Source organism: Mesoplodon bidens (assembly GCF_964165515.1).
Source record: "Mesoplodon bidens genome assembly, chromosome: 15".
Classification (NCBI taxonomy): domain Eukaryota; kingdom Metazoa; phylum Chordata; class Mammalia; order Artiodactyla; family Ziphiidae; genus Mesoplodon; species Mesoplodon bidens.
In genome coordinates, this window is record NC_138171.1 from 26,423,686 (window position 1) to 26,678,479 (window position 254,794).

At 51.3% G+C, this 254,794-nt stretch overlaps 2 protein-coding genes, 1 long non-coding RNA gene and 1 pseudogene across 8 annotated transcripts; 2 read left to right on the top strand and 2 right to left on the bottom strand.

Annotated features, from left to right (window-relative positions):
* Positions 1-35,535: 35,535 nt before the first annotated feature.
* NOL4L (nucleolar protein 4 like) lies at positions 35,536-166,266 on the top strand (the record flags this gene model as incomplete). 2 transcript variants are annotated; one of them, XM_081256553.1, is made up of 11 exons in its annotated part: positions 35,536-35,856; positions 86,975-87,130; positions 93,306-93,417; positions 102,495-102,604; positions 136,325-136,466; positions 152,959-153,227; positions 155,602-155,787; positions 155,867-156,058; positions 156,262-156,384; positions 156,824-157,025; positions 161,626-166,266. In XM_081256553.1, 11 exons carry the CDS (start codon positions 35,536-35,538, stop codon positions 161,844-161,846), a joined length of 2,034 nt encoding a protein of 677 aa, XP_081112679.1. In that variant the 3' UTR covers positions 161,847-166,266. The 2 variants fall into 2 exon arrangements, with proteins under 2 accessions (XP_081112679.1, XP_081112680.1); XM_081256554.1 differs by lacking the exons at positions 35,536-35,856; positions 86,975-87,130; positions 93,306-93,417; positions 102,495-102,604 and adding an exon at positions 128,112-128,190.
* Positions 110,167-110,641, bottom strand: LOC308628759 (large ribosomal subunit protein uL23-like; annotated as a pseudogene). The gene has a single exon. The product of its transcript is annotated as a large ribosomal subunit protein uL23-like (transcript).
* Positions 166,267-171,091: 4,825 nt separating the features above from the next.
* Positions 171,092-239,429, bottom strand: ASXL1 (ASXL transcriptional regulator 1). 2 transcript variants are annotated; one of them, XM_081256961.1, is made up of 12 exons: positions 239,307-239,429; positions 233,588-233,685; positions 230,923-231,031; positions 181,176-181,296; positions 181,002-181,099; positions 180,332-180,425; positions 179,721-179,873; positions 178,344-178,507; positions 178,153-178,249; positions 176,739-176,844; positions 175,818-176,451; positions 171,092-175,051 (listed from the first exon to the last, which is right to left on the bottom strand). In XM_081256961.1, exons 1-12 carry the CDS (start codon positions 239,361-239,363, stop codon positions 172,130-172,132), a joined length of 4,653 nt encoding a protein of 1,550 aa, XP_081113087.1. In that variant the 5' UTR covers positions 239,364-239,429; the 3' UTR covers positions 171,092-172,129. The 2 variants fall into 2 exon arrangements, with proteins under 2 accessions (XP_081113087.1, XP_081113086.1); XM_081256960.1 differs by lacking the exons at positions 179,721-179,873; positions 233,588-233,685; positions 239,307-239,429 and having other exon boundaries at positions 230,923-232,385.
* A 145-nt stretch (positions 239,430-239,574) lies between these two features.
* Positions 239,575-253,475, top strand: LOC308629308. Of its 3 annotated transcripts, XR_014017654.1 has the most exons (5): positions 239,575-240,074; positions 245,237-245,427; positions 250,046-250,114; positions 251,097-251,197; positions 252,884-253,475. It is a non-coding gene; the product is annotated as an uncharacterized lncRNA (long non-coding RNA). The 3 variants fall into 3 exon arrangements; XR_014017653.1 differs by lacking the exon at positions 250,046-250,114 and having other exon boundaries at positions 245,237-245,429; XR_014017655.1 differs by lacking the exon at positions 245,237-245,427.
* The last annotated feature ends 1,319 nt before the right edge of the window (positions 253,476-254,794 follow it).

A 254,794-nucleotide genomic window follows, 5' to 3' on the forward strand; every position in this document is an offset into this window, starting at 1 on the left:
TGTCACTTGCACTATTGAGATTCCTGCAAATGGCTGGGGCTGGCTAGGGCTTGCCCCTCCTCATTCTTCCTGATCCAAGTCACTTTAACCCAGTGACCTGCGAGTCCCCAGGGCTGACATTAGCTGCAGGGCTGGCCCAGAACCCTCTCTCCTGACGTTGCATCTGGAGTTCTTTCTCCCACATTCCAGGTGAAAACCCCACATGCTACGTGGACAGCTGGACCCAATAGGACTCTGGGGATAATGGGACTTACCCACCCAGTCTGGGCTACTCCAAAATCTGGAAAACAGCAGGTTCTTTGGATCTGGGCCTGGCCAGAACCTCAGTTTCCCCATCTGTAAGGTAGAAATGGTCCCAGTCAGATTGGGTGATTCCTAAGGGCATTTCTGTTTGTCTTGGCCCCCCGGCCTTCTGGTTTCTAGTCTCAGAGAACATGCTGTTAGAGGGAGTGGAGCCTGGCCTGGCCTGGCCTCTGCTTCCTGCCAGCCTCTGTCTCAGGAGGCGGGCGAGGGGACCCCTGGACCAGGGGATCAGCTGTGAGTTCAAGTTCTGCTCCTGAACACTTTCTAGCTGCAGCCCCGAATGATGTGTGCACGGTTCCCGCCACTCAGCGTGTACTTGACATCATGACCCCTCTCCCCCCAAGTCCTTGCCGGGCAAGTCAGCTCACTTCTCTGAGCCTCAGTTTCCTCACGTCTGCGATGCTGTTTCTCCCTGGAGCCAAGCACCAGGACTGTTTGAAGATAGTGTAAGATGCTGGATGGGAAAGAGCTTTGCAGTTAGAAAACCTTGGCCCATTGGGAAGATTTTTTGCTGTGACTGTGAGTGTGAGGTCCGAAGGCCATCAGGACCAGATGGTCCCTACCCAGAAGGCTATGCTGAAGCCCAGGCCACTCGCCCTCCATCACCGATGCAAGAGAAGACAGCCTTCTCCCCGAGGCCCTGACGTCTAGGGGCATGCTGGGGCTGGGCTCTCTTTCAGCATTTTCCCTTTTATTTTTGCACGTTTGTCCCATGCAGGGCCCTAGTTAGCGCCTAGATGACTGAGGTCTGGGGAGGGGACACAGGTAGTGGGAGAAGCATGCCCTCCCTCCCTCTTAGCCCCATGTCCTGTCTGTTCTTCCCTTTCCCCTCTAACCTGCTGTCCCAGGAGGCCTTGCCTCACCCACGGCCCTTGCCCCTGCCAGCTTCCCTACCTCCCTCATGCCCCCTCCATTTCCACCTTGGCCCCCAGGGATCTTTAGAAATCAAGGATCCTAGCAGGTATCTCCTGCTGAGTGCCCTTCAGATGCCCTCCACCAAGGCGCGGGCTGTGCAGAGCCCCAAGGGGCGGCAGGGGCCAGAGGAGAGAAAAGGGTGGCCCTGTGCCCTGCGGCCTGCTGACCCCTGGCCTGCAGGAGCTGCCTCCCACTGCTCCTGGCCCCACGTCCTGCCTGGGGTGCACCCCACACTCCTACCCCCCAAGAGGCTGTCCCAGGCTGGCCCGCCCGCTCCCTCTCCCCTCGGCTGGACCCACCCCTTCCCTCAGTCCTGCCATCTCCTCACTCACTCCAGTCCACGTGAGGGGCCCCTTTCTTATGTCCCCCTGCAGAGTGAGCTCCTTGTGTCACAGCTGTGCGTCTCTCTAAGGGGGTCATGAGCCCTGGAAGGCAGAGGCAGGCCTGCTTCGTGGCTGGGGCTCTGGGGCCCCATATGGTGCCCAACACGGACAAAGGCTCCTGAGATGCTTGTCAGACGCCCAGACAAATGGACATCGCCCGCCGCCCCCCGCGTGGCCATCCCAGGGCAGTTGGGAGCGTGTGTGACCTCAAACTTAGCCAGGCTGAGCTATATTTAGACACCAGGGCCAGGGCGAGCTTCTGGGTCTGAGGAGGTGGTGGGGCCCACGGTGGGGCCCCAGGGGGACCTCCTCGTCCAGGGCGACAGTCCCTGTGTGACAGGGCCGAGCCCAGACCAGGCATTGTGGCCTCCCACTGCCCCAAAAAGGCCGAGGAAAGACTCCGTTTGAACAAAAGAGCCTCTCTGGCGGGTTTTGTGTGCGGCGTGTACGTTGATACCTAGAAAAAATAAGTTCGGGGCTGGCTGGCCAGCTCCAGCACGGGGCTGGGGTGCGGGGCCGGGGCGGAAGTGGAGTTGGCCGGCCCCGCGGGAGCCCGACTGCCCGCTGCCCGCGCTCCCTGCGTGGCTCTCCTCCGCTCCGCACCTCGGGCGGGCGCCGTGCCAGGCCTGGGTGCGGCCACCCGGCAGTCAGTGAGGAGGGGCTGCCCTGGCCTCGGCTGCTCGCTACCCTGCTCTCCGGGGCGGGCAGGAGGCAGGATGGATGTTCCCAATAATTACCCAGCTGCAGCTTCCCCAGAGCTGCCGCCATAGCAACGGTGCCGGGCGCCCCAGCCAAGCGGCCGAGTGGCAGGAGGGGGTGCTGGCGCTCTGGGCAGGTCGGGGAGGGGGTGGCACGAGCCCCGGGTGCAGCCCCACTGGCTCCCTTTGTCAGCTCCCTCGCCCACTCGCCCCCCTCCCCGGAGGCCAGGGGGAGGGGGCTTTGTCTGGGCACCGGGAGGCTGGCACGGCCCAGGGGAGGCTCCCCCAGACGCCCATTCTGCTGCCGGGGCCCTTGGGGCGAGGGGAGCAGGTGTCAGGAGGGCTGGGGGTGCTCGGGGTCCCCGTGGCTCAGGGCTCAACTCGGGACTGGTGCTGCCACCTGGGTGCCCACGGCACACCCCAGGACCCCTGGGTCTCACCACCCACAGTGGGATCCCTGGGCACTCCTAGGGAAGGGTGTTTATGACCCATTCACTTGCCCTGCTGGGGTCCTGGTGGAGCCAGGCCCGGAGCAGCCTTGGGCAGGACTGGCTTTGTGGGGAGTTTGCTGCGGGAAAGGCCTTGAACCTGGGGCCGTGTTTGGGGACTCCCAGAATCCTGCCCTCGTGGCACCCATTCCCCTCCACTCTGTAGTAGAGGCTCTGTCGTTCTCCCTCCTGTGAACATTCAATCTGATGAAGGGGACTGTGTTTATTCCCATTTTATAGATGGGGAAACTGAGGCCAGAGAGGTTATGTGACCTGTCTAAGGTCACACAACTAAAAATGTGGAGCCTCGGGCCTCCCTGGTGGCGCAGTGGTTGAGAGTCCGCCTGCCGATGCAGGGGATACGGGTTCGTGCCCCGGTCCGGGAGGATCCCATATGCCGCGGAGCGGCTGGGCCCGTGAGCCATGGCCGCTGAGCCTGCGCGTCCGGAGCCTGTGCTCCGCAACGGGAGAGGCCACAACAGTGAGAGGCCCGCATACCGCAAAAAAAAAAAAAAAAAAATGTGGAGCCTCAACCTACTTCAGTCTTGCAACTGCCCTGCCATTGCTGTGGTGTTCATTGTAGCTATTCTCTGTCTCCCTGTCACCTGGCAGTGTTGCCCAGAGGTTAGCTAAGAGTACAGGCTCTGTGGCCTGGGTTGAGGATGTGAGTCCACCTCTCCTAGCCTCCGTTTTCTCCTCTGTAAAATGGGGGTATAATTGAACATCCCCTTATGGGGCTGTTGTTCAGATTAAAGAAAACAGTGAGTGGAAAGTGCACGGCCTGGCACGTGGGCAGCATTAGCTGTTGTTATAGTTGGAAATATGATTATTTTTATTATTGTCGTTACAACCTAAGGAGGCGGACCTAGATGCTCCCCGAGGCCCCTGTTGGCTCCAGCCTCCCTGGGCTCTCCAGGAGGCTTTCTGAAGGCGTAGCCTCTCTGGAAGGCGCCAGTCGGGACAGCGAGCTGGGACATGGGGAGCTCACAGCCCAGCGAGGAGGCGGTGTTAATCGCCTAATCCCACAAGTGTGTCTGGGGTGTGGGTTGTGATGGTGAGGAAGGAGACAAACCCGGGCTAAGATGGAGCCGGTGCCGGGTGGGCTGAGACCCCAGTTACACAGAGTGATCAGGGAGGGCCTCTCCAGGGGGCCAGCCTGGAAAGGTCAGGAGAAGGACGTTCTAGAATGTGGCCTTGCTTGAGGAGCCAAAGGGAGCCAGTTCCCTCTGGAGCACAGAGGGACAGGGAGACTGAGGTGACCTGGGGTTGGATCTCAGGGCTTCGTGGGCCATGGAGGAGAGTTTCTGGGTGTGATTCTAAAAGCTGTGGAAAGTTAGCAAGTGGCTTTAGGTAGAAAAGGAGGTCAAAGGACATTTGTTGGATGAATGAGTGAATGAATGAATGATTGAATGAATGGAAGTTTTATTCTGCAGTGCCCAACCACAGAGCCCTTCTCCCCCGACCTTTCCCTCCTTCCTCTCTCCACCCCCTCCCCCATCACACCATCCCTCCCTGACTGGTTCAATTCAGTCATTTGTCAGTTGCTGCCCTGGGAGCCCACAATCATATGGTGGAGGATCAACAAGTAAATAGAAAAATTCCAGATCAGCTGTTTGGCCAGTACAGAAGAGTGTTCTGAGGAAGGAGAGCTGACACAGGTCAGGGCACTGCCTGAGAGGGGCATTGAAGCATCAATAGGAGTTCACCAGGCTGTCAAGGCAGAGGACATAGCACTTGCACAGGCTCAGAGATAGGAAACAGTATAGTATGGTGGGGGATGGTTTTTTCGTTGTTTCTTAGGGCCAGTGATAAATAAGCATAGCTAGCTTTATTGAGCACTGACTGTATGCCCAGCCCAGTGCTACAGGCAGGAGCTCATTGGAATCACACAATTTAAACACTGCTCCCTTTGCAGCAAAGGCCTATTTCACTTTCATGAATGAGGAATTGAGATTCAGATAAGTTAAATCACTTGCCCAAGGTCACACAGCAACCACAGAGCCTGTGCTCTCAAACACCCAGGGGTGGAGTTGGATAGACAGTTCGAGTTGGGCCACGAAAGTCCTGAAGTCCAAGCTAAGGTGACAGGACCCACTCGTGGGGCTTCTGGAGAGCCCTAGTAGGGTTTTGAGTGGGAGAGGGGGAGGGTCAGGGCTGTGTTAGAGAGAGAAGATTCCGTGGCTTCTGTGGAGTGTAGATGGAGTGGCCGCAACCAACTGCAAGGATACTGCAACAGTCCACGTGAAGGATAAGGAGGGCTTGACTCCACGGGAGTGCCTGGGGAAGGAGAGGAAGAAATGCCTTTGAGGGGGACCGAAAGACAGATGTGAGCCTGGGGGAGCAGAGAGAGGCCACTGGCGTGGAGGCTTGGATCACGATTTGAGTTCAAGTCTGATGAGTCTAACAGGAAGCTGATGCTCTTTCCTCCCCCCGCAGCCAGTTATTTTTATTTATTTATTTATTACTTTAAGTTTATTTTTTCTTGGCTGTGCCACGCGGCTTATGGGATCTTAGTTCCCCGAACAGGGATCAAACCCAGGCCCTGGGCAGTGGAAGTTCAGAGTTCTAACCACTGGACCACCAGGGAATTCCCTATTTCACTGATATGTTAAAGACTTGTCATTTTCTCCCTCATGAGATTATAGGCATATTTTTAAAAAAGGTAGCTGGGACAAGGCAATTCTTAACCCAAAATGATGCTGGCTGATGGTGGATTTCAGGCATGGTGGCACCTCTGTGAGTTTTCCCCAGAATCTTCAAAGCCCCTGACAAGCCAAGGGCAGAAGGCATCACTCTTGCTGGCAGTGTGTGTGTGCATGTAGGAGGTGGCACTTGTGAGGACGTCTGGGCTGGGCTGGGGGTCAGGCTGCCCTGGAGCCATTCCAGAAGTTGCTAGGGCTGCAGAAATTGGAGAAGCTTCTGGAAGCCTGGCAGTGGTGTTCCTGACCTCCCTTCTTGGGCTTCCCAAGGCCGGGCCAGTGGACTGAGGCCCCCAGCCTGCCTACCCGTTGCTCTGGGGATATTGTAGCTGGCAGGCCAGGCAGGCGGTGGCTCGAGCTGCAGGTGCTGTGTCACCTGAGCCCAGGTCATGGCTGCCCCAGGGGGAGGAGGGAGCTGTGTTCACACAACTGGCTGGCCAGCTCACCTCCTCATTACCATGGAGGAACTGTGGGCTTCCCTGAACCTGGGATGAAGGTGTGGCTTTGTCAACCCCTGACCGCACCCCCGCCCCTCCCACCCCCCCCACCCTACCCCCCACCCCCACCCCACCAAGCCCCTTCCAGGCATCGGCTGCCAGCAGAATTGGGATTTGGTGGAAAGTGGTGGTTTGGAATCTGACATTCCCAGGTTTAATCCTGGCTTTGCTTCTTAACACAGCTGGCCACCATTTTCTCTGAGCCTCAGTTTACACACCTGCAAATTGCGGGGGAGGTTATAGGACAGAATGAGGTAATGGGTGTCGAGGCCAGCCAGGCTCCTGCACAGAGTAGACAGGCAGTGTGAGCTCCTGTCTCCCCTCCCTTTCCCTGTCAGTGCAACTGGGAGAGGAGATGGGCCAGAAAACCAAAATAAAATCACTAGAAGCCTGATGAATCTGTGAATGATTGCTTGTAAGATGCTCTGCTTGAGCCGGATGTGCTGTCAGCTTGACGTCCAGATGGGCACCCCAGAGCCGGGCACGCCTGGCCAGACGTGGATCACAGATGGTGAAAGCACAGGAGGCCAAACCCAAGTCTCCAGAGCCAGAGCCCAGAGTGTGGTAGGACAGGCGATGGCGGCGGCAGGGGCTCCATCGGCCTCCAGACCCTCCCTTCCTCACGGTGGGCCTCAGCTGCCTGGGTCAGCTTCTACCGGTGGCGGGTGCACCGCTGATCTTGGTGTTAAGTGTTGCCAGCCTTCGGGAACTCTTCTCCATCCGTGACCTTGTCCCTCTATGACAAAGCAGACAGCTGAGGCCTGGGAATGGACACCAGCTTATATCTACACGGCCAAGTCCTCTCCAGCACACCCCAGGAGCCTCAAAAGATGGGACAGTCCCTTCTGGCCTCACCACTCTGGAATTTTCCACCTGGCCGACTCCCCCCTTGGGTGCTCCGCTCTGTCCTACACACTTACTGTTCTCTCTGCCGATGATGCTCTTCCCCCAGGTCCCCAGGGGGCAAACTCCTGCACTTCCCTGAAGCCTCTGCTCTAATGCTCCCTTCCTCAGATGAGCCATCGCTGATGCCTAAAGGCACCTCCCTTCTCACTTGTTAGCCCCCGACTTTGCTTTAGTTTTCTTCCTGGCCCTTATATTATACATATTTCAGGTCATGTCTGATCGTCTGCCTCCCCACACTCTCCCCCAACCCTACCTCGAGAATGTGAGCTCCACGAAGGAAGGGGCTTCGTCTTGGTCCTGGCTGAATCCTGGGGCCGGGGGCCTGGCCCAGAGAAGGCACCCAATACCGTCGTTCAATGAATGAACGAGTGAATGAATTCATCATTCAGCAAACATTTATGAGCACTTACTGTAGGCAAGATCTGCTGTGGGTACAGGGCCTGGGAACCAAACCCCTCACACCCAGATCTTGAGGAGGACATCACCAGGCAGGTGATCCAAGGACACATAGCGGAGAGTAGAAGGGAGACAGCAAGGAACCCAGCAGACCTCGATTCCCCCCTGAGCCCATCCTTCATTTCCTAGCTGTGTGGTTTGGGGCTCAGCACTAGCCCTCTCTGAGCCCCACAGTCCTCATCTGTAAAGTGGTGCTAAATACACCGACCAAGGGGCCTCAGCATCCTCCACCTCTCCCTCCCCACTTCCACCCTGGTGCACTATAATCCATTATCCACACGGTAGCCAGAGGGGCCTTTTTCTTTCTTTTTCTTTTGCTTCCAAAAATGTATTTACCTATTTTTTGAATAGGTAACAAATTTACATGACTCAAAATTCAAAAGGTGCAAGAGAAAATAAATAAAGAAAAAAGTATCCCTCCCACCCAGTCCCAGCCTGGCAGAACTCCTCCCCAGAGGCAAGCACTGTTTCCTCCTATTTTCATCATGCCAGAGATAATTTTATGCATATACAAGCCAATGCATACCTTTATCTCCTTTTTTTAAAGCAGACAGTAGCATACCATGCACGTGGTTCTGCCGTGCTTTTTTCACTTGACAGTCTAGTCTGAAGAATTTTCAGGGGGTCTTTTTAAAACATGCACTATAGCTGGTCCTTCCCTTGCAAATCAGCCCTCTGGTGGGTCCCCAGAATAAAACCCAAACTTCTACAGGGTCCTGCATGATCTGGCCCCTGCTGGCATCTCTGACCTCACCTCCCACCTCTCTCTACCCAGCTCCCTCCACTCCAGCTGCGATGGCCTCCTCTATGCTCCTCTAGTACAGCAGCAAAGGGCCCCACCCCAGGGCCTTTGCACTTGCTGTTCCCTCTGCCTTGTTCTTCCAGAAATCCTCTCAGCTCCCTCTTTTTCAGGTCTCCACTCAACTATCACCTGCCCGGAGAGGATCTCCCTGATTCTCCTAACTCAAGTATCCACCCTCCCACCCAGCCTGTCCCTTTATTCTCTTTTTTTTTTTTTTTAAGATTTTTTTTTTTATGTGGACCATTTCTAAAGTCTTTATTGAATTTGTTACAATATTGTTTCTGGGTTCTTTTTTTTAAATGTTTTTTGGGGGGTTTGTTTTGGCCCCGAGGCATGTGGGGTCTTAGCTCCCCGACCAGGGATCGAACCCACACCCCCTGCACTGGAAGGTGAAGTCTTAACCACTGGACCGCCAGAGAAGTCCCTTCTTTATTTTTCTTGATAGTATTTATCATTGGTGACTCTTCCACCAGACGGAGCTCCATGGAAGCGAGCACTGGGTCTGCCTTGGTCACACTCCATCCCAGCACCCAGATTTTAACAAGTGCTCCATAAATACTTGTTGTTGAAGCAAATAAACAGATCCCCAGTTTACAGATGAGGAAACTGAAACACAGAGGAGGGGAATTCCTTGCCCAAAGTCAGGGTGGGGTCGTTGCAATTCAACCACTGCAACCTGGGTTCTCATCCGACCCCGGTCCTCCACTTCCTAGCTGTGTGGTCTGGGGCTGTGCTCTTGCCCTCTCTGAGCCCCAAGGTCCTCACCTCCCATCCTGGGGACTGTAAGGAGGATGGATGGGCGTCGTGGTGCTTTCCTGGGGAACAGAGCTTCACTCACACACCACAGTGGGTCACTGTGTCACTGCCCTTTGCCTTCCACCAGAGGCCCCACCCAGCTGGCCCACTATGGCCATCTAATGCGACGAGAGGGTGCCCGCCATTAACAGTATTTTAAAACTACAGTCCCAAGGAAATATTTTTTAAATCCCACATCGTGCTGGGGAACAGCTCTGAATTATTAACTATCTGGCAGCCCTGCAATATTTCTTGACAGAGTTTATTGCGACACATACAATTTTCCTCCCGGTAATTTATGAAAAGCGTATTCTCTTCTTCAGGAAATCACACCCCTTTCTCCTGAGCACTGCCTCCCCCGACCCCAGATGGAATGTCTACTGGGTAAATTCACCAAACTTTTATCTTAAAGAGCGTCTGCTTGCTTGCCTGATATTGGAGGACATTTCCCAGGGAGACACTGCAACTGTGTTTTCCAAAATGCCCAGCCCAGGGCTTGTTAAGAATTCAGTAAAACACTGGCAACTAAGATGAATTAATCATTGGAAGATTTTTGCTCACATCCCCCAGCAATGCCCCTCTCCCTCAGCCCCACACTGTGACACCTGGTGACCTACCTGCTTCACATCCAGGTGGTCATGGATTCGAGCCCCACTGGAATCCTGTTTCCTGAGATCCAGCTACTCTGGTCTCCCTCTGCACTGCCCACCCTGTACCAGGCCTTGGCTGTCGAGGGCACAGATGGAGTTAAATGAACCCAGATTTAGAGTCAGAGGCCCTAGTTCTAGTCTTGCTGGTGCCACAGACTTGGCTGAGTGACCTTGGGTAAGTCACCAAACCTCTCTGATCCAGTTTTTTCCCTTCCTGATCCAGTTTTCTCATCCATAAAACAGGGAGTGATGATCCAAACGCAGGCATCTGCTCATCAAATGCATAGAGTGCCCTGTGCTGGGCACTGGGGATCCAAGCTGGTGCCCACCTTCGTAGAATTCATTGCAAGTGGGGAGACAGACCAGCTAAACACACAAAGGAACTAAAGAAATGTCAAATGTTGGTAAGATCTATGAGGAAGACTAAGCTGGGGCTGGGCTGGGAAATGGAGGTGGGCTATTTTCAGCAGAATGTCCAGGACAGAGGTGGGATGGGGGGACAGTACAGATCTGGTAGGGCAGTGGTTTTTGTTCCCCTGCCCCCGCCAGGGAAGATTTTGCCCCCCGGAGACAGTGTCTGGAGAGCTTTGTTTGTCATAACTGGGGGTGGGGTGCTGGTGGCATCCATCAGGCAGGTCCCAGAGCTGCTGCTGCCGCCATCCTACAGGGCACGGGACAGCCCCGCAGCAGAGGATCACAGCCCTGAATGTCACTAGTGCGGTGGCGGGGAAGACCTGCTCTAGGGGCTGAGGGCTGTCACGAAGCCTCTGGCTTTTACTCCAAGTGATCCGGAAGCCACAGGAGGGTTGTAAGCAGAGGGAGGGCAGTGGCCTGACTGGATGGAAAATGGACCACCCCAGGGAGAGGGATGGCAGACGCCCCGCAGATGCCTGTGCAAGGACCACTCGGCCGCCTCCCAAACCCGTACTTACGACTGTGAGCCATCCGGGCAGAGCAGGGCCTGTCCTCACTGAGCGAATATTCCACTCCAGGGGGAGAAAGGAACGAAGCCATGCCTCTGCTCAGAGCCCTCGAAAGGCTCCTCCCGCCTCCCTTGGGACAAGCTTCACAGGCCTGCTGGACCCCTCTGCCTTCTCTGGCTCCGCTCTCTCCCGTGTCCTTTGGACATGCGTGCTGGCCTCCCGTCGGGTCTTTGCAATGCTCTTTCCCCCGCCTGGATGCCCACAACCTTCCCCCTACCACCTTCATGACTCTTCCCAAATGTCACCTCCTAACTGAGGCTTCCGGCCCCCAACCACCCTGTGTAAACAGCCATCACCTCATCCTTTACCTTCGACTCGGCTTCCATCTGTCTATCCATCACCTTCCCATTCATCCGTCCTTCCATCTGTTCATTCACTCACTGAACAAACACTCAGTGAGCCCCAACTATGTGCCAGACCCTGTCCTGGGTGCAGGTGAGCCAGTAGGGAATGAGACAGGTGGGACTCTGGCCTGTACAGGTCCACGTCGCTGGGAGAACAGATGCTATTAGTCAGACGGGCACGAGCTTGCGGCGGCAGGAAGAGCTATAAAATAGAGGTCTGGGAGTGCCTGGTACAGGCTGGGGATCAGGGCGGGCTTCCTTGAGGAGGCGGCCACTGAACTGAGATCTGAGGGAGAGCGGAGGTAAGTGGGTACAGGGCGGGTGCACTGGTTACGGGGGTGGGTAGGGGGGTGGAGGAGGAGTATCCCCAGCCTGTGAGGTGGGCGGGAGAAGGGTGCACGCGAGGAGAGCAGTCAGTGTGAGGGAGCACGGAGAGATCAGGGTGGGGTGGGGCCGTGAGGGACAGGAGATGAGGCCCAGTGGTAACTGGGGGCGCAACTGTGTGAGGCCTGTGGACAAGGGTAAGGAGGGTGGCAGCGGGGTGGCGGGAGATTTGAGGCAGAAGGCAGTGGGGGCTAATTTACATGCTCACTCCTTCCGCTCTTGGAGAAAGATCTGAAGGGGGGTGGGGAGGCAGCGCGGAGCCCAGTGAGAAGAGTGCTATGGTGCCCAGGCTTAAGAGGGTAGTGACCTCAGCCAGAAGGTAGCAGGGGGGATGGAGAGGAAGTCAGAGGTAAGAGAGGTGGCCCTGAGGGTGGAGTGGGTGTGAAGCTAAGAGCAAGGGAGGAGTCAAGGACTCACTCCCCTCCCCCCAGTCATCCCTTACCCAAGTGGAGCCAGGCAGTGCCCTCACTGAGCACTAGGGGTCCACTGGCCCAGAGGTCCCCCTCTCAATCCATCCATCCATCCACAGATCCAGCTTCCCGACCAATCTCCCATCATCCAGCCATCCAGCCAGCCATCTTTCTATTCTGCCGTTCTCAGCACCTACCGTGTATCGGACTGAGCGTTGAGACCCAGGGACCGGAAGGCCCAGGATTCAGCCAGTGTCACTGGGTATCCAGAAGTCCGGTTTTGGTTAGAGGATCTTAGGAAGGCTGGAAGGGGCCAGAGAGGTCACAGAGGCCAGATGCTATTGTTCTAGGGACACTGAGGCCCAGAGAAGCTCAGGTCCCCATGCAAGTTTACATGGCCAGGAAGCAGGAGGGTCACGCTTGGTACCAGAGTCCCTCCCACCCCCCCATGCCTCTCACTGCAGCCCTGTTTGCAGGTCTCCTGGAAGCCCCGCCTGGGACCTGTCAAGCCCCAAGGAGGCCCTGCAGCTGGGAGGGGAGCAGCCTTCTGGGGCCCAGAGGCCCCTCCTTGGCCCACCGTGCATCCACCCCCATGGCTGCAGGACGGCCCTGGCTGGGAAAACGCGTCTGGTGCTGCCCAGAGGGCCCCTGGGATGCTGATTCATGGCTCACAGGAGCTGCCTGTTAAATAAGAGCGTGGCTGTGGCCTGCGCCTGTCTCTTTAAGGCAGGCTTGGGCCTCCCTACCCAGCCAGCGTTCCCAGAGGAACAGGAACTGGGCAGGTCTGGTGCAGAACTAGTGACTCCAACCTGTTAAGGCAGCCTGGGGCGGGGCTGCAGGTTCCTGGGCAGGGCAGGGAGGAACCAGCACAGAGGGGCTCTCCCCTTTCCAGGACCACACCCCCAGGAAGGGAAGGAGCCTGGATCCCAGACCAGGCAGCCGGACTCAAAGCCTGGATCTGTGGCACCTGAGCCTGGGTCTGTGGAGGTCCTGAGGGAGGGTCACCAATCGTCCAGGTTGCCTGGGTCTGAGGAAGGCAAACCAGGACCAGTTGGTAGCTCTACTGTATGCACTCCAAGATCAAAGCCATCCCCATCCTGACAGCAAACCAGAAAACCAGCTCCCTAGGGTGTGATGTTCCTGGGTCCCAGGGGCTGCTCCTCTTAAGACATAGCTGTGTCTCCTCGGGCAGGGCCCCTAATCTCCGTGAACTTCTGTAACCTGAGGGCAGGGCCACTGCCCTGCCCACCTCAGGCCAATGGGAGCGTCCAGATTGCCAGAGTGACTCTGAGCCTTCATTTGAATCAACCTCTGTGCACTGGGCTCAGATATCCTCAGGGACCTCTAGACAGGCCAACGTGGGGAAGGGGATCATTGCTTCACCCAGCCCAGGACCTGGCACGTTAAATGTGCGCCACACGGGACTTTCCTGGTGGCGCAGTGGTTGGGGGTCTGCCTGCGGGTGTGGGGGACATGGGTTCCGGCCCTGGTCTGGGAGGATCCCATATGCCATGGAGCAACTAGGCCTGTGAGCCACAACTACTGAGCCTGTGCTCTGGAGCCCACGAGCCACAACTGATGAGCACGCGAGCCACAACTGATGAGCACGCATGCCACAACTGCTGAAGCCTGCGCTCCTGGAGCCTGTGCTCCGCAACAAGAGAAGCCACCACAATGAGAAGCCCGTGCACTGCAACGAAGAGTGGCCCCAGCTCACCGCAACTGGAGAGGGGCCACGTGCAGCAGTGAGAACCCAACGCAGCCGAAAATAAATAAATAATAAGTTAATTAAAAAAAAAAAAGATGTGCTCCGCACTTGTTGAATGAATGAATGTAAGCATGAATGAATGAGCAGGAAGTTAACCGTGTGTCTGTGCCTCCTGTGTGCACAGAGCTGGTGAAACAGAAGAACTAGACCCATCTCTGACACCAAGGAGGTCATCCTCAGAGGGAAGGGAGACAGAAGAGGAGTCGGTGCCCAGAGTGGCCCCGTTCTGAGCTTTGGGTTTATACTACCTACCAGGGGAACTTGGGAAGATCTCTTTACTGCTCCATGACTCAATATTCCTCATCCAAAAACAGCATTAGAGGGCTTCCCTGGTGACGCAGTGGTTGAGAGTCTGCCTGCCGATGCAGGGGACGTGGATTCGTGCCCGGGTCCGGGAAGATCCCACATGCTGCGGAGCGGCTGGTCCCGTGAGCCATGGCCGCTGAGCCTGCACGTCCGGAGGCTGTGCTCCGCAGCGGGAGAGGCCACAACAGTGAGAGGCCCGTGTACCACAAAAAAAACCCCAAAAAACCCAGCATTAGAAACACCTTCTGCATAGGTTGTTGAAAGAAGTAAATGAGCTGATGCTCGTAGAGCTTGGCACCTGCACAACGTCAGTTATTATTATTGCAATTGTTATGTGAGGGAAGCAGATGGGGAGAGAGGGGAGAAGTTGGCGGGAGGAGGGGGCAGTGGTATGAGGAGAGCCAGGAACCTGTAAGGGTGGCCTTGGGTAAGGTGCCAGGCTCCATCTCCCGCCCACTTCCCGCTGTTGCAGAGGGAACTCTCAGGCCTCTGGGGTCTGCTGGTGGGTCTGCACAGAGCTTTCTGGAAGCTGAGAGGGGCGGTGGGGTGGCAAATGACCCTCCCTGGTGCAAGCCCCTCCGCCCTGCCCATAGCTCAGCCGGGCAGGGGTTGGATCCAAAGACAAATCGTGATTGGCCACAGCGCTGAGCCGCAGCCAGCCCTTCCATGGGACCACACTTTGCAGGTTAGAATCCATATCCATGGCCGCTTGGGTGAGGTTCACGAGCAGCCTGGTGAGCCAGAGCCGGGCAACCATTTCCTGCCCCAGAGCCACCTCTGCCCTGCCCAGACCCACGTAGCGCTCCTTCAGCTCTGCCGCCACGGGCAGATGAGGACACTGAGGCTCAGGGGGCCAGTGAGCCACCTGCATTGCCCAGAGAGTGGGCAGAGCAGAGAGGCCGGGCCTGAGGCCACCAGTCTCCACCTGCCACCCCCTGGGCTCCATGGGACCCACGGAGACAGGGACAGATGACAGGGCTTCTCCCCCGGGGGGAGGACACAGAGGCACTGGGACACCCTCAGAGCCTAGCCCCTGTCCCAGCCAGCCCACTGCCCTCAGGCTCCAGAGCCCAAGGTTGCAGTGTCTGCCCTGCTCCAGGCTTCCCAGGAGCCCTGTGGCCAGGCCCATTCATTGTGCAAAGGTCAAGTTGGCTCTGGCTGACTCCCCTCCACCTGGCCCAGGACCTGAAGCCTGGGGACAGGGCCCACAGTGAACTGGCCAGGCAAAGGGCCTGCGGCCTCCACTGCACTGGGCGGGCAGGGGTCCTGAGCCACTTCGGGGCACCCGCTCACTTGCTCAGCAGCATTTGCCGTAATTATCCAGCCACATCCCCTTCAAGTGTACGGCAACCATGGCAACAGACACATGTTCTGTCCCAGCCACGGTCCACAGCGAGCCCGGAGCCAAGCACGAAATTTAACCCCTTGCAGCTCAGGCAGGCAAGGGCAAGACAGGACTGGGGGCCCAGAAGCCCCAGGCCAGGCACCCAACCTCTCTGGGCCTGGTCAGATGGGAGCAGGTGACTCCTGAGGACCCATTTACCTCTGACACTCACTCTCCCCTGTTTGTTCCCTTCCCTGCTTTCTACCCACTTCTTCCTTCTCCCCAGAGCTAAAAGATAGTAGCGAGGGGTAAAGGTCCTACCTGAAAGGCTGGAGTGGGACTGGCTGAGTCCTCAGTGCTAGTTATGACTAAGGCAGAAGAGTGCTGGACACAGAGGCAGGTGGGCTGAGTTGGGCCATTGCCTTGGGTCCGCTTCTGGTTTGCTGTGTGACCTCGGGCAAGTGACTCACCTTCTCTGAACCTCAATTGCTGCCTCTGTACAATGAGGGGGGTAGACTCTCATGCCCTCATTCCACAAATATTTATTGATCATCTAATGTGAACCAGGCCCTGGGGAAGGCCCTAAGGAGACCCCAGGGAACAAGATACATGGGAAGATCACATCCCAATGTGGGGATGGAGACACTGACAATAAACAGCCTATAGGATGACTGTCATTTTTGTTGTCATGAAAGACCTCAAAATGTTCTCTGATGGAGAGTAGGAGGTGGTGGGGCTGACCTGCTTTGGACAGGTGATCAGGGAAGGCCTCTGAGGAGGGGACGTTGAGGCCTGAGGCTGAGCTGGAACCAGTCAGGCAGCACTGGGGGAGGAGAGTCCCGGGCAGAGAGACAGGCAAGGGCAAAAGCGTGGCCCGCCACAGCCTGGGAGCAGCAAGGAAGCCCAGTGGCCCATAGGGCATGAGCACAGGGGCCAGGAGAGGGAGGGAAGTTGGAGTCCCAGCTGCAGGCAGGCCACAGCGCATCGCGGGCCCACCTGCCCTAGGAAGGGTCGGGGCGGGGTGGGCAGGGGCCACCTGCCTGAGTTTCGCACAGTCTCCAAGCGCCTGGCTGTGATGTCTCCTGCCCCAGCCAGTCAGCTTCAACTCCAGCAAATTGAGCCTTCCCTGAGTGGCGATGGCTCGGCTGGGGGTGGGGGCAGGGGACAACAGCTGCTCCCCAGTGGGCCCCTTGCTCACTCACTCACTCACTGGGCTTTGCCCCAGAGGCTGCTGGGCTGAGCCAATACCTGGAGGCTCCTGAGCCAGCAGGGCCCCACCTGGCTTAGCTATTAATGAGCAGAGCGTAGGTGAGCCCCAGAGCGCCACAGGGAGGGGCCCCACCTGGTGAGGGGAGGCCCGGTCTCTGGCCTCACATCCCACCAGCAGGCCCACCTCTGCCCGTTGCTTGTTTTGTGACCTTGGACAAGTCGTTTAGCTTCCCTGAGCCTCGCTGACCCTCCTGGAAAAGAGCTTAGGAAGACTCCTCCCAGCCCCCACCCCAGATCTCCTCTGGTTCACTCAACTCCAGCCTCCCTTGCTGTTCTGCAACACCCTGCCTCAGGGCCTTGCAATGTACTGCTTCCTCAGCCTCAGTCTTTACGGCCTTGAGTCTCTGCTCAATGCCACCTCCTCGGTGAGGCCTCCGAGACCACCCAGTCAGAAGAGAGCCCCTCCAGTCCTCTGTACCTGTCCTGTGCTTTATGTGTTCATGGTCGTTCTAGACTGTGTTCCTTTCTTCAGCACACAGCTCCTCTGTGCCTGGCACTGTCCTAGGTGCTGGGGTTGAGCAGAGAACAGAACAGACACCCCCTGCCAGCTTTTCCGCAAGAGATACATACGCTAAGTCAAAGAAAGCAGGAGGGGGTGTGGGACTTGCGGGGGACGGTGGTGGTCGTGGTGGTCGTGGGGGAGAGCTCACAAAGCGTCGCATTGGAGCAGGAGGCTCCGAAGAAGCAGAGGAAGAGTTCGGGGCTCTGTGGGGAAAGTGTCCGGGGCGGAGGTTCTGAGGAGGCATTTTTGCCTCCCTCTCTAGAATGTGCCTCCAGAGGGAGAGGACAAGGAGTGTCTTGGTTATTGCTCCATTCTGGGCAGCCAGCACATAGTAGGTGCTTAAGAAAAGCTGGCACTGCTGTCACGGTGGGTGGCGGGAGGATTATGGACCGCATGGGGCCTCTTGTCCAGGGCTGCATACCGAGGCCTTCAGGACACCCGCCGTCCCGGGGTCCCGGGTGTGAGGGAGCTGGGGACCACTCCACAGGAGGAGCCTCCTGAGGGCGCAGCAGGGGAGGAGGGCACAGCAGCGGTGGCTGGGCCGGCCTTCAGGGGACTCTGGCGCCAGGTAGGGAATCGGCAAGGGATGTCGTTGGAGGGCTTGGGTGCGCGGATGACACGATTAGCTCCAGGCTTTTAACAACTCTTCTGGCGTCCATTGTGGAGAACGGAGTGGATCTCAGCGGGGCCAGGGGATGGTCGGGAGGCAGTGGGAAGACAGAAAGGGCCCTGGGAAAGCAGGATGCCTTGAGTAGTCCCGCACGGCTGGGGGCGGGAGGGGGCCGCGTTCATCCCAGGCTCAGCGAGCTCTCACCCAGCGTCCCTACAGCGCCGTCCCCACGAAGCCCCCCACTGCCGGCCAGACCCTGCTCTAGGCGGGGAGGCGCAGGACAGAAATCCCCGCCCTCCTGGGAGAGACCAACAGTCAACATGCTAAGCAAGTAAACTGTATGGTATGTGAGATCAGTGTTAAGTGCTAAGGGGAAAGAAGGAAGTGGTGAGGGGACGAGGGGTGGCAGTGGCAGGTTGAACTTGTGGATAGGGCACCGGGGAAGGCCTCCCCAGGAGGAGCCTTCTGCACACGTGCTGCTGGGGGAACATTCCAGAAAGCCAGCTCCCTGAGGCAGGAGCTGGAGCGGGGTGAACCTGGGGAGGGGAGGCAGGAGGGAGGGGGCCGTAGGGTGGGGAGCATGCAGGGTTTTGGAGGTCTTTATCAGGACTAGGGCTTCTCTGAGTGAGGGGCCACTGCAGGGTGGAGCACAGGAGGCTGCGTCCGACTCCGCTGGGAATAGGGTCCCTCCAGCTGCCGTGTGGAGAATAGACTACAGGGGCCTATAGTCCAGAGGGGCTGCAGCCAGGAGAGCAGGAGGCAACTGTGGTGAAGATCCAGGAGAGAGATGATGGAGGCTGGTCCAGGGGAGGCTGACGAGTGCTGGAAACTGAGATGGATTTAGAAGTTAGAGCAGCAGGACTTGCTGATGCATCTCATGTGGGATGTGAGAGAGAGTCAGAGAGAGGAAATGCAGGATGGCAGCTAGTGTTTTGGCCTGGGCCGTGGGAAGAATGGAGTTGCCCTTCGTTGGGATGAGGAAGGTTGAGGGTGGAACAGGTTGCTGTGCAAGTATCGGGAGATCAGATTGGAATAAGGTAAAGCGGGGAGATGGGAGGCACGGAGGAGGAGGAAGGTGGATGCTGGGCTTGGAGCTCCGGGGAGAGTCCAGGTTGGCAACAGCAGTGCGGGGGACCCGCAGAGAAGCCTTCTCTAAAGTCCGCCAAGGAGGAAGGCAGATGGAGAGAGACAGAGGACTGGGGACCGAGCCTGGGGCCCCTAACCTTGAGAGGTGAGGACGAGATGGAGGAAGAAGCAGACAAGGGGCTGAGAAGGGGCAGCCAGGAAGTCGGAGGAAACCAGAACATTCTGACAGCCAGTAAAGGAGGCATTGAAGAGGCAGGGAGAGTTACTGCGTCAGTGCTGCTGTGGGACCAGAAGGACAAGGGTTAGAGATGGCATTGGTTTAGCCCTGTGGCGGTCCTTGGTGTCCTGGGAGGGGGTGTGAAAACCCGAGGGGAGCGGGTTCAAGGGAGGAGTGGGGACAGCGAGGATAGACCCGCTTTCAGGGAACTCCCGTGCAGGGCGGGAGAGAAGCCGGGCAGCAGGGGAGGGGATGTGGGCTCAGAGAAACAAATCAGCCGTTTGTACATTGTTCAGGTTGATGCGGTAGAGAGGGAAAGGCTGAGGAGTTCTAACAGGAGGGGACAGTAGTTGGAGCAATGTCTCAGGGAGGACGGAGGGAAGGGGCCGCTGAATCATCCCCACGAGCCTAGGAGGTGAGCCACGTTAGCATTTCCACTTCATAGATTTGGAAACCGCAGCCCAGAGAGGTTGGTGCTCCGGCCCCAGGTCACACAGCTGGGCAGCGATGGCGAATCTCCGCAACTCTGCCATCCCCTTCACGGGCCTAGGCTGTTTTGCTAGTTGACAGATGAGGCCCAGAGAGGTTCAGTTCCTTGGCTCAGTTCCAGGGCCCAGGTTAGGAGTTTGACCTGACGGGATGCTGGGGGAGAGGCGGAGTTGGGGGTCAGGAGTGACTCCTGTTCTCAGTGGTTCCCTGGGGGCTTCAGGAACCACTTCCTGGGCTGGGAACTAGGAGAGGAGCAGCTTTTCAGAAGACGTTGAGCTCAGTCTGGGATGTGCATGAGTCTTCCTCTATGTAAAATGGGGCCAGTCATGGGGTTGACCTCACTGAGGTCTTCTGAATCTCAAATGAGTTGATGTAGTAAAGCCCTTAGAACAGGGCGCAGCATCCAGGAAATGCCATGTGGGTCTCGTTATTCTGAGTCTGCCTGGTCAGATGCACAGTGGGGCTTCCAAATGTGCAGCCGTAGCTGGCTCATGGGTGAGGCTGGCAGGAGGGATGGGCTGACGGGAAACTTAGGACCACACAGACCCTTCAGGGTCCTTCCTGGAGGAGGCACAGCTCCGAGTTTAGTCCCTGGGTTTGAAGGCCCAGACTGCAAGGGACCCCAAGAGCCCTTTAGAAGCTCCAAGAGTGGGGCCTCTGGGGGATGGTCCTGGGAAAGACCCTTCCCTTCTAGAAGCCTGAGGTCTTCATCTTTAGAATGGGTGTCCTGAGTCTCACTTTGTGGAGACATGGTGATTGTAAGATGTGCTAAGTGAATCCCAGGACCGAGAGTTAGAGGAGGACTGGACACCCTACCTGCTCTGCCCTAATTTGCTGTGTCACCTTGAACAAGTAGCCTGACTTCTCTGGGCTTTATCTGTAAAATCTCGATGATGTGAGGGCCTCTGCAGACTCTTGACTCTATTGTTATTTAGAGATTCCTGATTTCAGTAGGTGGCAAGTCCTCAGCTATACCTGGGACGTTTTTCAGCTTCAAAGGCTTGCTTATCACTGGAGCAGGATGGGGACAGGAGCAAGCAGAATGCAGGGCCACCTCGGTCTGAAGGGTCCCACCCTGGGGCAGCCCTGTCCCCAGGCACATTCTGAGGTGCTTGGGGTGGCATCTTGGGTGGCCTGTGTTTCTTTGATTTGGGACAAAGAAACCGTGGCTCCTGTTTTCCAATTGTCCCCATTTTACAAGATGAGCCAGTTGGCTCAGAGGAAACATAGCTCACCTACTTACCTCTTGCTGCAACTCCAGGCCAGCCCTGAGGAGCTGGCTATCAGGATGCAGACGTCAGACCCTCAAGGGCATACAGCAGCATCTGCCCTTTGTTCCCCCATTCGGCCCCACTATGTGGCATCTCCCGTGTGTTGGACCCTGTCCTGGGCACTAGAGACACTGAGGGGACACAGATGAGGTCCCAGGCTCCTCTAGTGGAAAAGACACACGTGAAGAGAAACAAAGAGAAGTTAAGAGGGACTGGGACACCAGGGACGAGAGAGGCATTCTGACCTAAGGTCCTGGGGAGGCTTCCTGGAGGAGGAGTCACCAGAGATGGATCTGGAACACCAGTACGGTAGTAACTGTTACCATCTCTTGAGCAACAGCCTCAGGCTTCGGGGCGTGGTCTCATCACACCTTCCCAGTCCCCAGTGAGGTAGGTCCTTCCCTTAGTCCCATTTTACAGATGAGAACACTGAGGGTCAGAGAACTAGAATGACATGTCCAGGGTCCCATGGCTTGTGAGAGGGGCCTGAGCCCATTCCCAAGACCCACTCTCCCCAGGCTGAGAAGGCAGGGGAAGACCCCCCCAGCCTGACAGCCTCAACCCAGGAGGCCCAGGTCTTCCTCTGGCCGAATGTCCCCAGCACCCGGTTTCACTTCCCAAAACTCAGACCTATTTTGGATCCTGCTGACTTCCTTTCTCAGCCATGGCTGTTCAGGCTCTGAGGACTGGGCAACCGTAGAATGGACCTGGTGCCCCGGGCCTTTCCCAATGCCCCTCTTACACCACCGCCCTGGAGCCTTCTCCCTGCCTCGCTGCCGTGGGCCCTCGGGGAGGGCGCTGACCGCAGGGGGCTGGCAGGAGCTGCGGCCCTTCAGCCTCCTCCCCAAGAGCTAGCTCAGCGGTCCTGTTCCCAGCCCACACGCAGCCTGAGCTGGTCAGGGTGGGAGGTTTGGGCAGGGTCCAAGTCCCAGCTCCACTGTGTCCTGGCCTTGTGACCCCCAGCAAACTGTTTCCCTCCCTGGACCTCGGTTTCCTTGTCTGTGACAGGATACTAAGGCAGCCTCCCACCCAGAGGTAGAACTACATGAGAGTGAATCAGGTTTAACAGCTCTGCACAGACGCTGTTCTTGGCACTGGTGAGCCAAAGAGTCTTGCCCTCAGGAAGCTGAAATCCTACTGTGGGTGAGAGGGGTGCCAAGGGAGCTGAGAAAAAGCAATGCAAATAGGGCGATTAAATAGTATATTAGAAAATGATGCATATTGTGGAGAAAATGAAGCTGACAAACGTGTGTGTGTGTGTGTGTGTGTGTGTGTGTGTGTGCTGGGAGAAGGGCTTTGTCATTTTAAGTTGGGTGGTCACGGGAGGCCTCCTGGGAACGTGACATCTGATGACTTGAAGGAGGTGAGGCAGCCGGCCCTGCAGACATCTGGGAAGGGCCTTGCAGGCAAAGGGCACAGCACGTGCAAATGCCTTGAGGTAAGAATACAAACACGGCAAGGATGGAGTTGCTGTCACAGACACGGGGGGCGAGAGACTGGGGACAGAGGGCCAGACAGGGACAGGGAGGCCGGAGCTTGAGGGCTTCAAGGGCCAAGTTAGGACTTTACTCTGAGAGAGGTGAGGAGCCACAAGATGCTTTGGAGCAGCGGAGGGACGTGATCTGATTTGTGCTGGAGCCGCCTGATGGAAGGGACACCACGGGGCTGGGAGAGGCTGGCGCAACTATCCCCCAGGGGACCAGAGAGCAGCAGCACAGGGGTGAGAAGTGGTCAGATTCCGGTTATATTTTGAAGGTGGAGCCAAAGGGATTTGCTGACAGATCAGGTGTAGCGGGTGAGAGAAAGGAGGCGCAGGGATGATTCCAAGGTTTTGGGGGAAGAATGGAGTTTGTGTTTACTGCGATGGGAAGACAGTGGAGGGACAGATCTGGGGGTGGAAATCAGGAGCTCGTGCTTGGACACGTGCTGCTAGGATGCCCTCAGTCCTCTGAGCGGTGAGGCTGAGTCGGCAGGCCAGCAAGCAGGTCTGGAGGGCAGGGGAGAGGAGCAGGCTGGGCTCAGTGTCAGCCCCGCTCCCGGGTCTCCTGTTTCCATCCCGCCCTCCTGCAGGCCAGTCAGTGCCTGGCCACCAGATGGGTCTCTAAAGCGCCAAAGCCAGGAGGTGGACAGACCTTTCCAATTCAATGACTTCCCACTGCTCTGGCCTAGAGACCATACTCCTTGCTCGGCCTGGCCCCAGCCCACCTCTCCAGCCTCATCTCTCTTCAGCCTGCTGGCCTTAGTTCATACTTTGTGCCAACCTCAGGGCCTTTGTACTTGCTCTGGTAGCTTCTGGTCTGTTCCTTACCTGCCTGATGGCCCCGGATGTGGCTTATCCTTTTTCTGGGCCTCAGTTTCTCCATCTGTAAAAAGGGAAGCTTGAACTCCTTGAGCCCTAAAGACAGTCCTTACATCTCCACGTTTTGGGGGCTTTGGGAGCCATGGAGGAGGTGCCCTTCTTTGATCTGTTCATGCCTGGTGAGACCTTGGGAAGATGCTTCATGCTCCCTACCCCTTCAGGCTTACCTGCCTTCCGGGGTCTGTCATGGGCACTGACTGCTGGAGGTGGGGAGACGTGGTCCCTGGGCTCACGTCCCTGGAGGAGAGTAAAGATTTGGACAGAAGTGTGTGGCTTAGGACACGTCCCTTCCCCTCTCTGAGCCTTGGTTTCCTCACCTGGAGAATGGGGCTCATGATTGTCGAGATGTCTGGCCACAGTGGGTAGGGTGTCTGGCACACTACTTATCCAACAAGCACTCATAGCACCTGCCTGGGGCTGGGCTGGGTGCCCAATGGTGGGTATGAGAGACTTAGCCCTGCCCTCACAGAGCTTGCCCAGCAGGCACTTGGCAAATGGTGTGATTACCAAGCAGGGCCCACCGAGGATCCCACCCCAGGGGAGATGGGGGCTCTAGCTGCAGCTTCCGCCAGCCCCCAACTGCCCAGGTCTCCTCAGCGTGCGAGGCCTTACCAGGACCTCCTCTAGGACTCCACTCCCTTGGCCAACACATCTCTCTTCATCCTTTGACCCCTGGGCCCTTCATCCTTTGAACTCTGGACATGAGCCCCGCTTCTGCCGGTCACAAACTGTGGGATTGGACAGGTGACTTGCCTGGGCCTTGGTTTTCACATCTATAAAATGGGATAATGACAGAGCCTGCTTCTTGGGATGGTACTGAGGATCCAGTGGGTTGTAAAGTACAGGAGGGCTCAAAAAATGTCGCTATGATGATTGAAACCCTTCTGGTACATTTTATCCTGTGGACCTGGGGGTGAGAAGCAGGCTGATACCAGTCCCTTGGTACACAGAGAGAATGAATCACTTCCTCCTGCTTCTGGCCAGGTCAGCTCTGCAGTTCACGTGTGTTAGACGTTGTCCCAGACCACTTCCTGCTCTCAGTGCTTTGTTCTATTTACGTATTAACCCAGACTTCCTCCATTTTACACATGAGGAAACTGAGGCACAGAGAAGTAAAGTGACCCAAGCAAGGTCACTCACAGTTGGTGAGTGGCAGAGCTGGCATTCAAACCCAGGCAGCCTGGTTCTATACAGACACCCAAACCCTTAGGGGGCTTTTTGCCAGCACTGTCCACTCCCAGAGGCTGCCGTGTGGTGTTATCAGTTATCTGAAGCCGCTTGGTCATCCCGGGGTCAAGCCCACGGATCTTCTTCCTCAGACCGGCAGGAGAAAGTTCTCTGAGTTCAAGAACCACAGATTCCCATCCCCACCTTGCTGCTGCCTGGCCAGGAAAACCTTGGGCAATCCCTTCCCCTTTCATGCCTCAGTTTCCACCTCTGTCAAAAAGAGACCAGAAAACCCTTCCAGCTTTGTTAATCCTGGGATCCTACCCCAACCCTGTCATGTATTTGCTAGGTGACCTCTCTCCAGCCAACTTGCCTTTGGGGCTGCTTTCCTCGTCTGAAAAATGGAGCTGATGCTTCATATCTGCCTTTCCCGAGGTCTCAGGTCAGCTGGGAGAGCCTCACAGGAAAGGCTGGGTGTGGATGTGAGGGGCTCCCAATATACTCCCAGCCCATCTTCTGCAGGTAGGGCCTGTCAGCAGCTTAGCTCCTGACCAAAAATGGGGAGGCCGTCCATCCATTCATTCAATAGCTCTGCATTGAGCATCTATTATGTGCTGGGCACCCGGACATGGTGGGGACCAAGATCCAACCAGTCCCTGTCCTCGTAGAATTCACAATCTGGGGAAGGACAGATATCAATAAAGAAACCACATAAACGTGAGATGCACAGGTGGTTAAGTGTTACAAAGAAGGGGTGCAGGGGAGCCCCCCATGAGAGTGAATCGTGGAGGAGGATCTCAGGGAGGGAGGGGTTTTCAGGAAGTGATGATTGAGCTGAGAGCTGTAAAGATGAGTTGGAGTTAATTATGTGAATTTGTGGCAAGAGAGGAAGGGTTTGGGCAGAGGCACTTGGCTTGGGAGGTGTGAAACGTCCAGGGTCATATGGCTTGTGAGAGGGGCCTGAGGCCATTCCCGAGGCCATTCCCAAGGCCCTGGCAAATTCAAGGAAGCATAGGAAGGTCAGTGTATCTGAAACCTCCTGTAATGGCTGGTGGGAGACAAGGGAGCAGGGGTCAGACCTCACTGGGTCAGTCATGGGTTTCACAGTTTCAGGAGAGAAGTGGTCTTGGAAACCATCCAAACTCCTCCTGGTACTTTTTTTTTTTTTTTTTTTTTTTTTTTGCGGTACGCGGGCCTCTCACTGTTGTGGCCTCTCCCGTTGCGCAGCACAGGCTCCGGACGCGCAGGCTCAGCGGCCATGGCTCACGGGCCCAGACGCTCCACGGCATGTGGGATCCTCCCAGACCGGGGCACGAACACATGTCCCCCGCATCGGCAGGCGGACTCTCAACCACTGCGCCACCAGGGAAGCCCTGGTACAGATGGGGAAATTGAGACTCATTTGGGTAAGGGACATGGCAAGGTAAAATCAATTTGGGGCAGACCCAGGGTTAGAATCCAGGCTTCTTGACATCTCCCCAGGGCTCTTTCTGCATCTGGAGAGCGACCCAAGAGAAGTGAGAGAAAACCAGACGTTAACTTAGCACCTACTATGTGACCCAGAGTCCTGTGCATGCGCACACGTGCACACACACACTTCACCACTGGGTCCCTGGGCCTATTGCCAGGGTCATGGCCCTGGGAATTCCTTCCAAAAAAGAGAGGAAAAGGAACCTACGGAGGTCATTTGATCCAGCCCCACCAGGCACTGCTCTCAATGCATCATTCCACTGTCTTATTTGAAGACACGGAGGCATGGTGAATAGAAATTCTAATCCCCATTTTGTAGATGAGCAAACCAAGGGAAGGAGAAAATGAGACACTGACCTAAAGTCCCACAGCAATCATCAGCCAAAGGTGCCTTGGCTCCTAGTTTAGTGCACTTTCCAAGGTCACGCATAGCTCAAGTTTGAGCCATCTGGAAGGGAGGAAGTTCTTCCTGCTGTCTAACTGAAATCTCTCCTGCTTTACTATGTCAGTTTCCCCTTGTTTGGGTGGCTGAAGATGTGGAGAAGCACTGTGATCCTTCTCATGATCCTTGACTATCATCTCGGGAGGACTGAACTGGGGTAGGAGACTCAGGGACAGCCCCTGGCCACCATGAATCTGAATCCAGTGTGCGGGTTTGCTGGAGGAGGGTAGGTAGGCAGATCCATATGCCATAGGGGCCTTTCCTCTAAGGGAAGTTTCTGGGAAACCTGTGGAAAGAATTCCTGGGGAAGAAGTCCTTCTGGATCACCCCAAGGACACACACTCTCCTTAGGATGCGGCTGCCCAGGGGCTGAGCTCATAGCCAGTGACCAGCAGAACTCAAGGCCTCAGATCCACCCCCATGGCCAGAGGCAGCCTTGCGTTTCCTCCATACACACTCCTGTTCGACTTGCTTGTCAGAAACCACTCAACAAAATCCAATTTATAGAGTCAGTATGAAATGGGGGAAAATTCCTCTAAACAAAAAATGCCTCTTTTCAAATCAGGAAGGAGGCAGGCCTGACAGCTGGGCATCCAGAAGAGCAGGCCCCTGCTGAGACCCAGATTTGAACCTTGTGGAAGTAAGCCCAGCCCGGACCTAGCATTTAGTTGGCATCTTTCCCCAGAAAGACCCACATCCCGCCGAAGATGTCAGGGCTCAGTGTGCCCACTGAGAAATCTGAGGCCATAGAGATGCTGGCAGTGAGTTGTTGAGGGCCTACTGTGTGCTGGGTGCTGTACTATGTGCTCCTACATGGACTTGAACCCTCATAGCAACATCATGAGGTAAGGTGCTTTCTCACCTTACAGGTGAGAAAATTGAAACTCAGAGAGGTTTAGACATCTGGCCAAGGCCACAAAGCTGGCAAAAGGGGGTGCAAGGCTCAGAGCCCTTGCTCTTAACATTTTGCTACAGAGGTGACTTGTGCCTAGAAGGGGCCTGAGGTGTAGGAGGGAGAACACTGGGCGAGGCAGGTCAGGGGCCTGGACCCCAGGCCTGGTTCTGCTGTCAACTGCCTGAATGAATCCTTGTCCCTCTCTGGGTCTCAATTTCCCCACTCCTGAAATGCAGCAAGCTGGTGCACAGGTTCACAGTGCCCATTAGCAAGTTAAAGGCACTGAGAAGTCCTGAAGTTAAAAAAAAAAAAAATAGTGAGTGGTTGACTTGAAGAGTTGACCAGCAAAAATAGTTACTTAATGGTTCACAAGGCCTCAAGGAGTATGACTTTGCTTCAGCCCCCTGTTAGTAAGTTAGTTAGTTGACACCTATTAACGGGCCCTTTGGGAGATAAGAAGTGAATAAGACATGTCCCTATCTTTGAGGAGCTCCTCATCTGGGGAGAAGGTAGCCAAATAGATGACAATAAGCAAATTATGTGGTCAGTGACCTGAACGAGACCAGCTGGGGAGCTTGAGGTGCCCAGGGTAGCAGGGAGAGACATCTCACCCTGCCTGGGGCGTTCAAGGAAAATATGGCAGACAGGGTGCCAGTCAAATGGGGTTTTGAAAGGTGAGTAGGAGTTCGCCAGAAAGAATATTGAGGGCAGGGGGTTTAGGGAAGTCCCAGTGAGGGGAAGAGCATATATATAAATTATAGTCACATAAAGGGTGTGTTGTTCAGAGGAATGGAGTGTGGCTGGAGTGTGGCTGGCACAGAGAGGGATAGACCAGAACAGGATGGTGAAAGGCCTTGAATGCTGAGTTGAGGACTTTGACTTTATTCTGGGGAATGACAGAGGTCATAAGTAAGAGAAGAGACCCTTTGGGTTGGGGTGGAGGGCAAGACATACAGACCAGCAGTCCAGTGAGGAGGTTGGTATAGCTGTCTGGCCAGACCAGAGGAGGCCCAAACTGCATTGCACAGATGGTACATCTGACAAGGATCTTTGGGTTACAAGAAATCCAGCACAAAGAGACCTAAGTGAAAATAAAAAGGGCCTCCAGGCACGACTAAACCAAGGGGCTCAAATAATGTTGTCAGAAATCTGGCCACCATCACGGTGGTCAAGGGGATGGGATGTTTTTGATGGCCAGGGTTCAGGTCTGTCCTGCTCCAGCTACACGCTCTAAAGACGGGGAAGGGGCAGCTTCTCAAAGGCATTTCAGATTACCAGGAGAAGAACGTTGCTAGGCAGGTGAAAGCAACAGCCGACCACCGTGGATGGCGAGTGCTTGTGGCTTTTAGTGGAGGATGGGCCCTTGCCCAGCCCAGGTCTCTGAGGCTGAGGCATAGAAGCGAGGCTTGGTGTGGTCAGGGCAGGCTTCGTGGAGGAAACAGGTCTAGGAGTGAGGCCTGAGCAGTGGGTAGGATGCAGGAGTTGGGATCTGGGAGAACAGAGGTACGGAGGTGAGAGCAGTGAGCATGCCAGGCCCAGAGGGCTGGTGGAGGGAGTGGAGGCAGGTGAGGCTGGAATTAGACGTTAGAGGCCCTTGAGTGCCAGTCCTCCTCTGGCCTAACTGGCCAGCCTCTTAGAATATACAGGTCAGGGGGAAATGGTGGCTTCATTGCTCAGCAACACCCTCCCCCCCCCACCCCCCCCCCGCTCCCCATGGCCCACCCAGGGAGGACCAGAGCTGGCCAGGCATTCAAAGCCCCCACATGCTCACTGCCCCCTACTGGGCCCCTCTGCTCTCCCAGGTGGGCCTGCGCGCCACACACACAAAACCCACCAGTCCCTTTTCCACCTTCAAACCTTTTCTCTGGCTCTTTCCCTGCCCTAAAATATACCTCCCTTTGGTATTTCCACACATCCTCTGAAAGGCAGTTAAAGGCCTTGGTCTCCAGGAAGATTCAGTGGAATGGGTCTCTGCTCTCTTTGACCTTGCAGTGCTCCTTATTTAGGGTATTTACATGCCCCTTAGGCCAGCCAGCCTGATGGGGGCAGGGTGGCGGTAACATATGCGTGGGCTTTGGAGCCAGTCAGATCTGGGTTCAGGCTGCCACTCACTAGCTATGTGACCTTGAGCACATCATCTGATGTCTCCTTGGTGACATTTTCTGACCTATAGAATATGAACAAGGCCTATTCATATTAGGCTTAAATGTGGTTATATGTACAAAGTTCCTGGCACACAGTAGGCCCGTATGCAGCTGTCACTATTCCTGTGGGTGTTCAAACGATGAATGATGTCTCTCTCACCCTCTATCAGCTCTGGTCAGGCAAGGAACTCACCTGTTTTTTTCCCAGTCCCCCAGTGCCTAGCACATAGTAGGGGATTTGTAAGGGCTGACCTATCAGTTTTCCTGGGCTATGCAGACCCACTCTCCCCAACTGCTCCTCCTGGGTGAGGCTGGGGGTAGGCCCCCGTGGCCCCACACCTGCTCCCTGAGGCTGACCCGGCAAGCTGCTAGGTGCCAGCATCCAGCATCAATAAATTACTGGCGAGTTCAGGTGACGGGACAGATCCAGTGTCAGCTGCCTCTGTGTCCTACAGGAAGGCTCAGGCCCTGGGTATCCCCCTCTGTGAGCCTCCCCAACTAAGGGCTCCATCAGAATAACAGAGTTGCCCACAGGGCACCTACTGTGTGCCGGGCCCCATCTGGGCATTTTGCACCACACTGATGTCCCACAATGATGCTGCAAAGTAGATACTAGCTCCATTTTACAGATGAGGAAACTGAGGCTCAATGAAGGGAAGTGACTTGCAGTAGACAAAATTAATAACAGAAAGAAAAGCCTTCTTCCTTTTCAATTCAACATAAATCTTTGTGGATATCATTGCAAATTTTAGTTATAATGCGTGTGCATGCAAACACACACACACACACACACACACACATGGGTTTCTTCATTCACTCATCTGTTCAACAAATATGTATTGAACACCTACTATGTGCCAGGCTGTTCTCAGTGTTGGAGATACTACAGTCAACAAGACAAAATCCCCACCTTTTTGACACATTGCAGTGCATGAGATGAACAGAAACAAATAAATACACATTATAACAGAAGGTGGTGCTGAGCCTATGAAGATGAATAAAGTAGGGCAGGGGATAGAGAGAGACACTGGGGATTATTTTTGAAAGGGTGGTCAAGGAGGGCTCGGCTGGGGCAGTGACATTTGAAGGAAACCCTTATCTCTTTACGCTTTAGTTTTTGGAAAGGGAGATGCTGGACTCAAGGGCTTCCTAAACTCTGCGGGAAGGTGGGTTGGTGTTTCCCACTCAGGTGTGGTTCCACGGCCAGGGCCACTGTAGGTGTGGAATTTTTCTCCTTCCCCTTGTCTTTGCCCTGAGTGCCTCCGTCCAGGGAACTCTTAGGGCAGGGTTTCTCAGAAGATGCTCATCTGAGCCCCCTTCATGTGTTCTCATGGCAGCTTTTTGTCTTCTAATTCTCAACACATTTGTCATGATTTTTTCAAAGTCAGCTGGTCCCTGAGTGTCATGAGGGCTGGGGCCAGGCCCATCTTGTTTGTGGCTGTGATCCCGACACCAGGCACAGCATCTGACGCACAGAGGCTACTCAAACAACCACCGGAATGAATGGCAGATGGACATGGTGATCACTGGAGCTAGCATTTATTGAGTGCTTATTCTCACAACAGCACTGTGAGTTAGGTATAATTATTATCCCCATTTTATCGGTTTTGAAAACTGAGGCTTAGAGAAATCAAGTCACCCATGGCAGGTCACTCAATGGCAGAGCCTTCTAAGGAGGAGCACATAAATGCTCACAAACTGATTGATTATGGGGGAGGCAGAGTAGTGTGGTGGGAAATGCTGCAGTGGTCGGTCTGAGATGTGCATTTGGAGAACCAACACATTCATTCATGCCTTCATTCACTCATTTATTTAATAATTATTAAACCTCAGCCCGTGTGCTGGGCACTGGTGGGTACAGGTAACCAGGCAATCATGATATTGTGTGGTCAAAGCCGGGATGGGGAAAGCCCAGGGGTCTGTGAGCAGCCATGGAAGCCCCTGAACCACACTGTGTGAGGTGGACCTGAAGCAGCAGGTCGCTGTGACCCAGCAGACCACAGGGGGAGATGCTTGTGGGGGTGGGGGGAATGGCTGCATAGTCCTCGATGGAAGTGGCACAAGTGCCTGACAGTGGAAACCACCCTCCCCCCAGCTGCCCCAAGGCTCCGGGACCTCACTGCTTCTCCCAGCCTTTGGTGGACAGGCCTCCGTGGGGGCCTGAGTCACTCTGCCGCACCCCAGGCCTGGAACTCTGCTGCACCCCAGGCTGGGTTGGGGCCACCTCACCTCCAAATTGCAGGCATTCCCATTCATCTGGGCCCAGGGTCAGAGCTCAGTGATCTGGGCCAAACCAGGCAAAGGCCAGGTGCCCTGCTCTGCTGGTAGCCCTGAGCCTCTTCTCTTCTGTGGGACTCAGTTTACCCATCTGTAAAGGGCAGAGTTTAGACTGTATGATTTCTACAGACCCTTTCTCACTTAAGCTCCTGTGACCCAGTACATTACTGTCAGTATTGGAAGTGGACACGAGCCCTGGTGGTCTGGACTCCTGTGGACATCTGGACTCCCAGCCTCCCCTGGACATCTGGATTAAGGGTAAAAAAAAAATCCAGGGATCCAATAACCCACGATTAATGGGGCAGCCTACTTTGTCCTTTTGGCAGCTGTCTGGAATGAGAAGAAAGGAGGAGCAGTTTCCCCCTAGGACCATGATTGTCCATCCACTTCCCTGCTCTTATCCACTAGTTGGGCACTGTGAGAAACTTACCTTCCACCTAGCGTGCTCTGGGGCAGGACCCTTGCTAAAGGATGCCATTGACACAAACAAGCCAGAGGTCCAGGGAACTGCTTCCGCAGAAGTGGAGAGGGGTTGCAGTAGGCCATGCTCATCCTTGACTCAGCCCCCTCCACTCTTTTCCTAGCACCCCTTGGGGCAAGAGGCTGAGATGTGCCTGGTGTAGAGTGAGCTGACACATGGGAGGAGAAACCAAGGCCCCTGACCTCCAAGCCCCTAGATCACAGACCCCTGGGCCACTCTAGCTGCCCTCCAGTCCTCTCTACTCCTCAATCTCTCCCCTGTTTAAAACTCACCAAAGGCCTCCCAGCACATCTAGACTGAAATCCAAGGTTTCTCCCATGGTCTCCTGCCCTCTAAGCCCTCCTCATTTACTTCACTCTAGCCACACTGGCCTCCTTCCAACTTCTGGAAAATACCAATCTCTTTCCCACCTCAGGGCCTTTACACATGCTGTTCCCTCTGCCTGGAATGCTCTTCCCTCAGAACATAGCATGGCTGGCTCCTTGTCACTTACATCACTGCTCAGATCTACCTTCTCAGAGGAGAATTTCCTGATCCCCCTAAGAACAGCAGTCCCTCTTGTCCATTATTTGCTATCACATCTCCCTATTTCCATCATGGCCCTTTCCCTAAGCTGTAATTATTGATAGTTGGTTTGTTCAATGGCCCTCTTCCCCACCCAGCGGTAAGCTCTAAGAGGGCAAGGACCTTGGGGATCCCGTGGCTATATTCCAAGCACCTAGTGTATAATGGCTTCTCAAGAAGTGTTTGTTGATGGAATGAAACACAAAAAGTATTAACAAAGTTCATCTTCCTCCTTGAATATTTTGCAACTTCTATGGAGGTGAAAGTGGCATTTATTGGGCACCTGTTAAATATGCCAGCCTCTCTCACATACATTATTCTGCTGAACCTTTACAGTCTGTCCATTATACAGATGATGAAGTTGGGGTTCAGTGACCTGCCAGAGGTCATCCAGCAAAGGGTGGGTTGATGGGTTCATTTAGTTGGGAAGCAGTCAACTGGGATCTCTGGGCATGAAGAATGCCATGGCAAATGGTAGTCAGGATTCAACCTCAAGTCTGTTTGACTCCAAGCGAAGCCTACATTCTTTTTTTTTTTAAACTTTTTATTTTCTATTGGAGTATAGCCGATTAACAGTGTTGTAATAGTTTCAGGTGCACAGCAAAGGGACTCAGCCATACATATACATGTACCCATTCTCCCCCAAACTCCCCTTCCATCCAGGCTGCCACATAACACTGAGCAGAGTTCCCTGTGCTATACAGTAGGTCCTTGTCGAAGCGTACATTCTTTTCATCGTACTACGCCTTCTGTCACACTAGAACTCAGCTCAAGATTAACAACAGATTTTTAGGTTCTGGAAGGCAGGCAAAGACCCAGATTGCATGGAGAGGTGGTCTGGCTTAGTGGTTATTGGTGTGTCTTGGAACTGGACACAGACCCGGGCTCAAACGGGGGGTGCCCACCACCTAGGCACCAGGGCACCCTTGCTGAAAGTAATCATTAGCATTGCTAGGCTAGAGCACCTTGGTTCTCAGGAAGAGAGTCAACTGTGGGGTTATGTGTCAAGGGCTGTATTGGAAAAGTCAGGGAGTGGGCTTCTAAATCATGCAGAAGCCCCTCCTCCCCCACCCCCAGGGGTGGGGCTGTATGGCCTTTGGGTAGTGCCTTGCCCTCTCTGAGCCCCAGGGGTCATCTCTGAAAAATGGGCATGGCAGCATGGAACCAAATAGAGCTCTTAGGAAGATAAAGAGGAAAAATGAGTGTGGAGTTGTTGGTATATATAAAGTAACATAGAAATGTAAATTATCTAAAAATAAATCTATGTGAAATGCAGAGAGAGGTTGGGACTTGGAAGACCTCTGGGGTTCTTTTGGCAGTTTTTGGCACCTACTGTGTGCCAGGTGCTGTGCTAGGGCCTGGGGTATAGGGGTGAGTCAGACATGAACCCTGAGCATCTGGAGCTCCCAGTCTACTGGGGGACGTGAGCCAGCCACATACTGTGTGGGTATCCCTCCCAGCGGGATGTCAGGGGGAGTCTTCACGTGTGATGTGGTAGCAGGAGCCAGACCGACCTGAGCCAGAACCCTCCTCTCCTTCCCGCGTGACCTTGACCAGGTCAGGCCACCTCTCCAAGTCCCAGGCCTTCATCTGTAAAATGGGCCCGTCTCCTTTGCCGCTCAGAGTTGCCAGGACCTGGCACTCTGTAGGTACCAGGGTGGGGGACCTTGGGATGAGGGTAGCCAGGAGTTCCTGGGCAAAAAATGGTCCTGCACTGGGCAAAATCTGGGACTCAGGCGTGGGTGGTGACTTGCTTGCAGGAGTGGCCTGGGGACATTGAGGGTGGAAGAGAAGCAGCAGGAGGAGAAGCTCAGCAATTTCTCAAACCTGTTAAGCAAAGGAGGGCAGATATCCCGGGGAACTGGCCTGTGTCTTTATTTATGTTAGTAATCTCATTAAGGGGAAGGGGACTGGCTCTACCCAAGGTCAGCCCTGCCCAGGGACGAGCGGGATGGCATATCCACTTGAGTTTACTCAGCCAGTGATTCTAGGCCAAGGTGCACCCAGGAAGGCAGGGTGTCTCGGGATGAATTTGTGGGTGTGTTGAGCGTTGCTCCAAGCCTTGGTGGGGCTGGCCTGAGTGAGGCCACCGGTCAATGTTGACGACTTCTCTGGGGCCTGGCGCTGTCCCAGACCAGTGGCGTTAGCAGAACCAAGACAGGCCAAACTTCGGGGAATTCAGGTGAGGTGAGAGGGGAGGAAGTTTGGGGGCCTCCGAAGGGCGGCGGTTTGGGGTTCCCCGGGGGAACACTGCTCTTCTGGCGCCGGGCTCGCACCGGAGAGGTCAGGCCAGTCTCCGAGAGGAAGGGAAGGGGCCCTGCCCTGTGCCACCAGCGCCAGGCTAAAATCGGGCGGGGCCGCCCGGGGAGGCCGGGACGCCTGCGGCCGGGCGGGGTCTGCGCCCTACTCCCTGCGAGGCCGCCGGGTCCGGGCTGAGAGCGGCCTGCGAGGCTCGGGGCCAGGCCCGGCCAGAGGGAACTCGGTCCCTGGGCTGGGAACTGCGCGCCTGCGGCTCTTGCCCTACCGGCGGCTGCGGGCGCGGCGGCCCCCGCGCCCCCAGGGGCCTGGCCAGGGCGGGGGCTGGGCCCCGCGGGCGGGCGCGGGAAGGGGGGCGGCGGCGAAGGCTGCGACGCTCTAACAGGTGGGATCCCGCGGCGTGGTGGAGGCGGGCGCGGGAGGAGGAGGAGGAGGAGGAGGAAGAGCAGCGGCAGCGGGAGCCTGAGCAGGAGCAGGATGAGCCGCGCGAGCTGACAGCCGCCGCCGCCGCCGCCGCCGCCGCCCGCGCCCAGGCTCGGTCTCGCTCTCCGCGCCCGGGGCCGCTCCCCGCCTCCCGCCTCCCCCGGCCGCCCGCGGGGCGTCCCGCCCCCTCTGCACCTCCGGGCCCGGAGCTGCCTCCATCGCTCCTGCATCCCGGCCGGGGGGGAGGAGGAGGCGGAGCAGGAGGCGAGCCGGAGCCGCCGCCGCCAACGCCGCCGCCGCCGCCGCCGCCCGAGCAGGACAGAGCGCGCCGCAGCCCCGCGCGTCCGGCCGCCGCCCGTGCCCATCAAGCAGCCGCGCCGGAGCTACACCGCGGGACAGCCCGGGCCGCGGCGCACCCCGGCTCGGCCCAGCCCAGCCCAGTCCCGGCACCGGGCGGCCCGGCGGCCGGCCCGCCCCCGAGGGCGCCGGGCGCGCCGGGAGGATGCCGAAACCGACGCTGCTGCTGCGCGGGGGCTGGGAGCGCGAGCGCAGCCCCGGGGACTCGGAGCTGGGCCGCCAGTTCCGGGACTGGTGCCTGCGCACCTACGGCGACTCGGCCAAAACCAAGACGGTGACACGCAGCAAATACCAGCGGATCGCCGAGGTCCTGCAGGGCGGCGGCGGGACCGGCGCGGGCAGCGGCCCGGCAGCCGGCGAGAAAGGCAAGTTCCAGTTCTGGGTGCGCTCCAAGGGCTTCCGCCTGGGCAGCGGCCGGGAACCCAAGATGGGCCAAGTGGTGTATGTGCCGGTCAAGACGGGCTCGGTGAGTGCGCGCGCGGCGGCCGCGGGCCGGTCCCGCCGCGGGGCTCGGGGCGGGCGGGGGCGGGGTGGGGGTGTGGATGTGTGTCCGAACGTGTGTCCCTGAGGTTGTCCCTGGGTCTGGCCCGACCGAGGCGCACGCGTCCCTGCTCACCCGCCAGACCCAGCCAGCCCGGGCAGCGCTCCGGGTTCGGGGCGTCCCTGCCCCCCTCTGCGCTGCTGCCCGGGCCGTGCCGGGCGGGCTGTCCCGGGCTGCTCACCCCAGCATGTTCCGTTCTCCCGTCCCCTCCCCCCGCCAGCAGGCGGCTGCTCAGAAGCCCGAGCCTCCCCCCGCCCGCCCCGGGGCTGCCTGTCCCGGGCGCCTCGCGCTCCCGCCCCCGGGCCGGCTGGGCGGTGTGGTGTGTGTGTGTGTGTGTGTGTCTGTGTGTGTGTGTGTGCGTGCGTGCGTGTGTATGTGTGTGTGGAGCGTGGTGCCGCGAGGGCGGGGGGGCAGGGGCAGCCACGGGACGGGGAGTCAGCTCGGCTTCCCAGCGCCAGGGGAGGGGGCCCGCCCGGGCACTGTCTACCCGACCCCACCCGGGGCTGGCCCGGGGAGGGGCAGCCCGAGCCGCAGCCTGGCGCAGGAGCAGCCTCCCGCGGGTGGGTGGGGCGCCCCCTCCGCCCCCCGGGCCTCTCGCTCCCCCCTCCCTGGGACGGGGGCGGCCTGACCTATCCATCCCCTCCCCTCCCCCGTCCCCGGGGCCGGCCCGGTCCGGGCGGGGTGGCGTGGGGGAGGGGACGGGGAACCGCAGCCGCCGACAGGGAGGAGGCGGACGGCCGGGCGGGGGCGTCCCCTCCGGCCCGGGGCGCCCTGGAGAGGGCGTGCGGCGTGGGCCCCGCGGCTCCCCCGCCGGGACCTCATTGTTCTGCAGCGGGTGGGGGCTGGGGGGGCAGCTGCTCCCGGGGTGCTGCTGAGCTTTGAACTTTCCGTCGCGGAGACCCTCCATTAGTGCGTTCAGCCCCTGGCCCGGCCGGGCCAGGCCAGCCTCCCTCCCTGCCCCCTTCGCTCCCTCCCCGGCCTCGCCCGGCCCGAGCGAGCGAGCGGGGCCGCCCCGCGCCGGCCTCCCTCCCTCCCTCGCTCCCTCGCTCCCCCGCTCCCCGCTCCGTGCTCCTCCCCCGTCCGGCCCGCCCGCCCCGCGCTCAGCCCAGTCCCCGGCCGGAGCGGGCTCTTCACACACAATTGATTCGGTCGTTACGAAAAGTGCACTTGTCCCCTCCCCCTCCCCCTCCGGCAGCCGCCCGGGCCCGGCCCGCGGGGTGAGGGGGCCGCGAGAGAGGGAGGCGGGAGACGGGGAGCGGATCCGGAGGCGCCTCCCCCCTCGCCCAGGGGACGGGGCTGCAGGCCGCGGGGAGTGGGGAGCCGTGAGCGCAGAGGGCGGGCGGCCCATCTGCGAGGAGCGCTGATAACCGCGCCGCTGCCGCTGCGGCCGCCAGCGGCCCATCTGCGCCGCTGCCGCCTCCGGCCGGACACAGAGCAGGGGGCCGGGCCGAGGGGCGCGCTGGGACCGCATTCCCCGGGGGAAGCCTGGGGTAGTGTCCCACCCTGAGCGAGTCGGGGACCTTCCAGCCTAAATCAGTGCTCTCCGCCACACGCGGGGAGTCTGGGTCATTGTCCCCCCTCCCCCGATCGAGTCAGGGACCCCTCCCCGAGCCCAAATTGGTGCCCACTCTCCCACACGGGGAGTAGGGGTCGTTGCCTCTCCCCAGCCTAGGTCAGCCCTCCCCACTCTGCCAGTTGCTAACCCCCTTCGGTTCTCCTCCATCTTGGGCTAGTGCCCCGAGCCTAAGTGTGGTTTTTCGAGGTCAGTGACCCACCAGATGGTTGGCTGGGTCCACACCCCCTACCCTGGGTCATTGCCCTCAGCCATCCAGGCTTCCCAGGTCAGTTAGTGCCCCTCACCCCCATCCCATCCTGGTTATCCCTCCCCAGGGAGCTGGGAGTCTTGGCCCAACCTCCTTCTTGCCTGAGGCCGGAGCCCCCACTCCACTGGCTCCTGGAGTTGGGAGGGCAGGTGACCCTCAGACAGGGCAGCTAGCTCACCGGTTCTCTGAGCTGGTCGACCTCTCCCCTAGGGAGTGGGCATGATGGGGCCGTCAGTCCCCCTACCCCCTTAGCCAGAGAGCTGTCAAGGCGGAGCAAGTGAACACACACCCACCCAGGCCACATGCAGAAATTGGGTGCTAGGCCTGGGCCCCAGGTCCTGCCAGCCTTCGGATCCTCTGTGAGGCCCACGCCGACCCGCTTTGCCTGGCAACAGGGGCCTTGAAAGACTCCACCCTAGCTCCCAGACCAATAATAAGCCCTCCCAAGGGACCACCTGCCTGGGAGGCAGAGAAAGGGAACCCAGGCCTCCCTACCCAGGCTGCCAGGGGGACGACAAACACAACAGACGTGCCCTCCTGCGACAGCCCGCCCCTCAAGCTACCCACGCCCACCTGCCTGGCCTGCTGGTCCCCAGGGAGCCCGTTAGTTACCTGTACTCGCCCAGTCAACCGGAGCCAGCCGCAGGAGATGCCCTGAGTCCTGCCACCCCCAGCTCCAAGCACCTTCCTGGGGCTCAGTTATTATTTTTACATTTCCATTTTCCTTTTCACTGATCTAAGAGGAACAAATCCTGCTGGGAATTCTGGGGCAGCCATGGACTCTTCCTGGGAGGAGCTGAATGGGACCTTCTTTGAAAGGTGCGAAGGATATATCCCCTACCTTCACTGGCTTTTACACACACACACACACACACACACACACACACACACACACACACACACACACACACACACACACACACACACACACACACACACACACACACACACACACACACACACACACACACACACACACAGTAAAGTTATCATTGCCTCTGGTGGCAGTTGGGAGATATCCTGTAGTTTTGTCCTGGGTGGGTTTTTGTGAAGGTCATTGGGCCACAAACCTTTGTCTGAGACATTTGTTTGGCATCCACAGGCCTTGTGGGGGCACTGGGGCATTGGAGTGGGTTGGACTCAGAGCCTGCTCCCTGGGCACCCAGCTGCTGGGGGTGGGGGTGGGCATAGCTCAGGATCCGATCAAGAAGCCCATGGAGGCTCCAAGGGAGGGCAGGCAGGCAGGCAGGCAGAGCAATTTCGGCCAAGAGGGGGTATGGGAGTTGTGTCATGCAGCCGTCGAACAAGGGCCCCCTGCGCCCCTGCGTGGGCTTAGGTCCCCAGGGTGGCCATGGTATGTCATCTCCCTTCCATGTTGCTCTCTGGCTGCCCCCTGCGTGGGCCCCCTTTCCTCTTCCCACAGCCATATGTGGTGCTGCGGTTGGGGCCCTTCCGAGTCCCGGCCGTGGAGGGCCGATGATCTGACACCACTTGTCCCGTCCCATCTGGCCCTGAGCTTTTCTGGGTGTGTGTGACAAAGGCTTAATCTGTCCGGACGACGGGCCCAGGGCGGAGAGGAGGGCGCGGGGAATTACACTCTGCGGGGCCTCCTGCAGCTGGGGCCCGCTTGGGGGGCGGGGCGGGGCGGGGCGGGGGTCGAGCAGAAGCCAGGGCATGGTGTGTGGGGGGGAGGCAAGTTGGTCTTCGGTTTGCAGGTTGTCACAGGAAATAGATGTGGAGGCGGAGGGCTGAGGGGAGGAGGGCGGAGTCCTCCACTGGGCAGCACGGGGCGCTCCTGGGGACAAGATCTTTCTGTGACAAGAGCCAGCCGGGCCTCCTGACTGGGCAAAGCCTGGTTAGGATTTATTATTTCTTGCGTTTGGCCTGTTCCGGCCTCTGTGGCTGCCAAGCCCGGGGTGAGGGAGCGGGTGGGAAGCAAACCCTTTGCCAGCGAGACCCTCCGATTCCATTCCAGCCTCAGCCCCAAAGTGGACCAACCCCTTTCCTTTTCCTCTGGTCTCTCGGAACGAGGCTGTCCTGGCGCCTGCAAGGGCCACAGGTTATGTCTGGGGTGGGGCCCCGGACCATCTGTCAACTCCCAGGACCAGAGAGCCCTCAGGCTCCTTGAAGATAGATGTTCTCAGCCCAACTCTACCATCTTCCGGATGGGAAAACTGAGGCCCTGAGAGGGGAAGTTTCCGTTGGTGGGGAGCTGGGCCTGGAACCAAGATCTCTGCGCTCCACTGAGGCTTCTCCGTGAGCCCATCACATGCCAGGAATCCCCCCATTAGAGCCCCGTCCCCCGAGGGGGAAACGCCAGATTGCCAAACTCCGCTCTCAGCACTGGGCTTTTGCGAGCCAGACCCCAGGTGTTCCGCTGGCCAAATTGACTAATGGTGGTCTTTTCCCAGTTTGCAGACAATGTTCATTTAGTGGAGAGCATTTTCACAGTCTTCAGCCTTCCTCCCCAGAGCTTTTGTGTAAACCTTTGGCACCTGCGGCCGCTGGTCTGGGCAGGAAATGGCCTCTGACTTAGCACAACATAATATATGCTGTGACCTTCAGTTGAATACCTCAGTATTTCCTACTTTTCTCTAAATTGTCACCATAGTGACCCTTTCTGAGTCACCTGCCGTGTGCCTGTCCCTGTGCGTCAGGTTCTCACAGCGGCCCAGAGGTCACTGCCATCCTTCAGATGAGTAAACTGAGGCTTAGGGAGGTTTGGAACTTCCCTAAGGCCTCACTGCTGATGGGGCACGCTGAGCTGGGGTGCTGTCTGTACACCCCTCTCTTCTGACCCTCTCTGGTTGTCTTACAGCCTGATCTGCTTCATAGGGCTTTTCATGACAAGCTTTCAGTCCATTACACCCTAATCTGAATTAGTGCGGAAGAATCCTCTAGTCAAGATGTCTGTAATCACAGACTGGTGCTTGAGGCAGGATTGGCTCAGTGTATGGTGTCTGGGACTTGCCTGGGGCGCGCAAGGATGGGTATGGGGTGAGGAGAAGGGAGGAGGCCTCTGTTGTCCTGGGTCCTGGGGGCTTTCAGGGAGAAGGTTGGCAATGACACGGGCCCTGTTTGGATTTCTCATGAATGGCAGAAGGGGGCTATTTTGTTCATTAAGCCTCAGTGATATGGGTGAATGTGGTCTTGGGGTCTCTGGGGGCGGGGGGGCTGCAGTTTGGAGCCTGGGTGATTGCTGGTGGATCAGGCTCTGCCTTCCCGGGGCCTCTCCTCCGGATCCCGGGTCACTTTCTGCTGGTGGTGGGGGCAGCATGCCCCACTCGTCCTTGGGCGAGGCTTGGCATGAACATTCTCTCCTTCACTACAGGCTACCTTCCCATCCCTGAGTGTCTGGGAGTCAGGAGGTCCAATTGGGACCCTAAAAACCCTGCTGGGAGGATGGGAGGTGGGGGGGCCTGTGGCTGGGGCTGCCCAGGGACAAAGGTCAAGGGTCCAACCCAGCCTCAGGTAAACCTGGGCTTCTCCAAGCCAGCTCTTAACTTAGAGGCTGTAGGACCGACTGAGTACCAGGCACATGCACGTGCACTCCTGGGCTAGAGCATGTGTGCGCATGTGGGTGTGCATGCAGGAGTGTGGCTGTGTGGGCCTGAGTGTGCCTGTGCCTGTCCGTGTGCAGGCTGGGGATGCTTGTGGGCCTGGGGCAGTGTGTGTGTGTGTGTGTGTGTGTGTACAGGTGGAGGGGGACTGCATGTTTGTGATTGTGAGTGGCTGTGTTGGCAGATGTGCAAGCACCTGGGGTGTGGGCATTGGCAGACCACGAGTGTGACTGCGTGTGCATGCCACATGTTCAGGATCCTATTGAAAAACATCCTGTCCTTTGGCAGTGAGGAGCTGACGGGGTGTCCTTCATGATAACCAAGTCAACCGGAGCTGCTGGCCTGGCCCCTTGCTGCTCCTGGGGTCTCAGCAGCTGCTGAAGCATAGTGTGAGGGAGGGAGTGGACACAAGAGGTGTTGCCATGTCCCTGTCCCCATGATAGTGGCCAAAGCACCTCCTTGTTTCCAGCAGCCTTGCTCCTCTTCCCCCCCCGCCCACGCCAACTCTCTGCTCCACAAGGGCAACAGGTAAAACTTGTGACCTTTGCCATGGTGGCACTTACCGAGCCCAAAGCTAAGCCCCATGGGGGGCAGGGTGGGAGAGAGGCTTCTGAACTTGAAGTGAGGAGGCCAGGACCGATCCTAACGCACCCACTTTTTTGCCATGTGACCTCGGGCAAATAGCTTGCTTGACCTCTCCAAGTCTCAGTTTACTCATCTGGAAAATGGGCTCCAAAGCCCCACTTCCAAGAGGCTTGGCAAACTGGAAAAGGCTCTGTTGTCACTTCAGGAGGTCACTCTGCCAACCTCTGTCAAAGCCAGGCCTGGGCCCTAGGCCCCAAAACAGGAGAAGGAGCCAAAGGCAGCTTGGAGAGGGCCCACCAAGGCGGGTGGCTTGTTAGAACAAAGACTTCTGAGTCCACTTTCTGCTCCTGGCCCACCCTGACATAGAGAAGAGGTGAAGGACTTGGGGTGTGAAGCCACAGGGTCCTGGGTACAAATCCCAGCTCTGCTCTTCCACCCGTTTGGCCTTAGGATTATCAGCTCCATTTTACAGATGAGAAAACTACCTTCCTCCTAAGACTGGTAGAAAGATGAATGCATTAATGCATATAGAGCCTTAAGAAGGTAGCAAGTCTTACAAAATGTTAGTTGCTATGTGATCTCACTGAGCCTCAGTTTCCTCATCTGGATTATGGGCTGGAGATGAAATGTCCTGGATATTAAGTGGGATCATGGAAATAAAGCCCCCAGCCAAATCCCTGGCATGTAGTTGGTGGGAAGCAACTATTGGTTCCCTAGAGATTGTGTCTGGGTTATTTCTGTGTCTCCAGTGCCACTGGGGGCCTGGTTAATGTTGTACTGAATTACACAGAACACCAGCGAAGTCTTGGTGAGGGCCATAGGTGTGGCATGAGCCCCCAGGGCTGGGAACTTGAAGGCTCAGGGTCCCTCTCTGCCCCAGCTGGCTCCTGCCCTGCTCTGAGCCTCCGTTTCCCTAGTCATTGCACAGTGAAGCCTCCTGTGGCCCCTCCTGCCTTTGAATCCCTTCCTGGTGCTGGGATTGCCCAATCCCAGAGCTCAAGGAGGGGTGCTGGAGAGGTGAGAGTGGGGGCTTTACCCAGGCCTGGAGGCACTCGCCAGGTGGGAAGGTAGAAGGGTGAGCTGCCCAGAGGCTTTTCACCACCCGACGCCCCACACACACCCCTGCCCCAGTCGCTGGCCAGGAGCCTGAGCTCCGGGCTCTGGGCTCTTCCAGAGAACACAGTGAGGCTGGTGTAATGACTGCCCCCCTGGGACAGGGGTCTGAGCATATCTCTCATGTTCTCAAGCCCCTGCCATGTGCCAGACACTCTATTTCATTTAATCTTCCCTGGATTCTGTGAGGTAGATGAGAACTTGGCATCAGAGAGGCCAGGGAACCTCCCCGAGCACCACAATGAGCAAGTGGCAGGGCCTGGGTTCCGTGGCTCTTTGACCCTCTCAGTTCTGGGGCACGGAGGTAGGGGCCCACAGGTGCCTTGGCTCTCCCCACCTCCCCACCCCAGGCTCACGGTGGCCCCTCATCTGAGGACACCCTACAAAAGCTTCCCAGAGCTCGAGGTAGCCCTCTTACCTGTCCGGACCCAGCCTGGTGGGAGACACATGCCACCCTTCCCCGTCGCCCACACCTTCACCCTCTCACCTCAACTGCAGCTACAGGCCCAGCCTGGCCTGGGCAGGCTGCAGGGGGCGGGGAGAGAGAGCAGTTGTCCTCTCCCCACAAGGTCAACGACTCCTGCAGCATCCAGTCTTCCCGGCCACCCTGGTACTCCAGGTTTCTCAGCCTCAGATGGAGGGGCTAAGGCCAAATGCGAAGGAGGGAGCTCCAGGTCCCACTGAGCACGAGGGCTGAGGGTGAGCCCATCCGGTTCCAAAGCCAGGGGTCATTCATTCATTCATTCATTCGCTTACTCACTCACTTATTTGCTCCTTTCACCACCCTCCGCATCACAGTGGCTCCATCCTTCTCTGGCTCAGGCTACACCTGGGCATCATTTTGGACTCTTTTCACTCACCACCCCTCCCTCCCCATCCAACCATTTGCAAATTCTGTTGGTTCTACCTTCAAAATACAGCTCACATTTTACCTTCTGACCACCTCCACTGCCTCCAGCCTTGTCCAAGCCTGGAGATGCATCAGCCTCCCCACTGGGCTCCCTGTGTCCACGCTGCCCCCGTGTAATCCCCTGTGGCTCACACAACCAGCAAATCAGCAAAAGCAAAAAGCAAATCAGATTCTCTCCCTCCCCTGCTCAGAACCCTCTAAGATTCCCGTCTCACTCAAAGCAAGAGCCGGAGTCTTTCCTGAAACCTACAGGCCCTGCATGATCTGGCCCAGCTGCCTGCTGCCCTCACCACCCTCCACCCTCCCCTTGTTCATTCAGTGTCAGCCACACTGGCCTCCTTGCTATTCTAAAAACTACCAAACACGATCCTGCCCCAGGGCCCTTGCACTGACTGTTTCCCCATCCTGGAACACTCTTCCCCCCAGATCTCTACATGGCTGTTCCCCTCCTCTTTCAGATCTTTGCTCAAGTGTCACCTCCTCAGAGAAGCCCTCCCTGATCACCCAGCCAGGACCACCTTAGGTTCCTTGGACCCTCTCTCTTTCTATTTAATTTTCTCTATAGCCCTTACCACCCTCTGACATTGTGTATGTATTTTACTAGTTTATATATTAAGTATCTTTCTCCCCACAAGGCTATGATCTCTGCCAGGGTAGACCAGCCTGCTTGGTTCACTGCTCTATCCTCAGGGCCCAGAATAGCCCCTGCTCCTAAGGGACTCCCCATTGTGGGGGCAGCAAATGCCTTAGAGCAGGAGTCTGAGAGTCCTCCATGCCTTCTGCACTCAGAGGGCCTCAGGAGCCCCAAGGCCCAGACCCATCCTCCTGCCTGAGGGCGTCCAAGGAGTCCTCAGGGAGGCGACATTTGAGCTGGACCTTGAGGGCCAAAACAAATTGTTCAGCAAGAACAGAACACGGGGAAATCTCACTCCAGGGAGTGGGAATGTGAGCAAGGGCTAGGGGTGGGACAGGTTTTGGGGGGTCAGTGCAGGCTGTGTATGATGGTGACCGGGGCCACCTTCCTGGAGAAGCGGGTTCTACAGAGCATTTCAGATGCGGTGTGGGGGTGGGTGAATGGTCAGATCAGCTTGAGAACCACTTGGGGATCCTGAGTGGGATGAGCTGGTGAAATCACTTGGGGCCAAATGGAAGAGAAGGATCTGGAAAGCCACTCAGAGGAGCTGGTGCGTCAGAATTAAGGAGAGCTGGGAGTTCGCAGGAGGGTTTTTAAGTAGAGGGGAGAGAAGGTTAGATTCATGTTTTAGAAGGAGTCTCGGAATGCGAGATGTGGCAAGAGGAAGACGTGTTACAGAGAAGGAAAAACAGGAGGCTGGGAAATAGGCGCGGAGAGAGAAGCCCGGCCTGGGGCGAAGAGGAGGGGCTGGTTCCTTGGTAGGACAAGAGGTTGAGTGTCCGGGGCTGGATGACATGGGGAGGGGAGAGGGGGGCAAGGGAAGCTTGATGGTTGATAGTCACAGTTGACCCAGTATTCTTGGGTGGAAAGGGAGGCGTTTAGGAAACCAGGAACGCAGGCAAACACACACATCTGGGGTGATGGCCCAGGGGCAGGGTCCAGTGGGCGGAACCCAAGAGCTGTCCCCAAGGCTGGTAGAATGCGGCAGTGAGAGGCCATGGAGGAGACCTGGTGACTCAGGTCTCAGTGAGGCCAGCTCGGGAGTCATCATGTTCACGGGGCCCCCTTCCCAGCTTGGAACCCTCCCCGCCCCGGCTGGGACCTGATGCAGGCTCCTGGGAGGCCTGTGCTTGGTGGATGACTCATCGTTTTCTCGGCATCCCCAGGCTGAGGAAATGTTCAAGGAGACATGGGGCCCTTCCTTTGGCAGGCCAGGCCCTGACTGGATGCTGGCGGGTCGAGAAAAACACACTCGGCCTCAGGCCTTGTCTGAGAGCATCCTGAGTGCGTGTCTCCAAGAGCCCCTGGTTTCCACAATCGCACACATCCTCAACTGCCCTGGGAGGCCGTTATGACCCCATTCTACAGGTCAGTGAACCAAGCAAGGCACAGCCTCTGCTGGGCACCCAGTTAAGTCACCACTTGGTACTTCAGTTTCTTCATCTGAAAAATGGGTCTGATGATTGTCCCTCCCCTATAGGGTTGTTGGGAAAAACTGAAAGAGGGGAATCATGTGATGCTCAGGTAGTGGGATTGTCATTTTCATGAGGATGTGGAGAGGGGTCCGCGCAGGCTACAGCAGCTCTCTACTGGGCAGAGCAGCCATAGCGAAGGCCAGAGGGTAACATAGCCAACAACAGACCTGCATTTGGATCCCAGCTCTGCCACCAGCTCTTGATTCTGGACAAATGGCTTGCCTGCTCTGATCCCCTGACCGCTTGTATATAAGCGGGTGATGACCCACACCCTGGGAGGTAGTTGGGAAGATGACATAACACCAAGCCTGACAAACAGGCCACCAAGTAGGGGCTGTGGCTCCATCTTAGGGTCCCCCAGAGGGTTCCCCCCACCCCCGTGTGAAGATCCCCAAACCAGACAGCTGTTAACCTCCCAAGGGTGCTTCAAGCCCGAACCAAGAGGGAGAGGGGAGGGGAGGCAGCTCAGAGAGTTCAGGCTAGGAAACTCCCTGGGGGATGGGGTCTCTCTGGGAGATCTGGGGGCTGGGACAGGAGCAGAGCGAGGGGCAAAGGATTTTGCGTTGAATGTAAGGCCCCTATAGGTCAGCAGAGGAGTACGGAGTGTGGAGGTAGGGGCTGGGTCCAGGCTCTGCCATTTACTGCTGTGCAGTCTTGGGCAGGTCACTTCCCCTCTCTGAGCCTCAGTTTCCTCATCAGTAAAATGGGGTGATAATAGCTGTGGCTTCACTTATATCCTCCTTCTATACTATGTTCTATAGTATGTATATACACTATACTGTATACTATATAATCTAGAAGCATCTGTACAGGGCGTGGCCATAATAAAGCTCTCAATAAAAGGGAGCTATAATTAGGATTATGATTGTGAGCCAATCAATAACCTGCGAATCTGTGACAAGGCCATTCAAGCCGTGCTGCTGAGTTGGGCTTTGGAGCTCAGACCGGCCCCACGTTTGCGTTGAGCTGTGACTCACTAGCTGGATGACCTTGAAACAAGTTGCTCTCTGAACCTCAGTTTCCTCCTCTGTAAAATTGGCCCAGAAGTATTCCCCATCTCACAGGATTGCTGTGGGGAAGTGAAGAGAGACTCCATGTCAAGTGCTCAGCACAGGAAGCGGGAGCTTTTCGGTACTTGCCCCTGTGACGTGGCCAGTGGCAATTAGAGCTAGGGATTGGGGTCTGGGGCAGGGCCAGTGGATGCTGGAGCAGAGAGGTACAGAAGAGGGAGAGGACAGAGGCAGAAAGGAATGTGCAGGGAACTGGAGGGGAGGACTTCTAGGAGGAGGGCTGGTCAGCTGGGTCAGCCCCGAAGATTAACAACCACCCCCCCGCCCCCAGATCTGGATGAGAGAAGGCTTTGATGGAAGCCAGAGGGCAGAGGGAAGGTGCCGAGCCAAAGCAGGTGGGAAGGAGAGACCAGAAGTCTTGCCGGTCCAGCCAGCAGTTGGCTGTCAGAGAATGAGGGCGAGAAGGGCCGTGGGCTTCCCCGAGTCCAGGCTGCCTATGATGGGACTAAGAGTGGGTGTGCTCCCCAGGGTAGAGAACCCTGGGTTCAAATCCTGTCTTACCAACCAGCTGTGCAACTTGGACTCATCTCAACCTCTCTGAGCCTCCATTTCCACATCTGTAAAATGGGGATAGTGATATCAGCTACCTTTTAAGGTTGTTGTGGTGATCATTTGAGATACATTCTCAGTCAGTGCCTGCTGCTGAGCAGAAACAATGACAGTCATGACACAGCTAGTATTTGTTGAGTGCTTGCGAAATGCCAGGCGCTCTGCTAAACACATGCACATGCCTCCGTGTGCTTGTCCAAACATGGCTACCATTATGATCCTCATCTTTTTTTAAAAAAATTAATTAATTAATTAATTTTTGGCTGGGTTGGGTCTTCGTTGCTGTGCACGGGCTTTCTCTAGTTACGGTGAGAGGAGGGCTACTCTTTGTTGTGGTGCGCAGGCTTCTCACTGAGGTGGCTTCTCTTATTGCGGAGCACGGGCTGTAGGCGCACGGGCTTCAGTAGTTGTGGCTTGCGGGCTCTAGTAGTTGTGGCTTGCGGGCTCTAGAGCGCAGACTCAGTAGTAGTGGTGCACGGGCTTAGTTGCTCCGCGGCATGTGGGATCTTCCCGGACCAGGAATCGAACCCCTGTCCCCTGCATTGGCAGGTGGATTCTTTTTTTTTTAATATAAATTTATTTTATTTTAATTTATTTATTATTTTTGCCTGCATTGGGTCTTTGTTGCCGTGCGTGGGCTTTCTCTAGTTGCGGTGAGCCGGGGCTACTCTTCATTGTGGTGTGCAGGCTTCTCATTGCGGTGGCTTCTCTTGTTGCACAGCATGGGCTCTAGAGCGCGTGGGCTTCAGTAGATGCGGCACATGAGCTCAGTAGTTGTGGCTCCTGGGCTCTAGAACGCAGGCTCGGTAGTTGTGGCACACGGACTTAGTTGCTCCGTGGCATGTGGGATCTTCCCGGATCAGGGCTCGAACCCGTGTCCCCTGCATTGGCAGGCGAATTCTTAACCACTGCGCCACCAGGGAAGCCCCTGGCAGGCGGGTTTTTAACCACTGCGCCACCAGGGAAGTCCCACGATCCTCATCTTGCTGATGAGGATGTTGAGGCTCAGAGAGGTTAAGTAACATGCCTGAGGCCACACAGCTGGTAAGAAGCAGAGCAGGGACTTGAGCCCATGCGGTGGAGAAGTGTTGTGTCCTTTACTCCCTAAATCACCCATCCTCTTTGACCGTAAGATGAGGATCATGGGGTCCCCTGTGGTATTACACGGGCTTGGACAGTGGCTCTTCCCAGGATGGGGAGGCAGGTGTGAGTCTTTCTGGCAGAGTGTGCTGACTCTGGAACACACTGCTTAGGCACAAATGGGATCTACTGGTAGAGCTGACCCTCGGGGGTCACCGAGGGACTCTGTGGTTTGGGGAGGGCCAGGGTGCGGCATGGAACCCCACGGCCAGCCAGCCAGCCAGCCGTAGCCGGCCAGCGTGCTGCACCCAGCTCAGGCTGGGGCGCTTTGTGCCCACCAGCATGACACAAGGCGTGGCTCAACGACCAGGTCACAGGCAGCTGCCAGCAGCCCCGAGAGGGTATGGGTGGCCAGTGCCTGGCCTGGGCGGCACCCACGGAAGCTGGGGAGGAACTCGGGAGGGCTCTTGCGAGGAGGTAAGCCATGAAACAGCAGAGGAGGGGATAGGGCCTCCCAGGATGAGGAAGGGGCGCTGTGGACAAAGGAGCACAAGAGAAGTTTGTTTTTAAGGTAATGCACACACCTGACTTAACGCAACAACCACCAAACAGCAGCCTCCAAACAGCGAGAAGTGCCCAACCCACCCCTCCACCTAGTTCCCCTGCCCAGAGGGGTCCAGTCCCTTATGTGTCTTCCCTGATATACTTGGCTCTGGAGCTGGCCTATCTGGATTTGAATCCTGAACCCGCCATATACTTGCTGTGTGACTTGGGCAAGTTACTCCACCTCTCTGTGCCTCGGTTTCTACATCTAAAAAGTGGAGGTGATAGGAACTGCTTCTCTGGACTGTTGTGAGGACCAGGGTTCCTAAAGCCTAGCAGAGGGCAGGGCCCATGGCTGAGTGCTCCGGGAGCACGGGCTGTCTCTGCTGCTGTTGCTGTTACTATTACCGCTGTGATTACTGTTGTGCAAGTGTAGTTATGCACACTGGGTGTGCAGTTTTTTTTTTGTTTGTTTTGTTTTTTTGCGGTACACGGGCCTCTCACTGTTGTGGCCTCTCCCATTGCGGAGCACAGGCTCCGGACGCGCAGGCTCAGTGGCCATGGCTCACGGGCCCAGCCACTCCGCGGCATGTGGGATCCTCCCGGACCGGGGCACGAACCCGTGTCCCCTGCATCAGCAGGCGGACTCTCAACCACTGTGCTACCAGGGAAGCCCTGGGTGTGCAGTTTAAATGCCCAGCTCCCCTGGCAGGTCCTGAAGGTCAGTTTTCATCACTTCTGCCCATTTAGGAAGAGGCAGAGGTGAGAGGTCAGCCCAGAGGTCACCCCAATGGTCCCGCGTATTGAGACAGGCCTCTGATGTGGAGGGACTTTATGTCATCGGCTGGACCCCCCGAACCATCCACCGACCCATGCAGGGCTTGTGGTTTGGGGACTCCATCTCCTGCCCCTGTGCTGGGGACATGAGGTGGCGGCGGGGACAGGAAGGATGAAGGGGCTGTGGAGAGAGCCCTGGGCCAGGCTCCAGAAGATGGGGATTCTGCCACTTCTCACCCCTAAGGTTCTTGAAAAAGTTCCCAGCTCCAAGCCTTGGTTTCCTTATCAGGAAGATGGTACCAGGCTTCGGTGAGGAGCCAGGGCAATGCCTCAGATGTGATGGACCATTGGGTTGTTGATAAGAACCCCACCTTCAGGTTTCTGCCCGCAGGGGATTTACAAGTGAGTTGATGGTGTCATTGATAAGATCCCAATTTGGGAGGTATTAAAGTGCTGCTTAGTAGCTGAGTGACCTTGGGGAAGTTAATTAACTCTCTGGGCCTCAGTTTCCTCCTCTGTAAAATGGGCCTAGCAATAGAACCTGCTCTGTGGGGTTGTTGGTAAGAAACGGAGGCAGGGGTCTGGCTCACAGTAAGACTCTGTGATTGGCAGAGCCTTGCAGTTATTTTAAGGAACTCAGACAAAGGTGAGAAACCACCAGCAAACAATACAGGGCTGCAGGCAATCCATTCATTCACCTATTCATTCAGCAAACTTTGATTGGCACCTGCTGTGTACCAGGTCCTGTTCATTCATTCCACAAAGATTTACTGAGCACCTACTATGTACCGCGAGTGGCGAATAGGACAGACTTGCTCTCTGCAGGTCCCAGGGACCCCCTGCTAGCACCTGGTGCATGGTATGCACTCAGAAAATATTTGTTAAATGAATGCCTCTAACCTTTTCATTCTCCTCTCTGTGCCTCAGTTTCCTCCTCTGCAAAATGGAGGACCAGGGCTGTTATGGGGCCTACATGACGGCTGGCTTGCTGGCCAGGATCCCATCAAGGGCTGTCTGACTCACCCAACAAGTAGGCTTCTCCAGTCCTAGGGCTGAGAGAGACGGAGGAAGGCTGGCAGGGTCAGCACGTGGTCAGGGAAGGCTCCAAGCCCCACGTGGAGGCGTCTGGACTTGTCCTGGCCATGCTGGGAAGCCTAGGTGGGGCAGGGACACAGCTGTGGGAAGAGGGGAAGAGAAGCTGGCCTGAAGGGAGGTCTGGGGCTGAGGAGATGTGGCTGGGTGGTCTCTTAATGGGGCCCCAGAATGCCAGCTCTCAGGCGGTGGGAGTGACTGAGTATTACAGAGCAGGGGAACACGGGGAGGGAGGCTTTTAGGGAACCGAGTCTGGTCCAATGTGAGCAGAGACTGGAGTCTGAGGCCCAGGGAAGCTCTGGGTTCTAGAGCACAACAGCCCAAATGGGAGCAGAAGCTACAGAAATGAGGTGGAGAGGGCTGGTGGGGGCTGGAGGAATGGATCCAACAGTCTCCTTGTATTAGCTGCTTTGTTCTCCATAAAAGCCTCTTCATCATTCATTTATCCATTCACTCATTTACTCATTGACAACTTGGAGAGACCCTCCTGGGGTGCAGTGGTGAGCCTCACAGATGTGGCTCTTGCCCTGGCAGAGCTCAGGATGTATCGTGGGAGACAGATGCTACAGGACATGGTGATAGTGGTGGTTGTGATGATGAAGAGGATGATGGTGATGGTGGTGGTGGTGGTGGTTGGTAGTGATGGTGGTGGTAGCGGTGGTGAGGATGGTTGTGGTGATGGTGATGCTGGTGGTAATGGTGATGCTGGTGACGATGCTGGTGGTGATAACGGTGATAGTGATGGTGAGGTTGGTGGTGTGTCAGCTACCATTTATTGAGTGCTCACTGGATGCTGGGCTGCTCTAAATGCTTCCTGTGTGTTTGCGCTCTGGGCTCCTGCAACCACCCCGTGAGGCACTGAGATCTTACTCAACTTGCCTGAGGCCCCCCGTGAACCAAGGGCAGCACCGGATGTGAACCCAGGCAGGCAGGCTGGCTGACCAGCAGCTGCTCCTAGCCATGGCCACTTGCCACTTCCAGCAGGCAGCTCCCCCGTCACTGTGATCACTGTCAGGTCCCTTTCTTGCCTCCTGAACCCAGCACCTAGCGTGGGGCCCAGTGCTGGGGAGAGTGCATGAGTCGGACTTGCCTGAACAAGGTTGGAGGTCAGGCTTTGCCCCAACAAGCTTGGGCAAATGATGCCCTGGCTCCTCTGCCCTCAGCACCTCATTTGTGAAAGGGAAGAACCCAGGGAGGCCGCCAGAAGGTCAAGGAACCCCGACCCTCACTGGAGCAGTTGATGTTTCCAGGGGGAGACCCCATTCCCTAATCAGGAGGCAAGAGAGAAAGGCTCAGTTCGGAGTCTGCCTTCAGCTGTGGGATGGGGAGGGGCACGCGGGGAGCCAGGGGCCCCCCTGGATGGATGAACACTCTGTACACACCCACCCACTTGTTGCTTCCCCTATGCAGGCCCCAGGGGAGGGGCTGTTCTTCTCTCACCCACTGCTGACTCCCCTGCCTCTGGGACCCAGGCTCCTACATCCCCAGCTCTAGCAAACCCAAGTAGTCCCATGACAGTGAAGAGAGGGGACAGAAGTGGGTGCTGGGAGCAGAAGGCCTGGACACAGATGCTGCCTCTGCGCTCGCTGTGTAGCCTAGGGCCCACCACTGCCCCTCTCTGGGCCTCAGTTTTATCCATTTGTTCAAATATATACAGAGCAGGTGCTCTGTGCCAGGCACTGTGCCAGGCTCTGGAGACACAAATGAAAAACTCTGCCCTCGGAGAGCTGACATTCTAGTGGAGACTGACACTACGTAATAAACAAGGAAAGCTCCCAGCTTGTCACATGCTGGCAAATGCTTTGGAGAAAAATCAAGCAGAGTGGGGCGAATCGGAGGTGCTGGAGTGGGAGATAATGGAATTTTAATCAGAGAGGGCCTCGCTGGGAAGGTGACATTTTGAGCAAAGCCCTGAAGGAGGTGCAGGAGCAAGTTAGGCAGGTATCTGATGGAAAAGCATTCCAGGTAGAGGGAACAGTAAGTGCAAAGGCCCTGAGGCAGGGGTATGTCTGGAGGATTTGAGGAAGAGTGAGGAGGCCAGTGTCCATAGCTCCCCGCACCCCCTGTATTTGGCAATCAAAAGACCACATTTTGCCTCTCAGGACCTTAGGCCCCAGAACACAATTATTTCTGAGCCCCCACAGCCCATCCTGGGGAGCACTGGTGATGCCAGCCTCCTGGATGGGGCTGGGGCAGGGGCCTTGCTGCCTGTTTCTTCAACCCAAAGGGTGAATTTTAAGGCCTGTGAGGGCTTAGAAAAGAGAACACTATGCTCCTCGTCACTCCACATGACTGACAATCAGACAGCCCTGGGTTCAAATCCTGGGTCCACTGCTTTGCGGCTATGTGACCTTAGGCAAATCCTTCTCTGCGCCTAAGTGTCTTCATCTGCAGAATGAGACTACAGTGTCTGTCTGTCAGGGTTGATGGGATGGGACTTGCAGGAAACACGCCTGGAAGCACGTGTATAAGTGCCCAGCCTTGGGCCTTCCTGGAGGAGGTGCTCAGTATACGTTTAAAGCCAGAACCTAACATTTATATGACTTCAAACTGTTCTCACAGCTGTTGGGAACTTGTCGTATTACTTTAGTCTTCTAAGAACTCCATGAGGAAAAGGGGGCAGGAAATAATAGCCCCGACTTAGAGAGGGGTAGACTGGAGCCTGAAGAGGGTGACTTGCCCAAGGTCACAGTGAGGCAGGGCTGATGGAGGGCTCAGCCATGGGTCTCCTGGCTCAGGGAAGCCTGGGAGCCAAGGGAGTGGAGATTGTGCAGAGCCCGCCCATCCCGCCCCCCACCACACCACGAGCGTGTGTGTGTGTGTGTGTGTGTGTGTGTGTGTGTTTGCGCGCGCACGCGCACACATCACCCACACCAAGCAACAATAGCGACTTTCAGATTTGTGGTCCCCGAGCAGGTTTTGTAAGGCATGGCTTGGTGGGTCGGGAGGTCTGTTGTAAGGATGTTGAAAGGCCCAGAGCGTGGGGAAGCTCAGGCCACAGGCGGGCAGAGTCGGGCAGGTCCTTGAGAAGAGGAAGAGGTCTGGGCTCATGGGATTGTCCACTCGGCCTGTCTGTCCATCCGGTGTCTGGCCTTCCTGGGCAGGGCCGGCTGGGTCTCCAGGTTGGCCTCTGAGCAGCCTGGCCCCCAGTGCTTTGTTGTCCAGATGCCCGACCTGATCAGCCTCTGAGCCTCAGGACAGCCTGGGGAGGGAGGAACGGGGTGTGGGGGTGCATTACGAATGAGGAAGCCAGGCTTCAGGGAGGGGTGTGCCCAGCTGGTGGGCGGAGCCGGGGTCTGGACCCAGGTGTGCCCGACCTAGCCCCAGTGCTGGCGATTCCTGGTCACAGCTCAGGCAGGGACTGGCAGGCAGGCTTTGTGCAGGAGGACCCCTTCCTCCCTTGGCCCACCTTCCTGGCCACAGTCTGGCCTCCGAACCCTTGATGGAGGGCCCTGCAGGCCGGTCGTTCTCGGCTCTTTAGTTGCCGCAGCCTCAACCTTCATCTCGTGGGGCTCAAGGCCGCGGGTTCTAGCCCGCCCTGCATCAGCTCACTGTGGGGACTGGACCCTTTGCAGGGGACGTCAGGGAGCCCATCCTTATTTAGTGCCTTTAAGGCCCCAGACAGCCTTTGCCCAGTGCCCACACAGCTCAGGGGTTCCTAGGCCCTTTTTTTTTTTTTTTAAATTTATTTTTTGTTTATTTTTGGCTGCGTTGGGTCTCCATTGCTGTGCGTGGGCTTTCTCTAGTTGCAGGGAGCGGGGGCTACTCTTGCGGTGCGTGGCTTCTCATGGCAGTGGCTTCCCTTGTTGCAGAGCACGGGCTCTAGGCACGCAGGCTCAGTAGTTGTGGCACACGGGCTCAGTAGTTGTGGCTCGCGGGCTCTAGAGCGCAGGCTCAGTAGTTGTGGTGCACAGGCTTAGTTGCTCCGCGGCATGTGAGATCTTCCCAGTCCAGGGCTCGAACCCGTGTCCCCTGTATTGGCAGGCGGGTTCTTAACCACTGCGCCACCAGGGAAGCCCCCTTAGGCCCATTTTCTAGATGAAGAAACTGAGGCACAAAGAGGAAAGGTTATGTCCTAAAACACACGGGCCATGAGAGCAGAGCTGGGACTCCAAAGTCCATGCTTTTTCTATAATGTCGCCTCCTGCCCTCCGTTTCTTCAGTGGCAAAATGGGAGACTGGAACTGGACGACCTCAATTTAGAGCAGGGCGTAAACAGCACAAGCTCTAGTGTGAATCCTGGCCCCTTCACTTCTTAGTGGGGTGCCCTTGGATAGTCACTTCCTCTCCCCATGCCTCAGTTTTCTCACCTATAAATGGGGCTGAGAGCAGTATCACCCCTTGAGCTGCTGTGAGGTCCAGGGAGCAGCCGTGCCGATTGCCCAGAGAGTGAGGGACGCACACAGGGGTGGCAGGTTTTGAAATTGCTGAGCTTCCTGTCCACCTCTCCCTGCAGTGCTTCAAAGGATGGCTGGGGCCATGTTAATGCTCACTTTTGCTCTTCCTGGGGGTTGGCCGGATGACCCAGACTGGATGGGGACTCTGTGTGGATGTGTCCTGCTGACAGCAGACATCCAGGAAGGCTGCTGTGGTGGTGGCAAGTGGCGGGTAGTCCTGGGACATGGATGTGAGGCCAGCTTAGGCTGCGCCGGGCAGCCAAGGACGCCTTTGTGCCCTTTGTCGCCTCTCGTGCAGATTACGAGTACCTTTCCTGCTCCTGCAAGCTCGGCCTTTCCTGGGAGAATTGTTCCAAAGCAGCCACAGAGCAAGCAGAAGCCGCCTAGCTAATTAGCAGGTGGCCGCCGGGGACAGGCTCAGGACCTGGTGGCTGGAATTGGGGCTACAGCTGCCTGAGGCTAGTGTCAGCTCGGCTGGGAGGCCAGGCAATGTCCTGGGCTCCGGGACATCATGGCGTTCAGATCATGGGGTTCAGATCCTGGCTCTGTGGCTTTTTGGCTGGGTGACCTGCGTAAGGTGCTTTGCCTCTCTCGGTGGCAGTTTCCTCCTCTGGAACTTTAGACTGTGTGAGTTTGGGGCCCGGAACCTCAGTGTAGCCAGCGAGTCACGTTACTACTGCCGCTGCCTCGGGCCTGTGCTGGCCCAGGTGGCGAATACAAGGAGTGCAAGCCCAGCCATAACCCTTGGGGACAATGTAGTGCCACCTCAGTGTCACAGGCAGCTGGAGAAGCCCAGCTAGGCCTTAGGCCTTTAGCGAGAGAGAAGCTTAATCTCTCAGAGCCTGAGCCTCTTTTTGTTCCCTTAAGCGATGGAATAATTGAGATACTGTGTGGTCATGTGCCTAGAACAGGGCCTAACAAAGGTGGAGCTCCTTCCCCCCGCTTCCTCCTCCCTCCCCCTCCCCTTTCTCCCCCTCCCCCATCTCTCCCTCCCCCCACCCCTTCCCTTTCTCCCTCCCCCATCTCTCCCTCCCTCCCCAGGCCTCAGGAACACACAGGAGGGGGGCACCTGCAACTCCTGCGGGAGAATTGGGTTGAAGGTCTGCCTGTCTTGGGGTGGTCAGGAAAAGGCCGCAGAGGAGGGAGGGTCTGAACGGAGGGTCTGAATGGGACTCAGCGGGCCAGGGGCTGCTGAGCAGCCTGGGGACAGCGCAGTGGGGATTCTGTGTGAGCAGAGGAGTGGAATGCAAATGGATAGACAGTCTGCTCTGGGGCCATGAGGCTGTAAGGCTGGTGGCCCAGGACATAGGCTGCAGCCGGGCACTGTGGCAGGTCGAGACGAGGCAGAGATTCGGGAGACAGATAGGGCCTGACTGTGTGGCCTTGGGTGCCAGGCCAGGTGCATTCTCCCCTCGGGGCGCAGATTCCACGGAGGAGATCTTCCGGGCCTATGGGACAGAGGGGTGTTGGTGAACAGAACATTGGAGCACAGGAGAAGGGGTCCCTGGCTTGGCCTGGGGAGTGCTGGGCTGGGAAGCCTTTCTGGAAGAGCGTACCTTAGGGGCCAAGACTCAGCAAAGAGCCGAGTGGAGGGTGGGCATCCCAGGCAGAGGAGACAGCTTTGCAGAGGCACAAAGCACACTTCAAAGCTGGGGTGAGTAGGGCCACATCACAGAGATCTCAAATGCCCAGCGAACGAGCCTGGGTTTTATCCAGGCACAGGGGAGACAAGGAAGGTTTGAGGGAGGCAGCCTTGAGATCTGATTTTCAAAGTCAAAGTGCAGCCCCATTAGTCAGGGAGGTTTAGATAGTGGTTGTTCAAACTGGAAACCTGACGGGTGGAAGTCAGCCTGGCCTCTTACCTTCCGGGGTGTCCGATCTGGGCAAACCCATCCCTTCGGGAACCTCAGCTTCTGCGTGTGTCCGAGGGGTCTGTAGACCTCCTGCCTCCCTGAGTGCTTGGGATGGGCGTGAAATCGTCCTTATGATACGCCTGGGGCCGGGCACCCTGAGGCATCTCAGCAAAAAGTTCCCTGTGCTCTTTCATCGAGCACTCACTATGTGCTAGGTATTTTATAGAGGTTATATATCATTGCATTGTCACAACTGCCCTTTTAGGCAGCCCCTCCCCATTCATCGAGGAGGAAACTGAGGCACAGAGAAGAGAAATGATCTGCCCAACGGGCAGAGCTGGAATTGAGCCCAGGCTGGTCTGGCCCCAGAGTCCTTGCTCTTAGCTACTCCACACCCCTGTCCCCAAGTGGGGCCCTGGCTGGGGCATGGCCCAGTCCCCAGCCGGTTCCCCCAGCGCCCGGTTAATCCCCTGTCAGGGCCCACCAGCACGAGAGCCAATTAGTGCCTGCTGTGCGGGGGCACCACACCTGTCCCCCTGCCCTGGGCCCCCCAGAGGCCCAGCCCTGCCCGGATCTCTTTGGGCACCACCCTCAGCTCTAGAAGCTGATGCTTCCAGTATTGCACCATTTAGAAGAAAGACTGAGAATCATTTTTTTGTCAGAGAAGCTGGGAGAAATAAAGCCAGTGAGAGAAGCATCCCGGCATCAGGATTTTTCCATGCCTTGGCTGGGCCGCCCACAGAGCTCAGTCTCCCCCGCCACAGGCTCTCCTGTCTCTCCCGCATCTGCCTCCCTCTCCCCAACCTGGGGCCCTGGCCCCCCGCGTGGGTACCCCACGATGGGGGCTGCTGGTGGCATTGGCTGCAGCTTCTCACCTGCGTGCTGGGTCTGGCTCCAGCGAGAAAGGAGGAGGAAAGAAAGGTCCTTGAGATGGTGACAAAGGTCTGAGTGTGGGCCGCCAGAGCAGCCTGTTTCCAGGCAACTGCTCTACCCCGGGCTCCCCGCGGTGGCAGGCACATCCGTCATGCCGCTGCTCGGCTCAGCGAGGGAGCTTGGGCGGCCCCAGCAGCCCGGGCACGCAGCCCACGGCCCCCAAGCTCCAGCCCTGCTGGGGACATGAGGCCCCTCTGGCAGGGGCTGCAGGAGAAAGTACAGCGTTGTCATGGCTACTGCTGGCCAAGCACCTACTGGGTGCCCAGCCGTAGTCCTGGTGCACACAGGGCAGAGCTCCCACTCATTAGTCTGTCCATCCCACCGTCCATCCATCCATCCCTCTATCCATCCATTCGGGATAGAATGGTGGTGTATTGTGCAGGCTTCGGATGGCTGGGTTGAAACCCTACTTGCTGTTTGATCTTGGTCACATTACTCTACTTTGCCAGGCCTCGGTTTTTTCGTCTGTGAAATGGTCACAATAATAGTTCTTACTTCATAGTGTTGTTGTGAGGATTAAATGACTTAATACAAACAATGACCTAGACACAGTGCCTGGCACATGTTAAATGCTCAATAAAGACGAGTTGTTGTGTCCCCTTTTATTATTAATTAATTATTTGTAAAGAGACAATCAGGGGCTTCCCTGGTGGCGCAATGGTTGAGAGTCTGCCTGCCGATGCAGGGGACACGGGTTCGTGCCCCGGTCTGGGAAGATCCCACATGCCGCGGAGCGGCTGGGCCCATGAGCCATGACCGCTGAGCCTGCACGTCCGGAGTCTGTGCTCCACAACGGGAGAGGCCACAACAGTGAGAGGCCCGCGTACCGCAAAAAAAAAAAAAAAAGAGAGAGAGACAATCAGGGCAGTGGGAAGCATGTGGGCTCTTGCAATCAGATAGGTCTGAGTAGGGTTTGTTTGCCGCACTTCCAACTGTACGACCTTAAACAAGTCATTTTGCCTCTCAGAACCTCAGTTGCCTCTTGGCTAAATTGGGGAGATAATTAATAGCTATCTCCATACCTGTTCTCTTCCGGGCAGGTTCGAAGCCCTATCTCTTATTGGGAGGATCAGTGATGCGTGTGCCCAGGGCCCCACCCTGACGGCACTCAGTACGGAGAGTGGTCATTATTCAACAGACCTGGATTGGCGCCCGCTGGGTGCCTGCGTGGGGGCAGGGAGAGGTGCCAGACCTGCCAGGCTGTGCCCTCGCCAGCCCCCCACCCACCTGATTTCTGGGCTGCTCGGCCCTGCAGGACTGCCCTGCTTCCCGCCCCTCATTCTAATGGCTCCAGCTTCTGCCCTTGGGGCTCCTCAGCCTTCCTTCCACCTCCTTTTTGAAAACAACCTCTGCCAGTGCCCCCAGCCTGGGCCCTGGAGGGAGAGCCGGAGAAGAAGGAGGAGGAGGCGGCAGCAGCCCAGGTGCCAGGGGATCGGGCACGCTGCCGGCCTTTGTCTGGGCTGCCCGGCGGCCGAGGCTCAGTCCCCCGGGGCAGGCCACGTTGCCCGCCGGCTGGTGGCTCAGGGAAGGCTGTGAGGGCGGTGGGCCTGGGCAGGCCTGGGCTGGCAGCGGCCCCCTGGGACAGACTGGCCCACTCAGGCGGGAGGGAGCCCCAAACCTGGGAGGAGAGTGGGATCAGGCTGGTGCTCCCCGTGGCAGCCAGCTTGGGGGTGACTTTGTCCTTCTAGGGCCCACTGCAGAAAGGTCTCCGCACCTCCTATGTGCCAGGAACAGTGGTGGTAGCAGCTGGGCCCTCAGAATAAGACCACACAGTCCAGTGCTGGATCCTGACAGCCTGAGTTCAAATCCCTGTTCTGCTGTTTGACAGCCGGCTGGCCCCGGCAAATACCCACACCTTTCTAGGCCTCCAGAATAAACATGACTAGTCCTACCTCGAGTTCTTAGAGCGGTCGTCGAAAAAAGCACCCAGCAAGTGTTACTGCACTGTTGTTGACTACGCTCTTGAGAGGAAGGGCTGAACATTTGCTGAACTCCTACTGTGTGTTAGATCCACTGGAGAGATGATCCATTTCAAGAACCATTTACTGAGTACCTCCTCTATGCCAGTATCTGGGCTGGGCATTGGGGCTACACAGATGAAAGACCTGGGAGAAGGGGTGTTGGGGAGAGAAGGATAAGGAAGGAAGGGGAAGTGATGTATGAGGTCCTACTGCGAGCCAGGCTCTTTGCTGAGTGCCGGGAATCCAGAGAGGAGCGGAGTGGGCCCTGCCCTCGTGGCAGGGAAGGGCATGGAAATCTGGAAACCGAAGATTATGACCTGGGATCAGTGCTGTGATGTGGGATGCCCTGGGGGCTGCCAACCCAGCCTTGGGAGCCCGGGAAGGCTTCCTGGAGGAGGTGACCCAGAACCTTGGCCTTGTGGTCCACCTTATCAAGTCCCCTCTGTAACAGCCCTGTCATGTTGTGGTCTGGGCTCAGTTTAAACATGTCCAGGGACAGGGGACTCACTACCCAAGGAGGAATATACTTTTTCCATTTACAATCAGCTGACCTTCCCTTGGACCCATTTACAGCTCTCCTGCCGCTCCCCCTCTGGTCTAGGCTGCAGCGGCTTCTGCGTCAGTCTCCTGCTCCCCCTCTCGCCCCTCCGGTCCATTCTCCACCCAGCAGCCAGAACAATCTTCTGAAACATAAATCAGACAACATCACTCCTAGCCTAAACCCTTCAGTGGCTCCCCAGGGGCTCTTAGGACAAAGACCAGACTCCATACCGCAGCCTGAAAGGCCCAGGCAGGCCAGCACAGCTGACCTTCCAGCCTCCCCAGGCTGCGGACAGGGCCATGTCCAGGCCAGATCCTCCACCTGCCCACGCAGCCTCTTGAGGGTGCATGGGTGAAGTTAATGCAGACGGAGCCCCCCGATTGTGGCTGTCAGGTACAGGCCAGTGGGGTGGTGATATGCCCAGCCTGGCAGTGCCATCTCAGCACACAGTCCTTTTCCAGCTCCGTGCCTCGGTTTCCCCATCAGCAAAACAAGGGGACTGCCTGGGTGGTGCCCTGGAGAGTCTCATTCAAAGCGCTGGGCCACTGGGACTCTCATGAGCTCACCCCCCACCCCTCACCCCATGGCTCCCATGATGGACTATTTCCTGCCCTCCCCTGATCTGATCCAAAGAAGAGACTAGCAAATTGGGGTTAGGTTAGGACATGGATTTCAATAGCTCACTTGAGGCCCATAAGGTAAAAGGACTCTTACTCAGCTCACCCTGTAGTAACCAAGCCGCTCTGGCCAGTGTCAGTTATCTGCAGTCATGGCAGAAGGGTCAGGCTAACTCGGGAAGCCGGGGTGTTTTTTTGTTTTGTTTTGTTTTGTTTTATCATTTATTTTTGGCTGCATTGAGTCTTTGTTGCTGTGTGCGGGCTTTCTCTAGTTGCGACGAGTGGGGGCTACTCTTCGTTGGGGTGCGCGGGCTTCTCATTGTGGTGACTTCTCTTTGTTGTGGAACACGGGCTCTGGGTGTGTGGGCTTCATTAGTTGTGGCACGCGGGCTCAGTAGTTGTGGCTCGCGGGCTCTAGAGCACAGTAACTCAGTACTTAGTTGCTTGAACTAACCTGGTCAGTTCAAGCAGCTAACCAGGGCTCAAACCCGTGTCCCCTGCAATGGCAGGCAGATTCTTAACCACTGCGCCACCAGGGAAGTCCCAAGCCAGGGGTTTTAATCCTTCCACCCAGAATCCTAGGTTCTGTTACTATTGTTAATTTTAATTTTGCTTAAATACACAATGCATTCACATTATTCGAAATTTGAAAGTTTAAAAAGATATGGTAAAAATCCTCCATTCTTTGCCCCAGCTGCTTAGTCCCACTCTCAGAAGGCACCGCTGCAAACAGCTTCTTGTCTGTCCTTCCAGGGATATTTGATGTGCACGAAGGCAAGTGCTAGTGTACAGAAACCTGCTTTTAGAACTAGAAAGAACTGGTCAGTGTCAGAGTTTGCTGCTGTTCACCTTAAGGGATTGCCAGAGGTCGCAGAGCTTGGTGGGGGTAGAGTACCCACCGGCCTTCCCCTGCCCAAGCACTGGGCATGCCCACATGGGGAGATTTGGGAAGCTGGCTGGGTTGTTCCTGACTCCCCTGCAGAGAGGATCCTGCTTTCAGAGTGTGTCTCTGTACAAGTAGTAGCGACCGAGGAGATGTTAAGAACATTCTAACTAACTATTCTGAGCGCCTTTGGGCACCATCCGCGACGCAAATGGTGGGGAGAGGCAGTGCTGTGACTCAGCAGACAGGACCCCAGCACAAGCATAGCAGCAAGGGGCCCCTTCATGGGGGCGGGATGGGAGGGTGGACCCCGCTTTATGGAATGGGCTTAGCAGGTGGACCTGCTCTATGTAGTGGACAGGCTCTTTGTTGATGGTTTCACCCCTTTAACATAGTTAAGGAATCGATCGTTAACATTGTTTCGTTGAACCTGCACCCTGTCCCCACCACGTGAACTCCATTAACCCCATGTTACAATTGGGGAAACATCCCAGAGAGATAGAGTCCCTTGTCTGAGGTCACGTGGTGATTTGACTTGAACTCAGGTCTGTCTGATTCCTAAGATTCCCCGCCCACCCTGCAACAGGAGCTTGATCAGCATCACATAACCCAGCTCCGGCAGCCCACGTGGAAGGTCAGGGTGGCTGAATGGTCGGCAGCTTGAGCTCCGGGACTTGCAGCTCTGGCTCCACTGGTTCCCAGCTTTGTGACCTTGGGCAGGTCACATCCTCTTTGAGCCCCAGGACCTCTGCTGCACCTGAGGTCAGAGAAGTAGGGCAGTTTCCCCGGGGCTGATGACATTTATGTGGGGAGATGCCATAGCTGATGCCCCAAGGGATGGACTGGTCCCAGAGCTGAGGTTCACAGATGCACCAGCCTCTGCTTGGCTGTGTGACTTTGGGCCACTCTCTTTCCCTTTCTTTTTTTTTTTTTTTTGCGGTACGCGGGCCTCTCACTGTTGTGGCCTCTCCCCTTGCGGAGCACAGGCTCCGGACGTGCAGGCTCAGCGGCCATGGCTCACGGTCCCAGCTGCTCTGCGGCACATGGGATCTTCCCGGGCCGGGGCACGAACCCGTGTCCCCTGCATCGGCAGGCGGACTCTGAACCACTGCGCCACCAGGGAAGCCCTCTCTTTCCCTTTCTGAGCCTTCACTTCATGTCTCTAGGCTCCCCAGGGTGAGCTCTGTGGGAGGGAAGCTTTTGGATGTAGCCCCAGGGAGACGGCAGGATTTGGGCAGGGCTGGAACTGGAGAGCAGGAAGAACAGGGTTCAGGGAGGCCTGGGCACAGGTAGCCAAGGACGAGGTACCTTTTCCTTTGTTACCTCCAGGAATGAATTTTACATTTTTTTAGCAAGGATTGGATTTAAAGTTGCCGGGCAAACCTGAGCCTGACAGACCTGAAGCCCCCCCGAAAAGAAATACTTACTTCAGAAGAGGAATGAAGTTTAAGAGTTGCAGAAGCCTTCCATTGGCTGTTTTGTGGTCAGGGACAGAGGCGCGAAGGGAGACAAGGCCATGGAGATTTGCTTGTCCTTTACTCCTTCATGGCTTCGTGCAGTGCTCGTTTATGGAGCACCTACTGTGTGCGGGCACTGGGCTAGGCCCTGGCAGAGACCATGGCAGTTCCCGTCTGTGCCTTCATGATGCTCACCGTCTGCTGGGGGCGATAGCTGTGAACCAGACAGTCACACAAATAAACAGAGTATCACCGTCGTGAGAGGTGATACTCTCAGGTGAAAATCCTCCATTCTTTGCCCCAGCTGCTCAGTCCCACAGAGTGGGACTGAGCCCTGTGAAGGAATGGGGCTCGCAAGGTCCTGACCTGGGCATGGGGCTCAGGGAGGGTTCTCTGAGGCAGTCTGTTCACTTGCTGGGGCTGCCCAAGCGAAGTACCACAGACTGGGAGCCTTAAACAGCAGAAATTACTTTTCTCACAATTCTGGAGGCTACAAGCCTCCAGAGGTGGCGGCAGCGTTGGTTTCTCGAGGCCTCTTCCTTGGCTCACAGAGGGCCGTCTTCTCCCCGTGTCTTCACACAGTCTCTCCTCTGTGTGTCTCTGTGTCCTAATTTCCTCTTCTTATAAGGACACCGGTCATGTTGGATTAGGGCCCACCCTAATAACCTCATTTAACTTGATTACTTCTTTTAAGACCCTATCTCCAAATACAGGCACATTCTGAGGTACAGGAGTTAAGACCTCAACATAGGAATTTGCAGTGGGAAGGAGTTGCGGGGGACACAGTTCAGCCCATAACAGGCAGTAATACTTGAGCTGAGACCTGAAGGTCGAGTAGAAGTTAGCTTAGTAATAGGGAAGAAAGGGTGTTTCAGGCAGAGGGTACAGCATGGGCGAAGGCCAGGTGACAAATGTGGTTCTGAGAGCAGCCAGCGTCGCTAGAGGGCAGGAAGGGTGTGGAGAGAAGTTCAAGATGAGGCCCAAGAGATCAAACCCCAGTGTGTCTGCTTCATCACCCTGTAACTGCATCCTTTTCCAATCATCGGTTTCCTCATCAGGGAAACAGGAATAACCAAACCAGCCTGTTGGGCTGGGAGCCTGGAATGAGGTCACACAGGCCTAAAATGCCTTGGCCAGTGCCACCTCCTCGTAGGTGCTCAAGAAGAGTTGTCCCTTTTCTCTTCCTTTCCTAGACCACCCTTTGTCTCCCCAGGCCCTCTCCTTGTCCCCTAACCTGATTTGTATGACTCGGCTTGAGATCTTGAGCCACGGGGCCAAGAACCCTTGGCAGACAATATCATGACTTGGAGAGGCCAGGCCCTTTGGGCCTCCTGGGAGCCAAGGAGAAAAGGACAATTTCCTGGGGAGTTGCTGGGAGAGCATGCCTGTCTTCTGAGCTCTACAGGACCAGACGTGGATTCTCAGTAAATGTCTGAGTCTCCTGTGATGTTTGGAAAGAAAACCTCCACCTTCCCCCAATACAACATTGCCTTTCATTGCAAAATAAATGGATCTGCAGTGACAGGGGCCTCCTTCTCTTGGGGGATGCTCACCTGTCTCTGCCTGTGAGCCGTGGCTTTTCATTGGCTATGTAGCCTGTGGCAAATGCCTTCACCTTTGAGCCTCAGTTTGCACACGTGTGCTTTTATGCAACACATTTTTAAAATTTAAATAAATGGTTTATTTTAGGACAATTTTAGATTTACAGAAAAGTGGCAAATATAGTCCAGAGAGTTCCCATATACCCCTCACCCAGTTTCCCCCCTTGCTAACATTTGACACTATTATGGTATGTTTGTTAAAACTAAGGAACCAACATGGGTACATCACTATTAACTAAGCTCACACTTTTTTTTTTTTCAGATTTCACTAGTTTTTCCCTAACTTTCGTTTCCTGTTTTAGGATCCCAATCAAGAGACCACATTACATTTAGTCCTCATATCTCCCTGTGCTCCTCTGGTCTGTGACAGTTTCTTAGGACCCAGGTTTTTTTTTTGTTGTTCTTTTTCTTTGCGGTACGCGGGCCTCTCACTGTTGTGGCCTCTCCCGTTGTGGAGCACAGGCTCTGGACGTGCAGGCTCAGCAGCCATGGCTCACGGGCCCAGCCACTCCGCGGCATGTGGGATCTTCCCGAACCGGGTCACGAACCCGTGTCCCCTGCATCGGCAGGCGGACTCTCAACCACTGCGCCACCAGGGAAGCCCCCAGTTTTATTTCAACAAATATTTTTGAGCTCCTACAATGTGCATGGTTCTAGGTGCTGGGGAAAGAAACAGAAGCCTACCTTTCATGGAGCCAAAATTGAGGGTGGGGAGACAGATCACAGGCAAGTAAATGTAAATATTAAATATGTCAGTCCTGTACAGAAAAATAAAGCAGGGAAAGAAGATAGGGAGGTCTGGGAAGGCCTCTTTATGAGGAAACATTGGAGCAGAGAACTGTCCAGAGGTGAGGGAGCCTTCAGGTGCATATCTGGTGGGAAAGTATTCTAGGTAGAGAGCAGAGCAAGTGCAAAGGCCCTGAGGAAGGAAGTACCTGGTAAGTCTGAGGAACCGTGAGGAGGCCAGTGGGCTACAGCCCAGGCTGTGGGGGTGAGTGGTGGGAGCCAAGGGCAGATCCATGTGGAGTACAGACTGGAGAGAGTGGAAGCTGGGAGAAGGCCGGTGCCTTGATCCAGGGCAGCCAGGTGGAAGGGGATGGTGGCCTGAGCCAGAAGGGTGCCTGCAGAGGGTGAGAAATGGACAAATTCTATACTTTTTTTGAAGGAAGACCCACAGGATTTGCTGTTGGAAACAGGGTTTGTGCTGAAACCCTCTGACAGGGCTTGCGTGAGGAATAAAAAAGACGATGGATGTTAGCAAGGCTTGGAAAACTGTAAAGTTGGGTTTCTCTCACCACCTCCTGTGTTTCAGAGCTGCCTCGCCCAACCCACCCTCTGGCTGAGGGCCAGTTATAAACCACTGGTTTGGTTTTTTTTTTTAAGTATAACATTTTGAAATGGTAATAAAATCTCATTATTAAAAAAAAAATTCATCAGGTACCAGTGTACAGTGAAAAAACAATTCTCCCTCCTAGCCACCCAGTTCCCCTCCGCAGGGGCAGCCACTATTATTTCTCTGGTTTCCTTCCAGAGATGTTTTATACATATGTATAAGCACATATGCACATGTATTTCTGGGGTTTGTTTCTATTTTTACACAAAATAAGTTGTACGCTGTTCTGTAGGTTGCTTTTTGTTCTTACAATAGCTTTATTGAGATATACTTCGCATACCATACAATTCACCTATTTAAAATACAACTCAGTGGTTGTTTGGTATATTCAGAATTGTGCAAGCGTCACCACAATCAATTTTAGAACATTTTCATCACCCCCAAAAGAAACCCCCCACCCAAGAGCAGTCACTCTCCACTCCCCTAGACCTCCTTCCCCAGCCCTAGGAAACTACTTCTTTCACTGTAGATTTGCCTTCTCTGGACATTTCCTATAAATGGAATCATACGATATGTGCCTGACTTTTGTGCCTGACTTCTTTCACTTAGTATAATTTTTTCAAGGTTTGTCCATGCTGTAGCATATACTTCTTTCCTTTTTATTACTGAATAATATTCCATTGTATGGATATACCACATTTTGTTTATCTGTTCAACAGTTGATGGACATTTGGGTTGTTTCCAGATTTTAGCTATTATGAATAATGCTGCTATGAACAGTCACGTGCAAGTTTCTGTGTGGACATATGTTTTCAATTCTCTTCTACCTAGGAACGAAATTGCTGGATCATAGGGTAATTCTATGTTTAACCTTTTGAGAAACTGCCAGACTGTTTTCCAAAATCATTGCACCATTTTACAATCCTACCAGCAGGGTAGGAGGCTTCCAATATTCCCACATCCTCATCAACACTTATTATTATCTGTCGTTTTGATTCGAGTCATCCCAGTGGGTGTGAAATAGTATCTGATTGTGGGTTGTTTTTCTTTTCTTTTTTTTTTTTTTTGGCTGCGTCAGGTCCTAGTTGCAGCACGTGGGATCTTTCATTGTGGCACGCAGGCTCTTTGTTGCGGCACACGGGCTTCTTTGTAGTTGTGGCCTGCGGGCTTTCTCTCTCTAGTTGTGGTGCATGGGCTCTGTAGTTTGTGGCACACAGGCTCTCTAGTTGAGGCACGCAAGCTCAGTAGTTGTGGCGCTCGGGCTTAGTTGCTCCGTGGCATGTGGGATCTTCCTGGACCAGGGATCGAACCTGCCTCCCCTGCATTGGAAAGTGGATTCTTTCCCACTGGACCACCAGGGGAGTCTCCTGATTGTGTTTTTTTTTTTTTGCGGTACGTGGGCCTGTGACTGTTGTGGGCTCTCCCGTTGCAGAGCACAGGCTCCAGACGTGCAGGCCCAGCGGCCATGGCTCACGGGCCCAGCCGCTCTGCGGCATGTGGGACCTTCCCGGACCGGGGCATGAACCCATGTCCCCTGCATCGGCAGGTGGACTCTCAACCACTGCGCCACCAGGGAAGCCCTGATTGTGGTTTTGATTTGCATTTTCCTGATGGCTAATGATGTTTAGCATCTTTTCATGTGCTTATTGGCTGTTTGTATAGCTTCTTTGGAGAAATGTCTATTCAGATTCTTCGACTGATTTTTAATTGCATTATTTGTTTTATTATTGAGTTATGAGTTCTTTCTATATTCTAGATACAAGTCCCTTATCAGATATATGATTTGCAAATATTTACGTCCAGCCTGTGGGTTGTCTTTTCACTTTCTTGCTGGTGTCCACTGAAGGACAAAAGTTTTTAACTTTGATGAGATCCAGTTTGTCTAATTTTTTTTTTGCTTGTGTTATAGTGTCATCTTCATTGCCTCCTCCAAGGTCACAGAGATTTATCCTTATGCTTTCTTCTCAGAGTTTTATAGTTTTAGCTCTTACATTCTTCAGGTTGTTTTCCCATAAAACAGTAGATCTGTGTGCTGTCAGCGTATGAGTATGTCAGAACATAAAGAACTTTCTCATTCTTTTTTATAGCTGCGTAGTATTCGAGTTTATGGATGTACCACAATTTATTTGCCTAGTCCTCTGTCGATGGACATTGAAGTTGTTTCCAGCATTATGTTCTCACAACAAGACCTCAGTGAACCTCCCTGAACGCAGATGGCCATTTCAGACACATGTGAGTTTTTACCAAGGAGTAGAATGGCTGGGTCCACAGGCATGTGCTTTTGGTCCTTGGTAGATGATGCCAGATTGCCTTCCACTCCTGGCAGCAATGTCTAGAATATGTATTGTTAATTAATAATCATGATTACTATGTATTGAACGCTCACTATATACTGGCGCTGTGTATACCCTCACAATGACCCTGAAGGTCTGAATTAAAATCCCCACTCTACAGTGATCTAAGGTCACATGGTCTGTCTGACTTCTGACCCTGACTCACTTTCCACCATCCTATCCAGCTCCTATGCCTTCACAGTGCCTCAAACGCCTTCCGAAATAACTGCCAGAAGAACACAAATTCAGCATGTGGTGCCTGGAAAATCTGTTTCTAAGACCACATTTACTCATGCAGAAGGCAAACACTGTTCAGTCACTAGGGAATCTTGAATGAGCACCTACTGTATGCCTGGCACTGTCCTAGGAGCCAGGGGTGCCAAGATGGGTGAGAAGTAGCCTCTGCCCTCAGGCTGCATCCCTCCTGGTAAGGCAGCTAAGACTCAAAGACAGACTTCAGGAAACGTGGTCTGACTCAGGGCTTGGCAATCTAGCTTTGGGTCAGGCCGGTGTTGGTTCAATCTTGACTCCATCCCATGTTACTTTGGGCAACTTACTTCTCCTCTCGGTGCCTCGATTTTCTCATCTGTAAAGTGGCATTCTTAATAGTACGTACTGGCATATGGAGACGCATTAACTATGTTATCCTTGCTGGCGAAGTGCTTCAGGAAATCGAAGATAAGAAATACGGCTGGGGGTCAGGGAAGTCTTCAAAGGGAGGAAGGAGAGAGAAGGACATTTGAATGAAACTTGGAGGAAAGACGGCCCAGGAGCCAGGGGGTGGCATTCTACATAGAGGGGACAGGGTGTGTCCAGGCACAGAGGCAGGACAGCCCCAGGCTGATGGGGAAGAGAAGCAGCCAGCATGGCTGGAGTATCACATTTGCGCTGGGGCCGGCCTATGGAAGGAGAAGATGCAGCTGGAGCTCCTTCCAGGGGCCTTGAGTCCAGATGTGGGTATTTGGGTTTTATTTCACTGGTATTAAATGGGAGCCATGGAAGGACTGTCGAGTTGGCAGCCCTGCTCAGCATATCCCCATCTATAAAGTTGTGGGCTGCCTCCTTGGGGCAGGCTTCCCCAGACCTCATTTCTTCTTGAAGGGTAGCCTGGAACAGTGTTTAAGAATGAGAGTTCTAGGTAATTCCCTGGTGGTCCAGGGGTTAGAACTCTGTGCTTTCACTGCCAAGGGCGCAGGTTCAATCCCTGGCTGGGGAACTAAGATCCTGCAAGCTGCTCGCAGTGCGGCCAAACAAAAAAAAAGAATGAGAGTTCTAGGTCCAGGCTGCCTGGAATGGTCTCTGGCTCAGCCACTTATGCACTGTGTGACTTTGGTCATGTCACTTAACCTCTCTGGGCCTCAGTTTCCTCAATCATAAAAGGGAGTTCTTCCTACTTCTTGGAATTACAGTGAAGCATAAATGAGATAATATGTGCCTGGCACACAGCAGGCACTCAGTACCTGTTAGTTGTTGCATAGAAGGAAGGCAGTGGCATTAGGTTACTCTACCTATTTCTCAGATGGGAAAATCAAGGCCCTCTGAAATTGAGTGAATGCCCAGGGTACCTTTGGAGGGCCAGGAAGGTTCATTCATTCATTTATTCATTCAACAAATGTTTCCTGAGCACCTACTCGGTGCTAGGCTCCAGCAGATATTGGGGACTGGTCAGTGGTGAGCACGATGTCCTCCACTCCAGGGGCTCCTAACCCACCCCAGGGTGTTGAAAGTCAAGATTGTCATTGTCTCAGACACTCACACTCTATTCCTTTGTCCCACCTGTGTCCTGCCCAGGCCAGAAAGGAATTAGGAGTTTAACATGAAATGTCTTGTGAACCAGGCTCTTCCCGGCTCCAAAATCTGGACAAGAGGATAACGGGAGTCAATATGACCTGCTGTATCCCACCCTTCCTACAGATGAAGAGACTGAGACCCAGAGGGGAGGGCCCCAGGGCTCTCCAGTGCCAGCACGTGCTTCTCCCTGAAGCCCCGCGGGTCCCGGGACAGGAAGTCAGGAGCAGGGAAAGTGGTGGAATGCAGTTGGATTCTGGTTAAAGTTTAAGGTGGAGCCAACAGGATTTGCTGTTGGGTGAGATGGGCATGGGGGGATGTGAGAGAGAGAGGGAGGACTCAAGGATGACTCCTGGGTATTTGGCCTGAGTAAGTGGAGATGGAGGAGGCTTCTGGTGGAGGAGATTTGGTGGCGATGGCCGGGCATTGGAGGGGGTGGCGGTGGTCCAAATGCTTGAATGAATGAATGGATGCACGAATAGATAGATGCCTTTCCCTGGCCCTCTACAGGGGCCCTAGACACGCACTTGCTTTCAGACATGTCCATTCGGCTGAATGGATGCAGAGCAGAGGCCCAGGCTGGAGGTGTAAACCTGGGAGCCGCTAGATGGATGAGGTTTAAGGACTGGGTCCTGGGGCTATCAACATCAGGAGGTTCTGTACAAAGTTCGGGTTTTCTTTTTCCATGAAATTTCCCAACTTTTAAGTATTAGCAATAAATTCAAAATTGTAATAAACCTCTGCCCCCCACATACAGGTTAGGACCTCTGGTGCATGGGTCTGAAATCAGACTGCCTGGGTCTGAGCCTGGATCTCAGTTCCTAGCTCTGTCTCCTTAGATGAGTGACTCAGGCTCTCGGAGCCTTGGTTTCCTCATCAGCAGAATGGGAATGATAATAAAAGAGAACAGCCCTGGGGTCGGATCCCAACTCTGCATTGACAACTCTGTCACCCAGGACTAGATTTTAGACCTTGCTGAAGAGGAAGTTTGTTGCTCTTGGAGTAGAGGGATGGCTAGGATGCCTGTTGAGGCCTCTGAGCCCTCACCAACCCCTCTCCCTCCCTGCCTCCTTCCCTCCAGCCTCGCCCACCCACCACCTCCCACCCTTCCACCCTGCAGCAGAATGATCTTTCCAAAGCACAAATCACAGCATGGTCTTTCTCTGCCTGGAGAAAAACCCATACTGGCTCTCCTGCTGCCTTCAGGAAAAAGCCCCAGAGCCTTAGCCTTGCAAGGGGAGGTGGGAGGCGGCCCTCACCTCTCTTCTCTCATCTCCTTTCCCCAATCCTGCTTATGTGCCAGCTGCACCCAGCACCTCACCATGCTCTGCTTGCCCATCATCCAGCCAGCAGTTACCGAGCACCTGCTATTTTGTGGATCCATCCACTTCCCTCCCTCCAGTGACTCGCCCGCTTCTCCAAGGTCTCCCTCTTACCCCTTCCTCTCTTCAGCCCATTTTCCACAAGCAGCTGGAGGGATCCTTTAAAAATGTAATGTGGATGGTGTTACCCGCCTGCTTAAAACCCCTCTGTGGCCACCTACTTCACTGTGAGTAAACCCACGGCCCCTGTCCAGTCCCTCCAGCCATGTTTTGCAGTTTCCCCACTGTCCACTCACCAAAGCCTAAGACGCCATCCGCCTTCCCACCTGTGGGCCTTTGAACAGGCTGTTTCCCTTCCTACATGCTCTCAGCATCTCTCCTTCAAGAGGGTCTCCCTGACCGCCTGCCTTTATCTCCCCCCCACAGCCACCCCCACAGGTACGAAACACGTGCTCAGGAGGCAGGGCTACAGGGTCTGCCTGTGACTCTAGCCACGGTGCCTGGCACTGGGATCCGTCCTATGTTGGCAAAACCCCGCCACTCATCCTTCAAGGCCCAGCCCAAATGTCACCTCCTCTGTGAAGCCTTCCTTCCTTAACACAGCCTGCAGCCCCACCCTGTTCCTGAGGCCCCTCCAGATCATTCCCTCCCAGTGCAGCCCCTGCCAGCACAGACAGCTCTGTCCTGGCTTCCTGTGAGCTTTCTCTCCTTCCCTTTCTGTCTCCCACACCCAACAGTATAATTATCACGGAATGGGAAGCTCCTCAAGGCCAAAAAGCATCACTGCAAGTGAGAGCTAACGTTCACTGAGCCAAGCACTTCCTGCATCCTCTCCCCACCACCCTGTGGGGTTGGCTCTCCTAAAAGCCCCACCTTAAAGGGAAGCCGGTGGAGGTTGAAAGAGGTTAAGTCACAAGCTCACGGTTGCCCCCCGGCAAGTCTGACACCAGAGCTGGAGTTTTAACAAACAAGGCGGTAACTTACCGACAGCCCCTTCCGCCCGCCAGGCGCTGTGCTGAGCCCTCGACAGGTGTTTCGTCCTCACAGGGACTTTGCAACTGTATTTTATGGCTGGTGGAACGGAGGCACAGAGAGGTTAAGTAACTTGCCAAAGCCCAGGATGCTAGTAAGGAGCGCGGTAGGATTTGAACCCATGCCATCTGGCTCTGGGTCATGCTCTCCATCCAGCCTCATGTTGTGCTAGCTAGCCACTGTTCCCTCCTGCCTCTGACCTGCCCGGGAGGGTTCTCTGGCTCTCGGCACCCCCAGCACCTGGAATAGCAGCCAGCCCTCGGCCGGCACTAGTCAGTGGGTGTGTGATGAGTGTGCAGCAGGGAAGCCAGTGGACCTGCGACCCCGCCCCGGCTGCCCCGGAGCCTTTATGTCTGGAATAGCCCCTCTCCCGGGCTCCGTGCCCCCACCCCGACCCGGTTGTCCAGACAGCCCCAGGGAAGGACCAGATCCATAAACATGAGGCTCCACTTGGGCCCAGGAGGGGCTCTGGGCACTGTACAAGTCCTCAATATTATTGCTTTATTGTCATTTAAATGGAGCCTGCCTCAAACAGGCCACCCAGTTCTAGCCACCAGCACTGGACAAAACCCCCATTGAAAAGCCAATTACAATCACTCCATCTAAATTGTCATGGATTTGTATAGAAAATTACATCTCCATTTAGTCCTGAAGCGACATCCTGGGCCCGGACAGAGGGGAGGCTGGCCCATTTACCCCGCCAGCTCAGTGCGGGTGCCGCAGGCAGAGAGAAAACCCAGGCTGCTGGGTCTTGGCCGGCCTGGGAAACAAAGGCCAGTTTGTGGGGGCCTGGAGAGAAGCTGGGCCTCTCAGGGCGGCTCAGATTCCAGGCCTGGGCCGATGGACCCTGCACCGCCAGCTGGTCTTCCCTGCTGGCGGCTGTGGCCAGACGAGCTCCTGACAGCAGGCTTCGGGCGGCCCGTCATCCCCGCCACCATCCGAAGCGGCTGGAGCTTGGCTCCTGTCCGCGCTGCCAGGAAGTGAAGGAGGTTTTGCCCAGAGAGCACTGGACCGGGATCCCGAAAACTTGGTTTCATTCATTCATTCATTCATTGACATGCTATGAAGTGCTGGTGGTGTGAGAAGCAAGATAGCACAGGAGTGAGCTCCAGCTTCAGGTGTCCTGGCGTGGCTCCAGGCTCTGTCCTCAGTAGGTGTGAGGGGCAGGCCCCTTCGTTTCTTCATTTAGTCCCGAAATTGTTGAGCACCTACTAGGTGCCAGAGGATGGACCAAGTGGTTCTGACTCTTGGCCCTTAAGGGCCAGTGGGGGGTCCAGTGCTCCATAGGTGATGAGTGTTCTGAGGGAAGTGAACAGGGGCTGCCTGGGCTTTGGGGAGGAGCTGGGGAAGTAGGCAGGTCAGAAGGAGCCGGTCACACCAAGAGCAAGTGGCAAGGCCATTCCAGGCAGAGGCAACAGTGGCTGTGTGGCGAGGCAGGTAGTGAGGCAGGCTGCGGCAGCAGAGTGATGCGGCAGGAGAGGAGGTCATGGGGGCACCCTGAGGACCTGTGGGCCTCTTCCCTGAGCTTCAGCTTCCTCATCTGTGGAAATGGGAATGAGGACCTGAGCCGCGGGGGGCTTGGGCCAGGACTCGGGGCGATAAGGTATGTAAGATCTCAGAGGAGCTGGGCACAGGAAGCTCCTGGTTAACTAAGATAGCCTAACTTAGACGGTGCTGTCTACGGGCCAGATGGGGACCAGGGCCTTGCATGAATTAGCTCATTAATCCTCCCAACAGACCTATGGGGCAGGGCTGTTCTCCCCATTTCACAGGTAAGGAAACTGAGGGAACAGCACAGGTCAGCTACTTATGTGTTACTATTCCAATAGCTTTTACTCTGGGTTAGCCCAGGGCTTGGCACAGAGCAGGCCTTCAGAGAGTGTTTGTTGAATTAGTGAATACATCTGGAAGGGGCACGCTGGGCAAGTGTGGGGAGCTCCGTGTGCATGTGTGTGAGTGACTGTGACTGGGTGTACTGTCTCCGTGTGCGCTTGTCTGTGACTCTTGAGTGTGTGTGACTGCTGTCTGACAGGGTCACACACTTGTCTCCCAGAGTCTTCACCCAAACGCCCGGTGGCTGTGAGGACTGTCAGACCGGCTGTGTGTGTGGCTGTGTCAGACTGTGTATGGCTGCCTACACGTGTCTGTCTGGGCCCAAAGGGCCACTTGGCACCCTTCCTGGGCTGTGGCAGGCCCGGAGGCTATGGCAGGGCAGGACAGGCAGGTTCAGAGGTGAGGAGGGCAGAGTCCCCATCCTCCCCCGCCCAGCCCCACCAGGCAGACCTGCAGATGGAAAAAATGTTCACACCCGGGGCAGGCGGGTGGCCGCCCCAGCGGGACTGCTCTGTGCACAGAAAACAAGTTCTTCTGGTATCAGCTTGAGTTTGGCAGGAAGTGGCTTTTGGGTGGCAGGAAGTTGGATTCAGCTCATATCAGCCCTGGCCGAGGGGCAGGAGAGCAGTTATCTGGGGTTAAACAGAGTTACCGAGAAGTGGGGCCCCAACACCCCATACCTGATAGAGCTGGGGGCACAGCCCACCCCTCCTGGTCATTTGGGATATAAATGGGCCTTACGAAGTGCTGCCACCCATCAAGTTCCTCCTGGGCCCTAGACCCCAGACAGAGCTCATCATCCACCTCCCATTACCCCATGCAGCAAATGTGCAGACTGAGACTGGGAGAGGCAGTGGCTTCCCTGAGGTCACCGAGACAAGTGGAGAGAACGGGAGGGGAGAGACGGCAAGAAATCTACAAGACGAGAGAAAAACCAAGACAGAGAGCAAAGAGGAGAGGGGAGATGGGACCAGGACAGAGAAGGTAGTTGAATGAATGCAGAGAGCAGTGAGACCATGTTGGTGAGAAGACTTCTGGAGTGTGCAGGCCCTCACGTGGACATCACAGCTGAGCGTGAGATCCTGAACCCATTTCCCAGAGGAGGGCGTGAGACCCACAGAGCCTCACTGGCTAAGCCAGACCTGGAATCCAGGTCTGATTCCAAAGCCCATGTTCTTTTGGGCCATGCCCCTGTGCCCACCTTCTAGGGAAGGGAAGTCCTAAAAGGGATGCCAATTACATGAGCTGTTTGCCTGGGTATGCTGCTGATGAATTCACTGAGTTGGCCAGTAGAGACCCAAGGTTCAAACCTAGACAGGGTGGCTACAAACTCATGTGCTTAACCATGTAACAGGGTGTGCCAAGCACTGTGCCAGAGCAGGCAGAGAAAGCCATGGCCCTGCCCTTAGGCTGGGACCCAGAGCATCCAGCCACTGATCTAAAGCCCTGAAGCTCCACCCAGCAAGAAACGGAGTCTCCCAGCTCCCAGCCCTGGACACCCTGTACCCACCCTCAGCGCCCACTGGAGCCCTGGGGAGTGGGCCACTGGTCCTTCTGTTCTCATCCCAAAAGCAGCACCCAAGCTGTTCCCTGGCTGAGATGATGATTTGAAGCTTGGTTTGCATGTCGTTTGCACATTACTCAGTTCACGTCAGAAGGTACGAACATCGCCCTTTCCCCGAGAGGGCTGCTGGGCCCCCCTGCCCTCCTCCAGACAGCAAAAATGCCAGCCGGCTAGACAGGGAGCTGCGCCCTGGCCTCTGACAGCACCCGCCTGCTGCCACCTCCCCCATTCCCTCCTGGAGCCAAATTTAGGCAGCTCTGCTACTGAGAGATGCGGAGAGCGGAGGCAGGAAATGGTGAGGTTGGAGACAGCCCGGCCTTGGCCCAGGCAGGGTGGGGCAGCCCTAGGGGTGCCCCGTCCCTAAAGCCCTTGGCCCAATGCCCCCCCTACTCCTCCTCCCACAGGAATGTGGGCCGGGTTGGGGAACGCTGGGTTCTCAGCTGCAGCCCAGGGTGCTGGCTCCCCTGGCCATGAGAGAGGAGGGAGAGATGGAGGGAGGGAGGAGGTCATGGCCGGGGCAGTGGGGAAGGGATCAGATAGCCTCCTCCTGCCCCAGACACCCGCCGCCACTGGGGACAGGAGCCCGCTCTGCTTCTCAGTACTTCCTGCCCCTCCTTGGCGTGCCCCCCCAGACCTGACTGTGGGGTGGGGGGGCAGGAGGCATAGCTGGGTCTGCGGGGACTGAACTCCCCGCAGAAGGCTCCACGAGGCCATCTCCTCCTTGGGCTAGCCTTTCACCTTGGTGGTCTTGGTTCCCCTACCTGGGAAATGGGGAGGCTGGCCTACAATGATTTCTGAGTGGCTAGCCTCACTGAGAGCCAGGGTTTCTGGGAGGTCTGGCAGAAATTAGGGACGTGGCAGTGGCTTTAGGCCTAGGAACTTCTTCTATTTCTCAGGTATGGCTAAGAGAGGCAGCTCCTCACTGATGCTGGGACAGGATGTGGGTGGGCTGAAGGGTGAAAGGAGAGGGCCTGGGCTGGATTGCTGACACCAGGAACCTCGGGGTGGAGTTAATAGTGCCGGTAGCTGACAGCATGGATCCTGGGGTCTGAGCGCCTGGGTTTGAATCCAGCTCTTCCACTCTGTTCTCCATGCCTGTGGACAATCACTTCCATTTTCTGTGCCTCAGTTTCCTCATCTATAAGATGGGGGTAATAATCCTCCCAGGGCTGCTGGGAAAGTGAAATGAGGCAGTGAATGCTTGGCACACATTAAGTGCACCACGATGCCAGCCACCAGCGTGATTGTTTTGTCTCCCTGGGCGGTTGGGAGGCCCCTGGAGCTATAACGGATGTGGACGCGATGGGGAGGCGCTGCAGCTTGGTGGTTAAATGGGCATCGGGATGGGAGTTCAAGTCTGCGTGACCCTGGGCAAATGGCCACACCCCGCTGCGCCCTGGGCGGGGAACAGCAGAGGCGCCTACCGCAGAGGGTCTGTGAGGATTACACAGATCAGGCTTGGCACGGAGCCTGGCACATAGCGGGCGCTCCCTGAAGGAGAGCTGGGCAGATCGAATGGTACCGCCCCGCACAAAGGACAGGTGGGCAGCGTCCCAGGAGGGCGGGGAGCGGAGCAGGTGCGCGGAGAGTGGGGAGGCGGGGTCGAATAAGGGGGAACGCAGGGGCCGGCGGGCGGGCGCGCGCGCGCAGCAGGTGCGTGTCGAGTGGGCGGGGCCCCGCGCGGGCGGGGTCTCCAGGTGAGCGGGAGCGCGCCTCGAGGCCGGAGACTGGGGGAGGCGCGCCACCCCGGCCTACCCGCCGGAAAGCGCCCCTGTGTCTTTAACGCCCTCCTCCCCGCGTTCCTCCCCGCCCCCCCCGCCCTCTTTGTGAGCCCCCCCAGCCGGGCTGCAGCCGCGGAGCCGTCCCCCCTGCACTGACAGCTGGTATCTAATTACTGTGTGAGAATGGAAAGTCAGGCTGTCCCAGCTCCGGGGAGAGGGGATTAACGTCTCCTGCAGAATACACTTCCTCTGGTGGGTTGCCATGGTTACTCTCATTACCTGCCTGCCCGCGAGGAGCCCGCGCGAGCCGCTCCAGCAGGCCCTCCGAACCCGGGCCCGGCGCGCGCGCTCATCTCGGCCCCTCCTCGCCGAGGCGCACGCGCGTGCGCCGTGGGGGGAGCGCGAGTAGCCTCACCCCCGTCCCCCCGCTCCCCGCCGGAGCAGCTGTCAGTGGCGCGCGCGGCTCGGCCAGTCCCAGCGCGCGCTGTCAACAGTCATTAGCGCGGGCCTTTCCCCTCCCCCTCCCCCTCCAGCCCCTCCTCCTCCCCCCAAGTCTGGGGTGGGGCCCGCACCTGGGGCCCCGCTCGTTAGCGCGCCCCGGCCGCCCGCCGCGGCCCCGAAGGGACCCGCCCGCTGGGTCTGCTTAACTCAGGGCCGCCCCCTTCCGCCTCACCCCCACCTCAGCGACCCCACTCCCCTGCCCTTGGCCGCGGCGCTCGAGGGAGGCGGGTGCCCAGAATCCTGGAGCGCGCCCCTCCATAGTAGCGGTGACCGCGGTTATTTATGGATATCTCGCCCAGGGTGGGGGCTATTTGTGCATCCTTTGGGTTCCCACAACCTTCCTGTGAGGTGGCGAAAGGCACTGCGCGTAGCGTATCGTGTCATCTCTGCACAGGAGGAAACTAAGGCCCAGGGTCAGGGCTCATTGTCCTCTGGCCTGTGACTTCACCTAGAGCACCTGCGCCCTCCTGGCACGCCCAGGCCAGAATTCCTATCCCCCAGGCCCTACCCTATCCTGCTTGAGAGTGCCTTAGCTACTCCCTCCCTCCATCCCTTAAACCAGGGTCATTGCCCCTCTCCTGCCAAGAGGGGGACACTTTGGCCCACTACACCCCTTTCTCTTCCCGATCCTTCCCGGTTCACCCTTTCCAGACATCCCACAGTTAACAAAACCAAAAAGAAAAAAAAAAAAGGAAAAAGGAAAACATTCAGAGCTGCTTGAAGGATATGGCATCCCTCAAAGGTAGTGCTGTTGTTTGGGGGCTGATCCCCAGCACCTTGCCTTGTGGCCCCGGGGTGTGCATTTCGGTACCCGGCGTGATTTGAAAGAAGATGGAGGTTCAGCGAAGCAGAAAGGAAGCCTTGGAATATATGAGGCCTGTTCCAGATGGCAGGTGCGATGCGGTGGCGGCTCTGCACTAACAGTTGGAGATTGTGCACAGGGGTAGAGAAGAGGCAACATTAAGCCCTCCACGCCTTGTTTGTGTACTTATTTATTTATGGGGGGGTGGTCTCATCCCTCCGCCCCATCCAGGCCTACAGAGCTCAGTGCAATCATGGGTCCGAAAATTCTGCTGTGAATCTTTATCTTGGAGTTTTCTGCTTTTGGTTTTGGTTTCCAGTCTGCAGTAAGTAGTGTTCATAATGGGGAGAAATTCAAATACTGTCCTTGTCCCGTTAAAGTAACGGCCCCTCTCAGTCATCTGAGTGCCCTTTACAAACTGTGACCGGCTTCTCTTGGGGATTCTGAGCAAAGAATTTCTGGATATTTGGGTGAAGGTCTTCATTCTGGTTTTCTGTTCTTTTCGTTCTCTCCATTTAGTTTGCTTTTTAAATTTCATCTCCACCATTTTCCTTTCCCTCTGAGCACCCTGTGCTGGAAGATGACTTCTCCCCTTGGGTCTTCTTTCAGCCCTACCAGTAGTTGGAATGAGACTTTGTGGGAACCCCCCAAAACTGCTACCCCCATTTCCAAAACCTTGGTCCTGCCTGAATTTATTAAAGTGTGGTTTGGGGCACGGGAGGAATAGTCACAGTTCCAGAAGTTGGGAGGAACATGCAGCTAATAGCGTTTGCAGTAGCTTTTGCCTATAATCTGGCTGGCCCTGATGGGATGGAGCAGCATCTTCACAGTTGCCTGTGCAATCAACCCCCTGAAGTCCTAGGGTCCCAAACAAGTGGTAGCCAAAGGTGTGTTTCCCCAGGAGTGGGTTCTGCTCACTGACTTTCTCCTCTGACAGCAATCTCGTTGATTTTTTAAAAAAATAATTTTATTTATTTATTTATTTTTGGCTGCGTTGGGTCTTTGTTGCCATGCGCGGGCTTTCTCTAGTTGCGGCGAGTGGGGTCTACTCTTCGTTACGGTGCGTGTGCTTCTCATTGCAGTGGCCTCTCCCGTTGCGGAGCACAGGCTCCAGGCGCACGGGCTTCAGTAGTTGTAGCACGTGGGCTCACTAGTTGTGGCACACGGGCTCCAGAGGACAGGCTCAGTAGTTGTGGCACACGGGCTTTGCTGCTCCGAGGCATGTGGGATCCTCCCAGACCAGGGCTCGAACCCGTGTCTCCTGCATTGGCAGGCGGATTCTTAACCACTGTGCCACCAGGGAAGCCCAATCTCGTTGATTTTTACTTTGTCGAGAGCTGCACCAAAAGGGCTCATCCTAAGGACTGTTTGCATGGTTTCTTCCTCTACCTTAGGAACCCAATTGAGAAATGTCCCCACTGTTTAGCCTCATTCTCTTAATCATGGACACTTCGTTGCTGGAAGGCATATGCCACTACTATAGTGATGGCGGTGCACTAAACGGCACCCCGGTGGCCTGAAACGGTGAGCCCACTTTGATAAGTGTATAACTTATTACCAGCAAGTGACTTGGAAGTTCCAGTGGAGATGACAGAACTGCAATCCATTAGCAATTGGACCTCACCTGCCATCAAGGGCAGGAGTTCGTTTAATTGGCTTAGTGGGAAGACAGGCAAGACTCAGTCAGATTCAGGAGCTCACCTGAGGGATGATTCCCAACAACAGCCCGCGAGGCCACCCAGGCAGGGCCTGGGAAGATATGCTCGTCTCTCTCCTAGGTTTGCAGTCCTGGGCACAGCAGTCTTTGTGCCGAGCATTCAGATCATTTGAGGAAACTGAGGAAGCCAGAAAAAGACCCATCAAGGGATGACCTGCTTAAGTATTAATTAATTTTACCAGGGAGGACTTAAAAATCAGATGTCAGGATGCTGGGCACTCCCGCTCTTTCTATCTGTAATCCACATTAAGTCTCTGGGTAGGTGTTTTGAATTCATACTAATGTTGTCCAATAAGATTCTTTTCTTCCCACCATTAGGAAAATGGGCCTTCACTGGAGAAGAAAATATTAATATATTAGGCCTGGCAGCACTGAACATGTTTATTCTTTTTTAAAAAATATTTATTTATTTATTTGGCTGTGCCACCTGCGGGATCTTCATTGTGGCATGTGGAATTTTTAGTTGCGGCATGCGGGATCTAGTTCCCTGACCAGGGATTGAACTCGGACCCCCTGCATTGGGAACATGGAGTCTTAACCACTGGACCACCAGGGAAGTCCCAGAACGTGTTTATATTCATTATCCAATGCCAGTTTCCTTACTAGTTACCTCCCTGTCTCAATCACAGAGACATTCTAATCAGCAGTTCCCCAAATCTCTCATGCATTAGAATCATCTGGGGGGGGGTCTATTAAAATCCTCAGAGTGTCAGATTTGGTAGGTCTGAGGTGGAACCTGAGAATTGCATTTCTAACAAGTTCCCAGGTGATGCCTAGGGACCACACTTTGTGAACCATTGTTATAAATATTCTGAAATACCAGCCTTGCTTAAGTAGACATTTGGTGGTTTCCTCAATGACTTGCAACCTGGCCTTTAGTTTGGAACCCAGATGGGCTGGTTTTAAGGAAGATGGTAATATCCAAGAAAGTTTGTAGCTCCATGAAATTTTTTTTTTTTGATTTATTTTTGGCCGTGTTGGGTCTGTTGCTGCGCGCTGACTTTCTTTAGTTGTGGTGAGCAGGGGCTACTCTTTGTTGCGGTGTGCAGACTTCTCATTGCTGTGGCTTCTCATCGCGGAGCACGGGCCGTAGGCGAGCGGGCTCTGGAGCGCAGGCTCAGTAGTTGTGGTGCACAGGCTTAGTTGCTCCGTGGCACGTGGGATCTTCCCGGACCAGGGCTCGAACCTGTATCCCCTGCGTTGACGGGCAGATTCTTAACCTCTGCGCCACCAGGGAAGTCCCACTCCATGAGTTTTTGACAACCATTGCCGTGTCTGGTTTTGTTGGCCCAAGTCTGGCTGGCTGTTTTGGAGTTAGCTGTTTCAAAAGGATGTAGTAAGTTACCATGGCAATATTCTTCCCCACACAGGAAGGCCCCAGAGGTCGGTCCTGCACAACTGACCATGTGTTTTTCATGGCTTTTCCCATGGGGTGCTGCAGGGTTCCATTCCATCACTCCTGGTTGGCATTCCCAGGAAGTGGGGAATAGCCAAGAGGCTCCAGCCCCACTCTTTATCCAGCCTGTAAATGAAGTGAGCTTCCTTTGTCAACCCAGGGCCCAGCTTGCTTAGGGCTGTGGATCAGACTAAGCTAACTTGGGTACAAAGCAGAGGTGGTTGGCAGAGGCATCCCCAGGCTATGCGGAAGGTGCTGCCCGCTCCCCAGTTAGCAGCTCAAGCATTGTAGTACTGCGTCTGGATTCTCGGCTAGGAAAGGCACGCCTGTCCTGCAGCATTTAGCATGAAAGTTTTTACCTCTGTGGATGCAGGGCATGGCAGAGATGTCTGCGGCACGTGACTGCCGTGCGATCCCTTTGTTCTCTTCCCAGGGTTCTCCTTGAAGGCCACACAGATATCCTGGTGTTCCACCCTCAGGGTGTAGTACACATGGTGTCCAGGTGGCCACAGCTCACCAGAGGACAGTTCAAGGTGTGGCTCTGCAGACCTTGTGTGGTTTGAACTCTGGTTGCTACGGGCCCTCTCCTTTCCTGTGTACATCTCTGCAGTTGAGATAGACTGATTACAGGACCCAGGTTTGAACAGCACAGGAGAGCACAATCCATTTTTAAAGAGGGAGCATCCCTGAAGAGTTTCTCTGGGTTAATTTTATGGTCACATTGGGCCAGGTACAAAGCTGTTGGTTACCCGCGTCTGCCTGTGAATGGAGGTGGGAGGCTGGGACCAAGGCAGGCCAGGCACTGGGCAGTTTTGCTGTTTAATCTGAGTTCGTTAGTTATACCTTGACTTTAGGAAAGCTTATTCCGAGTGTGAGTGACAGCCTTAGCATGTTATTTTGCATAAGATTCTGCATCTCTTCTGATGGTGGTTATTACCTCGGGGGACCCCTTCTGTAACCTGAATGGATCAGAGGGACAGGAGATAAAGAACAGATTCCTAAACACAAAATGTCCAAACGCAGTGGGTCTGAAGGGAAGAAATGACCATTTACAAGCCTCTATGTGGCAGATGCCTGACTTACGTTCTTACCTGAGCCTTAGAACATCCAACTAGGACTTTTTAGGCTCATTTTACAGGTGAGAGGAAACTGAGTTTTTTTTAAATTAATTAATTTATTTTTGGCTGCATTGGGTCTTCGTTGCTGTGCACGGGCTTTCTCTAGTTGCAGTGAGTGGGGGCTACTCTTAGTTGCGGCACGCGGGCTTCTCACTGCGGTGGCTTCTCTCGTTGTGGAGCACGGGCTCTAGGCGTGCAGGCTTCAGTAGTTGTGGCATGCAGCCTTCAGTAGTTGTGGCTTGCGGGCTCTAGAGTGCTCAGTAGTTGTGGTGCATGGGCTTAGTTGCTCCGCGGCATGTGGGATCTTCCCGGACCAGGGCTCGAACCCGTGTCCCCTGCATTGGCAGGTGGATTCTTAACCACTGCGCCACCAGGGAAGCCCAGGAAACTGAGTTTTAAGAGGTGAAGAAGTGACCTGCCCAAGGTCACCAAGCTGGTTAGGGGGCACTTTCCATCTCACTTATCTAAAATATTATCTTTCATCAGATTGTCTTCTTTCTCTCTTCCTTCTCATCAAATTTTATCAACTTTTTCCAGAAGTATCTGTGTTCTGGCCTGAAATAATTTTATGAGCAGAGAGGTCTATTCACTTGTAAGCAGCGAAACCCATCATTATGCCTCTGGGACTCAGATTATTGAAATCTGGAACTACCCACCCCATTATATTTCTAAAAAATATACTTTTTAAAATTAAGTATAACAGACACAGAGAAAAGTACACAAATTGTAAGTGTTCAGATCAATGGCTTTTTATAAACTGAACCCACCCCCGCTCAAGAAATAGAAACCCAGTTGTATTTTTTTTTTCTTTTCTTTTCTTTTTGCGGTACGCGGGCCTCTCACTGCTGTGGCCTCTCCCGTTGCGGAGCACAGGCTCCGGACACGCAGGCTCAGCGGCCATGGCTCACGGGCCCAGCCGCTCCGCGGCATGTGGGATCTTCCCAGACCGGGGCACAAACCCGTGTCCCCTGCATCGGCAGGCGGACTCTCAACCACTGCACCACCAGGGAAGCCCCCCAGTTGTATTTTCATTCTTAAGTTTCTTTTGTTTGTTTTTGCCAATGTGAACCTCTGGTTAGAAGTGTACTGTAACTGACCTGTCATAATATTTGTCCCGTGCAGCTCTGTCACGGCAGTATTTGAAGATCTCCAAAATGCTGGTAGTTACAAGTCAGCTAATGAATTAGTCACTGATGAGCCCAGGACTTCAGAGGGGGACTTCAGATACCCTCAAGACAGAGATAACAGTAACTTCTAAGAGGGTTTAAGAATAGCAGTCATGGAATTTTACAGCTCATCTCATAAGTGAAGCTCAGGGAGGTTGAAGAGTTTGCCTACAATCTCACAGCAAGCAGGACCAGCAAGCTGCTCTTCCTACACAGGCGCGCGTGCACGCGCGCACACACACACACACACACCCCACCCAGGTACCTGCTGAGAAGTCCCCATTGCAATGGATGCAGGGCCAGTGAGGTCACCACCCAGGGTCATCACTCATGGACGCTGCCCACTAGCCCTAGGGTTTGGTCCCTACGTCCCAGATGCCCTTCCTTTCCCACCTGCTCTCGAGTGGGCCACTGGCAAAGAGATAGCCCTGCTATCCTGTCATGGCACGTTGAGAAAGTTGCTGGATAAAAGCAAACCCTGCCTGTGCCCAGAATGTATTGTGAGTGAGTGTCCCATCCAGTGTGCCCTCGATTCTCCTCAGACGACAAAGACCAAAGTCCTGAGCCAGCTCTGACCCTTACCAGCCACCATCCCACAGGCAGGTCCTGACCCTAATGGTCTCCCAGGCTTGTCGCGATGTTCAGCCCTGTCCTGGCTGGGGGAAGCTTGGCAATCGGCAAAGCACTTCTTAATGACAATATTTATCCAGCAGTTTCTGTGGCCAGGCTTGGTGCTAAGTGCCGCACACACATTTCATTTACTCCTCTCAGCAGCTCATGGGAAAGATGCTTCTGTTATGCCGATCTTCTAGGTAAAGGACCTGAGGCTCAGAAAAGCAAAATACCTGCTCAGGGTCACACAGCCGCTTAAATGATGGGGCCCCATTGAAACTGGAGAAGTGTGTGTCTAAGCTACCCTGCCCGGCTGCCGCTTATAACCACCCAGTCATTCAGCAGCTGTTTATTGAGCCTACTATGTGCCAGGCATTGTGCTCAGTGCTGGGGAGACAGCTGTGAGCCCCCAGAAGAACACCCCCTTTCCCCCTCCAAAGAGCCAGCATTCTTGAGTGGGATCTTTTGGGGAAGAATTGTCTTGGAGATTTGTGTTTTGAGCACTTGTAGAGAAGAGTCTGCCTCCTTTTCCCAAATCCCCCCTCCCAAACACTGCTTGCTTTTCCTCTTTGAAACCCCCAGAGCCCTCCAAGTCTCCACTTCGGGACATGATGGCTGAAAGCCCAGTGTCCCTGAGATCCTGGCACACCTTTTTGGGGCCAGCTGACAGCACTCGTGCCAGCCCAATAAGAGGCTCGGGGGGTCCACGGTCACCCCACTCATGTGGCCCTGCCACCTCCACGTGGCCTTGTGTCTGTTATTTTCTACATCTCCACACACACAAAGAGCCCGAGTGCTGTTGCTGGCGCTCAGCTGCTGGAGTGGGGAGGTGGGCAGCGGTGAAAAGCTTTTCTGAAAGGCCAGGGCGAGGCAGGAGTCACCCAGGTGATCCGAGCTGTTTCCCTGGGACCCTAGCCCAAGACCACAGCGAAAGGTTACTGCTAATTGGGGAGCTCTTGATGGGGCCGCATCTATTTAGCACCGCCCCCCTCCCCAGAGACTTCCAGGATGGTCTTGGCACAGTGTGTGATTCGAAAGCTCCCTTCTGAGTCTGGCACAATCTGTCTGAAATTGTGAACATGGTGGCTCTTGGTTTTTTAATTTGTTGTTTTTCTCTGCCCATTGTTTCTGGCAGATTTAGTAGCAGCAGCCACCCTTGACTCTGGAAGCCCCCTCCCTAGGGCCCTCTCAGCAGGCTCCTGTCCCCCAGCCCCCCAGACCTACCATCGGAGGCCTTATGGGGTCACCGAGCAGCGGTGTCCCTGCCCCTGACCCACTGCCCAGCCACAGGGCCCACCTCTCACCCTGCCATCATCCCTGACACTAACACAGCTTGTCCACCCTGTCGCAGGGGGCAGATGGCCTGTCGGAGCCGGAGGGCATCTCTCTGAAGCGGGTCGCTGTGGTGGAAGATTTCTTTGACATCATCTACTCGATGCATGTGGAGAGCTCAGCGGAGCCAGGCAAAGCCCCCAAGCACGCTGGGCAGAAGAAAACCTACCGAGCGGTGAGATTTCTGTCTCTTTGCCTCTGCTGGCAGCCCCAGGCCTTGGCAGGAGGCCATGGGCTCCGCACATGTTGGGCAGGGGGGTGGGGCAGGGAGCTGAGGCGTGATGAAACAGCCTTTGGGGACCCAGGGGGGCACAGGGCAAGGGCATGGCAGCCAGAGATGGCTCATGGGGTGAGGGGGCGGGCTCTGTGGTCTGAGTACAAAGGAGAAGCAGGTTGAAGGGAGTGAGAGGGAGGGAAGGAGAGGGATGAGGGAAGGAGGAAAGCCCTCCTCTTCCTGGTTTCTGCTTCACTCCATCCCCCCAGCCCCAGCCTGGGGCCGCAGTTGGGGGTGGAGTGGCTAGATAATAATAATCATCAGAGCAAATGCTTCCATGGCATTTACTGTGTGCCAGGCCTGTCCTGAATACTCCCAATGTGTGAATTCATTCAGCCCCCTACGACCCTGTGAAGTCAGTGCTGGAAGTTCCCCAGGGGAAGTCTGAGGACCTGGGCCCCACCCTCTAGGAAAGCACAGTTCGATTTGGGGTGGGGAGGCTGAGAGCAAAACCAAGATACGAGAAACAGAAATGTGTCCAAGACTAGCTTCGAGGGAACAAGAACCCAGGTACGCCTGGTCGTTCAGCAAAGGCCCCTCCAGAGACCAACTTTCAATGCTAAGCCAGGGGGACTTCATGGAGAAGGTGGCAGGTGAGCTAGCAATCTAAGCTTTGGGTAGGCAGGAGAGAGCAGAGGCGGCAACCTAGGGCGGGAGACCTCACACACGGGGGCAGTGGAGGGGATGGTGGCCAGAGCGGGAGGGGCCTGCTGGGTTCTGGTCCTGCCCCCCCATGGACCCCCATTGCCGTGGCTCATGCACAGCTCTGAACCACTTGTCTGGCACCCACCACTAAACCAGTAAAGCCAAGCACTTTATGTTCATTCAAGCCTCACAGCAGTCCTGTGACAGAGGTGCTGTGGCCCATTTCACGTTGAGGAAACTGAGACCCAGAGAGTTAGGCTACCGCCCTAAGGTCACACAGCACTCTAGTGGCAGTCAGCTCTGTGTTGACTTTCTCTCTGGCTTCCTAGAGACCTGCCCCTCTGTGATGGGGCTACCTCACCCAAAGCGGATGCAAACCCTCCAAGTTCTTTTATAAATAGCCTCGGAGTGCAGCGGAGGTGGCCTGTATAAGTCTATAATTTCCCTATATGGCCTGATTTATTTATTTATTTTTTTTGTGCGGTACGCGGGCCTCTCACTGCTGTGGCCTCTCCCATTGCGGAGCACAGGCTCCGGATGCGCAGGCTCAGCGGCCATGGCTCACGGGCCCCGCCGCTCCGCTGCATATGGGATCTTCCCAGACCCGGGCATGAACCCGTGTCCCCTGCATCAGCTGGCGGACTCTCAACCACTGCACCACCAGGGAAGCCCCTGACTTTTTAAAAAAAAAAATCCAATAATCTGGTTTGTCCTTGTCCTCAGAAGATGGCCTTTGCTCTAAATGAGTCTTAAGGATGGACCCACATGACAAGGACCTCAAGAGAGATGAGCGGTCAGGCTGAGGGAAGCAGGAGATGATTGTACTATCTGCCCCGACCTGTCCTGCTTCTCAGCACTTGTGCGTTGGGCAACGGCTTGTGGGAAGGGAGTTCTGAGGGTATTTCCACCAGAGGGTCATAAATGAAGGGAGGGATACCCGAGCTGGGGCCTGTGTGGGCCCCTTGGTACTGATGCAACCCCGCACACTTTCTCAGCATTGAATTTGCCTCGCTGGGAGCCGGCACGTACCAGGCTCTGCGCTCAGCACGTCCCCCCCACCAGCTCTCTGAGCCATCACAGGATGAAGCAGGTGCTACTGTTACCCCCATTTTACAGATGAGGAAAACGAGGCTCAGAGAGATGATTAAACCTGGCTTGAGGTCATCCAGCTGATGTTCAGAGCCAGGCAGCTGTCCCAGAGCCCACACCCTGACCACCACACATGCCACCTCTCTACAAACCTCCTATGGCCAGCTAGTGGGGTCCACTGACTTGCTTGTCAAAGTAGACAGTCTTGGACCAACCAGACCTCATGATTTCCCTGGTCCCCAGGGTGCCCAGCCCCAAGTCTCACCCTCAGGCACTTCCTGGGTGTTTACGAAGGCTGGGGTCTTCTAGCTCTGTGCTGCGGAGAGGGCGGGGCTGGCTGCACCCGCCAGGCTCTGCGTCTCTGGGCCAAGCGGACGTCCAGCCCTTGGCTCTGCGCTTCCTGGCTTCTCGTCCATATGCCCGCCGCGTGCCCCACTTCCCGCTGCCCAGCCTGGAGCTGGCACATGACTGGCAGCGAGCCAGCTGGGCTGCGTGCAGAGCTGGAATTTCAGCAGCAGGGCCAAGGCTGAGGGAGCAGGCCAGGCCCTCCTGCAGTGGGTGTGAGGCCAGGGGGGCCGCTGTACCCCCTTCCTCCCCCGTGTGCCTCCTCTCCCTTCCCCCCTCTTCTCCATCTGTCACCCTTCTCATTGCCACCCTTTTCCTTTTGGGGGGATGGGGTGGTGCCCGCATGCTTTTGTCCTCTTTTCACCTGCTCCCATTCTCCTCAACCTAAGCCTGGCTCTTCAGCCCCATCCATGCCTGTGGAAAGAGACCCGCCCCCCCCACCCCCAAGGAAGCTCCGTGCTGATGGGTCCAGAGGGGCACAGCCTGGCGCTGCGGGCTTTGCATCAGGCCCTTAGGAGGGGCGTTTGGACCTGCCTGTGTGTGCTTTACCAAACGTGAATCCTGGGACTGCCTTGCTGTCTCTGGGGACACCTGGGACCTTCCGGATTCTTACAGGCCTGGGGTGCCTGAGGGAGCTGGAGACTGGAAGGGAGATGGGCAGGCTTGTTCAGGGCATTAAAGGAGGCACCTTCTTCAGTGGGAAAAGGACTTTCTAGGGATCAGAGAGGGCAGGTAATGAGCTTTCTGAAACTGGAGGTCTCTGAGCCAGGGGTAGATGGCCGTTTACGATGGACAATACAGGGGAGTCCCGTCCCATCTTGGGCAAGAAGCCCTTGCCTTACTTTGCTTCTGATGCAGCATGACCTGAGGTCCAGAGGATCCCAGGGAGTCTTGCCAAGGCAGGGGTGTGGGTTCTACAAAGTTCCCTGAAGCCACATAGAGGACTGGTCCTTTTTCAAGGGGTGTTTCTGGTGTCTGCACCCATCTGAATTAGGGTGATCCCCTTTGCTTCCTTCCTCTTTCCCAGGGTGCTAGATCGGGTTCTGGAGTCCTGATCTGGCTGCCCAGACCACTTTGGAGTTGGGGCCAGATGTGGTCAGCAGCTGCTCCAGGCCCACCACGTGCTAATCCACCCGCAGGGCAGAAGGAGGATCTTGTAAAGTGGCGCAAATCCCCCCAATTGGCCTCATCTGTCTTTGTTGACCTCTGAGTTGGGGACCGAAAATGGGGCCTTGCAAGTCAGCAACTCTGCAAATAGCTTCTGCTCTCCCTGCCAGCGAAATCTCACTCAGTTTTTACTACTAAGAGAAACGTAAGAGGCAGATTCATGTATGGGTTTCAATGTCCAGGCAGGAGGCCTGAGAGCAAGGCAACAGACAGTCCAGGGCCGCCAAGGGCAGCTGGGTGGGGACAGGGGTCCTGGAGCTTCCCCTCTTAAATGCAACAGCTCCATCTTTATCTGTGTCATGTTTTGGGCTTCAGGATAAGAGTCTATTTCCAGAACACTGTCTGTAGCTCTAAAACTATCTGAAAACCACCATCCTACTGACTAGGGCATCAGCTGGGATGATCCTCCTTGTTTCAACTCATCCTGTGGGTCCTGTGGCCTTGGGCATCTGTGCAGTCAAACAGAAATGGAGGTCCCATTTCTCATGTGGACAAGGCAGGAGCATGAACCAAAAGATGCCCACAGGAGGTTGAAGGCCCCAGTGGGGGAAGGCATCGTCCTCCATTCGGGTCCCTGCAGCAGCGTGGAGCTGGACTCTGCACTTTACTGGCTCCCCGGGGAGCTCTTAGTGAGGCTGCAGACATTCCAGCCACGCAGGGCAGGGCTTCCCTTCCGGGCCCCCTCGGAGAGCTCCAAGGACTTCTTACCCACCTGCCTTTGGTCCAGCCCACCTGCCCATCCATGGGACCCAGGGCCAGAAGGCGTGTGCCCAGTGCGCCACCTCCCTGTGGCACTCCGGCCAGCCTTTGCATACTGCTGGGTCCCTGCCAAGGCTGGGAGAGCTGGGGCTGCCACTCCGGCCCCTGGGCAGGACTCTCTCTCGTAACTGTCCCTGTGCCCACAGTGGGCCAGGCGGCAAGCAGGGCCTCTGCCTATGCCACAGGCAGCCCTCAGCAGAGCAGCCCACCCAGGAAGGCTCTCCCTGAGCCCTGCAGAAACTGTCTCTGCCCAGCGGCCGGTGAGCTCCGGGTAGTAAAGTAGGGCTTCTTTCCCCATGGTGTCACCCTTCCTTTCCCAGCAGACTTCAACCCTCTTCCTCCACGCCCTCACCTCAGCTCTTCTGGGGCCTGACCAGAGAGGCCACACCTCAGGCACCTAGGAGGTCACCTGCTGGCCCAACTGAGCCTTGGCGCTCTGCTTGGCACAGTGGGCATCCTCCCCTCTTGCCCATTGACTCCTGCAGCCATCAGCCCCTCAGCAGGACCCATCCCTCCCAACCCCGCAGGTCCAAGAGGGACCTGCCACCCCTAAGACTGCCAAGGCAGCCCCTGGCTGGGGATGAAGATGTCCGTGTGCGTGGCAGGAGAGCCTCGGCCTTCACGCCCTCCCATCCACCGGCTCCAATCAGAGAGCAGGGCTTTGCCCTTGTCCCTGACCTCCAGAGGAAGGCAATCAGGGAATTTGGAAGGGAGATAACTCATCAAGGAGACTGCCTGCTCCGCAGAGCATCAAATCAGCTGAGAAATAACCATTGTGTCACCAAAATCAACTCTGCATTTGTAGCCGGCCACCAGGCAGGAGCGGCCCCTGGAGCTCCGCAGGCAGCACAGCCTAAGCCGGTCTTCTGAGAGCCTGGCCGCAGCCGGGGTTGGGGGGGGGCCCTGGCACCCCCCCAACCCCATCCACTCTGCCTCACCCTGCCCTGCTTCCTAGCCACCACAGAGATGGGGCTGGGCACGTGTCCACCCCGCAGGAGCAGACCAGGTGCGTCCTGGAGAGCGGCCCCTCCTACTGTGGGCTGACCAGCACCCTTGGCCAACTTTCCCGGCTGGGCTGCGGCGAGAACGGCGGAATGCTAGGGTGGTGCTGCCCCTTAGTGGAGAGGAGCGGGAGGGCCCGGGCTCTGGGAACCGTGAAAACCAACAACTGGGCGGCCACCGGCCTCAACCAGGAAACCCGGGTCCAAGAGGTCCCTCTGGCCCCCTCAGGCAGCCAAACCAGGACCAGTGGGTTTCCCCAAACTCAGAGCAAGAGGAGAGGACTGAGCTTCTGGGCCCACACCCCGCTCTTCCCCACTCCCCCACCCAGTCTCTTTCTTGTGTCGCCTCCCATCTCTTTCACCTTCCCTCCCACACTGCTTACTCTTTCTCCCGAGCTAGGGGAGGCCCTCTGGAGACAGCTATGGGGCGTGACCTGGAGCTTGGGTTCTAGTCTGGCATTGCTCTAAGGAGCTGTGTGATCTTGAGCGAATTGGTTCACCTCTCTGGGCCTCATAAACTCACCTGGAACATGGGGGTCCCTAAGAGTCTGTCCAATTTGAAAAATCGGACCGCTTGGCATCAGCCTTTCACAGCTCTCTTGATCTGTGAGTAGATCAAGGAATAGCCTGTAGAGCTTTGGGTTCCGTTTATAGGCCCGGAGCCGGTAGCTTTATAAGTGAGGCTCAGTTTCTTCATCTCGAATTGTGGAAGTTGTCTCCTACCCTAGACCAACGTTTATCAAGTCATTTTTCAGTAGTTGCAATGATATGTTGAGAGGAATATTCCCAACTTATGAGAACATAGGTTAAAGACTAGACGATGTTTCAATGTTTTGCTTTTTCAATTTTTAAGCTTCTTTAATTTAAAATTTTAAAACTGCTGGTATTCTGCAAAAGTACTGACTCATTTCCATGGCTGAGGCTCTAAGACATCTGCTCCTTGCTCCCCAAATCCCTAACCTTCCTGGCAAAGGCAAAGTGCCTGCCACCAAAGCACAGCCCTTGGTGAACCGGTGACCAAGCCGCCTCCCCATGGATCCACGTAACAGCAAACCTCCTCTCTCCCCCAGATCGCCGAGACCTACGCCTTCCTTCCGCGAGAGGCTGTGACCCGGTTCCTGATGAGCTGCACAGAGTGTCAGAAGAGGATGCACTTTAATTCCAACGGCCTGGAGCCCAAAGGTAGGGGAGGAGGTGGGCGTGCTGGAGGCTCAGGGGAGGCTCTGCGGGGAGGGGCTCTCCCCCAGAAGGGCCTGTCCTTTGCTGGCACGGACAGAAAAGTGCATGGCCAGCAGTTGTCACAATTCCCAGAGGCCAGTGTGGGTCCATGGAGCTACTCAGAGAGCCTCATTTTAGGTTTGTTTTTTTAAAAACTTTTTTTAAATGTCAAGTTTCACTTAAAAACCAACAGCGCATTCCTACTGCCCTTCAAGACTCTCCTCTCCCACCAAGGTTCCAGATGGAAATGGCCACCTCGCCCCATTCCCTAAGCTCTGCAATACTCACCTCCCAGATCTCACCCCAGGCGGTGTGCACGTGGATCTGGTCTCACTGACCCGACTGTACAGTCTCTGAGGACAGGAGCACACCCCCCACTGCGTGCACCCTCCTACCCTATAGCCACCCACCTGCCATTAGCAGGCCTCCCTAAGTATTTGTCCCCTGCCCCCCACCTCCAGTGCACACCCAGGAGACCTGTGCAGATTCGTTAGAATTGAAAATGCCCAGGGCTTCCCTGGTGGCGCAGTGGTTGGGAGTCCACCTGCCGATGCGGGGGACGCGGGTTCGTGCCCCGGTCCGGGTGGATCCCACATGCTGCGGAGTGGCTGGGTCCGTGAGCCATGGCCGCTGAGCCTGCGCGTCCGGGGCCTGTGCCCCGTGGCGGGAGGGGCCACGGCAGTGAGAGGCCCGCGTACCGCAAAAAAAAAAAAAAAAAAGAAAATGCCCAGAGTACTTGTGATCAGCCGAAGGTGGTCCCTTAGACCCACATCCAAGCTCTCCAGCTCTACCCTGCCCAGTGAGACGCAGCAAGGACCCCCGCTTCAGTCTCCCACAGCCTGTACCTGAACATCCCAGAGGCCTCCAGTAAGTCTAGACCATCTGTTCGCAGGTGGCTTTGGCATAGCGAGACAGGCCGCTATGTTTGGCTGGTATGACTGTAACTCAGCACTGAGAAATGATGCCCCGGTGGGTGACTTATCAGGGCTTCTAGGCATCAGGCCCGCAAAAGTTGCTGAGGTCGGTGGGCATTTGCCTGAGAATGGGAACAGACTCGGAATGAAGGGTGAGCCATTTACTCAGGTGGTGCCCAAGTGGTGTCCACCAAATACGTGGAAAAACCAACAACGAGGCCCAATGACAGCAAAGGAATTGGAGCATGGGTGTCGAGTGAGGTTTTCCTCCTAGTTGGTAGTACCTGATACGACTTCTGACAGCAGCCACCTCACCAAACCCAGAGGCTTTCCTGTCCTTGGGGGCCATTAGGCCCTGGCCACTTCACTGAGCTCACTGGATGGCCACTAAAGTATGAGGGACAGGAATTAATCTAGTTAATCCCTCATAAGTGCTGGGTTCCTGGTTTAAGAGCAGGGGCTCCAGGGCCGCACTGGGTGGGTTCAGATCCCAGCTCTGCTGCTCAACAGCCGTGTGTTCTGAGCAAGTGACTTCACCTCTCTGAGCCTCAGTTTCCTCATCTGTGAAATGGAGTTAATAATGCACCTACCTGGTGGCGGGGGGGCAGGGTTCTGATGAAATCTGAGAGTTAATCCCTGTACCTGGCACAGGGCTACCATGCAGGAGGAGTGAGCCATGGCTGTGGCAGTTATTGTGATAACATGTGGGGCCTGAGTGAGGCCCCTGCCCCACGTGGCCTGGCCCCCACTGAGCAGCTGCAACCCCTGCACCAAGACAGCACTTGGTACCTGCCAATGGGCCAGGAGGCTTTCCCTGCTGCATTCCCCACCCTGCCGGGTCTGGGTCCCAGGGACGCGGGCCCTGGTGGTGGCCGCTTGGTCCCTGCCCGCCCGTCCGCCTGTCCCCTCCAGCGCTGGCCTAATCGTTTCCATAGCAACTGGCAGAGTCAGACACAGAACCTGGGGGAAACAGAGGCAGGCCAAGAGGGGCTGTGTTTGTGGGCTGCTCTGGGGCGTCTGCAGGCTCTATTCTGTTCCCTTCTCCATGCTGGTGGGGAGGACGAGCCTCACCTCCCGGACTCGCCAGTCGAGGCAGCGAGGTCTCCAGGGCTACAGCTCCGCTCCTCCTCATCTGAGGAGGATGCCGAGCACAGCAGCAGCTTGCTGCTTCTCCTGCTGCCACCGTGCCCCCACCCCCGGGGGAGGGAGGGGGGACCAAGGGAGGTGGAGAGGCAGAGAGCACACGCGCCAGCTTCGTGGGTTCTGGGCTGGAGCCTCTCTGTCCAGGGGCTCGCTCCAGCAAGACAGAGGGCAGTCAGAGTAAGGCTGCGCCGTGCCCATCCTTGCCTGTCCTCGGGCAGAACGCCACTTCCCTGTCCCCAGGGGTGGAGCTTCCCGCGCAGGGAGAGGAGGAGGTGCTGAGGGCGCAGGAGACTGTGTGGCTTCAGTGTCTCAGGACGTGGGCTTGGGACCTGGCAGGCCTGGGTGTGCCGCCCTGCTCCCTGCTGTGTGTCCCTCAGCAGGTTCAGGGACCTCTCTGAACATCAACTGCTCATAACAGCTCCTATGATCCTGGGAGGGCTCTGTCCGTGTTTACAGCTAAGGAAAGGAGGCACAGAGAGGTGGAAGGGTGAAATCACTTGTCCAAGGTCCCCAGAAGGCAGAAGAACTTACCTTCCCATCAACAAATGGGAGTAATGCTTCCCTCCCTTTTTTTTTTTTTGTCCACGCAACGCAGCTTGCAGGATCTTAGTTCCCCGACCAGGGATTGAACCCAGACCCATGGCAGTGAAAGCCCAAGTCCTAAACACTGGACCACCAGGGAATTCCCCCATCTCAGGGTTTTCATGAGGATGCAATTGAATTAAACGAGCCCATTCTGCCAGGCGCCTGATGTAGTGGGTGCCTAGGGAGCATCGGCCTCTCCCCCACCCTACCCCCATGTTGTTGTACCACCCAGGCACAAGACTGCCAATGTCCAGGTGTCCCACGGGGAGATGCACGGTCAGTCACCCACCCAGGTGAGCACCCTGGGTCCACAACCTGGCCGCTGGGCAAAAGGGAAGGGTTTGGTTTCTGGAGGCTGCCAGTGGAGAGCCTTAGAGGCTGAAAGGCTCCCGTGTTTGCTTGATGGCCAGAGGCAGTAGCGCCTGGACCACCCTCACCAGCTGGCAGGTTCTCCCTTCTCCTGCCCCAGCTGAGAGCCTGGAGATCCTGTCTCCGCCTGCCATGCTGGCCTCTCTGGATGTGGTCAGCTGCTCCGACCGCTCTTTCATAGGCACCCCTGCTCTGCCAGCCTTCCCTCCTCCCTCGCCCGCCCTCCGGGAAATCAGAGCCTGCCCCAAGGCCCAGAGGCAGGCCCCAGGTTCCTGTCCCAGGAAGGTGGGGCCAGAGGGGGCCAGGGAACAGGATGGAGACTTCTCGAGGGGCTGCTGGGAGGACACCTCGCTTCCTGGCCTCATGTTATAAAGAAAGAAAGGAAGCAAAGCAGCCTCCCCTGCTCAGTGGTTTGTCCCGGCACGGGGGCGGGGTGGGGGGGTGGGGGGCTGGACAGTCCTGTGCCCTCCCCCAGCGCCAGAAGCACGAACAAAGGAGGCTGCCGAGGATCAGGAAGCCCGAGGATGGGAGATTCCAGGGCCTGCCGGCTCCACTCTCCTCTTCCACCAGCCCCTGAGTCTGGACTGGAGGAGGCAGAGATGAGAACTGGGTGTGCCCTGGGCCCAGCTCTGGCTGCAGGGGTGAGGGGCCTCGGGAGCACGTTTCACGTTTCTTTGATGTGATGGAATACTGTTTGCATGGCTGCAGACTAGGAGTTAGCAGCGGGCAACGCCGCCAGTCGCCTACTGAAGGGTCCCTTCCTCAGCGAGAGCCATCCACTCAGGTGGCAGCGCCTTTGCAGCCGGGCCCAGATTCCTCTGTGGTTTCCAACCCCCTCCCTGCCTGGCCCCTCCAGACCCCCCGCTTCCTGTCCTGCCCCATGTGACCCCATCCTGGCTCATTCCTCTGCCCCTGAAGTCTCTCCTGTGCTGGCCTGTCCTCTCCCGGCTCTCATACTCACTCGCTATACGACCTGGGGAGGTCGCGTAGCCTCCCCACGTGTGGTTGCCTCATCTGTAAAGTGGGGTCATTAACACGAGCACCCACCGCACGGAGTCCTTGGGAGCTCCACGCAGGAGGGTCTGCGTGGCGCTCTGGGAGGACTCAGTGGCTGTCGTCTGCGTGATTGAATGGAAGTCCTGTTGAGATCCCCTCTCCACAAGGCTGCCTGGAGCTACTTCACAGCCCTGTGAGCTCTTCCTCCTTGGAGCGCTAATGGACTCACCATCAGTCCCGCCCTGCTGAGCACAGACGCCGTCCCTACGCCCTTCCCCCCACCGTCCCCACCCTGAATGCACACACATCAGTGCTCCTTGAAGACTTGCTGACCTATTGATTCGCTTCCCTGGGAGAGAGGCTTTTTCATCTGAGCCAGCCCCAGGCCTGGCTTCTCTAGTTCCAAATCTGAGCCCCATGGCAGGCTGGCCGCCCTCGAGGCTCCTCTGTGCCAGGCCTTCGTCATGCACACGTCCTTCAACCCCCAGCTCTGACCCCGAGAGGTCTCACCCCGGCATCCAGAAGCTACAGATGTCTCCGGACGGAGGAGTTCTTCCATCCTGTAGGGGGAAACTCATGAGAATTGCCACCTTGTGTTCCACCTGGAGGATCCGGGCCACCACCTCAGCTGGAATTTGCATCGATTGGCAAATGTCCCTGGAGCCCAGCTGTGATCAGCTCTCGGCTTGGCCCTGGGAGAACCTCTACATCGCTGGTTATTTTCAAGGCCTGTAAAACTAGGACTAGTGCTTGGGCTGGTGTCAGTTTTTCTTGGCAAAAAGGTGTCGAAACATTTCTTTGTGTGGTTCCTCTGCTTCTCTCACCAGCAACCTACTGGGTTATTTCAGCTCCGTGACCCTTCCTAGCTCCTAACTCACCCGTGGTCTCAGGTTACTTGTAGTGGCTCAGGCGTGGCCACTGTATTTGTTGACCACAGCGGGGACCTGGCCTGCCCGTCAGAGCCCAGGGAAGCCACTTCTTCCTTGTTCGTGTGTCCACTTTAGCTCATCCCCTATCCCCCCACGAGCACTGGACTCCATGGAGCCCCCACTGGCCCTGCTCCTTAGCTCTTTCCTTGTAAGCTGTTCATCTTCATGTGTGTCACTTACCACCCCCGGAACCATTTGGCTTCCCGCTGCCAAAAACCCTGCCTGCCTGTCTTCTTGCTGTGGTGTGGCCGAGCTCTGGCCTCCCACAGCCAACTCCCTGGCATGTTCCCTCACCTGGAATGTGTCCCGCCCACCAAGGTCCCGCCTCCCCGACAGAACCCTCACTTCTGGAACTGCAGATGCAAGCATTTCACTGCACACCGATCTCGGATGGATTCGTGTGTGTGCCCGGGATGTCCCTGCGTCCCCAGACGAAGGCATCCGGCCTCCTCTTCCCGAGCTCTCCTGGCTCACCTCTGGGCACTGGAAGCAGTTTCTGATCTGTGGACCTGCTGTGGAGAGAACAGGCCAAGGAAGACCCCTTCTCCCGCCCCCCAAGAGTGCCTTCCCAGCCATTGTGGTTTTTCTCCTAAACCTAGCTATACCTGGCTTTTTTAAAGTTACCTTTTCGTAAGTAGTCATGGCTTTCAGGCAGGACACGGGTGACCATCAGTGAAGGAGCACAGTGTCCGGCCTCCATGGACAACAAAACACAGAGCGTCGCCATGGCAGCTGGTGAAGTCTTCATTTGAGTCTCTGACTGGCGACCCTTAGGGTGGGGGTCCCTTCTCACCTACCATGTTGTCTAACAGCTTTTCAGCAGACAACCACGTCTTGGAGGAAATGAAATGGAAATGGCAGAATCCTCCATCTGAAGACCCACATTCCAAAACAGGAACCACGGCTCTTTTGAGTGACATCATCTCAATGTGGCTGCAATGTCTGCCTCACATATTGTATCCAACCTCATGGAGCTGCGGAGGCCAGGTCCCAACACGCCCCTGGGTTGAAAGAGGTCACGTCTGGGTTGGTGGTGGGGAGGCAAGAAGAAGAGGACCCAAGGTCACAAAAATGCATTTTAGTTTCCCCACAGCACCGGGCATCTGTGCCAGAGGGGCCAGTGTGCACTGGTGTTAGAGAACCCCTCTGCCACAGACCAAGAGGAAATCCCTTAATAAAAAGAGAGGTTTGGTCCATTCCAAGCCAGTTTCTGAGACATTTTATTAGTGACATTTACCTCCTCCTGGACAAACAGAAATTCTGCGTAAGACAACATAGCTTTAAAAAGCAAAACAAGGAATTCCCTGGTGGTCCAGTGGTTAGGACTCACCGCTTTCACTGAGGGGGACTGGGTTTGATCCCTGGTCAGGGAGCTAAAACCCCACAAGTCGCATGGCGCGGCCCAAAGGAAAAAAAAAAGAAAGCAAAACAAAGCTCTGCATTTTTATGAAACTTGATAAGAAATGTTATTCAAGCTGTACAGTCACCAGAAGGACACCACCCTAAGACGCATGGACCCTGTATTCTACAGGGTTGTTTCTATCTGCACCAAGTAGGAACTGCCCGGTGCCCTTTGGGTAGTTTCTCCCCCTTGTTTGCAGGGGCCTTTTTTCTTACTTTGTGTGTGTGTGTGTGTGTGTACATCCTTATTGTTTTTTTTTTTCAATACACCTTTATTGGTTTTTTTTAATACATCTTTACTGGGGTGTTTTTTGCCTTTTTTCTTTTTTGTGACAAAATATTTACAATACAAAACGTGCCATTTTAATAATTTTTAAGTGTACAACTCAGTGTTAGTTACAGTCACACCACTGGGCAATCATCACCGCTGTCTGTTTCCAAAACTTTTTCATCACGCCGAACAGAAACTGTGGACCCGTGAAGCAGTAACTTCCCATTCCCAGACATTCGTCCCTGGTAACCTCTCTTCTACTTTCTTTCTTTTTTTAAAATTAATTAATTAATTTCTTTTGGCTGCATTGTGTCTCCATTGCTGCGAACTGGCTTTCTCTAGTTGTGGCAAGCGGGGACTACTCTTTGTTGCGGTGCACGGGCTTCTCATTGCGGTGGCTTCTCTTGTTGTGGAGCACGGGCTCTAGGCACATGGGCTTCAGTAGTTGTGGCACGTGGGCTCAGTAGTTGTGGCTCGCGGGCTCTAGAGTACAAGCTCAGTAATTGTGGCCCAGGCTTAGTTGCTCTGCGGCATGTGGGATCTTCCTGGACCAGGGATCGAACCCGTGTCCCCTGCATTGGCAGGCGGATTCTCAACCACTGCGCCACCAGGGAAGCCCTCTTCTACTTTCTGTCTCTGTGAATGTGCCTGTTCTAGATGTTCCATCCACGTGGAATCACACAGTATTTGTCCTGTGGTGTCTGGCTTCTCTCCCTCAGCAGAGCGTTTTCAAGGTTGCAGGGGCCTGTCTGGCCTGGGCTCTGGCTCTGGAGCGGCAGATTCTGCAAATCCCTGCCTCTCTCCACCTCAGCCCTGTCACCCGCTCCCGTCCAGCGCATCTCCTGGGCGCGGTGCTTGTGGTGACGTGCAGGCTTTGGTCCGTCCGGAAGTCGTTCCCGCTTCTCGCACCACTCAAACCCCAGCCCGTGAACAGAACTAGGCACCAGGGGGGACATGGGTCAAAGGCCTGGCACCCTTGGAGACAGGGGGAAGAGGCAACCAGAGAACAGGTAACCAAGACTATTCCCTGGACGGAGGGTGAAGCCAGGTCAAGCGACTAAGTGACGAAATGAGGCCCCACTTCGTGTGACGGGTCCCAGCAGGTGACTCCAGGGTTTCGAGCTTGGTCACAGCAGGAGACATCTGAAGGGGAAGCTGGACTGGAGAGAGACGTGACGGGCTCCATCGAATCATGCTTCTCGTCTTCTTGACTTATTCCTGTGCCATTGCAGTCTCTCCTAAACGGCACCCACAGTGGCACCCAAGATGCAGAACACAATGGCTGGGCAGTGTCCACTGCAGGACCCTTTGCAGAAGGCAGCATGGCCAGACATTTCAAGAGTTTCCGAGTATTCCTACCCTTTGACCCACAAATTCCATGTCTTGGAGTCTGGTCTAAAAAGGAAACGATCATAAATACAGACCAATATTCCTGCACAAAGATGTTCCCTGCAGTGTTTATAGTAACCCCCAATAGCAAACAGCCTAAGTAATCAATCATAAAGGAATGACTTAAGGAAAATATGATAAAATAGTACAGGGCTATAAAAATTATATTTGCAAAGCAAAACGAGATTTTTGATGGTGGGGGAAATGCCTATGAGAAAATGTTAAGCAAAAAAAAAAAAATTTTAAGCAGACTGTAATTCTCTGTATGCATTGTGATATCAAGTATGTAAAAAAGAGAAATCACAGGGAAAAAATAAACAAGCATATGCCAAGCTTCTTGGTGCAATTATGGTTTTTAAAATTTTACTTTCCACACTTTGCAAATGCTCTACAAAAGGGATATGCGTTACTTTGATGTTCAGGACAAGAAAGCAATAAATGGGAGGAACAATGCTCCTCTCTGTGTGATGAAAGAGGAACTAGAATTTGGGCATACTGGAGGCCTGGCCCAGACCTGCGAGTGATGTGGTCCCTGATGGTGCTTTGGGGGGATACCGTGGGGGATGGGGGATGGGGTGGGACAGTGTGGCACGTGAGCTGGCTTAGGCCGGCGTTGGAAACTTAAATGACTTCAGGGGCCTGGCAGGCATCATCGTTGAGTGAAAGTGTGCAGTGCAATAGGGAGCGGTGGGGACTGTGGCAAAATGGAGCCCTCACACCCTGTCTAAAATGAGCGGCTGCTGCTCAGCTGCAGTGGGTGTCTGCCACGTGGGAGTGAGGGCCCTGTGCAGCCAGACCTTCCATTTCTCAAAGGAGTCAGAAATCCCTGGTTTTCAAAGGTGAACTCTCTCACTAAACACTGGCACTTAAGCGTCATGCAGTCCACGTCCACGGGCCAGGCACGGCGGGCGAGCCCCCAGTCAGCGACCTCCGGCCTCCCCTCCCTCCTCCTCAGTCCCTGTGTTGGGTCCCCCACGTGGGTGCCAGGCTGCTGGTGGCCCACGGCACAGGCTGAAAGGGGCTTCCTTTTCTTCTTTCTGCCAGAAAACGAGCCTCCCTCTCCTCTGGTCTCCGGGATTATCGATTACAACATGCCCCTCACCTCTACGTACCTGAAGCAGATGAAGTTGCGCGTGATGAATTCCCAGGAGCAGGTAAGGCGTCTGCCCCCCTCACGCCCCCACTGGAGGCGCCCTGACTTGCCTGGATGTGGTTGATGCTTTCCTAGACGTAGGGCCACAGCCTGTGTAAACACACTGGAAATCAAAGAGGCCCTTATCTGGTTATCTGGGCCATGCAGTCCAGGCTGAGAGGGGAGGGAAGGAATGTGTTCCTAGTTAGAGGGTCTGCCGGGTCTTCAGTGAAACTTTCCTTCAGGGCAGGGGCAAGGAAGGGGGTGGGTAAGAGCTGCCCACCTTGGCTCTTGGGTTGTTCTCTCTCTGCTCTGCCCTTTGTCTGCTACATCACTCGGCTCCTTTCCCCCGAGAGAGGGGGGGCCCTTGCTGCCTGCCTGTGGCTTCTGTCACCCTTGGGGCCCAGACAGGCCAGGAAGATGGGCCTTGGAGGGTGGCCTGGGTGACATAAGGCCCTGGGTTCCCCCTCCCCGGCTGTCCAAGACTCCCCAGCTGTGGATTGCCCAGGGCTGTCAGGCACCATGGAAACAGGTTATGAAAAGAAAACCCCTCCTGCCTGCCTCTCTGCACAGCCCACCTAGCCCTTTGCAAGGCAAGTAGCCTGACTGTCTTTCAGAGAAGGACTAGGTGAGTGCCACCCCCTCCCTCCGCCACTGCCCCCAAAACTGGAGTAATAATGTCTTAACCTCTCACTTCAAGTTTTTTCATCTGTTGTGACATATGAACCTACTGTATCTTTGAGGCCTGCCAAGGGGAATGGGTTCTTTCTCCTCCGTTGAAAGTCTGACTTCCAGCCCTGGGTGCATTCCGTCCTGAGTACGGCTGGTCTCCTTGACAACCTGAGCGTGTGTCCGCCCAGGGGGTGATGGCTCTGCAGTCAGCTCAGGACGTGCTCAGGTGGCATCTGGGGCTGTGGCACCCAGTTTGAGGATCTGAGCTGGTTGGCTTGAGTTCTGCACTCCCCTGAGGAGGAGGCATGGTGTGCCCTCCCATCCTTACAGCCTCCAAAGGTCAAATGAAGTAAGCTTCGCTCTGGGTAGTAGAGCTGTCTGCATTTCTTGTGTCGTTTCATCTGAGATGGTCTATCCTATGATGGTTGCATCCCTAAATAAGAAACTTCATGTACTCATAAACGATGTCAGTGGGGAAAATGGTGTTGGGTTTTCAACTCACAATGGCAAAGTTGTTTTTGTGCAGGAATGCCAGTTATAAGGGTGTTGCTTTTGTTAATAGTTATAAAATCTAAACACCACCACGCAGGGTGAAGAGCAGAGGCACTCGAACAGCCAAAGAGCCAGAGTACAGCCCCATGGCTCTTTCTTTTCTACAAAATGGCGCTCCATCCAGCTCACCCCCAGAACCAGTAGTGGTCAGTGTAGCCCACTCTGTGATCCCTCATTAATGGATTCTGTTATGTTTCATTTGGTATACAAATTCCTACTGTCTGTGGGGCATTAAGACTGCAGGTTAGGTACATTAGCAAGGATTCAGTCATTCGACAAATATTTATGAAGCCCCACTCCATGAGCCAGGCTCTGGGGATGAGCAAAGACAGTACGAATCCTAGCTCTCCTTATGATCTAGGGGGAGATAGACACTCATGAAAAAATTACGCACAAATGGTAATAAGCCATCACGGTGCAGCTGTGACAAGTGCCAGGCAGGAGACTCATGGTGCCATGAGTACTTAGATGGACACGGTGCGGGGACTGAGGCAGGGGTCAGGAAGGTTTGCCTCAGAAGGGGGTGCTTGAGCTGAGATCAAGATCTGAAGGGAAGAGAGCTCCAGGCTGAGGAAACAGCTTGTGCAAAGACCCTGTGGCTCGAGGGAGGACAGCGCCAGTGAGAATTTGTGAGGCTGGTGTGGCTGGTGTGGAGAGTGTGAGGAGTTCTGTAGCTAAAGAAAAGTGGGAGAAGCACAGTGTTGGGCATATAAGCACTTGATGCGCATCTGTGAATGAACGGAAATTCATGTAACAAGATGGATAAGTTGCCCTGGTGAGGTTCAGGCTACTCCCAAAGGGAGGGAGAATTGTGGGAGGTGTTTGTCCCCAGGATGCTGCGGCTGGGGCTGAGGCTGAGATTGGGGTGACCTCAGTGGACAGTGGAGTTGACTGTGTCTTCCTAGCCTCCATTTCTGGTTTCCCAGATGGGGATCATCTGAACATTCCAGTGGTAGGGAATAAAGGCTCAGACCCTCCTTGCACACACCTGGCAGGAGAAGCGGCACCCCACCTCGTGCCTGGGGCCCTTCAGCTGTCAGTCTCCCACACTCCACGCACTGCAGTGAGCACTCAAGGCCTTAGCCTCTCAGCCAGCCCCGTTAGCCCGGTTCTATAGCCAGGCACGTGGCAAACAAGAAGTCGCATTGCTCACTAGTTTATTTATCTGCAGCAGCACGGAAGGGCCGAGGACCCAGGTGTCTTTGATTCTTCAGCTTGAGTTGGAACTGAAAATACATATACTTGAGTTGGTAGCTTCTTTCCTGTAGTGAAGTCAGAGCAGAACTGGGTGAATGGCTCCCTATCCCAACGCAGCCACAGGACTACCTCTGCTGCTGTCCCAAGACAAGGCTCTGAAAGTAGTTTCATTCCCTGCAGCATCCCTGCGACCCCAAAAGGCCTGCCGACAGAAGACACCTGTAGTGTCTACAAATCACTCATGCAGGCTACACGGAAAACAAACCCAAATCTAAAGTAACGGGAGCTGGGATAAATGGTATTTTATTAATACTGAGCAAAGCTCTACATCTAAAAACTCTGGGTGAGAAAAATCTAAGAATTCATTTTTTTCCAGCATTAGATATCCAGGAGACACTATAATAGTGAGGCAAGTAGAACATGTTCCCCTCACTTGGCTTTGAGCAGCCAACGAACAGGTGGTGGAGTGTGCTTGTGAACTGGACAGAATCATGTTACCTTTTGTCCAGTTGTGTTGGATTAATGTGCTGAGAAATGGGTCTTTCTCCACAGAGGACATTAGGTAATATGAAAATCTAATAATAATGTTCACACCAACAAAAAAGATTCTTGACATCTGATCCATTGCAGCAAATATTTACGGTGTCCTCAACATGCAAGACATTTAGGGGTCAGACTCCACCCTCCAGGAGCTCCATCCTAAGACACAAGACCCCCCAGGAGCTGTCATTGCGGTGGCCACATTGAGCTGAAAATAGGCGAAGGTAGCCTGATAAAATATTTTTTCCCGCTTACTTGGGAAAACAGTCATAAAGATATAAAACTGAAATCACATTTAGTTGTACTGATGATTAATACATTTTCTTGTAGGGGGGAGGGTGTGAAGATTTCATGAGATGTGGACTGTCTCGGAGAACGTTCCAAAGCATTCTCTGATAAGATGGGGTCCTAGGGAGGGGTGCAGGCCGAGCTCATAGGGCCAGAGGCAGCCAGCAAGTGCACCCCCAGCCGCTGATGTTTCAAATCCCCTCTCAGGGCTGCGTGCAAGATACACCAAAGGAATGTTAGGGTCTCATCTTCACGCAGCCACTGATATGTTGTCTGTCTCATTTTATTTTCTTTCATACATTTTTTTTAGTTACACAAATACACACAGCCTCAGTTGCCAAAAAGCAAAAGCATGGTGACAAAAATCACCATCATCTCACCACACAGACCACTGTGAATATTTTGGTGTCCACCCTTCCAGACTATTGAATAGAAACGGGAATTATCCTGTAGGCACCATTTTACAACCTGCTTTGCTTTTCTGATGCTGATTTTCCATCCTATTCAGTCTCCTTACCCTCTGGGCCCTGATGTTTCCACCTACCAGATAAGCTGGTTGTATCATTTCCTGTTATTCACTCCTTTCTCACCCGTACCTACCCATCTACCCATCCACCCATCCACACGTCCATCCATCCATCCATCCATCCATCCTGCGCTTGAACTGGCATGGTTCCAGGCGCTGAGAAGACTGGTGAACAGAGTCTCTGCCCTGCCGGCTCTCAGAGTTCAGTGAGAGAGACAAGGAAAACTGAAATCAACACTGTGGGGTCTGTAGGAAGAGCTTAGAGGAGGAACAGAGGAGGGACGGGGAGTGAGCAGGGTGGATGCTGTTTCAGCACTTTACACACTTCACCCCTCGCCCTCACAGCTCAGCAGGGTCACGTTGTCATCCTCGCCCTCGCTTTATAGGTTCGTAGCTGAGGCTCAGAAAGGTTCCGTACTTGCTCAAGGTCACACAGCCACTAACATGAGCTGAAACGCAGACCTCTTCCATTCAAACCTGTGCACTTGCCATGGCCGCAAGCCCTGCTTCTCCCTGTACTTCCTGGAGGAGGGTGTGCTCTTTAGAATCCGAGGCGGTGTGCCACCTGGGTACTGAATGTCAGATCGCCGGCACGGCTAGTGGAGAGAAAATGTCCTTGGCAGAGACGCTGGCAGAGCAGGCAGAGAGCTTTGTTTGGCTTGGGAACTGGGAGCCGCCTTAAATATATAATGCTTAAGGAAATACGGGAGGAGGGATTTGGTAGGGGGCTGGGGCGGGGTGGAGGTCGCCCCCTACCTCGTGAACGCTCAGTTACCTGCAGGGGTGCGTGTATAAGTTGATATCCCCGTTAACGGGTGACGTGATCCTGATCTTTCCTGAGATCGCAGTGTTTGAACCAAGACCCTGTTGTTGTAGAAATCAGATCCAGATCCGAAGGAGGAAGACAAATCATCTGTGTTCCTTCCCTGACACATACTTGCATTTTATAGTAGCGGAGGCTGAGACCCAGGGCGGCTCAGCAACTTTCCCAGGGCAACCCCTGGCTCAGGCTCTTTCGGTGCCCACCGCTCCTCCACCAACCCCTTGCTCTTTCCAGAGCGGGAGGGCTGGGAGGGCTGTCAGCACCTTCCTTCGCCTCCGCCTCCAGTGTCTCCAGTTCTTGGAGCAGCACTAATGTCCCGCTAATGGTTTTAATGGTTCTCCCAGCAGCGTGTGAAGTGGTGCGCTGCTCCATTGTTTAAACCCACGTGATGGAGGCTCTTACTTGTTTCCTTAACGTCCGCCTCCCTCTCCTCTGCAGCCCTCGCCTGGCCCTGAGTTTTCCTTGGATCCTGGAGGTTGGGGGAGGAGGGCAGGCTTCCCCGCTCCCCCCCACACAAGTGGGGCCTGCAGGGTAGCCCCTGCCTAGAGCCCCGGAGTGGGGGGGTGGTCTCCAAAGTATTGGCCCTCCAGGCCAGTGTGGAGCAGCACTGTTCTCAGCCAAGACTCCAGCCCACCCACCAAAGACCCTGGAGTCCTGCTGACGGTACCAGTTCTGGCGCCTACCAGCTGTGTGACTCTGGGCAAACCATTTCACCCCTCCATGCTCCTTTTTCCTCACGTTACTTGAGAGTAATAACAATACAGCTACCTCACTGAGTTATTCCAAGAGTTAAATGACACAAAGCAGGCATAACGCTTAGCACCGTGCTGGACACCTCAGAAGCACAGAGGAAATCTCAGTGACCTCTGCTACTGTCGGTGGTAATGTTATTATGCAGCCTCGGTTTAATAGACACAGTGAATGACCTTGTCCGAGAGACCAGCGCCACAGAGATGAGTAAGACAGCGTAGCTGGTCTCAAGGAGCTCTTCTTAGTAGAGGGGACAAGACAGCAGCCAGGGAACTGTAATCCAGGACAAGAAAACAGAAACAAGAAGGGACCAAGGGGCTTCCCTGGTGGCGCAGTGGTTGAGAATCTGCCTGCTAATGCAGGGGACATGGGTTCGAGCCCTGTTCCAGGAAGATCCCACATGCCACGGAGCGGCTAGGCCCGTGAGCCACAACTACTGAGCCTGCGCATCTGGAGCCTGTGCTCTGCAACAAGAGAGGCCGCGATAGTGAGAGGCCCGTGCACCGCGATGAAGAGTGGCCCCCGCTTGCCACAACTAGAGAAAGCCCTCGCACAGAAACGAAAACCCAACACAGCAAAAATAAATAAATTAATTAATAATAAAAAAAAAGAGTAGCTATTATCATCATTGAGGGGAAGTAAAAACTTTAAAAAAAAAAAAAAAAAAGAAGGGACCAGGAACCTGCCAGGCGGTTCAGGGGACACTGGCTTATTTATTTATTTATTTTTTTGTGGTACGCGGGCCTCTCACCGCTGTGGCCTCTCCCGCTGCAGAGCACAGGCTCTGGACGCGCAGGCTCAGCGGCCATGGCTCATGGGACCAGCCGCTCCGCGGCATGCGGGATCCTCCCAGACAAGAGCACGAACCTGCGTCCCCTGCATCAGCAGGCGAACTATCAACCACTGCGCCACCAGGGAACCCCGACACTCGCTTATTTTAAAATGAGATTTGGACCAGCAAAGAGGGCCCAGGTGAGGGAAGCTGAGGGGTAACAGCTCTAGGAGGACCTGGGCTGGGGAAGAGCAGAGCCAGTTTGGGAAAAGGAGGAGAAGGAAGAAGAGGAGGCGGAGGGGACTCAGAGCATGCACCTCTTGCAAGCAAGGCCACGAGACAGCCCTTTCCTCAGTCAGCACTCGGGAGCCAGGCAAGGATTTGGGGCAGGAAATGAGCACATTCCAAGTGTGAAACTTTCTCAGGCTTGCATCTTCCTTAGGGGAGAAGGAAACAAGTCCACTCTGAAAAGCTCTCCACATTCACTTTTTTCTTAATTGTGGTAAAATATATGTAAAATTTGCTATTTTAATCATTTTTGAGTGTACAGTTCAGTGACATTAAGTACATTCACAGTGTTGTGCAATCATTACCACTATTTCCAAAAATTTTTCATCACCCCAAACAGAAACTTTATAACCATTAAGTAATAATTCCCTGTTCCCCCCACCTCCAGCCCCTGGTAACCACTGTTTTACTTTCTGTCTCTATAAATTTGACCATCCAGCTACTTCATATGAGTGGAATCACATATTTGTCTTTCTGTGTCTGACTTATTTCATTTAGCCTGTTTTCAGGGTTCATCCATGTTGTAGCATGTGTCAAAACTGCATTCCTTTTTATGGCTGGATAATATTCCATTGTATGGATAGACCACATTGTTTTTATCCATTCATCCATTGATGGACATTTGGGTTGTTTGCACTTTTTGGCTAGCCACATTCACTTTTTAATATTTTAGACCAGATTATGGGATAAGGAGGGATTAAAACAGGGATCTGCTCCTTCTCTCTCTGAGTCCTTACCCTTCTTTGTGGCTTGCTTTTCTCATGGACATTCTCAACCTCCTTCCTGCTCAAAAGGGCCCCCCAAAATGGGCAGACCTAAAGAGGAAGCACAGTTGATGGGTTACAGTGAGAGCCTGTCACTTACTTAAACAGTGCCTGACTCACAGGACTTTTACCTGTGGAGAACCTGTGAGTTCTGACTCTGGCACCCAGATGTAAGAGCTTGATAGCAATGGTAATCTCCTCCTTCCCCTTCCTCAGGCTGCCCTGACGCCCAGGCAAGGTGTGAGCTCAGGGGAGAAGTAGCAGAATGGAAACTTTGCCATGTCCAAGGATTTAATGGTCTCTTAAGGAAGCAGCAGTTCTGATGTGTGTGTGTGTGTGTGTGTGTGTGTGTGTGTGTGTGTGTTTTAATAGTGAAAACTTTTATATTTAGAATTAGCCAGCTGGACTCAATTTAGATGATCCCAATTTTGTTGGCAACATCCAAAGCATCATAGTCGGGGCCAGTTGAACACAGGGCTTCTTCTCTCCATCAGGCCTGATCAAAGTGTTGACCTTGGCCACACCAGTGTCACAGAGCTTCTTCACAGCCTGTTTAATCTGGTGCTTATTGACCTGACATCCACAATGAACACAAGTGTGTTGTTGTCCTCTATCTTCTTCATGGCTGACTTGGTGGTGAGGAGAAACTTGATGATGGCATAGTGGTCAAGCTTGTTTCTCCTAGGGGTGCTCTTCTGAGGCTATTTGGGCTGCCTCCTGAGCTGCAGTATTTTGGGCTATCAGAAGGTGGGTGACATCCAGATCTTCTTTTTTTTGTGGCTATGGACGACTTTCAACACTGCTTTCTTGGCCTTCAAAGCCTTTCCCTTGGCTTCGGCTTTGGGAGGGGCAGGGGCTTCCTTCTTTGCCTTCAGTGCCATCATCATGAAAAAGCCAATGTGTTCTTGAAAATTAAACAGTAATCTTCATGGAATAGAAATAGAATGTAGAACTTCTAAATGACTAGAGAACAATAAAAGAACCAAAGAAAACTTGATCAGTCCAGCAAGAATAATTAAATGAGGGAATAAAAGAAGAAGCAACCAAAAAGAGATATAATAAATGGAAAAGATAGGTAAACTAACAGGAACAAGATGAAACACTAGTAAATCACAATAAACGTAAATGGGTTAAATTCCACTACAAAGAGTCAAAAAAGGCTCAGATGAGGTTTTTTAATGACAAAATCTATTTGGTATTTATAAAAGACTTTTCAAATGATACAAAAAGGAAGATTAAAACATATGAGGGGTTTTCCTGGTGGCGCAGTGGTTGAGAGTCCGCCTGCCAATGCAGGGGACACGGGTTCGTGCCCCGGTCTGGGATGATCCCACATGCCGCGGAGCGGCTAGGCTCGTGAGTCATGGCCACTGAGTCTGCACGTCTGGAGCCTGTGCTCCGCAACAGGAGAGGCCACAACAGTGAGAGGCCCACGTACCGCAAAAAAAAAAAAAAAAAAAAAAAAAAAACATAAGAAAGAGAGGGCAGTGCTATTAGTGTCAAACAAGTTCAAGGCAAACATGTTCAAGGCAAAAAAAGCATTAAATGGGGCAAAGTGAGATATTTTATGTTGATCAAAAGCACAGTTTCCCAGTAAGATTTCAGAGCCTCTTGACTTTGGAGGTCTGCCCTTGGGGAGGTTGAGGGCTCTTGACCTCAGCAGTCTGCCCTGAGGGGAGGTCAAGGAGGGCAGTAGGTCTTATGAACATAAAGAGTAACTTGGGCTTCACTGTGAGAGGCAGCATCTTTCTTTCTTCCCTCCTTCCTTCCTTCCTTTCTTCCTTCCTTCCCATCTTTCTTTCTTTCCCAAACGCTCACGTTTTATCCCTTTTTCTTGTGAGGATCTTTTATAATCCCAGCATGTAAGCAAAACATAAATATACTCTGGACCTTTACTGGTCCCTGGACGTATCAGGGGAATAGAATGGGCAAAGGGTGGAGGCAGCACCTTTCTTTCACATCCCTCAGCATCTACCCATCATCAGTCTCTTCACCTTTGCAATTTTTGCTACTGTCTTGCTGTAGCTACTTCTCTAAACCAGTATTTGTACTTTGAGCATCAGCGTTTGCTCTCTGGAAATGTGCATGGAGCAATATGAGGGGCGGGCCCCGTGGAACTTGTGAGAATGTGCAGTCTGCTGCCTTAGCTGCCTGAATTTTAGTCCCTCTCCTCCTCTCCCCACTGGGCTCACCCACTGAGGTATGCTGGGGCCGCTTTCTCAGTTCCCAGCCTCCTTCCCTTCTTCCCAACTCCAGGCCTTCCTGGTCCACTGCTGGCTTCCTTCTCATGTTCCATTTCTTGCCTCCCTCCACTCAGACACCCCCCACAGGCCTCTGGAATCAGCCCGCCTTATGTAGCTGAGTGAAGGGGGCCCAGCTTGCCTCCATGAGAGCCCAAGAAAGGCCTGAAATGCCACTGGCCCCATTATCAAGATCTGAGAAGCTGTAGCACAAACCTTTTCCCATCTCAGTAAATCCCTGGCACTGTAGAAGGTTTGTACTGTGGCAAGAAAAACAAAAAGCCACTGAAATATTGACCTTGACCAAGGCTGCTGTTTGGATTTCTCCAGGCAAAGAATGATCCTTGGCACATTTCTGCTGTGAGAAGATGTGTAGGTGGGGTAGCTGATCTCAGGTCCTGCCCTGTGCCCCTCAGGCCCTCCTGCATCACCCCAGGGCAGCTAACCCTCAGAAACAGCTTCTCAAGTGTTCATCTTTTTTGTTTATTTGTATTCATTTTTATTTTTATCAATAAAAAATACATATCTTAAAAGTCATATAGAAAAACAGCAGATCCTGTCCCAGCCTCCCCACTTCACTTTCTACCCTTCAGAGACAGCCTCCTTTCTTTCTTATCTTTTAGCTGTCTCTTCTGGTATTTATCTCCTATTTCTAAATAACATGTGCTCACACTGCTGGTTCTTGATTTTTCAGTTGGGGCTATTTAGGTTATTATTGTTTAATTTCCTGCTGGAGGAGATAAGTATGTACACTATTACACCCTCTCATAAACACATGTATTATTTCTCCTTCTTCCATTCCTCAGTATTATTTATACCTCCCTATTTAGGTAAATTATTATATTTCTATTATAATGGCTGTATAGGTTATTCATAGCTGAGCCAATTAGCACACTGTGATTACATTTTCTTTCTTTTGATTCCCCAGAGTTAGCCATTGCCTCTTTTTTCCAGCCTTAGCCCTCTATCTTCTGAGCTTGCTTATGGTGTGTGTGTGTGTCATTTTTATTTTTGTGTACTCAAATTTATCAGTTTTTTTCTTTAATAGCGTCAGCATTTGAGTCTTAAAAAAAAAAAACCTAACTCCACTCTGCCTCCGTGTTCTCTTTTAGTATTTTCATGTTTTTAGAACAGTTTTAGATTTAGAGAAAAATTGAGAAGCTAGTGCAGAATTCCCACATTATCCATCCACACACACAGTTTCCCCTATTTTCTTTTTTTTTCTTTTTTTTTTTTTTTGCGGTATGCGGGCCTCTCACTGTTGTGGCCTTTCCCATTGCGGAGCACAGGCTGTGGACGCGCAGGCTCAGCGGCCATGGCTCACGGGCCTAGCCGCTCCACGGCATGTGGGATCTTCCTGGACCAGGGCACGAACCTGTGTCCCTGGCATCGGCAGGTGAACTCTCAACCATTGCGCCACCAGGGAAGCCCGTCCCCTATTATTAATATCTTACATTAGAATGATACATTTGTTACAATTAATGAACCAGTACTGATACATTATTAACTAAAGTTTATATGTTATTTAGATTTCCTTAGTTTTTACCTAATGTCCTTTTTCTATTCCACAGTCCTATCTGGGATACACTATTAACATTTACTTGTCGCATCTCCTTAGGCTCCTCTTGGCTGTGATAGTTTCTCAGCCTTTTCTTGGTTTCGATGACCTTGATAGTCTTAAAGCATACTGGTCAAGTATTTTGTAGAATTTTGGAATTTGTCTGATGTTTTTCTCAATATAAAACTGGGGTTATGGGTTATTAGGAGGAAGACCACAGACACAGAGTGCCATTAAAAAAATTTTATTGAAGTATAGTTGGTTTACAGTGTTGTATTTAATTTCAGCAGACTCAGTTATACACACACACACACACACACACACACACACACACACATATATATTCTTTTCATATTCTTTTCCATTATGGTTTGTCACAGGATATTGAATATAGTTCCCTGTGCTATACAGTCGGACCTTGTTGTTTTTCCATCTTGTATATAATAGTTTGCTTCTGCCAATGCCAAACTCAGAGTGCCATTTTTACCACATCATATCAAGTGTACCTACTGTCACCATGACTCATGACTGTTGATGTTGCCTTGGCCACACCGGCTGACATAATGTTTGTCAGGTGTCATCACTGTAAAGTTATTCTTTTACCCCCCTCCGTACTGTACACTTTGGAAGGAAGTCACCATGTGCAGCCCACACCTAAGGAGTGGGGCTTATAATTTCCCTCCTTGAGGGTAAAGTGTCTACATACATTATTTAGAATTCTTTTGCATGGGAGGTTTGTCTCTCCTTCCTCATTTATAAACCTATTCAATCATTTACTTATATGGCTATTTATTCTATACTTGGGGTTATAACTCAGTACTGCTGTATCTATTTTGATGCTCAAACTGCTCCAGCTTTGGCCACTGGGAGCTCTTTCAGTTGGCTCCTGTGCTCTTTTGACATACCCCCATTGAAGTTTTTTGTTGGTTTGTTTTTTGAGGGATTTTACTTTGTTTTAGTGTTTCTTTACTTTTGGTACTACAGGATGCTCCAGGCTCATCTTGTATATATTCTACTCCAATCCTAGAATCAGCCATATCTTCCTTTTATTATAGAATCATATTAAAAATCAAAATCTGGGCAATAAGTGTGCTTTTTGCTACTGGGGTGTCCTTTCTTTTAGACCCTCTCAGATGACAGAGCAAAAAAATATATGTGTTTTCATTTTTCATATTTGATCTTTGGTCCATTTGGAGCTCATCCTAGTATATTCTGAGATACAGGTCCTGCTTTACCCTTTTGTGTCATCACCATTTATTAAGGAATCTATTTTCTTCCCACTGATTTGAGATGCCACCTTTATAATTTACTAAGTTTCCATCTGAAACAGAATGTGCTTCTGTTCAGTCCACCGGTTTCTTTGTCTGTTCATGTACCAGCTACACACTCTTTTAAGTATTGAGACTAATATGTCTTAATATCTAATACATCTAATTAATATATCTTACTACGTAGCAGGAATGGTTCCCCTCCTTGTTGTCCTTATTTTTTAAAGTTTCCTTGGCTTGAAAAAAGAAGTATTTGAAAAAAATATGTTTAGTGCTTTAAAATATTTCATACTCCATTCTTGGTGAGGGAAAGATACTGAGGCACCGTTGATCCATCCACATAAACATGAAGCTGAAACACTTTGACTGCAGACCTTTCTGTTCACCCAGCAGACCAGGTGGGCTGTGAGCCAGGAGCATCACCGTTCCGTGCTGGAATCTGGGGGCTATAAATATTGACAGCCCAGCGTTCCCATCCTCCTAAAGATGGTGACAGGCAAAATAGGGCATCGCTAAAACTTGAGAGGGAAAGTTTTCTGGGAAACCTCTTTTTTGACAAGACAAAAAAGGAAGTGAAAAACCCATTGTCAAACATCTTTGTTACAGGGCATTGTTTTAGCGATCAATATATTTCACTGACAGTCCTCGGGTGCTTTGAAGAAACTTGCTGCGGTTTCCAAATACTTGAAGAAAATGAGCATTACGGCTGTTTCGCCAGGGCAGCCTGGGTTCAGAGACGTCCGTGTCTCTCTTCTTTCCTCCTGCTTCCCTGAAGCTGGGTGGGAAAGAAGCAGAAAACGACCAGCATCCCGTCTCCAAAGTCAGTTGTCTGATGCAGTTAGTAGACATCCCAAACCTAAACATTGTCCCTCATTATCCCTGTCCGCTCCAAAAGTCTCAGTCCCCTTCCAGGCTACCAGAGCCACCCCCATGCTTGCAAGGATGCTGACGCAGCCTTTCAACTTCATTATCTGGGGGAAAAAAATGCATGCAGTGCCCATGATTTACTGGTGCAGGCAGCAGAGCTGCCTGGTGCCCGGAGCAGAATCCTGCATGTGGGGCTGGCCTGGAGATGCTTTATCTGTGTCAAGGGAAAAGGCGGGAGCAAGATCAGGAGCCGCTACCTGGGCCTCCGTCCATGGGAGCAGCTCTGTCTTCTCAGACCTCTGACTGTGAACCGCCCCTCAAGGCACCCAGGTAGCTGACTCCCTGCTCTGTCTCTAAGGACCCAACAGGAAAGGAGGTGTCTCTCCCCAGCTGGGCCAGGAAGGAGCAGCTCAAAACATCCAGATGGTCACTGAACCAATGGCCGACCTTGTGACCCACCCCCCTCCAACTCTGGGTCCAGCCTGACTGAGACCCAGAGGGGCCTTGTTGTCTCATGGCCACGTCCTGTGGTTGTTGTTTTTAACAATGGAACTCCTGACCCCAGTTCTTGGATATCCCCCAGTTCAAGGGGGATATCTTGGGCAGGGCGCTTTCTCCCGCCCTCCCTGTTTTTTGTCACATTTTTTTTGAGGGCGAAACCCCTGGTGGCTTTGTGGAGGCTTCTGCTTAAGGCACCGCAATGCAGGCTGCTTGGCTCCGGGGGGACCGAGCATTTATGGGTTGTGGCTTTTCCACAGCTTCTTGACCCCCCGACCTTGGCAGCCTGATGGCTCCTTCTTTTCAGGCGGGGCCCAGACAGGTCCCGGCCCCCAGCCAAGAGCTGCTCCAGGAGACCTGACCCCACTTGGTGGCTGGGTGGGCCAGGGCTTTGTAACCAGACCTGGAAAATGCAGGAGGGGTTCAGACGCTTCAGCAGCTGATGTCTGGAGATCAATTAGAGATAATGGCTCTGGGTGGACTCGAAGAAGCATGGCCAGGATTTTTCCTGGTTGTGATTGTGTTTACCTCATTAACGGGCCTTTTTCTTTTTTTTCTTCTTTTTTTTTTTTTGAGGGTGGCACAGCAGTGTCACACTGTTTGTGCTGGCTGCCTTGTTTTACTCAGAGGGTGACCAGGCATCGACCCACGGCGGGCTGGGAGCTTCCCAACCTCCACTCAGATGGAGGAGGCAAAGGCCCACGATTCTGCTCACAGCCCTCCAGACCCTTGCCCTCCCTGCGACCCTCTGTGTGTATAGTTTTTAAAAAATCTCCTCCTTCATTCATTCAACAATCATTTAAGTTCCTTCAACGTCCCAGACACTGTTCTGAGACAGACAAGGAGCCCACTCTCTGAGAGTTCACAGGCCATAGAGATGATAAACAAGACAAGAAAGAAAAAAAGATATGCAAAAGTGAGATGTTTAGGGCAGAGAATTAAAATAGAGACCACTGATAGACTGCGCCTCTGGGTGAGAAGGCCTCTCTGAAAAGATGGCATCCAAGCCGAGACCCAATTGATAGGAGGTGGCCCGCCCTATAGAGGAAAGGCTTTCCCGGTGGAGCAGACAGTGAGTGCAAAGGCCCTAGGTTGGGAACAGCAAGGGGACTAGGACAGGGGAGTGAGGGGCAGATGTGCTTGGGAGAAGCCCGAGCAGCCTGCAGAGGACAGGGCTCTCTGGCCCACCTGTCGTGTGCCTGTGGAACCTCAAGGCACACTTTCCTCTTCCAGAGGAGGGCAGGGGCTTAACTGGAGGTGACAGCAAGTGGAGATGAGCGGCCAAGAGAGCCCGTCGACTCCGACCCTAGATGTGGCCCTATCCGGCACCAGCTGCCTAACTTTCACTTCTCCATGCTGCAGCTTCCCTGTTCCTGGAACAGCAGGTTTGGGCCAGACTTCAGTGGTTTTCAAAATTTGCTTTTGGACAGAGGAACCCCTTTCTTCAAGGAAACTCTTCTGGGGAGGAAGTTAGTATGTCAAGGGTCAGCAGGAGGCAGGCATGTTGCTGGGAAAGGGGCCCAGAGGTCTGCCCACCTGCCCTTGCTGCCCCCAGCCAGCCCACCTCCAGCCTTCAGCAGTAAATAACAGGGCCTGGATAGCCCTGAGCTTTGGGCTGGGGTGCTGCAGACAGGCGGGAGAGGGGCTCAGCCCAGCATGACCACAGGCAGCCCGGCCCCAGGCTGGCCGCTCCCCTCTCTCCTGCAGCTTCCTCCTCAGTGGATGTGAGTGACAGAGCCTATGCCTTGCCAGCCCCGTGGTTGCTGGGAGGCTTGGATGTTTGGAACAGCTCCAAGTGCCTCAAGAAAAAATAGGATAGAAACAGAAGATCCTCTTTACCTGGAACACTGCTGTGGCTCGGGAAGTGCCCGGGCACACCTGTGCAGAGCCTGGCACCTTTCCCTCTGCAGAGTCCCCCCCAACCCTGCACCGCACTAGCCACAGCAGGTGCCCTGACACAGCCCCCCTCCTCAGTCTCTTTAAGGAATTGACACTCTAGGGAAAAGGCCACATGGGTCTGGGGTCCTTACTGTCCAGTCCATCCATAAACAGGAGCCCTGTGAATCAGACAGGGATGCTTTTGACTACAGGTCCAAAAACCCAGCTGGCTCTATAACAAAACATGAAGATTTTTAAACCTGAAATAGGAAGAGTGGTGGCGCAACTGTTGGTGTTGATGTCAGCCACGTTGGGTTGGTGTCTCTGTGATGTTATTGACCTTTTCCTCACACTTGCAAGTTGGCTGCTATTGCTCCAGCCATCTTGTCCACATTCAGGGTGAGAGGAAGATGGGAAGGGGTGGCGTAAGCTTAGTCCAGCAAAGCAAAAGCTTTCCCAGAGAGTTGCCAATACACTTTTGTTAACATCTCATTGGCCAGGGTCACATGGCCACTTCCAGCTGTGGGGGTGCAGGTGGGGGGCGGGAGCTGGGAAAGAAAAAATTTCACTTTCCACCTTCTGTAGTTCAGACAAGGGAGAGAGAAATGTTGAGTCTAGCTATCAGGTAAGTTAGTCCACAGTATCTGCCATGGCCTGGGCACCATCAGCTGAGCTTGACAATGCCTTTGGGTGTTAAGTTGCCAAAGGCTTGGGCAGGGGGAAGAATAGTAAGGGAGGGACTTCCCTGGTGGTCCAGTGGCTAAAAGTTCGCCTTCCAATGCAGGGGCTGCAGGTCCGACCCCTGGTCGGGGAGCTAAGATCTCATATGCCTCACAACCAAAAAACCAAAATGTAAAACAGAAGCAATATTGTAACAAGTTCAATAAAGACTTTAAAAAATGGTCCACATCAAAAGAAAAAAAAGAATAGTAAGGGAAGGAAACAGAGCGGAAGCAGGGAGGAAGGGAAGAGAGGAGGGGGTGGCAGGGAGGGGAGCGGGAACCATCTTTTGAGGCCTTCTGTGTGCTGGGTCCCTTACAGACAACATGGGGCAACTGAGGCTCGGTGTCAGAGAGCTCAGGTAACTCACCCAAAGTGAGTGAGAGGTAGAGCCTGTTCCCTCCCACATTAATGCTGCTATTTCCCAAGGGATGGGTGGGGAGGTGGGTGGGGGGAGAAGGGAAAGGAGAAAGAAAGGGATGGTGAGGGTAGGGCCAGGCCAAGGCCCCCTGCACCAGCAGCTTCATGGGCATAGGCCTGGGTCTGCTTATCTCACCACCACAGTCCCTCACCTGGGTCAGGCCTTGGCACACAGTAGGGGCTCAATAAACGTTTGTTGACTGATGTCTGTATCATTAATTACTTATCTTTCACATCATCATCATTAACAATAGCTAGGGTTTGGGCAGGTGTTCTGCGTCAGGCATCAGTCCAGCGCCCTGCAGACATCCCTGCATTTAAGCGCGCAGCAGCCTTCAGAAACAAGCTCCTATTATTGTGCCCCCATTTCAGAGATGAGAAAACTGAGGCTTGGAGAAGTTAAGTCTCCTGCCTGAGATCACATCAAGGAAGGGCCTGAATGCAAGCAAAACATGTCCCCTGCTCTACCCCCACCTTAGATGCTGACCGCCAAACGCAGGACACCAGCCACCAGCAAGGCCTCTGTGCAGCATCTCTGGCCCCAAAGCCTTGGCTGCTACCCGTCCCCCCACACAACCCCCACCTGCAGCCTCCGTCACGAAGGGACCACCTGCCCCAGTTTCCCAGCATCTCGCTCAGCTCGCAGAGGGGCCCTGCCTCTCCTCTAATCACCTGCTGAGGAGCAGCCAGAGTTGCCTCCCAGGAGACTCCCAGGCCCAGCCGCCCTCCAGGGCTGCACGGAGAAGCTGGGGGTCCAGGCAGGGGCTGACCACCTTGGAGCAGCCTCAACCCTGGGGGAAACCTCTGCCCACCTAGCCCCAGACTCGCTCTAGAGGGTTCCTCTCTCTGCTCTGCTGGAGGTCGGTGAAGCACAGTGCCCCGTGGTACGGCTCAGCAGTCCCACCTGGGCAGGGCCCACCATGCACCCTGGAGACCAGCTCACCCTGCTTCAAACCCCAGCACGGCCACTAGCTTTTAGCTCTGTGACTGTGGGCATGTCCCCTGGTCTCTGAGCTATTGGGGGACTCGATGTGTCCTTTAATCTCCCTCCCACAGCCACTATCTTCATGTGCAAAATGGCAGTTAATATCACCCTTGTTATTTGGCTGGTCAAATAAGGTAACATATCCTACCACCCAGCACGGGTGCCTGGTATTGTATGGGTCGCCATAATGGATTACACCAAGCTCTAAGCTGCTCAGCTATGGTAACTGGCCTCAGCTTTTTTTCCCTTTTTCTTACTTTTATGGAAGTATAACACGCGTACAGAAAAGAACACGTATCATTAAGTGGACAGCTCAGTAAATTTTTACAAACTGAATCCACCTCTTGTGACCAATTTTCACATCAAAAAACAGAACTTTGTCAGCACCCCAAAGACCCTTTGAGCCCCCGCTCTGGTCACTAACCTTTGGCAAGGGTGACCACTCTCCTGACCTCTGATACCACAGATTGCTTCTGCCTGTTCTACTATGTCATGTGTGTGCTCTTTTGCCCACAAGCATGAGTTCGTGAGAGTCCTTGCGTTGGGGCCTGCACCACTAGTTTGTTCCTTTCCATTGCTGAGCAGTATTCCACAGTGTAGGTGTACCACCATCATCCATTCTCTGCTGATGGACACTTGGTAGTTTCCAGGCTGGGGCTGCTGTGAATAGTGCTGCTATGACCATCCTGGCGTGTTCTTTGGGGACCATCTGTACTTGCTTTTGTTGTGTGCACACCCAGGAGCGGTAGTGCCAGGTTGCAGCTGGCCTTGGCTTTTTGGCCAAGCCTCTCCAAAGGTGCCAGGAAAGAAGGGAGAGAGGAGGTAGGTGCCCTCTCTGGGGAGCTCCAAAGTGTGGTCTGCATTAAGAGGGGTGCGCTTAATTCAGAGCTCTGTTGCAGACATCAGGGCTGTGCTGGGCAGTGGGCAGGATGGGGTCCTGAGTGATGCAGTGGTAGGTCCCTACTGTGCGCAGGATGCTGCCGGGGACTCTGCCACCTAAGAGCCTGTCCCAGCCCCTGAGAGCTCATGGTCCAGCTGGGGAGATGAGGTATAGCTGAGGAAATGGGAAGTACCACAAGTGCATTAAGTGATATAAGACTGACGGAGACCTGCCACCAGAGCCAGCTGGGTGGTCTGTGAGATTGACGCTCTGAGTTCAGAGGGGCCTAGATCTGGCAGGGGTGGAGGATGTCTTTGTTAATGGCCCAGAGTATCTTTCTACCTAGTGAATGCCCATTCATTCTTCAATGCCCAACTTAAATGTCACCTCCTCAGTGGAGCCCTCCAGGATCCACTATGTCCTTCTCACATAACTAGGCACTTTCTTCCTAGCAGGTCCCACAAATGTCAAGTACAAACCGAATGTATATCCTGTGACTAAAAACTCTGTGGTCATTTGATTAATCTCTCTCTCTCCTGCTGGCCTGCAGGCTACAAGTGGGAAGACCTGTATCTGTGTTGTTCATTGTTGTGTCACCCATACTAATCATGGTGCCTGGCATGTGGTGGGGGTCTATACATATTTGTGGAAAAAACGTGTGTCTGGAAGCATGCATGATCAAAGGCTTGAAGGGGGTCACACATGGGCAACTGAGGGATAGCAGATGTGAGTCTGAAGCAGAGTTCACAGTTTGGAACAGAAGGCTGTAAGGCCAGCAGGGCTGTGGAAGCCCTTAAACACCAGGCCAGAGAGCTCTAACTTGATTCTGCCAGCGACTGGGAGCCATTGAAGGTTTTGGAGTAGGAGAGATCAATTGATGACATTTTAAAGCAACACATTTCTGAAAAGGCAATTGATGAAATTGTAATTTTTACCTTTTGTCATGGTTGTTAGGAAAGTGTATTTCAACAAGTCAGACTCTTAGTGATACGCATCATGGGAAATTATCTGAATAGAGAAGGAGTGAGGAAACGGCATGGGACAGTTTCTCCTAGATTTCAACAAAGGTGTCAAACCAACTATGAGGTTGCAGCCAGCTGGGCAAGAATCAGCGAATGTGAAGCATAAATGGATAAACTGAGTTACTACCCAACCTGCAGATCAGCTATTTTGAATCCAGGCATGTGTGAAGCCCTGGAGCTTCTATCCCCGCTCTTCTTCCTACCGAGATGCCCTCTCCACTTGCCACCTGTCACATTCCTCCCGCCTTCTTTGGTTCAGAATAGATGTCATCTCTTCCAGGAACCACCCCCCAACAGCCCCTCAGTCAGAAACGTGCCCCACCCCCCCTCGCCGTTTGCCATAATGGTGCTGCACCTAGAGCCTTCCCTGCTGTGGCAAGGGTTTGTCTTTATTATGCTGCGGGCAGGGACAGTTCATGGCAGGTAGAGGTGAGTGCTGGCCCTACCAGATATTAAAATATATTCCAGAGCTATGCTATCGGGACAGGAATTGACAGATCAATAGAACAGGCAATTCCAAAAATAAGGGGAAATTAGTATACTATAAAGATGGCACTTCCAATCAGTGGATAAAGATGAGTTATTTAAAAGATGGTATTGGGGGCTTCCCTGGTGGCGCAGTGGTTAAGAATCCGCCTGCCAATGCAGGGGACACGGGTTTGAGCCTTGGTCCGGGAAGATCCCACGTGCCGCGGAGCACCTAAGCCCGTGTGCCACAACTACTGAGCCTGTGACCTAGAGCCCGCAAGCCACAACTGCTGAGCCTGCGTGCCACAACTGCTGAAGCCCGTACACGTAGAGCCCGTGCTCCACAACAAGAGAAGCCACCGCAATGAGAAGCCCGCACACCATAATGAAGAGCAGCCCCCGTGAGTAGCAACAAAGACCCAACACAGCCAAAAAAAAAAAAAAAAAAAGGTGGTATTGGGAAAACTAGGATAGCCATTAAAAAACAAAATAAGCTAGATCTTCACCTCACTTCTTATATGGAGAGAAATTAGATAGAATAAAGATTTAACTCTAATGAAGCTATAAATGCTCTAGAAGAAAATATGGGTGAATTACATTTATAATTTTAGAGTGGAAAAAGAAAAACCTTTGTTTTGACGTGAAATCCTAAAGCCCTAAAGGAAAAAAAACCCTAATGAGACAATAAAAAAAAAGTAAAATTTTCATACGGCAAAAAATCCCATCATAAATAAAAAGACAACAAAGGGAAAACATGTTTGCAAAATATATGACAAAAGATTAATTCCCTTCCTTTCTAAACAGTTCTTACAAAAAAAAAAAAAAAACCAAACCAACTCAAGTAGAGGGCAAAGAATATGAATAGATTGTTTAAAAAAAAGAAAAGAATTACAAGTGACCAATAAACACATGATACTCATAAATATAGGCTCACATTACCAAATGAAGAGGGCAGAGAGAGACACCATTTTTCACTTCTCAGATTGACAAAGATAAAAGAGGTTGCTAATACTAAGCGCTGACAAGTGTGTAGTGAAATGAGAACTGCCAGATGCTGCTGGCTGCTGAGGAAACTGGTACAGCATTTGTGGAGAGGGTTCTGACCAGCACTGTGAAAATGTAGACTCCTGATGATGACGATAAAAGCTACCATTTACCGAGTACTCCCTCTGGGGAAAAGAGCAAGCTGTATTTTATGACCTAACCTCAGAAGTCATAGACCCTCATTTCCACAGCCCTATCCATTGTGCCAGGGGACCAAGGGTGTGATACCAGGAGGGAGGGGGGATCATCAGGAGAGCTGGGAGGCCGGATACCACAGTTTCTAATGTCAAAGGGGAAATTTTGGTGTCAAATACATTAAACATACTATCTTATTATCTGCTTTGTAGATGAGGAAACTGGTGCCCAAGGACACTTGTTTGGTGTCAGAGCCAGAATTGGAACCAGTCCCATTTGACTAGATTCTTTCTATTCCACCTCCTCAATGGTCTCCCGGATGCCACTCCTGCTTCCTTATAATCTCATCTCCTCTGATCTAAAAACATAATTTAGGTGGCATGATTTCCTTGCTCTTAGAATAAAATCCACACACCTCACGGTGCTGTCCAAGGCTCTGAGTGCTTGGCCCTGCATGCCGTCTCACCCTTACCTCCTCCCACCCTCCCCCACACTCTAAATACACTGGTAGCTTTCAAGTCCTCAAACATGCCAAGTCCCTTCTCACCTCAGGGCCTTTGCACCAGCTGTTTCCTCTGCCTGCAAGCCTGTGCCCCCAAGTCTTCACCCAGCTGTCCGCTTCCAGCATCCTGGGGTCAGAGCACATGTGGGCTTACTCCTGAGAGGGGCCTTCCCTGACCACTCAGCCCAGAGCCCACCTTATCTCCACCCTCAACCCCTGTCTCCCCTCCACCCCTCACTGCCCCCATCCTCTGCGTCTCCTTCACCCCATCACCACCTCACTCCTTGTCTCTGGGATCCAACCAAGATTCAAACTTTGCATTTCATTGTTTTTTCTCATTAGTCTCGTGATTAAGAACAGTCAAACTAACGACAGTGAATCTTTTGAAGTGTCCAGGTTACTTGTGTTATGGAGTCTCTCTTTCAGTATTTCTTGTCTGGTTGTTTCTTCATGATCAGATTCAGGTTAAGCATTTTGGAGGGGAGGACTTGACGTGGGGAGAACATAACATAGGTAATGCTATGTTCTCTCATTGCATCCCTTCAGGAAGTAAGCACATCGTGTCAGGTGGTTCCACTTCGGGGTCTGCTGAATTTGATCACTTGATTGGGGGGTGTCTACCAGTCTCTCCATTGTGCAGGTACATGTGCCTTTTATCATTAATAAGTAATTTGTAGGGATAATTTTTTTTTTCTATGCTTTGAGATGCTTGAATAGCATCTGTTCTGGTCACTCTAAGATCCTGTTATTCCTAATCACAACCTCTGGTTCCCAAGGCCAGGTCCCTGCTCACGGAGCGTGCTCATTTCATATGGGAATCTGCCTGGAGGGGTTTGCTGCTTAAGAAGCTCCACAGAGCAAATGCCCTGCCAATTTTGCCATTTACAAAGGCACCCACTGTTTGCAGAGTCTGGAGGGGACATGAAGGCAGTACCGCCCCCTTAAGCAGACTAGAGCAGCCCTTTTCTGTCATGGTCTCCCACCAGACTGGGGCTGGAAGAAGAGACACATCACTGGGAGAATTAGTGGTCAAGAAACTAGGTTATGCCATTCTTTGTTGGGACCCATGCTGTGGCCACTTTAAGGAGATGCACAAAGACACAGAGAGCAACCTACACAAGGTTACTCAAGGAGTGGCAGCTCCTGCAGGAATTAAGGAGCCGGGAGATTTCTGCAGGCTTCAGCACACATGAAAACTCACCTAATTTGCCGTGCTACTAAATAGCCAGGCTTCTCCAGGGCTCCCAACCGCTTCCTGTGTATCGAGTGAGGCTGGGGCTGTTTTATCTCAGGGATGGTAAATGAGTTCACATTTCATGCCTAGAGAAAATCACTGCTCTGCCCTCCTGGCGTACTAGCTCTTTCTCTTATTAGTCAGAGAAGAGGTGGTTTATCTGGGTTCAATTCCACCTTTGAACGTCAGCTGGATCTGGCTTTATATTTCAAGCCCAGATGTCCACCACCGCTGTGAAATAGTGACTCAGGCCAGGAGAAGTCAGAGGTCTCTAGAAATGTGGTGGGAAGAGATGGGAAATCCTGGGCCTGAATTATCTCATTTTCAGAGTGAGGAAGGACAGTTCCCATGTTGGAAACACCCACATTTCCCTGTATGAACTGAAGATTCGTGGCCACTAATTAATTCTAAAAATCATTATTGGTGTGTGGACGTTCAGACAATGAAGTTTCCAAACTGTCCCCCACCACAGAGGATGAGAAGTAAAGATCTCATAGAGAAAAGTGGGAAGAGTGAATTGGTTTGAAAACATATTTGATTTTAGGGATAAAAGGTGCTAATGAGTAACATGCTTAGAGCCTCTTTTAAAAACAAAGTGTGAGTTTTATATTGACAGTAAAATCTTTAGCGTGTGCAGAAGGAAGTCGGTGTGCTGTTAATCTGATGTGTTGTCATCTTTTTATTTTTCTAATGGGTGAATACTGAGCCCTGAACCTGCGGTGTTGTATTTCCAACTCGTACCTGTAGAGGGAGCCTTGTTTACCTCGGATTGTTCACAATGCAAAGCTTTCAGTGGAAGAAAGAAAAAGGCTTTTTACAGAAAAAAAGTTGGAGGGTTAAAGGCAGTCTGTTTCAAAATTGCAAACAATCGCGGTGGCTGTCTCGTTTTCTCTTCTTTGCTGGTTTCACTGTGAATGAATTGTAGCGTAAAGTCAGTAGAAATTGCCCCTCCTCTTTGGATGCGACCAGAGGAACCAGGTGGTGGGATCGTTACTGGTTTTGTTTTGTTTTGTGGCCATTTCCTCACAGAATTCCACGAGGGCAGCTCTCCATCCCCGTTAAAGCACAAGATTTTTCTGAAGGCTAATCTGTTGGAGGGTGTGGATTTGGGGAGGGGAGAATCCGCCCTGACCCATCTTCTCTGTCGGGGTCTAACTCTGCTGTCGGGGTACGAGCGTGTTATGTTTCAGGCTGAGTCTGAGACTGCTCAGAGGTCCAGGGTCCCCCACCCCCGCGACGCCCGGTGCGGTCTTCTCCTGCACCCCAGGTGGATGAGGTCTGTCTGCGCGGAGCACTGCGTCTCTGATCCGCGTGGGTCGTTCCCCTACTGCGATTCTGTGTCTGTGGACAGTGCGCGCCCGGGTCTGGGATGGAGCAGCATTTCTTGATGTTATCCTATTACTTTACAACTGTATCTTGTGCGTCTTAAGGAGCCCGAACTGTGTGGTCTAGAGGAGCACCATGTCCGGCGGGAGGTGGGGCGGGGAGAGAGCCGGGAGCAGGCCAGCGGCGGGCGCTGGAGATGGTTGAAATGTTTGGGTCTGACAGGTGAGCGCAGCCGGACTCTTCGGCGCCCGCCAGTGGGAAGAAGGGGAGCAGGGGAGGGTGTAAACTAAGTGGTGGGAAAGAGACAAAGGAAGAGTGAAGAGGCGAGATGGTGCGGAATAGAGGAGGGGGAGGGGAGGGGGCAGCGAATGGGCAGCAAGCCGAGGAGCCCGAGCTTGAACTTGATCGAGACAAGGGGGGGGGGCCCAGAGTGGGGGGGGGCGGCCCAGAGCCGACCACGTGCCTGTCTTTCCCAGAGCTGGGTCTCGCTCTGACCGCCGGGGGGCCCAGCCCTCTGGCCCAGCAGCCCCGCCCAGCGAGGACCCAAGTCCCCGGGGAACCAGAAGACGCGCAGGGGTCGAGGGCTTTCCGAAGGCCCCAGGGTGCCGGGAGTTCCTAATGGTGCCCGAGTCACTTTCTTTGGGCCAAGTGTCTCCTCTTCTGGTCTGAACGCGAAGAGCCTACCGGGCGCCCCCCAACCCCCACCCCGGACTCGAAGACTGAGTCCTCTGCGAGCAAGGGGCGGGCACAGACCCCACCGCCTTCTTTCCCGGGCTCAGACCCCGGCAAGAATCTTCCTCCAAGCGCTTCCCCCTTAAGAGAGCTCTCCCCACCGAGCGCAAGGCGGCGCGTCCAGCGCGCCCTCATCCCTCCCCCCGTACCTGGCCCAGCACCCGCTCCTTCCTCCTCCTCTCCCCACCCCCCGCCTCTCCCTCCTTTCTCCTCTCTCTGGGTGCCTCCTTTTCCTCTCTCCCCCTCCCCCAGTGCCCACTCCTCCCGCCCGCCCCTCCACCTCCTCCTCCTGCTGCCCCTCCTACTCTCCCAGCGTGCGCCCTCTCAGTGCTCCCCTCCCCCCGGCCCCCGCCCCGTGCCGGGTCCCGCCCCCCTCCCCCCTCCCCCGCCTCCCCGTGCCCGGTGCCCCCCTCCCCCTTCCTCCCTCCCGGCCGCGGCGCCGCCGCCGCTGCCGCCGCCGCCGCCGCTCGCCTGGGCCCTCCCCCTGGCCACCCCCGCCCCCGGGCCGGGCAGTGACGCGCCGCGGCGGTGCCAGTCCCTCTCCCCGGGCGGCCGCGGCGGCAGCAGCAGCAGCAGCTGGAGCTGTAGGGCTGTCACCGCCGCCCGCCCCGCTCACTCGCCGAGCCCGACCGTCTGTCTCCGCCTCGCCTCCCGCCCAGGTACGGAGTCCGGCCCGGATCCCCGCGATCGGGCCGTTTCCGGGCCCCCGGCCGCCGCCCCCCTTCTCTCGCCGCTGCCGCCGGCCGTTGAGCTGCGGTTAGGGGGGCGGGAAGCTGGGGGGGGTTCCTTGGAGGGGGACGCGGGGGAGCTTCCTGCGCCGGGGCTGAGGAGGGGGGCGCGCGGAAGCGGCTGCGCCCTAGGCGGAGTGGGCTGGGGAGGGGGGCGGGTGAGTGTGACCGAATGGGGTGGGGGCCGTGAAGCCTGCACTCTGGGGGCTGCGGGGTGCTCGAGAGGTGTGCCCGGCCCCGAGTGCCTGGGGCCGCCGGGCGCACCCCACTCCCGGGCCGTGCGCGCCGCCGGTCCTGGGGGGCGGTGATTGTGTGCGCCGCGCCGCGGTATTGTGCTGCGGCCACACGGTTTGCAGCGGGCTCGGCACCGCGTCCCGGTGAGGAAGGCGTTCGCAGGCGGCGGGGTGGGGGTCAGGCTTGGGTTGCCGCCACTGCGGCCGCAGCGAGAAGGGAAGTGGACTGTTTGGAGATGTGAGGACGGGAAGCGTAGAGTGGCAGGGAGGGGCTCCCTGCCTCGGCGCGGGGAGTTGAGACGAGGTTTGCAGAGTTGAGCCCACTTCGGCAGGCCCCCGCCCCTCCCCGGAGCGGACCTGAGGCCCCTGGCAAGTGTTCGGTCGGAGCGGAAGCTGGAGGCGTCGGCGGCCCCTGTCGGAGGGGGCATTCCTTACTGACGGGGGCACATGGGGCGGGGGCAGCTGGCCAGAGTGAGGGCGCGCGCCCGGGTTAAGTTGGATTTACACCTCCGTCCGCCGCTCTCCGCTTCTCCAAGGCTGGACACTTTTTCCGGCGGCGGGGTGAGGGAGTGCCATTCGCGCTCTTATTCCAGCAGCTCAGGTTCAGAAGTGACCCTCCTCCCCACCCCCCAGTCCCACCTGGAGCTGCGTTTGCCCGAGTCCGGTCGTCCCTAGCGGGCCGCGCTTCCTGGGGGAAGTTCTCGCTAAGCCTCGCTAATTAGCATTATTCCTGGAGAAAGGTTAAGGTTAGAGCGTCCTTTTCCTTATCGGGAGGCCCACCCCCCTCCTCCCCATTCCCTTCTTCCTCCCTCCTCCCCAAGAGCACAAAAGCACAAAAAGAAAGTGTGAAGAGGCGCTGATCAATGGAGAAGCCACAAACCCATTAATTCAAATGGAACCTTTTTTCCCCCCTCTAAAACATTGATTTTTCTTTCTGTCTGCTCTGAGGGGAGATTAATAACCTCCTGATTTCACCTGAAATGGTGTTTGGACTCTGTGATTTCCTCCTCTTTCTGAGAAGGATTGTGGCTTGAAATAGATCCTCCCTTGAGATAAAGCCCTACTTATCCCAGAATCAGCTGGAAACCCCAGCCTGGGCCCCTGTCCTACGAGGTGGGGGGCATGGGGAGAGGGCTGTGGGGCTCTCACAGCTCCTCAGGAGAGAGTCCTGACCAGGGGCCCTTTCTTGCCTTGCCCCCTGCTTCTGGATTTCAGGTCATTCTGGGAGAAAGACCCATTTAGGGCCCAGGCCCCAGTGGTAGTTTAGCCCCCAGGTAGTAAATTACCCCTATATTGGAAAACCATTAGGGCCTCAATGTGTCCATGAATGAATAATATCAAGCTTCATTTAATCCCATCTCAAGGTGGGCTTGTTCTGGAGAGTCAGGGTTTGAGACGGCACCTCCTCCCACACCCTTGCACCATGGCTGGGTGCCGAGACCCCATTCAGCACCTTGCTGAGGAGCAGCGGGAGCAGAACATCCAGGGCCTTCCTCCCAGCTGGAAAGGCTGATTTGGGGAAACTGACGTGGCCTCAGTCACCCTGGGGCCATGTGGAGCTGAACTGCCCCTGAGTTGCTCAAGAACTTTTTTGTCTTGTCTGGGCCCTTTTCTTGGAAGGAAACTCCTGCAGGGGATTAGTGCAGAGTGATTTCTCTCCAGCCCTCTTTTTGGCTGGAAGAACCCTGTCTACTGAAGCTCATCTCTCTAGCCTCCCTTTTAAAGAGACCCCTGTTCAAGGCAGGGCCTGGGGTATCAGTGAGGCCCTCATGGTGAGGAGTGCTGGGAAAACAGCCAGTTGCCTTTGCTTGGGAAACAAAAGCCCATTTTACACTCAATACACTAGTAGGAAGGTGTTGAAAATGCTCACCCCAGCATCCAGGCACCCATGACAGCAAAGACAACAGAGCGTCCCTGTGTAGATGCGAACATGTTTCTGACAGACTCTGAGTGCGTGTGTGTGTGTGTGTGTGTGTGTGAGAGAGAGAGAGAGAGAGAGAGAGAGAGAGAGAGAGAGAGGGAGTACCTAGAATGTGCTAGGTGATTAGCTGTATCAGCCCTCCCCACTTCCCATTTCCCAGATGAGCCTGTATGCTTGTATGACTAGGAAGCAAAGGAGGTATGCTGGCAGGAAGGAGTGGAATTGTGCGGGAGTGTCCCCGGGAGGCTGGCCTTCTCCCCTGGTGGCCAGGTGGGCTTGGGATGGAGCATGAGCAACAGCCTTGGGACCCCGCAGCTCCCAGGAGCTGTGGCTCCGACCACCCTCCGATTTCATTTGTGCTGTTCCTTCCCAGCAGGGATTTGAACCCTTGTTGCCTTGGATCCTGGAGGGTTTTCGTCTTCCATTAATAAGCCATCTGATGAACTGAAGTGGTTAAGTTGGGGTCAAATGCGGTTCAGTACCTCCTTGGCATGCTCAGAAGGCTGTGTGTGTAATGCTCGCTGACATGGAGACAAGGCGGGGAATTGCCTCGCACTGAAGAATTTCCAGGGCCTGGAAGGGGCCTGCAGGTGTTCCAGAAGGAGGTGCTCACTTTCTCCATCTTGGTGCCTGCCTGCTTGGGTTAGAGCTGGTGCCAGGGCAACTGCCTTGAGCCTGGTGGTCTTTCTGGCAGGAGCTTCAGCCTCTCATCAAACAGACCCCAAGGGCTGGACAGAGAGGGTCTCTGTTTCCTGCCTGGCCCATGCCTGCCTTCCACCCCTCCTCAGAAACACACACTCAAGAAGGCTCCTGGTCAGGGCTTACGGCTCACAACTGCACTAAATTCACAGCAAATCCTCCTCCTTTTCTCTCTCAAAGCAAGTGGTAGAGATAGAGTTACAGCTCTGAGGAAAGGCCTGGAAAATGTTGTGGAGGCAAAGCCCAGGATCCCTGTCCTGGAGGATGCAAATGGCTCAACTTCAGAGGCACCAGGAACCCAGTTCCCGAGAAAGTGACCCCAGTTGTAAAATAATCAGGTTACTGATAGCACCTGCCCCTGGTTACACGCCATGGATACAGGCGCGTTTCCACCATTTCCCCTCTGGTCTCCCATTTTCTCCTCCTCCTGGGCTGAGCAGCGCTTGGTGCTATTGCTTGCAGAGGAGGAAGGGCCTCAGAACCTGGGTGGAGAGAAACTGAACCTGCCCGTGAATTTTGGACCACAGATAAGAGCAGGGAGGGTTTGGTCGGCTCCCCTCCTGCCCAGAGTCAGGGCTGCCAGATTGGGGTGTGTCCCAGGGGCTGTCTGGGTGCTGTCTGCCTGCCCCCTCTCCCCACCCCAACTCTTATGTTCCCTTTTCAGAAGGGCATTTGACCTGATCGCCCCGTGACCCGCAAGTGGCTCAGGTCCTTTGGTGCCTAATAAGTGATGGACTTTTCTCAACAGGTGGGCAAGGCTGCAGGCTTCAGGGTGTCCGAAGGTAGAGGTGAGAGGAGCCGGGGGTCCTGGCTGGCCAGTCACGTGGGGTCTAGGGAGAGGGGACCTGGAAGTAATGGATTGTACACACTCTTATTTTCTAATGAAAGTTTCACTGAAGTTTGTTTAAAGAAAGAGAAATTAGTAGGCTGAGTTCCCTTGAGATTCCAGAGGGAAAAGCAAGAAGTGCCGGACTTGTGACCTCTGGGCCCGGCCCCTCATAGCCTGCGCTGGCATCTCCCGCAGGTCCCTCAGGCCCGGCTGTGCCCCCTCTGCTCATCGTCGATGGGCTCTGAACTGTGTACTGGTAATTGCCTGGGTAATTGGGCTGCTCCTGGAGCCTGGGCTCAGTGTGAGCCGGTGAGGTTACAGTCTGCCCTCTGCAGCTGGGAGCTCTGCTGTAGCAGGTGGGTGGCAAAGGGGGCTTGGGAAGCCTTCTCTCCCAGGTCAGCCCTGGAAGTGAGGGTGTGGGAGCTAATTTTGATTGGAATTTAAGAGTTTGGCAGGTTTTTAAAGTTAGGCTTAATAAGTTTGATTTCTCACTTAAAAGATTGCTGTATCAGTGGTGTCAGAAGCTTAGCTAGAGCCATCTCCCACAAAACAGGGGTTCATGTGGCAGAACCCTGGGGGCTGTAGGAACACTTGCTGGGGAGAGCTTGATGGTCAGTAGATAACTGGAGAGAGGGTTCCCCAGCCCCCTTCTCTCTCTGCGCTTACAAGTGGGTCAGAATTTTTCTCTGTCCTTCCCTAAATAACAGGACCCTGGAGGAAAGGAGCCCTGCCACAGTCTTGATGCCCCTAACATAACACCAGCACATAGTAGATGCTCCATAAGTGCGCGTCAACTCATTGACGAGAGTGAGCTGGGTGTGGGTATGGGTGTAAATATAGCTTCGTCTCCCATGGAGTTTCCTTTGGGTCTCGTCCTGAGGCACTTTGTTGTTAAGGAATCTGATTCTTTGGATTGAAGGGAGGAAGTGTGGTGAGGGGGCCCCTCGGTGTGGTGGACTGTGATGTGGGCTGTGGGCACAGACTGCCTGGGTTCAGATCCCAGCTCTGCCACTAGCTACGGTGCCCTTGGGCAGCTGAGGCAGGTCTCCAAGGGGCGGGCACCAGATCTGGAGATAGGCCTGACACGGGTGCCTGCTTTCTCTATGGGGCTGTTGCGAGGAAATCTCATAACACCCCTGCCGCAGAACCCCTCATGTGTGGGCACTGGGTGCTCTTCGTTATCGGGTGATTGTAACTCAATGTAAAATTCAGCCCACCTCTGCCCAGTTTGACCTGTCAGGGCAGGGAGAAGTGGAGGGGGGGCCATTTTGGTGGATAGTTAAGTGATCTGAGCCAGAGAAACCTGAGGCTCTGCATGGGGGCGCCTGGCAGCTGCAGGAGGGGGATGCTGCATGGCAGCAGCCAGGGTCCAGGTTTCATATGGTCTCCATTCAGGAACTGTGTTCAGTGGGTCCAAGTCCCTGATTGTCAAACCGTTGCCGCGTCCTCATTAAACACCAGTATCATGCCAGGCAGTTCAGCCAATTTGACTGGTCTCGCTGGCCTTGTCCAGAGAGCATAGAGCCTGGTCCCCGCTCTTGGGAGGACTTAAGGTTTTCTTGGGGAAAGAGAGGGCAGAGAGCCACTGTGCTGCCTGCTGCAGCTGAGTTCTGTGCCTGCCTAAGTGCCAGGGCTGATGGTACAGGAAGGCAGAGGGTGTAAGGAAAGGAACGATGGAGACTGAGCTGGAGTTGATGGAGCCAGTGGGACGGACGTGCGTTTGGAGTTCGGGTTGTGGGGCACCGAGGCAGTGCAGCGTTCCAGGTGAGGGGCAGGAAGGAGGGTGCATCTGGGCCTTCAGGACTGCCCACCTGTGGCTCTGCCACTTGTTAGCTCGTGACCTTGGGCAGGTGCCTTCACCCCCTTGGGGCCTCAGCTTCCTCATCTGTAGAATGGGGCTGAACTACACCTACGCAGTGGGCCTGTGGTACACTCGGCACCTGATAAACATTGGCTTCTGTTGCTGCTGTTTTAAACGCTTGCCAAGTGGGGCTAGAATGTGGGAGCCTTCAGCGCTGCACCCAGCAGTTCTGACTTTTTCTTGTTTCTCAGTGAGAACCTGTGTGTTTAGTGGAACACTCCTTTCTCTGAGCTGAAGATGGTTGCCCAAGATTAAGTGCCCCTTATGGCTCCCCCGTATGGCTCCACTGCCCACCGCTCACCCATCCCCTGGCCACCGTGGCCTCCGGGCTGCTTGCTGGAACCCACCAGCACGTGCCGGTGCGTGGTGCACTCCCCACGTGGACCCCCCCGCCCCCCCAGCAGCCTCCCTCACTTCTGCAGGCCTCTGCTCTGATTGGCCCCTGACCAGTGAGGCTCTTCTTGGCCACCCTGGCAAACACAATCCTGCAGGTCCCTCTCCCCTCTTATTCTACTTTATTTTGTAGCCCTCATCGCCCCTGATATCATGAGTTTTTCTGCTGATTGTCCATCTCCCCCACTGGACAGTGAGCACCAGGAAGGCCAGGAGTTGTCCACAGCTGAATTTTCCAGCATCTAGAAAGGTGTTGGGTACACAGTAGGTGTTCAGTAAAAACTTGTTGAGTAAATGGACGGAGCATTTTGAATAGGTGTTACTCCCAGCTGTGAACAGAATACTTGGTCCTTTAAACCGTGAGTGTTTCGACAATACCCAGGAGCCAGGAGAGGGCCTTCCTGCTTCAGCAGGGACTTCAGGTCATACCCTGAGCACAGTGACCCCTGGGCAGCCAGGAAGGAGCCAGGGCCCCAGGCGAGGATGGCCCAGTTCCTGGCTCCCAGAACGTGTATGGCCCTACCCCTCCAAGGGTCCTTCTCCCCACCTGCCCGCCACCCCTCACTCTGGGTCCTGTCCTGTTAGCGTAGGGAGAGTCGTGTTGCCCTTTGTGCAGAGAGAACCTTTTGAACGTGTGTCTCTCCCTCCGGGTGTGAGAACACAATGTGAGTGTGTGTGTGAGTGAGCGTGCTTGTGTATGAGGAGCAGGGCGGCCTGTGGGAGAGAAGCAGAGTGCGTGCGTGCGTGTGTGGGGAGAGGGCACCAGAGCACATGTGGTCTCCGTTCCCTGAGGCTCTGGGCGTGCTGCGTGGGGACCCCTGAGCTGGGCGGAGCTGGCGTTCTGGCCCGGCTTGAGTCCTCCTGATTCAGCCGCAGAGGGTGCACACTCGTGCTGCACAGAAGCTGTAAATTCCAGGAAACTCCCTGCCAGCCCGGCTGGTGGGGGGAGGGAGTGAGGATAATCCACGCTGGTTCCCTAGCACTTGGAGAGCAGATGTGTCTGCCTCGGACAGCAGCAGAAGAAAGTTCAAACCAGTGTGTTTGCTCGCTGTAAAAGAGACCTCTGTGAGGGGCCCCTGGAGGGAGGCCTTTGGGGGGTAGTGCTGTGCCAGAGGTCCTTACTGGGGGCCCACAGAGGCCATTGTATCTTGCTGGGGGAGGGGAAGGGGCAAAGCCGGAGCTCCAGGGTGTGGGAGCTGCTGGGTCATCTTTCTTGCGTTTTACAGCCAGCTCCCAAACACAGTTGCTTGCTGCCCCTGAAAGAGGCTGGACCAGGAGGAGGTGGGGTCCCTTCCCACTGGAGGGCTGGGTTGAAGGGGCCCCGCCCTGGGGGTTCCCGGATGACTGGCCAAGGGCTCACTGAAGCCAGCGAGGGGAGAGGAGGCAGGCGTGGTCCTCTCCAGCAGGCCCTCCGGCTGTTTGGAAGGCCCTGGCGGCCCCCCAGGCCCTTGAGCCGAACCCCCTTTGCGGTCTGCTCCAAACCCTCGCCTGCCCCACCCCCTTCCTTCTCTATACTTCTGGGGCTGGGCTTTTCAGCTCTGGAAGCCGCCCAAGAGCATATCTTTGAAGCACAGCAAAGGTTAGGAAGGAGGAAGACAGAAATGTCCTCTGGGCTGGGGGAGTGGGAGAAAGGAATTCCATGCATGCTCCACGGGAGTCGGGAAGCAGGCGTGGTGGGCGCGATCAGCCTGGCCTCGGTGGTGCCCGGCGTGTCCTGCTGCCCACTTCTGCTCGCCTGGCCCTGCGTGGAGTGAGCCCTCGTCCCCGGGCTGTGGGCAGGGAGTGGGGAGCAGTGGCCCTTGTTTACAGCATTTGCTTCAGCCTTGGCTCACAGGGGTAAGAGCCAGGCCCTGCGATCCGCCCCTACAGGATGCGAAACCTCGTAATTGTCTTCAATTACAGACAGCGCCGGCCCTCAGCCCCGGCTTCCGACAGGAACCAGAGCCCGAGCCACTTCCATGGGAGGGTAGCGGGAGCAACCCAGCCCCCACTGCAAGGTTTGGGGGCGCCCTACGGCCTTTGGGGGCACCTCCAAACGCCCACGGGCCCTGGGGTTCACCCAGAATGCTGCCGAGGGGCTGCAGAGAGCCCGTCCCTGTTGAACGCCCACCTTCTTTGTCCCTGATCAGGATGAAACTTCTGTGAGCAGTGAAGATTTTGATATGAACGACTCCACATGGATGTCAGCTGACCCACACCTGGCCTCCAGCCTGAGTCCCAGCCAGGAGGAGAGGATGCGGAGCCCGCAGAACCTCCACAGCCAAGAGGACGGTGAGTGTCCCTTTGTGGCTGGTGGGGGAGGGGCTGTGTCCCCGCCTGCAGGGTCCTAGGAATCCCTGGGGGTGGGGGTAGGGGGGGCAGGGGTAGAATCTGGGCTGGAGCCTCTGGGGGCGGCTGGGCCCAGGCTGACAGCTGCCCCTGGTGTTCTCAGCGTCTCCACAGGCCCCACTGCCCCAGCCCCTAGTTCCGGGGAGAACAGTTGTTCCTCCCAAAGGTGAAGGGCTCAGAGCTCTTCGGGGATTGGCAGCCTGATGGTGTCCTGCCTGTTCGCTCTGATGCTCACGGGCTGGTGGGATATGGATTTCGAAGTTATCACAGTTCAGGTCTGGGAAGGTTAACAGCGTGCCTGACCCGGAGCAGTCCAGCTGCCCAGTAACGAAAACAAGAGCTGGGCTTCTGTGGCCTGGATGGGAGGCTACAGGACCAGGGTCCCTGCCTTTCTCCTGGTGACAAGCAGGCAGTGCGCTTGTCCACGTGTGTGCCCAGCCCCTTGGGTTGAGAGGTGGTCTGGTGGGGAGCTGTCCAGACTCTGCCCTGACCCTGGCCCCCGTCACCCGCCAGGGCCTGCCAGCCAGCCTTCTCTTGCCTCCTTTGGAACACAGCCTCCTTTCTTGGGGTGGGAGCGCTGGGGTCAGAGTCAAACCCCAGAGGTCCACTCTGGCGCTCCCACGCTGAGCCCCGGGGCTGGTCTCTGGGACTCCGGTGCCTGCCTCAGTTAGATGCAGTTGTGGGCATGGGGTGGCACCTGTAGTCACAGCGTCCTCTGCTCTCCCAGAGGAGGTGCTTGGGGGTGGGGGATGAGCTGGAGAGAACTGGGGTGTAGAGCTGCAATTAGGAGGGGTCGAAGGTTGGGGCCTGGAATGTGGGTGGGAGGTGCAGGGTTAAAAAGGGGTGTAATGTTAACTCTGTGAAACGGGTTAGCCTTAAAGAGTAAATAAGGGGTAGGAGCCTTGCAGTTTGGGTCAAAGTTCGTCTCCATGGCGGAACCCGCGTGCCTGCCTCCCCACAGCCCTCCCAGGCCTGAATCCGGCTTTGTCTGGGAGGAGACCCAGCCCAGAGGAGGCCGCTGGGGTGGCTGCGCCTGGGGCTGGGGAGCCCAGGGTGTGGTTCTGTGAGGAGTGGGGTTCGAGGCTGCTGGGAAAGAAAAGGCTTTTGTCCCTTGACGCCGCATGAGGTCAGCACGACCCCCTCGTGCTGCGAGCCTCCCAGACCGATACCGCCTTCCAGCTCCAGCGTTCCCGCGGGTGGGGAGCGGGGCGGGGGCAGCACATGCTGTCGGGGGGCTCTGGGGCCCGGACGTGTCCAGCAGCTGACCTCCCGCCTCATCTGAGCTGATTGAGGGCCACAGCCAAAGGTCACACCAAGGGCCACACCAGCAAAGCTCAGCCCAAGGCTGTCGGTTACACCTTCCCAGGAAGGATCCAGAGCATTTATTTTTAAAAACCCCAGAGTAGTAGGACTGAATGGGGGCCATAGTCCCCCAACTCATTCTCAAAAAACTCATGTTATTGTTGCTTACAACCACCCTTTGGTGGGGGGCGGGGTGGGGGGGTGTCTCAGCTCTGTCAGAGACACTTTCCAGGGAGATGTGGTGATTTGGGGGGCCTCCAGGATCAGGTAGCAGAAGGGAGTGTTTCTGTGGGGTTTTACAGGGCTTCCTCAGCCACGGAGGCTAATGGGGTCAGTGTGTCCCGCAGCCGGTCCCGCAGGAGCCAGGTGGGGGCGCCAACCCGGGTGTGTGTCGTCACACGTGTCCCCCACCCCTCCAGCCGCCCAGGTCCCTCCTGACTGGGTGCTGGGGCCAGGGCAGGCTGGCCCGCTGACAGGACGAGGGTGTTTATGAGGGCAGGCAGCCAGAGCTGGAGACAGGGAGGATGGTGTTGACCACGATACCATCAATTTAATTATTTCATCAGAGGCTGTGTCTGGAGGCTGTGGGTTGATGTGCTGGCCAGAGGCCGACCCAGACCCAGTGCAGGGGGTCGCAGGCTTTGAGAGACCGGCTGGCTTGGTCTCTGCTGCCCTTCTGGTCCTAGATCTGGTGGTGACTCCCGTGTCTGTCCAGACCAGTGGGCTCCCAAAGCTGGGCGCAGACCCGGCCTGGAGTCCTTGGCCAGCCCTCCAGCCCTCCCTCTGAAGGTGCCTGCAGTGTAGACATGAGCTGAGATCCCGCTCCCATCAGTGAATCGGTGGCAGACCGTTGGGGGCTTCAGGGTGTTCTCATGTCCCCTGTCGTTAAAGAAGGGCTGGGCAGGGACAGGCCAAGCAGGGGCTCTGTGTGCACCCAGGCACAGCCCTCCGTGGTCTCCACTCCCTGCTCATGTGCCTTCATCCAGAAGCTTCCCCAACGCCTCCGACCCCCAGCATGGCTTGGTGCTCGGTCTCTGGCCCTCGGTCCTCCACCTGGGGTCCTTGGTCTGAGGCCCCCACTGTGAGCTCTGCAAGGGGCAGACCACGTGGATCTTGCTCTCTGCTCTGTCCCCGGTGACTCTGGCTGCATGCCTGGCACGTCATAGGGGCCTGCTGAATGTTTGTTGCCTGAATGAATAAAGGAACAAACATTTATTGAGACCTACCCCCGAGCACACCATCCAGAGGGGATAGAGGTCTGCCCCCGCCAAGTCGGGTTCTTTGTTCCTGAGGATACCCCCCAGTCTGAGCACCTGGGTCTTTTCCTTTAGCCAGAAAGTGTGGGGACTCCCAAGGCCGTGCCAGGGAGCATCATCCCACCCCTGCTGGTCAGGGATACAGCCAGAGCATTTCAAGAAACCAGGCAGTTTGCACAGATTCACACCTGTTGGTGGATGTGTTGGGGCCCTCCTCTTCCTCCAACACCTCCTCCTCCCCCTTTTTCAAATTTTAGCAAAGGCAGATAAGGGCTGGGCCTTGGCAGGGCAGGTCCCATGGCTGAGACCAGGAATGAATCAGGCCAGTTCTCACTCCTGGGAGCTTGTCTGAGATTCAGCAGCTGTGGGAGTGTGCTCGCCACCACACAAACACGGCTGTGCTTTTGTCGCTGAGCTTCTGCCACTGCCTGCGAGGCCTCACTTCACAGGTCTCTTTCACGGGTCCCGTTCCTGGCTTCTTTTTTTTTTTTTTGGCGATAGACGGGCCTCTCACTGCTGTGGCCTCTCACGTTGCGGAGCACAGGCTCCGGACGCGCAGGCTCAGCGGCCATGGCTCACGGGCCCAGCCGCTCCGCGGCATGTGGGATCTTCCTGGACTGGGGCACGAACCCGTGTCCCCTGCATCGGCAGACGGACTCTCAACCACTGCGCCACCAGGGAAGCCCCCGTTCCTGGCTTCTTGAAATCACAGCATCGGGTGCTTTGGCCAGGGAACCCCATGGTGCTTCCTCATTGGCGGCTGGAGCTGCTGTGGGTGAGCACAGGGCTCTTGTCCCGTCTCAGGGGAGGGAACTGTTGATCAGTGAGAGAACTTGGGTGATCTGGCCAGAGTCGGGAGGGGTGGTTGCCAAGGCTGCTCCCCTCCTCTGTCCTCTTTGGCAGGCGTCGAGGTCGTGTGTGAGGTTCCCCAGAAAGTGGGCACGGGAGCCTGGGAACCAGAGGAGACTGCCCTCTCCCCCAAACTCAGAGCACTACCTTCTCTGAGTCGTGATCCAGGGCTGAGTGATCCAGGCTGTTCCCACCACCGCCTGCAGTTCACGTACAGCCAGGTCCCCTCCAGACCCGCCACTAAGCCCCAGCGGAGGCTTTGGGCCTTCTTTTGAGTCCACACAGAGCCCTCGTCTCATCATAGGTGCCTGGAAAAACACCCAGGAGCTGCATTTTGGGGGTGGAGAGGAGGACAGTTGGAAGAAGCCAACTGTTGAGACTCTGTCCAGAGACACGGTGGTCTGGCATTGACTTAGGACCAAACGGCACATCCATCTGTAGTTATGCCCCGTCAGTGGGATTATCTGTTTGATGACCGTCTCTTCCCCAGATACCGACTAAGCACCCTGAGAGCCAGTTCCCTGGTGCCTAGCATAGCACCTGGCACAGAGCAAGTGAGGGGGAGTGTCTGTTAAATGAATAAGTGAAAGAGGGCCCAGGCCGGGCAGGTGAGCCAGCAGGCTGCTGGATGTCAGATGCGTGGCCAGGCCAGGGCCCTCTCCTTCCATTTCCCCTCTATGGGCTTCACCAGGCCTCTTACTCTGCCTCTTCCTGAGCGGAAAATGTGAGGCCTGGCCTCCAGAAGGGGTGCGGGGGGTGGGGAGTGGACATTACTCACCTTCCGGGCAGACAGGAAGTCACCGCCAGGGCAGAACCGAGGGTCCTGCTTCTGTCTTCCTGCAGGGTCATTGGCATTTGCTGGGCAGGAGCTGTGGCGCATCTGGGGGGCCTCTTGTTTGTGCCTCTCAGTGAGAGGCTCCTCCAGCCTTGGGCTTCTGGGACCCACTGGACCTCGGAGCTTCCCTCCCTCCAGGGACATGGTGCCGGCGCTTTCTGCCTGCAGACTGGACGTCTGGAGTCTCTCCTCCAGTGGCCATCACCAAGTCTTGAGGCTGGACCAAGGCTCTGAGGGTCCTGGCTTAAGCCTTTGGTTCTTTCAGGGCTCTTCACCAGTTTTGTCACATGAATATCAAGCCCTGTGGCCTGGGAGGCTGATAACCCCTCGCCCCTTCAAGGAACCTGCAGGAGAGGGACAGGCACGCAGAACGTGGGATCCCCGCCAGGTTGTAAGCTCTCTGAGGGCAGGAGATGTGTCTTTGAAGAAACGTATCTTATTTTTTACCTTATTTCACAAGTATTACATTCATTGTAGAAAACAGAAAAAAAACAGGAGCAAAACAAAAAATGACAAAGTTACCAATGTTACCAGTGCTATTTTTCTTAGTCTTTTCTGTGTATATAATCGAAGTCATTTCCTTTAAAAAAAATAAAAAGGTGGGGGGAGGGATCATGTAGTGTTGGACCCACGTTTTTTTCCACATGGTGTCTCGTCTCTCCCCATCGCTGATATGGCATCTTTCAAGGTTGTCTGGTCATCCCAGTGACTGGAGGTCCCATTCCTGAGCCCACTGTTTGCTCAGCTCTGCGCTGGTGGCATGTTGGCTGTGACCCTGTGAGCTCAGAGCTGTGACTAGGCCTGACCTGCAGAGGGAGAGGTAACTTGCCCAGACTCCAAGTGGCCACAAGGGTGTCTCAGACTCCAGAGCCTACGTTTGGGCCACTCATGGGGAAGGACATCCCAGCCCCCCTTTTCTGTTGTCACAAACAGTGCGGCACGGAGCAGCCTCAGGGCCGAGTGTCCTCTTCTGGGCTTTATCCCCAGCCCTCAGCTCAGAGCAGGTGCCCAGCAAACGGCTCTTGAGAAGCTAGTGGCAGAGACGGGAGACCAGTGGAAGCCTCTCGGAGGAGGCTGCGTTGTGATGTCGAAGGCAGGTGTTCAACAGCCTGGGAAGCTTGGGCAGCACATCAGGAGGAGGCTGGGAAGGGAGGAAGATGCTGCATGCCAGGGTTGGGGATTTCCTGGGTCACATGTCTCCAGAAGCTCCTTGTGGCCCCAAGCTTCAGCCAGGAGAGAGGGCCCAGGCCAGGCGAGGGGCTGGCATGCAAGGGATCCAGGAGGAAGGAGAGAGGTGAAGCCACCTCTGTGGGCCCAGGGTCTCTCCCGGACACGGCCCCCTGCCGGCAGCCCCTGGCACCTTGCCGTGGCTCTCCCAAGCAGGTCCTGGCCTGCCCTGGTCCTGCAGTGCGGTCTTAAGCAAGTTGTTCACCTCTGATCCCTGGCTGCTGTCTGTAGCGTGGCCTGCGTGACTGCAGCCATTAATCCTGGTGTGTCTCAGGAGCCCTTTGTGAGAAGACCAAGGCTTCCTGCCTCCTGGCTCTTGCTGCCCTTGGGTGTGGCGCTCCACTACCCAGACACGCAAACTGGGCAGCAGCAGGGGCGGTCACCTGGGGAGCAGGTGTGTGACTTGCTTGCCCAGGGCTAGGTATTTACAGCAGTGCCGCCTCCCCTGTCCTCACCCACCTGGGCCTCTCTCCCTGGTCTCCACGGAGGGTGGGTCTGCAGGGGGAGTATGCCCTAACCCCAGCCACGGTGAGCCAGCCCAGGCTAGATTCTGCCTCTGCTGCCTGTCTGCTGTGTGGCCTGGGGCCAGTCCCTCCCCGTCACTGGATGGCGGGGTGAGGACTGGACGGTGTGTGGACAGGGAAGGCTGGGTGAACGGAGATGGGATCGTTTCCTCTCAGGTGGCCAGGCAGCTGCAGGAGGCTCTGCTGAAGAGCCGGAGGCTGGGGTCCGTGGCCAACTGGCACTCACAGGCTGAGGGGGCTGTAGGTGGGTCAGGAGTCCGCCTCACTTTACCCCATCCACCCGACCCTTCACTGCCCCACGTGGTCCAGTCCTGTCTCCTCATCCATCCAGGTCTTCCTTGATCCCTTCTGCCCACTGCGCCCTGTGGGGTTCTGACCACGGCTTTCTTTACAAGCTCGCGGCTTGGGCACCCACAGCTTGCTCTAGCATCTCCTGAGTTCCTGTCCCACTCACCGCCCACACGTGCCAGGGCCTGTTGGGGGACCTTACGTCTCCCAGGATCCTTCTCTCCGATCTGCAAACCCCAGACCCGTCCCAGGCTCCCTCACTGATGGGCAGCCCCACGGGCAGCTGCAAGTTAGCTCTTCTGTCCAAGGAGAAGGCGCCAGGGCAGCAGCTTAGCTCCTGTGTCCTGGCCACTGTGCCGGGCACTGAGGATGCCACGGGAGTGTTCCTGGCCGGGGGTGGAAGCTTCCTGTGCAGGGGAAGAGGCAAGAGGCTGTACTGCGCGTGGGGTTGGGGCCGGGCCAGGCAGGCTCGGAGACGCCGCCCGCGTTACCCCTGAGCCTCGGCCACTCTCGTGTTCTGTGCGCATGGTACCCACCCTCCCACGGGCCCACCCCTGTGGTTGGAGCAGCTGTCTCCCCAGCCAGGGCCCCAAGGCTTCACAGCCTGCTGCAGCCTGCTCACTGTGGACCCAGCCCTCGTTGTTGGGCATCCTCCCTGGTCACTGTCACATGGTGGGGGGAACTGTGGCCCCTTCACAGTGGCCTCCCTGGGATGGCTTCCTGCAGTGGGCTTTTTTTTTTTTTTTTTTTTTTTTGGGCTGTGTTGGGTCTTCGTTTCTGTGCGAGGGCTTTCTCTAGTTGCGGCAAGCGGGGGCCACTCTTCATCGCGGTGCACGGGCCTCTCACTATCGCGGCCTCTCTTGTTGCGGAGCACAGGCTTCAGACGCGCAGGCTCAGGGAATTGTGGCTCACGGGCCTAGTTGCTCTGCGGCAGGTGGGATCTTCCCAAACCAGGGCTCGAACCCGTGTCCCCTGCATTGGCAGGCAGATTCTCAACCACTGCGCCACCAGGGAAGCCCCCTGCAGTGGGCTTTTAAACTGAGCCTCCTCTCCCCGACGCCTGATCTTGGTCCTGACTCCACCTTTCTCAGGTGAGACTGGAAGCTGTGTCTGGGCCTCACTTTCTGGCTACAGGTCACATACTCCCTCCTTCTAGAGCAGTAGCTATTTGCTCCTATTCAAGGCTCCAAACATCCACACCGGATGGAGAGAGGCAGTGGCGACGGCGGCCTCCTGCCCCCACCCCCCAACCCCAGAACTAGGGCCCAAGCCCTTCCGGGGATTGGCCGTGAGCCACCCTACCAGGCCCGGGTCACAGGAAAGTGTCCATCATCAGCTGGGCTGCAGGCGGCACAGACAATGCTGGGCTGTCCTGGCCTCCTGCCGCTGCGGGGTAAGGGAGGCTGGGAGACAGCACCGACAGATCCCTTCATCCCCAGAGCAGGCCAGGCCTGCACAGCCCTGGCCTTGTGCAGGCTGCCAGGGTCTTAGGTCCTCACAGGTCCCCAGACGCCTGGTGGGGGCATAGGGCAGGACACGCTCCAGGGCCCTAGAGGTAAAGTTCACCTGCTGAGAAAGGGAGAGGGAGATCCCCCCGACACCTGGAAGATTCGCCTAGGCCTGCTGAGCCATCGGGATGTCAGAGCCCTGCTCCCCCCCGGCCCCCTCCCCAGCCTAGGACACGTGGAAACCCAAATGCCTCTTGCCCCTCTGTGGAGGCAGGCCTGCTCTGCTGGAGAGGAGGCCGGGGGAGGGGTGTGTCGGAGAGGCATCGCCACCCGATCCTGTCCACAGGCGACGTTCCCAGGAACCAGGAAGTGACCGGGGCCACTCTGGCGTGATCACTCTGACCTAAGGGCTGGGATGCACCGAACCCAGACAGGCTTCCTGGCTGGCTGGCAGAAGGCCTGCCAGGCCCTCAGAAGCCACACACAAGCACACAGGCTCTGGGGCTAGGGCCCTGCCCCATGAATCATTCACACATGGTTGCCCGAAGTGGCTCTCTTTGCTCTCAGAACACATCATTTGTTTTGGGGTTGGGGTGAGGGGGTGCAGGGGACATCTCAGCTAGAGATTTGCACACTGAATTAGCATTGAGGGCTCACTGCCTGTGTTTGGCCTTGAGGGTGGGGCCGGGGAGACTGTTGGGCCTGGGAAGACGTAGACCCAGGCTGTCCATATTGGGAGTGTTTTCCCCCGGGGCACATTGGGCCAGGATATGTTGGGGAGGGCCGGCAGAAAGTGGGACAGTGGCAGGGGTGGGGGCTGTCCCATAGTACAGATGGGCAAGTCGAGGCCAAGAGAAGAAAGAGCATGAGGGGTGGGTGCTTCGGGGAATCAGGCAGCACTGGGGCTCATCTGTGCTCTTCCATTCACACTGTGTGACAGCCGATGACTTCTCTCTGGGATCCTCTGGTTCCTTCCTGATGTCTGTTCCGGGGGGTGGTTGTGCAAATCAGGCACGATGAGTCTGCCCGGCGCCTGCCACATACTTGGTGTCCACCCCCACCGAAGGTGGCGCCTGCCCCCAGTGCCCCGCCGCCAGCCCTGCTCAGGCCACCTGCCCCAAGACCCCAACTCTCATCTGCAACTTGGACACCTCTCTAGGGGCTGAGACCCCAGGGTCCCTGCACTGAGTGAAATGATTTCAGTTTTAGGGGGAAATCACAAAAATATGGGTCTGCGCTAACATGGGAGCCACAGACCGCTATCGAAAAGGGCGTGTGCAAATTGAGGTGTACCGTGTAAAATACACACTGAGTTTCAAAGACTTTGTATGAAAAAAGGATGTAAGGTATCTCAGATTTAACGCGGAATTAATTATTAGTTGAAATGATAATATTTTGGATACATTGGGTTAAATAAAGTAGTTTATTAAAATTCATTCCACTTGTTTTTTGTTTTTTACATTTTTTAATGTGGCTACTAGAAAGCTGACAATTCCGTAGGTGGCTTGCATTACGTTTCTGTTGGACAGCGCCGCTCTGAGGGCCTCAGGTGTTGATACCAGCTTCAGGAATGAGTCATAAAAGGGCAGGAAGGTGGATGCTTCAGAATAGAGGTGCTGGGGGTGTTGGGGGCAGGAGTGGAGCCGGGATGGGGAGCAGGGGCTGGGCCAGGCCTTTGCAGCCACAGGGATGGAGCAGGGTAGCGCTCAGGAGGGGCAGTTAGGCAGGCAGCGGGGTCCGAAGGCAGACTGTGGGGCAGATGCTCGGCGTGGCCCCACCGCCCAGGATGGTGGGGTCCCAGTGACACCGCCTCACCCAACTCCTCGGTGTCCCCCGTTTGACCTCAGGGCCCTCTTGCGGGAGGAAGAGCAGGGTAAGCCTGCCAGGAGCCGGATGCTCCTGGGAACTATGCATCATGTCAACACATCCTGGCCACTGGCCATTGTCAGAGCGGAGGCTAGCCCTGGCGAGGCGCGCACCCCAAATTCAGAGCAGAGTCAGGGCCCCCGGACTGCAGCCCGAAGCCACGTGGCAGTGGGGAGGCGGGGCTGGCTCTTCCACATCCTGGGGGCCGCCGGTCCACGGCAGGGCTGCGGCTCCAGCGCTCTCCCCTCTCCGCCTCCTCCGGGCCCATGTCCTGTGTGTGTGAATTGTTGACGCCCCCTCCTCTCCCCTGCCTGGAAGCCCGCCGAGGAGGGGGCGCTTCCTGCGGCAGCCCAACCGCACCTCTGGCCACAGCGGGCAGCCTGCAGCGGGCACTCCGGGCTGGTGGGGCCGTATGCCTGGCCCGTGGTCCCAGGGCCGGCGGACCTTCGCGCTCTTGCCCAGCCCTCGGGAGCCTGCGAGGGTCGCCCCTGGGAGAGGGCGCCACCGGCTGTGGCCCCAGAGCCTGGTGTGGCGATTGGCGGCTCGCACAGAGCCGGGCTTGTGCGGACTGTGGGGCGCTGGCGCCCACATAAGGGCATTGTTTGCCGAGGTAAAAGGGGTTTTTGTCTCCTTCTGGAGACTGGACAGAAGGAGGAACAATTTCCCCCATTCATCACTAATTCCCCCATTTGAATAGCAGCGCATTGCCCCACGTTGCATAGATGGGCACGCAGTCCTCCCCTGCCCATAGGCATTCGGGCACAGGTGGTGGGCTCTGTGTCCTGCCCAGACCGGGGAGCTGCCTTTCGCCGGAGCCAGGGAGGCCTGGCTTTGTGGAAATGCTCGGGAGGGGTGCATTCCTGCCGCTTCCACGTGGCCCCGCACTGCACTTGTCCCTGTCACTGCAGTCACAGGCTGGGGGCAGTCCTGTCCTGCTGGCATTGTTCGGGGCTCCGGCTGGCCGGCCGTGGGTGGGGTTCCCACCCTGGAGGGGCCTCCTGGCATGGCTGCACAGATAAGGACCAGGTGGAGACAAGAGGGTCACTTCCAGCTCCATGTCCCGTGCCTGGAGGCCTGCACCCCCGGAAGGCCCGACTCCTGCACTCCGTGTACTGGGCCCTTGGTGCCCATGGGGCCAGCTGGGTTCTTTCACAGGGTCATAAAGTGTCAGAGCCCAAGAGGGCGTCAGCGGCAACTCCCTAGACTGCAGATAAGAGGAGCCAGGGAGGCCGGCTATGCCCAAGGTCGGGAGACAGCGAGGCCCCGCACCTGCTCCCCCGGCCCCGCTCCTCGGACATGGGTTTGCGTGCGTGACTCCCTTAAATCACATTTTTTTGGAGAGGGTTGGGAGGAGGAGAGAACTAGGAATGGATCGGAGCCCGGCTTGCCCCAGCCTGGGATGCGGATGTTTCTCCCGCTTCCTTCTTTCCCCACACAGTGACAGGCAGGTCTCTGGGCCAGGGCTGTGCCGGGCGCTGGGGGAGGGCAGGCCCTGCAGCCAGCCTCTCCTGGGGTTGGGGTGGCCCACAGTGAGGAGAGGGCCAGTGGAGGCTCCGTTCCCTCGGGCCCTCCCGGGGGCAGGACCGTGGATTACTCAGAGGCCAAACTAGGCACACGTGATGCAACCTGCCTTCAGCCAGCTTTAACAGTTAAGGAAATCATTGGCTCCTATAACCAGAAAGTCTAGGGCCTTCTTTGGCTTTGGGCACGGATGGATTTAGGGGGGATTTGTCTGTGCCAGTTTGTCAGCCCCGCCTTCGGGGTGAGGGCCTCCCTGCTGAGTGGGCTCAGCAGCCCCTGTGGTGAGGGAAGGGTACTTCTCCCCAGTCATTTCTGCAAAGGCCCCTGGACTGACTTTCATGGGTTGAGCTTGGTCACATGCCCATCACGATCGCTGTGGTGGGCTGTGCTGACTGGCCGGGCCTGGGGCACCCGCTCACCCTGGAAGACTCGGGGTGCCCTCACCAGAGGAAGGGGTGTGGTTTCTGGAGAGGCAGGAACGATCTGGGGCAGCTTACGGGGGTGCTGGGCACAGACCATAGACATAATATGTAAGAAGATGATAAACACTCTGAAACAAATGGGTAAAGGGGTCAGCGTGTCAGAGTGGGGGCAGGGAGGTCTCACTGAGAAGGTGACCTTTCAGCAAAGCCCTGGAGGGAAGGGAACTCGGAGTGTCCCGAGAAGAGGGAACAAAGGCAGAGGCCAGGGCACACAGCTGGATGGGGTGACAGCGGGGTGGGGGGCTGCCAGCAGGGCCCAGCAGGCCTGGGGAGAGTTTGGCTTCAGCTCGGAGGTTTGAACTCAGTCTGTGGACTGCGGCCAGGTCATCACCACTGCCTCGGGGGGCCTCTGGACAGATACAGCCGCTGCCTCGGGGCCTCCGGACAGATGCAGCTGCTTTTCTTGGCCTCAGCAGCCCTCTGCCCTGCTTTGGTCAGGGGGCTTCAACCCAGGCTTCTCCCAGAAAGCCTGCCCTGCCTCCCGCCCTCCCGCCTGCCCAGCACCCACCCTAGCGCCACCCTCCCTGGGGTGAGATCCTCAGCGGGTGGTCCAGAACTGGGGCCTCGATGGGCGCTGCAGTCAGAGGGCTTCCCAGAGGAGAAGGGGTTGCAGGGGGAGGAGGGGGGACAGGAGGGGCGAGAAACTCCAAGGCTCTCTCCAGAGCCCAGTGTCCTCTAGAACCTTATGTTTGCTTTCTTGCTCCCTAGAGCATGAGCCCCAGGACAGTGACCACCCCCATCTTTTCACCTCAGTGCCCCACACAGGCCTGACACCCAGTAAGTGTTTGAGAAAGGAAGAGACGAGGGCAGGAACAGCATCTTCCCGGCCCTGTCCCTCTCCCACCTCCCCTTACCGTGCCCACCTCAGATTTGGCACCAAGCTGGGCTCCGAGGGGCCCCTGGAAGCCCACAGTCCAGTCTGGAAAAGCCGTGCTCGGGAAGCAAGTGCATTATGAAGTGAGAAGGCCTGGGCGGGGGCAGGGAATCGGGTATTTTTTTAAGCACCTATGCTTTGTGCCAGGTATTGTCTACACCTTATAAATCCTATTTTACTGACATGGCACCCATTTTGAAAGGAGGTGAAGGGGTGTCTTCCAGGATACACAGCCCCTCTGCATTCTGCCTAAAGCCCACGATCTCCCTCGTCGGCAGGAAGTGGACCCCGGGTTGCAGGCAGCCCATGAGCAGGTTAAGGGCGGCATGTTGGGGAGTGGGGGGAGGCACTTGTGACTCACCTATGCCCCAGAGGAGGGCTCTGTGTGTGTCGCTGGGTTTCCCTGACCCCAGATGCAGAGTGGAGGTGGGAGAGGCTTGGCCCCTGGATACATGTGGTGGCAGCAAATGGCGCTTGTAAACTGGAGCCCCCTGGCCTACTCAAGGAGTTTTGTTTTGTTTTGGGGGAATTTTTTGTGGTGAAAAATTTTGTAAAACATAAAATTTGCCATTTAACCATTTTTAAGTGTACAATGTGGCAGCGTTAAGTACATTGGCACTGTTGTGCAACCAGCACACATTATTTCCAAAACAGAGTTTTCATTACTCTAAGCAGAAACTCTGTAACCATTAAGCAATAACTCCCCATTGCACCCTCCCCCAGTCCCTGGTGTCCCCTCATATGCTTTCAGTGTCTATGAATATGACTATTCTAGATATTGCATGTAAGTGTCCTCATTCAATATCCGTCCTGTTGCTTCTGACTTATTTCACTTAGTGTAATGTTTCCACAGTTCATCCGTGTTATAGCATGTATCAGAGTTTCATTACTTTTTATGGCTGAATAGTATTTCATTGCATAGATAGACCACGTTTTGTTTGTCCGTTTGTCCAGTAAGGTTTTTCAAAATGTGAACAAGGTAAATCAGTCACCAGTATTTAAAAATCTGGATATTTACATAATGGTGCATATTTCCAGTTTCTTCTAAAAACTTGGAATGCATAGCTACACGAGGTCCGGGCTCCTGGCCTCATGGGTGTCATCTGCCCAGCCACTTCCCCTATCAGACTGAGGTGGCATCTGCCTACTCGGAGGGGCCGTGCCACCATTGGAGCCAGCGCCTGAGGTGCACAGCCCTGGGGTGAGGATGTTGGCAGCTCAAGAGTCTGGGCCAGCACCCTGGGCTCCTGAGCTGGAGGGCCCTGGGAACACACACACCCACACCCACACCCACACACACATGCGTGTGTCCTCACAGCACCCAAGCCTCCTTCATGCTCATGCCTGGAGATGCACAGGGCAAGAGGGTCCATCCTCCCTGGAGGGAATCTGGCCGGGAGGCAGGCGGTCGGGGCGCCACCTCTGGGCCCGTTCCTGGTGTGATGCTGCAGGAGGCCGTCGGCCTGACGCCCATGCCGAGCGTAGTGACAGTTGGCTCCCTCTGTGCTTGGTGTGGTGCCCATTGACTCTCCTAGCAACCCCTCCTTCCAGAGGAGGAAGACAAGGCCCTCTGAGGTCAAGCAAGTGGCCTTTTGGGGGTGGTGCCAGGATGTGAAGTCACACCTGCAAGGTGAGCTAAGAATGGGCACCGGCCAGAGCTCAGGGGAGCTCAGACAGTTGGCCAGGATGGGTGTCAATCCTTGCCCTCCAGCTCCTTGACCCTGGCAGAGACTTCTGAATCCCGGGTGCTGGGGCTTCTCTGGCAGCGGGCCCAGCCCTGGTGGGGAGGTAGGCAGCTCTCAGGACGGACCCTGAGCCGCTGAAGGAGGCATGAAGTATCCCTCGGAAGGATGGGCACCAGGCTGGGCTTGGGCTCTGAGTACCTCCTTCCTAGGGACAGCGGAGGAAGGAGGCCTGCTCTGAGGAGGTAGCGTTGAGCCAGGTCTTGAAGGTGGACTGACATTTACTGAGCTGGAAGCAACACGGCAGGCAGGCAGCAGAGCCCAAGCAGAGGCCTGGAGGTGTGAGGCTTCAGAAGTGGCCCAGGATAGTGGGACCTGGGCTGGGGGAGGCTGCAGAGATCATGGGACCAAGAAAACACCCGGCACTCTTGTGGACTCTTCTTGGGCAGGCTGTGGGGAGCAGGAAGGTTAGGGAACAGGGGAGTGATCATTAGACTGGTGCTGGGAAAGGGTGGGGTGACTGAGGGGAGCTGGGGTGCTGAAGGGGGAGGTCGGCCAAGGAGGCTGGGTGGGGTGGGGGTGGGGTGGATGTGGTTTGGCAAGTTGGTGGCCCGTTCACTCTCTGTGTGTTTCAGTAATGTGCATCTGTCCCCCCAGGAGGGCTGGCATCTTGGTTGTAGTCACTACTTTGTTTCTCAGCCTGGGACAGAGTCAGCACGCAGTAGGTGCTCAGTAAATACTACTCATTCCACAGATATCTAGGTTGGTCGCTGGAGACACTGCCAGAAGAAAACCAGACCCGTCTGTGATTGAGGAGGAGGGGATGGGCGGTGAGGTTCCAGAGGTAGCAGGGCGGCTAGCCTGGGGACCGTGGGATGTAGCTGAGCAAGGCGGAGGGATCTTTGGGGTGGCCTTGAGTAGAGCCTGGAGCTCTCCTGCAGGAGGATGGAGAGAGCAGAGACTGCCCAGAGGAAGAGGGGGAGAAGGAGGGGCATCCTGGCCCAGGGGACCTGCGGCAGCCGAGGGGGAGGGGTGCCATGGCGCGGAGGCCTTTCCCATCCCCCTCTGCCCTGGGCCCTGGCTGCTTGATGGGCAGCCCGGCCCCGCCCCTGGGCAGCCGGCAGGCCAGTGATTGGTTGGCGAGCTAGAGCCGCTTGGTCACCATGGGGACGCTCCGGAGGTGAGGTGCGCGTGCCCAGTGCCCAGCACCAGGAACTAAATCTTCATAATCTGCCGGCTGGGAGGGTGGGGGTGGGGTCGTGCGCGACCCTGGCCTGGGGGAGGGGGTGGCCTGGGAGGCGGTCAGGGCTCACAGTGGCCGCCCCTCCCCCACTCACTCTGGTTCCAGGTGCAGAGCCGTTTGGGCACCTGGGCGCCACCAGGAACCACGCGGTATTCACCTGACAGTGACCCCGGGAGCTTGAGCGTAGCTTGGGCCTCTGCCTTCTCAGCTGATCAAGCAGGGGGCTGGGGCAGGGTGTGGAAAAAAGGGGCCTGGAATTTATCTGAAGTGTCCAGCCCCCTAGTTAAAAGTTTGTCCTCCTAGATTCCCCAGCAGTGCCGCGCTGTCTGCAGCAGGGGGCGCCCTCCACAGAGCTTTGTTGGGCTGTCACTTCAGGAAAGCAGGGATGGCCCATGAGGTGCCAGGGGTGCACCCGCAGCCCTGGCTCTGGATGTTCAGTGCCATGTGGCCGTGTACCAAGGGCAGATCTCTGTCTGCACAGGCTGCCAGGATTGGCCTGGGCCTCCTTGCTGGAGGGAGTGACTAACGGGCAGGGGTGTCACAGTGGAGCCATCCTTCCTCAGGCAGAGGTTGGAGAAGTTCGAGGGTCTGCTGTGGGGAAGGGGTCCTGTGGGGAGAGGGTGTAAAGGGGCAAGGCAGTGGTGAGCTGGAGGAAGAGGGGGGCACTGGCTAGGCCCCATGCAGCCCCTGGCGTGTCCGAGGACCTCTGGACCTGCGGCAGGCAGGTCAGACTTGAGGCTGCAGCCACTCACTCCCAGGCCCTCCAAGCTGGATATGGCTTTTGTGGGGTGGAGGGCAGGAGGCACGCTCCATGGCCGCTCCGCCCCTGATGGCCCCAGTTTCTGGCAGAGGGACCCTGCCCCCAACTCAGGCTGGGGCAAGGCTAGCCTCTTGGCGCCCCCAGCGGGGACGGCAGCGCTCACCTCCTGCCCAGGGATGCTCGTGAGAATAGCACAGGGCCACGTACCTGGGGGGAGGGGGGTCTTAGGGGCCAGCGGGTGCTGAGGTGGAGCCTCACACCCAGGCCTCTCGTTTCAGACGACTCCTCCTCCGAGAGCGGCAGCGGCAATGGCTCCTCCACCCTGAACCCGTCCACGTCAAGCAGCACACAGGGAGACCCCACCTTCCCCGAGATGAATGGCAACGGCACCGTGGCCCCTGTGGACTTCACTGCCACCGCCGAGGATCAGCCCATCAACCTGTGCGAGAAGCTCCCGCAGGGCTCAGCGCTCGGCACGCCCTCCTACCCCTCCGACGCCGATGGACTGCGGAGCCGCGTCAAGTACGGGGTGAAGACCACCCCCGAGGTGTGTGGGGCTGCGGGACTGCTGGCCCGCCAGAGCCGTGAGCCTCTGCCGAGCCCGTACACGGCAGGGTTGTGCGGGGCTGACGTGAAATCACACATACCAGGGTTGTGACACCAAGTCAGGGTGGTAGCCGTGGCTGCTCTGCCATCATTGTCCTGGGGAGGCTCTGGAATGGGAGACCGCTCAGTTGACCTCGAGCAAGGCCCTCACTTCTCTCAGCCTGCATCCCCATCTGTGAAGTGGGGTTGTTGGCCTCTGCCGTGGTGGACGTGGTGGGTGATGTGTGGCCTGGCCCTCTCTGCCTCCAAAACAGAGTCTGCTGTGAGGAACAGCAGCAAGTGGGCTACATTCAGCACAGAGGCCCAAGGCCTCATGTTTTCTGGCTACTCTGCATGCCTGTCCCCATTCTACAGATGGTGCAGAAAAAAGGTGAGGCCTTTGTTTGTGGCCCCAGGGATGTGGATGTGTGAAACTCAATAGACCAGGCTAATGCCGGGCGGACAGGTGCCCCACCATTTGGCGCTCCCCTCCCACTCCCCTGTTGCTTCCGAAAACCATCTCCGGGCCACTGAGGTCTCCTGCAGCAGTGCAGTGTGGTACCGGGGGCGGGAGCTCTCCCGGGGGGGGGTCTTCTTCTGCCCGGGCTAGGGGGGCCAGAGGTGCCTTCTCAGAGCCCTACACTCCTGGGCTGCAGCCACGGGCCCCTGCACAGGTTCCTTCCCCTCCCAGGGCCTGTTTTCTCTTCTGCAGAGGGTGTGGGGTGGGTGCCAGTGCTGGCTTCCAATGACGTGTCTCGTGGGAAGGTTCTGTACAAATGAACGGGTGTCCAGTCATCACTGTGTGTCTGAGCCCAGGCTGCGGGGCAGGTACTGGCCAGAGCACTGTCTTCCCTTCTTTGACTGGGTCCCAGGGGCAGGCACAGCTGCTGCCTCGGCAGGCAGAGAGCCAGAGGGGTTGAGTTTGCTACCGCGGCCTCAGACCACATGTGTGGACCATGGAAGTGAGATGGGAGCATGAGCGCCGCCGAGAGCTCTTCTGTCTCCTCTGACGCTGGCAGAGGATTGGCCAAAGAGCACCTGGGAATGTGACTTGCCCAAGGCACCTTTGACCCTCCGTTGCGAGTCTGACACAGCCCAGTGGGAGGCCAGAGGACCTGGGTGTCCTTTCCCCTTCAGAGTCTATGTGTGGGTCAAGAGATGGGCATGAGGCCAGGGACCCTGGGAGGGCCGACCTCAGTGGGTGTGGTCACGTGGAGGCTGGTGGTGGCAGCTACCATGGGACAGGGCACCAATCAGTGTCTGTCTTTATGCATTTGTCAGCAAGAGCTGTATGCCGTCTGGGCCACTATGTGGCCACGTTGCAAGGTGTGATCTGCGGCTGTTTGTTTGTTTCCTGGGCCTGACTGCCTACTAGATGCCCACCTCCTTGAGGGCAGGGACCGTGTCTCCAGGACACTGCTAGTCAGGGTACCACTGAGTGAAGTCAGGACTCGCCAAAGCCGCAAACTTTCTAAAAGGCAAATGTCAGTGGTCCTCGGGGAGCCTTCCCAGAGCACGTGTGGCAGTGGGCAGGAGACCGGATGGGAACTGAGCAGTAAAGGATGAAGAAGATGGAAAAAGCGGAGAGGAGAGTGGGGAAGTGCATTCCCAGGAGAGCTGGGGAAGGGTCTTGTTCCAGGAGGGGCTCAGGAGGTGGGTCCCTTCTCTACTGCAGGACAAGGGGCTGTGCCTGGTTCCCAGTGGGCTGTGCCTGGTTCCCTCTCCCCTTTCTACACACGCTCTGCATCGGGGCTCACGGTGACTTCCAGGGGTGGCGGCAGACAGGAGAAGCCCAGCCCGGGAGCTGCGAGGATGCCCTTTTGCCTGATGGGCCTGTCTCTTTGGCTGGTTCTCTCCCAGCCCATCTGTTCCTCATCCCCGACAGACAGCACACTCACTGCTTTTGTGACAGCTCGGTTGTCAGCTCAGGGTTGCAGCCCCTTGGGGAGCAGGGAGGAAAACCCCGAAGCCAGAACAGATCTTGGCACAAGCAGGAGAGGCTGGCTGGTGGCGGGAAGGAGCCCTTTCTGTGTTTGCCTTTCCCTCATGCGATGAGGCACGTCCTGACGTGGCCACTGCTGCCGAGTAAACCACTATCCCCTCCGCTGAACTCCTCCAGGGCGCCAGGCCTCTGCATGTGTGGTTGTGGGCAGTCCTTCCTACAGCCGCCCAGGGAGGGGTGGCACCATCGCTGTCCCCGTGTCACGGGAAAGGAGCAGAAGGAAAGTGACTTGCTCAGGGCCTTGCAGCGTGGCTCACGTGGCAGCTGGGAGTGCTCGCCGCGCCTGCCCGCACGCTCACCGCGGCCTGACCCTCTGCCACCCCCACCCTCTCAGTCCCCCCCCTACAGCTCGGGGAGCTACGACTCCATCAAAACCGAGGTCAGTGGCTGCCCTGAGGACCTGACGGTGGGTCGGGCCCCCACAGCAGATGACGATGACGATGACCACGACGACCATGAGGACAATGACAAGATGAATGACTCTGAGGGCATGGACCCTGAGCGCCTCAAGGCCTTCAACGTGAGTGCCCGCCCGGGATGGCTGGCTGGGGCGGGGGCTCAGCCGGGCCAGCCCTTCCCACAGCCTGTGTCTCCTGCAGATGTTCGTGCGTCTCTTTGTGGACGAGAACCTGGACCGCATGGTGCCCATCTCCAAGCAGCCCAAGGAGAAGATCCAGGCCATCATCGAGTCCTGCAGCCGGCAGTTCCCTGAGTTCCAGGAGCGGGCCCGCAAGCGCATCCGCACGTACCTCAAGTCCTGCCGGCGCATGAAGAAGAACGGCATGGAGATGGTGAGCCCCAGGCCCACCAGTCCCAGGCTCCCCGCACCCTCCTGGCCGCCCGGGCACTTTTCCCACAGCCCTTCCAATACCCCTGGAAGCAGGCATTGTGGCCCCTGGTTCACAGAGGAGCCCAAAGCCCAGTGCTGCCCTGCCCACCTCTAGGGCAGGGTCTCTGCGCCCTAACACTGGCTCCATCCCCATTCTGCTTGCAGACCAGACCCACACCTCCCCACCTGACCTCGGCCATGGCAGAAAACATCCTGGCAGCTGCCTGTGAGAGCGAGACGAGAAAAGCAGCCAAAAGGATGCGCCTGGAGATCTACCAGTCCTCTCAGGTGCCTGCTCGCTGCCAGCCACTGGGAGGGTGTCCTCAGCCATCTCGCAGATACTACCATGGCCCCTGGGTGCAGAGGGAGCAGGGAGGGCATCCTCAGATGGGAGATGGAGATGCTGGGGGGAGGGGGGCGGGTGGGGGTAAGTCAGAGGAGCCCAGACACAAAGGCCTTGCGGACCTAGGAAGGGAGTCTGGACTTCATCCCGAGCCCTGAGAGTGTCTTCAGCCGGGCAGGAACAGATGAAATCTGCCCTGAAGATAGATGAGCAGATAGGGGGCTGGGGGAGGCCCTGGGCAAGGCAGCCAGGGGGAGAGGCAGAGTCCTGCAGGTCCCGCGCCGGGTCCCGGCAAATCTGGGGCCACCACCCACCCCTGTCCAGGGACCGTGGTCAGGGCTTGCTGCCCCTGTGGTTCCCCAGCGCCTCCCTCCCGCTCCGCAGGACGAGCCCATAGCCCTGGACAAGCAGCAGTCCCGGGACTCCGCAGCCATCCCCCACTCCACCTACTCACTGCCAGCCTCCTCCTACTCCCAGGACCCTGTGTACGTCAACGGTGGCCTGAACTACAGTTACCGTGGTTACGGGGCCTTGGGCAGCAACCTGCAGCCCCCTGCCTCCCTCCAAACAGGAAATCACAGTAATGGTGAGTGCGGGACACCAGGCTCTGCGGCTCCCTGACCAGCCGCCTTGGGAAGGGGGCGGGGCAGGTGGGGAAGCAGCAGAGGCGCCGGAAAAGTGACTCCTTCTTGGCACAGGGACCCTCCCCATCTCATAATATTAGTCAGTCCTTAGCTTGGAAGGCAAGGTTAACAGGAACAGCGTTCCACTCCTTTCTTGCCTCCTCGGAGGCTTGCTGGGCCTCTCCCTGGTCCCCTGCCGCTGCCCCACCCCCCCTCCACGGGCCACTGTGCGCAGAGTCCCAGCCAAGGCGCCGCTCTTCACCTGAGTTGAGCCCCTCCACACCCTCGTCTCACCCAAAATGACCAAGTCTCAGTGAGACGGTCGCTGGCCCAGGTCTTGCAGAGTTGATGGCAGAGCCAGGATTTGGTCCCAGGCAGGTCACCTCCCTCTCCAGGCCACCGCTTAGGACCTCACCTGTGAGATGAAGGTTCTTCTTTTTAAAAGCATTTCTTAGTTTTTAAAAAAAAATTATTTATTTTATTTATTTTTGGCTGCATTGCGTCTTCGTTGCTGTGCTCAGGCTTTCTCTAGTTGCGGCGAGTGGGGGCTACTCTTCATTACTGTGCGGTGTGCGGGCTTCTCATTGCGGTGGCTTCTCTTGTTGCAGAGCACGGGCTCTAGGCGCGCGGGCTTCAGTAGTTGTGGCACACGGGCTCAGTAGTTGTGGCTCACGGCTCTAGAGCGCAGGCTCAGTAGTTGTGGCGCACGGACTTAGTTGCTCTGTGGCATGTGGGATCTTCCCGGACCAGGGCTCGAACCCGTGTCCCCTGCATTGGCAGGCGGATTCTTAACCACTGCGCCACCAGGGAAGCCCCGAGATGAAGGTTCTTTCACCTGGGAGCAGGGCCCCAGCCCTTTCTGCTGCACCGTGGGGCCCCACCTAGGTCACCTGGGGCAGTAGTTAGCCGTCTGTCCCCCCACTCTAACCCCAGGAGCTGGTGATTCCCTAGGTGCCCCCGTAACTCTGCCCAGGTGACTCTGATGCAGACGGAACACAGGCCAATATTGGAGAAACAGTCCCCAAAAGATAGAAACCTCCCCATGGAGCTAGGTGCTGCCCTGAGTGCGGACCTCAGGCCCTTTCACGCTGAGGCCTGGGTGGCAGGTGCGGCAGGGGAAGAGCGGGTTCCCCCGGTGGAGGGCAGCCTGGCGGCTTCCGGGAGCTGGCGGGGTCAGGTAGGGGTGATCCCAGGGCCTCTTGAGCCAGGCATCTAGATTTAGTTCTGTGTGCAGCGGGAGCCACAGATAGGCTTTAACCAAAGGAGGCTGTGAATTGTGCTGTCTGCCCTTGTGGTGAGATTTTAATGGGGAGGACAGGAGGCAGAAGCAGTGTGCTTTGGGGGTCGTTCAGAGGCGAGAGGAAAGGCTGGGGGTGACAGCAAGTGGCTGCTTGACGAGTAGGTTAGAGGAAGGTGCCGCCCGCAGGCCAGGGAATTCTGGTTCTAGGTCTTGGCTGAACGTGCCCGAGAATTCCTCTCAGGCCCTTGTCCTTGGCCGCGGGAGACCCCTTACTGTTCCTGGGCAGCGATGGAGGCGGCTGGTCCCTACCCATGGCAGAAAGCCCAGACACCCTCGCTCACCTTGCCCCCCGCCCCACCGGGAAGTACGTGCGGGTCCCTGGAAGATTCCTGCCTGGGCTTAACTTCTCATCCTTTCCTAATGCCTCTTAACCTAAAATAAGAGGCTGCCTGGCCCTAATCCCTGAGGCTGAGGCCAGAGTGGCCAGCTGCAGCAGGGGTGAAATGGCTGTCCCAGGCGGGCTGCTTTCCTTCCAGGAAGGAGCACTATCTGACAGCCCTGCTGAGTGGGGACCCTGGTAGAGTGTGTCTGGAGACAGGTGCGGGGCGGGAAGTTAGAGCCCCCCCTGGTGCGCATGGGAAGAGTCCTTCCCAGGGGGCAGGCGATGGTGATAGGCCCCCACCTGGCACCACACGGCAGGGCCTGTCTCGGGCCGCAGCTGCCAGGGCTGCTCCGGCCTCTCTTGAGGGCCAGGCCTGCCGCCCTCCTGCCCTGTTCACACTTGCCAGAGAGGCTTCAAGAAAGGCCACTAGCTCTGCCCCTGTACCTTAGTCTCCCTGGTTCCTTAGAAGTGGGTGGTGAGGTCACGGAGGCCGAGATCTGCTCGCTGACCTCCTGCCTGGGGCAGTGGCATCCTGTGAGCACTGGGTTTGGGTCCAGCGGTTGGAAGAACACCACAGGCAGTCCCAGTCCCACTGCCCTCCCAGCAGCAGCCCTTAAACGAGGGTTCAGTCCATTTGGCACCTTGGTTGGGCAGTCGTGTTGGTGGCTCAGAGCTCCTCACTTAGATCATGGGTGGATCTGGAAATCCAGGTCAGCCCAGATAGACTCAGGCTCTGCCTGTCTTACCTGGGCTGCTGGGCAACTCGCACCCGCTCCGGCCCCTCTAGCAACCACCTGGCCACCTGAGTGTCTGCCTGTAACCAGAGCCCAGAAGGCCTGCTCTGAGCATAGGAGTGAAGAGGACAAGGCTTGGGGGTGGAGGGAGGAAAGAGAGGAAGCCCAGGGACAGCTCACACCCATGTGGCAGGCGGCTCCGGCCTTCCTCTGCCATCTCCAGCCAGTGTCTGGAGGGGACCAAACCCTGCAGCAGCCGGGAGCCAGCGCAGGCACCCCTGCCTGCTCCCAGACTATCCCAGCAGCCACCCATGTGGGAGTCAGCCACCTGCTTGGCTGCTGTTCCCAGCAGTTCACAGCCCCAGCCCAGTCCTTCCTCCTGTGTTTCATTTTAATGGACTTCCCTCGACCCTCAACTCCAAGGATGTTCCTTAGCAGGCCAGTTCCCAGGACGTCCTGCGTCACGTCCCTGTTCTCTGATTAGAGAAGAAATAACCCCATGTGACAGACTGTCCCGTCTTAGATTCCAACTTCCTCCCCCATCTGGGGGCTGCACCAGCTTCCTTTTAGCAGTAGTCGTGTTTCCATAATTTCTCCCAAGATGTTACTTCTGGTCTATATGTCTCCAGTGACAAGGGCTTGTCCATCTCTGTAGCAGCATAAAAGCTATAGGGAGTTCCCTGGTGGCCTAGTGGTTAGGATTCCGGGCTCTCACTGCCGTGGCCCGGGTTCAGCGCCTGGTCAGGGAACTGAGATCCTGCAAGACTCATGGTGCGGCCAAAAAAAAAAAAAAAGAAAGCAAGGTGCTGCCACTGTAGGTGCAATAATGATTCACACTGGCTGTCAGAACCAGTGGGGTAGTGGGGAGCTGGCTGGTAATTGAGAACTGCCTCACACACCCATGTACAATGATCTCTGCTTATGGGGGTTGGGGGCTGGGCAGGGCACAGGGAGACGGACCTCGCTGGGTCACAGAAGGCCTCCCAAGCAAGCTTCTGCTCCCACACTGCCAGATCCTCTCCTTTGGCGGTTTTCTTGCTGAACACCTCGAAAGAATGCTCAAATTCCAGGAGCTTCTGTGTCTCCTGGAAGCCCTTTCCCAGTGGGCCTCCCGTAGGCTGAGCATCCCGAGCCGCACCGAGGGGTTCACCGGCGTGGCTCAGCCCCAGAACAGTCTCCTCGTGCTGTAGCTGAGGGCCAGGGGCCCAGGGAAGTTAGGAATCGCCCATGGCGGGGCCGAGCAGGCCGCCAGTCCGGGCTTGCTGACTCCAGAGCCACGGCGCACCCCACAGAGCCATTTGGGAAAGGTGGAGAGGAGACCAGGCCTGGTGGCCCCAGCACACACCCCCAGTGTGTTTCGGTAAGACTGCAGGCACCCTCTTTGTTGCCACCGTTCAAGGGCAAAGGGGAGGTGATTTCTCTAGAGGGCCCCTCTGGGTCCTGTCTGACCTTCCGACCTTCACCCACCCACCCCATGCTGTCCCGTCTCAGCAACATTAATCTTCCATCTCGCTTGGGCACAAGAGAACTTCTCAGAGGCAAGGGGCTTCGAGGTGCTGCAGCCCATCAGGAGGAGGCTCAGCCCCCAGCGCCTCCCTCCACCTGCCCCTCCAGCCGCTCCCGGCAGGGCGCGCTCCGTCTGGCCGCTCCAGCCCCGGCCTCTTTCCCAGGCCCAAGCAGGGCAGCCCAGGGCAGCCAGCCTCTTTCTTGCTCTTCCCCGGCGGCGACGGCGGTTGAGAAACCCCTTCCTTGTCTCATGAGGCGCCCACATGGGTGCTTCTTCTCCTGGCCTTCTGGGGCTCCACTTTGGACTCTGTCCGGGGCTTTCCACACCCTGTCCCCCTCGGGGGCGTCGGACCCCCACCTACCGGCAGTGTCTTAGCCACCCCCTCCCCTGCCAGCTCGAGGCGGCCTCCTCACCCGGAGACCAGAGCCCAGAGTGCGGAGGCCTGCCTGACAGTCCTCAGAGAGCAGCCGAGGTGCGATGAGTGCCAGGGAGCTGGGGTCAGAGTGCTGCCCAGCCTGAGGCCAAAGCCTCCCCCCGACCCCATCGCAGGATCACCCTCGGGCTTAACAGAAAAGCCCACGTCTTGTCTGCAGGCCCCCTTCTAAGCATTAGGGGTACAACCGTGGAGACAGACGAGGGCCTCGGGCCCCCACGATAGGGGAAAGGGTGCCCCTCCTCACCCTGGCTCCCCTCCTCGCAGGGCCCACGGACCTCAGCATGAAAGGCGGGGCCTCCACCACCTCCACCACGCCCACGCCCACGCCCTCCAGCAACAGCACCAGCCGGACCATGCCCACCGCCCAGCTCAGCCCCACCGAGATCAGTGCCGTGCGGCAGCTCATCGCCGGCTACCGGGAGTCCGCCGCCTTCCTGCTGCGCTCAGCAGATGAACTGGAAAACCTCATTTTACAGCAGAACTGACCCAGCAGCACGTCGAGTGCACTACCCTAGGGAAGGAGGCTCTCCCAGCCCCGGACCGGCTTCCCGCCTCACCAGTTGGTACCTTTTGTTTTTTTGAAAGAGGTGGATGCAAAAGAGCTGTTTCTAGCCACACTCCAAGCGCCTGAGACTCTGGGCACAAGGACACTTTTTTTTGGAATCTCACCACACGGGTGCTCTGACCTGCTTGGAAGAGGCCAACGGGGCAGCTTTGGAAGGGCTGGGGCTCCCCCTGACAAGGCGCTGGGGCCGCAGCTCTATTTAGAATCATCTTCGTGGACCCTGATGTTAGAATCCCACCCCCAGATAATTACCTTTCAAGTCTTAGGTGAGCAGAATTGCATATTTATTGAGAAAAACAAAGTGGACCCTTTCTTCCTCTCCCCTTAGTAATTTATTTTTCTGAAAATGGATTCTTTTGTGTTTGTACAGATTGCCAGTCTGTGTCTGTCTGATCAGAAGGATGTATCCCTGTGACCTAACATTCCATATCACTACACTGGCGCGGGCTGGGGGCCGGCAGGGCTGGGGGCAGCGGGGGCACCGGGCTGGCTGTCCCTCTGAGCGCCCAGCCCCGCCAAGCAGGAGGACCTCACCCACACCCACTGCAGAGCAAAGACAAACAAAAGCGGCTCCCCCTCCCCCATCCCACAGACGCCCCAGTCACACGGTCACCCGTATTCTACCTCACACTCCAGCGTGGGCTTTTCCAGGATGTGCCCTGAGCCTGTTCTGAACGGCTGTCTCCCACCTCCCCCACCCAGTGTGTCTGCCTGGGAGGTAAGTCCAGAGGGGAGGCCAGGAGCTGGATGGAGCCCAGGGAGGAGCCCCTGGCCCCAGCGCTTGACAGGACAGAGTGCTGGGGCACAGGCAGCCGGTCAGCTGGGCCCTTGCCCTCACCCTGCCCCCAGGGAGCCAGGTCTGAACACTTCTCCACACAGGCCCTGGCCCCTCGGACACCGGCCGGGAAGGGCCCCCGACCCCACCCCCCTCATTGCTGCAGGGTGCGCCCCTGGCTGTCAGGAAAGGCAGCTGCGAGCTCCTGGGTGGAGCTCCTGGGTGGAACCGGGTGGACCGCAGCTCCTGTCCCCTGCCCCCGTGGCTGGAGTAAAGGGACCATCAGCAGAAGTGGAGAAGCCACCTGGGTTCTCCCAGGACCGGCCCTTCTGCAGGGGCCAGTCCTGGAAGAAACCCATAATCCCTGGAGTGTGAAAAAGGGCAAAAAGAAAAGGCTGGCCTGGTTTCCTTCCTCCCCGATAGGCACTTCCTCTTGCTCAGTGCAATACCTACCAGTGCTGCTAAAACCAGGGATTTGCCCAGACCTCACAAGGCCCACAGGGCCTCTCCATGCAACACTCCGTAGCCATGACAGCAGCCCTCTGCTGCCTGCCCCTGCCCGGAGCTGGCAGAAGCCCTCTGTTGCCTTTCCGCCCTCAGAGCAAAGAGGTCCCGGGGAGCCAGGGCCGAGGGGACCCTAGGGTCGAGAGCCGCTCGACCCCAAAGCAGGCACCCCCCTTCCCAAACCAGCTTTTCTGCAGCCAACTGCCTCCCGGCACTGTGGCAGACCACCCTCAGGAGGGGTGGTGAGGGGGCTCCAGCGTGGATGCCTCCCCCTCCTCGGATCCGCGACTGAGCTACGGGCCCCGGATCCAGAAAGTCGGAAGGGCAGGGGGTCCTGCTTGCTTCCAGCCCCGAGAGGTTGAGGGTGGTCTTTGCTCTCCCAAGTGGCCTCCAGCACCCCCCACGCAGCCACACCACCTCTGCCTTCCATCTGACCAGTCCCCAGGCTCCAGCCAGGGCCGGGACACCGAGACCCGCCGTCAGCACAGCACAAGCTCCAGTGCCCGAGGCCGCTCCCACCCCCCAGCGTCCACACGTCCCGCCCCCATCTGCTCAGTACTGCTCGCGGACGTTTGAATTTGTGTAAATATTTATTTTTGTGTGTGAACAATACTACAAAAAGTAATCAGTAGATCTTTTGCAAAATGTTACCCCAGGCAATTTGTGAAAATCTTAATGTTGAAAACTGGCACAGACAATCGCCGCCTTAGAATTCTTGACATCAACTGCTTCACATGTCATTTCTCCTCCCAGAGGCAGTACCCAAGCCAGGCACAAACGGTTAGCTTTTCTGAACACACAGGAGTGAGAAAGACTGGGGAAGGGGCTTCCGCCACTACCCGCACAAGGGATTAGATCTGAAGCTCAGTATAAGCTACAGTGTGAAGTCGTGTTTTTCTGAGTCAAGCTTGTCCTAACTGACCACCTTCAGCGGCCTTAGCACCGCGATAAGAGTGTAGGTTCAGTGTGCTTCAAAGAGAAAGGAAGCAAATGATGATAGCGGTCAAGGTCCACTGGGGCTCCCAGAGCCCCTCCAGGACAGTGGATCCCGTCACGTTGACCCCACCTCTTGGGTGGGCTCCTTCCTAGTGAAGCTGCACGTGAAGCCCTCGTGACGGCAGAATCAGGAGCAAGTTACTGTGTGGAAACAGGATTCCATTAGCTAGTCCAGTCAGGGAACTTGTTCAGTTTTGCTTTTGTTTTAAAAGATGCAGCGTCAACCCCATCCCTCTCCTCCTGACTTGGAGAAGCACCAAAGAGCTGGCTCTGCTGAACCCAGCTCGCTGCTGTCCCCCCCTCACCCCAGGGACTGCCTTCTCCTAAAGGGAGCGTCTGAAGCCCTGCCCCACAGCCAGTTCTTACGGAGGGCCTCAGGGCACAAATAGATCATTCGGGATCCTACGTTTAAGAGGTAATGCAAGAATAGAATATACCAGTTCCAGAGTCTTTGCAGGGGGCTAACTAATCCCACAAGGTTGGAATCAGAGGAGAAATGGGGATTTGGTCTTAGTGGTGGGTTATCTGGTAGACCAGTGAGAGTACAACCCATCTAAAACTCATTTTACCGTCACCACTCAGTTTATACCCAAGGACAGTGTTGAGGGGGAGGGGGACCGGCAGGGGGTTGGAAAGTTCTAGAAGATATCAAACAAACAGGTGGAACCCAGCCATCCCTATTCCCAAGGGCCACTTATGACTCCAGGGGTGGTTATAGGATTAATTACCAGTTCATTTTCAAAATGCTGCTTTGAACTCAGAGGGTTGATACTTTTAATTTGTAATTTTTTGTAAAACTTTTTACAAGATAGTAAAGTATTTCACCAGAATACCAGTTTCAATCCGTCCATGGTCTGATTTTTATATAATTTAGTGGTGCTTTAGAAACTTTGTTTTTGTTGTTTATGAGCTAAACAGCTCAGTCCTTTTTCGCCTGTATCTACCTAAGACCAATGTGAACCTTTGTATTTTTGCTCCTAATTTTGGACTCAGTGAAAGTGTACTGTTTACATGTACAGATGCCCCGGTCCCTGTGTGTCCTGCAAGACTCGCTCCTGAGGAGGAAGGTGCACCTCAAAGCTCATCTGCTTAGCAAAGCCACAAAACAAAAACCTCTCACTTTTTACCTATGTTTCCACCTAAAGACAAAAACAAAAAACCTACACCACACAGAACTCAGATTTGCTGAAAAATACTTTTCTAAGCTCAGAAAAATCTCCATGCGGCAGATGGCCCATATGCCTGTGTCATATGGTCCATTTAGGAGCAGGGCTCAGAAGACTTCCTACCGGCTGCAGGTGGGACACTGCGTGGACTCATGAAAAGTGAAAGTAGGACTTGGCTGCAGAGCCGGGGGTGGATATAGCTCTTCTCCTGACAGCCTGGGAATGGGAAAGTCACGTTGACTCATGGGAGCTTCAGGGTCAAGCCACCCAAGATTTAGGGACAACCCAAGAGGTTTCCAATCCCCTGGCATAATTTAGACACGTTGGGGAAGAGCGCAAGTTCCCTACCTGAGATGAGTTTTAAGACTTTCCAATGCAGATGGTATAAGCATTTCTTCAGGGTCCCCTGGAGGCAGCTCATTCATGAGGCATCACCTCTGGGGAGGGGCAGGGGGCTCCAGACAGTAAGCATATGGCACTTAAGACAAACAGCAGATGGCACCAACTTTTAAAGATGACTCTTTATTACTTAATCAATGGCTTCACCTCTAAATTATATTTTTACAGATATGCACCTATGCAACTTAACGTGGCTCTTCTAAGCAGGTGAGGACTTCCTCCTCAATGCTCTATAAAAATTATTTGTGTTCTATATAGTGAGTTTTTCCAGTAAATGTGGCTTAATCTTTTAATTCTTAGAATGTGTCTTCTCTATGTGATGCAACTAAATTCTGTTTTGTTTGTGGAATGACTAGCACAGGCCAACTCCCTCTCCCCTCACTTAACAAAAGACCAATGAGCTGTTAATCGAGCTGTTATCTCCATGGTATTACTTGCTAAATGCACTGATTTCATAAGTATGTGGAATCCTTTTTCTTTTGAATCTGTATATCATATATAAGACTGAATCTACTTAATAAACACTGAATAACAAACTGAATGCTTTATTTCCACTGTGTCCTCTCAACAGCAGCACTGCCAGCCAGTTCTGTTCCCTCCAACTCTAATTTGGCACTGAAACACCATTCTACCAGTAGATTCCACCTTTTTTTAAAAAAAATTTATTTATATACTTACTTATTATTTTTGGCTGCGTTGGGTCTTTGTTGCTGCCCACGGGCTTTCTCTGGTTGCGGCGAGCGGAGGCTACTCTTCGTTGTGTTGCGTGGGCTTCTCACTGTGGTGGCTTCTCGTTGCGGAGCACAGGCTCTAGGCACGCAGGCTTCAGTAGTTGTGGCTCACGGGCTCTAGAGCGCAGGCTCAGTAGTCGTGGCGCATGGGCTTAGTTGCTCTGTGGCATGTGGGATCTTCCCGGACCAGGGATCGAACCCCGTGTCCCCTGCATTGGCAGGCAGATTCTTAACCACTGCGCCACCAGGGAAGTCCCAGATTCCACCTTTTCCTAGCCAATAAGCTAGCACACAGAAGGTCCTTCGTAGATTTTCTTGAACAAATGAACTTGTCACTTTTTTTGGCACCTCACCCTTCAGAAAGGGAAGGAAATGGACCTTTCCTGGTCCTCGTCAGGTGCCCAGCACAGGCGCATATCATTTTGAAATCTCACCGTTGCCTTCCCAGGGAGGTGCTCTGGCCCCACTTACAGATGAGAAAGAGGGCACACCGGGTGCACACCTCGCCTGGATTCAGCCAGCGCCCAAGCAAGGTCTTAAATGCAGCTGTTTCCCTGCAAATCGCCCTCTTTCCACTCCCATCCGCCCAGGGCGCAGCTCTTCTGAGACTGAAACCAAACTCAGGCGGCTGGGAAAACCGAGGAGACACCATCCCTGGTCCTGAACCGTCAGGACTTGACACTCCATTCGACCCAACACCTGGGATCCCCTTGAAGGAAACAAAAGGGCTGCTTTTTTTTTTTTTCAAAGACGTTTACTTGTATGCAGACTTTTTTTCATCCTGCATTCAATTTAGGTTAAACTTTGAGGAAAACTTTCAGGAATGTGACTGGGGCCAAACCTGATTATCAGGAGTTTAAAAACAATTATGTGTGAGTTAAAAGCATAAATGTAATTGTTAACAATTGCTTGTATATACACCCCCCACACACACACTATGTGGCAGTCGTTAAACGTTTATTTTTTTTGTAAAGGCAGAAGAATCTCTTTTTTTTTAAATGAAATTCTGTGCAGTAGCCAAATATATAAAACAGGTAAAGGGAGATGGGCCAACAGTTTGAAAGTGCTGCCCCGAGGGAGTCTATATACCCTGGGGCTGAGATTCGTAAGAAGAGGAGCAAAAGGTGGCACTTCATCTTCTCAGATGCAGGTAGGGACCCAGAGCAGCAAATCCTCAGTGATGCCATGATAGTGCCTGTCCCACCAAAACTACCACTGCTGAGAACCACCAAAGGACCATGAACTCCCCCACCTGGGACAACACAGCCAGAACCCGGGCCCACGGCACACGGTCCGCGCTGGCCCAATGGAAAGCACTCACCTCCAGGCGAAGCCGCAGCCAGCCGCGGGGACACTGGGATCCAAGGAGGAAGCGCTTGTGGACAGAGAAGGGCTGCTTGGTCTCGGCCCGGCTTCTTTAAATGGAGCTCCAGACCACCGGTGTTAAGCATCGAGGACGACATCAAAGGGGACGCCCCCATGGAACAGCGAGATCAAGGCTACTCAGTGACCCGAGCAGGCGAAGCTCAGCTTACTTGGTGAGGAGGAGGGGAGACCATGCCTGTAACGCACTTTTAAATCTAAATGCACTAGTGAAGGTCAGTAGCTACAGACTATAGGATAATCCTTTGCAAAGTCCTCTCTCCCCTCTTTTGTATAAACCCAGATTTTATTAGGTTTATTATCAGTCAGGGGGTTCTTCAGTGAGGGGCTCCAGCTGCCGGCGGGGTGGAGGGGAGGCTCTTAAACCGTCTGAAATAATACAACTTTGTGTGTGCGTGTGCACGTTCCTGTGGGGAGAGGGTCCAGAGCTCCCACTGGACTCTCAAAGGAGCCCGTGTTCCCAGAAAAGTTAAGAATCACTGCGCTGACAGCTGTATTTTTGTTACTGTCATCCTTACAGAGCTTCCGTCTACACCTTTTGGTTGTTAGAGATGTTCATTCCAGGCTTTCAAAATAATGCACAAAGAGGAAGCACAGGGCACTGTCACCATTTGGTTTCAAGTATTAACCTCCAGGGTCACAGAGCCTACCCTCTCCATCACTTTGAACGGCACACACACACACACACACACACACAAGGGCAACACGGCCCGTGCTGCCTCCTCTCAGGGCACAGGGCAGGCAGACGCTTTGGGCTTTTGTCCCCGAGGCCGGAGGGACGTGGCTACTCTGTTGAGTGTAAACACACACACACACACACACACACGCATCCCTCTCAAGCAGGGTCTGACTTCCTCATGAGCAGGTCGGACATGAAACAAACGGGTGACACTGTGCCTGGCCAGTAAGACGGCGCTCTTTCCAGATTCTGAAACACATTTCCTTGTCCTTTGGACCATGAGTAAAATAAGCCTCTCCTGCCAAGTACTCAGTCTCTAAACCCAGGACTGTGCACTCAACTGTAATGAGAGGCTGAAAGTCAGACATCCACTCAGCTCGCACCAGCCCTCAGCGCGCCACACGGGCCCCCCTCTCCACGGCTCCTCCCTGGGGTGAGGGTCAAGCAGACGACAGGAGCCATGATCTCTCCTGTCTCGGTACCACGCGAGCCAGCAGGATGGGGTACTTCCTATGCACCGCACACTATGACTTTATGCAGTAGCAACTCTCAGCCCAAATCAGTGATGAGAAAGTTGCCAGGGGCTTAGTGGCTTACCCCAACCACTGAGCTGGCAAGTAGCCAGGCCCCCACTCTAACCCAGCGCACGTGCCACCTCCCTGCTAAGATGCAGTTGGCAACGTCAGGTCCCAGCCCTGGCTTCCAATGCATTCTAAGCTCCTGCAGAAGTAATTGGGCAAACAGATTCCATGACATGAAGGCACACGTACACATCACCACCACCAGGCAGTTACCCAGGCACCACAAAGCCACCTTACCACGACTTCTCTATCCGCACCTTGATCAAATCGCAGCACCGCAAAACGACAGCTTGCACTGCCCCAAAACATGTTCCAACGTGCGTAAAATCTACTTTCTCCAGTTCACGGGGAACAAATTAATGGATACGTATTTTAATTAATCTTTAAAGTCAACCCCTGCAGCCTGTCATCTATGCAGGTTCGTCAACCAGCGTCAGACCCCATTTCGGGCCGGCCCCCCCCTCACTGCTGCTGGCCCAAGATCCTCCGCCAGGAGGAATCTCTCAGGCAACCTCGATCTCAGTAAGGCGGTTGGGATGAGCAGCTGTGGAGGGGCGTCACAGTTCACGGCTTCGATTCACAGGCGAAAAGGACCCCCATCGGTTTCATGAGATTTTGCTTCCAGTCCACACGGTGGATAAATGGGTAAGTTCACCACGTCATGCTCAGTCTGATGAAGACCAGCAACGCTGACAAGTCGCACCTTTGGGACCAACGTCTCAAAAGAACTCCACACACGAGGGACTTCCCTGGCGGTGCAGTGGTTAAGACCCCAGGGGGTGTGGGTTCGAGCCCTAGTCAGGGAGTTAGGGTCCCATGTGCCTTGCGGCCAAAAAACCAAAACATGAAACAGAAGCAATACTGTAACAAAATTCAATAGACTTAAAAAAATGGTCTATATCAAAAACAAAACAAAAAAAACTCCACACACTAGAAAATCTGCTCCAGCGCCGAGGTGAAGTGAGCCGGGGTCTGCCTCCCAACCCAACCTTCCTCCCAGCCCAGCAGGGCGGCCGCAGAAGATGACCGAGACCACACGTGCAGGTTGTACAGGTTTATTTTTCCAAGACCACAGAGACATACAAGAGCAGTGCTTTCCCTGGCGGACCAGTTTCCAACTGTCCCCTAGGGTGGCCCCAAAGGTCACAGCAGAAGGAGGAAGAGGGTCAACCACGCTTGTGCCTCTGCTCCGTCTTTGGTAAACAGACTCTTGAAGTTGACAACCTGGACTTGGCCAATAACTGCATTTAAATCACCACCACATCTTTGCCAACTTCCCACTCATGCTTCAGATGACAGAAATGCCACAATGGATGCAAAGTGGGGGAAAGAAAAGACCTTTCAGATGAAATGAGACTTGAAGTCACACCAGTTTTACAGCTCACACAGACGCACTCACACAGGGAGACCTACGTTCAACAAGGAAGACGCTCCACTCACAAGTCGAGGTACAAGAAATAAGGCAGGAAGCAGGGTGAGGTGACACAGCTATGGAGACATCTACTTGCTGGAAACGTGTTGGGAGAGAGGCTGGCAGCTGGCATAGCTGTTTCTTCCTTAACCTGCTGTCAAAAGTATGTCCAGTGGAGCCCTGTGGCCCCAGGAAAGCATGCTCCCAGGTACAGCTGACAGGTGGGGAGCCCGGAGCCAGGTCCAGAAGGCCCACCTGGGGGCTGCCCAGGGCACTCACCCTTGAATCCAGAAGCACTTGACACTGGTGGTGGTGATTTGTCACACATGGCAGCGAGCTGCCAGTGAAGGTCGGAGGAGAAGCGATGAGCAAGACGCGTTCGCCCAGCGGCAAGCAGCTGGGCTGCCCGTGGCTCTGCAACTGCAGCAGGTCCACCGGCTGACCGGTGACAGGGCACCAGGTCAACTGGTAGGTCCCAAGTCAATCACTCCACCCCTCACGTCGGGCAGCACAGCACGCAGTGGCTCTGACACAGGTGGAGAGAAGTCAATTACACCACTTTAATGCAATGATGCCGAAGACGTAAAATAAGGGAGAGTCGTTCGTGTTCTCTGTACAATACATCCATTTACAGAATCGGCCAGTACTGTGTACAACATATAAATACATGATAAAACATTAGAGGTGCAGAGAGCATACTTACAGAAGCCAGAAGTTCACTTTATACATCCAAGGATAAAGAGTTAAAAATATAAAAATAAGAAAAACACACTGCTTTGAAATGTAAAATGACTTTCACATACACAGGTGCGTGGAGATGCCCACTCCCACAGAGTCCAAAGTGACGGAGAGGGTGTCGAGCAGACAAATTCACCTGTCTGGACACCTGACTTACAAGGAGGAAAGACAATCCTATGCCCGACCCATTGTCCAAGCAGGTCTATTCAAGGTTCCGAAAGCTCCTGTGGGCCAGTGGATCATTCGGAGACAGCCAAGTCCCAAACTGGCTTCAGCAACAGAACCAAAGGTCAAACTGGCTCCATCAACTGGCAAATGACTGTGACCCTGAGGTCAGCAGGTTCTTAAGCCCCCTGGTGGGCACTGCTGGGAGTTGCTTTAACCCTGTGCTGGCTTCTTCCCCATCAACTCCCGGAGGAGCAGTGGGAGGAAAGACGGCAGGGAGGGGGCAGTGGAAGACTGACATTTCTACTCAGTTCGGGTAGGTTAGTCCCCTTGGTGGAGAACACAACCTTCTTGCTTCAGCTTCAAGTCCCTCTGAGTCTCAAGGAGGCTCCCCACGCCACACCAGGCTCTGTCTGTGTGACAAGAGCTCGGGCTGGCCGGCCAGCCTTGGGCAGCCCAGCAACCTGCCCTGCAGGAAACCCTTCCAGCAAAACCAGAAGGCCGACAAGTGGCCGAGGGGCTTTAGCACTACAGATTTTAGGGAGAGGCAAGAGGACTCTTGCCTAGAGAGACAGAGTCTATTTTATCAATGATATCCTGTATACAGATTGAAGATCCATCATTATCAAAATACACACACACTAAATATACAACTTTTCCCATGGCCATAATTTATTATCTCACCACAAGGCACAATACACAGAGCTTTGAGGGTCCAATACAGTCATCGTGACAGAACGCACCACAGCCCTGGCACATGATCATGGCTTTCAGGCTGCACGCACACTGGAGTGAGATGCTTTCCACCGTGCTGCTGTCGGTGAACATCTGCAAGGAAAGTGATGCGCTGTGGCTTGCACCAAAGTTTGCTTTGTGGCTCAGCTGCACCACACTTCCGGCAAGGCCTTTGGCAAAGGTGGGGGAGCCAGAGGAATAATTAAAGCTGGTGGTGGAACTTAGCTGGAGTTTGGAAAGCTTCCCATAAAATGCCTGTTTGATGTTGAGCTGGGAGGGGATGGAAGAAGGCTCTAGAGGCTGACTGAGCCCTTTCCCAGGCTCTCGGGGTAATTTCCAGAAGGGCAAATCAAGGACAAAGGGCATCCCTTTCAAGTGACCCACCAGCTCCCGAGGACCAGGCCCCGCTACATTTCTGTTCTCTGCCTTCGCCTTGGGAGGCCCCCCACCAAAAGGCTTCTCGCTCTTGATGCTGCCAACAGAGGCAGGCGGTGGCCTTGGAGCCCAGTCTTCCCTGGCAGTCTGTACCCCACCAGACACAGAGTGTTTGCTTGCCCCCGACTTCCTGCTGGGAAAATCGGGAGGGGCGTCAGCAGGCAGAGGCGCTGGCTCCACAGGCCGGGGGCACTGAAGGGCTGCAGCCTCGCTTCTGGAGCCAAAGAGCTTCTTCCCTTGGCCTCCAGCACTGTTCTGATCACCCAGGGCCGGACCTGCCCGATCGGGACCCGAGGAGACCACATTTGGAGATGAGAAACAAGGGGCTCTCGAGGTAGTGAGATTTCCCGGACTCGTGCCTGGGGCAGCACTTGAATTACTGCACTGGGACAGGTCACCAGCTTCCTTCTGATCTTCAAAACTAAAGGGAGAGAACTGCTCTTTGGAATCCACTTCTACTTTCCCAGAGGCAGCCATTGGATTTGTCACTGGATATAGGGAGTTTAAACTCAGGGCGTGCTTGGAAATCTTTGGGGGTGCTCCAGGAGCCGGGGCGGCCTCCAGTCTGGCGAGGTCGGTGCTTGCTTCACGGCCCTCAGGTAGAAGAGACTCCTTCGAAGCTCTTAAAGAACTGGGACTGCTACTGCCAACCTCACAACTGCTTTCCCCAGGGTCTTGCAAAGATCCCATACGCAAGGAGCCGCCATGGCTCTGCTCTGTCGTAAGTGGGAGTCGTGGGGATTCGGGTTTGCTGCCACCGTGGGCTGGACGAAGAACCTTCTCTAGGGGCAAGCTGCCCTGCAGCAACTGCATCACGAGGGGGTTAGTAGCCTCCACCGAGGACGCAAGCCTTCCCAGGGACACAGGCCTCGGCTGGTACTCAGTACTGGCCAGTAACAGGGAGTCCGGGATCTTTTGGGGAACCGCACATACTCGAGACACCCAGCTCTGTGGAGCAACCATCCCGTCTGTCCTTGTGACCAGACTCAGGTCACCGTTCACCTTGGAGAGTGAGGTGGAGCGGTTCCAAATGTGTTTCTCACCCTGCTCTACCGCTGAGGACCTCTTCGGCACTGCAGCTTCACTAGGCTCGGCCTCAGTGCTGTCCTCAGAGAAGTGGCCTTCCAAGTCAGGGGCTGTGTCTGTGGACTCGCTGTGAGGACTCAGCACTTCAGAGTCTCCACTGATTTTCAGCTTTTCACCTTCCAGCTGTCTGCAGTCATGGCCGGTGCTGGCAACGCACCCTGGAGATGGCACTGTCCAGAGTGAAGCCAAGTTGTCGGGGGGATCCAGACCCTCCTCAGCTGTCAACCCCCCAGGTGACACTGGAATGAGGGGAGCAGCTTTCTCCCACTCCTCTCCAACCTGCGGCTTAACAGATGGGACGTCCTCCCTGGAGTCGGGTTCAGGCTGTCCCACTGCCTTGTCATTTGACAGGCCAGGCATCCAAGGAGCAGCACCAGCGGAGACGGGAGCCTCGGTTTTCAAGTCTTCTTGTCTAGTAGCACTTTCCCTCGTGGGTGGGCCTGAGTCACCAAGTCCTGATTCGTCATCAAATGGTCTGTCCTGCAGGGAACCGGCCAATGATGGTTCAGGGATGGGACTGGGGGTCACATTCACAGGATCCTTCACGGTGGGATTACTGTCACTGTCTGGAGCCTGGCCGGTTCCTTCTTCTAATCCAACATCCCCCGCTAGAGCCTGAACAGGACTGCTCTCCAGGGGGATGGTGGGTCCTTGCTCCTCATTACCCCTTTCCCAGGAAGTGGTATCAGACCCACATTCAGTTCTACCTCCCAGATGCAACGCAGGCTGCTCAACTAATCGCTCAGGCGCCGGGGTTTTGGAGGGCAGTGGGGGTAAGGCCTGGCGTGGCTGGTCCCCAGTGGGAGCAATAGGGAGTCGGGAAGCATCTTCCAGCCCGCTTCTGAGGCCATCTGGAACCCTCTGTTGTGGGTAGCTCTTCTCCTTTCTGGGAGAAGCCAGGTCCTCTCTCCTGGCTCTGGACACGGCAGTTCCAGGATGGACATGCTCCCCATTTAGAGGACAAGGCGGCAGTAGTTGTGTTCGCTGTAGATCTGACGCACACTCTCCAGGGGTACCTGGGGCTCCCCTGGGCTCAGGGTGGCCACAGGCCTCACCACCATCACCACTGCCGATGCCTCTGCCACCTCCCTCATCGGTGGCCCCGCCGCCACCTCCACCCGGGCCACCCCCCCCTCCGATGGCAGTGGTGGCCGCCTCTCGATGGCAGTGGTGGCCTCTCGCCCCTCGGACCTGCAGAGCACGGGCTTTAATGTCTGCAAGGGTCCTGGTGCCAGTCCAGCCCCGGCAGGAGGACTCCGTGATGGGGACGATGCGGGGGCATATCTGGTAAGTGGGCTGACCTTTAACCACCCAGGGTGGTTTGATACGTGAAAGTTGAATCTGCAAGAGAAAAATAAGAAAACAGTTTTAATTGACTGAGCACTCTGACCTAGGAACTATAAAGCTAAATCGCAACCCTAGTAGCTTAGAGGTCATGGCCTAGAGAATCAAATCATTTTCCTTAAAAATGAAATAATCGGGCTTCCCTGGTGGTGCAGTGGTTGAGAGTCTGCCTGCCGATGCAGGGGACACGGGTTCGTGCCCCAGTCTGGGAAGATCCCACATGCCGCGGAGCGGCTGGGCCCGTGAGCCATGGCCGCTGAGCCTGCGCGTCCGGAGCCTGTGCTCCGCAACGGGAGAGGCCACAACAGTGAGAGGCCCGCGTACCGCCAAAAAAAAAAAAAAAAAAAAAAAAGAAAGAAATTATCATGGTAAAATGGCTGTCCAAGACACCACACCATTCTGAGAAGATTCTGCTCAAGGGCTGTTATATGCCACACTTCTAAATTTAATTTCTGGTGGGACTGTGTGAGTCACTATACAAAAAATCTACCACCACCTAATAAAAGATTTTAAAACCCCAAAGGATTCTGACCTCTAGAGGTAACTTCAACAGAGTGAACAACCAAGTGAGGAAGAGAAGAACCGTATCCCCCTGATACTCCAGTCAGTCTCAAGAACGCCTCTTGTACAGAGAGAGCTCTACACTCCCGCGTAATTCACACAAGGGCCCGGGGGCCTTCTGTCCCCGTAAAGGAGCCCCACTGATCTCCCGTCCCTCAAAGGGGCCTGGGCTCAGGGCAGCCAGGATCAAACAGCCTCCTACCCGGATGGGCGGGACTTTGGGCTCCTCTTTGGTGGGCTGTGGCTTTTCGGTGTGAACACTTTCAATTGTGTTACGAAAGGACTGACGATCTTCAAGCCGGGGCTTCTTTTCGGGAAAGGATGCAGAGGCCGCCTGCTCAAAGGATTTCCTCTTCTGATCCTTGGGTTCCTGATCCACGGTCTCCTGAGGCAAGCTGGGAATTCTGTCTGGAGATGTGGAGACACGTGCCAGGTCGTCTGGATCGGGCTGGATCCGGGAAGCCACAGTTTCCACCGGGAATTCAGAACTCTCTGGGTTGGGTGCTGTGGAGGATGTGCCAGGCAGGTGGGGACCACCCACCCCTGCTGCATCGGTCTTAGCCTCCCCATCCTTGTACAGGGGGATGTCTGGTGCCACAGACTGTGTGTCTTTAGCAACCTCTGCTTGTTCTGGCTCCTGTTTTTTGTACAGATTCCTTCGGGCTCTGGTTCGGAGATCTGGCCGAGAGCGTTTCTTGAAATGCCCATCTCGCTGCCGGGTGGCCGGGCCACGCTGCGGTCGTGTTGATTCTCCCGAGACACGCAAGTCACTCTTGATTTCAACCTCCTCCTGGCCCACATTCTGCTGCAATGACTCTTCTTTGCTTAAACCCAATCTGCAAACCAAACTCACATTATCAGTTACAGGGCAGAGAGGGCACATCCACTATGACTAATATACACCCAAATATTAGATCTCTCAGAACAAAATACATCTGCATGGTATGTAACACTAACCATAGAAAAACCTATGTTAGCTTCCCCATGAAGGGCATTAAGCTAAATAAGAGTCACTGCAGTCGCCACATTCCTGGGTGACACAGCAGTATGCATGGCTTTGAGAACACACCTGCCTCTGTCCCCCCAGAAACCACACTAGGACTCACAGCACCAAGGGCCTTACTTCTGTCCATAGTAGTCTTCGAAGAACTTTTCTTTCCATTGTTCCACCTTCTTTTCCTTCTCCATTTCCTGTCGTATCCTGACTTGCATCTCATGAGTGAATTCGCCTAGAGAGAAACAAAACTCTTCAAGTGGTGCATTAAGGATATTAAGGTCTGTCTTAGGAAAAGCCAAATCTTGCAGTTCTACCATGTCAGGAGTTTTCAAAATAACACGTGACTTTGGTGAGCTTGGAAATCATTTTTTCAACCCTCACTATCTTCCTCACACTGGCTCCCGTCTCCCCCAGAGGATCTCTCACATGGCGCTCTTCTCCAGGACAGGACTAACACACCTATTCTAAGGGAGATCTGCCCTTCCCTCGGGTAATCAGTCCTTCAACAGCAAACAACACATTGATCAAAAAAGCAGAACAAAAACCAACAAGAGAATCGTTCTTATTCCATGCGCAGAAAAAAGTTGACACAGCAGGCTCAGACAGGCCTGCTGACAAGGTGGGCCCCTGGCTGACATCTGGGACCTTGGATTTCAGGAGGGTCCCCACCCCATAACGGACAGGGAATGGCTCACTGTGCCTGAACAGTTGAAGCAAACCAGATGGTTTATGGTGAGCACCTGCTTTCCTTTGGGGAATCTGGAATTTGGGCCTGGGTCAGACAGAGGCTTCCTACATGATCAGCTCCCAATAAAAACCATAGGCACCAAGTCCTTGACGAGCTTCCCAGCAGACTACACTTGTGACTACGTGCGGTCACAACTCCTTGCTGAGGGCACTGAGCACATCCTGTGGGACGCCACCGGGAGAGGATCTCGGAAGTGTGCACCTGGTTTCCCTGGACTACACCCCAGACGTCTTTTCCCTTTTTGCTAATTTTGTTCTGTATTCTTTCACCAAAATAAACTACAGCCATGAGTACAACTACATGCTGAGTCCTGTGAGTCCTCCTAGCAAATCATTGAACCTGGAGGGGAGTCTCAGGGACCTCCCAGTGCACTTCCCACGTAGCTTCCCCACAAAACTGAATTACGAGAAGCTAACAATCACTCCAAGTGGCAACATCTACAAAGACAGAGCACCTGGTGGAACTTACCGAGTAGGTCAATGCCATGCTTACTGGAAAGAATAGGAGTTTATAGTTTTAATGATGAAGAGGCAATGCAGATGAATATATACACACGAAACAGTGAAAGCCCAAATACTCTTGTACCTTCTTTAGAGCTACGGGGCACATTAATGTCTACCACGTCTGTTAGAGGAAAGCCTGCCTTATATTAAATAATACCCCTTGGAAAAAAAAAAGAAAAAGACTGTTGAAAAAAGAGTATTTGGGTTTTGGGTTTTAAATACCAGGAGACAAGTGACACCACACATGGCAGGCACCTTTCAAGCCGCTGGGACGAGAACGTTTACTCACCATCAGCCAGGCGTTCCCGCCAGCTCTGAGCCGCGTGGGTGAAAAACTCGTTGTTCAGTGCACTGCTGCTGAGACGCAACAGGCCATCGGTCCCCACCTGGAAGGATCAAGGCAAAAAAAACAATAAAGAAACTTAGAAAGAGGACAGAAGCTAGCCCCGAGAGAGCAAAGAGGAAGCTGCCCACAGGTACCTGTCTGTCCACTTCGGGCAGGAGGAAGAGGAGCTGCTGCTGGAAGTGGGATGGCAGGGCATGGAAGGTCCGAGAGTTGATCAGGGCCCGGAGGTTGGTGTTGACGAGAATGGACCCAGGCGTCTCAAAATCTATCTCTTCCCCTCTGTTGCGCTTCATTTGACCTGTGATTTTTCAAGCAGTAGGAAGCAAAATGTAGATTTTCAGCTTCTTAAACCAAAAAAGCAAATGCCAACTGAGGGAAAACTTTGGTGGCAGCACCCAAGCTACCCAGAACTTATCTGCACACAATGAGCTCAATCATCCAGTCTACCCTAACCTATCGGCCACCATCAAACCTAAGAGAACACTTGGGCTTGCATCATCTCAGACAAGACTCAGTAGCACGCTGTGTCACAGCCCGAAGGGACACTCTTCCCGCAGAAAACCAGGCAAGGGGCAGGCTCTGAGCTTCCCTCCAAAGCTGGAGAACAGGCTCCACAAAGCCAATGGGAAAAACGATGGAAGTCTAAAAGTGAATCCGGTTAGCATCCTACAGAAAAATCTGCAGAAGTCTTCTGTGAATGGGCTGGAGAGGTCTGACCTCCAGGCAGAAAGGTGCTAAGGGTTGTTTAAAGCCCACTGCAATGTCAATACCTCTCACAAAAGCCTCAGCAAATGGAATAGAGACCTGTGAGGCTTTAAGATTCAGCAAGGCTGATGAGCTGGAGAGGCTACAAGACAGCACACCTAGCTGCCACTTGGGTGATGGTTTATTCTAATTTTCAGAAGCCAAGGCTAGTCTTCTTAATGATTTCATGTGGCCCATCTACAAAAACCCAGCATGGGGGCTTTGAGAAATAAATCCGGAAATAGCAAATGGCATACTAGCCTTGCAAATAGCCCTACTGCAGGTGGGAGGTGCACACTACTGAACTTGTCTGCATAGCCCAAATTCAACATAGGCATCTACCCCATATACTAACTAGGTTATAAAAAAGGGCGTCTGACAGAGACTGCAGACGTTGAGAACAAACTTGGCAGGATGCTACCGAAGAAAGAAAACAAATGTTGGAATTCTTCACTGAGACACTCAGAAGCAATTTTCACTCACTTGAGCACTCACTAAGCAGTATCAAGGCAGGCACAGGCTAGGCCCTTACAGGGACATACAAGGAGCAATGTGGCACCATCTCTGCCCACAGGGAGTTCTCTCAGTCTAGCAGAGAAAAATCTCTATGTGACATAACCAAAATACAAGGTAAAAACCAACAAAAAATAGAGGGCCACCTGAGAAGTAAAAATAAACTGTGAGGGAGTGCAGTAGAAGACATCATCTTCTCTCTAGGCCTGCAGGGGCCCCCTTACAGGCAGAGAAATGAGTGCCAAGCCACCTACCTGTGGCCGGCTTCCGGAAGCCTCTCAGGAGCGGGGCAGGGTCCCGGGCGACCTCGGCCTGGCCACGAATAGCAGCGCTGCCCAGGGCCAGAGAGCCACTGCTGCTGCTGGACGGGCTGCCGCTCTCGCCATCGGCGTGGCGGCCTGAGAACCCTGAAGGCACAGCATTCCACTGGTCAAAAGCATCACACGCCGCGCCCACGGCTCTCAGACAAGCTTACTTCTCCCAGCTCTCCCTGAGATGCTGCCAGCAATACCGGAGCTTCCATGGCCCTGCCCTGGGCCGTCACAGATCACCACCTCCTGGTCTGGCTTTAAATTATCACGTAAGAATGCCAAACCGCCATCTTAGTTTGCACTGTATCTTTTACAAAGCACCTGCACACGCCTTCACGGGACCCTCACAACTGCCCTGTGAGGCCAGGGGAAGGGCGCCCAGCAGAGCCCATGCCGGAAGCTAGGTCGGGTCTCACTGCCACGGCGTGCTGACTGCCAGAGGAGAGCTCCTGACTCTACTGGCACGGCACTACCTAGGCCAAGAGCTGCTGCCAGAGGGAGGCAGGTCCCCAGGACCTGAGAAAGAAGCATCACAATCACGAGTTTACACATACCTGATGCAGATTCCACGTGGGCCCCGTTTACCTTCAGAGGAGTCAGGACAACTCGAGGCAACATCACCCCGGTCTTCTTCTTCTGCTTGTTCGCCTGTTTTCCCAGAGGGGATACAAAAGGAGCCTGAGTCCCCTGCAGGCCACAACGGCTGTACCTCTCGACCACGTCTCCCTCGCTGTCTCATAAAACAGAGTTAGTGTTCAACCAGCACGGGCAGGTAATGCCAGTAACAGCAATGACTCATTCTACTGAGCCAGGTGCCGGCCACTGTGCCAAGCATCACCTCACACTGAAAAGAATGTGTTGCTCTCCCCACTTTACAGGTAAGGAATTTGCCCAAAGCTAGTGAGTGGCGGGGCTGCAATTCAAACTGATAACTCCCAAGCTCATGTTCTCCCCACTCTGTTATACTTCTCCCTGAATGTTCCCAGGTTTTTCATAAATACAAACAAAATTATCCATCCGTGGTAAAGAGAAAAAACAAATTGCCCTGCTCTCAGGTCTACTACCCACGTTTCCTATGGCTCGCTTTTAAATAGTACTAACAGGTGGAGACCAAAGTGATTTTCTCCACTCTTCAACATGCTCAGTTAACTACAGGAGGAAGAGTCCTGTCTTGTGCCTGCCTCACTTATCCAATTCAGCCTAGTCACCGACTCCCCCCCCCACCTGTGAGGAAGCTCTGTAGCTGTCCCTGGGATTGGAATGAGGCCGACTCTGAGATTCGGTAGAACAGGAAGCATTAGAAGATGTTTCATCGAGAGAAACTGGAAGAGAGGGAAATAAAGGTTAGACCCTAGCGACTGCTTGTGGCTCTTCACCCATCTTGTCAAGGGTACTTACCATCATTTTCACCACTCACAGTGCTGGCTTCATTAGACCCACAGCTCTCCACATCAGCTGTGTCCTCTGGCTCCTCTCCCTCCACTGCAGCCGGACTGCGAGACCACTGCAGGGCATCCTTCTGTGACAGCAAGGCACAACTCAGGTGAGCAAAACCCTACAAATCCTACAAGCACAGTAGTCATTCCTAAATGTGTATTGCTTTTGGAGAAGAGGGATTTAGAATATTGATTAAATTCCTATCCCTTTCTAATTGACCTCTTTTTCTCAGTAAGTTCTTCTCATACGTACATTAAGAAAGTCAGAGGGACTTCCCTGGTGGCGCAGTGGTTCAGAATCCACCTGCCAACGTGGGGGACTCGGGTTTGATCCCTGGTCCAGGAGGACCCCACATGCCACGGAGCAACTGAGCCCGTGTGCCACAACTACTGAGCCCACGTGCCTAGAGCCTGTGCTCCACAACAAGAAAAGGCACCGCAAAATGAGAAGCCCGCGCACCGCAACGAAGAGTAGCCCCCGCTCGCCGCAACTAGAGAAAGCCCATGTGCAGCAATGAAGACCCAACGCAGCCAAAAATAAACTAAAAAAAAAAAGTTAGGTATAATTTTGCATCTAATCATTCATTAAACATTTATGGGGCTTCCCTGGTGGCGCAGTGGTTGAGAGCCTGCCTGCTAGAGCAGGGGACATGGGTTCGAGCCCTGGTCTGGGAAGATCCCACATGCCGCAGAGCAACTGGGCCCGTGAGCCACAACTGCTGAGCCTGCGTGTCTGGAGCCTGTGCTCCACAGTAAGAGAGGCCGCGACAGTGAGAGGCCCGCATTGCACACCGCGATGAAAAGTGGCCCCCGCTTGCCACAACTAGAGAAAGTCCTCGCACAGAAGCGAAGACCCAACACAGCAAAAATAAATAAATTAATTAATAAACTCCTACCCCTAACATCTTAAAAAAAAACCAAAAAAAACCCATTTATGGCGTGCCTCCTATAAACTACACCATGCTAGTTCCAGGCGGTGGGTGGGGTGGGAATAAGGAGGGGAATCAGGGCCCTGCCTTCAAGGAGCTCAAATGAGTAGAGGACAAAGTCCAATCTATAACAATACAAAGCACAGTGAGAGAAGGATACAGAGAGAACTGAAGCAGCCCAGAACAGGGAACATCTACCTCACTGAGCTGGAGAAGAGGGCATGGAGGTACAGAAGGGGAATAAGGATCAGGGAGGTAAGGTTTCCAAGGAGATGTGCTGCTTGAGCTCAGTTTTAAAAGAAGTCAGTTAATAGGCAGATGGGTTGCCAGTGGGGAGGGAGAGGGAGTCCTAGGTGATGTGATGAGCCAATGTGGGAGAACATTTTAAATTCAAAGAAACCATAGACTTCAGGAGGTGTGTGGGAAAGTGGATACGTGAGGAGGATAGAGAGACAGCAAGAGGGCTGGTGATAATCGTGACACTGTGCTGAGGGATTAAGACTGTGATTTCTTTAGAGTCTGAAGGATATGAATCAGGAGAATGATCTGAGTTTTAGGAATTTCATTCTGTTAACCATGGGAAGTCTGGAGGCAGAAGAAGAGTTAGATTATGACAGAAATCTATTGAAAAGGATAAAGATCTAAACTAAAGTGAGATAGTGGGAACAAGGCTAGAGTGTAGAGGAGAGTTCCACTCCAAATTTCATCTCCTAACAAATACTTCTTCCAACAGTCTCTGTCGTGGAGTCTCAAAATGAAACTCTACCCATCCCCAAGGAAAACTTAGGAGCCACCTCGAAACCAGGAAGGAGTAGGAATGAATATTGGGGGATGGAGAGAGGAGGAGCAGATAATAGATTGGGGTGGGGATGCCTTCTTTGAGTAAAAGTGTGAAAAAGAGTAGGTAAAATCATGATTCTATCACTTAAAAATATGCCAGAAATTTACAAGGAAAATCCACAAAATTCTAACTCATCAAATCCATGGATTCCTTGATCCACTATATAGTAGCCTCCCCTTATCTGAGGGTTTTTTTCCCTTGCCACAATCAACCATGGTTGAAAAATATTAAATGGCAAGTAGCAGAAATAAACAACCCATTGGTTTCAAATTGCACGCTGTTCTGAGTAGTGTGCTAAAATCTCACACTGTCCAGCTCCGACCTACCTGGGACGTGGATCATTTGTTTGTCCAGCGTAGCCCACCCGTTAGTCACTGAGTGCCCATCTCAGTTATCAGATCAACTGTCATGGTATCACAGCACTTGTGTTCAAGAAACTCTTCACTTTACTTAATAATGGCCCCAGGGCTTCCCTGGTGGCGCAGTGGTTGAGAGTCCGCCTGCCGATGCAGGGGACATGGGTTCGTGCCCCGGTCCGGGAAGATCCCACATGCTGCGGAGCGGCTAGGCCCGTGAGCCATGGCCGCTGAGCCTGCGCGTCCGGAGCCTGTGCTCCGCAACGGGAGAGGCCACGGCAGTGAGAGGCCCGCATACCGCAAAAAAAAAAAATAATAATAATAACGGCCCCAAAGGCAAGCGTAGTGGCGCTGGCACTACTTGCTCTGCCCGATTCATACTTTCTTAGTTGCACCTAATACATACATTAAACTTTATCACAGGTGTGTATGTATAGGTAAAAACATAGGATATAGAGAGTCAGGTACTATCCACAGTTTTGGGCATCCAATTGGGGTTCCGGAACATATTCCCCACCAGACAGCGGAGGACTACTGTATTAAGTCTTCATCAGTTTCTTTGCATTAATTTAAGTCAACATCAGGTTGATTTAAGTTAATAAAAAAGAAAATGGCTTTTTGTATCTTCCTCTCTTTTCCCTACCAACCATAAATGCTCCTCACAGGATCAAAAGCTAAAGAATAGTTTTAGTATGAATCTTGCAATTAGGCTTACTGACCGCCATGTTCTTGGAATGATGCAACAAATTTATTCCCTGAATCGTACAGGCAAACTAAGACAAAATATTCATTTAATGAAGAAAAGAGGTCTATTACATTGTCAAAACTGACCCCAAAACTCCAGTTCTGGCAAGAGTGTGGGAAAATCACATATACACTGCTGGTGAGAGTGAAGATGGTATAAAAAGGTTTATAAACAGCCAGTGGGAAAGTGAACTGTAAGCAAAAGTCTAAAAACTGTATATATCTTTTAACCCAACACTTGTAAGACTTACCCAGGACATTATCTTAAAAAGGAGAAAATCAATCGATTGAACTACATTAAAATTAATATCCTCTGTTCAGCAAATGATACCATTAATAGAGTAAAAAGGGCAAGCTACCTACAGAGTTGAAGATGAGATCTGCAATTCATATAACCAATAAAGAACTTGTATCTACACTGCATAAGTCAATAAGAAAAAGGCAACCCAGGGACTTCCCTGGCAGTCCAGTGGTTAGGACTCTGCTTCCACTGAAGGGGGCACGTGTTTGATCCCTAGCCCAGGAACTAAGATCCTGCATGCCACGCAGCATGGCCCCCAAAAAAAAAAAAAGAGAGAGAAAAAGGCAACCATAAGAAAAACAGGCAGACCTGTATTAGGCACTGTACCAAAGGGTTATCCAAATGGCCAACATTCAAACGGAAAGGTATTTAACCTCAATAAAGTAAGGAAGACACAAAACAATGCAAATTAAAACCACAATGAGATGACATCACATCCACAAGAATGGCTAAAATTAAAGTTTAACAATACCAAGTAGTGCTAATGAGGATGTGGAACAGGGAACAGGTACACTGAAAGTGGATCCAGGCATTTAAGAATGTGGTTTGGCATTACCTGCTACACCTGAAGATACAAACATCCTAAAACCCAGCAATGTCAGTCCTAGGTTTGGATTCCCTAGGGAAACACATGCATGTACACAGCATCATTTGTAACTTCGTCTATAAACAAAGTGCCCATCAGTAGAATCACTACATGGATTGATTGATGTATTGATCAATACTCAATAAATGGATATTATACAATAATAAAAAAAAGAACGAACTACAGCTACTCACAACGACATGGATGAACTGTATTGTGCTTATGCAGGAGAATGTCCTTGGATCAATGTATACCCCTTGTGTCCTTTCCCTGCTTTTTTAAAATTGAGGTACAATTTACAAAGAGTGAAATGTATACTATCTGATTAGTTTTGACAAATGTGTATCAAGGGACTTCCCTGGTGGTGCAGTGGTTAAGAATCCACCTGCCAACTCAGGAGACACAGGTTCGAGCCCTGGTCCGGGAAAATTCCACATGCCACGGAGCAACTAAGCCTGTGTGCCACAACTACTGAGCCTGCGCTCTAGAGCCCGCAAGCCACAACTACTGAGCCCACATGCTACAACTACTGAAGCCCACGCGCCTTGAGCCCGTGCTCCGCAACGAGAAGCCACCGCAATTAGAAGCCCGCGTACCACAACAAAGAGTAGCCCCCACTCGCTGCAACTAGAGAAAGCCCACACACAACAACAAAGACCCAATGCAGTCAAAAATAAATAAATTAATAAATTTATTTGATTTCATTTCATTTTTTTTAATTTATTTTTTTATTTTTATTTTTTTGCGGTATGTGGGCCTCTCTCTGTTGTGGTCTTTCCCGCTGCGGAGCACAGGCTCCGGATGCGCAGGCTCAGCGGCCATGGCTCATGGGCCCAGCCGTTCCGCGGCATGTGGGATCCTCCCGGACCGGGGCACGAACCCGTGTCCCCCTGCATCGGCAGGCAGACTCTCAACCACTGCGCCACCACAGAAGCCCTATTTTATTTTATTTTTAAATCTAATTTTATTTATTTTTGGCTGCATTGGGTCTTTCTTGCTATGCACAGGCTTTCTCTAGTTGCGGCAAGCGGGGGCTACTCTTTGTTGCAGTGTGCGTGGGCTTCTCATTGCAGTGGCTTCTCTTGTTGCAGAGCATGGGCTCTACGTGTGTGGGCTTCAGTAGTTGTGGCATGTGGGCTCAGTAATTGTGGCTCACAGGCTCTAGAGTGCAGGCTCAGTACTTGTGGTACACAGGCTTAGTTGCTCCGCAGCATGTGGGATCTTCCCGGACGAGGGCTGGAACCCATGTCCCCTGCATTGGCAGGCGGATTCTTAACCACTGTGCTACCAAGGAAGCCCAATAAATTTATTTCTAAAAATGCATACCAAGATATAGAACACACCCAACACTCCTAAAAGTTCCCTTGTGCCCCCTTCCTAGTCAATCCCCACTCTACACTGCCCCTCCCACCCCACAGAGACAATGGTTGTTCCAATTTCTACCACCAAAAATTAGTTTTGCCTATTTTTGTTCTACATGTAAATGCAATCATACAGTAGGTACTCTCTTTTGTCTGGCTTCTTTCGCTCAGTCTCATGTCTATGAGAGTCATCCATGCTGCTGCATACATCAGTAGTTCATTACTTGTTAATACAGAGCAGCATTCATATGCAACCATTTGTTTATCTATTCTCCTGTTGAAGGCATTTGGGTTATTTCCAAATTTGGGCTATATGAACAAAGCTACTCTGAACATTCTTGTACACAGCTTTTATTGACATCTTTTCATTTTTCCTGAGTAAATATCTAAGAATAGAACAGTAGGGGTATAGGATGGATGAATGTTCAACTTTATTTAAAAAAAAAAAAAAAAAAGCCAAAGATGTACACTCCCAACAACACTGTATGAGGGTTCCAGGTGCTCCACATCCTCACCAGCATTTGGTGGTATCAGTCTTATTTTAGCCATTCTAATGCAGTGAGTACCTCACTGTGGCTTTAATTTTCATTTTCCTGATGACTAAAGATATTGAGTACATTTTTATGTGCTTACTGGCCATTCTCATATCTTCCTTTTTTGAAGTTGTTTGTTCAAGTGTTTTTATTTGTTAAAAAAAAAAAAAGGGAATTCCCTGGCGGTCCAGTGGTTAGGACTCGGCACTCCACTGCAGGGGTCACAGATTCAATCCCTGGTTGGGGAACTAAGATCCTGAAAGCTGCATGGCCAAAAAAGCCCCCCAAAAAAAAGAAAAAGAAAAAAAAGAAAAGGAGTTACTTGTCTTTTTTTATTATAGCTATTCTGAATCATTTTTTATTTTGATAAAGGGCATGTATTACCTTTACAAACAAATACATTTTGAACATCTTTATTTGGAAATAATTTCAAATTTAAAGAAAAGCTGTAAGAATAAAAATAGTACAAAGAACACCTGCCATTTAATTTTTACCCGTGTTCACCTATTAACACAAATAAATGTTTTTAAAATACATAAAATATATTAGTTTGGCAAGGCAACTGGCAAACAGGCTAGTGATGGGGGAAAAAGCAACCAGCATTAATAAATAAACCCAGATACAATATTTTCCCATAAGTCAAATATTTTAAAAAATAAAATGCACTGTAAATACAAGAAGCCCCAAACATGAATAAAATGGAACGCTAAAATTTAAACCGATTAAGTTTTAAACCACCCAGGATTCACAACAAAAAAACGATAAGTAAATTTCAGGTATGCCTTTGCTTTCTTTATGGGTCTGACAAACCTGTCCTCAACAAGAAATCTGTACTCTCTTAGAGAAGGCTGATCTGAGGGTTGTTTAATGTATATTATTAAAAACTAAGAGGGGCTTCCCTGGTGGCGCAGTCGTTGAGAGTCCGCCTGCCGATGCAGGGGACGCAGGTTTGTGCCCCGGTCTGGGAAGATCCCACATGCCGCGGAGCGGCTGGGCCCGTGAGCCATGGCCGCTGAGCCTGCGCGTCCGGAGCCTGTGCTCCGCAACGGGAGAGGCCACAGCAGTGAGAGGCCCGCGTACCGCAAAAAAAAAAAAACCAACCAAAAAAACACACAAAAAACTAAGAACGTACTGACCATTCAACAGTATATTAGAGTTCCTAACCAATGCATAAGAAAAAGAAACAAGGAGGAATTAGAAGAAACCAGAGTGTCGTTATTCCAGATAACTATAATTATCCACATTGAAGATGCAAGGGATTCCGACCTAGTAAGAAATTCAGCAAGGCTGTAAGATTCAAAATCACATTAAAAACACAAGTGATCCTAACATCAGCAATAATACCAGGAATTAGAAAATGTGATTTATAACAAAGAACACGTTACTCTGAGATGAAGCTCACAAAAGAATCATTTTATGAAGAAAACAAAACTTTATCAAGAAAGGTTTAAAACTTAGTAAATGGAGAGCTACACCATGTTCTTGATTAAGAAGACTCAACACTGTAAAGATGTCAACTCTTCTCAAATTGACTTGTAGGTTCAATGAAATTGCAATAAAACTCTCAACGAGATTTTTCTTTTTTTTTTTTGGTAGAACTTGACTGTACAGGGACAAGCAATGGGCCACAAATAAGCCAAGACACTCCTGAAGAAGAACAAGATCAGACGCTCTGCTTTCTTTTTTTTTCTTTTTTTTTTAAATAAAGCTCTAGTAATGAAGTGAGTAAGATTAGCAGTTGCTAGGGGCTGGGGGAGGGGAGAATAGGAAATGACTGCTAAAGGGTATGGGGTTTCTTTTAAGGGTAATGAAAATGTTCTGGAATTATATAATGGTGACAGTTGCATAAGTTTATGAATATACTAAAAGCCACTGAATTGTACACTTTAAATGGTTAAACTATATGGTCTGTGAGTTACATCCCAAAAAACCTGGATAAAAATTTGCTTACTAAATTTGACAGCTCTAAAAACATGAAAGAATCTAATCAAAATTTATAAAAACCACATACAAAACATTAAAGTGTATAGAAAGTTTATAGATCGAAAGTTAAAATTCATTTTTAGACAATGGTCCGTTATTATGTTTTAACTTTGTTATGTGAATCCTAAAGAAAGATTAGAACTTGTAAAGCAACCTCTGTGTATGCTTGAGAACAGGCTTTATCCTTTTTTAAAATACTTAATGTAAAAAAAGTTCTTTCAATTTGAAATCCATTTGCATCATCAGAAGCAATTTCAATATTACAGCTGTCAAAGAAAAGACCTGTTATTTAAAAAATGAACACATTCTTGGAGTACAGTTTAAAGACAATAAATTGTCTGAGATCTCATTAATGACAAAAAAGTAGATTCCATCAACCAGAAAAATTCTCATTTGTGATGTGCCACCCACATCTGCAAACAAAGTTTCTAGCTGATGGTGACCATAGGCCCATGATTCCTCCTCTGAAACCCCTGGGTCTAGATGTGTTTAAGAACTTAGGATTTCTTGAATTTTACAATGGCAATATATCATATTAACACCACCAGCAACCCATAATTCAAACACAGTAATATTTTTTGAATTAACATATATGTACATACCAGGTGAAATAAATAGGTTTAAAGTGTCCTTGTCAGTCTAGATCAGAGATTTGCCACCAAATGAGTTGAAGCAAGTCAAGTTTTACTGCCAAGTGAGTTAGGAATAAATTTTGTCAGTTCTCAAAATATTTCAGATTTCCGTATTGTTAATAAGGGGTTACTTGACCATTAAAAAAGCACACGCTTCTTGATAAAATTTTTGAAAAGATTTGGAAGTTTTATAATTCAACTTTTCTCATCACAGGTAAAGAAAATGTAATGAAATATTTTTGAGCCCCACACAGCACCTCCAAATCACCTCCATTTCACCCATTAAAAGATAGGGAAGTATCTCCTAGAAAAATTTCACACATTTGCATATGAAGACTACAAAAGTAAAAGGATGATTATTGAAGCAATTTTACTATTATAGTTGGTAATAATGAAAAACTGGAAAAACTGTGAAAAACCTAAACGTCCACAATAGGGGACTGGATAAATAAAAAGATATATTGATATGATGCACTATTAAACGGTAGGTAAAAGGAACAAAAAAATACATCTGTATAAACAAACCACACATTTTCCATGGACACATATGAGTAAGAAGGATGCACATTAAATTGATGACAGTAGTTGGTTGCTACTGGGAAGGAACAAGGGCCACGGGCCTGGATGGCATATACAAGGGTAGGGTTTGGTATGGAAGTCAAAGGCATTTCTCATTTTCTCTGCACAAAGGCTGCAGCTTCCATTTAAACTTGGCGAAATGAACACACACAGCTCTCTGCAAACTCCTGAAGCCTCATTTAGAATGGCTGCATTTTAAAAAGTACATATGCACAAAGAGAAAGAGGGAAGAAAAGGCAGTAGATGAGAACTATCAATAAAATTCTAGAAGATGAATAACAGGAAGACAAGAAGTGATGACTCAGCAGGGGAAAGAAAACCGAAGTCTAAGACTGCAGAGGGAAAAGCCACAAAGAGCAAGCCAGCTCTACTGTAAAACCCCCAAGGGGGCAGGGATTAAGAGGTACCAGGAACCACTGCAGACAGGGGTGAGGCATGGGAATGAAAATAGAAGTGGTTGGGAGTCCAAACAAGAAGTCAGACCCCTCAGACCTCCTCTCTGTCCCCAAACAGTCAAGCAATACCCTTCTCCAGCTCCAGAAGAAAACAGGAGATTTATATTGTGACTGGACTAAACCAGAGAGGTTCTGGAATAGAAGACACCAGTTCAAGGAGTGGGGAGAGACTGAGGTGCCACACTCCATAAACAGAAGCATTAAGTCAAAGACCATATACAAAACGGTGACACCATTAGCTCTCTCCCCCAACTACGGCTCCCAAAGCTCCCCAAATAGTGGCAGCCCTACAGCCCCAGCCTACTCTCGGCTACCTGGCAAGAGATGGGAGGATCTCTCCTCCTGCAAAAAGTGCCCAGCCTAAAAAAATACACCTTCAAAGTACAGATAATTGGGGGATTCCAAAAAAAACATCCAGGTCCTCACTCTACCACAGTCAACAAGCAGTGCCCACAAGCACAGAATCTGTCAGTTCTCCCCGTAAATGACCTATCAATGACCACCAGATAAGTAAGCACTACTGTTATATGAAGGATAGCAACCAAAATAAACAAAGGAGGAACTGAAAGGAAACAGATAATGAAGATCTCATAGCAAATGTCCTCTAAGAGACAGTCCAAAAACAAGTACAAAATGCTATTTTTAAAAAATAAAGGAACATCAGAGAATATGAGCAACGTGCTAGTAATTATAAATAATACCCCCCCCAAAATCAGCAATAACAACCAATAGGCTATTTCTCAGAGAAGTGACTAGAAAGAGAGAACAAGGCTGCTGCATCAAGAAAAGTCCCACATACAACAAACAAAAGTTCCAGAAAGAGAAAACTGAAAAAGACACAAGTTTTCCCAAAATTAAAAGACCTGAGTTTTCAGGTTTAATAAGGCAAAATGCCCAGCACAATGAATGAAAAAAGACCCATTCCACAACACCTCACCATGAAATGTGAGAATACAGGATTGAAAAAGAGATCCTAAAATCTTCTAATCAGAGAGAACACATTACGTGACAATGAAGTCAGAATGGCATCACGCATCTCAAGAGCAGTTTTAGAGAATCTAATAGAATAACAAACATCTTTTGGAATTCTGAGTCAAACCCATAATCCAGTATGGAACACAGAACAAAAACATGTAAGGTCTCAAATAATTTACCTCCTATGCACCTGTTCTCAGGAAGCAACTGGAGAATGTGTTACATAAATAAACAACAAAAACAACACCTGCATGAGGTATAGGAAAGAGAGGCTATAACACAGGAGAAAGGTGATGAGAATTCCTAAGGTGAGAATGAAAGGAACTCCCAGGAAAACAGCTATATGCATGTCAGACAGGGTAACCAACTTGCCCCAGGTGTGTCTGGGACTTTCCTCAGTTTAGCACCGAGAGTCCTGCACCCCAGGAAATTCCTCAATCCTGGGCAAACCAGGATGGTTGCCCACCCGATAAACAGTCCATATTGAGAACTGGAATAAGGACAGCAGTAGGACCAACCTTTAGAAAGAAGAACAAAACCATTGTGTCTGACCATATCAAGAGGACTTTTATAGTTAGTAATAGCATTAGGCTTCATCTTTTGTTTGTAATCCATGTTGTTTTTTATTCCTCATCTTTATCATTTTACTTTTGAAGTAAATGTGAACTCTAACATGGTTATAAAGGTCACAGTTATCTAAAGGGTTACACTCAGAGAACTGACACTGCCCCACTTTATCCCTTTCTTCCTCCCCCAACTCCCCAGCTTTCCAATCCATTCCTACCCATCCCCTGGTTAGGTAACCAATCTCATTCGTTTCCAGCTTATTTCTCTTGTGTTTCTTTTTACACAAATGATAATATATACACCTAATTTCCCCTTCATCCTCAGACAAAAAAATGGCATGCTATATATAGCAAAGTGAAAAATACATTTTTCACTTAACAATGTATCCTGGGACTTCCCTGGCAGTCCAGCGGTTAAGACTCCACGCTTCCAATGCAGGGGGCGCGGTTTCGATCTCAGGTAGGAGAACTAAGATCCCACATGCTGTGAGGCGCAGCCCCCCCAAAAAAAGTATCCTGGAAATGACTCTTTCATTTCATAGATATTCTCCCTCATTCTCTTCTCAGCTGCATAATACTCCACAACGCAGACGTACCGAACTTTCTTTATGCAATTACTTCCCCACATGCCGGCATTTAGATGTCTTTTTAATATTTTACAAATAGAAATGCCACTGCCTTGAAGAACCTTGTGAATCTGTGCTTTTATATTACTGAAGGTAATATTGAGCTCTAGTTAGATTTTTCATAGGAGAATAGGTTGGCAATTCTGAAAGTACTAAATGTTTATTCTAGACCTGAGCAAATAACTAGATACAAAGTAGACAAAGTAGGGAGCCAAACCTAAATGTAAGAGCCAAATATATACAGCTTCTATAGAAGAAAATGTCATAAAATATTCATTGGAAAGGAAAGATTTCTAAAAACACTAACTATATACTTTCATTAAATTTTTAAAATGGACTTTCTCAAAATTGAAAATTTCTAATCAAAGACAGCTTAATAAAAATGAAAAGGCAGGGACTTCCCTGGCAGTCCAGTGTTTAGGACTTGGTGCTTTCACTGCTGTGGCCCTGGGTTTGATCCCTGGTAGGGGAACTAAGATCCTGAAAGCCACGTGGCACGGTCAAAAAAAAAAAAGAAAGATGTTAAAAAAAAAAATTGAAAAGGCAGCCTACAGATTGGTAAAAATATCTGCAATACCTATCTGACAAAGGACTTGTATCCAGGGTATATATTTTTTTAAATCTACAAATGGAAACCAAAATGACTATACTTCAATTTAAAAATAAAAGGGGAAGGGCTGTTATTTTCTTCCTCCCATTAGGTGTGTGTACGAGAAATGTGGGGAAAGGAGCCCCAGTGGCCAAGAGTAGGATGTCAGAGCCTGAGTGGGGAACAGAAGGTATTCACATGTGAGGGCAGCATGGTGTGGTAGTGAGAGCTAAAAAAGGGTGAAATTCCCAAACAAGGAATGACAAGGGGCAGAGTATCAAAGCCCAAGTTGGGTGAGGAGGGCGCTTATATGAGACGGCAGCCTGCTGTAGGGGATCAGAGGCTGAGCAGGCGAGGCCATCATCCATGGGGGCCAACCTAGCAGAGGGTGTTGGAATTCAAGAGGGCATCTTCATGAGGGAAAGGCAGCAACAGTGATGGGAGAGATCAGTTATATAAGAGAGTGGGAAAATTAAACAAGTAAATATATTAAGAGATATACTAGACATATAGAGATAACAGGAAAAATAGGAGTTGGATTTCTTACTGCTGGAGAAGTGAGTTACAAATATGGAAAGGGAGGGATTACCCTGGTGGTCCAGTGAGTAAAGACTCTGTGCTCCCAATGCAGGGAGCCCGGGTTCGATACCCAATCAGGAAACTAGATCCTGCATGCATGACGCAACTAACAGTTCGCATGCTGCAACTAAGAAGTCCTCAGGCCACAACTAAAAATCCCGCATGCCTCAACGAAGATCTCTCGTGCCACAACTAAGACCCAGCGCAGCCAAAATAAATAAATAAAAATAAATGAATGCTAAAAAAAATACAGAGGACTTCCCTGGTGGCACAGTGGTTAAGAATCCGCCTGCCAATGCAGGGGACATGGGTTTGAGCTCTGGTCCGGGAAGATTCCCACATGCTGCGGAGCAACTAAGCCCGTGTGCCACAACTACTGAGCCTGCGCTCTAGAGCCCGTGAGCCACAACTACTGAAGCCCGCTCGCCTAGAGCCCGTGCTCCGCAACAAGAGAAGCCACCGCAATGAGAAGCCTGCGCACCACAACAAAGAGTAGCCCCCGCTCGCTGCAACTAGAGAAAGCCTGTGTGCAGCAATGAAAACCCAATGCAGCCAAAAATAAATAGATTTTTTTAATGTTTAATTAAAAAAGTTTTTTTTAAATATGGAAAGGCAGAAAAGTAGAATGAACCCTCTGGGTTTGCATGAGAATTTGTGTTATTAGTGTAAACTTATGGTTTTCAATATATTTAGATAAAACTACACATAAATATAGATATAAGGGCATATATGTATATAAGTGCATATATGTATATGTATGTAAATACACTCAAATATTCCTTAGCTGCTTCTCACTGAGAGGAACTGGGATCAGCAACACCCCAATAACATCAAGCATATCTAAAACCTAGATCCTGGCTTCTAAATGCCACTACACATTAAAAGAACCAGGGCTCTGTGCAGAAATGCTAATAATAAGGGCTAAGGCAGGGAAAGTACACAGTGAGCCTAGATCATCTTTTGCCAGAAAGAAGACAGCACTCCAGGAATGATGGGAATATGTCAAAGGGACACAGAAGCCACACTGACAAAATTCCCACCAGCCAAATCAGGGACAATTTGAACATCTAAATAAGTAACAATAACAGATTATAACACACTGAATAAAATAGAAAACCATGATTTCATACCGATATAAACAAACCGAAATTTATAAGAATGGGATATCACAGAGCTTAAAAGCCCCTCCCACAAAATAGTTATTAAAAGGGGGAAAAAGAGGAGTTTTACAGTGATGAAGTCTGGCAGATGTTCCTTAACCAAGTGACAAAAAAGTAGACAGCATTAGTAATAGGACAAGTAGAAATAATGAGCCAACTGACAAGATGCACTAAGAAGCATCACTTCTCTGATAATACCTGACACAGATGCATAACTTGAATCGAATCATGAGAAAACCTAAGAAAACCCAAAATGAACAACATTTTATGAAATAACTATGAAATAATCTTCAAAAGAGTCAAGGTCATGAAAGTCAAGGAAAGATGAAGGAACTGTTCTTGACTGAAGGAGACCAACTCCTTATACCAACTACATACAACATGTAATTCTGCTTTTTTTTTTTCTTTCTTGGCTGCATTGCACAGCATGTGGGCTCTTAGTTCCCCCACCAGGGATCGAACCCACGCCTCCTGCATTGGAAGCACAGAGTCTTAACCACTGGACCACCAGGGAAGTCCCACAACATGTAATTCTGAACCAGATCCTTTAGGCATAAAGGATATTACAGGGACAATTAACAAAACTTACATGGAATCGGAAGATTAGATGGCAAAAATAACTCAATGTAATTTTCTGAATTTGATACATGTATTATGGAAATATAGCAGATGTCCTTAACTGTAACACATATACACTGAAGTATTAAGGTATTGTAACAAGGCCCTAAAATGGTTCAGGAAAAGAGATCTTTTTTGCATTGTATTTAAGACTTTTCTGAAAGTTTAATCACTGTTAAAAAATAAATTATTTTTTAAATGGGCAAAACACTTTAATAGACAATTCACATACGAAGATGATACAAATGGCCAATAAGTACATGAGAAGGTACTCATCATCATTTATCACAAGAAATATCAATTAAAACAATGAGATATGTATAAAAAAAAGCAACCATGTATTTATTAAAGCTGGATAATTTTTGACAAAATTCAATACACATTCATGATAAAAACTTTCAGGGCTTCCCTGGCGGCGCAGTGGTTGAGAGTCCGCCTGCCGATGCAGGGGACACGGGTTCGTGCCCCGGTCTGGGAAGATCCCACATGCCGTGGAGCAGCTGGGCCCGTGAGCCATGGCTGTTGAGCCTGTGCGTCCGGAGCCTGTGCTCCGCAACGGGAGAGGCCACAACAGTGAGAGGCCCATGTAACGCAAAAAAACAAACAAACAAACAACAAAAAAAAACTTTCAGCAAACTAGGAATAGAACTTCCTCAACTCAATGAAGAGCATCTACAAAATATCTATAGCTAACATCATACTAATGGTAAAAGACTGAATGCTTTCCCACTAAGATTGAGAAGAAGGCAAGGATGTCCACACTCACCTCTCCTATTCAACACAACCCCTGAAATCCTAGCCTGTGAAATCAGTCAAGAAAAGGAAATAAAAGGCACATACAACAGAAAGAATATATGAAATTGGTCCTATTCATGGATAACATGATAATCTACATAGAAAATCCCAAGTAATCTAAAGGAAAAACTCCTAGAACAAGTGAGTTTATCACATTCATAGGACAGAGGTCAACATAAAAAAAAAAAATCAGTACTATCTATATGCTAGCAATCAACAATTAGAAACCAAAAGTAAAAACACAATACCATTTACAATAGCTTCTCCAAAAATTAAATATTAAGGTATAGATCTAACAAAACATGCATAGACTCTGTATGCTAAAAACCAAAAACTGCTGATGAAAATACCAAAAACAATCTAAGTAAATGAAAAGTCATACCATCCATAAACTGGAAGACTCAGCATAGTTAAGGTGTCAATTCTCCCCAAACTGATCTACTGGTTTAATGTATTTACTACTAAAATCTCAACAAAGTATTTTGCACATATAGTTAAGACAGTTCTATACGGAAAGGCAAAGATATTATAATAGGTAAAACAATTCTGAAAAAGAATAAAGTTGGAGGAAGCACATCACCTAATTTTACAACTTATCATATGGGTATACAACAGTAATCAAGATAACATGGTACTGACAGAGGAAAAGCCGTATAGATTAATGGAAGAGAGACCAAAAGCAGAATCTTTTAAAAATATGGCCAACTGATTTTTTACTGAGGTGTAAAAGCAATTTAAATGGTGTTGGAACAAGGCCATCCAGAGGCAAAAAAAAAAACAAAAAAACAAAAAAAAACCTTAACGTAATCTTACACCTAATTTAAAAATTAACTCAAAAGAAATTGTAGACCTAAATGTAAAATGTAAAACTTTTGGAAGAAAATATAAGGAAAAAATTTTCTATCATCCAGAGTTAGGCAAAGAGTTCTTAAGACATGATGCACACAAACACAAAAACAAATCTATAAATTTTAAAAACTGATAAATTAGACTTCATCAAGATTCAAAACCTTTCCTCTGTAAAAGACACTCCTAAAAACATGAAAAGATAAGCCACAAACTAGGAGAAAATATTTGCAAGTCACATATCCAACAAATAACTTCTATCCAGTACACTTTACAGTCAACAATAAGAAAACAATCCTATTAGAAATTGGACACAAGACATGAACATAAACTGCACCAAAAAAAAAGATATTCAGATGGAACATAAGGGAAGATATTCAACATAATTAGCCATAAGGGAAATGCAAATTAAAGGTCATATGAGATTCTATTATGAATGGATAAAAGGAAAAATACCAACAATATCAAGTGCTAATGAGAAAGCAGAACAACTCACACATACATTGCTAGTGAGAACAAAAAATGGTACTACCAATCTAGAAAAGTGTGGCAGTTTCCTATAGTTAAACACATATATAGCAGCGCAGGGAGCTCAGCTCAGTGCTCTGTGATGACCTAGATGGGTGGGATGGGGTGGGGGAGGTCCAAGAGTGAGGAGAGGTACGTATACAAATAGCTGATTCACTCCATTGTACAGCAGAAACTAACACAACATTGTAAAAAGCAATTATACTCCAATTTAAAAAAAATAATAAAATAAAATAAACTGATGAGAACAGTGAAAACACACACACACACACACACACACACACACACACACACACACAGCATATGACCCAGCAATTCCACTCATAGATTTATCCCAAAGAAATAAAAATGTTTTCACACCGCAACCTGCATGCAAATTTTCACAGTAGTTTTTTTGTTTGTTTTTTTTTTGTTTTTTTTGTGTGGTACGCGGGCCTCTCACTGTTGTGGCCTCTCCCGTTGCGGAGCACAGGCTCCGGACGCGCAGGCTCAGCAGCCATGGTTCACGGGCCCAGCTGCTCCGCGGCATGTGGGATCTTCCCGGACCGGGGCACGAACCCGCATCCCCTGCATTGGCAGGCAGACTCTCAACCACTGCGCCACTAGGGAAGCCCTCACAGTAGTTTTATTTGTAACAGCCCCAAATTGGTAACAATTCAAATGTTCTTCAGTATAAGAATGACTAAACAACCTATGATATGTCCCATAAAGTGGAATACTATCAAACAATAAAATGGAAGGGTTGATATACATAACAACTTTGATAAACCTCAGGTGTTATGCTGAGTGAAAAAAGCCAATCTCAGAAGGCTTTCTGTATGATTCTATTCCATTCTGGAAAAGATAAAATTATACTAAGGCCATCCTAGACATCAAGTATATTAGTTTTCTACTGTTGTATAACAAACTGTCACAAACTTAGTAGTTTAAAACAACACACATTTATTATCTCAATTTTCAGGGGTGAGGAATCTGGGCATGGTTTAGCTGGGTTCTCTGCTCAGGGGCTCATAAGTTTCAAATCGAGGTGTCAACCAAGGTGCTTTCTTTTCTGGAACTCAGTGTCCTTTTCCAAGATCATGTGGTTATTGGCAGAAAATTTCTTGTGGTGCAGAGTTAAGGTCACCTTCTTGCTGGCTGTCATCTGGATCTTTCACTCAGCTCCTAGGGACCTCGGCAGTTCTTGCCGTGTGGCCCTCTCACAATATAGCAGCTTACTTCTCCCATCTCTGACCTCCAGGTCCTCTTTTAAAGGGCTTCCCTGATTGGGTCAGGCCAACTCAAGATAATAGCTCTTTGAGGTAACTGACTAGAGATCTTAAATACATCTGTAAACTCTCTTCACCTTTGCCATATCCTATTGGTGAGAAGCCAATTGCAAATCTCACTCCCATGCCCAAGAAAGAGATTACAGAAAGGCATGAATTATTAGGATCTTTTTTTTTTTTTTGCCGTACCATGCAGCATGCAGGATCTTAGTTCCCCCACCAGGGCTCGAACCCACTCCCCCTGCAGTGGAAGCACAGAGACTTAACCACTGGACCACCAGGGAAGTCCTAGGATCATTTTAGAATTCTGCCTAACATATCAAGCAAGCCTCCAGCCATCCCTCCAGCTGACCACAGATACATGAAAGACTAAGCCCAGATAACTGGATAATCTGAACCAGACCAAACCAGAAACAAAGCCCGTTCAACAAATTCTCCCAAGGAACTGAGTTGAAGCATCACATTTGGGGATGATTTATTACACAGCAAAGCTAACTGATACAAAATGCTAAAATATTTAAACATACAGAATAATCAGGAGGTGTATCTATTTTTTTTTTTTTTTTTTTTTTTGGCCACACCACGTGGCTTGTGGGATCCTAGTTCCCCAAACAGGGACTGAACCCATGCCCTCAACAGTGAAAGCACAGAGTCCTAACCACTGGACCACCAGGGAATCCCCCACATATATTTTTAATCCAAAGACAGAACACGAAATTAAGCTTTACCCATTTTGTATATGGAATGACACAGCTGCCCTTTCTCAATTCCTATATCACTCCTACATCATATTCAGTATTCTGAAATTCTTTTCAGCATGTTTCATATGCATAGCTAGGTAGATTAACAGACTTTATATCTAATTTTAACCAGGCTTACTAACATTACCATAAAAAAGAGGCAGTTTTGAGGTAATACTGTTAATGCAAGTATAAGGGACACTAAGAAAACAGAAGAGCTGACAATTTTATAGCAAGTATATAAACTCTTCATCAGGTATGTTACACGATAAAGTCAACAACGAGCAAAGCATGCCCAAAAAGATGTTAGCCCAAACATTCAAAATGAGATAAGACTAGTTGAAACATACCTTCTGCCATTTAATAATTTCACTCTAATGTTTACTATTTATTTTCAAAATATAGTATAATTTTAAAATACTTGAAAATTTGTTTTAGGGTGTATTTCACAATGGACATGTTATAAAAGAACATATGCTTACATCTAATAGTACATATATATGATGTATAAATAAACAAATATATACATACACACACTGAGGATGTGAACTCAGTATTTTTTTTTATTATCATTGGGGAAATAATAAAAAAAAAAATGTGAATCCCACTGCTGTAGGCACTGAAAAGCAGTGCAGTGGCATTATCAGAGTTGTACTTTAGAATCATTCCAACAGCAACTGGAACACCACATTAGAGATGGAAAGAGTCTGAAAACTAGAGCACTAATTAAGAGACGAATGCAATAGCTAGGCCAGGGGTAATTATTGCCTGAGTAAGAATATTAGAACTGTAAGGAAAAAGACAGTTATGAGCATGAAGGAAGAACGAATGAAAAGAACACATATAGGCCATTTTTGTAAAAGAAAGAAAAGGAAACCAGAAAACATATATCTGTGTATCTTTATAAAAATAAACACAGGAAGGATAAACTCCACCTAACACAGCTTAAAAGCAAGACCCCAAAGGATACATTTCCAAGTAACTTTACCTGCATTTCAGAACAAAGCTCAAAAATATTAACATGGGGACTACCCTGGTGGAGCAGTGGTTAAGAATCCGCCTGCCAATGCAGGGGTCACGGGTTCGAGCCCTGGCCCGGGAAGATTCCACATGCCGTAGAGCAACTAAGCCCGTGTGCCACAACTACTGAGCCTGTGCTCTAGAGCCCATGAGCCACAACTACTGAAGCCCGCGTGCCTAGAGCCCATGTTCCACAACAGGAGAAGCCACCAGGGCTTCCCTGGTGGCGCAATGGTTGAGAGTCCGCCTGCCGATGCAGGGGACACGGGTTCGTGCCCCGGTCTGGGAAGATCCCACATGCCTCGGAGTGGCTAGGCCTGTGAGCCATGGCCGCTGAACCTGTGCGTCTGCCTGTGCTCCGCAACAGGAAAGGCCACAACAGTGAGAGGCCCGCGTACCGCAAAAAAAAAAAAAAAAAAAAAAGAGAGAGAGAAGCCACCGCGATGAGAAACCCCGTGCACTGAAAGGAAGAGTAGCCCCTGCTCACCACAACTGGAGAAAGCCTGTGTGCATCAATGAAGACCCAACACAGCCAAAAATAAATAAAACTTAAAAATATATATTAACATGAATACAAAAATATCCAGGACCCAAAGTTAAATTCATGTCTGGTATCCAATAAAAAAATTATTAAGAATACAAACCAGAGAAATTTAACCCATAATGACAAGAAAAATAAATAGAAACAGACCCAAAAATGACACATGGTAGGACTACTGTAGACTCTACAAAAAGTTATTACAAGCAAATCTTGGAGATACTGCGAGTTTGGGTTTAGTTCCAGACCACTGCAATAAAGTGATTATTGCAATAAAGCAAACCACACCAAGTTTTTGGTTTCCCAATGCATGTAAGTTATGTTTACACTACACTGCAGTCTATTAAGTGCATGATAGCATTATGTCTAAAAAAACAATGTGCATACCTTAATTTAAAAAAGCTTTATTGGACTTCCCTCGTGGCACAGTGGTTAAGAATCCGCCTACCAATGCAGGCTGACATGGGTTCGATCCCTGGTCCGGGAGGATCCCGCATGCCTCGGAGCAACTGAGCCCATGTGCCACAGCTGCTGAGCCTGTGGTCTGGAGCCCGCGAGCCACAACTGCTGAGCCCGCATGCGACAACTGCTGAGGCCCGCACGCCTGGGGCCACTGTGGTGAGAGGCTCACGCACCGCGGCGGGGAGTGGCCCCCGCTTGCCGCAACTGGAGAGGGCCCGCACACAGCAGCGAAGACCCGGCACAGCCAAAAATAAAGTAATTAATTTAAGAAAATTGTTAAAAAAAAAAAATCAATAAAAATTAAAAAGCTTTATTGCTAAAAAATGCTAACCATCACCTAAGCCTTCATCGAGTCATGATCTTTTTGCTGGTGGAGGGTCTCACCTCAATGCTGATAGCTACTGACTGGTCAGGATGGTGGCTGTTGAAGACTTGGGTGGCCGTTGCAATTTCTCTAAATAAGACAATAAAATAAAATATGCCACATCGAATGACTCTTTCATGAATAATTTCTCCATAGCAGGTAATGCTATTTGACAGCATTTTACCCACAGTAGAACTTCTTCCAAAATTGGAGTCTATCCTCTCAAACCCTGCCACTGCTTTATCAACGAAGTTTATGTAATATTCTGAATCCTTTGTTGTCATTTCAACAATCTTCACAGCATCTTTTCCGGGAGGAGACTCCACCTCAAGAAACCACTTTCTCTGTTCATCCACAAGAAGCAACTCTTCATCTGTTCCACTTTTATCACGAGATTGAAGCAATTCAGTCCCATCTTCAGGCTCCACTTGTAATTCTAGCTGTCTTGCTACTTCCACCACATCTGCAGTTTCTTCCTCCTCTAGAATCTTGAACCCTTCAAACTCATTCATGAGGGTTGGGATCAACTTCTTCCAAACTCCTGTTAATGTCGATATTTTGACCTCTTCCCATGAATCACAAATGTTCTTGATGGCATCTAGAATGGTGGGTCCTTTCCAGAAGGTTTGCAATTTACTTTGCCAGCATCCATTAGAGGAATAACTATGTATGGAAGCTATAGCCTTATAAAATGTATTCCTTAAATAATAAGATTTGAAAGTTGAAATGACTCCTTCATCCATGGCTACAGAATGGATGTTGGGTTAGCAGGCATGAAAACACTAATCATGTTCTACATCTCCATCAGACCTCTTGGGTGACCAGGTGCATTGTCAATAAGCAGTAATATTTTGAAAGGAATCTTTTTTTCTGAGCAGTAGGTCTCAACAGCGGATTTAAAGTATTCAGTAAACCATGTTATACACAGATGTGCTGTCATTCAGGCTTTGTTGTTCCATTTCTAGAGCATATGCGGAGTAGATTTAGCATAATTTTTTAGGGCCCCAGGATTTTTGGAATGGTAAACGAGCACTGGTTTCAACTTAAAATCACTAGCTGCATTAGCCTCTAACAAGAGAGCTTGTCCTTTGAAGCTGGGTTTTGACTTTTCCTTTCTAGCTATGAAAGTCCTAGTTGGTGTCTTCTTCCAATCGAAGGTTGTTCTGTCTACACTGAAAATCTGTTGCTTAGTGTAGCCACCTTCATTACTTATCTTAGCTAGATGTTCTGGATAACTTGCTACAGGTTCTACATCAGCACTTGCTGCTTTACCTTGCACTTTTATGTTACAGAGATGGGCTTCTCTTCTTTTTTTTTTTTTTTTTTTTTTTCTTTTTGCGGTATGCGGGCCTCTCACTGTTGTGGCCTCTCCCGTTGCGGAGTACAGGATCCGGATGCGCAGGCCCAGCGGCCATGGCTCACGGGCCCAGCCGCTCCGCGGCATATGGGATCCTCCCAGACCGGGGCACGAACCCGTATCCCCTGCATCGGCAGGCGGACTCTCAACCACTGCGCCACCAGGGAGGCCCTGGGCTTCTCTTCTTAAACATCATCAACCAACTTCTGCTAGCTTCAGACTTCTCTTCTGCAGCTTCCTCACCTCTCTCAGCCTTCAAAGAATTAAAGAGAGTTGGGCTTTGCTCTGGATAAGGCTTTGGCTTAAAGGAAAGTTGCGGCTAGTTTGGTCTTCTATCCAGACCACTCAGACTTTCTTCACATCAGCAATAAGGCTGTTTTGCTTTCTTATCATTCCTGTGTTCACTGAGGTAGCACTTTTAATTTCCTTCAAGAACTTTTCTTTTACATTCACAACTTGGCTAATTATTTGGCACAAGAGGTCTAGTTTACTGGCTATCTTGGGCTTTGATGTGCCTTCCTCAGTAAGCTTAATCATTTTTAGCTTTTGACTTAAAATGAGAAACATGAGACTCTTTCACTTGAACACTTAGAGGCCATTGTAGGATTACTAACTGGCCTAATTTCAATATTATAATGTCTCAGGGAATAGGGAGACACAAGGAGAAGGAAAGAGATGGGGAAACAGTCAGTGGAACAGTCAGAATACACACAACACTTATCAATTAAGTTTGCTGTCTTATATGGGCACAGTTCATGGCACCCCAAAACAATTAAAATAGTGATATCAAAGATCACTGATTACTACAACAAATATAATAACAGCAATGAGAAAGTTTAAAATATTGTGAGAATTACCAAAATGTGACACAGAGACATGATGTGAGCAAATGTTGTTGGAAAAATGATGCCAACAGACTTGCTTGACACAGGGTTGTCATAAACCTTCAATTTGTTTAAAAAAAAGAAAAGCAACTTCTGCAAAGGACAATAAAGCAAAGCGCAAGGTATGCCTGTATAACTGTATTTCATGTGTTGAATACTGAGCACATTAAGCAGAGACATGTAAGACATAAACAACACCCAAAGAGACCTAACACTACAGAAAAAAAGATCAGTGACCATGAAGATGTACCAACAGAAACTACCCAGAACAAAGAAAAGTAAAAAGACTGCAAAAAATATGAATAACACATCAATAAGTTTGGGAACGTGGGAGTGGTATCCAGCCCTCCCCAGTAGGACTCCGAGAGAGAAGGGCACCTCCAGGGACACGCATGCATGCCTGTGAGACACCGCATGGCCTCTTGTCTACTCCTTCCGTACCACGCCCACACACACACCATTCCATGTCCATGCCTTTCACCAGGACATAAGGTGCACCTCCTGGGCTCAGGCCCTAAGCCTGCACTCTGGCCATTGCCACACTTGGAACAGAGGGAGACCTCTGAGGGACCAGCAGGGCACGTTCATGACCTTCTTAGTCTCCAGGGGCAAAAAATAAATAAATAAATAAGTTTGGGAACAACCTCAAGTGGCCAAACATTGTCCGGAAAGGGGGAAGGGAGATGTAAGAGAAAAATATTTGAAGAAATGATGGCAGAATATTTATCAAATTTGATCCGAAAAACGTAACAAAACCCAGGCAACAAGAAACATGAAAGAAACCACATTAAGGCACGTCATAATGAAACTGCTGAAAAGCAGTGATGAAAAGAAAATCTTGGGAATTCCCTGGTGGTCCAGTGGTTAGGACTCCATGCTTTCACTGCTGTGGGCCTGGGTTCAATCCCTGGTCAGGGAACTAAGATCCCTGCTAGCTGCACCACACAGTCAGAAAAAAAAAAGAAAAAAGAGAAATCTTAAAATTAACAAAAAGAGGAGAAAAGATACATGACTTACTTAGGAACAAAGATTACAGTAACAGCAGACATCTGATCAAGAATAATACAAGCCAGAAACAGTGGAGCAAGATCTTTAAAGTACAGAAAGAAAAAAATTATCAACCTAGAATTCCGTACCAAGTGAAAATATCCTTTAGGAAAGAAGGGGAAATAATTTTTCAGACACACAAATGCTTTAAAATACCATCACCAGCAGACCAGCACTACAAGAAATATTAAAGAAAGTCATTCTGGCAGAATGAAAATAATACCAGATAGACAATGAAGAGTACCAGACATGGAAAACATGTAGGTAAAAATAAGACTTCTTCTTATTTTTTAAATCTCTCAAAAAGAGTCTCAAAAAGACTGTTTAAATGAAAAATAATAACAATGTACTGTGGAGTTTATAACATCTGTGGAACTGAAGTATATGACAACAGCAGCACAAAGACTGGGGTGTGGTGGTGAGTGAAAGTATACTGCTATAAGGTCCTTAAATACAGGTAAAGTGGTATAATATTACTTGAAGGCAAACTGTTATGTTAAGTATCTATATGATAAGTACTAATGTAACCACTAAAACAAAATTTAAAAGTTCAGGGACTTCCCTGGTGGCACAGTGGTTAAGAATCTACCTGCCAATTCAGGGGACACAGGTTCGATCCTTGGTCCAGGAAGATCCCACATGCCTCGGAGCAACTAAGCCCGTGTGCCACAGCTACTGAGCCTGCACTCTAGAGCCCACAAGCCACAACTACTGAATCCCGCGAGCCTAGAGCCCATGCTCTGCAACAAGAAGCCCGCACACCACAACGAAGAGCAGCCACCATTCACCGCAGCTAGAGAGAGCCTCCGTGCAGCAACGAAGACCCAGTGCAGCCAAAAATAAATAAATAAATATTTTTAAAAAAGTTCAACTAAGAGACAAAGGAGATTTTTTAATATATATTTTTAAAATCCGTAATGAAAAGAAGGCAGAAAAAGAAGAAAAAAAGGAACAAAGAAGAGATGGGACAAACAGAAAACAACTAACAAGATGGTAGATTTAAACTTTATAACGTCAGTAATCACACTAAATGTAAATGGTCTACACACCCCAACAAAAAGGCAGAGAATAACAAACTGGATAAAAGCAAGACACAATTATATGATGCCTGCAAAAACAAACAAACCAAAATACCCACCTGAAATACAAAGACACAGGCTATACTACCCAAAGTAATCTACAGATTCAATGCAATCCCTATCAAATCACCAAAGGCATTTTTCACAGAACTAGAACAAAAAATCTTAAAATCTGTATGGAGACACAAAAGACCCCGAACAGCCAAAGCAATCTTGAGGAACAAAACTGGAGGTAGCGGAATCAGGCTCCCTGACTTCGGACTATACCACAAAGCTACAGTAATCAAGATAGTATGATACTGGCACAAAAACAGACATACAGATCAATGGAAGAGGACAGAAAGCCAGAGATAAACCCACGCACCTCCTTTGTCACCTAATCTATGACAAAGGAGATCGGAATATACAATGGAGCAAAGATAGCCTCTTCAATAAGTGGTGCTGGGAAACCATGTGAAAGAATGAAATCAAAACATTCCCTAACACCATACTCAAAAATAAACTCAAAGTGGATTAAAGACCTAAATGTAAGGCCAGACACTATAAAGTATGGGAGAAAATATTTGCAAACGAAGCAACTGACAAAGGATTAATCTCCAAAATATACAAACAGCTCATGCAGCTGAATATCAAAAAAGCAAACAACCCAATCAAAAAAATGGGCAGAAGACCTAAATAGACATTTCTCCAAAGACATAAAGATGGCCAACAAACACATGGAAAGATGCTCAACATCACTAATTATGAGAGAAATGCAAATGAAAACTACAATGAGGTATCACCTCACACCGGTCAAAATGGCCATCATCAAAAAATCTACAAACAATAAATGTTGGAGAGGGTGTGGAGAAAAGGGAACCCTCATGCATTGTTGGTGGGAATGTAAATTGATACAGCCACTGTGGAGAACAGTATGGAGACTCCTTAAAAATCTAAAAATAGAACTACCATCTGACCCAGCAACCCACTACTGGGCATATACCCAGAGAAAACCATAATTCAAAAAGACATATGCACCCCAATGTTCACTGCAGCACTATTTAAAACAGCCAGGACACGGAAGCAACCTATATGTCCATCAACAGAGGAATGGATAAAGAAGATGTGGTACATATATACAATGGAATATTACTCAGCCATAAAAAAGAACGAAATTGGGTCATATGTAGAGACATGGATGGACCTAGAGACTGTCATAGAGTGAAGTCAGTCAGAAAGAGAAAAACAAATATCATACATTAACTCATATACGTGGAATCTGAAAAAATTGGTGTAGATCATCTTCTTTACAAAGCAGAAATAGAGACACAGATGTAGAGAACAAACGTATGTATACCAAGGGGGAAGGGGGAGATGGGATGAATTGAGAGATTGGGATTGACATATATACACTATTGATACTATGTATAAAACAGATAACTAATGAGAACCTACTGTATAACACAGGGAACTCTACTCAGTGCTCTGTGGTGACCTAAATGAGAAGGAAATTCAAAAAAGAGGGGACATATGTATATGTATAGCTGATACACTTTGCTGTACAGTATAAACTAACACAATATTGTAAAGCAACTACTCTCCAATTAAAAAAAGAGAAACAAACAAAAATATATGTATTTAATTATTCCTATTACCTCTCCAAAAAAACTTTTTTTTTTTTTTTTTTTTTTTGCGGTACGCGGGCCTCTCACTGTTGTGGCCTCTCCCATTGCAGAGCACAGGCTCCGGACACGCAGGTTCAGTGGCCATGGCTCACGGGCCCAGCCGCTCCGCGGCATGTGGGATCTTCCCAGACTGGGGCACGAACCCGCATCCCCTGCATCGGCAGGCGGACTCTCAACCACTGTGCCACCAGGGAAGCCCCAAAAAAACTTTTAAGTGGTATAACTTTTTATATCAAAATAGTTTCTGGTTTTCTAACTGTTATTATTCGTTCTACAATAAATTATTGTCTAACTATAAAAAAAAGGAAAAAATATATACTGTGCAAACACTAATCAAAGGAAAGCAGGAGTGGCTATGTTATTATGAGATTAAGTAGATTTGGGGGCAAAGAATAATAGCAGGGATAAAGATGATCATTTCAAAATGACAGAGCAGTCAGTTATCAAGAGGAACCTAAATGTTTCTGTACGTTTTAAAGTGAATTTTTAAATACATGAAGTAAAAACTGATAAAACTAAAAGAAACACACAAATCCACAATTCGAGATTTCAACATCCCCTCCGTATATATAGTTATAACTGCTAGAATAAACTGATAGAAAATCAGTAAGAATATATGTAGATTTGAAAAATGCTATCCACCAACAAGCTAATCAACATTTACAGAACACACCACCTCACAACAGCAGAATACACATTGTTTTCAAGTACACATGGAATATTTACGCAGACAGACTGTATTCTGGGCCAAAAAACAAGCCTCAATAAATTTAAAAGGGTTCAACTCATATAAGGTATGTTCTCTTATCACAACAGAATTACATTAAAAATCAAAAACAGAAAGATCTCTGGATATTCCCCAAATACACAGAAACTAAATATCAACTTCCAAATAACCAAAAATTTAAAGAAGCAACAGAAAAATTAGAAAGATATTTTGAACTGAATAAAAACAAAAACACATCCAATTTTGTTGTATAGATTAAATGCTTAACTTGGCAAAGAGGAAAGGTCTCAAATAAATACCTCAGCTTCCCAGAAAAATGGGATGGAAAAGGGAGCAAATTAAACCCAAATCAAGCGTTAAGAAAGAAAATAATAAAAACAAGAGCAGAGATCAACGAAACAGAAAACAGAAAAACAACAGAGTCAAAGAAACCAAAACCTGATTCTTGAAATAATTACTAAAACTGATGAAACACCAGCCAGACTAATAAGGTAAAGACAGAAAACACAAATTACCAATATCAGGAAGAGATCAGTGACATTATTACAGATTTTACAAATATTAAAAGGATAATAAAGAAACATTATGAATATCCTTATGAAAATAACTTTGACAATTTGGATGAAATGGACACAAACTACTAAAACTCACCCAGGAAGAAACAGATAACCTTAATATCTTTGTATCTATAGAAGAAATTGAATTTATAATTAAAAATCTCCAAGTTCAGATGGCTCCATAGGTGAATTCTATTTAAGGAAGAAATAATACCAATTCTATAACAACTCTTTCAGAAAAATCTAAAAGGAAAAGTAGTTCCCAATTGCTATAGTCAGAATATGTCCCCGGCACCTCCTTCCAAATTCAGACGTTGGAATCCTTACGCCCAATGTGATAGTGTTAGAAGGTGGGACTTTGAATGGTGATTAGGTCATGAGGTGGATTATTAGTGGACTCATGAATGTGGTTAGCACTCTTATAAAAGAGATCCCACAGAGCTCCCTGGCCCCTTCAACCATGTGAGGGTACAATAAGTCTGCAACTCGGGGGATTTCCCAGTGGTTAAGACTCTGTGCTTCCAGTGCAGCAGGGCACAGGTTCAATCCCAGGTTGGAGAACTAAGATCCCGCAAGCTGCGTGGCATGGCCAAAAAGAAAAAAAGAAGTCTGCAATTCAGAAGACGGCCCTCACCCTACCATGCTGGCACCCTGATCTTCTAGCTTCTGAAATGGTGAGAAATAAATTTCTGTTGTTTATAAAGTACCCAGTCTGTGGTATTTTGTTATAACAACCCAAACAAACTAAGACACTAATTCATTCTGTAAGAACAGCACTACTCTCACGTGAAAAGAAAACTACAGTCCAATACACTTCATGAACATAGATGCAAATATTTCCATTGCTAACAAATATTAAATGTTAACAATAGATGAATCTGGGTATATGGAATAAGGATGTTTTTGTTCTATTTATTTTATCCTTGCAACTTTTCTGTGAGCTGAGAATTATTTCCAAATAAAAAGTTTTTTTAAAAGTAACAACACATGAAAATACTGTTAGCCCAGTTCCTGGAACAAATTAAGAGCTCAGTAAGTGCTGACTATAATATAATCACCTAATTCAACCCCTCATATTATATTTTTTATTTTTTATAAATTTATTTATTTTATTTTTGGCTACATTGGCTCTTCGTTGCTGTGCGCAGGCTTTCTCTAGTTGTGGTGAACAGGGGCTACTCTTCGTTGCGGTGCACGGGTTTCTCATTGCGGTGGCTCCTTTTGTTGCGGAGCACAGGCTCTAGGCACGTGGGCTCAGTCGTTGTGGCTCGCGGGCTGAGCATGGGCTCAGTAGTTGTGGTGCATGGGCTTAGTTGCTCTGCGGCATGTGGGATCTTCCCAGACCAGGGACTGAACCTGTGTCCCCTGCATTGGCAGGCAGGTTCTTAACCACTGTGCCACCAGGGAAGTCCCCAACCCTCATATTATAGATAAATGAAACTGAGGCTCAAAGAATATAAGTAATTTATCCAAAGTCATCCTATTAGTTAATGACTAAAAGTCCAGTCTCTAGAATCAGCCTTTCCCCTACTCCCTGACCACCACAGACACAATTTCCTAATGACTCACTAACTTGTTTAAAACAGAACAAAAACGGGAAATACATTTCTGGTTCTTTTCCTAGTTATGTCCTAATATGCTTAAAGGAAAAATATCCCCACCACACACAGCCACAAACAGGACATTTTGTGGAACTTCACCAAAAGTTCAGCATGAGAAAGGAGGATAAGAACGTGAGATCTTGGTCTGAGCTAAAGATAAGATAAACAGACTGATCAGAGAGGAATATTAGGAGAGATAATGAGAGACTGTGATCTAGAATATATACCTTGATTCTGTCATGGTAAGAGAAAAGACAGGATTACTATGAGAAAGTGGTAACGTGATCTAGCAGCTGACTGCATGTAGAAGAAAAAAAAGAAGTCAGGAGTTAACTCAGGTTTTGAGTCTGGGTTACTGAGAAGACAGTGAGGGCGCAGACAGAAACAGGAAACATAACAGGAGGGATGACTTGGGATGTCAGTAAGAGGACACGAGATGAAGAGAAAGGTGAATCTGTGATACCGGTGGAATCTTTGCATGGAAATGTCCTTTTGGGTGTGCAGATCTGTAGTTCTTGAATTACAGACAGAAACCTGGGCATCTGCCCATTCAGCTGTGATAGCTGGAGATTAGGTCACTAGGGACTTCCCTGGCAGACCAGTGTTAAGACTCTGTGCTTCCATTGCAGGGAGCGTGGGTTCGATCCCTGACTGGGGAACTAAGATCCCACATGCCGCGTGGCATGGAGTAAATCACTAAAAGAAAAGTTGAGGTCTATCCCAAGATATATCTAAATTCAGAAAACAACACTGGGCCACTGCAGCAATTCCTTCCCGTAAGAACGGCTGATGAGAAAGAACTGCGCTACAACACAAGGCAATCAAAAGCACTCTGATCAATCAAACTATAAAGGGCCCATTAATGATGTCAACGGATACATCCTTGCAGTCTGACAAGAGTGCTTTGTGAGAGAGGTGAAACAATCTCAGTGACACCACAGCTGGCTGCATCACTAGTAGCACCATTCTGACAGAACTCAGAAACTTCTATGTTTTAGTGAGTTACACCTGTCTTACAGGACGTAACTGCAAGTGAGCAAATGTGTCACGGATCTTCCAGTGAACATGGCAGACAGGCCTGACACAGCAACACTCGTTTCCCAATCCAAATACACAGAAAAACTGTGCAAAATATAACACATACACGTAGGCAAGCCCAAAAGCAAGAAAGGGAAATTCCCTGATGCTAGAAACAAGCTACAAGGCCAAATAACTCATAGGGCTACTAAAACCAGACACAGGGCTTAGGGCTTGGGACAGGTGTTTTAATGCCTGAAAGAAACTAAGAGACAAGAAATTGAAAATGAGTCAAATGCATAAAATACCAAAAGCCACAAAAGAACTACACAGGAATAACATGAACTCCCATTTCCAGTCCATGAAAAAGAAGTATGCCATATGCTAGAAGTCAAGAGGTGAAAAAGTCACCTCTGAGAAAATGAAACCCCATTATCACAAGTATGAGTTCCAAAAATCACTGTACCCAAGCAGTCCAGGAACGCCAAGCCAAGAAATTAGCCTAACCACAGGAATCACACTACAGACACCTGCCAGGATCAGCAGAAGCTCCAAACTTTCTTACAGGGACACCTCCACAACTTGACTCACATAAAAAAACAAATCCCACAGATGATAAACCTATAAGTCAAAATTAAAAACTATATAAAGAAATGAGCCCTCAAAGACAGGAAGGATTTTCAGCAGACACAACAAATATGCAAACTCAGGCCTCCAGATCTAAGTAAAATAGAATAAAGAGGCTTTTAAATAATTATTTTTTAAATGTACAGAAAGAAAGTTAGAAAGAAAAACCACAAAACAACAACAGGATAAAATGAGAATACACAAATTTCAAAAAGAATCAGGTAAAAAATCTAGAAATAAAAATGTGACTATAAAGCTGAATGCTCAGTCAAAACTAAAGAATTAGTAAACTGTATTCTTGATCTGAAATAATCTCATAGAATGTAGCACAAAAATAAAGAGATAGAAAATATGAAAGTATGGAAGACAGAATGAGAAGTTTTAACATGGTGAAATATCAATAAATATCAACAACAGAAGAGGAAGCAAGAAAGATTATATTCAAAGACATACTGACCAAAATTGAACACATGAGTTTTCAGATTGCCAGGGTAATTTACTCAAATATACACTATAGCAAAACTGCAGAATAAAGACAAGCAAAAAGTAGTAAAAGCAACCAAAAGAAAAGAATGATTATAACTAGCAACGGACACCAGACTTCTCAAATGCAACAATGGATGCCAGAAAACAAGGGAATGACATCTTCCTACGAGGGAAAGTAACAGTTAACTACAAATCATTACACAAGTAAAATGCCATCTAAGAGTAAAAACAAAGAGGCCTTAAGATACAGAAAGGTAGTTTATACTTACAGATCCAAATTGGAAGCGCTAGATAAATGATGTACATTAATACAAAAGAAAGGAAACATACAATGAAAGAATGGGATGCAAGAAGCAATGGTAAACCAATAAATCTGCAATATCTCAACATAAATACTAACTTTTAAACATTTTTTAATGCCTATCTTTTTTTTTTTTTTTTTTTTTTTTTTTTTTGCGGTAGGCGGGCCTCTCACTGTTGTGGCCTCTCCCCTTGCAGAGCACAGGCTCCGGATGCGCAGGCTCAGCAGCCATGGCTCACGGGCCTAGCCGCTCTGCGGCATGTGGGATCTTCCCAGATCGGGGCACGAACCCGTGTCCCCTGCATCGGCAGGCGGACTCTCAACCACTGCGCCACCAGGGAAGCCCTAATGCCTATCTTTGAGAGAGCTAAAAGTAAGGTGGAACTAGAGAAGAGCATGGGAGAGATGAAACATTGAGAATTAAAACACTTGAAAATGCAATTATCGTTTATGAGGGAAGATAGATATTCAGTTTAGGCTGTAAGTATTCATGGTGAAAAACGTAAAGGTAACCTATATGATAGAAAGAGAATAAATAACTTCCAAGTCAGCAGAGGGTAAAAAAGAGGAATTTTAAAAGTGAGTTCACAGTGCAACATGGATGAACCCTGAAGACATTACGCTAAGTGAAATAAGCCAGTCACAAAAGGATAAATACTGTATGATTCCATTTATATAAGGTACTAGAGTAGTCAAAGTCATAGAGACAGAAAGTAGATAGAATACTAATACAGAAAATAGACAAGTAAAAAAATATATACTGTTAAAGCACAGCTAAAACACTTAAAAAACTGACCATAATATTAAGCCAGAAGTCTCAACAGAATCCAAAACACACATACCACTTCTTTGACACTGATTTAATAAAATGGATAAAATAGGAGGAGGGAAACACAATATATTTCGTAACTTATAAAAAACCACTTTAATTCATGAATTAAGTAAGATTTCATAATAGAAATCTCAAAATATTTAGAACTGAAGAAATATTTTAAAAGTACACATGTTGGGGCTTCCCTGGTGGCGCAGTGGTTGAGAGTCCACCTGCCGATGCAGGGGACGAGGGTTCGTGCCCTGGTCCGGGAGGATCCCACATGCCGCGGAACGGCTGGGCCCGTGAGCCATGGCCGCTGAGCCTGCGCTCCGCAACGGGAGAGGCCACAACAGTGAGAGGCCCAAGTAGCAAAAAAAAAAAAAAAAAGTACACATGTTGAAACCTGTGGCGCCAGGTACACCAAAAGGGTACACAGAGTAGATACACTCCTTTCTCAATCTATCTGGGTTAAAGGACCAGTTTTGGTTTTTTCCCCCAACCCATCAAAGACCAATATGTGGTCCTACTGCACAGGACTAGTCCATGTGACTCACTGTGCGAGCCTGAAAACACCCAAGCTGATCTATACACTGTTCTAGAGTGGGGGTGAGTCCACCAATCATATTCAGGTGTTGTGGCAATGTCAAATTGCAATAAAAGTTTCTAAACATTCCAAATTTCTGTACTTAGCTCATCACAGATAGGAACAATAGTTCACAAACTGAGAGCAGTCTGTGGATCACACTTTGATTATTTTTGACAATGGTAAATCCACAAAATACAGTGCTAAACATCTGTCAAGAGGAACAATGAATAGCTCTATAATATGGCCATGTGATCTCCTGGACATACTGTCAAGTAAAAAAAATAAAGTGGGGGGCCTCCCTGGTGGCGCAGTGGTTGAGAGTCCGCCTGCCGATGCAGGGGATACGGGTTCGTGCCCCAGTCTGGGAGGATCCCATATGCCGCGGAGCGGCTGGGCCCGTGAGCCATGGCCGCTGGGCCTGCGCATCCGGAGCCTGTGCTCCGCAACGGGAGAGGCCACAAGAGTGAGAGGCCCGCATACCGCAAAAAGAAAAAAAATAAAAATAAAAATAAAAAAAATAAAAAAATAAAGTGGGGAAAAGTGTGTAATGATGCCATTCTAAAAAAGGAGGATACAAATATGTTGTTTATATTTCTGAAAAGGAAGGAAAATAACAAAAAATAAATAAAATAAAATGCTTACCCACAGGGAAAAGAAGCAGGTAAAGGAGACAGAATTCATTAAATGAACATTGTGCTGTGTATTTAACCATACATAAATATTTTACATCATTATAAAGCAAAACTAAAATTTATAAATGCAATCTCTAAAAGTAGGTAAAACTAATAAACCAAACTGTGTATCAAGCTGATGGCATAACCACACAGAAATGAATTATTTCAAGTGATTTTTAAATTGCAGTGATGTGTTAAATCCCTAGTAAGATATACCTAAGGCCAACAACAAAAACAAAAACCCTTTAGAGTATTCATATTGGTGGTGGTAGTGCTGGTATTGTTATTCTGAGATTATTGGAAAAAGCAAATGAGTAATTATGTGGTTTCACTGGGAACCAGAATTTCCACATAAGAAAGGAGGTATACATGTAAAACTGAAAAAGGTCAAGCAAAAAACCTATAGTCTTGAATTTGAATTGGAATTATCAACAAGAACTCATGAAACAGTTTATCTTAAAAAAAAAAAACACACACACACATATATGGGGCATCTCAAGTAGAGCACAGCTGTTTCCTGAGCTGAGAGAGGAATCAAAGTTCTGGTTGGCTAAAATGGCTTGAGGTTGCACAACAGAATTCCAGAGAGAAGAAAGCTTTGCAGAAAAATCTGCATAGGGTCTCTGCATATGTATACGGTGAAATTCCATTAGGCTGGGCAATGAATGGCTGAGTAATTCCCAGAGGAAATTCCGCCAAACAGAAGGCCTAGAGACTTAGGAGTTAACAACTAGTCAGAGTGGAGGGACATTGTGAACCATCGGAGGCATTTGGTATAGACCCCAGAAGGGAAGTATCTTAGTAGGAGAGTTAAATCATCCTTAGAGAAAAGGCTACTCTGACCTGCCCTAACAAAGCTTAAAAAACAAGCCTCAAAGGGAGTAAACTAATCCAAAGGGAGTAACCTAATGACTTGCCAAAACAAAATAAAGCCCAACACTCTTGAAAGGAAGATAGACTGTAGCACTGAACATTGTAAAATTCACATTGTCAGGATCCAAACAAAAACTATTAGATATGCCAAGAAGCAGGAAAATATGACTCACAAGCAGAAGAGTCAACAGCAAAAGACCCAGAAATGACAGAGATGGAATTAGTAGACAAAGACTTAAAACAGCTACTATAAATGCATGCACTATGATCAAGAATTAAAAGAATGAACACAATGAGAAAAAAGGAAGACATAGAATAAGAAAAAAATGGAATTTATAATGATGAAAAATACATTATCTGTAATGAAAAATCCACTGGATCAGATTAAAAGCAAATTAGATACTGCAGGAGAAAAGATCATAGCAACAGAAAGTATTCAAAATGAAGCACAGAAACAAAAGATCGGAAAAAATTAACAGAGCATCAGTGACCTGTGGTATAATATAAAGTGGTCAAACACACATGTCATTCCAGAAGAAACAGAACGACAGGAAAAAAAATTAAAGAAAAAATGGCTGAAAATATTTCAAATTTGACCCACAGATCTTAGAAGTTTACCATGGTACCTCATAATCAAATTGTCAAAACCTATAATACAGAGAAAAATCTTCAAACCTGCAACAGAAAAAAGAGGGACACATATAAGAATTACCACAAACTTTTCATCAGAAACTATGCAAACCAGAAAACAAAGGATTGGCATCTTTAAAATGCTGGTGGGGGTGGGGGGCGACCTTTCAATGTATCTAGATAAAATAGCCTTCAAGGCAAAATAAAGACATTGTCACACAAGGAAAAGCTGAGAGAATCTGTCACAGCATATCTGCACCACAGTACTATTAAAGAAAGCTCTTCAGAAGGAAGGAAAACACTGAAAATGGAAACGTGGACCTCCACAAAGAAATGAAGAATACTAGAAATGGTAAATATGTGGGTAAAATAAGACTTTCCTATCTTTAAATTTCTTTACAAGAATTTTTTACAGCAAAAGTAGTAATGCTTTGTGAAGTGTATAACCTATATAGAAGCAGAATGTATGAAAAGAATAGCACAAAGACTAGGAGGGGGTAAATGGAAGAACAGCATCACAAGGATGCTACATTTTATGTGAAATGTATAATACTATCTAAAGGTAGTCTGTGAGAAGTTAAAGATGCATTTTGTAAATAATAAAGCAACCTCTGGGGAAAAAACAGATACAGTTAATAAGCTAACAGTGATGATAAAAGGGAATATTATAAATACTCAATCCAGGGGTAAGGTGGCGGGGAGGGATAAATTAGGAATTTGGGATTAACAGATACACACTACTACATATAAAATAGATAAACAAGGGTCTACTGCATAGCACAGGGAACTATATTCAGTATCTTGTAATAACCTATAATGGAAATGAATCTGTAAAAGAATAGATATATATGTATATATATAGCTGAATCACTTTGCTGTACACCTGAAACATTGTAAATCAACTATACTTCAATTAAAAAATTTTAATAAATAAATGTCTCAAAGAAATATGAATAAAAAATAAAAATACTCAATCCAAAAGAAGGCAGGAAAAGAAAAAAGGAAAATAGGTCAAAGAGAAAACAAAGAGCTAGATGGAAGACTTAATCCAAACTTATCAGCAATTACACTAAATGTACATGGTCCAAGCATCCTAATTAAAAGGGAGAAATTATTAGACTGGATAAAAATAAATAAGATCCAACTGAAAATATAAAGAAACCTTAAACATGAAAGACATAGACAGGTTAACAGCAAAAGGATGGAAAAAGTATACCATGAAAAAACTAATTATAAGACAGTTGGATGGGCTATATCAATAACAAAATAGACTTCAGGAAAACAATAATACTGCCGGGCAAAAAAAAAAATTTTACTAAAGAACAAAAAACTTAAATGTAAGATTATATAGCCACTTTGGAAAACAGGTTGGCTGTTTCTTAGAAAAGTAAACAGTAATTACAACACAACTCAGCAATTCCACTCCTAGGCATCTACCCAAGAGGAATTAAAACGTTTATCACAAGACTTGTCTACAAATATTCATAGCACTACTCTTAGTAGTCCAAAGAAGAAAACAATCCAAACGTCCACCAGCTGAGGAATGGATAAGCAAAACATGGTAGATCCATACAATGGGATATTATTCAGCACTAAAAAGGAACAAATTATTGATATACAGTAGTCCCCCCTTATCCATGGGGAATATGTTCCAAGACGCCCAGTGGAAGCCTGAAACCCAGATAGTACCGAACTCTATATATATACTATGTTTTTTCCTATACATACACACCAATGATAAAGTTTATAAGTTAGGCACAGTAAGAGATTAACAACAACAATAATAAAATAGAACTATAGTAAGAGCTATGTAGATGTGGTCTCTGTCTCAAAATTATCTTACTGTACTGTACTCACCCTTCTTCCTGTGATGATATGAGATGATAAAAAGCCTACATGATGAGATGAAGTGAGGTGAATGATGTAGGCATTGTGGTGTAGTGTTAGGCTACTATTGACCTTCTTCAAGAGGAAGATCATCTGCTTCAGGTAATCCTAGATCACTGAGCCATGACAACATCAGTGGTTGGATGCCAGGAGGAGATGATGTCGATGGTTGGTGATCAGGGGTGGGACAGCACAGGATGGCTCAAGATTTCACCACACTACTCAGTACAGTGTGCAATTTAATACTTATGAATTGTTGACTTCTGGAATTTTCCATTTAGTATTTTCAGACTGCAGTTGCCACCAGTTACTGAAACTGCAGAAAGTGAAACCTCGGGTAAGGGGGAACTATACTGTACAAGATAGCTAAATCTCAGATACCTCACACTAAGCGAAGGAAGCCAGACTCAAAAGGCTACATAATGTATAAATCCATTTATATGACATTCTGGAAAAGGCGTAACTGCAAGGATAGAAAACAAATCAATGGCTGGCCAGGAGCTGGGGTCGGGAGAGGAACTGACTACAGAAAAGCAAGGGGGTAGTTTCTGGGGTGATGGAACTGTTCTATATCTTAATTATGGTGGCAGTTACACATCTGTATGTGTCTGTCAAAACTCAAAGGACTATAACCGGAAAAGGGTGAATTTTACTGTACATAAATGTAAAACTGAATTTTTAGGGGAGGGAGAAGCATGTTTTAGCAAAAGCATTTACTGGAGCAACTGCATTCAAGACACGTATGGCATACCTTTAAATAGCACTGTTAAAATGCCAAATAAAATGTCAAAACAAATGTGAACTAAAAAAAAAATGAATTAAAAAAAAAACTCATAGAACTGTACACTAGTACACTATATACTAGTGCATCAAAATGGGTGAATTTTGCTGTAGGTAAATGATATCGTAATTTAAAAACAGAACAAAAATACTAATTTACACCCACAATACTCAGGCTGTGGAACAATAGGGATTCTCACGTACTATGAAAGCAATGTAAATTCATACGGTTACTTTACAAATTCATATGATTACATACGAAAAACAGCTGTACTACCTAGTCATGATGATTAGGTGCAAAACCTCCTGGTCAGTCCCATTCCTAGCAATGTATACACCCTAGAGAAGCTACCGCACACATGCGCCAAGAGATGTACAAGAGTATTCAATGCAGCAGTGTTTGTTACAGCGAGAACTAGAAACAACCCAAATGCACACCAAGAGCAGAATGGACAAAGAAATCACAGAATATTCAAACCGTAAGACAGCAAATAGCAGAAAGTATGATGTATTTCAATTAAATGCACCAACGCACATCGAGCTCAGAAATGATAAGCACAAAGCAGCAAGTGAGAGAAAAATACATACAATGTGATTCCATTCACATAAAGATATATTTAAAGCATGTTCAGCAATACATACACATGTGGGTAAACCTGGAAATAAAAGCAAGGTAATGATTAATATGAAAATTAGAATAGTGGTTATCTTCCACAGGGAGAGAAAGGGATATGCGCAGAGGTTTCAAAGAGTGCAGAGGATGTTCTGTTCTTGAGATGGCTGGTGGATACAGTGTGCAGTTTATTTCTTAGTTATTATTACCTAAAATAACAAAATTTGCATATATTCTCTTTTGTATAGTTTATATATTTCACAATTTTAAAAAGTTAAAAACAACATATTCTCAAAGTAAGACACATCACACCCAGTAGGCTTCATAGGCATGTTCTACCAAAAAAAACAAATAATCTCTGTCTTAAAGAGACTACTGCAAAAATCAACGGAGGGAAAACAGCACAGCTTGTTTTAATATCAAAGCACGGTAAGGTTTGAAATCAAAATATCAGATCGGTCACTTATGAATACAGATGTAAGAATCCTAAATAAATTATTCATACTCTAAATCCAATGACGTGTTATTTAAAAGAAAACCATGTCAAAGTGACATTTATCCTAGGAATACAAGGATGCTTGAGCACTGGAAAAAATTCTACTGAACTAATTCACTGTATTACCAAATTAAAAGAAATAAACTATGATTCATTTACTCACACAAATACTTACTCAGTGCCTACTTTTTTCCTAGGGGCTGAAGAGATGGCATTAACTAAAATTAAAAACTGCCCCCCCCGGGCTTCCCTGGTGGCACAGTGGTTGAGAGTCCGCCTGCTGATGCAGGGGACACGGGTTCGTGCCGCGGTCCGGGAGGATCCCACATGCCGCGGAGCGGCTGGGCCCGTGAGCCATGGCTGCTAAGCCTGCGCGTCCGGAGCCTGTGCTCCACAACGGGAGAGGCCGCAACAGTGAGAGGCCCGCGTACCGCAAAAAAAAAAAAGCTCCTCCCCTAGAGGACTAGTTCTAGTCAAAGGAGACATACAATAACAATAAACAAAACATATATAATATGGTATATCACACAGTGATAAATACCAAGAAAATAAAAAGTAAGGCAGGGAACAGGGGGACTGGGAGAGCTACGCGGTGTGGAGGCATCAGGGTGCAATTCGAGCACAGACTTGAAGGAGGTGAGGGAGCGAGGCATGAAGGTGTTTGGGGGAAAGCACTGCAGACAGCTGAAGCAGCGCAGGCAAAATCCCGGAGACGGAGACGAATAGCGACAGCATGTTAAAGGATCACCAAAGAAGCCACTGTGTTTGTCAAGCAGAGTGAACAAGGGGAGAGAGTAAGAGGAAGAGAGATGGGAGTGAGGGTGGAGGAAGATGGCGAAAGGGCACTGCAAGCAACTCTAAGGATTTTGGCCTTTACCCTGAGTGAAGCGGGGTGGGAGGAATGACACAGTCTGACTGAACTTTTTTTTTTTTTTTTTTGCGGTACGCGGGCCTCTCACTGCTGTGGCCTCTCCCGTTGCAGAGCACAGGCTCCGGACACGCAGGCTCAGCGGCCATGGCTCACGGACCCAGCCGCTCCACGGCATGTGGGATCTTCCCGGACCAGGGCACGAACCCGTGTCCCCTGCATTGGCAGGCAGACTCTCAACCACTGCGCCACCAGGGAAGCCCCTGACTGAACTTTTAAAAAAATTTCCTGGCTCCAGTGTTGAGGAGGGTGGCAAGAGCAAAGTAAGGAGACCAGTTAGGAAGCTACTACAGTAATCTAGGAGATACTGAAAAGACCCAAGCAGATTCATCCCCTAAATTCCAGACAGGCTCAGAACTTAAACCAGGTACATGGCAGACAAGGATGAGGTATGGAATTGAGAACGTGGGAATTGTTAAGTCTACATTAGGAGGAGATGGACACCCCTACTCCAGTACCATACATCTAAGTGACAACCACTACCTACTGCTGCAGGAGACAAGTGAAGCCACAAAACCACAATACACTGAACTTCCCGCTAATATTTAAGAGTCAAGAATAGCCCTCGGGCTTCCCTGGTGGCGCTGTGGTTGAGAGTCCGCCTGCCGATGCTAGGGGACGCGGGTTCGTGTCCCGGTCCGGGAAGATCCCACATGCCGCGGAGCGGCTGGGCCCGTGAGCCGTGGCCGCTGAGCCTGCGTGTCTGGAGCCTGTGCTCCATAACGAGAGAGGCGACGGCAGTGAGAGGCCCGCGTACCGCAAAAAAAAAAAAAAAAAAAAAAAAAAAAGAATAGCCCTCAACCAAAAATCATCAGACATTTGAGTAAGACATGCAGAGTGAAAAAAGACCCACACCACACTAAAGCATATAATCATGGAAATAAGATTCTAAAAGTTTTCAGGGAGAGGCAATAGAAAAAAGAAGGCAGGCAAACACAGAATATCAGGAATCAATATGGCACTAGATTTCAAAGGCAACACTGGACATTACTTTTTCTTTCTTTTGAGAAAACAAAGCTTACACTTTGGAGGTTTTCAAACACTCCATTCCCTGAAAAAGAGATCCTGATACACATTCTGTACTACATGTTTCAATTTTAATACTAACAATTACTATTCTGAACCAATTCTACTGTTTGGCATAGAGAACTGCTACCAATCAAATCATAACAACCTCCTTCTATGCTTTTTCCACTGCATTTATCTAACAAACATTTTTAAGCACCTACTATGATAGATGCTGAGGATATAGCCCAGAACAAAATAATACAGATTCTCTGCCCTAAGACCTGGTCAGGAGAGACATCAAACAATCACCCAAATAATTATATAATTATAAAGTTGTAAGTGAAAAGAAGTAAAGTTCAGGGCACAACAGGAAAACCCAATTTAGAGAGAAGGCTCCTCTAAGGGACTGAGATTTAAGTTGATACCCATTAAGCTGAGCCAGGCAGAAGTGGAGAGAAGAGAGCTCCAAATAGGAGACCCTAAAACTGGAAAGAGCTTCAGGAATTCAAAGAACTGAAAGAAGGGCAGTGTGGCTGAGCAAGGTTTGGATTTTTTGGTAAACACCATAGGAAACCACAGACTTGAATCAGATAGAAATGTGTCATGATCAAATTGTTTTTTAAAAAACCCCTCTGGCTGCTTTGTGGATTACAAAAGAGCAAACTGGATTCTAAGGAGGCAAAAGTGAAAGCAAGTAGACCAGGCAGGAGCTATTTCAGTAGCTAGCATACAAGGATAACTTAGACTAAGGTGGCAGTGGAAATGCAGACCAAAAAAAATAGTAAGGAGTTTTAAAAGAACTGTCAGGAGTTAATTTACCAAAGAAAAGCTGGCATAAAGAGCCAAAGAGAAAACTGAAACAAAAGGATTACCTGACTGAAAAAGCACACATTTCAAAGCCCATCTAGCACAACTGAATCGAAGAAGACAGCACCTTCCAGAAGAAAACAGACATCTTTTTTGGCTCCCTATTCTTCTCCTGCTTCATGATGCACGAAGAATTTGAAGTTATTCTTTCAGAACCTTGAGTATGCATCTCACATATTTGAGAGCCAACTCATTTGGTAGAAACTTAGAATATCCTGACCTGTCCTCCGTGTGTTAAATACCAACCTCTCAAATAACCAAAAACGTGACTTCATACCATTTACTTAAACTCTCTCAGGCTGTTTCCCCCACTAGTACAGGAGTAGGAAACATATTTATGTTTCAAAAGACCAATGTGAGCAGTATGATGCCTGTCTGGAATATAGTTAGCACTCAATGAAGCATTAGTTTCCATCTTTTCTACCAGATTATGTAAACTAGAATAAGAAGCAACTTTCTTACACTAAACAAGTTCCTCAAACAACCCTCCCAAAAAGTCTGATATGAAGGATTGAGAAGAGGTCAAACGCAGTTTTCATACTGGCTGACCCTAGGAAAGTTTAAGCATTTTTCACACAGTCCCAAGGAAGCCTGAAGCACATACAAGATCCTCATTTTCCTAGAACCCTGATGCTTTAAAATCACACTTAAAAAATGTTTATAACCTTTTTGTTAAAAATATATATACTGCTTTAGAAACCTTGAAATTATCATCCTGCCCACCCCTCTGAGCTACAGAAAATAATTCCAGTGGTAGTGCTTTCCAAACCTCTGTTCCCTGACCTTTATCATTTACCACTTCATACGTACAGGGCTTTGAGCTTCAGGAGGTAGCAGGACAAAAGGCTGCTCACCTCTTAGGCAAACCAGAGTCTGACCAGGGCTCCATGAACGATCAAGTTCTCTTTTCTCCCTGAGCTTGCTGAATATCCTGTCAGACAACAGAATACCCCATTTTTCAAAGGTGGATCCAGGCGGCCCTTGAGAATTACTCCCAATAAGGAAACTTTTACCAAATGACGGGTCAAAGCCTCCATCAAGACCAAACTACTGCTACCATTAACCAGAGTAAATGGTACTGCTCCACTAAGTAGGCCTTCTATGCAGTACAGAGTGGGAAAGGGTTTGTAATAAAACAGTCAGCTTCCAGTAAATACCAAATGCATCACAAAAGAACAGGAAAGAAAAATATCCAGGGCCGACTTACTTTTCACACAAAATAGTCTAGATGCTAAAATGTGAGCACAGGAAGGATCTTCACTGAATTTTCACTCTAGGAGGTTTTCAACAGAGCTCCTGGGTCTGGGAAAGATGCCTTGGGTGCTTGGGGAATGGGATAGGGATGGCAGAATCCACGAGAGATGGAGAAGCGGGGTCTTCATGCTTGTTTCAACCAGAGCAGTTTCACAGTCATCTACATCATGCAGCTCCATTTCATGATATAAAAGGTTTTACGCCCGAAGTATTTAAACGACCAATCTATTTCAACTTCTCAGTGTTAGAGACAAAGAAGTATAAATGGAGATATCCCATAGGACCTGAGGCACTGTGCTGGACCCCAGACCTCAAGCTGACTCCAGTGCTCTTACTACCACCATATACCACTCACTCTGGTACAGAAAAGAACGACCACGATCAGAAATGCCAATATGATTAATGCAGAGGGCAGAAATTCAAACCAACCGCCCATAACTGAAGAGTACACATCTAAGGATATGAAAAGCTACTTTTGCTTAACAATTATAAGAATTTTCATTACGAGAATAAAACAAACATTCTGAGAAATATCAAGGAACTCATAAGACGCTTCAAAAAGATGAAGTAACCAAAGATCCTAAAACCTGAAGAAAAACTCTTTATTCTGAATTGGCATAATGAAAAGAAATCAAACTCAAAAGGTAGGGCCGTGGGTTCTAGTCCCAACTTGGCCAAATGCATTTGTTGCAAGGACACATGGTCATGGGTAAACCTAATCTGTGAGAAGTTCAGTTTTCTACCTGCAAAATGCAAATGAATCGGATGATTTGAGAGCCCCTTCCACACTAAAATTCTAGGATTCTACGCACTAAAAAGATCATATATTTGATAAAGCTAACACGGACTATAAAAGACATCATCTAAAAACGTCACTACCACTTTATATGAAAGAAGAAATTCTTTTTTCTAACAAAGATGATGACCAAAGTTCAAAACTAAAAAGAATAACGTGATACCTAAAAGATACCTAAAGCATTCAAACTGTTTCGAATGGCTCAGTTTCTGCCTTCGGCAATTAGAAGAACCACATTATGGCCACAGCCTGGGAAAGATTTCTTTTTTTTCTTTTTTGCCACACCACGCATGGCATGTGGGATCTTAGTTCCCCAACTAGGGATCAAACCCACGCCCCCTGCACTGGAAGCGTGGAGTTTCACCACTGGACCACTGGGGAAGTCCCAAGATTTATTTCTAGTGTCAGCAGATTCTTTCACAGATTAACACAGAATTGCTCTAAAGAGAGCAAGAAAAAAAAAAGGGTTCTTAGAAGTTGCCTTGCTGAGAAGAAAAAATAACCCAGAATACACATATTCTATAATAAAACATATAAAAGACAGGTAGACTACAAGGAGAACTAGCTGGCTTAAGATATTGATGATGCTATCTTCTACTTTCCATTCAGCCAATATTTATTACATTATGTACTATTTGCCAGACACAGGAGATACAGTGAAAACCAAGTCCCTGCACTGACATTCAAGTGGAGGGAGGCTAATGATAACCAAGTAACCAAACAAACGAGGTAGGACTGTGAAACAACCAAAACCTTCATAGTGTTGTGGAATTGGAACTACCGTTAGAGAAAGCCTCACTGAGAAGATACTTTTGGACTAACAACCAAATGACAAGAAGTTACCCCCGAGCTTTCCAGACAGAGGGGCCAGCAAGTGCAAGGGCTCTGAGGTGGACACAAGTTTGGGGCCTTTGAGAAACAGAATGAATGAAGGCCAGGGTGGCTGAAGTATAATGACCAAGGAGAAGGTGCCAGGAGAGATCAGAGAGGTAGGCAAGGGCCAAGCAGGATAGTGGTATGATATGACTTGCATTTTTAGAAGCCCACTTTGCTTGATGCATACCTATCAAAAATCAAAATGGATTCTGGTACTGCCTTGCAAATGACAGACTCTATGATTTGACTGTATGGAAGTCTCCTCAGTATTTAATGGTAATATAAATAGTTCTGGAATCACTGCAAGTGTGGAGTTGTATGTGAAAAATTTAATTGTGGATCTATAAATAACATTGTGAAACTGCAAAAATTACCTCCCTCTCTTCCTCCATTTGCTTTTCTTTTATTTGCAAACAGTGAATTTTAATGGATGGATACTTTAAGTGTAGTCATTTATTTTTTTTACCAAGAAGATTTTTTAGTACTTTAAAAATATATATTCTACATATTAAAAAGATTCAACTGGACTTGTTAATTGAATTAAAGGACCCCCCTAAGGCTGAGCCCTATCACTACATGAGGTATAATAAAGTGCAAATGGCTGTGACACCTTGACTTGAGCATCATTCCACAATAAAACTGAACAATGTTCAGATGACTGCAGTCATGACTGACAGTGAGTGCTGCAATGACAACTCACAACCCAGGTTAAACTCACCAATGACACAAACCTAGTCACAAAAGCAAACTAGTTCAGCATGAAAGTCATAAAAATGTAGAACACTACAAAGGAGCTCTCACTGGTTTTACAAGGATGGGAAATTCCAAGTGTAAAAAACAATATAAATCCCACCTCTAACCAGGCAATGATGGACACTGACAGCTAACTTCAGGAAAAGCTTAAGAAAAGCAATTCAAAACAAGAATTCAAAGCATGGATAGATTTCATCTATCCCACACATCCCTGAGTACTAATTCTAAGGCCTGATGCAAGCATCTACATATAAAGTGTCAAATGTACCATCGCATTACCCAGAACAACTTTTATCAGAGAAGGAACCCTGTGGCATGCCCCCAAAGACTCCAGCTTATCAGTAAAGCTTTGGTAACCATAGATAAGGCCACACAAATGTATTCAGAACTGAAAAAACTCCTATTTTCAACTAAGTAGTGAAACCACATGGTTTCTGACCTTGATGGCCCGCTAGAAGAGATTTCCAAGCAGTGGGGAGAAAAATACCAAGCCATCCTGCACATGCTTCTCCTTAACACATGAGAAAAACAGACCAAAAAATGCCACAGGACTTCCCTGGTGGCGCAGTGGTTAAGAACCCACCTGCCAATGCAGGGGACGAGGGTTCGAGCCCTGGTCCCGGAAGATCCCACACGCCACAGAACAACTAAGCCCATGTGCCACAACTACTGAAGCCTGTGCGCCTAGAGCCCACAAGCCACAACTACTGAGCCTGCACTCTACAGCCCATGAGCCACAACAAGAGAAGCCACCACAATAGAAGCCCGCGCACCGCGACGAAGAGTAGCCCCCGCTCGCCACAACTAGAGAAAGCCTGCGCGCAGCAACGAAGACCCAACGTAGCCAAAAGTAAGTAAATAAATAAAGCCATAAAGAATACTTTTAGAACTAGAAAAAAACTGAATATGGACTATATATTATATACTACTGTATCATTAAGTTTCTTGACTATAACAATGGTATTGTGGTTATGTAGGATAATGTCCTTGCTCCTAAGACATATATTCTAAGATATGTAAGGGTGAAGTACCAGTACTAGTTGAACACTTTTAAATGGTTCTGGGAAAAAAAGCATACATACGTAGAGAGGGATAAAGCAAATGTGGCAAACCTGTAACAATTAGGAAGAAAGCAAGATAGGTGGGGTGTTCAGTGTAGTACTCCAATTTTTCTGTAGGTTTGAAATTTCTTCAAATGAGGATAAAAAAGGAAAAAATGCACCACCTTGCACTTTATTCAGCAGACCTGGGTCCTCGGGTGATGAGGATGGTAATCAGCTGGTTCAGATTTTCGGTATCCTTTATTATCCATTCCCAAATAACAATAAAGTAAATGCCTGCACAACTTCTGGAAGATAGTGTGGTGATAATGAGGCAATTAATAAGACTAATCGACACTTCAGACTCTCAAGGAGCCCCGGGAGGGGTGGGGGCGGTGGTGGAGAATAAGGTGTGCCTGTATGTATCAATACCATCATGGCAAATATATTAACTGAATACAACAAGCAGCAAAGCTATAAGGAAATTATAATCCAATTTTTTCAAATATTATTAATATAAATTATCATTTAGGTTACAAATCGCAGAATTTATGGGCTACCTTCACTTTCCCTGTTGCATTTTACTTTCTGTTGCATTTGCATATATTGCTTTCCAACAGGTCAAAATGTTAAAAGAGACACGCATGGATAGTACGCACAGATACTCAACCAAGGTAAAAGTCTACCAGGGACTTCCCTGGTAGCGCAGTGGTTAAGAATCTGCCTGCCAATGCAGGAGACACGGGTTTGAGCCCTGGTCCAGGAAGATCCCACATGCTGCGGAGCAACTAAGCCTGTGTGCCACAACTACTGAGCCTGCGCTCTAGAACCCACAAGCCACAACTACTGAGCCCACGTGCCACAACTACTGAAGCCCATGTGCCTAGAGCCCATGCTTCGCAACAAGAGAAGCCACCACAATGAGAAGCCTGCGCACCGTAACAAAGAGTAGCCCCCACTCACCGCAACTAGAGAAAGCCTGCATGCAGCAACGAAAATAATGCAGCCAAAATAATAAATAAATAAAATTTTAAAAAATTATTAAGCATGGACTATGCCAAGAATTCTGCCCAGAGCCAAATTACAAGGACAAATGAAAACTCAATTCCTATCTTTAAGGTATCCATAGAAATAGGTATTTCTTCTCCCTCTTAAAAGAGAAATGTTCCATTAACAGGCATATTTGTAACACATATAATACACACAACTATAACTATACATAATTACCTATAATTACAATATATATAATAATATATAATAGAAAAATGCCATTAACAGGCAATTAAGGACAAGGAACCTAAAGGAATACCATAAAGGGTACCATTTATTAAGGACTGACTGTCAGGGATGCATACACCACCATAAAGAGGGGTTAAATCTGTCCCAGGTGACAAAGCTAAATTTTGAACTAAGGGCTCTGACTCTTCCAAGGCTGTTTCTGACATTACATTATGCTGCCTTTTAAAGTCTGAAATACCACGAATAAAAATATAGAGAACAGCACAGATATCTGAACGTAAGATACACTGACGTGTACTTAAAGATCAAGTTTTATGACCACAGGATATATAGTTGGTATTTGTTCAAGTGTTTAATTTTTAATTAATTAAAGAAAACAAGTCTATCAAAAAACTAAAAGAGAAAAGTCTGTTTATGGACTACTGCAATTTATAACTACATTATGGAAGATTATAAGGATCAGCATCAAATTTTCAGTTTCTCACCATCAACAGGTCAACTATGTCTAAATTAGGAGTCAGCAAACTACACCCCCAAGCCAAATCTAGCCCACTGCTTGTTTTTATAAATAAAGTTTTACTGGAACACACCCATGCCCATTCGTTTGTGCATTCTCTGTGGCTGCTTTCCTGCTTCAATGGCAGAGTTGAATAGTTACGATAGAGACAGTGTGGCCCACAAAACCTACAATATTTATTTTCTGGTCCTTTACAGAAAAAAATCTGCCAATCCCTGGTTTAAATGATGTATATCACAAATGGTAGAAAAATAATTAGCTTGTTCATTTCAGCTCTATTTAAGCTTATGAACTGAACCTGATTTAAGTTCTCTTCCTTTGTAATTAGTGTCACTTGGTAAATGCTGAGTTTTGGAATTTCCACAAGTATTTTCAGATTTCAGTTATTTTCCATAGAGTAGGTCTTACTTGGCTGTCCAGTAATTTATCCTTCACATGTTATTACAAACAAAACTATAATTAAGGCACATTTGCAATTACCCCCACACATACTTATCCCTCTATTGCATACAATCTGCAAAGATATAAACAAGGAAAAACTGAATACAGACACAATAGCTGATATGACTAAGTAATTCCTAATACTCTGTTCACACTAGAACATCTCAATGCACCATTTCAGAAAAACAGCATCAGCATCACCTGCCTGCCTATTAGAAATGCAAATTCATGGGCCACATTCCAGACCTACCAGTGATTCTTATGAACACTAAAAGCTGAAGAACCACTGCACTAAAGTAGAGTTTATATTACTTACCTTGAGTGTAAAAAGGCTGATCCGGCCAGGTAGTTTATAAAATAACCCCTCTCCTCCTCTTGAATTGGAATGTAGCATGGCATTAAGACATGCGAGAGGGGATGTCCCACTGTAAAAACATACAAGGATGGAAGGTGGTCATACAAATCAATATGTCTACTTACTCAAAGCTCTAATACCCTTTAACTCACTCTTAAATCAAGAAAAAGAGGAAGAAATATAAAAGAAAACATCCCATGACAAGAATTTTACTTTGAAAGTGGCACAAGAGCAACAAATGAAATTCACATAAATCACACCCAGAGAGCTCTGGGATAAGACATGCTATCTGATATCTCCACTCCATACCTGACAATTCTTTAGTGCCTTTTGACAATATGAACCAAACTCTCAAGAAATTTAGAAACACTACACAATGATTTTTCAGGTACACTCAGGAGTTTTGAAAAAAAAAAATTACCCAATACTTTTATTTACCCAAAACATTTAAATTAAATTTTAATGTTAATTAAAAACAAAACCGAGAGTTTCCTAGTATCTATATTCCAACCTGCGTATCATGCTCAGAAACTGCCACATAACATTTTCAACACAAAAACCACAGAATCACTGGTGCTGTCCCAAGAAAATAAGCACACTTTTTTTTTCCAGTTAACATTTTCTAATAAACACACAAAAGGAACAGTATTTCATTTGCTTTTTCTCAGTTGGGAAGGGGGAAAGATGGGTTTTATTTTATATCTACCCAGGAGCAATAATTTAAATTTGAATATAAAAAGTCAAATGGATTTAGTACCCAATAATGCTCAAACATTAAACCAAAAAAAGAGATAGCATATTAAGTTATATCATGGTCCCTGCTACAATACTAGGTCGCAAAACAATGACAACTCATGTGAGTTAGCAACTACTTACTAAATCTTAAAATAGAAAAGCTGTCAAAAATACAGACAAATGTCCATTATTAATATTAACTGAGTTTGGCGCTAGCATGTTAGTGCTAGGGTTCACCTGTGCATCTTCTCTTCCCTCTCCCCAGCATGTTAAATAAATATAAATATCTCAAGTAAAGCCTCTCAGCATTTTTCAGAATTAGAGGCCCTAATTTATACAGAGTGTTAAAAATAAATTCTGAGTCTAAAAAAGCCATTAAAAAAAACCCTATTACTTATTCGGCTTTGGAACACACTGGATGCTAAAAAAAAAAAAAAAAATTTCACCAAGAACCAATCTGTAAAAGAAACCTTGTGCAGAATCTGGAGTATCAAGTGGGTGTGCTAATGTCTCTGCTACAGTGGGGAAAGGCATGCTGGCAGAGTCTTTCTTGAAACAGTGTGACTCCTACACACTATACCTCTGTCTACAAATCACAGAGCTGCTCACTCATCACGAGCCACCATGACTGCTTCATAATTCCTGTAAGAGCTAGAAGCAGAAACAAGTTAGGTTCTCAACTCCATCTGTCCCAAAGGGACTAATTTACCTTCTATAGGCACAGTGGTCCAACAGCAGTGCAGACAGCAGCATGATGGGAAATAGCCCATAAAAACAAAACAAACAAAAAAAACAATTATATCACTACACAGTGCATAGGTAGTATTTAAATGAATGTATCTAGACAATCCTGATCCTCCCCCCTCCCCACAAAATGTCAGCTACAGAATGTTTGAACTGACAACTGGAAAGTGAGGATCTTTTGATCCTAAAAGATCAATTTCAAGCAGCTAAAGCGTAACCAGCAAAATATATGCTGTATGTTCTGAATCCCAAGAAGGAACTGTGTTGTGCTCTCCTCTTTCATTTTAATTTTAAAAAAGGTTGGGGTGAGGAGAGAAAGGATTCAGGACAGGCACTGATTTTTGTTTGTGCCTGCAATTCTTTCTGTGTTTCCAATTTGTTGCTTCTTTAGGAAAAATATATCATAGGATAAGAAAATCAAGGTCACCTCCAAATTTAGTATGCTCATATCATGAATGCCTAGAATCAGTAGGGGGAAAAAAAGCCAGTGGGTTTTATGGTGATTAGACCACCCTTCTTTGATCCTAAAACAAAGGACTTCAAAGACACGGTATAGAGAGGAGGGAAGTTTTAGACACGATGGAACCCGAGTCTGTCCCTTCTCTATCACTGAAACTTGCAAAACAGAGTACACGAGAAAATGTGCTGACTCCTTACACAAAAAACAAGCTCCATGTCGAAATTTATGGGAGGGCTTCCCTGGTGGCGCAGTGGTTGAGAGTCAGCCTGCCAATGCAGGGGACACGGGTTCGTGCCCCGGTCTGGGAAGATCCCACATGCCGTGGAGCGGCTGGGCCCGTGAGCCATGGCCGCTGAGCCTGCGCATCCGGAGCCTGTGCTCTGCAGCGGGAGAGGCCACAGCAGTGAGAGGCCCGCATACCGCAAAAAAAAAAAAAAAAAAAAAAAAAAGAAATTTATGGGAGAGCAAGGATAGGGAAAGCCACTGCACCTCTGATGAAAACAAATGAATGTTGAGCCACTCCCACCCTCCACCCAGAGGACACACAACATGGGAGATAGTTCCACACCACCACCAGACGTGTGTGTGTGTGTGTGCGTGTACACATATATGCACACGCGGACTTTCTCATATCACTGCCTGAGTGCAGGAAGACACGTGTCCTATGAAACCCTCACATTAAGCGACAAGAGCCATACAAACCTCATTTCCTTTAGTCCTTCTGCCTCTATGACCTGCAGAATCTGTTTTGGTGTCATTGGAGCGTCTGAGTAGTTTTCTAGTACCTGAAGAAATATAAGTGTTCTGATTTCAGTGTGCAACTTCCATTTACATCCATCACTATATAACATGGGCTACAATTCTGCTATGAGGTACTGCTGCTGACAATTTAGTCTTTCCACAGACAAAATTACTTCCGAAACCAAATTACACTATATCTAACTAGTTGCTGAAAGTGACTGCAATTAGATGAAATATTCTAATTCTCAATTCTGAAAACACACAACCTCTCAGCATACATGTTATGATATGTGGGGCCTTAGCAACCTTGATTACCGCTTAACTTGATGCTGCTAATACGGCTAAACCACAGAATACATAGTTTCCTACGCAATAAATTGTAAGACAGAAATGCATTTAGATTTTCTTTCCCAAGGAACTTTGATTAGTACCCATATTTTTTTATCTTTTTTTTTTTTTTTTTGGGCCACACTTGCAGGATCTTAGTTCCCCAAACAGGGACTGAACCTGTGCCCTTGGCAGTGAAAGCACAGAGTCCTAACCACTGGACCACCAGGGAATTCCCAGTACCCATATTTTTTAAATGATGGCTTTTGTGCCACTGGGTTGTGAAATTCTGTTGTTAACTGCCACAGTACATTTTGCCATTTGGCAACATGATGCTGTGATCCTGTATGATTGGTGCAAGCAAACAATGAGAAATGGAACATCCCACTTATGTTAGCGACATCTATAACTAAGTCCTGGCAGTAAGGTCACAGTGAGCAACCGGAGCTCTCTCACTTGAAGAAACCGAGTTGTTTTAGAAATGTTATTCTTCTCAGGGAGGAAAAAAGAGAGGCTGTCAGTATCTCTGTACCATCTCTACCAGTGCACATCCTGCAGTCATTTAACAACCGTGACAACGAAGTACTGTACTGCTCTGTCACAAGTAAAATGTATAGCCAGAAGCCTGACAGGACTGCTGCGAAGGTTCTCTCTGTGGAAGAACATGAACCCTGAGCACTAAAGGAAGTCAAGTTTTGGAGGAGTAGCTGCTGAAATAAAACCTCTACCATGGTCCCATTCTTAGCCTCTCTCTGTTCAGTTTTTACATTCTCCTTGGGTGTCATTATTCTCTCTCACAGTTTCAACTACTACCAAAATTCTGATAACTCCCAAATCTCTACCTCTAGCCTGGACTGCGGACTGCTCCCCAAGCTTCAGACTTCAAATACTCAGTTCTGTACTGGACGTCCCACATGCTCACCTACTCTAATTCACCGCCCCCGCCCACTTCTAACATTCCTCTCGTTGGTCGGCAGCCTGTCTCATCACCTAATTCAGAAACCCAGGCATCACCCTTCACTCTCCCCTGTCCCCCAGTTCCCACCACCAGTTTCTGACCCGACCTGACACAACAGCCTTTTCGCTAATATCCCTGCAACCAGCCCTGCTTTCCTCAAATTCATTCGTACTCAGCTGCCATCCTTCATTCAACAAACACGTGAAATACTCACTTTGCGCTAGGGACAATTCTAAAAATTCACCAGTAAAAAAAAAAAAAACCAAATCCCCGTTTTTGCAGAACTTACCCTGCTATTTAGCCCCAGTCAGTCCAACAAAATAAAGCTGCCCTAATCACTTTCCCACTTTAAAGTCCTTCATCAGCAACCTAATTATATACAGAGAAAGCTGAAGCTTCCAGAGAGACCACTAGTCCACTGGAAAAGCACAGGCTTTAGAACCAGACAAACCTGGTCCTAAGGAATTCAAATTCTGGTCTTCTAAACTTGGGCAAGTTACCTACCCACCCTAAGCCTAGGTTCCTTCGTTTGTGAAGGAAGGATACTGAGATCTTCCTCTCAAGAGTTGTAGAGATTGGAGTGCCTACAGTGCCTGGCACCAAGTAGGTGTGTGCTGGCCTGGCGTACAAGGCCCTCACAATCTGATCTCTGCCTGTCTCTCCACAAACTTTATGTTCCAATAACTATGTGTAGTTCTACCCAGTTCCCACACTCTCCACCCTGCAAATAAAAATACACACTCCTATTTTTTGTTACCAGCTCCTGCTTACGTCCTCTGTGACAGGCCTAACTCCTTCCTACTCACCCTTCAAGATTCAGTTTGGAAAGCACCTTCCTCCAGGAAGCCTTCTCTGGTCTCTGCCAGACAGTTCAATGTCTCTTTTCAGTGCCCCATAGTTGCACAACACTGATAATTTATCTTCCAAAGCAGGACACTTGAGAGTAAAAGGAGGAGCTATTCATAATTATGCTTATTAGACAATAAGCAGGAACCAGAATGTCTATTACCATTTATACATCTATGATGGCACTTACCATGCCTGTAATGAAATTCTATTCACCTGTCTGGACCTTCTCCATCCCCAGAAAAACCATAAGCTCCTCAAGGGCAAAGCTCATCCATCTTTGTATTCCAAGAACCTAAGTGCCAAGTTAAGCAGTATTGACTTGAACAAACCCACAATACAAGCTACTAATGTTCACTGCCACAGATATAACTTCTTTGATACTAATTGTGAGCTAAGCTAGTGAATTTTTGTATGGTAATTTTTTTTTTTTTAAAGAAGCATGACTGAAAAATTAGCTACCAATTATTTAAACAGCAGTCAGGAAGAGCCTGAGAATCTAAGAGAGAGGAAACAAAATCTCTAAAGGGAAGTTACATCAAAAGATACAAAGTTTTCACTTTTATTAAAACTGTACATGCCTCTGGCTTTCAGTATAAGAACAATTCAGCAGTGTTCTAACCCTAGTCTGTCTTTCTAAAGCATACTTAAAAAAAAAAAAAAGTATCTCTTCTCCAACTTCAAAGGGAAAAAAATGTTTGATGTAAGAATGGTCAGTCATGAATCAAAGTGAAAGATAAAGCATGCAATGAAGAGTTTCTCAAAGCCAGGGAGAATCCATTTAAGGGCATTCAATCTAAAGGGAAATCCACTCAGCTATTTCTCCCAAACAAATTGTTCCTAACAAGTAGGAGGATTTATACCCACCCAACCCCCTAAAGTCTACCTCCTACATCCAGGAAAAACAAGACGACAAAATGTTTGAAAGAAGAATACCTACTTCTCAACAACATAATTAACAGCTGCAAAAATCAACCTCCTGGGGCTTACTACACTACTGAAATTGTCCAGAAGTCTCTTCTTTCCTACCAAAATAGTTTTAAAAGGGTTCCTGGTATCACTTTAGCCACCAATGTGAGCAAGGTCGGGAGCAATATGAAACTGCCCCCAAGCAAGTGCATCTGATCGCCACTGCAAGCACTCCAAATTCACCTGTCCAAAGAGTAATTAGATCTAATCTACTGCCCTACCACTATAGCTCACTGGAGTCAAGGTTTTCTCTAGCCAGTGTTAAGCGCTCACAAACTCTCCAGCACTTGGTTTGTTACAACAATTTTTTTTTCCCCAAATGAGGAGAGAACTCTATAAGTTCCCCCTCGCTCACCAACTAGTCCCATCCAAAGGGACAGAAAATTCTAAACAAAAAACAATAAAAGACAGGCAAAACTACACACCATATTCCCACAAGTCATCTTTCATGTGTTTAAGAGCACCACACGTAATTCCAAGTAGGACTTACTATTTTTTAATGAAGAACCATAGAAGTAAAAGAAGAGAAAGAACTTACTGGGATAATCTAGCATGAGTTGAGCCAATGACAAAACAGAAATAGCAACCTAGATACTGGAGTGCAGGTCACAGTAAATTCAAGAACCTAAAGAGCTTAAGAGTGGACCCCAAATTCCTAGAGACTTTCAACTAGGAAGAGCCAACAAAGCTTTGAGACGAGCAGACTTTAGAATTCTGTCAAGACATAAATAACACAGGATTTAAGGGTACTTTCACCTACCTCTAACAAGTAAAACTCTGGCAAGCAAATTTCCTGTTGGTGCCCAGAGTCATAAACACCTGCAGAACAGAAACTCAGAGGAGAATTTCAATGAACAGACTCAACCTCCAGGAGAAAGAGAGCACGTACGTCCTTCTGGCTCTCCTCTAGTCTCCTTCAGGCCTAAATTTGTTTCCAGGTAAAGCAACAATGGAGAAATCCTGAAACTACCAAGAGATCCTGAAAGCTAACCAAAGCTTCCAAATCTGACTGAACCTGAAAAAAGTATTTAGGTACTTCAAAATCTTCAAATTTCATATGCCAAACCAAAACAAATTAACTGAAGCACAAAACTTCAGCATACAAACTAGTTGCTACTTCTGTTTCTTGGGCAACAAATGCCTGGGGAAGATGACCAGGTACACCAGTTTAATTTCCCCTATAAACCAAACAATGTTAGTTCTTTTAAGTCAATAACTGAGTTTTACAGGCTCCAAGAACGAAAAAGGTGTACCAAAGATTTGTAAAAACCTCCAACACATATTTGTCTTTTTTTGCACAACACCTTTGAGGCAGGAACCCTACTTCCCAATAAAATGAAAGATTAGACGGTTGAGCTTCATTCATCATTAAAAGTGAATTACAGCAATTACATATAAACTACAGGGTGTCAAGAGACAAGTATACTATCTGCACTATAACCCTGCTTCGTGACAGTTATGAGGAAGTGACATCTCTGAGACAAGCATAACCTGTTACTATTGTCATCAGCAAGATTTTATAAGAACATGTCTCAAAGTGTCTTAGCTTTGTGGGTGCAAATCCAAAAGGAAGATATTTCACTTGCAAGTCCTCTGACACTTGGAGAACAGAAAATTCACAACCCCCATAACGAGGCAGCTTCAAAAACTCAAATTACTCCTTTGCTAAGTCCTCAGTGAGCATTATCTTCAGAGACACTTGGTCTCTGCCCAACACTTCATGTATACATGCACCAGGACACTAAGGAATAGGGAACACACGCATACATTCTTTGCAAAGTGTAGTTAGTTCTCTGCAGAGTGCCTGTTTCCAGTCTAGCTTGTGAAGTCCGGTCAGCAGAATCTCAGAAGTGTGGTACGTGGGCCACCTGCTTTACAAACCAACCGGAGCAGCTGGTTAAAATGAAGATATTCAAGCTCTACTCCAGAATCTCACACTCAGTAGGTCTTACGTAGGGCCCTAGGATGAGCATTCCTAACAACCTCCCCAGGTGTCCCCCACAGGACACTAAAGTTTGAGAACCAAGGCTCAGGGTTCAAGCTGGGAGTAAGCATTTGCTTCCCTCCATACACCTGGTTTAGATTGCGAAAGCTCAAAATGCCACTCGCGTCCTTGAAACTGGGGGCTCTTTCCAACCCCTGGAGTCAAACGCACCACCCCATTGCCCACCAGGAAGCGAGGGAGGAGCTTCCGACCCTTCCCGGAAACCTAACTCCCCCGAGTGCATGAACGAAGCTTCCCCAGACCCCCTAGAAGCTGCCAAATAGTGGGGGGGGAGGGGAGGCGGGGACCCCCGCCGCCCGGAGGGGGAGGAGCCGGCCTGCCAGCTCGACCCCTCCGCAGGAATTTAGAGGGGGGACGTGCAGAAAAAGGCGCCACCTCCGACCCGGCGGGGGACCTCTCCCCACCCAACGCCTTGGGGGATTGTCCCTTTCCAGCAGGAAGGGTGGCCCGCCCCCTCCTACAGTGGGCAGGGCTTCGCCCCTCCCCCCTCCCAGTGGGGGGTGCTCGGCGAGCCAACCCCCCACGCCCCCCATCGAGCCCCCCTCGGCGGCCCGCCTCACCAGGCGCGCGGCCTCTGCCCACGTGCGCTCCTTCTTCCTCTTCTGTTTGTCCTTCATCCTCCTCCTCCCCGGCGGCGGCGGCGGCGGCGGCGGCGGCTCCACGCGGGACCTCCGGGCGGGGCGGGCTGGGGCGGCGGCGGCGGTGGCGCGGGGCTGGGGCGGCGGCGGCGGCGGCGGCGGGGGGCGCGTGGCGGCGGCGGCGCGCGAGAACTCGGGTGCGGCCGGGGAGAGGGGGCGGGCGCGCGGGGACCGGCTGGCGCTAGACCCGGCGCGAGGGCGGCGGTGGGGGAGGGGTGGCGGCTCCACGCGCCCGCGCTGCGTCAGTCGCCCGCGGCGGCGGCAGCAGCGGCGAAGGAGAAGGAGGTAGCCCCGCGATCGCTAAGGAATGCGGCGGCTCCGCATAACCACGGGGTCAGAGGTCACGGCTCCGGCCTCCGCTTTCCCGCTCTACTGCGAGGCCAAGACCGGACTGGCGGCGGGGCGGGAAGGCGAGACGCGGCTTTCCCTTCGGCGCCCGGGTGTGTGCGTGTCTGCCGTGGGTGTGTGTGAGTGTGTGTGAAGAGTGAGGAGGGGGAGTGTGGGGTTTTTTTTTTTTTGAACAAAAACAAACCGAAAGGGCGGCTGGGAGTCGTAGTCCCGGCTGCCTCTCTGGCCTCCCCCGCTCCGGAAGAATATGGCTGAATGAAACTCTTGGACCACACTTCCCAGCGTGCCCCGCGGCCCGTCTTTCCGCCCTCCCCTCCCTTCCTCTGCCCCGCGCAAAGCTCGGTAAGGAAGGGGGCCGGGCAGTCGTTCGGGAAAGGGGCTGGGCGGAGTCTCGCGAGGTGCGGGAACTGGCTGGGGGCCTGAGGCATTCTGGGAGGCGATGCTGGGAAGGGGCGGTGGCCCTGTGCCCCACTACCCTGAGCTGTGTTTAACCCCTTCGGCGCTTCTCGCCTTGGGGCCGCCACGCGGGTAAAGGGGGGGGATCGAGAACTGGTAGCTCGACTTCCAGCGCCCACTTTGTGCCTCTCTCCTCCTGAGCGGTTTTCACTGACACTTCTTGTAGGTAACAAGAGACAGGACTTTCCCTTTTGGCCCTCCCCTAAATGACTCGCTGCCGCATAATAATGAAACAAAAAGATACTCATACCAGCAAAACGGTTATTTCACGATTGATGAACCTAGACAGTTCCCCATTTCCTCCTGTGCTTTCATGCCGCTATGTGTTTGCAGAAGCTGTATTTGCAGAAGCTGCACACGCAGCCTACAGCGTTCATGCCACCTGGTGAACTTGGTGATACGATTACGGGTTGTGTGAAGAACTTGGACTTTGGGGACATACTTACCAGAATGCACCTGAGGCCTTTTTAGAGGCAATATCCTGAAAGGAACACAGAACCTGGAGTCAAACGGACCTAGACCGGAATCCTGGCTAAGCGACTCCATGGCTATCAGCCTAATACCTCACAGCATTATTGACTTTAAAATCAACATAAAACACCTGGCAGGTTGGAAGAGGGTGTGAAGGGGGACCATGACATTAGGTCCATATAATCTGGCTCCTGACATAAAGCAAGTGTTTAATAATTGGTACCAGCTGAGGGGCAATGGGCACTGTACTTACCCTCTCTGAGCCTTGGTTGCAGAGCATGAAATGAAATGATATCCAGAGTACCCAACACATAGGTTTTCTGTACCTACTTGTTGAATTAGTCAACGTCCAGAAACATTCCTAGAATCAGTCCTAAACTGGATAGTGGCCAGTTCTTTAAAATTAGGGAGGAAGGGTCAATGGCCACATTTGAAAGTTATCCCAGGGTGAGGAAGCACACCCTCCACTCCCTGGTGTTAGCGCAGTGCTTAAGGAAGATCAACACGTGCTGCCAAAGCCTAACATCATGGAGTTCAGTGCTCCTGCTTCTAATGCTCGTCACACAGAAGACTTTCACACCCAATAAACAAAACCCTGCAAAGTGAATAGACTGTAGAAGGTGAAATAGGCATGTTTTTAAATCTTCTATCCCCTTCTAACTTTACCCCAATAGGGGGAAAGGAAGAACCCCACCTCCACGACCAAAAAATTGTTTGACCTGACTTTTCACAAAGGGGTGGTGGTGGTGGTGGTGGTTTAATCTACAGCAGACACAGTGACCTTTGACAAGTCATTTGGCTTGTTTCAAATGTTTTCTTCTTGAGTAGCTTCACCCCCCCCCCGACCTCCAAGGAGTCAACTAGAGAAGATTCATTCTAAAATTTACATGTTTAGTACAGGCACTGTGGTTGGCAGAATAACGTCCTCCTTGCCCCCTCCCCCCCAAAAAATGAAAACTATCTATGCCCTAGTCCCTGGAACCTGTGAATATGTTACATTCCATGGCAAAAGGGACATTGCAGATGGAATTAAGGACCATAAAATAGGGAGATTATCTTGGATTATCAGGGTGGACCCAGTGTAATCACATGGACCCTTAAAAAGCAGAAGAGGAATGCAAAAGAGATGCTTTGGAGAGAAGAGGCAGGAGAAGAATCCAATTCGAAGCTTGAGAGGAACTCAACCCACTGTTGATGAAGGGGCCATGAGCCAGGGAATGTAGGCAGCCTTTAGAAGCTGAGAACAAGCCCTGTCAGCAAGTAATGGGACCTCAGTCCTGTGGCCTCATGGGACTGAGCTTTCACAACCTGACTGAGCTTGGAAGCAGGTTCTCCCCACCCCAACCCCAGAAGCTGCAGAGAGGAGTCCAGTCCTGCTAACACCTTGATTTTAGCTGTATCTGAGAACCAGCTAAGCCACACAGTCCAGACTTCTGACCCATAGAAAGTGTGAGACAGAAGGTTTTAAGCCTCTAAATCTGGTAACTTGTTACAGTAGCAAAAGAAAGCTAACGTAGGCAGGCACCGTGGAAATGCCTTTTAAGTTTTTCGGCCAATTCTGCCTGGCTGTCAGTTGGGTCAAGCCATGGGGGAATCCAGATGTGAATATTTCAAGGTCTCTGCCCTTGCAGAATCAAACAGAAACTAATGACAACATTATAGATAAGTGTGAAAATAGTATGTTCAGAGGACTATACAAGATGTGTGTTAGAAAATTGGCTTTAGTCACTAAACCTTAAATAGCTGTCATTTTTTAAGTTAATGACACTCATGAGTGTTCTCTTGTCACAAGCACCAAAAACAAACCTATACATTTTTTTGGTGTGTGTTTTTCTGGTTTTTGTTTTTTGTTTTTTTGTTTTTCTGTTTTTAATCACAGTGCTTTTATTACAAAATTTCTTTGAAGTCAACACAGGTACCACAGGGCAGTATAAGATAAACAGGACTGATATCCAACCCTGCCCTGTTTGGGGGTGAGTCAGTGTTTTCAAACTGCACAGTTATGAGCAAAGCACACATTCAGGAATCTGAATAACAAACACAACACCAGCAGACCCAAGCATTCCCAAAAGGACACATATACCCCTGGAACCTCACTATGAGATAATGTATTGCCACTGGCTTTGGACTTCAGCAGGCCTGGGTTTAAATCTTCTTGCAGTCATTCTCCAGCTGTGTGGTCTTGGTCAAGTTATGAAAACTCCCATTGACTCAGAGCCATCAATTTAGACAATGGGGTACATAAACTCCAAGGGTGGAATTGGGATTAAATGGGACCTTTGTAAAACACCTTGAACACAGTAGACTCACTAAAGGCCAGCTCTCTTCGCCACCGAGAAGGTTTAGAGTCTGAAGTGTGAAAAGTGTCTCATTTTTATACTTCAGTGAACCTTCAGTGGACCCTGAAACAGAGTTTGCCACACTAACAAATGTTCTCTCCCAGTGACTCTGTCCTCATTTTCAAATGAAGTTGAGGTTCAGAGAGGTCAAATTACCTCCCTCAGGTCCCAGTGAGATCACATCTGCTAAACTTCCAGCATAGCAGACGATCCACAAATGTGCACCTCTCCTGGCACCTCCCACATTTCATCTCCTTGTATGATTTCTGGTCTAATGTCTGTGCTTTTGTTAGCATCTTCTTGAGGTCATTATCACACCCCCAACATCTGGCACAGTCTTGGCACATGGTAGGCACTCAATCTGGATGACCTTATTCAATAATTACTTTATTGGACAAAGTCCCTAACTACTAATTTCCCATGGAATGAGCCCTATCCAGTATTTGGAACCTGCCCAGGCAGAATTGGTAAACAGTGAGGCAGGATTCACCCAAACAGACCTATGCAAGTTGTAAAGATGCTTAGGGATGGAGACCTCCTCACCTCACTGTGGTCGTTAGGCACAGAATCTGCCCACGTGATGGGCAGCCCTAACTCAGCTTACCTGCCATTCACCATCGCTTAAATCCATTCCTGTTTTTTCAGTCTCCCATGAGGCTGAAAAAGTGTTTAAATCCCATTTTACGCCACCAAAATGTTAATAATGGTTACTTCTGGTTTGTGAGACTACAGCCAATTTGGGGGGAGGGTGTTTCCTACAAAGTATTACTTTTTTTTTTTTTTTTTTTTGCGGTACGCGGGCCTCTCACTGTTTGTGGCCTTTCCCGTTGCGGAGCACAGGCTCCAGACGCGCAGGCTCAGCGGCCATGGCTCACGGGCCCAGCCGCTCCGTGGCATGTGGGATCTTCCCAGACCGGGGCACAAACCCATGTCCCCTGCATCGGCAGGCGGACTCTCAACCACTGCGCCACCAGGGAAGCCCACATTTTTTTAATTGAAAAAAATTATTTTTCATCTAAACCACAAAACAAAGTGCTTAGATTAAGGTGGCAGATATAATGTTTTTCACTTCTTTACACTTGTCTGTAGTTTCCAAATCTTCTAGAATGAGTATGTGCTACTCATACTCATTTGAGTATGATGAAAAAAATAAAGATTTTAATGCTTAACAGTGTGAGAACACCTTTAATAATACTTCTTTTCATTTTCCTTAAAAAGATTTGTGGGGGGCTTTCCTGGTGGTGCAGTAGTTGAGAGTCCGCCTGCCGATGCAGGGGACACGGGTTCGTGCCCCGGTCCGGGAAGATCCCACATGCCGTGAAGCGGCTGGGCCCATGAGCCATGGCCGCTGAGCCTGCGTTTCCGGAGCCTGTGTTCCGCAAAGGGAGAGGCCACAACAGTGAGAGGCCCGCATACCACAAAAAAAAAAAAAAAGATTTGTAGGATCCCCTCCCAAATGGCCTCAAAGGATGACCTGAGCTAGTTTTTACTAAAAGTATAGATAATAACAGCCCTCTGCCTGATTCTTAAAGGTTTTCAGGTGGAGATTTCTGGATCCCATTAAGGAGCCCATCCCAATTTTCAATCTCTCTTAATACCAGAGAGGTGTACTCATCTACCATAAATCTTTCTCATCTCAGTTTAAGACATTTCCTCTATTCCTTCTCTGTGAAGAAGGAAAAGAAACTTTAAAGTGCATTTAAACACCAAAATTTTAAGAGTGGTGCTAATTTGATGAAATTGGGTGTTTCTTCATTTTCAATTTTTTATACTGAAAACATTAACTTACACACTGCCTCAAATGGCTTTTGTTCCCCCTCCTCTTTAATGATTGCTAATAACTGAATGTGAAGTTGAGGGTTTGGATAAATGGCTTTCACAGGCCTTAACTCTTGAATATCACAACCCACCATGTGAGCTGAGTAAGAAAATTGGCAGGGCCAGTAAAGCAAAGGAGCTTTCCCCAAGATCGCACAATTAGTTGTTGTTGGAGTCGAGATTTAAACTTAAAACTCCTCATTCCAAATTCCTTCTAAGGCACTGTGGTAGCCAGCCTCCAAAATGCCCACCCCCCGCCCCCGCCATGATTCCCAGCCCTGACATTCATATCCTTTTTAGTCCCCTCCCACTTTGAATAGGGCTGAACTATGGAACCAATAGGATATTTTGCAAATGACCATGTGTGGCTTCTGGGGCTAGGTCATAAAAGACACTGCAGCTTCTGCCTTGTTCTCTTAGATCACAGGCTCTGGGAGGCCAGGCACCCTGTCATGAGGACACTCAAGCAGCCATATGGAGAGGTGACGTCTACACGGCCAGTAGCCCCAGACAAGCTTTCAAATGACTTCAGCCCTGGCTAACATCTTGAGAGATCAACCTCATAAGAGAACCAGAGCCAGAATCACCCAAATATGCTGCTCCTGGGAACTGTGTGAGATAATGTTTATTGTTTTAAGTCACTAAGTTCTCAGGTAATCTGCTACACAGCACTAGACAACTGAGAAACACAGTGCCTCCCTTCTGCTTAGTTTGTACATTCTGTGAAAGCTGCTGAAAATCAAGGGACCCTCTTTCTGGAAAAACTTTACTTACACCTATTTATACAAAATTCTTTATAGCATTTCAGGGTGTGCCCAGACCCTCTGAAGCCAATATAGTAATGCTAGTTAACAGTAGTACTCCCCCTTTTCTCAAAGGCTCAGAGAAATAAAACCACTTGTCCCAACTTGTGGAGCTACTATATGCCAGAGCCAGGATTGAAACCCAAGTAACCTAACTTTGCACATACCTCACACTCTTTGCCACCTTGCTCCTATGATCCCGGAGCCCTAGGTTCAGAACCACTGCTCTAAGCTAAGTAATCCCATCCCTTCTCTTCTCTTACTTCTGTACCCTTCCCCTTCAATTATAGAAGTTGCATTTCTCTTACCCTATTTTAATTGCAGTTCCTAAGTTATCCACTGCGTCCTAATTCCCACCAAAGAGACAAAGTCAAGGTCACTGACTCTGAGGGCGCCCTGGTCTAATGGGATCACAGACATGGAAACAAATAACTATACACATTCTTAAGACCCACCATCAATTTTGGACAAGGATGAAGTAACAAACGCTGGGAGGGCAGACTTCACAGAGCTGGTGATTCCCTGGTTCTTGAAGGCCCAGAGGAAAAAGGAGTGGCTCAGGGGAGTTCTAGGTAGAAGTGACAGTGAGTATGATGGGGGAAGGGGGTGGCAGCCTCTACGTGTGTGTGAAAGTACAAGTGTGTTCAGTTGGGGAGGGGTCAGCAGTCCAGTGGGGCAGGAGGACCCAAGGGCAGAAAGGTGGGCTGGGGCCTAGTAGGGGCATAAGGGAGGCACAGGAGGTAGATCCCCAGGCTGAGGAGTTTTGATTGCCTCCTGTAACTACCAGGAATCAACAGAACTCTGATTTGAGCTCAGATACTGGCTCTTACCCAACTCTGTGGTCCCAAACACAACAGCACAGGGCCTGACACAGAGCAGATGCTCTTTGTTTGCTGAATGGATACGTTCAAGCAGGACTGGGTGCTAACACTGGTCTGCAGTGGAGGGGGAGCAAGACGGGTGCAGAGTCGCCCCAGACTCCTCCTTGAATATTTCTTCGGCAAGGCCTTCTCTGCTGCCCTATACTCACTAAGTCCTTTACACTCCCATAACATCCAAAGCTTCCTTCAAAATGTAATGAGGAAAAATACAACTCACTCTTGACATTAATAATGACTTCCTCAATGTCTGCTCCCCAATTAGACTGTCAGCCAGATAAGGTCAGGGACTGTGGGCCTATTTACCTCCTGCCCTCTGTCCTAGAAGAGAGGCTCTTCTATCCCAGAAAACAGTAGTATAGCATGGGGCACCTTCTTTAATTGGCACTGATAAGTTAGTACTGATACAAGCCCTGTGCTGAGCCCTGGGGACGAACAGTCCAATTAGACACAGTTCCCGCATCATATAGATGGATTTCAAGTGATGGCAAGTCAATGTGGGAGGTGCCCTAGTGATAGAAACCTGGGATGCTCCTGGAGCTGAGGGAAGGGGATATCTCAAAGCTGACACTATGTAGAGGAGAAATTATTTCCCAAATCAACAATTATAGCTACTCTGGGTGCAAAATAAACATTTAAAAATTAATGACTAGATACAGAGAACAGACTGGTGGTTGCCAGAGTCAGGGGTGTGGACAAGATGGGTAAAGGTGGTCAAAGGTACAAACTTCCAGTTATAAAATAAGTCCTGGGGATGTAATGTACAGCGTGGTGACTATAGTTAATAATATTGTATTGTATATTTGAAAGCTGCTCAGAGAGTAGATCTTAAAAGTTCTCATCACAAGAAAAAAAATGTACAACTCCATATGGTGATAGACATTAACTAGACTTACTGCGGTGATCATTTTACAATATACACAAATACAGAATCAATATGTTGTACACCCTAAACTAATATGTCAATTATATCTCAATTTTAAAAAATGAATAACTTTCTTATGTACTAAGAAAGTCACATTCACAAAAACAACAACAACAGGGGCTTCCCTGGTGGCGCAGTTGTTGAGAGTCCACCTGCCGATGCGGGGGACATGGGTTCGTGCCCTGGTCCGGGAAGATCCCACATGCTGCAGAGAGGCTGGGCCCGTGAGCCGTGGCCACTGAGCCTGCGCGTCCGGAGCCTGTGCTCCGCAACGGGAGAGGCCACAACAGTGAGAAGCCCGCGTATCGAAAAAAAAAAAACCAAAAAAAAAACCAACAACAACAAAACTTACACCATCTGGAAATAAAGTTAATATAAAATCACACATCTTATATAAAGAAAACTATAAACTCCACCAAGGAGCATCAAGTCTTGGACCAATAAAGAGTACAGCTTGCCTCAGGCTGGAAGACCCTATAACGTGGATATTCATTATCTCAAAATTAGCCTATCCAGTAAGTGTCATCCCAATCAAGATCCCAGTGAGATTTTATTGTCAAAGTGATCTTAAAATTCAACTGGAAAAATAGATGCATCGTTTTCATAACAAAAAGACTGAACATTTACTGACAACTTGCCATGTGCCAGACCCTGGCCCAAGGACTTGCTACGCATCGTTTCATCTCATCTTCACAAAAACACTGCAAGGTAGATACGGTTACTATTAACTTTAGACAGATGAGGAAGCATAATAACTTGTCCAAGATTACACAGCTAGCAGATGGCTGACCTGGGATTAAAGCTCAGGCTGGCTGAACGAACCCAAACTCTGCGAATTTAACCACTCCGCCATACTGCCAAAAGAAGTTTGAAGATTAATGAGTTGGGACTTGTTCTACCAGATATTAAAATGCATTAGGTAGTTACACCAACTAAAACAGTACAGTTTTGACAACGGAACTGACAGACCTATTAAACTGAACAGAGTACAGAAACAGAGCCAAGCGTATAAGGAATTACAGTGTACAATAAAGGTAACATTTCATATTGGTGGAGAAAAGATGGAAGTCAATAAACAGAACGGGACCACTGGGTAGCCATTTGGAGAAAAATTAAGTTGGAGCTCCATCTCCATCCCTAAATCTAAATTCCACCTCTTAGATCAAAGATGTACATGTGATAAAAGAAACAATAAAAGCATTGGAAGAAAAAAACAAGGGAATGTTTTAATAATCCTGGAACTGGAAGACTTTCTAAGCATGTTATAAAAGTTTTTAAAAAATCCATCCAGTAAAATCAAGTCAAGATTTGACTTTATAAAATTAAAACTTCATATGTGGCAATAAAATACCACACACAAGGTTAAAGACAACCAATGAAGTGGAGGAAGATATCTGTCACATACATGACAAAGAGTTAAGATTCCTAATAAACAGGGACTTCCCTGGTGGCGCAGTGGTTAAGACTCAGCACTCCCAGTGCACGGGGCCTGGGTTGGATCCCTGACCAGGGAACTAGATCCCGCATGCGTGCCACAACTAAGGAGCCAGTGAGCTGCAACTAAGGAGCCTGCCTCCCGCAACTAAGATATGGTGCAACCAAATAAATAAATAAATATATTTTTAAAAAAGCTTCCTAATAAACAAAGTTTTTAAAAGTCAACAGGAAACACCTGAATAAGAAAAATAATCAAATAACAATGGCCTAAAAAGGCAATTAACAAAAGAAGAATCACAAACGGAAATAAATACTTGAAAATGTTTTCCACCTCATGAGTAATCCTGGAACTACAGATAGAAACAAAATTGAGATACCATTTTTCAAGAGAATTGAAATTTTTCAGAGAATTGAAATTTTTCAGACTGGCAAAGGTTAAAAAGATTGGCAGAACCTAGTGTTAACAAGGATATAGGGAAATGGGCATAATTTATGCACTGCTGGTGGGAGTGCAAATTCATATAGGCATTTTGGGAGGCAGTTTACCAATATGGGACAAAATTATAATGGGAAAACCCTTTGATCTAGTAATTCATTTATAGTGATTTATCCCAGGAAGTAAATTAAACAAGTGAACAATGATCTATATATAAGGTTGCTTTATACAATATTGTATAAAACAAAATAATCTGAAAATGACTTCAATGACTATCTATAGCGTTAAATAAATTCTGGTATTCCATACAATAGATTACTAGGAAGCCATTGAGAATAATAATATAAATCCATATTTATTAACTGGACATATGCCCATAACATATTATTGAGTGAAAACAGGACAGGTGTGTACTATGGACCTATATATATTATGAAGGTTGAACTAAAAGAGTTTGCATAAAGAGATATCTAAAAAACTGGCTATCAGCTATAAGAAATAGAATTTCCAGTGGTTTGTAATTACTTCTTTAAGTGTTTTGGTATTGTTTGAATGTTTTACCATCAGAATATATAATTTTTATAATCAGAATATTCAATAAAGCTTGCTATATTTTGATTTTTTTTATATTTTGATTTTGAAATAGCACTTAACGCTTATTATACAACCTAGGAAATTTATATTATCACATTTATCATATATCAACATATATCAACCCTACAAGGAAGGTATTATTCATTCATTTTACAGGAAGGGACACAATCCAAGGCTCAGAAAGGTTAAGCAACTTGCAATGGAAGTATCAGGATTTGAACACAGGTCTGGCTGACACAAGAGCTCTTTCCATAATGCCGCACTGTTACTAATAATTAATACTGCTATTAATATTTAATAATATATGCCTCTTATTGTATGCCTATTAAGTGCCAGATCCTTGATGGATGTTTTCTTTAATCCTTCCAGCAACTCTTGAGAGCAGCAGGGTGGGTATTAACCCTCCTACCAAGGTGCAATAGCTTGCTTCGGGTAATAAGTGCTAACCCAGGTTTATCTAGCTCCAAAACCTCCCTGCTCCGTTTTGCCACATTTCCTGCTGATCTGGTAGAATACTGTCTTCACCTTAAGACATTGTAGCTCTTTGGATAGATTATAGTGCTTAACTAGAGATTATGTATTTGACCATAATGCAAATGTTTTCTTTTGCCATGCAGTATTTAAACAAGAATGTCGTGAAGTCTTAGTTTATCTGCTAATTTTATCACTCGGCTCAGAAGCCTTAGGGTCTTCCTGGGCGGACTAAAACCAAGGCAGCCAGGCTCCTACACAGTCTAGCCCAGAGTGCCCTGGGCTCCCTTCATTCACACTCCTGACCACACCCCTCCTGGGTTTTTCAACATAAAAGCCCCAGCATCCAGCAGCAGGACGGGCCCAAAGTGGCATTCAGTAAACGCCAGCTGAAGGGAGGAAAAAAGAAAACTCTACCATGAGAGACAAAGATTTAAACCAGGCAACTCGAAAGGAGCCTTGGAGGCTGAGTGAAATTTAATTGAGCGGAGATGAAGGTAGGCTTAGATGAAGGCAACATGCTCGCAAAGTCACCTGGAGACCCACCTCCATGCAGTACTGTCCAGCTTTACAAAGTGCTTTCATATAATAATCATAACAGCTACTGTTGACAGAATGCTCGCCACATGCCAGGCGCCAGGTGCTTTATACATCTGCTTTCTTATTCATGTATTTTATTTATTATGATTATTATTGTCTTTATGATTAATATTTACTTTCTGTCTCTCTCCACTAGCTCCACACAAGCTCTAGGGGAGCAGGGATTTTTTTCCTGTTGTGTTCAAAACAGTACTTACTACTGAATACGTTACTGAATCCTCCACAGAGCTCCACAAGGTAAGGACTTTTCATCCCCACTTTAAAGATGAACAACCTGAGGCTTAGAGGGGACAAGTGACTTTTCCAAAGGTAGAGATCCAACAAGAGGACAAGACTAAAAGTACATCCGTCCTCTCTCTCTCTCTCTCTCTCTCTCTCTCTCTCTCTCTCTCTCTCTCTCTCCCCATTACCCCTGCAGCAGCCTGGATTCAGAAATGTCCATTTCTGGCCTTGACGTTGGGAGCTGCCACCTGCCTGCTCCTTACTTGACTAATAATGATAACCACTCATTGAGCAACACTGACCACTGAGTACTTGCTACAGGCCAGGCACTGTTCCCAGTGCTTCACACATTTTGACTCAGAGCAACTTAGGAAGTACTTGCTATGATGCCTTTCTGGTAGTTGAGGAATCGGAAGCCCAAAGGAGGTTAAAAAAAACTTTGCAATAATCATACAACTAGTCAATGGTGAGTTCAGAATTCACAATCCAGCAGTCTGGGTCCAGTGCCCATGCGTTTCACCACTGCCCACGCTGCCTTCGTAAGATGGCAAAGCAGGAGTCAGAGCAGTGGGGGAGGGCTGGGATTTCCGGAGCACTTACTAAGGCCAAGGCCACTCGGCCTGGCCTGTTAGGCATGCTCTCCTGTATTCTTTTCACGTTCTCTTTTCAACCTCACAATCACCCTGTGAAGTTACAGATGAGGAAACGGGGAGTTCTGAGACCCTAAAAGCACCAGACAGATGAGATAGAGAGTAGATTAGTGGGTTGCCTAGGGCTGTGTGGTTGGGAGGAAATGGGGAGTGGCAGTTAATGGGTACTTTTGGGGGTGATGAAAATGTTTTAAAATTGGTAGTGGCGATGATTGCACAGCTAGGTGAACATACTAAAAAGCAATAAATTATACACTTTAATGGGCAAATTGCGTGGTAGGTGAATTATATCTTAATAAAGCCTTTTATCTTAAAAGCGGGCCGGGGGGCACATGGAAGCAAGTGGCAGAGGTGGAATTTTCACCAGCTTCAGATCAAAAACTTTGGAGCTACTGTTGCCTCTTCTTTTTCTCTCACCTCTCACATACAGTTATCAGCAATCAGCATGCATCTTAAGACATCTTACCACTTCTCTCAGCGGCTCCCACTGCCTGATCCAAGCCACGACCTCTCCTCCCAACCACCGCGCCCCTTCCAGGCGGCCTCCTTCCTCTCCCCTCGTTCCCTCTGCTCTGTTCTCACAGAGCAGCCAGAGGGATCCTTTTAAGCATTCTTGTCGGATTTCCCTCTCTTGCTCTCCACCTCTTTTGCTTAAAAGACTCCAATGGTCTAAAAATAAAATTCACTTACAATTCAGCCTTGGTCCCCCACCACCTGTCGAACCCCACTGCCTACTAGCCACGCTTTGCTGTCCCCAAACACCACCCCACCGCCAGGCCTCTGCACTGTGGTTCCATTTCCCTGGAATACTCTTCCTCCCAGTACCAGACACCTACACGCTTGCTCCCCAGTTTCACTCAGGCCTCTGCTCGAATAGAACCTGTCACCACCGCAGGGAAGCCCCGGCCGACCTCCCAACCTCCCAACCTAACCCAGCCACCACCCCCAGCTCTTCACTCTCTAACCCCTGCCCTGCCTTGCTGTCCTTCAGGGCACCTCTGACCACCTGACAGTCCATTCTTCTTTGTTAACCATATGTCTCCCCCACTAGAATGTGCCAGCCCTGGGAGCAGGAGCTTCATCCTGGACCCCAAGGACTAGAGCGATGCCCACAACATAGTAGGTACTCAAAAAAATGAAGAAAGGAATCTGGTGCTAAAGCCCTGGCTCTTCTCACTGCCCCAGGACAACCAAGCAAAGAAGACGGATCCCTGCGTTGAACACACCCCTCACGGAAATCTGCGCACCCCCCCCCCCCGCCCCCAAGCACGCTCTGAGCACCAGATCTGAGCCACTGATCACTTAGAATTGTACATATTTGTGAATGACGATACCTCCCTACCAGAATGGGAGCTCCGGAAGCCGTGAGCCATATGTAGCCCATGACATGTGGCACAGAGTTTGAACAGCATTATGTAAATCTTTTGTTCACTGGCCAAAGAAGATACATTTCAAAACCAGTGGCAGAAGTTTAATTTCTCTGTTCCTAAACGTAGCAAAGGAACCACTTTCCATTCTGCTACTCTGAAAAATGCCTCAGCCCCATTCCTAGGGAACCAAGCCACAGTCAACCCTTGGAATGCCTTGGGTTCTGAGCTGTGCCAGGGAAAGCTCCTTGCAGGATGGAATTTGCCAACCGAGCCCAGAAAACCTGTGTGAACAGCAGGCAAACTTAAAGCAGCACTTAGTGAAATTACTTCCTGTTATCTCAGAGAGAAATAGTAGCATGAGAGGCTGGCTTAAGGAGAAAATGCTGGAGTGCAATAAATAGGGCTGGGTGTCGCCCCCGCCCCCGCCCCCGCCCCCGCCAAACACCCTCAAAAGCCTCCGAGGGCTGCCCCTCTATCTACAGGCTGTGCCTTGGAGTTGAATCCCTTCTCACTCTCCACTCCCAGCACTCCAGGCCTCGGGTTCCCCAGCAGGAGCCCCGTGTCTCGTTCATGCTGTTGCCTTCGCCTGGCATGTCCTTCCCTCCTCTCAGGCGGGTGAAACCCTACCCAATATTCAGGAGCACCGCTCAATGCGGCCTCCTCTGTGAAGGCTTCCTCCACCTCTCCTGTCCTATCACTCCTTCCTCTGACAGAAAACACTCTGTCCTGAGCTGTGGGTGTCAGCACCGACCCAACTAGCTGATCCACCTAAGTGTCAAACCTAAGAAGACAACAGGACATGCCCTCAGGGAACTTATTGTCTAGTGGGGGAGACCAATGCAAAGAGATACATTCATCGCAAGTTGGGGAAAGGGCTAAGAAGGAAGCACGGTTTATTTAGTGAGAGACACCACACAGCCAGGTGGAGATGGGGGGAAACCAGAATGGATGGTTGGGGAAGGCTTCTTGGAAGAAATGACATTAAACTGGTACCTGATCAATGAGTATGAGTGAGCCAAGCAAAGAGTGGAGAGAAATTTCCAGAGAGAGGGCACAGCACATGTGAAGGGGTCACGGCATGAAAGCGCTTGGTATAACCCAGAACCAAAAGGAGGCCTGGGAGAGCAGCGGGAGGAGAGGAGGCTGGCCTTCTCAGAGGTGCTAACCACTCTGAATCACCGTCCTTCGGTGCTTTTGTCTCTCCCCGCCTCAGAAGGGCTGGAGAGCATTTCACTCCTCTCGGTCTCCAGTGCAGAGCAAGACACCTGGCACTCAGCAAGCATTCAACAAGTTCCTGTGGGCTGCACTGTCCCCAGCCACGCGGGTGAGCCACCCCTCTCTCTGCCCGTTGCCCCGCCCCAAAAGCCAGTCCCCAGTCAGCCCGCCTAACCGAAGCACCCGGGGACGGTTTACCACAGGCTGCTGATAGAAACAGAGGATGAAACAGGAGCAGCTGTGAGAGCTACAGTTACGTCCTTGATAAATGCCACCGACAACCCAGTTGGCAGATGTGACCACCGCACAGTCCTTGGAGACCAGATTCTCAGGGTAAAATTCAATCAGATAGCAACTCTAGTACAAAAGGACCTGCC

Excerpts from the sequence above, each read along its gene's own strand:
- ASXL1 (XM_081256961.1), bottom strand. The coding sequence starts at position 239,363 with ATGAAGGACAAACAGAAGAGGAAGAAGGAGCGCACGTGGGCAGAGGCC. Across the intron at positions 181,100-181,175 it reads TGTGAGTGGTGAAAATGATG|TTTCTCTCGATGAAACATCT; the intron begins GTAAGTACCCTT and ends CCTCTCTTCCAG. Across the intron at positions 176,845-178,152 it reads GCGGGAACGCCTGGCTGATG|GCGAATTCACTCATGAGATG; the intron begins GTGAGTAAACGT and ends GTTTCTCTCTAG.